The sequence below is a fragment of the Equus asinus genome, chromosome 20 (assembly GCF_041296235.1).
Source record: "Equus asinus isolate D_3611 breed Donkey chromosome 20, EquAss-T2T_v2, whole genome shotgun sequence".
Taxonomy (NCBI): Eukaryota; Metazoa; Chordata; class Mammalia; order Perissodactyla; family Equidae; genus Equus; species Equus asinus.
Window position 1 is genome coordinate 12770106 of NC_091809.1, and position 264895 is coordinate 13035000.

At 61.3% G+C, this 264895-nt stretch overlaps 14 protein-coding genes across 31 annotated transcripts in view; 6 read left to right on the plus strand and 8 right to left on the minus strand.

Annotated features, from left to right (window-relative positions):
• Nucleotides 1–1280: 1280 nt before the first annotated feature.
• MKNK2 (MAPK interacting serine/threonine kinase 2) lies at nucleotides 1281–13862 on the minus strand. Its single transcript, XM_044753665.2, has 14 exons — nucleotides 13707–13862; nucleotides 13421–13555; nucleotides 9920–10007; nucleotides 9673–9774; nucleotides 9496–9593; nucleotides 7449–7528; nucleotides 7090–7163; nucleotides 6705–6809; nucleotides 6552–6607; nucleotides 6379–6474; nucleotides 5740–5934; nucleotides 4456–4620; nucleotides 3721–3764; nucleotides 1281–3416 (listed from the first exon to the last, which is right to left on the minus strand). Exons 2-14 carry the CDS (start codon nucleotides 13469–13471, stop codon nucleotides 3179–3181), a joined length of 1392 nt encoding a protein of 463 aa, XP_044609600.1. The 5' UTR covers nucleotides 13472–13555; nucleotides 13707–13862; the 3' UTR covers nucleotides 1281–3178.
• A 16097-nt stretch (nucleotides 13863–29959) lies between these two features.
• Nucleotides 29960–46271, minus strand: MOB3A (MOB kinase activator 3A). Of its 2 annotated transcripts, none has more exons than XM_014845644.3 (4): nucleotides 46097–46271; nucleotides 37134–37679; nucleotides 33297–33499; nucleotides 29960–31371 (listed from the first exon to the last, which is right to left on the minus strand). In XM_014845644.3, exons 2-4 carry the CDS (start codon nucleotides 37552–37554, stop codon nucleotides 31342–31344), a joined length of 654 nt encoding a protein of 217 aa, XP_014701130.2. In that variant the 5' UTR covers nucleotides 37555–37679; nucleotides 46097–46271; the 3' UTR covers nucleotides 29960–31341. The 2 variants fall into 2 exon arrangements, with proteins under 2 accessions (XP_014701130.2, XP_014701131.2); XM_014845645.3 differs by lacking the exon at nucleotides 46097–46271 and adding an exon at nucleotides 41044–41349.
• A 481-nt stretch (nucleotides 46272–46752) lies between these two features.
• Nucleotides 46753–49423, plus strand: IZUMO4 (IZUMO family member 4). Its single transcript, XM_070491060.1, has 9 exons — nucleotides 46753–47044; nucleotides 47130–47210; nucleotides 47307–47378; nucleotides 47753–47779; nucleotides 47879–47954; nucleotides 48143–48190; nucleotides 48275–48289; nucleotides 48595–48612; nucleotides 49196–49423. The coding sequence occupies exons 1-9, from the start codon at nucleotides 46831–46833 to the stop codon at nucleotides 49284–49286; spliced, it is 642 nt and encodes a 213-aa protein (XP_070347161.1). The 5' UTR covers nucleotides 46753–46830; the 3' UTR covers nucleotides 49287–49423.
• Nucleotides 49424–50453: 1030 nt separating this feature from the next.
• On the minus strand, nucleotides 50454–91045 carry AP3D1 (adaptor related protein complex 3 subunit delta 1). 4 transcript variants are annotated; one of them, XR_011495877.1, is made up of 32 exons: nucleotides 90795–91025; nucleotides 77644–77739; nucleotides 76804–76884; nucleotides 75601–75681; nucleotides 73204–73311; nucleotides 71543–71672; nucleotides 69977–70116; nucleotides 69733–69806; nucleotides 68269–68318; nucleotides 66862–66911; nucleotides 66204–66252; nucleotides 64901–65046; nucleotides 64675–64823; nucleotides 64368–64598; nucleotides 63608–63839; nucleotides 62792–62937; nucleotides 62164–62305; nucleotides 61351–61422; nucleotides 60441–60516; nucleotides 59921–60114; nucleotides 59479–59552; nucleotides 59048–59252; nucleotides 58373–58444; nucleotides 57679–57789; nucleotides 56602–56755; nucleotides 56161–56208; nucleotides 55634–55823; nucleotides 55119–55207; nucleotides 54871–54956; nucleotides 54197–54318; nucleotides 54010–54089; nucleotides 50454–51688 (listed from the first exon to the last, which is right to left on the minus strand). XR_011495877.1 is itself a non-coding variant. In XM_014845638.3 (32 exons), exons 1-32 carry the CDS (start codon nucleotides 90888–90890, stop codon nucleotides 51593–51595), a joined length of 3663 nt encoding a protein of 1220 aa, XP_014701124.2. In that variant the 5' UTR covers nucleotides 90891–91045; the 3' UTR covers nucleotides 50454–51592. The 4 variants fall into 4 exon arrangements, 3 of the variants coding, with proteins under 3 accessions (XP_014701124.2, XP_014701125.1, XP_044609526.2); XM_014845638.3 differs by having other exon boundaries at nucleotides 56609–56755; nucleotides 90795–91045; XM_014845639.3 differs by having other exon boundaries at nucleotides 56609–56755; nucleotides 57679–57750.
• Nucleotides 91046–119839: 28794 nt separating this feature from the next.
• DOT1L (DOT1 like histone lysine methyltransferase) lies at nucleotides 119840–188349 on the plus strand. Of its 5 annotated transcripts, none has more exons than XM_070491664.1 (29): nucleotides 119840–120161; nucleotides 136507–136550; nucleotides 143511–143585; nucleotides 146607–146670; nucleotides 150216–150444; nucleotides 152283–152377; nucleotides 153059–153121; nucleotides 160473–160528; nucleotides 163213–163292; nucleotides 166398–166466; nucleotides 167276–167382; nucleotides 167965–168006; nucleotides 169121–169285; nucleotides 169596–169830; nucleotides 170463–170576; nucleotides 171423–171514; nucleotides 171992–172093; nucleotides 172477–172614; nucleotides 173425–173550; nucleotides 174654–175138; nucleotides 175337–175472; nucleotides 175948–176094; nucleotides 177237–177366; nucleotides 178471–179051; nucleotides 179203–179408; nucleotides 180974–181038; nucleotides 181570–182514; nucleotides 183252–183858; nucleotides 185484–188349. In XM_070491664.1, exons 1-28 carry the CDS (start codon nucleotides 120081–120083, stop codon nucleotides 183821–183823), a joined length of 5244 nt encoding a protein of 1747 aa, XP_070347765.1. In that variant the 5' UTR covers nucleotides 119840–120080; the 3' UTR covers nucleotides 183824–183858; nucleotides 185484–188349. The 5 variants fall into 5 exon arrangements, with proteins under 5 accessions (XP_070347765.1, XP_070347766.1, XP_044608529.2 ...); XM_044752594.2 differs by having other exon boundaries at nucleotides 119841–120161; nucleotides 169175–169285; XM_070491665.1 differs by lacking the exon at nucleotides 136507–136550.
• Nucleotides 188350–188899: 550 nt separating this feature from the next.
• PLEKHJ1 (pleckstrin homology domain containing J1) lies at nucleotides 188900–191136 on the minus strand. Its single transcript, XM_044752599.2, has 6 exons — nucleotides 191002–191136; nucleotides 190842–190909; nucleotides 190674–190740; nucleotides 189678–189768; nucleotides 189535–189598; nucleotides 188900–189446 (listed from the first exon to the last, which is right to left on the minus strand). Exons 1-6 carry the CDS (start codon nucleotides 191093–191095, stop codon nucleotides 189381–189383), a joined length of 450 nt encoding a protein of 149 aa, XP_044608534.1. The 5' UTR covers nucleotides 191096–191136; the 3' UTR covers nucleotides 188900–189380.
• Nucleotides 191117–201690, plus strand: SF3A2 (splicing factor 3a subunit 2). 4 transcript variants are annotated; one of them, XM_014845709.3, is made up of 9 exons: nucleotides 191117–191256; nucleotides 196277–196440; nucleotides 197071–197142; nucleotides 198315–198361; nucleotides 198681–198790; nucleotides 199770–199819; nucleotides 199930–200070; nucleotides 200621–200689; nucleotides 200781–201690. In XM_014845709.3, the coding sequence occupies exons 2-9, from the start codon at nucleotides 196315–196317 to the stop codon at nucleotides 201558–201560; spliced, it is 1395 nt and encodes a 464-aa protein (XP_014701195.3). In that variant the 5' UTR covers nucleotides 191117–191256; nucleotides 196277–196314; the 3' UTR covers nucleotides 201561–201690. The 4 variants fall into 4 exon arrangements, with proteins under 4 accessions (XP_014701195.3, XP_070347769.1, XP_070347770.1 ...); XM_070491668.1 differs by lacking the exon at nucleotides 191117–191256 and adding an exon at nucleotides 191576–191721 and having other exon boundaries at nucleotides 200781–201689; XM_070491669.1 differs by lacking the exon at nucleotides 191117–191256 and adding an exon at nucleotides 191580–191736 and having other exon boundaries at nucleotides 200781–201689.
• A 138-nt stretch (nucleotides 201691–201828) lies between these two features.
• On the plus strand, nucleotides 201829–205173 carry AMH (anti-Mullerian hormone). The gene is made up of 4 exons (XM_070491671.1): nucleotides 201829–202806; nucleotides 203399–203541; nucleotides 203748–203856; nucleotides 203946–205173. The coding sequence occupies exons 1-4, from the start codon at nucleotides 202365–202367 to the stop codon at nucleotides 205058–205060; spliced, it is 1809 nt and encodes a 602-aa protein (XP_070347772.1). The 5' UTR covers nucleotides 201829–202364; the 3' UTR covers nucleotides 205061–205173.
• Nucleotides 205174–205313: 140 nt separating this feature from the next.
• JSRP1 (junctional sarcoplasmic reticulum protein 1) lies at nucleotides 205314–209547 on the minus strand. 4 transcript variants are annotated; one of them, XM_014845636.3, is made up of 7 exons: nucleotides 208998–209508; nucleotides 207843–207995; nucleotides 207420–207460; nucleotides 207151–207274; nucleotides 206633–206788; nucleotides 205918–206009; nucleotides 205314–205815 (listed from the first exon to the last, which is right to left on the minus strand). In XM_014845636.3, the coding sequence occupies exons 2-7, from the start codon at nucleotides 207958–207960 to the stop codon at nucleotides 205378–205380; spliced, it is 969 nt and encodes a 322-aa protein (XP_014701122.1). In that variant the 5' UTR covers nucleotides 207961–207995; nucleotides 208998–209508; the 3' UTR covers nucleotides 205314–205377. The 4 variants fall into 4 exon arrangements, with proteins under 4 accessions (XP_014701122.1, XP_044608532.1, XP_044608531.1 ...); XM_044752597.2 differs by having other exon boundaries at nucleotides 207420–207457; nucleotides 208998–209455; XM_044752596.2 differs by having other exon boundaries at nucleotides 207843–208038; nucleotides 208998–209451.
• Nucleotides 209548–217473: 7926 nt separating this feature from the next.
• Nucleotides 217474–220352, plus strand: OAZ1 (ornithine decarboxylase antizyme 1). The gene is given in 6 exon segments (XM_044752788.2): nucleotides 217474–217706; nucleotides 219176–219233; nucleotides 219235–219321; nucleotides 219433–219605; nucleotides 219759–219844; nucleotides 220006–220352. Coding segments are annotated over 6 exon segments (684 nt in total). The 5' UTR covers nucleotides 217474–217560; the 3' UTR covers nucleotides 220140–220352.
• On the minus strand, nucleotides 220297–226865 carry PEAK3 (PEAK family member 3). 2 transcript variants are annotated; one of them, XM_070491661.1, is made up of 4 exons: nucleotides 226399–226865; nucleotides 225866–225948; nucleotides 224877–225415; nucleotides 220297–223095 (listed from the first exon to the last, which is right to left on the minus strand). In XM_070491661.1, exons 2-4 carry the CDS (start codon nucleotides 225945–225947, stop codon nucleotides 222313–222315), a joined length of 1404 nt encoding a protein of 467 aa, XP_070347762.1. In that variant the 5' UTR covers nucleotide 225948; nucleotides 226399–226865; the 3' UTR covers nucleotides 220297–222312. The 2 variants fall into 2 exon arrangements, with proteins under 2 accessions (XP_070347762.1, XP_044608722.2); XM_044752787.2 differs by having other exon boundaries at nucleotides 225866–225990; nucleotides 226399–226864.
• A 2687-nt stretch (nucleotides 226866–229552) lies between these two features.
• LINGO3 (leucine rich repeat and Ig domain containing 3) lies at nucleotides 229553–243499 on the minus strand. Of its 2 annotated transcripts, none has more exons than XM_070491662.1 (2): nucleotides 243375–243499; nucleotides 229553–233591 (listed from the first exon to the last, which is right to left on the minus strand). In XM_070491662.1, exon 2 carries the CDS (start codon nucleotides 233545–233547, stop codon nucleotides 231769–231771), a length of 1779 nt encoding a protein of 592 aa, XP_070347763.1. In that variant the 5' UTR covers nucleotides 233548–233591; nucleotides 243375–243499; the 3' UTR covers nucleotides 229553–231768. The 2 variants fall into 2 exon arrangements, with proteins under 2 accessions (XP_070347763.1, XP_070347764.1); XM_070491663.1 differs by having other exon boundaries at nucleotides 229553–235830; nucleotides 243375–243479.
• A 10230-nt stretch (nucleotides 243500–253729) lies between these two features.
• LSM7 (LSM7 homolog, U6 small nuclear RNA and mRNA degradation associated) lies at nucleotides 253730–258296 on the minus strand. The gene is made up of 4 exons (XM_044752295.2): nucleotides 258117–258296; nucleotides 257941–258031; nucleotides 255260–255331; nucleotides 253730–253964 (listed from the first exon to the last, which is right to left on the minus strand). The coding sequence occupies exons 1-4, from the start codon at nucleotides 258279–258281 to the stop codon at nucleotides 253822–253824; spliced, it is 471 nt and encodes a 156-aa protein (XP_044608230.2). The 5' UTR covers nucleotides 258282–258296; the 3' UTR covers nucleotides 253730–253821.
• Nucleotides 258206–264895, plus strand: part of SPPL2B (signal peptide peptidase like 2B) — a 20518-nt gene continuing 13828 nt past the window's right edge. For both annotated transcript variants that reach the window (XM_070491673.1, XM_070491674.1), the window contains exons 1-3: nucleotides 258206–258339; nucleotides 263670–263789; nucleotides 264707–264889. In XM_070491673.1, the coding sequence (XP_070347774.1) occupies nucleotides 258280–258339; nucleotides 263670–263789; nucleotides 264707–264889 (363 nt within the window). In that variant the 5' untranslated portion in view covers nucleotides 258206–258279. The remainder of the gene's footprint in view (nucleotides 258340–263669; nucleotides 263790–264706; nucleotides 264890–264895) is intronic.

Consider the following 264895-nt stretch of genomic DNA (forward strand, 5'->3'; position numbering starts at 1 on the left):
TGTCCCCAGGCACTGCCAGGCCACCCCCCCACACGGCCTGGCGTTTGTCCTGTGGCTCCTGGCCACAACGCCCACCAGGCCCGTCATCCCTCACTGGGCTGGCTCTGAGGGTGACAATGGCTCACTGGGTCCCTGGGACCCCAGGTCCATATTCCATGGGACGGCCAGAACGGTTCTTCCGAAAATGACATCCTGTTGGTCTGTGCCCTGCTCACATCCTCTCCGAGGGTCCACCCAGAAGGATGAAAACAACGTCCACACAAAACCCGGACACAGATGTTCTCAGCAGCACAACTCACACAGCCACAAAGTGCGAACAACACAAATGTCCACCAATGAATGAACAGATCCACACACGTGTGCACCCACACGCTGGAGTACGACGTGGCCGTGAAGAGGAGCGAGGCCCTGACACAGCTGCACGTGGACGGACCTGAACACACGGTGCTCAGGGAGAGGAGCAGACACAGAAGGCTCCGGGGGCTGATGCTGGACCGGCCCATCCAGCACTGCCTGCTCCCCAACCCCAGGCCCCATACAGTGATGGCACCTGCTTCTTCCTTGTCCCCTCTCATCACTGTGCTAGCTGCTTGTCACCTCACGTGGCTTCTCTCAGATCCCCACTCATCAGATGAGGAAACTGAGGCACACGGCAGTCTGGAGGGAGCTGCGATTCCAGCCCAGGCTGACGTCCTCAGCCACTGGGCTTCCCTGCCTCCTTTGGGCTCCTGCCTCCAGGAAGTTCTCCTTGATTCACTCCCTTCCCCCCAGGATCTGAAGTCAACCCTGGGCTGTCCGGCACAGAGGGCTGCATCCAGCGAGAGCTTAATCATGGCTGAGGGGATCGAGTCGAGAGGGAGGAGGGCCAGCCACACGGGGGATGTTTGAATGACTGGGGCTTCCCCCCTTGAATCTGGGACAGCTGAGCACCTGACCATGGACGTGATGGGCAGGTGACGCCAGATCACCTGCAGCTTCTGCTGTGGGCCGGTCTTGGACCCATCTGCCACATTGTGAGGAGGCCCAAGCCACGCAGGAGGCCACGCGTGGGCGCCCGGCCCTCCTTCCCGTCTGAGTGGCCTTGAAGCCAGCCCAGCTCGAACCTGCAGACGATGAGGCTTCCCGGCCGGGGGCCCAGGCATCCCTCGGCAGGACCAGCCAGCCCACCCGCGGGGGGCCCCAGCCCATCACCAGGAGGCACTGAGACAGTGGGGCCACCATGTTGGGGGTGGGGGTGGCTCGCAACGCGGCCCCAGAAAACCAGGACGCACAGGCCCACGCGAGTTTTTATGGTTTTATTAAATCCTTACAAAACAGAATACAAAATTCCGGCTTTGACAGTTGGTTGTAAAGGAAACCTTCTGAGCTGTATCAGTTTGCCTGGTACAGTGGAGTTTAAAGTGCTTTGATGTTTTTCCCCCACTTTTAAAAAAGATTTGAGTTTTTTTTTTTTTTGTCTTTTTTCACACTTCTTAACATCGAAACACTGCCGTGCCCCCCGCGCCAGGGCGGCCTGGGACCCAGCCGCTCGTTCACAGTTAAGGGTTCGGACCAGCTCCCCCAGCCGCCCGGTTGAAGTGATGGGGGAGGAGGAAGCGGCTGTCCCACCTTTGGGGAAAAGAAAAAAACAAAAACAAAAACAGAAACAAAAAACACAGCTGTTCATAGCCCAGCTTTCCAAAGGAACATGGACACAGCGCCTGTTGCGTCTTTTTACAAAAAGGCGGACTCCCCAGTTGCGAAACGTGGGGTCGCTGGCAGGTGAGCCGTGGAGGGGTGGGGCGGCCCCACCCCGGGTCTTTGGGAAGGCCAGTCCACAGATCCGGGCGGGCGGGGGCCGGGAGGGCCGGCGGCCCCCACGACCTGCGACAATCGAACGAGACTCGAGGGGCTGCAGTGACGGCATCCCAGCCCCCCAACCCAGGAGGGCCCCCCCGACATTCAAGTATTTCTTAACAACGAGGAAGGGAAGTCAACCGATGTTTTTAAAAAAACTAACAGAATGGGATGAACAACTAGAAGCCGTCGGCCGGGCGGCGGGAGCCCTGCCCAGACCACGGGGCCAGGCTGCCCGTGGGGCACGGAGAAAAGGAAGCCAGTATTGCATAGTGTCACCGCCCCAGGACCGGGGTGGGGTGCGGTGGCCAAGGCCGGGGGTCACGGGGTCACGCACGTGTGACCTGTGCACTGGGGCGGTCGGAGGGGTGCCCGGGGGGAGGGGGTGGTGGCAGCTGCAGCCGTTTTCCTGAAGGTGGGCGGAGCAGAAGCCTTGCCCCAGGTTGGCCCTGCTCCAGGAGGGGCTGACAGCGCTCACACCAGCCCCGAGGGTGAGAGGGGCAGGACGTGGCCATGGTCAGACTGAGCCCTGAGAAGGGCACTCGGGTGCCCGGGGAGGGGGTCAGCGGGACCCCCACGTTGGCTGACGGGTGCCTGTCCAGCCCCTCCCACTTGCTCGGGGCCACCCTCCTGGGGGGCAGAGCCCCTGGTGGAGCGGGCAGTGGGGGCGGCCCCCGTCAGCTGCAGCTTAAGGTCAAGGTTCAAGGGAGCCCCGATTGTCAGTCAGTGGGGGGGGTCCGGCGGCCATCCGCCCTGCCTGCCTGCACCCAGACCCCCCTCCTGCCACAGGGGAGACCTGAGATGCCCCGGTGCCCACCAAGCCGTCGGGCTGTCTTTGGGGGAGGGAAGAAGGACCCGCCGTCCCATGAGGGGGGCGCCGAGGGGGGCCCATCCCTGAAAATACTGTGAGGGCCGGGGAGGGGCAGGCGTGGGGCCTCCTGCGCCCCCGGGGTCTGGAAGACGGCCGACGCCCTCCTCTCCTGAGTCACTCACGTCGGGGGGCGGTGGGGGCAGCGGGGGCCTTTCACAGTACAGGCGAGCAGCGGGCAGCGGGCGGCAGACCCAGCCACACGCCCCACTCCCCCCGCCAGCCCCGGGCCTGCTCTGCTTTAAACACCGTTAAGAGGAGAGAAAAATGGAGGGGGCGCAGAGAACGAGGAAAAAACCCAGAGCAAAAACCTCATATAAAAAGACCCCCCCAGTGGAGCTCGGCGCCTCGGGATCCAGCCGGGGGGAAGGGCAGCCTGCTGGTCACCGGCTGGCAATAGCTTAAAAAAATCTTTAGATTTGATGGGGGTGGGGGCACCTATGTACAGAGGAAGGGAGGGAGGGAGGGAGGGGATCACGCGTGGTCTCCCACCAGGACCACAGGGGCCGCGGACAGGCTGGCTCGCTGCCGCCGCTGGGCCAGCTTGGACTGCGAGGGCGGGGACAGCTGCAGGCAGCGTGAGGTAGCTCTGATGACCACGGGCTGGCCCTGCCCCGCCTCCTCGGCCGCGTCCTCCTCGCGCTGGGCCAGCTGCCGGTTCATGGCGATGGCCTCGGCCGCGAACGACGTGAGGTCTTTGGCACAGCTGTTCCTGGGGGCGGGGCGGGCCGTCACCGAGGACACGGAGGGGAGCTGCCAGGCGCACCCCTGCTTCCCTGGGGACCCCCGGGGTCTGTGCAGGGCCCTGGGGGAAGGGCTGCGAGACCTCAGGCCCCCTCAGTCTCCCCAGGGGGCCAGGACTCCAGCTGGGGGCCCCATCAGTCACCAGGTACGAAAACACTCAAGCGCTTGGGTGACTTCTCCCCAACTTACACATATTTTAAAGCTTTTCCAAACACCTTAACATATAGCCCCACCCCCGGGTGTGGAGCTCCCCTCCGAGCCGAGCGCCTCACCTCTGCAGGACCATGGGTGTGGGCAGCGTGTTCTCCGGGGCGCACTGCAAGGACACAGGAGACGCAGCTGCAGAGCAGACACCACCGGGCCCCCAGGACGGCCCTCCCCCGCAGGCTGTGACCACCCCAGATAAGCGGGTGCACGTGCCAGGACTGAGCCAGGCCAGGGGGAGGGGACGGGATGGATGACGACAACACTGCCCGAGCCCAGCTCCCCAGGCCAGACCGCTCACCAAAGCTGACCCCTCCTGCGGTTCCAGCCCAAACCCGTGGCAGGGGCTCCCCTTCCCGACCCTGCTCTCCTGACGCTCCTGAAGCGGGGCAGCCCCTGCACCGGCTCGCCTCAGGAGCAGGGCCCCGGTCTGTGCTCCCCACGGGGGCCCCGGTGCCAGCTTTTATTTTTGGCTAAGCTCCCTGGCCTGGGGTGGCAGCCCGGCTCAGATGACCACTGGGCGGGAGAAACACGACCTCCGCCGACAATGGTGCTGGGCGTGGCAGGCCTCTACTGACCCTGGCTCCAGGCCCGGCCAGAGGCTCGCCCCCCAGCTGACCTCAGCTCCGGTGGTCCCGACCCCTCCCTGGCCTTCCACGGCTGCGCCCCCCCAGCCCCCCACTGTGCCTGGGCTCCTAGCAGACACCACCACCAACCGCCTGACCACATCTCAGAGTGGCGACACGTGCTCCAGGTCACCCCCGGGCCGCGGAGGAGGCTGGGTGGGGGCGGCCGGCACTCACCCCCCGCACCCAGGGGTGCTGCAGGACCTGCGCAGCACTGAGCCGCTGCTTGGCGTCGCGGACGAGGAGCTTGGAGATGAGGTCTTTGGCGGCGAAGGAGATGTGGGCCCAGTCTTTGTCGGGAAACTCGTACTTGCCCTCTTGGATGCTCTCAAACAGCATGTTCTGGGGGACACAGGGCGGAGGGTCAGCCGCAGCCAGCGAGGGCGGAAGCCAAGGCCCCGATGACGGGACGGCCGAGCCCAGACCCAGGTAGGGACCGAGACACTGCTGAGTGACAAGCTCCTTCAGGGCCCCAGACCCCACCACGGGGCCTGACCTGTGACCCGGGGCCCAAGTTCAAGGATCCCCGACTGGCCGCTCGGACAGCAGGATGGCTGGAGAGCTCTGTGGGACTCAGGACTGGTGTCCTCAGGTTAGTGGGCAGGGCGGGGCTCCGGGGGGCGAGGGGCCAAAGGTCTGGGGGGTCTGGAGTAGAGAGCCAGTCTTGGGGGGGCCTGCACTGGGCTCTGCCCAAGGGAAGCCTGCTTCACAGAAAAGCAGCTCCGGGGGAACCGGCCCTGAACCCTGAACCTCGCCATGCGGGCAAGAAGGCTGGAACCCTGTCACCCCAAATCACAGGCCTCACCCCCTCCTCAGCTCCCTGAGCCCTGAATGCTCTTCCCTGTGGGCCAGGGGACCCAATGAGCCTCGGGAGACCCAGAAAGGCCACACTGGCACTGCCCAGGGGATGTGTGGCTGATCTAAGGCCAGGCCCAGGGAGGGACACTGGGCAGGACCCAGGATAGGGTGGGGTGTGTGTGTGTGCGCACAGACCGGGCCTAGAGCTGTGCACGGGGAGTCCTCAGGGTTCATGATAGTACCCAGTCTAGGTCCCAGGGTAGGAACAGGGGTGCACGGGGTGCCCAGGCCAGGTCCCAGAGCGGGCGATGGGGTGCATGGGGTGCCAGTGCAGGCCCAGGGTGGGATGCCCGATGCAGATTCAGGGTGGGGGTGCCCAAGGTGCCACTGCAGGGCCCGAGTTGGGGCAGGGCTTCCGGAGTGCCTTGGGCAGGGCCAAGAGCAGGGTGCACGGGGTGCACAGGGTGCCTGGTGCAGGGGCCCAGAGCAGGTGCACGGGGTGCCTGGTGCAGGGCCTGAGTGGGGGCGGGTTGCCCGGTGCAGGCCCCAGAGCGGGGTGCCCAGGGGGCCTGGTGCAGGTTCAGGGCAGGGTGCCCGGGGTGCGGTGCTGGGCCCAGGGCGGGGTCCCCGGAGTGCCTGGTGCAGGGCCCGGGGCGCGCGCACCTGGCAGGCCGGGCAGGCCTCGCCGCGGTCCCAGCCGCAGTCGCTGCCGCAGTGGCCCACGAAGGGCGGGTAGCCGCTGAGCAGGATGTAGAGGATGACGCCCAGGCTCCAGAGATCGCAGCGCTTGTCGTAGATGCTGGCCTCCTCGCTGAAGGCCTCCACCACCTCGGGGGCCATGTACTCGGCAGAGCCGCACTGCGGGCAGAGGGTGGGGTTGAGGGGTAGGGGGGGCCCCGTCAGCGCCTCGGGACTTCCCGACGTCACGTGAGGCGCCTGAACCCGGGTCACCTGAGCCCGCCGCGCCTCAAGGCCCCGCCCCGCTCCCACCCCCGGCCAATCAACAGGCACCAGGAGCACGCCCTGTCCAATCAGGAACAAGTGCTGGGAGCCCGCCGCGCCCGCCCAATCAGCGGCAGGATCCGGGAGCCCGGCCCGCCCCGCCGCGCCCGTCCGCCCAATCAGCGGCAGGCTCTGGGAGCCCGCCCCGCCAATCAGCGGCTGTTACCAAGCGGAAGCCCGAGCTCGCAGCGGAGCCTCGGCCCCGCACCTCGAGGTTACGCAACCGCAGCCGCAGCTGCAGCCGGACCGGATCTGCACCGGATCCGGGCCGTCCCACCCCCCCGTCGGGGCGCCCCTCACCGGGGTGAGCAGCTCCGGGGTGGAGATGGGCGAGCAGTCCCCGTTGAGTTTGATGCCGCTGCCCAGGTCGAAGTCGCAAATCTTCACCGGGGAGACCTGGGGGCGGCGGGCGTGAGCGCGGGCTGGGTCTGGGGTCCCCGGGGAGGGAGGGGGCCGCCCCCTGCAGCCCTCACCTGGTTGGGGTGCTCACAGAGGATGTTCTCGGGCTTTAGGTCCCTGTGGGCGATGCCTGCGGGAGGAACCGCGCGGAGGGTCAGTGGTAGGTGGACAGAGGGCAAGGCTGGACCCTGGCGGATCCCCAGGACCCCTCCGGGGATGGCACCTACCTTTGTTGTGCAGGAAGTCCAGGGCGCTGGCCACGTCCTGCACGACCACGCTGGCCTCCAGCTCATTAAAGTGCCGCCGCTTGTGGATGTGGCTCAGGATGGAGCCTGGGGCCGGGCCATGGTGGCGGGAGAAAATGCTGTAGTCACCTGCGTGTCCCCAGGCCACTGCCCAGTGCCCACCACCCCACCCCACCCCACCCAGCACGGACAACCCGGCTTTAGCCTCACTGGGCCCAAACTGCACCCTGAGCTGCTGTGTGGACAGAAAGCGCAGACCCCACAAGCCCCCTCTGATGGGCAGGACCCTCTGACAGGTTCTCCCTGGTGGCCCTGAGTTGGCGGCCCATGAGGACCCAGCTGGAGATGTCCCCCAGGCCCCACGTACCCCCTCGCATCTTCTCAAACACCAGATAGAAGCGGTCTTCCTCCTCGAAGAACTCGATCAACTCTAGAACGTTCCTGGGGTGGGAGATGGAGAGGCAGGAAGGGAGTGAGGCCTCCCGAGGCCCCTGGACCCACAGCCCAGCCCAGGAGGGCCACCTTCTCCACCCCTGGGCCCACAGGAAGGCTGGGACTGGGGCCGCCCACCTCTGACTGTCAGCCCCCTGCTGCTGGGCCGGTCCACAGCGCCCAGCATACAGTGGTGCTCACTAAGTGCTTGCTGGGGGCGGCGAGGCCTTCGGGCCCATTCGTCCCCTGAGGGACGGCTGGGGGCCCGGCGTGTGACAGGCTGGGTCACGTTACCTGTGTCCCTGGCACTGATACAACATCTCCACCTCCCGGAAAACCCTGCTCCGAATGTGGCCCGGCTGCTTCTCGATGATCTGAGAGGGCATGCGGATGGGGGGGGGGGGACACAGCAGCTGGGTCAGGCAGACCCTCCACGGCCTGAAGGCCCCCCCAACCCAGAAACTCCCCCCATTTCACGCCTGAAAGACCTTTAAGCTCTGCAAGGCAGAACTCTCCTATGGGGGCTCAGAACTTGCCGGAAATCAGAACGGTGGTGTGAGCAGCAGCTGGGGACAAAGCGTTTCCCCTGAACTGTGTGTGTGTGTGTGTGTGTCTGTGTGTGTGTGTGTGTGTGTGTGTGTGTCTGTGTGTGTGTGTGTGTGTGTAAGGGACAGCAAGAAGGCACAGAGGTTTCCCAACAGGCCTGCAAACAGGACCCATGTCAGGGTCTCTTGGACTGGCCGGCCTCCCCTCCCTGACTAGGAGCCTGGTGGCCACTGTGCCAGCTCACACACCATTCAGGAGACTAGAAGGGCCTCGGGGTACCAACTACCAGCCAAGCCATCCCCATTGGCCAAGTCTCACCCCCAGTTCCACACCGGTCTGGGCAGATGCCCTCAGCCCATGGGGCCGGGTCTATTTCAGGCCAGCCCAGACTGGCCGCCTGCCCACCAGCAGGTACAGCCTCCCAGGAGCCCAGAGCTCAGGAAGCCAGCCCGTGCCTCTGCTCCCAACCCCCACTGGCACCCAGGAGCTCCGAGGACCCGGGAGTTCTGGGCCACTCCCCTAGGAGCGACCCCAGCCACCTAAAGGTGGCAGCCAGTTCTCGCCCCGCAACCTCGGGCCCCACGCACCCACTGGGAACCTCTTCCCAGGGCTGGACCCTTGAGCTCCACCACACAGGCTGGGTCCCCACCCGCACCCAGGCGCCGGGCCCAGCACCACAGCCCCGAGGAGGAGCTGCCGTGTGTGCCACTGGCCACCAGGGCTGGGCCACTACCCTATGCACTGTCTCACCTGTCTAGAGACAACACACCTGTCCCAAAGAGGAACAGAACAAGCAAGTTCTACAATGCCACCAGCCACACCCTCCTGGAGTAACCTGAACCTCCTCCTGTCCCTGGGGAATCTGCTAAGAGCCCCGCTTCATGGAGAAGGCAGCTGTCCCTTGCACGAGGGGGACGGCCTTCTAGGTCACACACCACGTGACCCGGGCTACCTAAGCACCCCGAGCCTCTGTTTCCATGTCTGTCAAACGGAGACAGGAAGCCAGAGTGCCGACAGGATCCGCAGGAGGAAGGGCTCAGGACACCTCGTGTGCAGAAGGTGTGTGCGGCCATCCCATCGCCCACCCCTCCTGGGAGCTCCCTGGAGGCAGGGACCACAGCCACCTCTGTTGCCAGACCTCCCCCATGACCCGAGGCTTCTGTCCAGCCCACGGTGCCCCCCCAGCCCAGAGGCAGGGTCATGGGGGACCTGGAAGGCTTCTCAGAACCTCCGATCTGACCACCTGGCTGGGCAACCCAGGTGGCGAGGCCACAGCTGCCAGGCCACTCGGCCACCCCTGGCCAGACGCTGCACGGGGTGAGCAGGAGCTCTCACAGCCTGCCCTGATCTCCCCCCCAATGCCGAGCCCCCCGGGGCCACAAGAACTGTGTCGCCCTCCTAATCCTCGTAACCGATACAGAGAAGCATTTGTCATCCCTGGGGACGGGACTGGCCTGAGATGACCCAGGAGGCGAGCGTCAGCTCTGACCAAAGTCCCTGGCTCTCAGAGGCCACTCAGCACCAGGTCCACGGCCTCCTGCACAGGGGCTGCCCCTCGCGGTCACTTCCCATGGGGACTCGGGGGCCCAGCCTAGGCTGACCCAGATTCCCAGGGGTGGCCTGAGTCACCACCCCTGAGGCCATTTTTAGACACTGGTTTTCCCCAGATGGCTGCTGGTCTGGGAGCTCGAATGCCAGCACGCCGCCTCCTGCCACCCCTCTGGCCAGTGCCGGATCCCAGGCCTGCGCTGCGGGTGGCGGGGGGAGGCGAGTGGAGCCGGCGGCATGTGCCCACCTTGACGGCATACTCCTGGTTGGTGATGAGGTTGACGCAGGTTTGCACGCGGGCGTGGGCACCCTCCCCGAGCACATCCTCCTGCAGCTGGTAGACATCTGGGGAGCAAGGGACAGTGAGAACCGCCCTGGGGGGGCCCCTCGCCCCCCCAGCCCTCGCCCCACCGGCGTCCCTCACCTTCGAAGCGGCCCGAGAAGCTGTCGGTGGCCCGGCACCGCTTCTTTTTCTTGCCCCTCTTCTTGGCGTCGGGGATGTCGATGGGCTGGCTCGAGGGCATATCTGGGCAAAACCAGGAGGGGAAGCCCACCAGGTTCAGGAGGTAGCCCCTGCCCCCACCTGCCCCCGGGGCTGGCCTGCCGCTCTCAGGCCCAGCCCAGCCCTCACCCCTCCACCAGTAATGCCCCCTCCCTCCCGGGCCCCTCACCAGGGCGGGCCGGGCACTCCAGGCTGAAGTCCGCCTCCCCGTGGTGCGCCTGGTCTAGGGAGAAGGCCAGCTCGAAAGGATTCTGCCCCTGCAGGGGAGAGAAGAGGAGAGAGCGCTCTCAGCACCCCTGTCAGGACAGCCCCACCCCACAGAGAGACCGGCCGTGAAAACACACATGCTCCCCCCCACCCAGCCACGTGACCACACGCCGATGGGGAGAGCCTGGCTTTGCTGACCATGAGCAAAGGGACCTTCTACCCCGAGCCCAGGGTCTTTGGGGTCTCTGGGGAGGGGGGCCGTGTGGGAAGGGGCCGGACAGACACAGGAGCAAGGGGCGCTGCCTCCCATGCCAGGACCAAGTCCCGTGGGGCCCAGGCCACACCTACCCTTGGTGTGCTGGCCTGCAGAATGGGGACAGCTCCACAGCCCGCCTGACCTCGGGCACGCAGTGGGAGGGGTGAGTCACTGGCTCCTGGGCCAGGCACTCAGCGGGGAGGACTTGCCTGCGTTCCCACGGCCTGCTGGGCTCCATCCTACCTGCGCAAGGCCCTGGTCCTCCTGGCCTCAGTTTCCTCTCTGTGAAACAGGCACCACTGCCCTCCTTGCCTCACGCTGCCCTCTCCCGGCACCACCGTGCTCTCTGCCCCTGGATGGTTTTCTTCGTCCCCCTGCCAGCCACACCTCCACTCCTGGGGCTGCCTGTGAGCCCCCCAGCTCTGGGCATGCTGAAGCCACCGCTCTGTGGTCTCCCGGTGCAGCCCCACCCAGCTCTGCCTCCTCTCTCCCAGCACCCCGCCGCTGATACTGGACTGCGGCACACTCCCAGGGGTGACGGGAGAGGCACCCACAGGCTCCAGTGTGAACACTGGGCCACCCTCTGCCTGGCCCTGCCCAGGCCACAGCCTGCACTGTCCTGCTCACCCCTGACACCCCCAGGAGGGTGCCCCTCACGGGCCCCAGTGCCCAGCTAAGAGACCAGCCCTGGTGAGGAGGGGCCCACTCAAGCTCCCTGCCTGCCCCCAGGACTGGGCACAGGGTGGGAGAACCCACCCATGCAGGAGAAATGGTTTTCTGTGCCCCAGACAACAGGTTGCTGGAACGTAAACATTTCTGCAGAGCAGATGATCCAGCGTGAGGACAGGCGGTCCCTGCCTCATGGGCGAGGCTTTAAAGCTGGGACTGAGGCCCAGCCAGGTCTCTTTAGGAATCAGCTCTAATGGCCAGGGCCTCGGGTGGACGCCCAGGGGTGGTGCCAGCACCGATGCTGGGCGACCTGAGCCAAATCACTGCCTCTCTCTGGGCCTTGGGACAACTAGGGCATGGGCTTTGGCAAGAGGATGATCCAGCAGATAAGAAAGTCCAGGAGAGCCCTAGGGAGACCCCAAGGGGCGTGCCGGCAGGAGGGGCCAGGCCAGATTCCTGCAGACAGGAGCCCGGAAGCCAGGCTGGCCTCAGAGGGGGCAGGCGGAGGTCAGAGGGAGCGACTGACAAACAGGCGTGGGCCCTCCCCGCCTCCCCACCCACCCTGCAGATAGCTGCTGGGAGGCACGGGCAGGGGAGGGGAGCGGGAGGGAGGGGGCACTCCCGCCAGCCGGCGTGGGGCTTGTCCACCAGCCCCTGCCCACCCAGGGGTCCGGCCCCCACGGGGAGGCAGCCACACGGCATCACCAGTGCCCACATCAGCACTCTGATAAGGCTCCATCCACAGGTGCCTGGTGACCACTTCCCCCTGGGAGGGGGGGGCCTCAGAACGGCCACATAAGGGGGTCATCAGGAGGGAGAGTGGACGTGAGGCTGGCAGCCAGCACTCAGCCTAACCACCTCAGCCCTGGGCCTGACCAGCATCCAGGGTGACACGGGAGAGAGCTACCCCCAGCTCGTGCGACCGCATAAGGGCGCAAGGATCCAAGGGGGCTACCAGGTCCCATCACTGTCCCCACACGCCTGTTGAGCCTCCAACTCAAAGCAGACAGAAGAGACAGCCAAACCACCCAGGTGAAGGAACGCGACATTCAACAAGCTCTTGTGTCCTGGTCACCACCTGCAGGGGAACCCAGGACAACCGCCACTCTTTCCGAGCCTCCACTTTCCCATCTTAAAATGGGGAAAATCTGTGGTCGACCCCGGCAGGCGTGTCACCCTGCTGAGCTGCTGCCGGACCTGAGGGAGGGAGGTGCCTCTAGCCCAAGGGGGCAACCCCAGGGCAGTGGGAGGAGACTCCAACTTGGGTGGCCGGCCCAGGGCCACCTCAGAGCCAGGACTCCCTGGCCAGTGTCCCTCCTACCTCTTGTGGGACTCCCATAGTCCCACCTTGGCTCAGGGCTGTCCGGCAGCCTGCAGAGGCCAGCCCGCAGTCCCAGGCAGTCTGGGCGGGCTGGGCCCAGGGCTGGCTAGGGGACTCCAGTCAGCAGGCCTTGGCAGGAGGCGGCTGGAACCATCCAGAAAGTTCGCGTTTGCTTTGGCTGCTGGGCTGGCCCCACACACTGACCCCATCTCGGCTCACACCCAGCCCCAGGAGGAGTGAGACCACCGCCAGTGATGCCTCATGTCCACGCCCCTCCCACCCAGCCCTGGACACTTGGACTTGCCAAGGCTGTTGCTGCCCTGGGGGGGGGGAGCGAGAATGACAGGCGTGTGGGCAGGGGTGGGGCGCTGGCCAGGGACGCTGGCTGGACAGGCCTGGGAATTCTAACCCAAACAGTCTCAGCTGGCTCCTCCCACTCTGGCACGCCAGCATATACACATACACACACACACACACTCACACACACCCAGGTCCTGCCTCCTCTACTGGGCAACAGGTCCCCGTCCGAAGCGGCCCAGAGAGACCATTACATAACTCCACCGGTGGGGTGGGGCGGCGGTGACATCACTGCGTCCCCTGGGCCAGGCCCGGTGAGGCCCCTGCCCAGCACCTGCCCACCCCCCCTGAACTCGCTCATCTGAGACCAGCGCTTGGCAGCCATGGGGCCACCGCAGAAACTTCCCGCTCCGACAGGAAACAGTGCTTGGGCCTAGAGTGTCTGGGAGGTGCAGGACTGGCGGGGCATCCGATCCACTCCCCCATTCCGCAGACCACCTAGGAGGGCATGCAGGGGTGCCTGCAGCCCTGCCTGGGGCTCCTGGAGAAAGACCCCTACAGATCCCACAGGCCCCATGGAGCTGGGGACAGGACTGGGGCCTGCTGACTCCCCCAACAGCGTGCACCGAGCTACAGCTTGCAGGGGACACACAGGCAACGGTCTCCACGGGTAGGGGGCCCTCAGCCCTATTTGGGGATCCCGGAGGAAGGACCCCACAGGCCCCATGGGGCCGGAGACTGGATTATGGCCCACTGACCACCCCCCTTCACCGTTGTACACCCGGCTGGGGCAGCCCCAGGCGCACGGCGGGGGCGGGCACGAGCCCCGGGGGAGATGCTGGGGGCGGGCTCCGCGCCCCCTCCAGCGGCCACTCGGGTGGTCTCACCCGGAGCGCCCCCCAAACCAGCCTGGCCCTCACCTTGAACGAACGGTGGAAGCCCTGAAGTTCGGCTGTTTTCTTCTGCACCATCTTCTGTCCGGGCCCCGCCAGCGGGGGAGGGGACGCGGGGCCCGGGGGGCGGCCCGTGGGCGGGGGGCGGCCGGGGAGGGGACCCTGCGGGCGGGAGCAGACAAAGGAGGGCGTGAGTGGCCGCGGCCGGCGCGCCGGGAGTCAAGGCCAGCGCGGCCGGGTTCCGCGGGGCCCGATCCGTGCGCCCAGGTCGGGGCCGGGCCGGGCCGGGCCGGGGTCGCCGGGCTGCACTCACCGGGGTCGGGCTCGGGCCGGGGCCGCAGAGCCGCCGCCGCCGCCGCCGCCCGAGACGCGCAGCCCCGATCCCGCTGCGCGGACCGCGCGGGGAACAGCGCCGCCGCCACTGCCGCCGCCACCGCGGACTCCTCCGCCTGGGCCGCCGCCGCCGAGAGGAGCCGCGCGCGCCGCGCCGCCGCCGCGTTTATAGGCCAGGCCCCGCCACGCCCCCAACGCAGACCCCCGCCCCCGGCCCCGCCCACACGCGCACCGCGTAGGGGGGTCGGAGGGGGCGCTCCGGGTCCGAGTGCGGCTGCGCGGTCCAGCCGCGGGGCCCGCCCGCGCGCCTGCGCAGTGCGGCGCGGGGAGGGGCTCTTGGTGCGCGAGCCGGGCACGATTCTGTCGGACGTGGGCGGGGCTGCCCGAGGCTCGGGGAGGCCGGCGGGACGCAGGCGCGGAGCCGAGCCCGAGCCCTGCCCTTTGACACCACCCCAACTCTCTCTGCCGGAGCCTGGGATCCACCGACTCCCGTGGGCGATGCTCCAGCTCTGGGACCTGCTGTGGCTGCCTCGTGCAGTTCCCGATCCCGGCCCCGGCAGGCGCACCCCAACACGCTTCCAGGTCCAGCCGCCTTCCCCGGGGGGCTCTCCAAGAGTTCGCCCCATCGTTGGCACGGAAGGAGGACCACAGTAGCGGGTGGGGACAGATCTGTGAAGGACCCTCTCTCAGTCCTGCAAAGGAGCGTTTTCCTGGCCTGATGGGGAAAAAGCCCAGGGGTTGGGGGCAGCCAGGACAGGACAATCCTATTTTGGCTGGGCACCCCTTTCCCCAGGCCCCGAAAGAAGCAGCCCATCCTAAGCTCCGTGGCCCTGCAGCCCTGCGGTGCCAAGTCCTCAGTCCCTGAGCTCGGGGCACAGGCCTGCGAGGTGGACAGTGGTCCCTCTTCTGGAGGCCCCAGCCTGTCCTTCCAGAGGCTGCCCACCTCCCACCCCCAATTGTCCCTCAGCCAGGCCTGGCTGACCTGAAGCTGGCTCAGCCCCTTCGCCGCCAGCCAGCCTCTGCTTATGTGTTGCCCCCCCAAGACCACAGCTCAGGCCACAGGAGCCGGGAGGCCTGACCTCAGCCAGCCCCAGGGCGTCTGGGGAAACCTGGAGGGGACTCCCCAGCCCGTCCCCTGCGTGTGCATGCGTGTTATGTGTGTAGACACGCACGTTGGCTCCAGGTGCCTGGGGTGGGACTGCTAGACCTGCCAGCTCAGGGAAGCCTCGGGCTCCCTCCTCATCCTCCCCACCCCTCTCCTCACCTGGCTGTCCCCTCCCACTCCTGCCTCAGGGGACATGGCCCTGTCTCTGTGTACGTGGTCACCTGCAGGTCTAGGTGCCATTCTGGATGGCAGGTGGGTACAGGTCGGCTCTGCCAGAGCACAGACCTGTCCGCCGCTGCCCCAGCGCCTGCAGAGGCCTGGCGCCCAGAAAGGGCTCACCACGTGTTGCTGAGGAGAAGGGGTGTGTCTGAGTGTGCCTGCGCATTTGTGCACGAGCACATAGGGTCGTGAAGTGTATGAGCTTCCCGGGCTGCTGTCACAAAGTACAAACACGCCGGAGGCTTCAAACAACAGAGATCTCCGCTTTCACGTTCTGGAGCCCAGCAGTCTGAGATCTAGGCGACACCCTGCCCGCAGGCTCCGGGGGAGGAGCCTTCCTGCCTCTCCCGGCTTCTGGTGTGGCCGGCCATCCTTGGCGCTCCTTGTACGCACACTGCCCTGAACTTCACCTCCGCCTTCATGTGGGCGTCTTCTCTGTGCCTGCGTCTGCTCTCTTATGGGGACGCCGGTCACTGCTTAGGGCCACCCCACTCCAGGACAACCTCATCTTCACTCGATTACACCTGCAAAGATCCTATTTCCAAAGGTCCCATTCACAGGCCCCCAGGAGGGTTGGGACATACACCTATCTTTCTGGGGCACACGATTGAGCCCTGACAGTGAGTGGAAGCGTTTTCCGGCCGGTAGCTATTCTGTGTCCTGGCGTGGGTGTTAGCTGCGTTTGTCCCTGTACCGACCCACATGGGGCTGCCGTTCATGCTGACCTCAGGGAACAGAAATGAACTGAGGTCTCACCCGGGGCCATCTTTTGAGGTCCTGATTCAGGAGCTCGGCCTGTGGGGGCAGATGTGTTCCCAAAGCCAGAAGCTGGGCCCAGCCCTGGGCACCCGCTCAGAGGAGCTGCTTCCCCTCACACGGGCTGGACACGCAGGCCCCTCGTGGGCCCCAGGCTGCAGGTGGGGAAACAGGAAGCTCCGAGACGGGCGGGCAGACAGCTGCTGCCTCTGGGGTCTTTCTACCCAGGGGCTCTCCCCCGCCTCCCCTCAGCACTGCTGACATGGGGGCCGGGTCACTCTCTGTGGGGGGCCATCCAGGGCACTGTGGGGTGTGGAGCAGCATCCCTGGCCCCCACCCATTTGATGCCAGGAGCACCCCCAAGTCATGAAAACCACAGATGTCCCCAGACATCACCCAGTGTCCCCTGGGGGGACAGGATCACCCCAGAGGAGACCCACTGCTTCTGGGCACCTGGCCCTGTGAGTCGTGCATCCCCCGCCCCGTGCGTGAGGAATTGGGGGCCAGGCATATGTGTGTACATGCATATACAACACTAGCAGGAAATATGCAAGTCCTTGCACATGTATGTATGTCCCTGGGGGCATACATGTAAGTTCAATCAATGGACATCCTGATGCCCTGGAACAGGACAGGTTGGAGACCCTCAGGACCCACCAGAGTCCCCCGGGGCTCAGCACTGGTCCAGCCTGCACTGTTGGGGGGGTAGCCAGCGGGAATCGGGGAAGAGGAGGGACCCCTGTGCCCAGCCTGCTGGCTCTCAGCCTCAGCCCTGTCCTGCCGGGGGTGGGCCACCAGCCCAGACCGCCAATTCTGGTCATCTTCCTCGAGACAGACCCTGTTTACAAGCCGAGGTCCCAGAGGTGCTGGGGGCCCAGCTGGGCCTGGACATCCTCCCCACCTGTCCCTGGGCCCCCAGGGGTCTTGCCTGCCTCCAGGAGGGAGATCGGCCCTACCCCGGGGTAGAAGGGACCTGCCAGGCAGGCAAGGCAGGAAGCCTGGGCCCCGGTCCTGCTCCTCCTCGGGCCCCGCTTGCTGGAGGCCAGTTTCCTCCATCCTTCCGGAGCGGGGTCTGGGCTGGGGCAGTGGCGGTCGGTGGGGAGCAGGTTCAGCCAGGTCAAAGGACCCAGACAGAACTGGTGGGCAGGACGGGCGGGGCCCAGAACGAGGATACTCCCCAATGCCCCCAAGGATGCCAGGGGAGGCGGCCAGCCTTGGAGTGGGGCTCAGGGTTGTCCTGGGGGGCCAGGCCAGCCTGAGGCTCCCAGAGCAGGAGGTACTGGCCTGAAAAAGAAGGACAGGAGGAAACGAGGTGGCTGGGGCAGCCTCTTGCATCAGCTGCAGCTATACACTGGCTCCCGGCGTCCCCTTCCCCTCACCTCTCCCCCCACCCCCTGCAGTTCAGCTTCCCTTGTGGCTCCCTTGGGGCCCAGAAGCTGAGGGGTGCTGGCTCCCTTTCCCGCGCCAGCCATGGAGCGGGCTTGGCAAGCCTCAGGCCTAGGGAGCAGGGAGCCGGCTCTCTCAGAGGCGTCCCGTCCCCAAGAAGCCCCTTGCTTCTGCAGGTGACTCTCAGTGGGATCTCCTCAAAACCCCAGAGCAGACACCAGGCAGGTCCTGACTGCCAGCCCTGGGGCCTTTGCTTCCCCCTGCCCCCTTGGAGCCAGGAGGAGGCATGCTGGCCGGGTGGTGTCCACTCTGACCACCCCCTCCTCCGCCTGGCCGGTGGCTGGAGCCCTGGGATCCTGGGGGCTCAGTCATGCAGAGTTCACCTCCTGGGCAGCATCTGGGGGAACCCAGGGCAGCTCAGGGCCTGCACAACCCAGCAGGAAGAGCTCCCAGATCTAGCAAATAAAAATACAGACGCCCAGTGAAACTGGCATTTCAGATGAACAATGACCAACTTTTCAGTGTAAGTCCCGAGCACAAGTATATCCCCAACAATTGTTCATTGTTTATGTGAAATTCAAATTTCACCGGGCGTCCTGTGTTTCATCTGGCCAGCCTACCAGGGGATGACGGTAAAGACCTTTGTCCCCTAATGTTAAAAAAAAGGGCGCTAGTTTGGTGTGCGTGAGTGTGAGCAGAATGAGGTGTGTGTGTGTGTGTCTATGCACATTTAGAGAAGCATTGAGCCTGGGTCTGTGTAAGGCAAACCGTGTGAACATGTGGGAGCAGAGTGGAGGTGTGTGGCCCGTGCACACACCTGCTGGTGTATGCACACACATGAGAGAGTAGGGGGTGCCCAGGTACAGGGCTGGAGCGGTCGAGCCAGTGCTGGGACTATTACAGTATCCTCACAAGCCTGTGCATACAGGAGGAAGGCTGTGTCCTTCCCTCCTCTGCACAGAGCTGAGCACCTGAGGCTCAGAGGGGGCACAGGGCTGGCCCTAAAGCACTGAGCTGGTGTGGGGAGAGCCCGGATCCCAGCAGAATTTCTAAGCTAGGATCCGGGTGTGGGAATCGGGGCCAGCACCTGGGGCTGGAGCAGCTGCGGATCCAGCAGGCAGGCGGAGTCGGAGTCCTGGGCTGTTGCCCAGCCTGGCTTGCGCCCCCTCCACGTGTTCCCACCTGTCTGGCCCCCCCAGGGACAGGAACCACAAGCCCCAGGAGGTCCCCAGATAAGGGAGGGTCACAGGCAGGGCTATTGCTGGGGGGCTCCCCGCCCGGCTGGGGCCTCTGGCCATGGGGCAACGCGGCAGGAACATCTGATGCAAGTGGCTGTAAGTGTCCCTTCCTGCTGGCTGACTCACGGCTCACTCCATTCCAGCGGCTCAGCAGTCCTGGGGATGGAGCCAGGGCCGCTGTCCTCCGTGGGGGTGGGGGAAGGGCAGGGAAGCGGGAAGGCGGGGGTAGGTGTGGCCAGGAGCTCCCTGCTGCCCGGCCTGCCCGGCTGTGGGTGTCTTGGGCTGCTGTGGGGCCCGCCCTGCTGTGATGGGGGGAGCACTGTGAATGTCCTGCCTCCCAGGGGTCAGTCCCTGCAAGTCCCCAAGGGAGGGGTGGGGCGGGGCCGGGGGCTGGGCAGGGCTGGTCCAGCAGATGGCCAAAGGCCACCAGCCTGCCCCAGTGACCGAGGACAGGGCACTTGGCTTGTCAGGCCGCTTCCTCTCCACCCTGTCATCCAAGGCAGTGGAGACCCAGGTGGCTCTCGGGGGAACCAGGTGGCCCACTCCCAGCTGGTCTGCTCCCCAACAGCGACCTGGGGCATCACACACAAGGGCCCCTAGTTTTGAGGAGGGTGGGGGCCTTCAGGGCGTGTGTGCAGGTCCTGGGAGGGGCGCAGCGAGAGGACAGAGAGGGAGGTCCAGGTGTGGCTGGACGGGTGTTGGGGGCAGGGAGGAAAAGGGAGGCGGATGTTGGGGGAAGCCCTCAGTCTGGCCAGGCCACACCGCTCAGCTCACGTGCCCCAAACCCTCTCGCAGCACTGGGCCTCTCCCTGCTGGCTGACTCCAGGCATGGTTCAGAGGCCCCCTCCTTGGGGCAGCTCCTGCCAGGCCAGGCCAGGCCCCAGACCTGGGGTGGCACGGAGTTCTGCATGTCATAGTGACACTCCTTCTAGGGCCGGGCAGCGGGCAGAGCTGGCTCCACGCTGCAGAAACCTCAGTCAAGCCTTGGAGTCGGCAGGATAATGGCCCCCAAATGCCTCCCATCCTAATCCCAGGACCTGTGCACGCATCACCTCACGGGGCAGAGGGAACTCTGCAGACGGGTTGTGTCAAGGCCCCTGGGATGGGGGTGACCCAGGATTCCCAGGGCTGAGGGTCATCCCAGGGTCCTGAGCAGAGGGAGGCGGGAGGGTCAGGGGCTGAGATGGAGATGCTGCGCTGCAGACAGAGGAAGGGGCCCGGAGCCCAGGACACCAACGCCTCTGGAAGCTGGAGAAAGCGCCACACGCTCCTGCCCTGGGGCCTCTGGGAGGACCCGCCCTGCCCCGCCCTGGGTTTTAGCTCAAGGAGGCCAGGTCCCACTCCTGACCTCCAGAACTGGAAGAGAATAAATTCCTGTCATTTTAAGCCCCCAAATCCGTGGCACTTTGTCACAGGAGCCCTGGGAGACTCAGACAGACACTAAGCCTGTGGCATGCCAGAGTTCCCATTCCCCAGGTGGGCAAAGTGAGGCAAGTCCAGCCAGGCCCCCAGGAGGCCGACCTGGGCATCCCGACCAGGGTCCCCTGATGGGGCTGGGAACAGGGGCGACGCGTTCAGCGGGGGGAGGCCTGGCAGCCCGGACTCCTGGGCCCGGCGCCCGCTGACCCGCCGAAGGCCACGGAGGCGGCGGGTCCTCCTGAGCACGGCGCGGTGCAGGACCAGCTCCGGGAATGTCCTCCCCCAGGGCTGGATTTGCTTGTGCCGCTAAGTGGCCCCAGCCGATGTGCGCCCGGGCGCGTGACCGGCGCCCCTGAACCCGGCCCACCCCGTGCAGCTGGAGGCCAGCGACCCCCGCCAGGCGTGCTGTCTCCGGGGCGCCTCCCCCTCCTCCGCGGGCCGGATTCCCCGGACGCCCCTCGCCGACTGCCCGGGGTCGCGGGCAGAGGGGACGGCGTGGGGCGCGTGGGCTCAGAGATGCCGGCCGCACGCCCCGGGGAGCCGCGGCGGCCGCGCCTGCGCACTGGCTCCGGCTCCGGGCCCAGGACCCGCTGGCGGGAGCGGTTGCCGGGGCAACGCGTTTACGTCACCGAACCTGGCGCGGCGCCCGAGCTCCCAGAGTGGGAGGTGGAGCCCTGGCGATGGGCCAATAGGATTCCAGGGACCGAGCGCGAAGGGCGTGGCCTTGGCCCGCGCTCCAGCCAATGGAATGGTTGTTGTCCGGCCGCGCGAGAAAGGCCGCGCCCCTCTTAAAGGGACCGCGCGCATCTCTCCGCCGTCTGTCTCCGGGGTCCGGGCCCGGAGAGCGGCCTGCGGTTGGGAATCCCAGGTCCGGCCCCCCGGGTCTCCTTGAGCCTCAGTTTCCCTAGATGCGCCTAGCAGGGGTGCGGGGACGGTGCATGCAGAGCCCACTGCTCCCACGAAGGGCGCCCCTGCGTTTATGCGGCGCCACTGTGTGCACCTCGACCCCATGCTGCGCCCGCCCCCACCCCCCACCCCGGGGGTCACCCACGCCCCGCGGCTTTAGGGCGAGCGCGCCCCCAAAAGGCCACACTACAGGTGGGGGGCTGGAGTCGTCCCCTCTGCCCCGGGGCCAGGAAACGTCCCCTATGAGAGGACCCCTTCCCCACCTGGAGGGTCGGGGAGGTTGGTCCCCCTGGGTCTCAGGTCTCGATGCCCGGGCGCTATCCCCACCAGGGCTTCGTTCCCTGGCGATGTAAGACGTTAGCTTTAGGGGAGGCTGGCTGGGGGTGTCTGGAAACTCAGTACAATTTTTGCAACTTTTCTGTGTCTAAAACTAGTTCAGAATAAAGGGAAATGAAAAAGCACAACATGAGTGTTAGGTAATTTCTAAACATGGTTGTTCCCCCCTGGCTGACCCAGAAGAGATGACCTCCAGGCGCAGCATGGCCCCCCAAGGCACGCAGCCCGACTGTCTCCCAGGTGCCACGGCCTCCAGCTGTTCTGGAAGCAGCCCTGCCTGCCTCCAGGCGGGCCATGGCCGGGGAGGGCTGGCTTAGGTCTGGGTGGGCAGGGGCTGTCCCCTGTCTCCACACTCCCCTGGGGCCCCCTGGCCAGTGGGAAGCTCGCCCACGTGTCCAGGATTCTTCAGAGGCTATGGAGGTACCACAGGATGGGCTGTCTGTGTGCAGCACGCTGCGCTGCTGGCCGTGCGGACGGAGGAAGGGGCCCCGAGCCCAGGACGCGGTGCCTCTGGAAGCTGGAGGAGGCGGGACATGCTCCTCCCCTGGGAGCTCCGGGAGGACCCGCCCTGCCCAGCCCTGGATTTAGCCCCGTGGGACCCTGTGGGACTCCTGACCCCAGGATGTGAGGTGATAGATGTGTGTGGTTTTAGGCCACAAATTTGGGTGAATCATCACTGTGGCCACAGGAGACCAACGCCCCCCACTCCAGCTGACCCTAGGGGATGAGGGGGCACGGGCCTTCTGTGGCTGCTGTCACAGACCAGCGTGGCTCTTCGGTGGCTTTGGGGACTGGACTGACGGACGAGGGTGGTCACTGACAGAGGGTGGGATGGGTGCACCCGCTATGGGCCCTTCCTCCAGGACAGGACGTCTAGCCTGTTCTTCTCTTGGCCGGGCTGGGTGGTTGGAAGTCACGGCGGCACCCGGAGCTGAGCTGGAGGAACAGGCAGGAAGGTCTGCTCACAGAGGCGAGAGGGGCCGGACGACAGGAGGACAGGGGGCCAACAGATGCAGGGCGTCTGTGGGGACCCTGGGCTCGTGGCCACCTCCCTGCACAATGACCGACCAGGGGGCCTTGCCGTGGGGTCCTGGCCAGTCTTGTGCCCGTCCCTCGCTGAGGTCAGGACCAGGGCTTAGTGCCCTGCAAGAGGGAGAAGCTTCTAGCAACTTGGTAAATGGGTGCTGGGGATCCCGGCCTGGACCTGACTCCGTCTCCATTTTCCAGTGAAGTGCTGGGGAGGGACGAGCGTCACCAGTGTGAAACTCAGGTCAACCCTCCACCTGACGGACGCTCAGACAGACCCTTGAGGCCGGGCAGAAGAGCGACAAGGGCCCCAACGGCCTGGCCACCACCCTCATCTGTTCAGGACGGACAGAGCTGTCTCCCAGGCGGCCGTGCTGGGAGCAGAGTTCCCACCCAGGGCTGCGAGGGCGCAGCAAGGGGTGAGGGGGGTGTGGGGGGGTGGCAGCTGCTTTGGTTTTTCATCCAGACGGCTCCAGAAATATCTAGGAATGCACCCCCCCGGGTGATGACCTGCGGTGGCATCAGAGGTCAGCAGAGGTGCAGTGTCCACGGGAGCTCTGAGACAGCAGCGCCCGGCAGAAAGCTCTGCATGTGACTTGGGACAAGCCATGGTGGCAACAGCCCAGATGTTACACAGTTAGGACACAACGTGTCCACCCACACGCTGGAGCACGACGCAGCCGTGACGAGGAGCGAGGCCCTGACACGGCTTCACGTGGACGGACCTGCACACACGACGCTCAGGGAGAGAAGCAGACACAGAAGGACACACGGCGTGTGATCCCACGGACGTGAAATGTCCAGAACAGGCAGATCCACAGACAGAGAGCGGGCTTGTGGGGGCCAGGGGCTGAGGAGGGGGCAGGGAGTGACTGCTGATGGGGATGGGGCTTCCTTTAGGGGTGATGGAATGTTCCGGAACTAGATAGAGGTGCTGGTTGCACAACCTTGTGAATGTACTGAAAACACTGACTCGTTCACCGTTAAGTGGGTGAACTGTCCAGTATGTCAATGACGTCTCAATAAAGATGTTCACCAACCACAGGACCCTGCACGGTCGTGGCTTGTGACTGTGTGCGGGGGAGGTCACCAGCGCCAGGCGGCCATCCAGGGGGCTGCTGTCCTGTTAACCAAGCGTGGCCCCGGAGCTGCCAAGCACAGACCCCGGTGCCTGGCACGTTTCCTGGCCGAGACAGGTCGGCGAAGGAAGGAATCTGTGGGTGAACCGGCAGGAGGAAACCACTGGGCACCCACGGGAGCCTGCGACGTGCATCTCTGGAGCTGAGCGCTGTGGACCGCGCTGTCGAGAAACATCGATGAACAAAAACGCCTGCTTCTCACAAGAAGTTTCAGGAGAACGAACTGTGCGCTGAGAGAGAACATGAGCCCTCAGTGGTGAGGGTGCGACGTGAGCAGGAGCCCCCAGATCTGCCCAGCGGCCAGTGCCCATTTCTGACCAATTGCCTCACTGGTCACAGCAGATTCTAATGCCCGTCTGGTCCACTCTCTCTCTCACTGGCTCTGATGAAGCATGTGGCCATGTTGGGGTGGCCCACGTGGCAGGGAGATGAGGGTGGCCTCTGGCCAACAGCCAGCAAGAACCTGAGGCCTGGGGCCGGCCCGGTGGCGCAGCTGTTAAGTTCACACGTCCCGATTCGGTGGCCTGGGGTTCGCCAGTTTGCATCCCGGGTGTGGACATGGCACCGTTTGGCAAGCCATGCTGTGGTAGGCGTCCCACATAGAAAGTAGAGGAAGACGGGCATGGATGTTAGCTCAGGGCCAGTCTTCCTCAGCAAAAAGAGGAGGATTGGCGGCAGATGTTAGCTCAGGGCTAATATTCCTCAAAAAAAAAAAAAAAAAAAAAAAGAACCTGACGCCCTCAGTCCTGCAACCACAGGGAGCCGAATCCTGCCAACAACCACGAGAGCAGGGAAGCAGATCGAGGCTCCGAGTGAGACCCTGGTCCCAGCTGACATCTTTACTGAGCCCGTGAAACCCTAGGCCCCCACCCTCGACCCCAATAAAAGCAGAACCCCAGGCCTGTTTGCTCTCTCTCTCTCCGTGTGACCTGGCTGTGTGGCCCCAGGCGTGCCGTGTCATTTCCAGGTCCTGTAAGTAATAAACCTTTATTTTTTTCCCCCAAAGTTTCCTGATGGTTATTGCTGAAGGGCATCTTGCAATCATAAAAAGAACCATAAAGGCCGGTGGAGCCACAACATTGGTTATTGATAGGCTGAGACCAGCACATGACTGCATTCTGATGAGAGGCAGTGGCCTGGACAATTTTTGGTGTTGTTTATGGGGTTTGGAATTTGACATTTTTCATATAGTCGAATATAAAATCAATTAAAAAAGAAAATAGATTTTTGCAAGGTGTGTTTTTTTTTTTTTTTTGCTGAGGAAGATTCACCCTGAGCTAATGTCTGTTGTTAATCTTCCTCTTTTTGCATGTGTGCTGCCACCACAGCATGGCCACTGACAGACGAGTGGTGCAGGTCTGTGCCCAGGAACCCAGCCTGGGCCGCTGAAGCGGAGCACGCCAGACTTAACCACTAGGCCGCCGGGGCTGGCCCTGACAAGTGCTTTTTATGGTCATCAGGCAAAAGAAGAGACTCTAGGGGCCAGCCCGGTGGTGTGGTGGTTAAGTTTGCATGCTCTGCTTCGGCAGCCTGGGGGTCCCAGGTTTGGATCTGGGGTGCAGACCTACACACAGCTCATCAAGCCATGCTGAGGCAGCAACCCACATACAAAATAGAGGAAGATGGGCACAGATGTTAGCTCAGGGCCAATCTTCCTTACCAAAAAAAAAAAAGAGACTCTAGTTGTTGAGTAAAAAACTTTAAAAATAGCCAGTAAATAAACTTTGGTAAATTACATACATAAAAACATTATTTTAATTTAAATTATATATTAAATTAATGTATTAATTCATAAATGATGTCACAGCTGCTCAGCCCCCCCCACCCCCGCCCCCTAGTGGAGAGTGCCCTAGGTGATATGCAAATGAGCCAGCAGGGCCGTGTGCCAATAAAACTTTATTTACAAAAACGGCCCTCGGGTTCCAGTTAGCCCATCCCCGTCCATGACTGATGGGCTTGGTTTTCCATGAGCTAATCTTCTGTTATCCTTTCAAATATCCATCCTTGCTGTTTTCTGTATTTGCTGTCTTTTGTAGATGCTGTTTTTCCTGTCTGTATTCCTCTAGTTAATCTAAAAGGATGTATATTATTTTACCTTTTACTAGTGGTTAACTATATATACGTATTTTAATATATTGAACTTAATTTTGCCAGTTATATCATCTATGAAACGGTTTCTACTGATTCTTGCCATAAAAATGGATATAGTCAATGAACATCATCCAAAATGTGATTGTTTGCCTAGAAAACGCAGGAGAATCAACTTAAAATTCAGGAAAAAAGCCAGTTGCAAAATCAATGGCAAAATACAGAGATTTTCTACAAATTCAAGATATAACCCTTTAGAGAGTACAATGGAAAAAAAGACGTCATGGAAAAACATCTCATTCATAGGAATAACCGAAAATAACAAAGAATTAACTTTAAAAGAAATGCGCAGCTATGAAATGTCCAGAATAGATAAACATCCAGAGAGACGGAAAGTGGCTTCACAGTTGCCAGGGGCTGGGGGAGGGGATGGGGAGTGACTGCTGATGGGGACAGCATTTGTTTTGGGGTGACGGAATGTTCTGGAATTTGATGGCAATGCTTGCATAACGCTGTGAGTGTACGAACAGCCACTGAATCGTGAGCTCTAAGACGGTGAATTTGATGGTATGTGACATGTCTCAATTTTCAAAATTACATCAGGCAAAGGAAAGAAAGAGCAAAATACGCCAAACCCTACAGGATGGAAACGCAGAGGGATGTGCGCGGCCGGAACAGATGGAGAGACGCACGAGCCTCCTGGCCCAGGGTGACCAGCTGGGCTCACGTTATTGTGCAAATTTCCTATTTTCACCAAAATTCCAAAGGCAATCGTTTTGGAACTTAAAGTAATTGTAAAGTTCATCTGGAATACATACTTAGAATAGTCAAGAAAATATTAAAAAATAAAAATGGGGAAATTATATTGCGAGATAGGAAAATTACTCTAACTTTATAAGGCACATTAAAACTGGAGGTGGAGGGGGCCGGCCCAGTGGTTCAGCGGTTAAGTGCGTACGTTCCGCTTTGGCAGCCCGGGGTTCGCCGGGTCGGATCCCGGGTGCGGACATGACACCGCTTGGCAAGCCATGCTGTGGCAGGCGACCCACATATAAAGTAGAGGAAGATGGGCACGGATGTGAGCTCAGGGCCAGTCTTCCTCAGGAAAAAGAGGAGGACTGGCAGCAGATGTTAGCTCAGGGCTAATCTTCCTCAGCAAAAAGAAAAAAAAAAAAAACTGGAGGTGGAATATGAAAATTCCCAGAAAATCCAGAAACAGACTCGCAGGCAAATAAGTAGCATTTCTGATCTGTGCAGAAGGGGGTACCATGCTGGAATAGGGGGTTCACTTGTTATTTAAAAAATAAGCATTTCCGAACAACCTTACATGATACATGGAAATTAAACTCTGTAGTTTATCTGGTGTTGAAAAAAAAATAGAGAAGCAGAAGAAATCAGGAGAATATTTACATAAAGACCTTCCCCAGCCCAAGTTTATAAGTTTATCACCAAGAGTAGAAACCACCAAGGAAAAGATTGACCAAAAATGTCAAAGTTAAGAAAAACGATCTCAAAATGGTCACAAAGTTAAAGAGAAAGAAACCAGGAGGAATTTGTGTAACCTATATGACAACTTATATATAAAAAAGCTTTTTATAAACAAGTGTATAGAAAACGTTTATACACCCATATGTAAAAAGTTTTAAGAAATCAATAAGAGAAGACCACTTCCCAATGGAAAAATGGACAAAGGATATGAATTGGCAATGGAAACAGTCCACAATGCGTCACCACAGTGAGGATGTTTCCCTGTCAAATTGATGAAGGACACAAGGCCTGCTATCCAGTGTTGGGAGAGGATGTGGCAAGATGGCAACCAGGAAACCTGCTGGTGGAGGTGTCAATTGGCACCCCCTTTCTGCAGGGTACTGCACAATGCATCGAAAATATCCTACAACGTAATTCCCTCTGACATCGACACCAATCCTGGCATTTTACCTATGTCAACAATTAGGGATATTTATAAAGATTCAACTAGCGGAATATTTATTACAGCTATAAAATAATACCAACAACCAAGAGGGAGTTTCTTAAGTTATAGGGCATCCAGAAAATGCATGATTCTCTAGGGGCTGGCCCGGTGGCGCAGTGGTTAAGTTTGTGGGCTCTGCTTTGGTGGCCCTGGGTTCACAGGTTCATGTCCCGGGTGTGGACCTAGCACCTCTCATTAAGCCGTGCTGTGTCGGCGTCCCACATACAAAATAGAGGAAGATTGGCACAGATGTTAGCTCAGTGACAATCTTCCTCACCAAAAAAATAAATAAAAATAAATAAATAAGGCATGATTCTCAACAGAGAGACAAGTATATCTGGGCTTTTTCAAATCGCCCATCCTTCCCCAGTGCCGACTCCCCCACGTCACCCCGGGCCTGCCCCCTTCCATGACCCCACGCTACCTCTCCTCCATTTGGTGGTTAAGATGAGAATCACTCCTCAAATTTCGGGACCTAACCATCGATTCTCATAAACTGGAAAGGACTCAAACTGTCTCTACCTTGACTTTCGTTCCAACTCAGGACCTGCCTCTAGAAGCAGTGTGCTGACCCATCATGCCTCCAGCCGTGCTAGAAATAGGTGGCCACTGAGACCCCACTGATGGGGACATGTGTGATGGAGGAGCTGAGGGATTTTTCATTCTAAATAATTTTTTTTTTTGAGGAAGATTAGCCCTGAGCTAACTGCTGCCAATCCTCCTCTTTCTTTCTTTTTTTTTTTGCTGAGGAAGACTGGCCCTGAGCTCACATCCGTGCCCATCTTCCTCTACTTTATATGTGGGACGCCTGCCACAGCATGGCTTGATAAGCGGTGCCATGTCTGCACCCGGGATCCGGGTGGAACGTGTGAACTTGACCACTCCGCGACCAGGCCGGCCCCTAAAGAATCTTTAATGAGACTTCAAACAGCCACGTGTGGCTCGTGGCTGCCGTGCGGGACCGCGTGGGTCAGGACAATTCCAGCCTCGGTTTGGAAACTTCAGGTAACGGCGGCCCCCAGTCTCCTAAGACGGCCCGACTGAGCAGTCCTCGAGCTCCTGGCAGGACGGCCCTTCTGTGTACACTGGGATGCCTTCTGGGTTGTTTTGCCCTCTGTCACATCATTGGGATGATAGAGATCCGCACGCACTCCGGAATGACAGCCCCTCGCTGGTTCCTTCTCGCACCACCCGTCCGACCGGATTTCCAGACACCAGCACTGTCCCCCATCCGCTCTCCTGGCTGGACCAGTCTTGGGGTGACCCGCTGCTGTCAGGATGAGCAATTCTCAGGCCAGTGCAGGGAGGAGTCACCCGGAAGGAAGCTGGCCTCTCGGTCCTGCGTTCCCGGTGGCCCAGGTCAACGGTCTGAAGGTGCTCTGTGTGCAGACTGTTTCCCTCTAAAGGGTGCATGACTTTCCTCCAGCTGCCGTAACAAACGACCGCGAACTCAGTGGCTTAAATAAAGTACGTTTATCATCTCACGTTCTGGGGTCAGGAGTCCTAAACCCAGGGGCGGGCAGGGTGGGTCCTCCCGGAGGCCCCAGGGGAGGAGCGTGTCCCGCCTCCTCCAGCTTCCAGAGGCGCCGCGTCCTGGGCTCGGGGCCCCTTCCTCCGTCCGCACGGCCAGCAGCGCAGCGTCTCCATCTCGGCCTCTGACCCTCCCGCCTCCCTCTGCTCAGGACCCTGGGATGACCCTGGGCCCCGGGAATCCAGGGTCACCCCCATCCCAGGGGCCTCGACTTAACCCATCTGCAGAGTCCCCTCTGCCTCATGAGGTGACATGTCTGCAGGGCCCGGGACCAGGACGGGACGCCACATAACAGTAACAGCTCCTGAATTCTTAAACTGGTCCTGGAACCCGCTGGGATGCGTTTGCAAAACCAAAGGGCAAGAAAACAACGGATTCTTTGAAGGTCTTTCCAAATAACGCGGAATTAAGACCTCTGCCTTCCACGGGGCCAGGGTGCCCTCTAGCGGCGAGAAGCCACACACGGGGCTCAAGGGTCCCCAGCGGCCCACCCAGGGCTCCGTGTCACCTCCGTGTCCTCCAGGCCGCCCTTCCCCATCTGCTCTTGCGCGGCACGGGCTGCTGTCGGCCCCTGGAACTGCGACATCGTTACCCCTGAGCGTCAGGAGTCGGTCCCATTTTTCACACACAAGAAAAAGGTTTTAGGGTCAATTCATCACGAGTCCAGGGTCACAGGCTCGTTCGTAACCGGCTGGGACAGAAAACCCTCCTCGCTCTTTCCCCTCTCAATCTGCTCTTCTGTGTTCGGTTCAAAGTTCTCTGGAAACTTCTTTTACACAGCAAAAGGCAAAGAGTTAAAATTGTGTTTGGAAAGGGCCAAAAGGGACTCATTCCGAACAGAAACAGGAGAGCGACGCGGACGCCTCCGTCACGGCGTTTCTCAGCCTGGTTCCCACTTTGTCCCAATCACCCCCGACCTCGCACCCCAGGAAATTTGAATCCCGCCTATATTGTGTGTGTACTCCTGTTTGGGGCGCTTCGGTGAGCCATAAACCGTTGGGACATCTAAGATTTCCTCGCCCCTTGGGGACGAGGGCACCCTGGTGACAATGGTGGGGACGTGTCCCAATGCCAGGCCTTCGTGCAGGAGAACAGAGACAACCAGCAGCAGCTGAGGGTATGAACATGGCACAATTTATTCTGAGGTTCATGTGGGGCACCCACAGGCACAGGAGCGCGGGGATGGGGCCCTCCCTGCCCCCCGGGGTCCTGGCCACCTTCCCGACGTGGCCGGGCTACGGGGAACAGCGGGCGACCCTGGGGGACACAGTGGTTATGGCCTTCGGCTGTGGTTTTGCATTTAAAAGGAGCTACATTCGTTCAGACAGTTTCTGGATGTCCTGCAGGTCCATCTCCCAGGGGCTCCGAGCTGGACCCCAGTGGCTTCTGGGAGGATGGAGGCAGAGGTCACGGTAATTGCACTTGGTCGGTGTCGGTGACGGGACCCCAGACCCCCAGAGGCACTCGGAGTCACTGTGGTCCGGGAGGGAGGGCTGCCCTGGCGAGGGGCCACCGAGGACGCTGCGCGGGAACAGGGCGCGGCTGCCGTGGTCCCTTCAGTGCGGGCCGCGGGGAGCCCCGGCCACACCTCCCAGTGCTCCACGGGGGGACAGTGCTGGGAGTCTGGTCCTGGGACCACGGAGGGCCACGCACACAAAGGCTTTTGACAGAAAGCAGGAGGCCTGTGAGGAAGCGCCAATTCCAGCCAAACGTTAGGCACAACTCAGCTTCGAAACCTGGAAGAGGCGATGCGCGGGAGGCGCACTGGGGTCACAGGGTCATCCGTAAGCGGGAGGGCACGGTTTTCGAGAGGGCGCACTATGTCTGGCTGAGAGCCTTGGCCCTCAACGTCTCAAGGCGGTCGCTGGTGACTGTGTAAAAATTACATCTTTTTTGATACACGAAGGGGCCACAGGAAACCCGGGGCGCAGGCATGGGGAGCTCTAGCCAGGCGGGGCCAACGTTCTGGAGGGACAGAGTGGACAGAGCGAGACGAGGCGGGGACGGAAGCGGGCCACGGCGTACCTCTCGTGGAACAGGCCCGCGGCTGCCGGAGGAGCGATGGGGACCCGCGGCTCCCAAGCCCGGGAGGCGGCCCTGGGGCCCCGGGCGTGCAGGCACCGCGCTGCCCCGCAGGGAGGGGTCGGCGGAGGGGCTGGGGGGCCGCCCGGTCAATGCCAGCGGTTTACAGACAGAGTGGGTGTTCCCGGTGGCTCACAGCACACGGCATCGCAGAGTTCAAGTTCAACCCCCTCCTTCCTGGACGGCGGTGGAGACAGCGCTCAGGGAGGCCGGGGCGCCACTGTGCAGCGTCCCCCGGCGGCCACCTGGGAATCGGAGAGGGGACTCGGCCCCGGGGGGTCAGCGGGGCACCGACAGCTCCGAGCTCGCCCTGACGCTGGCCTAGAACACACGGGTCCATGCTCCGGAGACGTGGCCCTCCCGTCGGGGTGTCCCCCGGGCTCTGCCTTGGTGACAGCGGGCCGAGGGGCTCTCAGTGGCACATCCGTGCGGTCATTTCTTTCTGTTGAGAACAAGCAGGACGTCAGGCATCGACACAGGAGGCGACGGAAATCACACAAACCGAAAAGCGGGGGATTCGGTCTCAAGGGACCCAGGGCCCGATCTAACGCCAACCTCACAGAAGATGGACAGACAATGGCTCGCTGGGGACCGGGGCGGGAAGGGCCGGGCGGGCGACGCCGTCTGTCCAGCTGCTCGGCTCTGCCCGGTCGTGGGAAAGCAGTGGTGGCAATGTGTAAGCCACCGAGTGTGCCCGCGTGCCAATAAAACTTTATTCATGAAACCAGGCACTCAGCGCGGGGGCCACACATTACCGGCCCCTGCCTTGTACAGTCGATCGGACACTGGAAAGAAACTTCTAGAAAGCAGCCTGGAAATAAAGATGAATACTCGTAGGATGACCTTGAGACCCTGTGACCCCAGCCTTGGCAATCTGTCCTCACAAATGACATCACGTCACATCCAACGGGAATGATCTGGAAAAGCTCCTTATGCAGGACAGCTGCCCGGACCATGACACGGCCCGTTCCACGTACAGAAAACCCCGGGGACAGCCACCAACTTATTACTTTATTCCCTGGCTGTCTCCAGAAAGAACTCTGAGCCTCCATGTGGGAGAAACGATGACGGGATTGACATGAACTCAAAAACAAGCAAGCAGATCGCAAAGCTGGACGCTACAATTTTTACTATTTGGTAAATAGTATATGGAGGCGAGAGTCACAGAAAATTAACCGTCGTAAAGCAAACACTTGGTGCATTCACACGCACGACGGCGTGCAATCTCCACCTCTCTCTCGTTCCAGAACATTCCATCACACCAGAGTAAAATGCCTCCCCCCATAAACACGCGTACTATGACTTTAGCTGTGGAAAAGTGTTTACTGAAACATGGAAAAGCTATGTGATGATGTTTCTAGCAATTTTCCAAAACATCCAAGCTTGGGGAGACGCCCAGAGAGGGGGACGCGGACGTTCCAGCCCCCCATGATGACCTGGGGGCTCTACGCACCAGCCCCAAGTTCTCACACGCCGCCCCCAGGGCCCCCTTGGGGATGTTCTAGACCCTCGGGAGCAGCGGGGGTGGCTGGAGGGCCCTGAGAGAGCAGCCAGCTGCCGCCCTTTGACCTCACAGGTCCTGTGTCCTAACTGGGGAAGCATCGGACGTCCACCATGGATCGGCTCCATGTCCCGGCCTGTGTGATGGGGGGTCCCAGTGAGCCGCCCTGGCCACCTGAGTCGTCCCATCTCCAGGGTGGGGTCAATGCCATCCTACTGGCAAATCCACGGAGATGGAAAGTGGGGTCGTGGTTCTCAGGGGCTGGGGGGGGGGCAGTGACTGCTAATGAGGATGGGGTGGTGGAATGTTCTGGAATTAGAAGTGATGGTTGCACTAAATGCCAACTGAATTGTAATTTCAAGTTATGCTAATTTAACCTCAATTAAAAGCAAGAATAGGGGCCTGCATGGTGGCTCAGTGGTTAAGTTCGCTCGCTCTGCTTTGGCAGCCTGGGGTTCACGGGTTCAGATCCTGGGTGTGGACCTACACACTGCTTGTTCAGCCATGCTGTGGTGGCGACCCACATACAAAATAGAGGAAGACTGGCACAGATGTTAGCTCAGGGCCAATCTTCCTCACAAAAAAAAAAAAAAAAAAAATCATTCCTTGCTCTCCTGCCAGGCAGAGAGAAGGAGAGTATGGGAGATGGGGACACCGGCTACCAGGCTGCTGGGCATTCAGCACCTGTCCAGTTTGTGGAGACTCAGTTTCTCCTGCAGGGGAGGGGGGCAGCTGCAGGAAGGAGCTCCCCATCTCCGGGGCCCCTCCAGGGGGCACCTGCGCCCCCAACGCCCAGCAGCAGGTGGGTGGCCCAGGCCAGGCCCGGGACAGAAGCGACCCCCGTGAGCCCCACCCCACCCGCTCACCAGCGGCTCCAGCTCCTTGGTGTCGATGAGGCCGAACTCACGCACGAAATAGTAGAAGTGCTTGTAGCAGGTGTTCACGTGCGCCTCGGAGCCCAGCTGCGCGATGCGGTCGAAGTGGTGGATGTAGACGTGCACGAACACGCGGAACAGGCGCGACAGGATCTTCTTCACCACCTGCAGGAAGTTCTTGGGGAACGGTGTGCCTGCGGGGGGAAGGGAGAGGCCGGCCGCTCAGCACATGCCGCTCCCAGCCCGGCTCCCCGCCTGCGGCGCCGCCCGGGCGCGAACTCGTGGGGCTCAGAGAGGCTGAGACACCAGCCCAGGGTCACACAGCCTACGTCCCAGGTTCCTTCCAGAAGGCGGGTGTCAACGCAGCGGGAGGCACCGGGTCTGTCCCAGGAAGACAGGGGCCGCTTTCTCTGGGACTGTGGCCTCCAGCTCCCCTCCTGCAGCGACCGGGGCCCTCTCTGAAATGCCACCTCTGCTGCTTAACAATGCCTGCGGGACAGGCCAGCCGTGGCTTGTAGGTCACGCCCACAGTGGCTGGGAAGGTGCCGGGAGCCACATTCCTCCGTCTCAGCCCGGCCGGCCTCTGGCGCCAGCGCGTTCCCTCCCCGGCCCGTCCCACCCGCGTCCGGCCAGCTAGGGACGTGCTCTCCCCCTTCGGAGTCCGGCCCCGGGGCTGCCGTGCGTGCGTCTTTCTAGTTTCATTTATTTTTCTTAACAGAATGGGACAACCTATAAAAACATATTTTTTGACATTTGAAATTTTCCTCTTGATGTATTCCTCTCTCCCCATCTTGTTTTGCTAATGTCATTTTCCTTGGAGGGTGCTCATCGCGGCTTAACTGCGCGCATCCGCCACGTGGCAGTTTTTCTCCTGTCGTTGACGTTGATACCGTTTTATTTCTTTATTGTTTTGAGTTGCAGTAAAACCCACACCGCGTGAGATTCCACCCTGGCGATCCAGGCGCACAGTTCGTTGCTGGGGCCCCCATGTGCTCCTTCCTGCCACCCCCACCCACCATGACCTCATGGCCTCTTCGTCCCACAGGACAGACGGAAGCCCCGTGTTCACTCGATCCGACCAGACGGGGCGCCCGGGACCAGGATGGACAGACTCCCCCGTCCTTGAAGAGAGGGGCTCACCAGCTAACGGCGTGGTGGGGACACAGAGATGTCACCGACTGCGGGGGAAGCCAAGGTGTGCCAGGCCCAGGCTTCCGGAAGGTGGGGACGTCAGCACTGGACGGCACGGTGCTCTGGGGCCTACGCTCGGCTGAGCACCAGCCCCAGCGACACCCAAGCAGGTGCCGGAGGTCCCCATGCGGGAAGGGTCCCCACGAGGCGTCCACAGCCAGCACCCGGCCCGGGGAAGGTGACACAGCGGAGCCCACATGGCCGCCCAGCAGCAGGAAAGGTCCAGGACGTTGAGAGAGCAGACTCGTGAGGACCGGCCGAGGCTGCTGCGCGTCCTCGCTGCTGCTGTCTCGCTCCCCTCCATAACTGGGACGGAGGACGTCACCGAGCGTCACGGCTCATGGCACTTGCCTTCCGGCCGCCCCCAGCGCTGGGGACGTTTTCGTGTCACTGTGAACGGGGCCCAGGGCTCCCGGGGGATTAATTCTGCAGAAGGTTCGTTCAGCATCAAAGAGGTGTCTGAGTTTTCTCTGTCGATCTGACTTTGTCCTTGAAGACCTTTGAAAGCCACGTGGGGGGACGGTCACCTCAAGGGGGTGGTCATCCCTATGCACGAAGGTCCTCGAATAGTGGTTACAGAATCCGAGAGCACGGCAGGCCCACGGCAGGCAGAACGGAGGGGGCTCGGCACCAGCCTAGGGGACCCCGGGCCTGATGCTGCCGCACAGCTCCCAGGGGCCGAGGGTGTAGGCGCCACCAAGGGCGATGCTGGGTGAAGGGGAGCCATTTAAAGCAGCCAGACTAGGGGCGGGGAGCATAGAGATGGAATCTTCCAGGACGCCACTGCCCACCTTTGTGACAATGCTCGCACAGGGCTTGCCCATCCGGCCCACCGCCTGTTTTTGTAGATAAAGTTTTATTGGCACACGGCCCGCCCGTTTGCTGACACAGTGTCCACGGCGGCTTGAGGGCCATGACGGCCGATCTGAGGAGTCGAGACACAGACCATCTGGCCCGCAAAGCCGGAAAGATTTACTCTCTGGCCCTTTCCAGGAAAAGGTCACCAACACCTGGTCTAGTGTTCAGAGCACAGGTCTTGGGGCCTCAATGCACGTCCAGCCTGACTGGCACCGAGTGGGACGCAGGAGACAAGCTGGACCCCGTCCCTTCTTTGCTCAACTGCGGGTCTAACCCTGAGGGGCGGCCGTAGGCTCTGGTTCCTGAAAGGACCACAGACAGAAGCAGGGACGCTGGCCTCTGTGCGGAGCATCACACTCCGCGGGCTGGCCAGGGGTCGAAGCAGGCCGGGGGGCCTGCAAAGCTGGCCCCGGGGAACAGGGCAGGAAGGTGCGGCCTGGGCCAGGTGGGACCCCAAGGGAGGCGGCAGCAGCCCCAGAAGCCGGGATGTACACGTGGCAGGGGCCCAGGGCCGGACAGCCAGGAGGACTGGCCTTAGATGCCCGCAGGGTGGCCCCGTGCAGTCTGCCATTTGCACATGCTCTCGCCTTCCAGAAGGTTCTTCTCTGGGAAAATTAAGAGATCCACCTTTCACAGCAAGGAGCAGACCAGCGGCACTCAGGGTCTCCAGTTCTGGGGTGTAGACATCTCGGGAGCCGGCAGGACTTTCGGGGGTGCCAGCGGGGCTGTGAGTCAGGATGATGGGGAGCACGTGCAGAGGCGGACGCCAGGGCCGCACACGGGCCTGCCCACCCGACAGGGGGCTGCCGGAGTCTGTGCTTTGGGAAAGTGCCGATTGTGGGACAGCCTTGCCCGGGTCGGCCCCCTCACCACACAGACAGCGAGGGGGCCAGAGGGGCGGAGGCTCGACGGGCGCTGGGGCCCGAGACCCCTGAGGACGTGGCCCGGAGCCCGTTCACTGGCAGGTTCTCTGCGACGCGGTGCTGATGCTGATGGCGAACAAGAGCAATGCCCGTGTGGGTCTCCCAGGGCCGCTCCAACCAGTGGCCACTGACTCCACGTGGCGTCCCTCCACAGTCCTGGAGGCCGAGCCCCGGTCAGTCTCCCTGGGCTGGAGTCACGGCGTCGGCAGGGCTGGTTCCTCCCGGGGGTCCATGGAGAGGCCATCTCCTGCCTCTTCTGGGCTCGGGACCCTGTCCTCCTCCCACCGCCCCATCGCCTCGGCTCTTCCGTGCGTGTCGAATCTCCCTGTGCCTCCCTTGTATAAGGACCCTTGTGATGACACTGAGGGCCCACACGGATAATCCCGAATAACCTCTCCGTCTCAAGATCCTTAACTTGAAGCAAGATGTGGTCCCCCCACCCACTGGAACATGACGCAACCGTGAAGAGGAGCGAGGCCCTGACACGGCTGCAGGTGGACGGACCTGAACACACGACGCTCAGGGAGAGAAGCAGACACAGAAGGACACACGGCGTGTGACCCCATTGACGTGAAACGTCCAGAACAGGCAGATCCACAGAGAGCGGGCTCGTGGGGGCCAGGGGCTGGGGAGGGGGTGGGGGCACTGTTGATGGGATGGGGCTCCTCTTGGGGCGATGGAATGTTCCGGAACTAGACAGAGCTGATAGTTGTAGGACTCTGTGAATGTACTAAATGCCTGGGCCTGGCTGGTCCCTTCTGTTCTCCGCTCGGCGCCACTGTCGCATACCCGCCCCATCGCTGAGGCCCCTCGCGGGTGCCGGGAGCCCACCCCGCGCCAGGCGTGCCCGACTCACCGACGTTGGTGGGGAAGACGTCCTCGTTGTTGATCTGCACCTCGATCCAGTCCATGAGCAGGTCCATGTACTGGGGCGCCGAGAGCGCCGTGGGCTTACGGAAGCGGTGCTCGTCCTGCCAGCGGTACTCGTACTTGGGGCCGCCGGACATGATGGGGCAGGAGCGCTCGGTGCAGCCGTCGCTGATGGTGCCGTAGATGAGGTTGACGCGGTTGAAGAAGTCCACCACGTGCACGGCCACCCAGTCGTGGAGCTCCTCGCCGGGCGGCAGCTGCACCGCCAGCTTCAGGTCCAGCCCCGCGTTCAGCGACGCCTGCGCCCTCTTGTGCAGCTCGAAGCGCTGGGTGCCCGGCTCAAACTTGCGCTTGGGGCGGAACGTCTTGTCCTTGTTGAACACTTGCTTCAGGAAGGGGTTGGACATCGTGGCCGCCCACGCTCCCGGCACGCTCCCCTGCGATGTCTCCTTGGGGATGGCCTGGGCGGGACGCGCGTTGTCGGCCGAAGGGCGACGGGCAGCTCACAGGGCCCCCGGGTCCTCCTCAAGATCTGGAAGGCAGAAGGAGGGAGCATCGTCACCCGTTCCTGCAAAACCCGTTCTGGAAGCATGGGGGGCGGACAGGGGAATGCGTCCCAGGACTTGTGGTTTTTTTTTTTGAGGAAGATTGGCCCTGAGCTAACATCTGCTGCCAATCCTCCTCTTTTTGCTGAGGAAGCCTGGCCCTGAGCTAACATCCGTGCCCATCTTCCTCTACTTTATTTGTGGGACACCTGCCATAGCATGGCTTGCCAAGCAGTGCCATGTCCGCACCCGGGATCCGAACCAGTGAACCCTGGGCTGCCAAAGCGGAATGGGTGAACTTAACCACTGTGCCACCGGGCCGGCCCAGGACTCGTGATTTTAAGTGTCACGGAAAGGGTGCCAGTTCCTCGGGGACAGTGCAGTGTCCTCAGGGCAGAGGACGCTGAGATGGGCCCCCTGACAACCCAGACCAGCCGGCATGCCCCTCCCCAGGCCCAGAGGCTTTCCATAAAGCGAGAGAGGGCGAGCCGAACCGTGCGCACTGGCTAAGGGGACAGTGTGCTAAGCGGTGGCCTCCGTAAGGAGATGCCACATCCAGGGACCTGCAAATGGGACGTTACTTGGAAAAACGGTCTTTGGAGATGAGAAGAAGTTAAGCATCTCGGGATGCGCTCATCCTGGAGTACCCGGGAGGCCCTAAATCCAAGGATGAGTGTCCTCATAAGCGAGGACACAGACGCACAGGGAGCCGGAGGAGACCTGGGGCAGACGCCCCCTCGGAGCCTCCGAAGGACCCAGCCCCGTGACGCCGATTAGGGCGCTGGCTCCAGAACGGGCGGGACAACTCCCTGTGGTCTGTCTTCCCTGCATGTCTCTCGTCCCTGGATCAGGGCCCGCCCCAACCCCGCATGACCCCACCTGACCACGTCGATGAGATCAGCAAAGACCCCATCAACGGGTGGACATGGACTCCGGGGCACACGATGCGCCCCAGGACGCTATCTAAAGTCTCAACGAGCTCGTCAGAGTCTTGTCCCCACCGGGGCTGTGTCACCCCCTGGTCACCGTGGCTCTGCTACAATGACGGTGCCGCCTCGGGCTCTCCATCTGCAGGCCTGGGGTACACGCCCTCCCAGCGTGGACCCGGAAGGGACAGAAGGGAGGGCAGGGTCGTGGGGCCGGCGGGGTGGGGGTGGGGGTCCCCCGGGAGGTCACCGGAGGAGCAGTCGCGGAAGGAGAAGTCGCGGAGGGGAAGGGGAAGTGGCTCTCGGCCCACGGCGGGAGCCCACGCAAAGGACCAGCCACGAGAACAGTGCCACACCCACCCCGCTCCTTCTTTGCTCAAAGTGCGGGACTTCGCGGCTGCCCTGTGACCTGGCCCGGTGGCCCGCCCCTCCAGGCCTGGCACGCTCTGTAGCAAATCATTGCCAACTTAGGGGCTTTGAACAGCCCAACTTCCTCGTCAGAAAGTTCTGGACGCCCTGTGTCTGCATTGGGCCCCATCTCCGTCTTCAGGGACCCCGAGAACTCCCTCCCGGCGAGGCCGGGCTCCGTCTCCTGGGAGCCTTCGAGGGTGTTCTGGAGGCCAGATCTGCACCACGCAATGCTCACCCAGGGCTCTCACCGGCCGACCCCGCCCGGGGCAGCAGCGGCAGGGCAGACCCGGGTCGAGCGGTGCGGGCAAGGCGGACTCCGAGCGGTAAGGACCTCAACAGAGAGAGGCTGCTTGGGCTCAAGGCAATGTGAGCTCTGGACCGAGGACACGGGGCCTCCCATCAACAGGCCAGAAGTGCCTTCACTTCCCAATGCCAGCCCTGGGGCCCTGGCTGCCGTTGTCACTTCCTGCCACCTTGGCAAACACCCGGCGAGGCACTTTACTGTCACCTTCGAGGGAAATGGTATTCCTACTTTAGAGCTAAGAAGACCGAGGCCCAGGCCGGGTCCCCCTCGGCACTGCGACATCGGGGCCGGGTCATCCTCTGGGGGGCGGTCCGGGGCACTGTGGGGGGTTGAGCAGCATCCCTGGCCCCACCCACTCAATGCCAGGAGCTCCCCCAGTGTGACACCCACAGATGTCCCCAGACATGGCCCGGTGTCCCTGGGGGCAGGATTGCCCTAGTGAGAACCACTGGGTTAGAAGAGAATGACTCAGTACTAACTAGTTAATGACTAGTTAAGCCAGCCTTTCAGGCCTCGTGTGGCTGGCAGAGAGGGAGGGAGCGGGAACCCTGGACCGGTCCTTTCTGCGGGGCCACGTGTGCCTCCACCCTCCCCACCTCTCTGCTGTTCGGGTTTCCATCTGTCTAACCCCAAGCCCAGCCTCAGACCCCCAGGAAGAGCTGATGTCAAGAGGCCACCGCTGCACCCCCGTCTCCGAGACTGGCCGCGTCCCCGGGGTTGGGCAGCCCAGGACCCCTCCACGCTGTGGGCATGTGTGCTGGACGCGCCTTGTGGTGACCCTCGGCCCCCACCTGTGACAGTTCACTGCCCAGGCGATTAACCTGCAAACAGAGGCTCCCAGGCCACCCCGGCTGCAGGTCCAGGGACAGACACTCCCTGTGGGCCGACAGAAAAGAAAGCAACCTTCTGCCGGCCCACTGCCTGGTTTCTCCCCCGCCCGCTGCCTGGTTTCTCCTGCACCCAACACCTGGGGACACTTCCTCATCTGCAGTCTTACTTCGGCCTCCAGACGGCCTTCCCCTGGGGCTGAACGTCAACCCCCTCCTGTGATGAGAAGACGAAGGGGGGCGCCGCATCCCCCATCCGGCTGGAGGGGCCGCAGAGCCCCGGCCCCCGCCTCCATGCACTGACTCGCCTCCAGGCTCTGATTTCTCCCACAGCAGCCTCCCACCCTGAGGGCAATCCCGACACAGCGGGAAACGCAGCCCAGTTCGGGTCCTCCCCAGGGAAGATTTGGGGAATTTCACCTCCGACAAGGTCGCCTGCGCACATGTGGCCTGCGTGGATGGGAGTGGGGCCACCAGGCGGGTGAGCAGGCCCTCGGCAGCTCCGCCTGAGCCTCAGGAGCAGGGGCGGCCCCTGGCTGGTCCAGGCAGGCCGACAGCTTGTCCCGCGCACAGCGCACGCCACAGGCGGGACGCGCCGGGACGGTTCCCGGGGACGGGGCAGGGCGCCGGGGGGCCTGCAGGCTCTGCCCGCCTTTTTGGCTCTTCCCAGAAAGGGGGAGGGTTTTTTGTCTTAAGTGGATGCAATGATTCTCTGAAAGACTTCCTGGATGGGCCGAGTTCCTGTCAAAAGCAAACAGCTCTCCGTGGGAAACACACACGTCCCCCAGCCCTGGGGGGGCCCGGCCACCGGAAAGTGCCTTTGCCTTGAGAAAGGCCGAGGAGGCCAGGGCGGCCCGGAGGCGACCCCCCACATCCCAGTTACCGTCTCTGGTCCCCGTCCCTCGGCTCTTCCCAGAACACCTCCAAGGACGGCGGGGGCGGCCTTCTGGAAATTCAACGCCAAGAGCGAGTGCTCCTGGCTCCCCGGCTCATCCCGCAGCAGAGATGTGTGTGGCGCTTAGAAACTTCTAGAGCGACACAAGGTAAGATGACAAAATTCCCCTGCCACACACACCCAGCCCTTTTTTTTTCTTTCTTTTTTTCTGAAAACAAAACAAAACACAGTTCCTCTAAGCAACCGCCTCGCGTGACCCTCCGGTTGAGGTGCAGTGGGCGCCCGCTCAGCGCCACTTCCTTCCGGTGCCTCCACATCCTGCCTGGGCCGCTGACAGCGCCACCGTGGCCACTATGGCAGGGACGCTGCCCCAGGGCTCAGGGGCACGGCGGCCAGGCCCCACCCTCAGAGGCCGGTCCCGTATGTTCTAGATCCTGCGAACCCTGGCTCCCCGGCCGGCAGCCCAGGCACCGGGCAGGAAGATGCTCGCGGCCCTGAGCCATCAGCCACCACCGACATGTGTATTTTCCACTATGGAGACGCCCCCTGTGCATGCCGGCCGCCCGCCACCCTACGGGGCCACATGGGGCCCACACTGTCTCGGTGTCTGGCCCTCGTGTCTTGGTTTTCTGGGTGAAGCTCCCCAACTTGTAGGAAGGCAGCAAGTACGGTTTGTGGGGGCCACTCGAGCCAGGTGCTGTTGAGGAGCCCCTATATTCCAGCCGTCCTGAGAGTCTTTTTTAAAAAATTGAGACATAATTCATATACTGTAAATTCCAGTTTTTTTTTTTTTGAGGAAGATTGGCCCTGAGCTAACATCCGTGCCCACATTCCTCCACTTTATATGTGGGACGCCTGCCACAGCATGGCGTGCGAAGCGGTGCCTTGTCCGCACCCGGGATCCGAACCAGTGAACCCCGGGCCGCCGAAGTGGAACGTGCGCACTTAACCGCTGTGCCACTGGGCCGGCCCCAAAATTCCACCTTTTAAGGTATATAATTCAATGGCTTTTAGAAACATCAGAGAGCAGGGCAACCAACACCACTATCTAGTTCCAGAGTATTCTCATGACCCCAAAGGACCCGCCCCCCTTCCCGTGCCCATCAGCTGTCACCCTTCGTTCCCCCGTTAGGGGTGAATCGAGTCCCCCAAAATGACACGTTCAAGTCCTGTGAACTGGCTCGTTTGGAAACAGGGCGTGACAGGTGTCATTAGTTATGGAGGTCGCACTGGACTGGGGGCCCTGAGACCGGCGGCTGACGTCCTCGTAGGAAGAGGGAAGTTGGACACAGACACAGTGGTAGCTGTGTGACGACGGAGATGGAGACTGGGGGGGATGTGGCCACAAGCCCAGGAGCGCCCAGGACTGCCGGCCACGCCAGAAGCTGGGAGAGGTGGCAAGGACCCACCCCCAAGCGCACTATGAGCCCACAGGGCAGACGTGGGCCTGGGTCCTGGACCCGGGGTCTCTGCGTCCACCGCCTCCACGCTGCCGGGGACGGAGGTGGGGTGCTGGACCGCCTGGAGCAGCCGTTGATCCTGCAGCTGAGGAACGCTGAGCCTATGCCCGCTGCCGCAGTTTACCCCAGGGGCAAACACAGACACACTGTTTGACAAAACCGCACCCCACCGAGGGGCGGAGAGGAGAAATGTGAGCGAGGTCATCTGTGGTTGTGGCATCCGCTTAGGGGACACGCCTCTTCCTTCTGAGGACCCAGCCCGAGGTTTCAGAAGAGGCCATTGCATGCGAAGGGACCAGGGGCGCGTGTGTCAGAAAGCGTAGGACCCCAGAGCCGGGCCCCGAGCTGCCTCGGTGGCTGTCCCTGCTTCCTGTTAATGCAGGATCCTTGGATGTGGACTTGAGTGTGCACGGACCCCCGGCTGAAGGGGGCGGGGGAGGAGGCGCTGCTCTGAGCATGCCCGCTGCCCAGGGGGCTGGGAAGAGCTCCCAGCTACAGCCATGGGTCTCATCCGGGCCATCCTGCCCCCAGGGGACCCTGGGGACATCTGTGGTTGTCACACTGGGGGCGCTCCTGGCATCGAGTATGTGGGGGCCAGAGGGATGCTGCTCAACCACCCCCCCCTCCAGTGCCCAGGACGGCCCCCCACAGAGGATGACCCGGCTCTGAGTGTCTTACTTGGCACACAGGAGCCGCCAGAGTGACCATCTCTTTCCCAGAACCCGGCTTCTTAAGTCACACTTGCCTTTTCTGCTTAAGAAATCGGAAGCTCGAGATTCCAGGAACTCAGAAACAGGGCTCCCCAGCCGGGGCGTGTCAAAAACTTCCCGGAGGAAAAACCCCAGTTCCCAGCCGGCGGTGTGGGGGGATTTTCTCGAACCCTCCACCTTAGGCAGCGCTGGAGATGGGAGAAGAGCTCCCGGAAGGGTGACTCACTCGGACTCTCCAGAACCTAGCGGGCTTCGGGCGTTTTTACCCACGGAGCAGGCAAATATTAGCATATGAAGCGTCTGAGTTCAGGAACTGAGACGGCCCTTCTGTGAACCCCCCGAGGGACTAAAATAACCGCTGGGGCCGAGAGAGACAGACGGGAACTCCGAATTCAGCGCGTCCGTCACAGGGACGAGGGGCGCCCGGCTCTGCGGGAGACTCGAGGATGAGGACACGCTCTCCCCTCAAGTAAAAAGTGAGCCATCGAGCCCGGAAAAGACGCGAGGAACCATAAAGGCACGTTACTAACTGCACGAGCCAGGGTGAGAGGGCGACGCACTGTGAGTCCAACTCTAGAACCTTCTGGAAAAAGCAGAACCCGGGAGACATACAGGATCTGTGGTTTCAGCGGTTGGGGGAGGGACAAACAGGCAGAACACGGGGGTTCCTAAGGCAGTGACACTTTTCTGTATGGTGCTATGACGGTGGACACACGACACGCTTTTGTCCCAACCGACAGAACACACAGCACCGAGAGTGAACCCAAATGTCAAGGGTGGACTCTGGGTGACAATGACGTGTCCAGGAGGTTACTGGGATGTTGATAATGGTGGGGGGGGGCGCCGTGCATATATGGGGCAGGGGGCATATGAGAATTCCCTGCACCTTCTACTCAATTATGCTGTGATCCTAAAATGGCTCTAAAAAAAATAAAGTCTCGGGGCCGGCCCCGTGGCCGAGTGGTTAAGTTCGCGCGCTCTGCTTCAGCCGCCCCAGATTTCGCCGGTTCGGATCCTGGACGCAGACACGGCACCGCTCATCAGGCCACGCTGAGGCGGCGTCCCACATGCCACAACTAGAAGGACCCACAACTAAAAATACACCGCTATGTACCAGAGGGGCTTTGGGAGAAAAAGGGAAAAATAAAATCTTTAAAAAAAAATAATAAAATAAAGTCTATTTAAAAAAATTATAGCCAACACTAATTCATCATTACGACACCCCAAGCATTTGGCTGGTTGTCTTGGAGGAGCTCACCCCACTTAAGAAACAACTGGAGCCACAAACAGGAAGCAGAAAATGACGAACCTGATGAAAGCGGGAGTTGGACATGTACGTGTGAAAGGAATCAATGCCACGGAAGGTGCTAGAAATACAACGTGCACCGCATGTGTAATTTCAAATTTTCTAGTAGCTACATTGAAAAGTAAAAAAAAAATGAACAGAAACAGGTGTAATTAATATTAATAATATATTCTACTTAATCCAGGAGCACCAAAATACCATTTCGACACCTAAGGAATATAGAAAATATTAAGGGGATGTTTTCCCTTTTTTTCTCTTTAAACCGAGTCTCCAGGACCCGGTGTGTAGTTTGACTTATAGTGCATACAATTTGCAGCGGCCGCGTTTCGAGGGTTCATTAGCCACGTGTGGCCAGCGGCTGCTGCCCTCGACGGCTCAGCCCGAGGGAGCCGAAGGAGAGGGAAGACGGGGCAACGGGACGGGTGCTGTTTGAGGCGGGTGCTGGATTCAGATCCGGGGATGGGGCTCTGCCTTGTTGGGGGTGAAGGAGCAGAGGGTGCCTCCCAGGAGGGAGGGGAGAAGCAGGGTGCTGTCGGGCGCAGGCTGGGGCAGCCGGGACTTCACCTGCTGGGTTCCCACTCCATCATCAGTGCACTGGTTCAACCTGACCCACGACACGCGCAGGGAAATAGTCACTTAGTCCTGAAAGCGTCAACTCGGGGGCACGGGGGCTCAGGGCTCATGCGAGGCTGCAGGGCCCTGTCCTGATGTCCGCCGGGGTGGGACCCTTGGCCCCACTCAGCGCTGAGTCTGTGAAATGGGCTAATTAGAGTCTCGGACCTTTGGGCTGGGTGGAGGGGGAATGAGGAAGCGGCTGGCGGGGCCCCGTGTAACAGAACCAAGTTTAAACCCAGAAGTGCAGGCAGGCGGGGAGGGGGGCATCGCATGTCAAAATTTACCCAGCTGTGTGCTCTGCACACGTGCCGTCGACTGTATGTCAATTAAACCTCTATAGGACTGCGAAAAAAGGATGCGACGGGGGAGAGGTATGCGTGTTCAAACACCGGAAGACGCTCACCCCAAAATTAACAGTGGCTCTTGCACACTCATTTTCTGCTTTGTGAGTTTCTGGGTTTTCCAATTACCCACCTTCCCTTTTCAGTGACATTTATAAAATACAGTCACGCGTAAAACATACCTAAGAAAAAGGAGCTGTGAGGTCACCCAAGGTGTGCTGACCCCGGCCAACACCTCTGGCCCAGTCCTTCCCAGGGCTCAGTGACTCTGGGCACCAGGAAGCAAGAAGCCTGCTTTTAAAAGGCCGGGGTGCCCCTGGTTGGGGGGGGGCCCGAAATCCTAGGAATTTGGATCCCAACCAGGAGGCGGGGTCCTGGCGATGGGGACAAGGCGCGGGGTTGACCCCAAAGGGACACTAGTAACCACGAATGCCACCGAGGGCCCACAGAACCCCCTCCCGCCGCCCGATTTCGCCCCTCCCGATGGATCTGGCCTCCCCGCCGACCGCGTTCGCCCCTCCCGACGGATCAGACCTCCCGCCGCCCGCGGTCGCCCCTCCCGACGGATCGGATCTCCCGCCGCCCGCGGTCGCCCCTCAGAGGACCCACCTGCCGCCTCACGCTCGCCTCCGTCCTCCGTCCCCGGTCTCGGTCCCCGTCCCCGTCCGCAGGCCGCCCGCCAGCCCCAGCCTTGCCGCCGCCCGCCGCGGATGGACACCGCACACGCCCCGCCCGGCCCCACCCGCCCAGATGGCCCTACTTCCGCTACAGGCTGAGGCCTCCCCGGAAGCGGAGCCGGGGCGCGGACTTCTAGCCCGAGGGGGGCGCGCCCAGCCGCCGCGCTCTCCGTCGCCTGGCAACCGGGGACGGGCCGTGACGCCATTGGCTGGTGCCGGAGGCTCGCGGCCTGAGGGCGGAGCTTGGGCCTCGAGCAGGGGCAGGGCGTGGAGGAGGAGCCTACGCCAGCCGTGGGCGCATGCGTGGGGCGCGGCCTGAGGGCGGGGTCGAGCCGTGGGTGGAGTTTCCTCTGGGAGTGGCGGCTCGTGGGCGGGGCCTGGGGGCGGAGCCGGAGCCGTCAGTTATCTTCTGCTGGGGCGGGGCCTGGGGCCGAGGAGGGCGCCGTTGGTTGGTCGGTGCGCGCCGAGGGGCGTGGCACAGGGCGCTGTTGGTTGGCTGGCGGCGGAGGGGCGTGGCGAAGGGGCACCGTTGGTTGGTCAGTGCGCGCGGAGGGGCGTGGCGCGGGGGCGCCGTTGGTTGGCTGGCGGCGGGGGGCGTGGCGCGGGGGTGCCGTTGGGTGGTCCTGGTGCGCGGGAGCCATCGGGGGCCGGGGCGGCGGGGGCGGCATGGCCCTGTTGCTGTGCCTGAGCCTGACAGTGGCGCTGGCCCGCGGCTGCCTGCATTGCCACAGCAACTTCTCGGATAAGTTCAACTTCTACCGCGACCACGTGAACCTCAAGTCCTGGTGGGTAGGCGACATCCCCGTGTCGGGCTCGCTGCTCACCGACTGGAGCCAGGACACGATGAATGAGCTGCACCTGGCCATCCCTGCGGAGATCAGTGAGTGCCGGAGCCCCGCCCCGCACCCCCGGCCCGGCCAGACCCCGGCCCAGCCGGCCCGCTCACCTGCCTCTTCCGCCCGCAGCGCGGGAGAAGCTGGACCAGGTGGCGAACGCTGTGTACCAGAAGATGGATGTGCTGTACCAGGGGAAGATGTATTTCCCGGGTAAGGTGGAAACTGAAGCTGGGCCGACCGGCCCCAGGACCCCTGCCTCTGCCCATGGCCCAAGCCTGACCACCCTCCTCCCGCCTCCCCCATCAGGGTATTTCCCCAACGAGCTGCGAAACATCTTCCGAGAGCAGGTGCGCCTTATCCAGAATGCCATCATCGAAAGTGAGCAAACGAGGGCTGGGGGACCCAGGGCTATAGGAGGATTTGAGTCCCCTTCGAGGCTGGGGGCCCCGGCCAGGGCAAGGCGAGGTTAGAGTGCTGTGAATAGGGAATCTGTGCACCATGCAGCCGGCGTTAGAACTCGGAGCCTGCAGCGGCTGGGGACAGAAAGCGGGGAGCAGGGCAGCTCCCAGAGGAAGGGGCTCTTTCATCCTGGGGCCTTGAAGGATAACCCCCACCCTTCCATGCCACCTCCCTGGAAGTCACGCTTCCTGGTGATTTGCCCCATCTCTTGGGCAGGCCCAGGAGAGTGGGCCAGAGCGGGAACGGGCTGGGTCTGCTAAGGCGGCGCTGTCCGGGCTCTTGTCCCCGCACAGGCCGCATCGATTGTCAGCGTCACTGTGGTGAGTGCGCCTCTGTCCAGGCCGTGGGGGATGGTGGCGGTGGCAGCGTGGGGCCCCGGAGGCCGAGGGGAGCCCGCCGCGGCCTGTCGTGTGTTGCAGGCGTCTTCCAGTACCAGACCATCTCCTGCAGCAACTGCACAGACTCGCACGTCGTCTGCTTTGGCTACAATTGCGAGTAGGGCTCGGCGGGCGGCTGAGGGCCCCGCTGTCCGAGCGGTCTGAGGTCCTCCCCAGAGGGGCCCCTCCTCCGCCTCCCCGGCCCCTGGCCTTTCACCACCTGGGCAGGCAGGGTGGGCTGGAAGCTCCCCTAGCTGGCCCCCTGAATTTGGGGCCACGCCACCTCCACACCCCGTGTCCCCGCAGGTCGTCGGCGCAGTGGGAGATGGCTGTGCAGGGTCTCCTCCGTTACATGTGAGTCATGCAGCTGGGCTCGGAGGGGACCCCGACCGAGGCCACATGGCTTCTGACTCCAAACTTGCTGTCCTGTCGTTGTAGAAATATATGGCACAAGTAAGTCCCCTCCCCCAACCCCAGTGAGTTGATCAGAGGCGGCGTGTGCATCCTCCGGTGAGTATGCGCCAGGTGGGCCACGGGAGGTGGTGCCTGGTCCTGTGCGCTCAGGTCGATCACTCTGGTTAGATTCCCTGTAGAATCTGGTCCTACCCCTGCCCCAAGTGGGAGGCAGGGCTGTGGTCGGAGCTGGGGAGGGAGGGCGCTCCAGGATGGATGCGTGCCCCAGTGGAGGGGCCTGGGGCCACAGGCACAGCTTCAGTCCCAAAGCTCGGGGCTAACCGGGGCCCTGTCGTGTCTTTCAGACAGAACACCAAGACGAGGTAAAGCCCCCTGGCCCATCTCCTCCAATGCCCTGGCCTGGCCTTCCAGAGGGAGGAGAGGGGAGGGGATGGGGGGGTGAGGGAAGCGGTGCTCTGGGGTCCTTCGGGTCAATGGGGGTGGCCAGGGGGTTTGGACAGGGCGAGCACAGCCAAGCAGGGGTCTCTCTGCACCTGGGACACCCCAGACCTCACCTCTGCAACCACACCCTGCAATCGCTTCGTGAATAACCATGTGTCCCTCTCCCCCTCGCTGCCGGATGCACAGGACCACTCCAGCCTTGTGAGCCACCTGGAGGGACCTGGGTGGGCTCTGGGGGTGGGGATGTACCTAAGCCAGACAGCAAAGCTATGGCCACTTTGGCGCAGGCCCCCCCCCCCATGCCCTTTTGACACCCCAGTCGTGGGGATGTTGGTGTGACAGAACCCAGTGCAGTCTTGGGGACACAGAACAGGCAAGGCCTTGGGGTCCAGCCCATCCCATGCCCCACTTAGGAAGACAGGCCCAGGCCCCAACAAAGGCCCCCCAGGGAGGGGATGGCAGGGAGGGGAGAGAAGGGACTGAGGGCACCGTGTCCCCCCGCAGCCTGGTGTCGCCCAGCTTCACGTGTCTAGAGCCCCCAAACCTGGCCAACCTGACTCTGGAAGACGCTTCCGAGTGTCTGATGCAGCACTGACGGCCGCCAGGCCTGCCGGACCCACCCCAGCTGTGATGCGGGGCCAAGTCGGCTGGACTCTCCCAGCCCGCACGTGCGGAGCAGCCTGGCTGTTGCCTCGGGTCCTCGCCGCCATCCAGCCGGGCCGGCCGGGAGGAGGGGAGGTGGGTTTGTATATAGTGTTGACGCCGAGTGGGACCACAGAGCTACTGGACGGAACGATTAAACTCCCTGACCTTTCTCATCTCGGAGTGGTCCTTGTGGGGCAGGGAGAACGGCGGGGGCTCGGGGGCTCGGGGGCTCGCAGGGCTGGGTCCCGGCAGGACGGCGGGGCAGGCTGGCCGGACAGCAGCCTCCACGGTGAGTCCAGGCGCAGCTGCAGCGGTGGACAGGCACACAGCTGACCAGCGTGCTCCGCGGCTGACTGCTCACCACAGCGAGGGAGGCCTGGGAGACCGGCACCGCCAGGAGGCCACTCTGTCAGAAGAGCTGCCGCCAGCCAGGCAGGCCTCCGGCTCGGGCGCTCGCCCCTCTCCCCACCAGCTCCCTCTTGCTCTTGCGTCCAAGGGGGTCCAAGGGGATCCCAGGACGGCTCTCGAGAGCTGATGGACCCCAGCCCTGCACACGCCCTCCCGTAGCGGCTTCACTGACAGAACCCAGCACTGCTTCCCTGGGAGCGTCCGTGTCTGGGGTCGGGGAGATGCGGCATGGTTGAAAATGGTGTGGGGAGCCTCAGGGACGTCCCGGGGAGACTGCAGAGTCTGGTGGCGGAGTCACATGGCCCACGTGCTGGCAGCAGGTGGTGACAGCCAGGCTCTGGTGCTCCTGGTGCCCCCCCACTGGCCTGCGCAGCCCGAGGGTGGCGAGGGCGGTGTGGATGCAGGCGGCGCCTACGTGTTCCCACTGAGAGCGGGGAATGAGCCTCCTGGCCAGCATTTCTGGACAGGACAGTCTTCTGGAAGGGACATTGGTGGGGCGCCCTGAGCTGGTTCAGCCTGGGCTGTCTGTGCCCGGCTCGTCGCCCTCCCACACTTTGGCATTCAAAGTGGAGTTGATTTGGGCTTTCCGTCTGCTCACGCAGCCTGACCTGTCTTGAACTGTCCATTGTCCACACGGTGTCACCAAAGCCAGCGGAAGTGTGGTGAATTAAACCCCCATGGAAGGCAGGGCCGGGCAGGACAGCCGACATGGAGACGTGTGTTTGCGAGTTTATTGAATCATCCTGACACAAAATCATACAGCAGCGTGATATGTCTCTCTCCTGTATACGGGAATGTCGATGGCAAATAAAGTCTGTATAACACATCATACAATGTCGAGATTCTAGAATCACTGCACGGGATTCTGTAATAGATTACTCTACATGCTAAAGTGACAGTTTTCATCAAAAGGAAAAGTTAAAACGTCATTGAGGACCATCATCTCTGAGGAAGGTTCAGTCTCGGGGTAGGCCGGGGTCCCCTCGCCCTGGCGGAGGTGCATTTCAGGGGCCTGGCCGCCCCAGGATGCATGTGCCTCGCTGTTGGGGCGACGATGACCAGGACTGGCCCCCCGGCAGCTGCAGGGACGGCCCTGCGGGTGTTCAGTGACGAGACGCGGCAGGCAGAGCTGCAGCCCTCTGCCACCCACCCCAGTGGGGCTGACGAGACACTGTGCCGAGCAGGGCTGTCCAGTCCCGCTCCGGGAGGGGGCCTGGCTGGATCCCCCGCCTCGGCTGCAGCCCCCCACCTCTGGTCTGCCACCCTTTTTCACCCGGCACACGAACACGGTGGTGGGACGCAGAGAAGACAGTGGACGACAGGCAGCACGACCCTTTCCCACCGTGTCCTGGGGAGAAAGATCCTGACCCACGGCCGACAGAAGAGCAGGGAACGTCAGCGCCGGGAGCAGCCAGCCCACTCTTCCCACAACGCGCCACCGGGCAGGGTGCCTGGGGCTCATGGAACTCAGATGACTCCACAGAAGGATGCGCCACCCTGCCCCGACGGCTGAACGTCCCTCACCCTGGACCCGCCAGGTCCCAGCCGGGGTCCCGCTCGCCCCTCGGGCAGCCCCTGCAGCCATGTGCACAGTTGGCCTCCAGCTACAGGAGCCCCTGCTGCTCTGAGGCCTGGAACGGGGCTTCTCGCCAGAGACAGTGGGAAGAGCCAAAGTAAAAAAGATGATAGGAGAAATCAACGCAACAGAAAACCCTGACGTCTAAACGACGGACGACAGTGGACTTAAATTAACGCCCGAGCTGGGTGCAGTCCATGCGACAGAGAGAAACCTATCACTTGGAACCGGCTCTCCCTCGTGTGTCCTCCGTGGCGGGTCGCAGGTGGCACTCAGCACGTGGCCAGCGTGGCTCGCATCTCCTCCAGCAAGTTGCTCAGCAGCGTTGAGTCGTTGCATTTCCCGTCGACCGACACGGACTTCTCGCCCTGAAGAGGGACAGCAACGGGCAGTGTTCCCACCCACTACACGCAGACACCGCCCCCGGCTGCACGCCCCCACTGGCAGTTTTCCAGATACTTCCAAGGGCGAGCGCTCTGACAACCGACCAAAACAAGGAGCGCCGGGTAAGACGGAGCGAGCATGCTGGCCTGTGTCCCCCACACGAGGAGCTATAAACCCGGGACGGAGGCGTGGAGCGGCTGCCTGCGGGTCTGGGGACAGGACCAGAAGTGGCAGGGCCCGGGAGGTCCTGGGTGGAGCGTGGGGAAAGCGAGCCGTCAAGTGGTTTATGCCCTGCTGGGTCCACCGGAGCACGGGCGGAGCTCAGCCTAAGGAGCGCACTAGAGACGCCGGGAAGACAGACCACCGGCCGGCCCCACGGGGGTGCACGGAGGCGGCTCTGAAGAGCGGGACAAGGGCTGTGGGAGTGGACGGACACATCATCCCCAGAGGATCTCAGCGAGCCCCACAGGCTCATCGTGTTCAGACGTTCAGGACAGAACCCAGAACTGCTAGGGCAGTCCCGGCTCCCACGGACAAGACAAACCCAGGCCGAGACGCAAGGTCGGAAGAAGCTATCCCAAGAAGGCTCCAACGAGCGAGCACAACTCTCTCCAAACGGAGAGAGAGCAGAACATCTCAGCAAAGAAACGGAGGACCCAAACACCCACCAAACACGTGTGTTAGCTCTGAAAAACACAACCACCAAAATAAACAACTCACCGGATGGGCTCACTGGCAGAATGGATAAGACAGAGAAGACAGTCAATGAACTCGACAGAGTGTTACCAGAAATAACCCAACCCGAACAGACGGGAAAAGAGGTTGGGGGAGGGGCAGGGGCGGAGCCCAGAGACCCGAGGAACAGCAACAAAAGTCTGAGATTCACGCCATCGGGATCCCAGAAGAGAGGCTAAGAATGCAGTGCTGAAAAACTATGTACCTAATAGCTGAAAACTTCCCAAACTTTGAAAAGACAAACGCATGGATTCCAGAAGTTCAGCAGACTCCAGAGAGAGAAATCCCAAGAAAACACCCAGATACGTCAAAAATGGCTGAAAACCGAGGACAAAGAAAACTCCGGAAAACACCCAGAGAAAAATGGTGCACGCCCTACAAAAAGAATAATGGTGCAGGTTTCTCATCAGAGACCACGGACGCCGAAAGAAACGGCGTGTTTCTAATGTACTGAGAGAAAAGACCATCGAAGCAAGAACCACCTCGAGGAGCAGGGAGATAAACAACTGGACGAGGAAAACCGAGGCCTCGGCCCCCAGGCTGCTCTCAGGAGCTGCTGGAGGAAGGTCGTCGGAGGGAAGGGGACCACCGGCACACGACGTGCAGCAGCCGCACGCAGAGGGGCGGGGCGGCCACAGGCGAGCAGCGGGCCGCCCCCTCGGCTCCGGGAGCTGTCTGTCCAGGGCGAGGGCAGCAACTGTGACGTGGCGTGACGGAGTCTCTGATGTCCGTGAGGCCAACGCACAGGACAAGTGCTCATACAGAGGGACGGGCAAGGGACCAACGCGTCCCACTCAAGTGGTCAAACGTCAGTTCCAAGAAAACTAAAAAGCTAAGCGTGCGTAGAACGTGGCCCCACACACAACGCCCAGGAGCCAGCGCCAACAGCACAGCCAGATCCAAACGGGACGCCGGCACCGCGCAGCTCAGCCCGAGCGGCAGGGGCGGGACGGAGGACGGAAACAGGAGGAACACGAGGAAACAAGCCAGACAGACCAGCAACGCTTCCCACGCAAAGGCTCTCCACACACGCGGTAAGAGGCAAGAGGCTGGCGGGTCGCACAGGGCGTCTCCAAGGAGTTCTTCCAAACGCCACGGTAAACACAGGGCCAAAGTAAAGATACACGGTGTAGATGCCAATCGAAAGACAGCGGGAGTGGCTAGACTGACAACACACAAGACGGACTTCAGAGCAAAGAAAATAACCTCGGCTAAAGAGAGACACCGCGTCTGTGCAGGAGGCTCAGCCACCAAGAGGATGCCCTGAGTCTAAGGGTCCACTTGTCGCCCTGGTGAATTCCACGAAACACGGAAGGAAGAACTACACCAATTACACACAATGCCCCCGGGAAACGCAAGAGGAGGGGACAGCTCCCCGGCTCGTTCAACGAGACCCTCAGTGCCCTGACGCCAAAGCCAGACCAAGAAAACCGAAGGCGGGGACTCCTTGCGAGCACAGGCTCCAAACCCCCCACACGACAGCCACAGACTGAACCCAGCCACGCGCTGAAGCAGAGGAACCCACAGTGACTTGAGGGAGGGGGGCCGGCGCGGACGGGCCCGGGCTCACCTTCTTCATCAGGAGGCAGACGTGGTGGCCCTGGATGGAGCGGCTGTACATTGAGGCGCACGAGTTCACTCGCTCCACGACTGCAACAGAGCAGGCAGGGGTGAGGCCGCTGCCGCCCCCTCGGCGACAGGGGACACCACGTGTGCACAAAACTGTGCCATCCATCAAGTCATGGCAAATCTCTTACCGGAAAAATGGTGATGAAAACAGATCTTTGCCAGAAGGTTCTGGAAGGACATACTAATGCCGTCGACTTTGATTGAGCTCATGCTCAGGTCCCCAGACTCCAGCAGCTTGGCAAAGGCGTCGCTGTGGGGAGGACACAGGACAGGAGGCTAACAACAGGCAGGCTCGCCAGCACCCAGGCAGACAAAGCCCCCAGCCCCGGGGTTGGGGGGACACCCTCTTCCGTGTGCTGGGGCCTGGGAGGTCTCCAAGGGTCTTGAAAGACGTCATGGGCTGAACTGTGCCCCCAAAATCCCTATGTGGAGGTCCTGACCTCCAGGACCTGAGACTGTGATTGTAATCGGAAACAGGGCCCTGATCCACCAAGACTGGGGGCCTTAACGAGGGCATGAGAACACAGACACGCACAAAGGGACGACCACATGAGGACACAGGGACACGACGGCCCCTGTACGCCAAAGGAGCCTGAGGGACCAGCCCTGCCGACACCAGGACCTCAGACCCCTGCCTCCAGCACTGGGAGAGCGCCAACGTGGCGTCTGAGCCGCCCAGACCAGGGGACTCGTCACGTAGCCCAGCTGGCCGACACATCAGAGGAGCTGGACTCGCCCGCTAGCTGCCCGCTGTCACTGACCCGCCGCGCCCTGCGCTCCTGAGGGCGGCGGGCTGGCACACCTGTAGCACGGCGTGGTGATCAAGTACGAGGTGCAGCTGAAGTGCAACTTGAAGTCGAGCTTCTCGTGGGTGGAGCCCTCGTCGTTCTGCGGGGAGCAGGGCAGGGGGAGGGCGAGCAGGCCAGGCCGTTAGCTTGGGGGGGCCGGCATCTGGGCATGGCTCCCACCCCAGAACTGGGTGCTCTTGGCAGGTGGAGCGGGCAAAGGGGGGTCCCGTGGGCCCCCGACGGCACCCTGAGCGCCGTGTACCTTGGCAATGAAGGTCAGGGTGCCCTTGAGCTTCTGGGCCATGGCGATGCTCTGGATGGTGAACACAAACTGGGCTTCGTTGGAGATGCCTGGTGAGGGCGAGAGCCGGGGCCTGAGGAGGAGCGTGGGGCTCGGCCAGGAGGGGTCTGGCCACCCTTCTGACAGGTGGCAGTAACGTGACCCCACCCAGGGTCTGTCCTCAGTGCTGCCTGCCCTGGTTTGGAAGCTGTGCTCAGCCCCCAAGGGGGCGTCAGGAGTCAGACACAAATGAGAGCCTCCTGGTGTCCTCCGCGTGGGCCCGGCCCCACCCACCCACAGCAAGCTCGCGGGCGCCCCTCATCTAGGCAGAGGCTCGGCCATCAGAGCCCCAGGACCAAGGAGGAGGTGGGCGCCCAGGGCTGACCTCAGGGGTCTGCTAGCCTGGGGACCAAGAAGTAGAGACCCAAGAAGGAGCTCTCAATCCACGAGAAGCCTCAGCCTCCGAGCTCTGGACGTCAGTGCAGTGGCTGCCTCACCTGGGGGCAGCTGGAAAGGCACGGGGACGCCGTCGTGGACGGAGGAGCCCTCGGGCCGGGCCAGCTTGGTGTTGAGCGAGTCCAGCACGTTGAGCTCCATGTTCTTCAGGAAGCTGCTGCTCTGGTTCTCCAGGACGATGGACACGGTGACCCGGCTGTCCTCCTGCAAGCTGCCCTGCACCTCGTAGGTCTGCACAGAGCAAGGCCGGGTCAGCGGGCGTGGCAGAAGCCAGCACACGAGGGGAGCGTGAGCAACACTCGTTCCACAAGCACAGAGAGGGCAAGGAAAGGAACCCGAGTCCTCACACACAGAAAGCCAGGTCTCAGCTCTGTCTGCGATTCTGAGCCCTTCCTGTTCTCTTTGAGAACCACCATTGCCCATCCCAGCAGCCCCTGGCCCCACCCACAGGGTAGGGGCCTCCCCTGGTGCCCTGGGCACTCACTGATGCCCCAGGGCGCAGCCACCCCCACACCCAGAGCACAGACCCCACCCTGCCTGCCGCACTCCGGAAGGCCTAGCCGCTCACCATCCTGATGTAGGAATTCTCAGCCAGGAGGCAGTAGCTGGACATGGGCTGGAACGAAAGCAAAGAGCTCAGCGCTACGAGTGGGGCCTGAGTGACGTCCGCTAACGTCTGCTCACGGAACGAGGCTTGTCTTGAGCTGCCAACTGTTCGGGGAGGGAGCCACGAGGACCACGAGAACAAGGTGGGGGGAGGCAAGGAACCCCCACGGGCCCCAGACAACTGTGGCCACACTGCACGGCTCCTCGGGCTGGCACCGCTGGGGAGGACTGCCAGGTGACAGCGATGCCTCCCTGCCACCCAGTCCCTGGGGCCACCAGCCTGCTGCCCACCGAGGCCCTGCTGCCCGCCTGCCGGCTCCTCGGCGTGGCTCGGCTCTCCCCCAGCACGGAGGCCACGGCAAGCGGTGGGGACGCCCTGGGCCGCGGGAGGCGTGTGAAGTACCCCTCACCGGGAGGGGCTCCTCATCCAGCGAGCCGTTCTCCACGGGCTCTGCCGCCCCGCCGCCCGCCGGCTGATTCTTCTTGGATTTCTTCCTGTCTGCAGACCGCTCCTCCTGCTCCTTCCGGTGTTTCTTCTTCTTATGCTTGGAAGGTTTCTGCGACCAAAGGAGAGATCAGGGTCAACCCTGAACTTCTCCAGCGAGTGGCACACGGCGATGCTTCCCCTCACGTCACACGGCTTGAGACGTGGGCCCAAGTGCACCAAGGTAAAGGGCACGTGTGTTAGAAGGGACAGGCCAGCAACCCCTGGGTCCATGGAGAACAGATGAGACGGGGCCCAGCTGAGCCCAGGACCCGGGGACTCAGTGCTCGGCTGGACGGTCACTGCCTACGGGGCAGACACGCACGGGAGACGGCAAGAGTTCAGACACGACAGCCCAGCAACTACGGCAGGCCTGAGCATCCAGCCCAGAGACGAGAAAGCAAACGTCCCACGGAGACCTGGACATGTGTCCACGGCAGCACGACCCACAACAGCCAAAAGGTGGACACAACCCCGCTGCCCATCAACTGAAGAGCAGACGAATGAGACGTGGCCCACCCACACACTGGAACACGACGCAGCTATGAAGAGGAGGCCCTGACACGATTGCACGTGGATGGACCACAAACACACGACGCTCAGGGAGAGAAGCAGACACAGAAGGACACACGGTGTGTGACCCCACTGACGTGAAACGTCCAAAACAGGCAGATCCACAGAGAGCGGACTCGTGGGGGCCAGGGGCTGGGGAGGGGGTGGGGAGTCACTGCTGATGGCAACGACATTTCCTTTAGGAGAAATGGAACGTTCTGGAACTAGACAGTGCTGGTGGCTGCATGACTGTGAAGGAACTGAAATCACTGATGGCTCGCTCTGCAGGGGACTGATCGCCCTGCAGCAGGGCTGTGACAAGAACCAGGCCCTACAAGCGCAGCGATGGGAGAGCAGTCGGAAGCTGGTCCTGGCGCTGAGGGCCGCCAGCCGTGAGCGCAGGCGTGTGGCCCCCTGTGAGGCCAGCCGGGGCGGTGCCCTCACCTTCTCAGGGTCTCGCTCCTCCTCCTCCTCCTCCTCATCCTGCTCCTCCCTCTTGGGCTCCTCACGCTCCTCCTTCGGGGCAGAGATGACAGCGTTCACCTCGGGCTCTGCCTGCAGGCAGTCAGGGCCAGGGCTCAAGCGGGCAGCCAGGCCCCGGGACGGGGTGTCCTCCACCCTCAGGCCCTGATCTGCCCTCATGCTGGGGACACTTCCTCTTGCAGCTGCATTCTGTCAACACGCAGGCGTGTGGCCATCAGGCAGTACAGGTGGCAGTAGTGGGAAGAGGAGGCCCCGCCTGAGGCCGCCTGGGTGCTGACCAGGGTCACTGCCTGAACCCAGAGCCGCCAGGCCCCATCCGCTAACACAGGGCGACTGCTCAAGGCTGCTGCCTGGCTCGAGGGGCGCCAGAAGCCTAGCCACCCTCTTTCCTGCAGCCGATGCCTGGGGAGACCTTGGGCAAGGGACCAAGCTGGCCCAAATCTGGCTCAACGTGTGAGGGTTCCCCAACACCCACCCCTGGGGCATAGGCTGCGGGGCAGGGCTGACAGGCGAGGGAGGGCAAGGGCCAGGCTGGGCAGTACCTAGAGCGGGCATCCCTAAATGCCTGAGAGAGGGAACTGTGCCAAAGTGGCAAACTGCACGCGCCCAGTGAGGACTGTGTGGGGCTGGCAGAGGCCACCTGCCAGACTCTTACCGTTGCCAGGGCGGGAGCAGGAGCAGTGGCAGGCGGCGGCATGGTGGACAGCCAGAAATCTAAGTCCTCACCCTGAAACCACAGGATGACAGGCCTTTGGCCAAGGTAGCAGACGGCCCCCAGAGGGCACAGGTGGACACGCGGAGGCCCCGTCGGCGGGGCCCTCCTGGCTCCCGCCCAGCAGAGGACAACTCTGGCTCTGCAGGCCTTGGGAGCTCCAGTGTCCGAGGAGCTGAGGACAGTGGCCAGACCAAGGGGGGTGGCATCTCTAGCTCTAACTGTCCTGTCATAAGAATGGCAGCCACAGACAAACCCGCATGGTTCCAAATGCCAGCACAGCCACGTGCCTACCAGGACACCACAGCTGTGGTCACAGTACTGCGCGGACACATGGAGTCACCCAGCTCTGTGATGACAGAACACGGCCCCAGGTACACGGTTCTTTACACACCCACTTCCTGCCCGGGGCACAAACACGCACATGAGCGCTGAGAAGGGCCTGGGGCTCACAGGGCGGCTGGCGGGGCTCACTGGCCCTCCATCACGACTCGCGACAAACCTCACAGCCGCCAGGGGCCGGAATGGCTGTTGCAGGCGCCCTGTGTCCCAGTGCCCCGCCGTGGCCGCAGGGCCGTGGGCTGCGCCTGAGGGAGGGAGCGGGAGCGGCCGCCTCACCTTCCCCTCCTCTCCCTTCTCCTCCTTCTCTTTCTTCTCCTTCTTCCTGCCTTTCTCCCGTCCCTTCTCTTTGTGCTTCTTCTCCTTCTTCTTGGGCTTCTTGCTCTTCTTTTCGATGACGGGGACGTCCTCCTTCTCAGGGGACTTGGAGGTCTCGGCGTTGCGGTGTTTCTGGACGGGCAGCTTCTCGCTGTCGGCTAAGGGCCTGCGGAGGGGGCCAGGTCACAGGAGCCACCGGCCTGTCCTCCTGCATGCACACACTGCCTGCACGCAGTGCGGCCTGTGATGGGGCCTGGAGAAGGGGCAGGCCCTATGCGACCCCATCTATTCACGTGGGCCACGGTGAATGGGCGACGGAGAGGGACAGCGAGGACAGGGAAAGCCCGGGCCCACATCCAGTCGTGCCCCTAGTCCCCAGCCCCCACACTTACTTATCCAAGTCAATGTCCAGAGCCCGGTAAGGGTCATTGGGGTCTTTGTCATCCTCATCACTGGGCAGGGCATTCTGCGGGAGAAGAGGAAGTCAGTGTCCACTTCAGCAGCCCCGGTCCCCGACTGGCGGAGCCAAGCCGGTCGGGTCTGTGGGACCCCCCTCCTGCACACAGACAACCAGGCCCACCCCCGTGAGGGGATCCGCCCCGGGGCCAGGTGCCCTGAGTGCCCGGCGAGGTCGGGACATGCCAGGGCTGCCATGCCATGGGAAATGGACTGACAGCAGGGAAGGTTTGTGTGCTGACGACGGCTCGAGCCCCCCACCAGGACCTGGGGCACAGGACAGGGCAGGCGCGTGGCCTCCCGGGGCCAGAGAGGCAGCGACGGGAAAGCTCCCTGGAGCGGGTGCGAACACCGGCAGGCCCAAAGGGCAGGACTGACCTCGGGCATCTCCTCGGTGACGATGTCCACCTGCTGGGCCGGGGCGATGTCCTCATCGCTCTCCGTGTGCAGCGCGCTGTGGCGCCGCGGCCTGCCCTTCTCCTTCTTCTTTTTCTTCCTCTTGTCCTTCTCCAGCCTCTGCCGGTGCCGCCGCTCCTCCTCCAGCTTCACGTACTGGTCTGACATGGGCAGCCCTGCGCGCGTGGGGACACTCAGCCCAAAGCCGCGCAGACGTCTGGCCCGAGGGCCTGTGCAGGCAGCCCCTCGGCCCCCATCACGCACTCTACAGGGGGCGAGGGCACACGGAGGCTCTCTGAGTGCCGACGGGCAGCGCACGGGGGGCGGGCAGCTGGGGCTGGGACTCGGGGGAAGAGACGAGGTGGCACCTGCACACAAACCGGTAGGCTGGCGTGTGCCTCTGTTCACCCAGGGACCAGGGACCAACGCCAGACGAGCAGGTAGGACAGGGAGTGGACACAAGCTCAGGGATCCCTGCCCCTGTGCTATCAGCCACACTTGCCTGGCACCTTCAAGGGCACGGAGAGGTCGATCTGCACCACGGGGATGTGCTCCACGCCCGGTGCGTCCTGGTACCGCTGGAGGAGCAATGTCAAGGCGTTATCAGGCTGGACAGACAGACGACACCTGGACAAGGGTCATCACCCAGCGTGACGCCCTGGGGCGCCAGGGGTCATCCTGGGGAGCACCGTTCCTTAACCACTAGGGGAACAGTGTATCAGCGTAAACAAGGACAGGGTGACATGCAAAAAGCCTATCAATTTTTGCCATCTAAAACTTCTTTTTCAAGTTGAGAAACTAACACAGGCTTGACAGCACAGCGAGCCAGCATTTCAGACCCAGCAGTGCAGCTGGGATCAAAAAGCCAGACAACACAGGTGCTGGCCAGGCTCGGGGGAGTCCCAGCCCTCAGCACAGCGTGCGGGACACGGGCTGCAGCCTTTAGGAAGGTTGAGCAGAGTCACCAGGTGACCCGGCAATCCCCAGAGAAGGAAAATGCTGGAGTGTCTCCCACAGGGAGCCCAACATACCCTGAATGGGGGGGCCGTGGGGCGGAGAGCATGGATGAAGACAGTGAGCATCACCTAAACCAAGCTCTAGAACATTCCAGCCAAATTAGACATCTCCTATGTCCGCTCCCTTCCTGCCAGGAAGCGCCTCCTCTGCAGCCCCACCATTTGTGGGGGCGGCGTGCCCTCCTGTTGGCCCCCTCACCCACAGGGGGTGGCCTGACCGCAGGCGAGTGCAGGACTGCCCTTCTCCCAGGCCTCAGTGTCTGGAAAGGCCCTCACAGTCTTGTCATCTGGATCGGCCACGACAACCCACAGCCACTGGTGTCCACCAACGGTGGGTGGACAGGAGCCCAGTGGAGCCAGGGAATGTCCCTCGACAATGATCCGGGCCAACCTCACCTTCTGGGGGGATGGAGAGCTCTTGATGTAGAACGGGTTGTTGGCCTGCTCCTGCTTCCGCGCTTCTCGACGCTGCAGAGAAAGGATTCAGGGTGCGCGTCAGGGAACGCGTGGACTATGAGCCCTCGTGTCCCCCATGTGTGGGCTACCTCCCAGCAGCAGGCCCTGGGTGGGGGCTGGGACCCCTCAGCACTTTGATTTCTAGCCTGTGACCCACAGGGAGCCGAAGGCCCAAGGGGGAAGAAACCAGTGTGGGTACAGACAGCAAGTCGGTGGTAACCCCAGGAAATGGGGATGACATCTCCATTTTAAGGATGGGGCTCAGAGAGACAGGGTGAGCTGCCTGAGGCCACTCAGCTCCGAGGGAGTCGAGACAGCAGCAAACCAGACCATGAGTGACAGAGGGATGTGTCTGTCCCTAACTTCAGAGAAAGAAGAGCTCCACACGGGGGAGGAGGGACCTAGGGTCGCAGCATCCCGGTCCTTTTCCAGGCTGTCTGAACATTGCACATCGTTACAAGATGCCATGCCAAGGAGAGCGTGGAGCAGACAGTCGGGGTATGCCAAGTGCACCCATGGGCCCCTGGGCACCTGCGGCTCTCTCTGGGAAGCTGCTTCTGGTTTTGAAAAAACCCAACCTGGACATCAAAGGCCAGCTCAGTGCTCCCCAGAGAACAGCGGGACACAGAGCCCAGATTCGACAGAAGCATGCATGGCCCCCCGCAGACATGGGGTCAGAGGCTGCTCTGAGCAGGGCCGCCTGCCTGGGAGCCCCGGAGAAAGGCAGCCCTGCCTCGGGCACGGAGTGCTCACCCGGGCCAGCTCCTCCTCGTCCGCCTCGGGCTGCCGCGGCTTGGCCTGCCGCTGCTCCTCGTCGTGGAAGATGGCCTTGGGCTTCTCATCCTCAGACTCGCTGTCCGAGAGCGGCTCGTTGATCCAGGCATCTAGGTCCAGGCTACAAGACACAGCAAGGTCATAAGGTGGCTCCGGCCTGAGTGCCCAGCCCTGGACACTCACGGTGGCCGATGAGGCAGGGACTCTGCTGTCCCCTTGGAGATAGGGACATGAAGGCCAGGTGGCTGCTCAAGATCATGGCAGGCAAGGCAGAGTCCAGGGGCCCTGGAATCCAGGCTGGCCCTCATGGCCCTCCCCATGTTCTGGGGCCCCCACAGAGGCTCACGGTGCCCCTGAGATATGTAGACAAGGGCTGCCAGGAACCCACTTTCCATGGGGTGGCCCCAGGACCTCACAAGAACTAGTGAGTGCCCTGGATACAGTCCGCGTGAGGGGGTCTGCCCAGCCTACGGGGCTCAGGCCTCAGGGGCCTTCCTCCCACATTCCTGCCTCTCCTGGCTGGACAGCAAGTCCAGGGTGTGGTTCTGCTCCCGCTGTCCCTCCTGCCGCCCCGGCCTCCTGTGTCCCGACAGGCCGTGTGGCTCACCCTTCTGGAACCGGAACCTTCTTCTGCGCCTTGGGAGCCACAGGGTTCAGCTCCCCGGCAAAGAGGGCGCTCACTTCTTCCGCCACCGGCACGTCCTTGGCCTGAAGCTTCTGGATGTGCTTGACCAGCTGCAAGATGCAGGACGCCTGTGGGGGCCAAGGAGGAGTCACGGAGGAGCCACGGGGGACTGGCCCTGAAGGCCACTCAGCAACCAGAGAGCATCGCTCACACCACACGGATGCTTAGCCCAGGAAGGCGACACGGCCGCTCCCCGCTGAGCCCCAGGGAGAACATCTGGAAAGTTCTACAAGTGGCCATCGGGTGCGGAGGAATCCAGCCAGGAAGAGACCAGCCTGGCTGCCGTCTCCTTTAGCAGGAGGAGAGGGAAGAGGGAAAGAGGCCCACGAGAAAAGAAAGTGCCCTCCTACGAGAATCGCGGGCAGCGCCTGCTCCCAGGAGGCACCTGGGCAGCTTCGCACTGCTGGTCTGCACGCGACTGTGACCGGGACTCCACTGGAGTGCGGCTCCCAGGAGCGCAGGAACCAGCCCACAGCCCCCAGCCCAACACCGGCCTTGGGATCATCTGGCACAAGGCGAGCTAATGTCACACACATGCCCCCAACAGTGGAAGGCCCCCTTCCTCCCCAGTCCCCTGGGCCGGGTAGAGCAGGCAAAAGGGGATTTCCTCAAGTTGCTTTTGGGAAAGGAGCGCTGTCCACTGCTGGGAAGACCGAAATGTGGCCCGCAGGCTCCTCCTGAGGCGCAGCTCCCCGTGGAACCGCGACCGCGCAGCGCCCGCCCGCCCGCAGCTCTCACCCGCTCCTGGACCTCCAGGTCCGCGCTCTGCACAAACTGCGGCAGCCGCTCCAGCATGAGCTGGGTGGCCTCCCGGGCCGCCGCCGTCCCCGCAGCCTGCTCCTCCTGCCGCAGGACGCACGCGTACAGCTTGACGACATTCTGCACGTAGACAGCCTGGATGTGGCCGGGCAGGGTGGTGACCTTCGGCCGCAGCATGGCCTCGAGGGTCTGATGGGGCTCCTGCAGGTGCCTGAAGATGCGGGGGGTTGGCGTGAGCACGCGCCCCGACGGCTCCGCACCACAGCGATCCGGAGCTGGGCGCTCGCCCATCCCGCCCAGGCGCCGGGGCTGAGGGCGGGGGCTTAAGGAAGGAACCATGGCCACGAGGCGACAATCAGGGAGTAGCCAGCCAGGTAACAGTTACAAGGACAAAGGAAGGAAGCAGATCAACGGCGCGAACGTGGAGACGGGAACCACTCACACCAGGCGGGGATGTGAGGAAACCGGGACCAGACCCGGCCTCGTGAGGGCACGGCCAGCAGGCCCTGGGTCACACTGCCGCTGAGCCCTCACTCGCTCTCAAGACCAGACCCGCTTATGACTAAAGCAGCTCTTCCCTCAGTGAGAAAGGAACCGACAGGGGAGACGACGGGCTGCGGGTGCGGCAGCGCCGGGGAGCGAGGGCCCTGCGCGATGCTGGGGGCATGAGGTGGGGCACAGCCCTCCTCTCGGGAGCACAGGTAGGGTGGCCATCCTGTGGCCACTCCCACTGACTCACTCGGAGAACTCCCCGCAGATCCAGGCGGCCGCGTAGAGCACCTCGCAGATCCCGTTGCGCTGGGTGCTGCTGGCCACCAGGTGGGCGCTGTCGAGCAGCGCGGACATCTGCGACACGGCGAACTTGCGGATGGCCTTGACACGGATGGCCACGTCCAGCATCTGCGCAGCGATGAGGTGGCCGTGGCGGGTGCCCTCCAGCCGGGTCAGCTCCACCAGGATGCTGATGTACCTGCAGGAGGGAGCAACTGAGAAGCGTGCAGCGTGCTGCCGGCCCCCCACATCCACCTGGCCGTGTGGGGACGGACCACTCGAAGTTGGTGATGTGCTGGTAGTTGGACTGGCTGCAGATGTCGATGATCTTTGTGAGCAACTCGTCGCGGTAGGTTGTGCCCTCGGCCTTGTCCACGTGGGTCATCAGCTTCTTAACAATCTCCATCAGGTTCTTCTTGGACACCTGGGGCGGGAGGGCTGGTGAGGGTGGGCTGGGTAGGAACACAGGAGCGGTAGCCAGCCAGTGGGAGAGGCACGCACCATGCCGTACAGGAGGTCGAGGGCCCGCAGTCGGATGGACTCATCCTTGTCGTCCAGACACTGCAGGACAAGGTCCTTGTGGGCCTGCACGGACTTGGGGTGTGTTCTCAGGATCTTAGACATGGCCAACAGCCCCAGGTACTTCACTACAGAAAGGGCGACACGTGGTTAACCCAGCCATGCCTGACGGGCTTTGGGGCCGCCCAGAGAGCCAGGCCAGGTCTGCAACACAGCCCCGCCGCCTGGCCCTGGCAGCCGGGGGGCCCTTGGGGCGCATCTCATGGCCGGACCCCAGGCATTCTGGATGGCATGGTAAGTGTGGGCAGAGCCGGCCTGGGCCTGATAGGGACCTCACACTCACCAGGAGCCACTGTCCCACCCTGCCCAGCCCAAATACACGCTCATCTAAACCAGGGGCAGCGAGCGTAGCCGGAAGCCGGCCTCTGTCAATGAAGGCTACGGCCACGCCCACCACCTACACATCCAGAGCTGTACAGCCTCAAAGCTGAAAAGAGTTACTGTCTGGCCCTTTCCAGGAAAAGTTTGGTGGCCCCTGTTCAAAACAGACAGATCTGGACTCAAAATGAGCAGCCGACACGCGCAGGCCCTCAGAAGCCCTTGCCACCTGTCCCAGGACCGGGTGAGCGTTACTGGCTGGGATCCTTCGAGAGGTGTCGACCACAGGAAGATCGCTCTCGTACAGACACATGAGCAAACGGACAGCGAGGCTGCTTCGTGCTCGGCAGGAAACCACCGGGACCGCCACAGGGCAACTCTCTTACTCATCACAGGACCCCAGGCAGCCCAGCAGGAATAGACACAGCTTCACGTGTCGCGAGACCCAGAAGCAATAGATGCTAGCCTGGCTCTGTTCTTCGGCCAGTTCTCTGCTTCCGTTTCAACTGGGCTTCCACGGCCCCTCCCTCAGGGCCTCCCGGGAACTGGGGCTGGAAAAATGAGCCGGGTCCTTCGCGAAGACCTCACCCGGGGCCCCCTCCCGTGATGTGAACACATGGCCCGGAGGCTGAGCACAGGAGGGCTGTCCCCGGAGCCATACACTGAGACAGCGGCCGGAAGGTGTCCGCCGGGCAGACGAGGGGAGTGGGTGCGGGGGGCCACACCACGTTGATAGAGGAGGTTCCTCTAGAGCCCCGCTGAAGCCCAGCTGTCAGCCTGCCGACACTGGCTTCCAGAGGAAGGGTGTGGGTAACACGGCGCCTACTTTCTTCTCACAGGAAAGAGCCTCAACTGCACAGTTTAGGGCCCAGGACCTGCAGGGCTCAGACAGTGGGGAGCAACTCACGGTTCTGATCGGAGTCTTCTATTAATATTCTCAGCTTCTGAACACAGAGCTGCACGTGGGGAGAGGACACCGGTTACATCTCATACACTAGCGGTGAACTCAGCGGCCCTGGCCTGCCCCACGCCCGAATCTACCCCCTGCCGAGGGCCCGGCCAGCAGCCCAGGGGAGGTAAGGAGCGCTGAGGCCAAGGAGAGGCATCACAGACCCGCGGAGGATAGAGGGTCTGCACTCTGGGCTTCCAGCCCAACATGCACCCACCACACAGCAGGGGGGCTGCTGGAAGCAATGACGAACACAGACAGACAGCAGGCATGCTGCAGGCAAGGACCGCAGGCGCCCAACACGGACACGAGGGGAATGCCCACAGAAACATGAACGGGACACCCTGGTGACTTCCACGGGTGCCAACACATGTGTCCAGAGCACAGATGTGTGCTGCACAGGATGCAGCCATGCCCACCCACGGCACAGTCAGGGGCCAAGAGTGAATGATGGCAACATACATGGGTGGGGTGGCACCTGTCGGAGCACAGGGGCAGGGGACTCCCAAGGTGGGGACAGGGGAGAAGTGGTCTGGCTGGCCGGCTGGTCCTTGGGCCCCGCCCCCTGCCCGTCACCGACTCCACTACCTGGTGCTGCCTGGCACTCAGGACCCACCTGGATGCTGGCACTGTGGTTAGGCATGCCGGAGGACAGGGAGATGAGAACTGAAACAGACAGCCTCGAGTTAGGAGCCTGCCCCCAACCCAGCATGCAGATGTCCCCTCACACAAGTCCACTGTGGCCATGGCCCCTGTGCCCGGTAGGAGAGACATGAGGTGGAAGTACCACCACGTCTGGAACGGCTTGGCCCAACTGACATTTGTCAGTAAAGGGCTCTCACTGCAGGCTGACTGCTCTCCCTGGAAGGGCCCCTCACGGCGGGGTGCCTGGAGCTGCACTGGGGCTCCAGATGCCTAAACACCAGCGCATGAGGTCCCTGCCGAGCACCTGCCCTCCTGGGCGCTGGAATCTCACCCGTGCCGGCCCCGGTGAGAACCCTGCGCGCAGGGTCTCCAAGGCTAAGAGTAGACAAAAGCCCCAGGGGCACCAGCGTCACCATCCAGGCCAGTTCCAGGGAGCTGGGGCCAAAGCCGCCTGCCCTGCTTGCCACACCATCACCTGAGACCCTCTGCACTGTGACAGGCCGGCCCGTCCCCTGCACCCCACTCCTCAGCTGTCTCCAGGGCCACCTCTGCTCCTGCCACGCCCGGCCTCCCCACTGACCTTCCCAGACGCAGGAGCCCGCCCTCCGAGTCCACTCCCTGGCCCCAAACGCCCCCCCTTCCTCTCCCTGTCACTGTCGCTGAGCCTCGGGGCAACTCACAGCCCACGCAGATGCAGTCACGGGGCACGGCCCTGGGGCCGGCTGCCTGTGAGGTGCAGAGTGAAGGCCACCCCGGGTGCAGGAGGAGGGACCAGGGCAGGCAGGCAGCGAGCAGCCGCAGCCCTCGAGCCACCAGCTCCAAGTGCCAGTCTCCCAGACACCTGGGCACAGGAACAAGTGACCCGGCAGTAACTCAGGAGGTGGCCAGCCGGGCTGGGGAGCAACGACTCCGGTGCCGACAAATAAAGGGGTCAAGGAGCCTCTAATCAACTGCACGGAAACACGCCAGCCAGTGCTCTGTGGCCCTCGGCTGGATCTCGACCCAAACAAATGGACTCTAACGAAACCTGAGAAACACGTTCTAACTCCGCTAAAACACTCAGAAAAGATAAGGTGCTGTTGGTGGGTTGACGGGCGGGCCGAGAGCAGCAGGACTGGCACTGGAGGCGGGGGATGGGCAGCGCACTCTGGCGGCAGACGTGCAAGGAGCCCCTCACCCTCCAGAAGGGCCTCCAGACGGGCTGGGCCGCCGAGCGGCTTCAGAGCCAGAGACAGACATCCAGCACAGGGGCAGGAACCTGCGACTCCAGGTGTCCTCGTGCCACCTGGCGAGGCCAGCAGATGCCACCGGGGACCAGGGGAGGGCCTCCCACCAATGAGAGCCATCTGCTTTGGAGCCGGGGAACGCAGGCTCTCACCTGCGATGACAGTGTTCACACATTCGTAGAGCAGGGACATGGCAGACGTGCTGGGGACAGAAACAGAGAAAAGACATGAGGACCAGACGGACTGCTGTGCTGGACTCAGGAAGATGCTGTGGGCACTGCCTCTGAGAAAACACGGTCGGAGGGCGACAGAGCCCAGGAAACCCGACGCCAGAAAGCCACTGGGTGCTGATGCCCGGGGGAGGCTGGGGCAGGAGTCCTGGCGATCACCCGGCCGCAGACCCCGAGTCCTGTCTGACTATGGGTCTTCAGCACCTCCGCCGGTCAGCGCGGCCCAGCCACACTGTCATCTGGGTCATCAGAACCCTCCGAAGGGCACAAGCATCCCCCTTCGAAGCACCGAAGGCGGCCTGAAACGCTGCCCCCACTGGAGGCCAGTCCCCCACCCTTCTAATGCTGTGATCCCCACGAAAAAGCCCAGTTCCCTGACGGCCTCCACCAGCCCAGACCACCACCCCCTGGCTCCGCTCTAACGGGGGCCTGAGGGCCAGTCAGACGTGGCCAGGCCTCAGGGGCGTCTAGGGGCCTGGGGAGCACAGCCCAGGACAACGGCGACCAAGGGCGGGCACCAGGCACATCTGCTCCCCCTCAATATTCTCTCGGGTGGGCCCTGAGCCCAAATCACGGGAAGCCAAGTACACGGACGCTGTGCGTCCCAGAGAGCACGTGCCGTCAGAGCCAGCCCAGGGCCATGGGACCCACAGCTTCTTGTTCTCTGGACACACAGCTACCTTGTGAATTTGGTGCTAAATTATTATCTAAAACCAAATTTTCCAAGGCCAGACATCCATGTTTACTATCTGTTACCGTCTGACCCACTTACAAGTCAGGAAACTGAATCCCAGGGGACGGCGGAGACGTGCCTGAGGCCTGGGCCGCGCAGACAGCACGCAGCTCTGACGTCCTGCGCGGCCTCGAGACCCAGCTCCTCCTGCTGCCCATGCCCACCTCCCTGGGGGACAGCACGGGCAGGATCTCCCGAGCAAGCTGCTGCTCAGCCCCCGATTCAACCACAGGCACCCAAAGTGGTGTGGAAGCTCTTAGAACATTCCAGAACAGGCCAGTGACCTAAGTCACCTAAGGCTCCACTGGACCACTGAATCGACTTGTGAACCTGGGAGGCTGCAGGGGGTCTCCTTCTTCCTTCTGTTTTGTTTTCGCAGTTGCTGTTTCAAAAAGTGAATCAAAGGGAAAGCAAGCCCCAGCCCTGGTGTCCCACGAGGGCCAGGGATACTCCAGAGACACAGCTCGCTGCCTGGAGCAAAACCACCCAGTGTGTCTATTTCCTTCTCGATCCTGGGAGACTGTCCTCGAAGCTCACCCCTCCCACACGACAGGTGCGGGTCCTCACGCGGGGCAGGAAGCAGAGGCCCGCCCGCGGTGGACAGCAAGGATGGCAGGCTGCCCCAATGGGGCGTGTGGGGAACCAGGGCTCACCTGTGGATCAGGTTGGTGAGAGGCTCAATCAGCTTCTTGCCCAACCTTGGCTCCAAGGGAGTCAGAGCACCAAACTAGGGGACGAAAACCAGTGGGTCACTCGCAGCAGGAGCAAGACCACACCTCCTTGTCCACAGCCAAGAGACGGACGCCCAGGGTCGGAACCTGACTCCACCCCCGCCCACGGGCCCAGGGGCACTCCGGGACACCCAGTCACTCCCGTGGAGACAAGAGGAATGCTTGCCAGTTTGATGATTTTAATGAGGACCCAGTTGTTGGTCGAGGAGGTCATCAGCTTGAAGAACAGCGGAGCGAGCGAAAGGTAGTTTTTGGGGTTGCGCCTGGCTAGCTCGCAGATGACGTTGACTGCTGCGGACTGGACTCCTGTAAAGTGTGAAGGCATCCTCATCAAAAAGGGGGCGTCCGCAGGGCCAGCCCCACGGCCGAGTGGTTAAGTTTGCGTGTTCCACTTCAGCGGCCCAGGGTTTCACTGGTTCGGATCCTGGGCGTGGACCTAGCACCGCTCATCAGGCCATGCTGGGGCAGCGTCCCACATGCCACAACTAGAAGGACCCACAACTAGAGTATACAACTATGTACTGGGGGGATTTGGGGAGAAGGAGGAAAAATTAAAAATAAATTAAAAAAAGGGGGCGTCCTCATCACTGGGGGGCCCTCATCAATAGGGAGGGTATCCTCGTCAATAAGAAGGGCCCTCATCAATAACGGGGCCTTCATCAATAAGGTGAGGTCCTTATCAATAAGGGGGTTCTCATCAATACATGGGCATCCTCATCAATGGGGGGGTCCTCATCAATAAGGCGCATCCTCGTTAATAAACGGGCATCTTCATCAATAAGTGGGCGTCCTCAACAATAGGGGGTCCTCATTAGTGAGGAGCGGACGTCCTCATTAGTAGGGGAAGGGCCATCCCCTCAGCAGGCTGCTGGTTCCGCGTGCAGGAGCCCTGCCTGCACCCAGCGCTGCGCCCATCACCTTGGGCACGGCTCAAAACCCGACCACCTCAGGGCTATCACCACCACCTCCTAGGGAAGAGGGCCCGAGGCACCAGGCTTTGTCCCTCGCCTGAGGCCACAGGCCAGGCCCCGGCAGGATCAAAGTGACTCCAGGGGCAGGACACCCACCAGGGAGAATGACTCCATGTTCCCAAGGCACAGCCCTAGCCCAAGGGGCCTGCTCCAACTTCCCCAAGCAGAACCTTCCTCACCCTGTGACCCTCCATGACGCAAGGCAGATTTCCCTGCGACAGACGGTGTTTAGAGAAGCTATTTTATGTCAGCACAGCTAGGGTCTCCCAGCTGGAGGAGAGTTACAACAAGGACAGACGAAGGCTGGAATGCGCCCTGTGCTGCAGGACTGGCGTCAAGGCACTGGGACAAGTCGTGACTGCTAACACGCAGCCAGCCAGGCGGAGCGCTCGAGGTGTGCGGGCGTGGGTGGGCGTCTGCCGAGGGCCAGCAGCAAGGAGCACACCAACCCAGACCGCCTCCAGATCCCGCCCCACGCACAGCAGCAGGGCTCCCTGGAGAAGGGGCGGATCCCAGGCCAGGGCAGCGACAGCGGGAGACGAACCTGGCATCTGAGGTGCCAGGAAGTAAGAAGGTGCCCTCTGGGGGCATTCTAGGAAGGGGGCCTGGGACCTAGGGCCCCTCGACTCCTTCCTTACAGCACCTCGCACCAGGTCTTCGCAGACGCTGGTGGAGTGCCACCACCACCGTGTGGAGTCCCACGTGGTCCCCGAGTGGTGACAGTGTCTGGGATGCCCCCATCTTAACTCAAATCCACAAACCAGGATCGGGGTCCTCCAGCTTCTCCTTCAGGCGGGGGAAGGCAGGGCGCAGCGACTCGGGGTACTTCAGGAACACCTTGTACATGATCAGCACAGCCTTCTTCCGGATGTATGGCTTGGTGTGCGACATCTGTGGGAGCAGAGCGCCATCGGTGTCCCCTCAGCACTGCTGCTGTCTTTCGCACCCCCGCCGCGTTCCACTCCGTCCCCCGGAGGAAACCCTCTCTCCCAGCTGGTCTGGCTTCTAGCCTCGGGGCCGCCTGCACGCCCGCTCTACTGCCCCGCCAAGCCCAGGGATCACACACAGGGTCGTGGATGGAATCGAAACCTGCCTCCCTGTGTTGTGTCCATGACCGTAGGCCAGCCTTCCAAAGGCTGAGACCTCCGCCCAGACTCCCTGGGGCCATCTGAGGGATGGCAGGTCACACTGCAAAGAGAGCCTCGGCCCATCAACGAGGGCCTCAGGCTCTTCCGGCTGCCGAGGCCTGTTGCCAAAGCGGAGCGCCAAGGGGTGTCCCAGGCTCCCCTTGTCAAGCCTGGGTCCCCTGCACGCCTCCACCAGACTGCCCTGGAGCTCCTGTGCACTTTGGGGATGTGCTCTGGCCGGAAAGGTCTGCCGTCCCTGGTGGGCACACTCCTCACTCGTCAGGGCCCCCGGGAGCCTCGCCCTGAGACAGTCACGCAGCCCACCGTGACCCAGCCCAGCAGGTGCCGGGAGCAACTCCCAAATGGCCTCCTGTGGGCATGTGACCACCGTCACCGAGGCCAGGGCGCACGCTTTCTGAAAAGCGCCTGCCAGGCAGTATTTTTGGCTTTGCGGGCCAGACGGTCCCTGTGCGACTCCTCAGCTCTGCCCTCGCAGCTGGGAGGTCACCAAGGCGGGGCTGTGGGCAGACAAAATGATTCACAACAGGAGGCCACTGGATGTGGCCCCTGATCCAGAAGCTGATGATGCCGGCGGTCTTCGAGACCATGAGCCGAGACCTAAGCATCCGCATAGCAGACAGGTGGACCAGGACAGACAGAACTCTCTCAGGAGGAAGGTGAGCACCCTCCGCAACGCTTTAACGTGACCAAGGGAAAAAAGGCCCTCCCGGTTAGCTAGGGATGCAGGCGGACGGCCGCCATGCCGGAGGCCATGATGTGGACGAGGACAGCCACACTTGAGAACAACACCCCAGCACCGTGGGGATCAGCACTGGCTGGGCTTCCTGCCCTTCAGACCGACCGAGCCGTGAGAAGTCAATGCAGCCAGATAAAGATGCGTGGCATCAGGGACGGAGCACGAAGGCTCACCCTGACTGTGCGCTGTCGAAACAGGAGCGACCGCCACCTGCACCTCACAAGAAAGTAACTGACGGGTCACTCGTGACCATGCAGGTGAGCATCCTCAGCCAGACCTCACCTGTCGGTGACACACCCCTTCTCCCAAAGGGCTTCGAAGCGGGGAAGACTTGCGGCTGCCAGAAGCTGAGCCCCATCAGGTGATGGACAGGGACAGGGACTCGGTTTCCCACTTCATGCTGGGGACCCTGGCCCGCTTCCACACGCCCCGGAGTTCTTGGTGTGATGTTTTAGCCTCAGTTTTCCCGGCACCCAAACAGCCCAGATCACGTCATAGACCAGAAGTCAAGGGTGGCCTGGCACGCTCACAAACTCACCAGTGTCATGATGTCGTTGGCCAAGTCTCTGGCAAGGTCTGGGGTAACAAAACAGGACAAGCCAGTCAGTGCAACGCCAGTGTCGTACTGGCTGGGGCTGCTCAGGTCCTGCAAAGGGAGGGAGGAGGGTCAGCGGGGGCACTGACCGTGCATCTCCCGGCCTAGCTGTGCCTGCCAGCCTTGCACGAGGCCTAACAAGACGCAGACAGTTCCGCACTGTCACCAACAGAAGGGCAGGGGCGGGTGGAAGAGGAGGGACAGAGGTGAGGGGAGAGCTGCCCCTGGCTCCGGGTACAACCCAGTGTCCCCAGGCGCAATCGGGGCTGAGCCAGCATCAGTCACTGGGTCTTGAGGTGGCTCCCTGCTTAGAAACCTGGGGAATGAGAAGGCGCAGCCAGCCAGTCCCAGGCGCCGAATAAGCACATGGCGGGGGAGCCCCCCAGCAGAACCCCAGAACCTCTGCTTCCCCTGGGGGGTCTCTCCTACAGCAGCCAGGGACAACAGCGCTGGGCCCCTCCCAAGGGTGAGAGCAGCTTTGGCCTGGGCTTCCCCATCAGGCAAACAGGAGAACCAGCGGAGGAGGAGACGCCAGGCCTGGCCGCCATCATGCTCTGAAGTCACGCCCCTGCGGCTCGTCTACAGCTCTCCCTAAAGCGAGCGGAGAGCCTCAGCTCAACGCCGGGACAGCGCTCTACGTCACTCACTCGCTCTCGGAGCCGGCGTCTTAAGGGACCTCCCCAAACTTGCTGCGCACGGTGGAGAATACACTGAGAGGCGTTTTAAGAGCTAAGCCTGCAGGCTGTGCTAACAGTGTGAAAGCACCGGTTTTTCCAACCCACTCCAGCCCAGGCTGAGGACACAAAACCGTGTCGGAACCCACAGCACAGAGCCGGGCCCTGACCGCCCGCTGCCAGCTCCACGTCATTTACAGGGAGGAGAACGGCAGAGGCCACGGAGCCGCCGGCGCCCGTCAGAAACGAGGGTTTGCAGAGAGGACGCTCAGGCCAACGTCCGCGGGGCAGGCCTGCGGCAGCTGTGCTGCAGAAGTCACAGGCTCATTTAAAGTGACACGCATGGGGAGTGCCAACACTGGGGCCTCAAGGGAGCAGGAGTGCAACGGCAGCGGGGCTGCAGCTGCACAGCCAGGACCCCGTGCCCGAGGTGAGACGGCGACAGGCCAAGGAGGGAGCAGCGGCGGGCGGCGGTCACGGTCACCTGCCCAGATCTTCTGGTAATGGGGCGGGTGCACCGCCTGCTCGGCTGTGAGGGCGCCTCGGCTCAGCCGTCCCTGCAGCAGAGCGGAGCTGAGTGACCTGCTCTAGCACATCTCAAGTGGTGACCGGTCTGTGTCTAAACTGAGGTTGGCACACAGGGGCAGGCAGCGGCGGGGGGGGGGGCGCCGAGCCGAGATGGCCACCAGGAAAGCTCAAGCTGGGCCTTGCCGAGCTGGCTGGCAACCGGGTGCTCAGGAGGTGAGAGCCCCTCCGCCCTGCTCTTTCCCGCTCCTCGCTCACCGTCCCAGTGCGGCCGCCCACCCTCTCCCTCCTCCTCTCCAAGGCCGCCTGGCCGAGCTCGCCCCTTGTAGCCCATGGCACCTGACGCCTGGTGCTGCTGCTCCTTGGCCGTGAGCTGGCCTCCCCAGCACCGTGAGAGCGGCAGGCTCGTGTGCCCAGACCTGCATCTGACCCGTGCCGGGCACCAGCACCTCGGCCACTGCCGACACGGCCTGACTATCCCATGGCGCCCACCTGGGAGAGAGCCCAGGTCACCAGGTCACCCTGCGGGGCAACCACAGCTCATGGGGGTCCGGGCCTTGCCCCTGGCCATCCGTGAGCCCAGGGCTACAGCCTCCAACATGTGATCTGGGGCCAGGAAAGGAGGGGGTCTCCAAATCCTGGGGCCAAGGAGGAAATTTACTACTCAGTGGTCTTCAAAGATCATTTCAAAACATAAAAAAAACTACACGTGACTGAAACACACATGTGGTTTGACCCACGAGACCCAGCGGCAGGAAGTCCTACACCAGGAAGGGTGTACACCCCATGCAGGCACGCCCTCAAGAGGGAAAGGCATCTGAAAGAAGGGGGGTGACTGCAGAGGCAGCCCCAACGCCAAGAAGTGGAAACGAGAAGAGGGGAGTCTAGCCACCGGCCAGCCCTGCCCGTCCGCCTGCGAGCCCCAGGGCAGGCGCCCCACCACTTCAGGGCATCTCTGAGAAGACGGGCATAGGCGATGTGCTCGCTAAGGGGCTCGCAGGGGGTGCGGCTGGCCTGTGCTTTCTACTCGCCGCACAGAGCGACAGAACAGCCAGCGTGAAGAACAGACGTGCAGGCGTGGGGACAGCAGAGCTGCACTGTGGAGCGAGAAGGTCGAGGTGCTGCGGGAAGGGCCACCTACCTTGCGGATCTGGTTGGTTGTCAGCATGATGACGTCGGTCCCTTCGTGAAAGCACTGAGAAGCAGCGAGGTAGCCGATGCGCTGTCGAGGGGAACATCGAAGGCGTCAGAGGTGAGACGGGAACCACGCCCCTCAGGGCAGCTCCAGCCCCTCTTGAGCTGCTGCCAAGCCAACCCCCAGGCCCGGCAGCAACACCCCGCAGCCTGGCCCCAGGGGCACAGGTGGGTGGGCGCTGGGAATCCATTCATGAACCAAGACAGGGGTCTTAGTCTGACCCCGGCAGGGACCCGCAGGCGGGCGCTCAGGGCTGGCAGCAGCCTTAGCCTCAGCTGCCCAGCGGTGGACGGGCCCACCGAAAACTGAGCCAACTCAGGAAAATTACAGAATACCCACCAATGGGCCATGGGTGTGGAAAAGCACTTTTCAGAACGTTTACTAAAACGGGAGACATGCTTATGTCATGAGATCAAGGGAGGAGAAAGCAATGTCACAAACTGCTCCCAAACAATGGGACCCCTGAGGCACAGAGAATAAGGGCTCAGAAAATGACTAAGAGGCACCGGGACAGGTGACAAGGTGGCCTCTGAGTGGGATGATCAGTGTTTGCTTGGCTTTTTTGAGGAAGATTAGCTCTGAGCCAAGATCTGCTGCCAATCCTCCTCTTTTTGCTGAGGAAGACTGGCCCTGAGCTCACATCCATGCTCATCTTCCTCTACTTTACATGTGGGACACCTGTCACAGCATGGCTTGCCAAGTGGTGCGTAGATCCGCACCCAGGATCCGAACCAGCGAACCCTGGGCCGCTGAAGCAGAGCGTACGAACTTAGCCACTGTGCCACCGGGCCCAGGTCCCCTCCTTGTTTTTTTTAAAGAGTTACAAATTTATTTTAATTGGTATTAAAGATATATATAATCAATCCTACAAACCCATAATTTCACGGACATTACTTAAGATTGAAAAAAAAGTGTTATGTAAACAGTATGAATAAACAACTTGACAAAAGCTGTAAAGGGGACATTTGGCTCCAGCCTGGCGGGACCAGGTCACTAGTGCTTTTCCTGTTGTTTTTCACGGCTGGGCCTCTGGCCTCAGGATGGGCTGCAGTGATATCCGGGGACGCCCCACTTCCACCAGGGACCCCCCAGCCGCCTCCCGCCCCAACAGCACGGGGTTTGGGACCCACAGCAGGCTCCTCCACGCACCTTGAATGTGAACTTGGAGGCGCTCATCACTTCTATGATGTTGAAGGCGGCCCAGCTGATGTCGTATCCCAACATCTGTAACTGCAGAGGAGCGAGGCACAGTGACTACCTCACGAGCCAAAGCTGAAGCCAGAGCACGCAACGTCCCGTCACGGCACGCGGAGAACGGGCGCCACCCGCATGCCCAATACGCGGGCTTCACCAACACACGCCCCGGCGCACGGCCCTTCTTCTGACAAGCTAGTCTCCACGTTAAGACACAGAGACAGGTCAAGAACAAACACTTCAGAAGGATAAACGCCTGCGGCCGAGGTCCCAGAGCTCACACGCACTGGTTAAAACCCCACAACCGTTGCCAATCACTCCTCCTAGACGTTACGCCGCAACGGGACCTCTGGCAAGCCCTTGTCGCCCTCCCCAACCAGGAAGAAAGCCCTGAAGGGGACAGCCCAGCCGGCTCAGGGCTGAGCCCCACCCGCTGGCTTCTGCGGTCCAGCCCGTGTGGGAGCTGAGATGCGGGGGGCACTCCCACCAGCCTCCGCGTGGGAAAGGGCCCCACAGGACCCAGGCCGGCTGGACGGAGGGCTCCACCAGGCCCTGCGCATGTGGTCGTCACGGCTCGCCTCTCCCTCGACTCTAAGGCCTGTGCCGGGAGCTGATGGCGTCAATCAACACCTCGTGGGTGGACAGATGGACAAATGGGTGGCGGGACAGACGATGGGCAAACAGATGGACAGACAGATAGACAAATGGATGGGGAGAGACAGACGGATGGAGGGATGCGGCATGGCAGCGGGCGTGGCCCTGCGGTGCCCCCTGGGCAACCACCACAGTACTCACGTAGGTCAGCTTGCAGACGGCGTTGGCTTTCACCGCGATGTTGTCCTGCTTCAGCTCCTGCTTGATCTCATCAATGCACTGAGAGATGTATTTTGCCTAAAAGGAAAAAAGAGAAATTGACAAACTGCAAGTAGCTGGCTAAAACAGTTAAGAATAATCTCTTCAGAAAGAAGCCAGACACAGAAGGCCACACAGTGTACGGTTCCACGTCTCTGAAACGTCCAGCAGGCGCAGATGCAGAGACGGACAGTGCATGCGTGCAGTCAGGGCCAGGGAGGGGGCGGGGCAGTGGCTGCTGATGGGGCTGCTTTTTGGGGTGAGGAACGTGTTCTAAGACTGACTGGGGCGATGGTCGCGTGACTCTCTAAATCTACGAAAACCTCTGAGCTGTACACTTTAAATGCGTGACTGCACGGCAGGCGAACCATGTCCAACAGAGCTGCTGCTGAAAAAGCCAGGGGCCGCCCCGGGGCCGAGCGGCTGGCTTCATGAGCTCCACTGCGGCGGCCCAGGGTTTCGCCGGTTCAGATCCTGGGCGCGGACGTGGCGCCCCACATGCCACAACCAGAGGCACCTACAACTAAAATATACAACTGTGTACCCGGGGGCTTTGGGGAGAAGAAAAAAAGAAGACTGGCAACAGATGTTAGTGCAGGTGCCAATCTTTAAAAAAATGAAATAAATAAAGGGCCATCAGTAGGACAAGACAGCAGGAATCCTGCAGGATCGTCCTCCCGGAGGGGCAGGGAGGTCGTGAAGTGGGGAGGAGGAAGACGCACGCCGAAGCAGCCACATGGAGGTCTGTCCTTCTGGCTTCTCGACTTGAGTGCGTATCTGATGTTTGCTAAACTGAAAAGTTTTAAAAACAACAACAAAAATAACCGTTTCAACACAGAATATTAAGACATGGAAATTTTCTCAGTCCTCCAGTTTCGCCTTTTAACAAACTGCAAACGAGAGAAGGTACAAGGCTAGGAAGACATGCCCACGTCTTACTGCCCGAAGGCTCGTCCCTCGCACTGTCTGAGTCACAGCTCTCGTGTGTGACCACGGGGTGGCTGGTCTACCTCAACCCCACACTGCCACAACACATGGGGCCCAGACTGACATGCACCCCTGCAGGCCAGCGGCTCCCACTTCTCCAACAAGGGCTGCAGCCAGGTGGCGGCCACCAACCTTCCCTGCACCTCCAGTCACAGGATGACCTGGGGCCTCCCCAGGGTGACAGGCGACTTCGGGATCCTCTTCCAACTCCTCCTTTTGCTCAAGACAACAGAGTGCGTGAGGATGCTTCCCGCGTGCCGGGTGCCCTTCCCAGTACTTTATAGAACCCACTCATTTGATCCTCAGCACCGTGTCCCCAGGTGACAGGAGTACACCAGCCCAGGTAGGCGGAGCCTTTTGCAGTCCCTGCGGCATCCTGCACTCACAGCACACGCGCAGCAGCCCCTTGGCTGGACCCCCCAAAACCTGCCGCCACACTGTAATTCAGCGCACCCGAGAGTCCTGGGAGGGGAGAGCTTGCAGGGGAGCCCCGGACCACCAGTCTGCTGGGGCCAGAGGCAAAGACTCCACGAGGGGAGGGAGTGCCAGGCCCCTGTGCCTCTCGCTCGCTCTGGGGTTGGGGCCACCCAGGAACAGTGTTGACGCACATATAGCCCAGGCAGGCCAGCTGGTGCTGGCCCTCGGGCCGTGACTGGGGGCTGGGGCACAGACGAGGAGCCAGGCTGGGGGAAGATCGGCGTGAGCAGCCCACCCTGCCTTCAGGGCCACAGGCACCAGTGCCTCCCAGGACACCACCCACAGTGGGCTGCCCGCACCAAGGGCCTGGCATCCGTGCCCAACGGCCACCTCAAGGGCTCCTCTGAGGCTGACGCCCACGCTGTTCAACATCAAGCTCTCCGGGCCCTCTCTGAGCCATCTCCGGCGGCCTCTCCCGCAGCCGGGGCGCTAGCTGGGTGCGGTTCCCGCCGCCTTCTCCCTGTGTGCAGTCCATGACACGAGCAGCGCCTCCTTCCGTCTCCACCACGTGTGCATGGACCACGTCGTGTTTATCCATTCACCAGCGGATGCGTACTTTTCGGCTTGCGTGAATCACACTGCACGGACATGCTGCTGTGTACAGGTGTCTGCGTGGACAAACGTTTTCAATTCTCTCGGGTTTCCTCGCTAATTCAGCACGTGTACTAAACCAGCATTCAAACAGGTCTGACTGGAAGCAGTACTGAGACACGGGGCCCAAAGCAACTGATGTCCCCTCTGGGAGCAGCAGGGCACAAGGCTTCTAGCCCTTCTGCCCCAAAGACACACAGAGATGTCACCACAGCAGCCCAAAGAGAACCCAAACCTGCTCATGAGGTGAGTAGTCACCACGGGGTTCAGAGCGAGTCTGTCCAGGTGATGCCCCAGGCCCACATGCACCTGGCGCCCCACAAGGCACGAGCAGCTCCCTCCACCATCTGAGAAGAGCGATGAGTGAGAACCCGCCCAGCTGTCCACCCAGTGGCAGGATTCAATGGTCCCCCTGCCACGCTGTCCAAAAGTGGCCGCCTCCCCAAAGACCAGGGTGGCAAGCACGGCCAGTGGAGTCCTGCTCCAAGTGCCCTGCACACTGACCTCCACTGCACACACATCCTCCATCTAACATGTCACCCCGGACCATACCCCGACCGGGCCCAAGACCCTTGGCCGCCCCCAGCTCGGGCTCCAGGGGAAAGAAGCCATTTGAGCACTCTCTCAGCCACAGAATATTTTATGAATATTTTATGATCGAGAGTCAGAACAATGGAACAAGCGTCACCATACCCTTCCAGCAGGCTTCAAATGACTACATCCTGCTCAGGGATCCTGGGTTCCTGGCCCTGCACACGGATGACCCCTCCCTGCACCCTGGACTGTGGCTGTTAATGATTTAAAAGCACAGAACAAAAGGACCTTCCCCGGTGCTGGAGAGACCGGCCTCACACATGGAGGCGGCATGGGAGACGGGGCAGCCACTGTGCAGGGCGGCCTGGCAGCTCCTCCAGGTCAAACAGAGTCCCGCTCCCAGGTGTCCACCCAAGAACGCTGAACACAGGTGTCTAAACAAAAACCGGGACCTGAGTGCCTGTAGCAGCATGAGTCATGACATCCCCGAAGTGGAAACCAGCCAGACGTGCCCCAGCGGATGGATGGATGAACACCACGTGCTTCGCATGCATGTACCAGCTTCCTAGACGCCCCAGGGACACTCGCCCCAGCTTTCAGGAGGGCCGGGTGGAGTCCACTCCCGGTATGTCCGCGTAGCCCCTATGAGACCAAGCCTCCCACACAGACTGTGTTAAAATAACTTCCTGGAGGCAGCAGAGAACGAGCAGAAGCGCTGGGTCAGGGCCTGGCCTCTCGTGGGTTTTCCCTGAGCGCCATGCGAGTAGCTGAGACTAAGATAGGAGGGAGACCTGGGAACAATTAGCTTCCACAACCAGAGAGCAGAGACTGGGTGAAGACAGCCGCTGGAAAATGAGGAGGGAAATCCCAAAGAAGGGAGAGTTGGAGGGTACCCATGTTGTGCATATAAACTCAGCCCAAACCTCAGGCCGACCCCAGAACTGCGCATGCACGGGCATGATCCCTCAGGGCCTCGCTAAAGCTAAAAGAACCACACTGCAGCTTGCCCACTGCAGGAGAGGCAGAGCCAGACTTCCAGACGAGCTCACTGCCCCTAAAGGAAACGCTCCCCCTACAAAACCACCCTCCTCAGAGGACGTAACAGAACCCAGATTCTCCACACTGCGCCAGTGGCGATGCCCAGAATACAACCCCAAATTACTCAAAATGAGAAGCAGAAAAACATAATCTCCATTCAAGAAAAAAAGACAACTAACGAAGACGGGCACTCAGATAACCCAGATGACGGAATTAACACACAAAGATTTCAGCCCAGCAGCTGAAACCATGCTCTTACGGACTAAAAAGAAAATACGCACATAATGAACGAACAGAGAGGAAATCTCAGCAGAGAAAGGAAAGTGATGTGAAACAACCACACAGAACTCTAGAACTGGAAAATAATTTTCAAAATCAAACATTCACTGGATGGACTGAACAGCGTACTGGAGACGAGACGAGACAGTCAGGGATTTGAGGTGGAACAATAGGAAATCACGCAGTCTGGAGGAGAGGAAAGTTGGGAAAAAAAATGAACAGCCTCCGGAACCGCAGGACACGCCCAAGGGTGCAACACACGTGTAACTGGGGGCCAGGACGGAGGAAATGTCTGGGGGACTAACAGCTGAAACATTCCCGAACTGGGTGACAGACACAGATTCACAGATTCAAGCAGCTCAGCACCCCAACAGGAAACAGAAAAGCACGCTCAGACACACGGCAGCCAAACGCCACCAACTGAAAATACAGAGGAAAATCTTAAAAGCAGCCAGAGGAAAACACACCCTACACACCCGCAGACAGCAAGGGCCACACGGCAGCTGACTTACGCCCAGAATCAACAGAGGCCACCGGACGCGGAAGAAACTACTGAGCCAGAACCCTCTCTCCAGAGAAAACATCCCTCAGGAAGGCAGGCAGCGCAGCAGAAGCTGAGGACGCCCGCCCTGCGCTCAGAGCTTTCGCCGACCCGGGGACAGACCAGAGCCCCAGGAAGCGACGGCCTCAGGAAGGTCCGCCCGGACTTCAGTTTCTAGGCATAAAACAAGTGCTCGGGCTCATGGCTCCCACACACAAGAAAAGGGTGGAAAGAATTATAAAAGACACGAAATAATGTTTTGTACTCCCTTGGGAGCGCTTAAATGTTCATCTAAAACAGTCATGTGAAGTTGAAGTAAGGAAAGGGGCAGAGAGCGGTGACATTAATCTTTTATTTACACACAGCTCTGCTAAGAAAAAAGCACTTATTCCCCGTTTTACAAGAAGGAAAAGAAACTGGTCAGGGTATACCAACATGATCCAGACCCAGAAAATCCTATTAAAAACGTAAATTAGAAACACTTTAAGGTCTAAAGTATAAATGGCTACATAGCATCAACATTTTTCTTAAAAAAAGAATCACAGGTGCGAGCATGATCACGTTCTCAGACCCCCGCCCGCTCGGCGCGGGTTCACACTTCACCACGGAGCTGCGAGGCCGCTTCACTGCTCCAGAGTTTAATTTAGAACAAAGGGTCCAAAGTCCCTCCCAGGGTGACTCCCCAGGGACACAACAACATGGCAGTTCTGGCCCGCCTGCTCAGCAGAATGCCCCAGGACACTCTTTAAAGAAAACCCCAGATTCCCGGGCCCTCCCCAGCCCAGTGGAGCTATCTTCACGCCCGCGCTGCTGCCAGGGCAGGGCGAGCTCACAGCCACCGACCTGGCCCGGGCTCGACAGCTTCTGTAAGGAGCAGGTCAGGTTCACAGCAAGACCGAGCGAAACGCAGAGGTTCCCTGCCCCCACACACGCACAGCCTCCCCCACTCTCAACACCCTGAGAGGGACATTTGTTACAATACTCGAAGCGACAGGGACACATCGTTATCACTCAAGGTCCACAGGCGACGCCAGGGCTCACGCCCTGCGTTCTACGTTCTGTGGGTTTGGACGAATGTACGACGACAATATCCACCATTACAGCATCATACAGAGCAGCGTCACTGCCCTGAAGGTCCCCTGTACCTCACCATTCCTCCCCCCTCAACCCCTGCCAACCACGCATCTTCTCAGCGTCTCCACAGTCTCGCCTCTTCCAGAACGTCCGAGGGTTGGAGTCACACGGTGGGGCCTCCTCAGATGCGCTTCCTTCACTTCACAATGTACACCCCGTCTTTTCACGGCTTGACGACAGCTCAGTTCTTAGCGCTGAATGGCGCCCCACATCTACTATCCCTCCACCTCCTGAAGGACATCCCCACCGCCTCATCCCCGCCATTTCCAAGAGGTTCCCTCTGGACTGCCCCAAACCTCCAGTCCTGTGCGCGCCCAGAGCTGCCCGTGGGCTGGGCTGAGCTCCATGCTGGCAGCAGCCCCCACTGACTCCGGGCTCAGGACTCGAGCCCACACCCCCCTGCTCAGGAGCACAAGCCCGGCGGCCCTCAGGCCTTCAGGGGCTCCGGGCGGTGGAGACCGCCGGGGCCGGCGTGCAGGGCATGGCCTCGTGATGGGTCTCAGTCAGTCAGCGTTTCCAAGGCATTCGAATCTCAGACCAGGAAAATGTCACCAGTCGTCACGATAACTGGGGCAGGGAGGGGACCCCTAGTTAACATATGTATCTTGCCAAGAATAACCTAGTCACCAACTATGATCACCATCACTTCAACAAGAAAACACATTTTAACCCCAAAAAGTAGGAAAGTCAGTGTTGAGATGAAAGAAGTTGCACTGACTACATCTGTGCATGACCAACGACCCAGGACTGTCCTCACTTCCTCTGTGCCTCAGACAGGCTCAAACAACCCTGTGGCAGGAGGAGCCCCGGCCCCCTGGAGAAGCACAAGGCTGAAGGCCCACACCCAGCCGTCAAGATCGACTGCGAGTCCAGGAATCAAGCAGCGAGGGTCCGGTGCAAGGAGAGACACGCTGACCGACGGGCCAGGGCAGGAGCCCGAGCACCCCGTGCAGGACTGTCCGGCCCAGAGCGTCCCTGCTCAGTCCTGCCCAGCTCCCACCGCCTGCAGTCAGCTCCGAGACCCTGTGCAGACACATCAAGGAGCTCTTGACAGCCACTTACGGTCTTTCCCGTCACCCCCGGTTCACAATGGACACCCACGAGGGGGCCCAGCCCACCGAAGGGGTGGGAACACTGTTAACAAGCCTTTGACTGCAATTCACACAGACACAAGTAGATTAGTGGGGGCTGGGGCTGGGGTGGGGGACTGGAGCACCTACGTGGGCACAGGGTTTTCTTTCGCCGTGACAGAAATGTTCTAAAGTTAGGCTGTGCTGATAGCTGTACACTTTTGTAAACACACTAAAATTCACTGAACTCCAAGCTTAAAGCAAGTGGATATTACGGTACGTAATTACATCTCGATAAAACCGTGTACAGAAAAAACCACCCTGGCTGGACCAGAATCGCCAGCTGATGCTCCACACGTGACCTGCTGGCCCCTCCTCCGGCAGTGGGCGACAGCAGCCCGGAGACCCCGGCCCAGCTCCTCAAGCACCCCCTCAGCCAGCTTCAGGGCCCGAGTTGCTGTGCTGAAAAAACATCTGCCCGGTGGACTCATGCGGAGGCAGGAGGTGACCTCACCCAGGGTCCCACCAGCAGTGGGCGGTGGCGCCAGAAGCTTGCCTCCAGGCACAAGTGGGCTGCCCAGCACTGGCTGCCCGACAAGGACAGGAGCAAAGGTGCGTGGCTTGGTACGTGGCCTGTGTCAGTGGCTTTGGGAAAGCCAAGACTAGGAGGGTCAGCGAGGTTCCACCCAGATGGCGAGGCCAGGAGCACCTGTCATCTCTGTGCCACCGCAGGGCAGAGTCCAGGACTTAGTCATGGATGAGCCATGGGGGGGAGGCAGCAGGCAAGCCTCAGACTCCCCAACCATCAACCTCTCACCCTACCCCTACCCTCCTGGAGAAGGGTTCTCCGTGGGGGTGACCATGCCGCCCAGGGGACACTGCGTGACGTCTGGAAAGGTTTGTGATTGTCATGACTGAGGGTGCTCTTTGCATCGAGTAGGTGGGGCCAGGGATGCTGCTCCACACCCCTCAGTGCCCAGGACAGCCCCCCACAGAGAATGACCCGGCCCCGATGCCACCGTGCGGAGACAGGCCCTGGCCTAGAGCACACCTAGGCCACCACGCCTTCCTTTCCTCAACCCCTCCTGGGCTCTGCCAAGCGCTGTGCGCACAACCATCCCCAGGAAGCTGGTTACGAAGGCAGACGCGACCCCGACCCCATTACACAGACCCCCTCCCCAGCTGTCCTCATAGCTGCCCCCACCCACGGCCTGGCCACACACTCCGCCCTGGGCCTGGAGGGTGCCCTTTCTACAAACGCCCACAAGTCAGTAAGCCAGACAAAGAGAAAGAGGCCACAGCCCTGAAGAGAAGATCCGGCTTCATGAAGGACACACACGGCCACCACGCCAGGGAAAGCGTGCCCAGCCACACTCCTAACGGGGACGGGAAATGCCAGTTCTGCCATGCCGCCGGGCACGGGGGCCTTCACAGCGGCTGCAGGGATGGAAGCGGAATGAGCCACTTGGTGGGCAGGCGACACGATCCTGCACGGCTGCGGCTCCCCGCCCCACTGCAGCAGCTCCACTCCCGCAGAAGGCCATTCAGACAGGGGCCCCAGTCTGGAACTAACCCCAATACCAGCACCGCTGATCGGACAAACAGAAGGTGGTGTAGACAGACAGCAGGACGCTGGCAGTAACGCAAGGAGCCGGCTCCAGCGCGCGCCTGCAGCAGGGAGCGGAGGAAGCCAGACAGGAGAATGAGGCTTCCAGCACAAGCAGGGCAGACCATTTAGGGACACGCCCCAAAGCAAGGCAGTACCCTGGGAGAAGGCAAGACAATGCACCTAGCTGTGTGATGCGCCCTGCACCGTGTGCTTCCTGATTAACGAGGAGAACGCACGTGCCTGGACGCGCCCTCCAGCTCTGTCCAGGAAGAACACACTTCCTCTGTCACTCTCACTGCTGGTGGTGAGAGGGGTGGGGGGTCATTCCCACACCGACCAACTCTGCGACCCCAGCCGGGTGTCGTACAATCAACTCAGTTCTGACACTCTGCCCGGAGTCAGCACAGACCCCACAGCTTAAAGGCTCAGTCCTACGGGACGCCCCACTTCAGACGCCAATCGCAAGTCCAGGTTGTCACCTCGGCTTCTGACCAACGACCATAAATCCGGCTTCCCGTGAACCCCGCTCCTTGCATTTGAGTAATTTGCTAGAGCGGCTCATAGAACCCAGGAAGCAGCCACTCACGTTTACCAGCTACTACACAATAAAGGGTACGACAAAGCACACAGGTGAGCAGCCGGATGGAGACGTCTAGGAGAGCCCCAAGCAAGGAGCTTCCGTCCTCGTGGAGCTGGAGTGCGCCACCCTCCCGGCACACAGACGCTTTGACGGACCAAGAACCTCCCCGAGCCCCACAGTTCAGCGTTTCCATGGAGGCGTCACCACACAGGCGTGATCCATCATTAACCCCATCTCCAGCCCCTCTCCCCTTGCTAGGAAGTGGGGGGCGGGGTGAGTGCCAAGCTTCAAACCACGGCCTGGTCTTTCTGGTGACCAGTCCCCAGCCAGGAGCCACCCAAAGTTGTCTCATTAGAACAAATGACGCTCCTAGCACCCAGGAAATCCCATGTGATTTCAGAGCTCAGTGTCAGGAATTGTGGACAGAGACAAAATACACGAACAAGGATGCTCCTAGTACCTTTGCTGCTGAGGAAATTACGAAGGTTTTATGAGCTCTGTGCCAGAAACCAGGGACAAAGGCCAAAATATATATTTCCTATTATATCACAATATCACAGGGTCCAACAACACGGTGACAATGTGGGGTACAAGAGGTGCCTAGATGAAAGGGAGAGCATTAGGGAATTCTGGGAGATTTTTCTTATCAATTTGGGTCAGTCCTGCCCCCAGGGGACACTGGTGATGTATGGGGACATCTGTGGCTGTCACACTGGGGGTGCTCCTGGCATCGAGTGGGTGGGGCCAGGGATGCTGCTCAACCCCCCACAGCGCCCAGGACGGCTCTGACGTCAGCAGTGCCGAGGGGGAAAGGCCGTGATTTAGGGGATGACCCATGTTATTAAAGAACAAAACTCACTTCAAACTTAACATCTTTATTCTCCTCAGAAGTCGTTAAAATAAAAGGAATCTACACAAAGAGCCAAAAGCTCCGGGTGCCCACCCTGTGCAGACGCCATTCGTGCTTCGGTAACGGTCCAGCCAGTGGACCGCAGCCCTGCACACGCCTCGCAGCCCTGCACACGCCTCGCAGCCCGCGGGGACCACACCTCCAGCGCCAGGGGAACCCCAGGATGGTGCCGCTTCTGAGACCAGAAGCGACAGAACATCAGCACTTCCCTACGGTCCAATCTTAAACGCAGACCATGCCCAACCTCAGAATATTACTCTGCACGACTAAACTACGGAGTTCAGAAACGCCAGGTAAGTGGTTGGAAATGCTCATACCCGAGCGAAAACACTCGGACGCTCCCCAAACGCTAAGATAAGTGTGGAGGGCTGTGCGCCACAGAACGAACTCCCCGACGGAAGAGAAGACGCTGGAAGCCACGCAGATGCCCGTCTAGGGGGAGCAGCTCAAGAAACGACGTGCACCCACCCTGGAGAGGCGTCTGGAACGCCCCGGGGGGCTTTGATGCTGGTGCCCGTCACACACGGAGCTGTCGGCGGGGACTCCTCCTCCAACAGGCGAGGCCTCCATGCAATCCTGAGGGCCGCTCAGAGTCGCCCACCACTTCCACGCTCAGAGCAAAACCTCAAAGCGTCTGCACCGAACTGATGTAGACAGTTTCCCTTTTTACTTAATAAACCCTGAGCTTATTACAAAAAGTTATGGGCATAACTTGTAATTTAAAGAGACTCAAAGAAAACGCTTCCCCCGAAATACGAAAACTACCTGCAAGAATTAAATAAATAAAAAAATAAAAGTCACTTGGCTCTTTTTCCTAGTCACAGCCAAGTTTTAGAAACAAGGATTCGCAAGGGGAAATCCTCCTACCTGCCAACATTACCCATGCTGTTATCCTAAGGATTAAAACAACCTCAAGCACCCAGCAACGTGTGAATTAGACCACTATTTCTCAAACTTTTTGACTCATTTTATGAAATATGTTTTCCCTGGTAACCCAACACACACGCACGCACACATTCAGATGCCATCAGCCGAAATCAGAGTTTCAAGAAGCAACAGTTGGTCTGCAAGCGTGCAATCTGGGATTTTCTAGTTTCTTCTTTTTTTTTTTTAACATAATCCATTAAACTGAATTCACAACCCAGGAAGGGGTCACAGGCTGAGGTGCGGACACAGTTAAGGAGACAATTTCGAGGGTGCTCAGCATTACGTCACTGGCTGCATCCTCCTAAGCACCCGGTGAGGTGGGGAGGTGGCTGTCGCCCCACTTTACACGGGGGGCTCTCCCCAGGTCACCCAGTCAAACAGGCCCGAGAACCTGGACTCAGGTCCCCCAGAGTTCACGCCAACGACTCCCACTAAAGCACGCTGCCTTTCCACGTGGCTGTGAAGTCACTACTCGGCCTCCCTTCCACGAGGCCACACACGACTTCTCAGCTAACATCTGTGTACAAAGCAAACTCTGGGGAAACTTGACCACTGCAGACACTGCGGCCTGTCAGAACCCCGTGGGGTGCGCCGGGCGGGCGGACGGAAAGGGCCTACTCCACAGAGAGCCGGGGACCAGAAGAGGGCTTCAACCATCCGTCACCTGCTCGCTCCCACAGGGACGGAGATGGACATCTGGAGTCAGAAGTTACACCCCATTAAGGAGCCTCCAGACCGTGACGGTCCGCTGATGAGGAAACCACGGCACCCAGATGCCACATCCTGCTGGGAATCGACTGCCATCAGGCCAAGGGCAGGGCCCACGCGGGCACCCGGCCTTGAGGACGCCCAGCACCAGCCTCTCCCACCTCCAGAACCCCCGCCTAACGGGCCCCAAGCCCGTGGAGATGGCGCCACTAACTCCCACCCATTCCAAACAAATAGACCACGGCTCAGGGCACTGCCCAGTGGCAATGCGCAGCCCCCTAAAACGCCAGGCGCCCTAATTGGAGCGTGCCTTTGCCCACTGGGAAGACCCTGCAGCCTGTCCTCAGAACCCGGGACCAGGCTGCTCACTGACATCTGCTAACGGAGGAGGGGGGAATCAGGAGGCCAACCAGCGCAGGAAAAGAAACCTGGGGATGCAAACACGCCCCAAATTCACTTAGCCACGTGCAGCAGACAAAATCCAGGCCAATCAGCTCCTCTTCCAACTCAGAAAGCCACTGAAGAGCAGGACACTGGAACCGACACGCTGGCCAGGCCTCCAACGGGATGGAACACCCAGGTGCAGCCAGAGAGGCGAAGGGGAGGGAGTGAACTGAAACATCCTCACTACTTTCCAGCGAGGTCACACCCCTTCCAAAACAGTGCCAGAGAGCGGGAGGGACTCAGGCTCCCAGCAGAGGCAATTGGGCGCCCCCCCCCCGCCCCCAGCATCGGGTGTGGGACCTGCAGCATCCCCAGCAGCCACTTCCTCAGGGCAGCCGCTCCCTGCAGGAGGGGCGGCCGGCCCTAAGGCTCCCATTGTCGGAGTGCGGGCTTCGGTCTCCTCCACGAAGCCCGCAGCCTGGTGGCCACTAACTGCCCCCATTCCTCCTAAATCTAGGTCACAGGTTGGGGGCAGCGGAAAAACAAGGAAACGGTGCCCACAGTTACAATTTTACTTCTGGAAAACCCGTCCCTCGCCCTGGCTTTCGGGTTCCTAGTTGAAGTCGGCTTCCCTATTCCAGGACCCCTGAGCGGCTTCCTTATTTTGAATGAAGACACCCGCTGCCTCCGCGTCCTCTTCGAGGGAGGCGGCCCCACCTTCCCGGGGACTCGGGCCCGGGCCCAGGCCCCGGGGAGAGACCTGGACACGCGCTCATCCCATACGGGGTTCCTCCGGGGGCGGCCCGCGGAGAAGAGGGCCCCGCACCCAGGAGGCCTGGGGCGGGGCCGGGGGCCGTGCATTTGAACACCTGATCCAAAAACGGCCTCCAGGTTGGAGGGCCGCCGTTCGGGGGGACCTGCGTGCGAAGTCTCTTCCGGAGCCACCCGCGGGCAAGGAGAGGGGGAGGCGGGCGCCATGGCCGAGCGGGTAAACTGAGGCTGCGGGAGGGAGACCACCCAGCAGCAGGGCCCGGGGCGCTGCCTTGTTAACAGTGCCCCCCAGGTGTTCCGATACATACGGGGGGCCGAGGATCGCGGCTCGGGGGCCTTCGGGGGTCTCATTTGGGGCTGCCTTGGGCCCCCGAGGGTAAACTGAGCCTCGGGGAAAGAGTGGGCGTGCGGCGGCCCAGGCAGCGGGGAGGAGGAGCTCGAGCGGGGAGCTGGGTCTCGAGGGGCGAGCCGGGGTCCGAGATCGGGGGATGGGGTCGGGGTCAGGGCCGGGGTCGGAGGTCGCAGTCAGGCCCCGCGCGGCGCGCCGGGCTCACCTCGTCCTCCTTGTGGTTGCGGATGCCGCGCACCAGGTCTTGCAGGTTCTTGTCGAACATGCGGTCGATGCTGCCCTTGACCATCTTGAGGGCCATCGCGGCGGCCGCCGCCGGGCTCGAGCCCCGGGAGGCCCGCGACCGGGCGCCGTGCGGTGGCCCGGGGGCCGCGCCTGCCGCCCGCGGAGCGCTGCACTGCCGGGCGCCGCAGCGGGGCGGGCTTCCAGGCCAGGTCGGCAGCGGTCCGGGGGCGGCGGCAGCGGCGACCGGCTCGGCAGGCCGCGCTCCCCTCCCCTCCTGCTCGCGCCGCGCCGCTGGCAAATGGCGGACAAGATGGCGGCGGGTCAGCTGACGGCGGCGCCTCGGCCCCGCGCCCCGCCCCCGGAAGCCCCGCCTCCCGCTAAGCCCCGCCCCTCCACCTCCGGGACGCCACGTTTCCCTGACGACGCCAAGCCGTCCAATGGAGACGAGGACTACGCGCCCGTCGCCGTTTTGGCCCCGCCCACCAGGACTCAGGGCTCTTCCCTCTCATTGGTCAGTGGGCTCCGGAACTCCACCCACTTCCTCGTTCCCGTCTTTAACCACGCCCCCCAGGAGGGCCCTCTCTGCCCCGCCCCTCAACTAAGTGACAGGTGTGGGCGGGGCGCCCACGTGGAGCTTCTCAGGCAAGTTCCCGGACAAGAACCCAGCTCCGCCTTTTCTGCGTCTAAAAGCTGACGCTGCGATGAACGGATGCTGTGTCTCCTGCGCGTCTCACAGAATCCTGTATATGGACAGGACGGGGGATTAACATGCCCCTGGAGAAACTGAGGCCCGGAGCTAGGATTCCAAAGCAGTCATTCATTCAACAAACCTTTATTGAGGGTTTCCTGTGTGCCAGGCATGGCAAGTGAGCGAGAGACCCTTGGTTTCTGCCCTCCGGATACACCTTTAAGAGAATAAAGAAGCATGACACCAACTGGAATAAGATATTTGCAATGCAAATATGTGACAAAGAGCATATCCACAGTATAGCTGACTGAACAGAAAATAAAGCAGAGCGAAACAAAAATTCCAACAAATCACGAAGAAAAAGACAACCTGGTTATTAAAACGTGGCAAAAGACGAACGTGCACTCAGAAAAGAAGACATTCAGGTTCCCAATGGGTATAATGCAAAACATGCTCTATCTTATTAGTCATTAGGGAAATGTCAATTTAAACCATAATGAGATGCCTTTATACTGCTATGAGAATGGCTAAAATTGGAAACACTGACAGTATCAGGTGTTGTCAGGATGTGGAGCAACTGGAACTCTCCCCTCTTACACTCTAGGCAAGAATGCAAAACTACACGGTGACAGTGGAAACCTGTCTGGCTGTGTCTTTAAAAGGTAACATATGTATACCCTATGACCCAGAAATCCCACTCTGTTCTCACCAAGAATGCATAAGTACAACCACCAAAGACTTGGACAAGAACTTCACAGTAGCTATGTTTATATTAGCCCCAAATCCAAAACAACCCAAATGTCCATCAGTGGAAAATGGATACATAGCTCGTGGTATATCCATACAGTGGAATACGATGCAGCAATGAAAAAGAACAAATGACTAATACACAGAACAAAATGTATGAACTGCACAGATACACTGTTGAACAAAGTATGCCAAACACCAAAAAGCATACACGGTATGATTCTACTAATATGAAGTTTGATTACAAGCAAAACTAATTTATGGTGAAAGAATTAAGTAACTGGTCATAAATTTTATAACTAAACGAGGGAGAACTGGAAACTGGATGAATAAATTCTGGCATATCCATCTGATGGTTCCCGACCAGCTTTTAAAAAGAATTTGGGGGGAGGCCGGCCAGGTGGTGCAGTGGTTAAGTTTGCACGTTCTGCTTCTTGGTGGCCCAGGGTTTGCTGGGTCGGATCCCGGGTGTGGACCTACACACCATTTGTCAAGCCATGCTGTGGTAGGCATCACACATATAAGGTAGAGGAAGATGGGCATGGATGTTAGCTCAGGGCCAGTCTTCCTCAGCAAAAAAGAGGAGGATTGGCAGCAGATGTCAGCTCAGGGCTAATCTTCCTCAAAAAAAAAAAAGAATGGTGATGGTAACTGCTATGGGAATTGCCTTCCTACCCTAAACAGCTAGAGAACCGGACAAAACATGTGAAACAATCGCTTTCAGACAGCATACAAGAGGCAGTGCAGGACGATGATCCCTGAGAGAAGGGAAATAAACAAGACGAACCCTACAATTGTGCCAGAATTCTGCCTGTAGACGATTTCCAGGCTCTAGGTCATGGAGGGGACACCCAAGAGAACATGGTGGCTTCATGAATTGAGGGGATAGAGGTGGGAGATGAGGGAGTCCAAGATGGCTAGAATTTTCAAAGCAATGCACTGGAGAGCGAGGAACTGAACTAAGAAAGAGCTCATGAATGTTCACAAGGGTCTCCTTGAGTCTTTGGCTGAAGATCAAACTGCGTGTGCATATAGTAAAGCTTGTCTAGGTCAAGCAGAGAAGAAAAGCTGGGGAAAAGACAATCCCGACAGCTCACAGTCTGGGAATACCTGTAGAAGCCAAGATAGAGAGAATTTGTTGAGTACACGGGGCATTCAGTAGAAACCCCCAGAAGATTTGTGCTTTATTGTAAGGCTAAACTAGCCCTGGAGTGAGCTCTGTTATAAACCTGTCCTCAAAGAGATTTTTAAGTCTCCAAGGCATCAAATTACTCGCAAGTAATTTTACTACCAGGCAGAAGAAATCCAATGTTCTCTAAAGATAAACAACATAAACCTGGGACTTATTAACATAAAATTCACAAGGATGAGCACTCAATAAAAATTAATAGTTATGTGAAGAAGCAAGAAAATGCAACCCATAGCCATGAGAATGAAACGGGTAAAATAAATGGGCCCCAAAATTACAGAGATGAAGGAATTAGAAAAGATCATACTACAGCCACTATAAATAGGCTCAAAGATTTAAAAGACAACATGTACACAATGAATGGAGGAAAAGATTTTGTAAAAGAACCAAGTGGAACTTTTAGACCAGAAAAGTGCAATATATGAAAAAATATTCATTGCATGAAATTAGCAACAGATTAGACACTGAGCAAGAAATGATTAGTGGAATTAAAGACTTCATAATAAAAACTATCTAAAATGAATCACACAGAGAACAAGAATGCTTACAAGATAAGCAGAACCTCAGTGACCTACAGGACAATATCAGGTAACCTGACATACACGTAATTGGAGTCCTAGAAGAAAGGAGACAGAGGAAGGACAAAAAAAAATTTAAGAATAAATGGCCAAAATCTTTCCAAATATGGTGAAAATGATAAACCCACGGATCTAAGAAGCTCAATGAACACCGAGAGAGATAAATACAGAGAAAAGCACACCCAGGCATGTCATAATTAAAATGTTAGAGATCAGAGATAAAGAAAATAAAATTTGTTAACTCAGAGGAAAAAACACATATACATAGAAACAAAGGTAAGAATGACTGACATTTTTATCAGAAACAGTTCACACCCTAATGAACTAATATCTTTCGTGTATCAAATGAAACAACAACAAAAGAACATAGAAATCTGTACCCAGCAACAATATCTTTCAAAAGTGAAGGCAACATATATTTTTATTTTTTATTTTATTTTTCTGAGGAAGATTGGCCCTGAGTTAACATCTGTACCCATCTTCCTCTATTTTATATGTGGGATGCCTGCCACAGCATGGCATGATAAGTGGTACATAGATCCACGCCAGGGATCTGAACTGGCGAACCCTGGGCTGCTGAAGTGGAGCATGAGAACTTAACCACTATGCCACCAGACCAGCCCCTACAATGCGTATTTTTAGACAGATAAATGCCAAGAGAATTTGTAACCAGTAGACCTACATTAAAGGAATGTTAAGAGAGAGATGTTCTTTGGGCAGAAGGAAAATGATACCAGAGATTTGGATCTATGCAAAGGAATGAAGAGCACAAGAAACGTTTAAAATGTGGTAAACATAATTATTTCTTAATTTCTTTAAATGATAATTGACTCTTTAAAGCAAATATAACAACAATGTATTCTGAAATTTACTGTATAACGTATTGAAGTGAATAATAGTATATGAAGAATGGGAGGCAGAAATGGGAATATACTCTTGGTCTTGCATTATCTGTGAAGTCGTATGTTGTAACACTAGAAAAATCACTAAAATCTAAAATAAGTCAAAGGAAGAGAAAAAGGTTGCAAGGAACAGAAGGGAGATTTATGCCCAACCATATTGAAACTTCCATTAAATGTAACTGGTCTAAACAGTAATTCAGAGCAGAAACAGTCAACATGGCCCCAACCATACGTTGTCCACTTTAAATATAAAGGTATAGATAGTGCAAAAGTAAAAAGTCATAACCAAAACAATTTTTAAAAGGGCAAGATTGAAGGACTATTTGTTTTTAAGACTTATTATAAGCCTATAGTCATCAACCAGCGAAAAGACAAAGGAGAGTCAAAAAGGTAGACCCACACTTTTATGATCAATTGATTTACAACGAAGGTGTTAAATAACTCAGTAGGGAAAAGAATGGTCTTTTCAGCAAATGATGCTGTAACAATTGAATATCAAAATGGAAAAAAAGCTGTCCTTGACTATTAATGTGCACCATATACAATTTTAACTCAGAATGGATCATAGACCTAAACGGAAAAGCTAAAAGTATAAAAACTTCTGGAAGAAAATGTGGGAAAAATCTTCGTGACTTTGCTTACTCACGGATTTTTTTGATAGGACATAAAAAGCACAAACCATTTTTGTGTGAGGAAGATTGGCCCTGAGCTGACATCTGTGCCAGTCATCCTCTGTTTTGTATGTAGGACGCCGCCACAGCGTGGCTTGATGAGTGCTGTCTACACCCACGCCCAGGTCCACGCCCAGGATCCAAACCTGCGAACTCCGGGTCACCAAAGCAGAGCACGGGAACTTAACCACTACACCATTGGACTGGCCCCACAAGCCATTTTTTGAAAGCAAGAAGATAGACTTTATCAAAATAAAATTTTGCTTTTCCAAAAAACGTTGAGAAAATGATAAGACAGCCACCAACTGGGAAAAAAAATATTCACAATACACATATCTGACAAATATTAAGAAATCACACAAAAATAAGCAACCCAATTTTTTAAAAGAGTGGCAGATTTGAACAGCAGATACTTCACCAAAGAAGATGATGAATGCCCAGAAGATTGTGAAAAGATACTCGACATCATTAGTCATTAAGGAAATGCTCCCCAATGGGATACCACAGTATGTCTGTTAGAAAGATTAGATTAAAAAGTCTGTTAGCACCAAGAAGATGCAGAATTGGAACTTTCCTGCGTGTCTGGGGTGAATGCAAAATGGCACAAGCACTTTGGAAAATGGTTGGGCAGTTTGTTACAAAGTGAAAGATACATCTACCATATGACCCAGCAATTCCTGTCTTAGGTATTTCCCCAAGAGATGTGAAAACATTTCCAAACACAGACTCCTCGTGTGCAGACAATCATCACATCTTTATTCGTAATAGGTCACAGGTAGAAACAGTTGAAGCCTCCTTTAACGAGTGAACAGTGTGGAATGGAATAACCCTCGGAATAAAAAGAGGTGAATTACTGACACATGCAACAAGTCGGATGGATCTCAAAAACGTTCTATTAAGTGAAAGAAGCCAGACTCAAAACACCGCATACTGTATGATTCCGCCCTATGAAATTCTAGAAAAAGGAAAGCAATATCGACAGAAAGCATAACAGTGGTGGCCTGGAGGCAAGGGGGAGGGGAGGGTTGATTGCAAAGGGAGAAAGAAATTTGGGGTGATGGAAATGTTCCATATCATGATTGTGGTGTAGTGATGCAAGCATAAACAATTGTCAAAACTTATCAAATTGTACTTACAGGAAATTGCTTACAAGATTACAAGATCACTTACAAACTTAACTTACAAGAAATTAACTTCCTTATGTGCAAAATATGCCTCAATAAAGCCGAGGGGGAAATGCTGTGAGTGGGGCAAAAAAACTTTATATTGGCAAACAAAAAGTAAAAGATGGAAAAACTATACCATCCAAACACTAATTATAAGAAAATTTGAGTAGCTATATTTCTATCAGAAGAAAATAGAATTTGAAAAAGGAATATTACCAGGATAAAGAAGGGCATTACACAATATTGGAGAAGTTGATTCATCCAGAGGACATAACAATCCTAAACATATATGCCCCTGATAACAAGGTTCAAAATACACAAAGCAAAAATTGACAGAATTGAAAAGAAAAAACAGTCAAATCCACAATTATGGCTAGAGATTTCAACATCCCTCTCTGAATAACTAGCAGAACAAGAAGAAAATTAGTAAGGAGAGAGAAGACTTGAGCAATGCTATCAACCAAATAGATACTTATAGAACATTCCACCCAACTACAGCGGTATGTACCTTCTCTTCAAATGCACATGGAATATCCGTCAAGATGGATGGATAATATGCTGGGTCATGAAATGTCTAAATTCGTACAGAGTGTGTTTCCCAACCACAATGGAATGAAATTCAAAATCAATAGCAAATAAAGAAAGATATCTGGAAAACTCCAAGATATCTCTATGTAATTAGTAAACATCTTAGTGGAGGTACTTTGAGACTGCGTAATATCTTGCTTCTCATCTTACGTTTCCCCTGCGATCTTAGTGTCTATTGCATTTATCCATTTCAGACTTGCTGGGACACAGCACAACTTTTGGCTTTTCTAGCTCACAGCCTTTTCCGAAACCTCCTCCACGTTGTGCCTCAATATCCCCTCCCCAGAGGAAACCACCATTAGCAGTTGAGGGTGTCTCCTTCCAGACCCTTCTCTCTGCGTTCCCACACTTGGGTGTTGAGCTGTTCCTTTCAGGGGTGACTGCATTTTCATATAAATTAGATCACACGGCTCTGTTGCTTCTCTTCACTGATCAATATGCAATACTAATTTTGTTCTACTAATTATTGGATGCTGTGGTCAGCAGTGTGACGTTCCCAAAGACGTCCCCGTCCTGGTCCTGGAACCTGCGGACATTGTCACCTCACGAGGCAGAGGGGACTCTGCAGATGGGTTAAGTTGAGGCCCCTGGGATGGGGGTGACCCTGGATTCCCGGGGCCCAGGGTCATCCCAGGGTCCTGAGCAGAGGGAGGCGGGAGGGTCAGAGGCCGAGATGGAGACGCTGCGCTGCTGGCCGTGCGGACGGAGGAAGGGGCCCCGAGCCCAGGACGCGGCGCCTCTGGAAGCTGGAGGAGGCGGGACACGCTCCTCCCCTGGGGCCTCCATGAGGACCCGCCCTGGCCACCCCTGGATTTTAGCCCATCGAGACCCATTTTGGACTTGTGGCCTCCGGAACGGCACAGGTATATTATGCGCTATTTTAAACCACTACCTTTGTGTAATTCACTCCAGCAGCAATTAGGAGTCTGATGCGGATAATTTTCTGCAATGGTTTACAAAGCTCTGTGTTGCTGTTTTCTGTTGTAATTACTGTCTTGTTATTTTCTTACTTAACCTATCGGTGGAAAGAGAAATTGTTTCCATGTTTTCCCCTTTCAACTGTTGTGGCTACTGCGAGACAAGGGCGAGGGGCGTCCTGGGCACACGGGCAGGGAACAGCAAGCTGGGGAGGTAACGAGCATCATGGCACATTTGGGGGCTGTTTTGCATGTGTGGAGAGGGAGGGCAAGTGGTGGGGGCTGAGAGGGCAGCAGAGAAGGGACTTGGGGTCCTGGGAAGAAGAGGACTCTGTGGGAGCTCCCTGTCACCCTCCCCTGAGCACTGACACGGAAACACTAGTACATTCCTGCTCCAACCCAGGCCCTCCGCCCAGGCTTTAGCGTGCAACAAAGGGTTATGACGGGAGGGTGGGTCTTTAGACGAGTGACTAAGTGTTAATTCCCAGCTGGGCGGTCTAGAGCAGTGTGGTCCTGTAGAACTTTCTGCCATGACAGACGAACTCTCCTCCTACGCTGTCCGATGAGGCAGCCGCTTGAAATGTGACTAATGAGACTGAGAAACTGAATTTGAAATCTTTTTTTTTTTTTGAGGAAGATTGGCCCTGAGCTAACATCTGTTGCTAATCTTCCTCTTTTTGCTGAGGAAGACTGGCCCTGAGCTAACATCCATGCCCATCTTCCTCTACTTTATATGTGGGACGCCTGCCACAGCATGGCTTGCCAAGCGGTGCCATGTCGGCACCCGGGATCCAGGCCGCTGAAGCGGAACGTGCGCACTTAATCGCTGCACCATCAGGCCGGCCCCTGAATTTGAAATCTTATTTAAAATTGAATATGATATTATTAAGAAGCCAGAAAATAACAAGAGTTGGTGAAGACGTGAAGAAATTAGAAGCCTTGTGCACAGCTGATGGGAACGTAAAATGGTGCAGCGGCTGCAGAAAACAGTCTGACAGTTCTTCAAAACTTAGACAAAGGGTTACAACGTGATCTAACAATTCCAACTTCTGGGTACAGATCCAAAAGAATTGGAAACAGAGACTCAAAGAGACATTTGCACACTCGTGTTCACAGCAATGTCATTCACAGCAGCCAAAAGGCAAAAGCAACTCAAGTCTCCATTGACGGATGAGTGATAAACAAAACATGGGTTATCCACACTGCGGAATATTACACAGCCGTGAAAAGGAAGGAGGTCCTGACGCCTGCTCCAATGTGGACAGACCCTGAGGACGTGATGCTTAGTACCATGAGCCAGACACAGAGGGACACACACTGTGTGGCCCACTCACAGGAGGTCCCCACAGGAGCCACATCCACAGAGACAGAAAGGGGATGGGGGGCCAGGGGCTGGGGGAGGGGTGGGGAGTCAGTGTTTCATGGGGACAGAGCTTCAGTTTGGGGAGATGGAAAGTTCTGGAGACGGATGGAGGGGATGGTTGCACAACAGTGTGAATGTCCTTCATGTCGCTGAGCTGTGCACTGAAAAATGGCTAAGATGGTAAGTTTTATTTGTACTTTACCACAATAAAAAAATTGAACATAGTAGCTGGTGACTGGCGTGTTGGAGAGCTCGGGTGCAGAGGGTGGTTAAATGGTGGAGTGAGGGGGACGGCAGTCAGAAAGACTCCAGTTATGCTCCCAACCCTGTTGGGAACTCACAGTGTGTTCTCAGGCAAGCCATATTGGAGCCTCAGTTTTCCCAAAGGGGATTTTAAAAAAAAACTCACAAGTCCTCAATTCATGGGGCTGAACAAGGATTAATCCAGGATTTCTCAGCTGTGGGTAATTCTGTCCCCAGGGGACACTGGGCCATGTCTAGGGACATCTGTGGGTGTCATGACTGGGAGTTCCCCTGTCATCAAATGGGTGGGGGCCAGGGATGCTGCTCAACACCCCACAGTGCCCAGGACAGCCCCCCACAGAGAGCGATCCGGTCCTGACGTCAGCAGTGCCAAGATGAAGCCTCGCTCTGAAAAATGCAAGCTAACCTAAGTGACAGAAAGTAGATCGTTGATTGCTTGGGGACCAGGGGAAGGGAGGGGAGCAAAGGAGGGATCACAGAGGGACACAGGGAAACCTTTGAGGGTAATGGAGACGTTTGCTATGTTGATTGTGCCAATAGTCTCATGGGGTTTACATATGTCAAAACTTAAATTCTGTGATTTAAATGCGTGCATTTTATTGTATGTGGATTATACCTGGATAAAATGAAGCCCCTACAATATCTGTTCCCTTCTCTGCTGGATATTTCTCCTTAAAACTTTCCACTTTCTAGGGGCCATCCTGGTGGCGTAGCGGTTAAGTGTGCACATTCTGCTTTGGTGGCCCAGGGTTCAACAATTCAGATCCCGGGTGTGGACATCGCACTGCTTGGCAAGCCATGCTCTGGCAGGCGTCCCGCATATAAAGTAGAGGAAGACGGACACGGATGTTAGCTCAGGGCTAGTCTTCCTCAGCAAAAAAGAGGAGGATTGGCAGCAGATATTAGCTCAGGGCTAATCTTCCTCAAAAAAACCCCCCAAAATAAAAAACTTTCCACCTTTAACACACCATATTTTCACCTACTCACTTTGTTTTTTATCAGCCTCTGCCACCTCCTCCACCCTGAACACAAACTCTATGATCTAGGGATCTTTGTCCTTTTGTTTGCTGCATGAGTAGGCGCTCAATAAATGTTAAGTTGGGGCCGGCCCCGTGGCCGAGTGGGTAAGTTCGTGCGCTCTGCTGCACTGGCCCAGGGTTTCACCAGTCCGAATCCTGGATGCGGACATGGCATTGCTCATCGGGCCACACTGAGGCGGCGTCCCACATGCCACAACTAGTAGGACCCACAACTAAAAATGCACAACTATGTACCAGGGGGCTTTGGGAGAAAAAGGAAAAATAAGATCTTTTAAAAAAAGTAAATGTTAAGTTGATGAAGACGAAAGAATGGGACGAGAGCCAGTGTTTACATTATGGGAGCTGGTGGGCTGCCTGCAATCTCCAGGACAGCCAGCAGAGAGCAGAGCTACACAGGTTCAGAGAAGGAGTGGCTTTTTTCTGATAGGTTCTTGGCTTGGAGCCCTGAGCAGGGGGATGTGGCAGGAGGCTGGGACATCTGTGATCAGTCCCAGCTTCAGCCTTGAATCAGTTCTCTCATCCATAAATGACCCATCCACACATCCATCCAGGCATCCATCCATCCATCCATTCATGCATCCATCCATTCATCCATCCCTCCACCCACTCACCCATCCACCCATCCATCCATCCATCCATCCGTCCACCCTCCCACTCACCCATCCACACATCCATCCAGGCATCCATCCATCCATCCATCCAGGCATCCATCCATCCATCCATTCATCCATCCCTCCACCCACTCACCCATCCATACATCCATCCAGCCATTCATTCATCCAGCCATCCATCCACCCACCCACCCACTCACTCATCCACACATCCATCCAGCCATTCATTCATCCATCCATCCATCCATTCTACCATCCCCCCGCTCATCCATCTCCATCCATCCATTCATTCCTTCAATAACAACATCCTGTCTACTATGTGCCAGCTTTGGTGATGAGCTGAGATCGAGGACAAGAATCATAGCCAGGAGAAGCTTTGAGGAAAACGGTCCAAGCAGACATCAGGACAAAGTGAAGGGTTAGAACACACTTAGTATTGTGGAGGAACAGAGAGGAAGCTGGTGAGGTCTGAGCAGAGCGAACAAGGAGGGAAACGGAAGAAGGTGAGTTTGGTGAAGTCGACAGGGACCAGATCAGACATCACCTTATGGGAGCATTTATTGACCACTGATTACCCTCCGCGTTCTTTTATTTTGATCCTCAAGACAATGGATGAGAGTCATCTCCATTTGCTCTTGACAGCAGAGGCTCAGAGAAGTGAGGTCAATAAACCGAAACCCTGTTATGTCGCTAGATTTGAACCCAGGTCTCATGTTTGTCTCCCGCTCCCAGCTCCCTCTGGACTCAGCTCTGTCCCTATTAACAGATTCTGTCATGTGCACTTGGATTCCCTGCTTTGAAGTTCTCTTCGTCCAATAAAGTGGTATTTATAATACCTGGTGTATTAGCCAGAAAGTGTTGTGATAACGTTGTGTAACAAACTACCCCAAAACTCAGTGGCTCAGACCACAATCACGTCTTCTCATCTTTGGCTTGGCTGGTCTTGGCTGCAAGCTTTGGCTTGGCCCATGTGTGTTCCATGCAGGGTGAGCTGGTACATGTTTCACAGCTGGCTCGGGGGTAGAGGACATTGACCTGTCACCTTTGCCAGTTTCTACGGTGTAAGTTCTCCCACTGTGGCTGATTTCAAGCTACCATTGTGACATCACTGAATGCAGAGTTGGGAAGAGATGTGCAGAAGTGGGCCGTTATATACGGCCTCAGCCCGTTCGGGCTGCTGTAACACAGATCCCACTGACAGCGGGGCTTATAAATAATAGAAATTTATTGCTCGCAGTTCTGGAGGCTGGAAAGTCCAAGATCAAGGTGCCAGCAGATTGGGAGTCTGGTGAGGGCCCTTTTCCTGGTACATAAACGGCCGTCTTCTTGCTGTGTTCTCTTTTAGGAGGGCACTCATCCCATTCGCGAGGGCTCCGCTCTCACGACCTAATTACCACTCAAAGGCCCATCTCCTAATGTTACCCCATTGGGGGTTAGGTTTCAACATATGAATTTCTGGGGTACATTCAGTCTCTAGCATATACTGTTTCCACCATACTGATATAATAGCTATAAATAACCTGAAGGGCGTAGGAAATGTAATAAATAACACCAAGAGAATGTAAATAGGAATAGTAAGGTTTTTTTGTTTTCTTTTTTAGAGGATGATTAGCCCTGAGCTAACATCTGCTGCCAATCCTCCTTTTTTTTGCTGAGGAAGACTGGCCCTGAGCTAACATCCATGCCCATCTTCCTTTGCTTTATACATGGGATGCCTGCCACAGCATGGCTTGCCAAGTGGTGCTATGTCCACACCCGGGATCCGAACCCACAAACCCCAGGCTGCCGAAGTGGAAAGTGCGCACTTAACCGCTGCACCACCAGGCCGGCCCCAGGAATAGTAAGTTTTGAGTATTGATCATCTTTACTGTAATTACAAATTATTTAATTGCCTGTTTATTTAATTTCATTTTTAATACCGAGTATGTTTAAAAACCGGGTCACAAAATTCCTAAACATTTAACAGTGGGCTCTCAAGAGCCAGCGCGAGCCGGCTTCAGCACGCCCCTGGTCCCACAGGTCTGTGCTCACCCTCCTGGGGCGAGCCTGCTGCCAGGGGCTGTGCTCCTCTCAGGGCGAGCTGAGCACCTGCAGTCACCCCATCGGCCAGAGCAAGTCAGGACCACGCCCACCGCCTGTCGCGCAGGGACGGACTCTCCCTACAGTTGCAAGAACTTCAACGTCACCTGACAAAGTGTGTTGACACAGGGAGGGGTTAGGAACACGGGAGAATAAACCAAGGAACCACATCTGTCGTTGCACCGCCTTTAAATAAAGCACAGCTATTGAGATACGTCTAGGAAAAAGTCACTTCTCCTCCTGGGCGTGTCTCCTTTACTCTCACGCTAATACCGCATTCACACTTCCGACACCACGTGTGTGGGGCTTTTCCTACAGCGAGCAATTCTCTGTGACCCCAGCTGGGTGTCCCACGTTTTAACTCAATTCTTATGTCATCTGCCTGGAGATAGCATCAGATCCCACAGGGGAAAGGCTCAGTCCCACAAGACTGTCCCCACTTCAGGCGCCAACTGCAAGTCCAGGTTGCCACCTGTGCTTCTGGTCGACCAGCTATACATCGGAGGTTCCCATGACCACCTCCTTGGGTTCAATTAATGTGTTATAGTGGCTCACAGAACTCAGGAAGACAGTTTACTTACTGTTTATTGGTTTGTTATAAAAGGGTGAGATAAAGAATACAGACGAACATCCAAATGGAAAAGATGCACAGGGCAAGGTACGTGGGAAGAGGTGTAGCATCCATGCCCTCTCCACGCACACAGCTCTCCCAGCACCTCCGCTTGTCCACCTACCAGAAGCTTCCTGAACCCTACACCTTCGGGATTTCTGTGGAGGCTTCGTCACTTAGGCCAGATTGACTATTAACTCAATCTCCCTCCATGGAGGATGGGGCAGGGCTGAAAGTTCCAACTTCTAATCATGGCTTAGTCTTTCTGGCGATCAGCCTCCATCCAGGAGCCATCCAGCAATCGCCTCATTAGAACAAAAGATGCTCCTATCACCCAGGAAATTCCAAGGGTTTTAGGAGCTCTGTGCCAGGAACCTGGGGCAGAGACCAATATATATATATTCTATGGTTTCACAAGGTGTAAAAGCAAAAACCCCATACCCATTGACAGTCTTTCCCTATCCCTCACCCCAGCCCCTGACAACCACGAATCCACTTTTTTTTTTTTTGAGGAAGATTAGCCCTGAGCTAACATCTGCCGCCAATTCTCTTCTTTTTGCTGAGGAAGACTGGCCCTGAGCTAACATCCGTGCCCATCTTCCTCTACTTTATATGTCGGACGCCCACCACAGCATGGCTTGCCAAGCGGGTGCCATGTCCACACCCGGGATCCGAACCAGCGAACCCCAGGCTGCCGAAGCAGAACGTACGAACTTAACCGCTGCACCACCGGGCCGGCCTATATTTTCTCCTATTCTATGGGTTGTCTTTTTATTTTCTCAATGGTGTTCTTTGAAGCAAAAAAGGCTTTCATTCTGATTATGTCTAATTTATCCAAGTTATGTACATTCTTGCGTATATGTTTTTGGTAGACAACTGTTCTCATTTCTCTTGGCTACATATCCAGGAATGGAATCGCTGGGTCATGGGTAAGCGTATGTTAGTTTTAGTAGTTGAGGCCAGTTTCCCAAAGTGTTGCACGAATTTACAATCCCAGCGGTGGTGGGCGAGAGTTCCACTGCTATCTATTCTTGCCAACACTCGGTTTTGTCAACGATGTTTGTTCAATGAATGCGAGTGCATTGTTATGGTGTCCATCTGGCAGATGAGGAAGCTGGGTCTCAGAGAGAGGTCATTTGCCCTGGTTACCCAGAAGATGAACGGCAGAGCATGAGCCGTTTGGTTCAAAGTCAGAAAAACACCTTTTGCTTCTGCGTTTGACGGGCAGAGTCACCAGGGCTGTGCCTGGGTGAGTGACTGGGCACCTCCAGCCCGCTGAGACGCCAATTAGGCTGCCTCAGTTCCCTGGTGGCTGGGGAGGAGTTCCCAGCAATGAAGCCATCATCTTGCATCACCTGTGGTCCTGGTAACCACAGGCACCAGGTCTGCTGGGAGGATGCTGAGGGGCTTACAACTCCTGTCGAGACAGCAGTGGGAGCCGGGCTGCCAGAGCGGTGGCTGAGGAGCCTGGAGGGGCCTGGTCCCAGCCAACACTCCAAGAACCCTGTCCACCAAGGTGATCCTGGGCCTCGGTTTCCCCAGTTGTAAAGTGGGGTTACGATATTCCCTGTTGGCCTAATCTCATGGGAGGAAAGTAGAGCAAAGGAGTTAATTATATTGACATTGATAATAACAGACATATATACTGAGCATTTACTATAAGCTTTGCCTATGGTGCCTCATTTAATGCCCATATGCAGTTCACATAAAAACCAGAGGCTGGTGATTTTTGTCCAAAACACAGAAAACCGCCAAGGGGCAAAGGCTGAATTTGAACCCACTTTTATTTCTACCCGAGAGTCCCATCTTCAACATTCCGACAAAGGGAAGCTCTGATTGGGCCACTAACTCACCATCCGTGCTCCTATTGGCTAGAACTCCAGGCCACCTGATAGGCTGCTTTCTCATCCTATCACCGGCTGCTTTGGCAAGGGAGCCAATCCCCGTCAAGAAACTATGGTCACGTGACAGGATCACGTGATAACAAAATGGCTACCGGGCCCAGGAAGTGTTTAGCGCCATTTTTCCAAAAGGCTGCTTCAGGTTTGCCAAATGCTTCGATTTCTAGTGGGAATGCCCCGTAAAATACAGGACTACTCAGTTAAGTTCGAATTTCAGATAAACAGTGAATTTCGTTTAGTATAAGCATGTCTCATTCAATATTTGGGACATACTTACACTAAAAAAATTATTCGGTGTTTATCTGAAATTCGTCTCCACTTGGGGATCGTGCATGTTTATTTGCTAAATTTGGCAATCCTAATTCCAGGGACCTCCACTGCAGGCAGTTCACAGGGAGGAAAGAGGAAAAGGATAGAGGGGAGAAGCTAAGGAGGACTCTTGTCCCCGCGTGGGGACTAAATCTGTTGCTTGTTGATCCTACCCCTATCTACTCCCCGCCATATTGCAGCCCCACCTTTCCCCAAGACCCTTCCTGTCCCTGGGAGGAAGAGGACGTTGAAATATATCTTATTTCTCTCTCCTCCTTGATTTTCACAACATCCACTGGAAGTTCAGTGAAACAAATTTACTGACCCCATTATGCTAGTGCAAAGACTGTGCCTCAGAGCCACTGAATGGCTTGTCCAATGTTACACTGAAAAACTGAGTCTAAGGACCTGGGATTAGCAACAGCCCTTTCCCCACCACCATCCCCTTTCCTGGTGAGACCCATCTGATAAAGATGTCCAGGGATGCAATTGTGGTCCCAGAAAGTTAGGTTTACTAACTTCCTGCAGCAAGAGAGAGTGCATAATAGAGGAAAGATGGAGTGACACACACACACACACACACACACTCACACAAAGAGATGAGTGATTATAGGAGTTGGGGAAAAGTAGAATTTAGGTACTATTTACATGAAGCAGAGTTCAATAGGCTCAGAGCTGGGCAGAGCTGTGAGTAAAGAGGTTGGCATTAAGCTTGGACTGAGATGCGAAAACAGAGTCCTGTTTCCCTGGAAACTACCAAGTGGAATATTGTGTCTAGACAGCCTTTATCTGAAGCTCCACGCCCAGGTTGGAAATCCAGGCTGCTTCCATGGGTCAAAGTGACCTGCAGGGTTCAGACCCTTCAGACGAGAGCAAGACATTGCATTCAGTCCAATGGGACTGGAAACAGCAAAGATTCTGACAGGATGATTTTAGAAAACAGTGTTGTCCAGCACCGTATCCTCAGTGTGATTAACAAAAGTCATTTGTTTAGACTCACATCACATATCCCTGTCCCGTCACAGGGAACACTTAAAAGTCCACAAAACCCAGCACCCGGATCTTGGTTTCTAATATCATTCTCTAACAAAGGGAACCAGAGCTTCTTGGAGAAATGGCTGATTCCAGAGTTGGGGCAGGACATAGACAAGAGGAACCTGGAGCATCTTGTAGTGCTAGACAGTAAGTGCTTAAAAATCTACCACAATGGGGGCTGGCCCGGTGGCGCGGCGGTTAAGTTCCCACGTTCCGCTTTGGCAGCCTGGGGTTCACTTCTTGGGATCCTGGGTGTGGACCTACACAACACTAATCAAGCCATGCTGTGGCAGGTGTCCTACATATAAAGTAGAGGAAGATGGGCACGGATGTTAGCTCAGGGCCAGTCTTCCTCAGCAAAAAGGGGGGGATTGCTGGCAGATCTTAGCTCAGGGCTAATCTTCCTAAAAAAAAAAATCTACCTTAACGAAGGGGGTATGTCAAAGAGACACAAGAACCAACTTAAGGAACTCCTGATGCCCAAAGCTGGAACAGTTTTTGTGACAAGATAAAGCAGCATTGGATTGTAACCCAAAACACAACATAAATATCCACTGCTCCATATTGACATAAATAAATGATTAAATAAATGGGAGGATAGAAGACCTCCCAGCCAGAAGAATTCAAAATAATTTACATAAATACTTACCCCTCATGGAGGGGGAGCATCACTTTTACCCCATAAGTATGGGTTGTGCATGGCAACTTCTTTCCAAAGAGAACAGGATGGAAAGGGAGGGGAAAGTAAATTTCCAGCGGAGAAAACCAACAAACACACCTCAGCCAGGTGATCAAAGTCAGCATCAGCAGCGATAGGTCACGTTGATAGCATGGACCCTTGATATGACGGGATGAGAAGGACCCTTCACCTCCGTGGTCTTCCTCCCTAATACCCATAACTCAAATCCAATCATAAGAAAAACACCAAGGTATGAGAAGTATTCTATAAAATCCCCAGCCTGCGCACCTCAAAACTGCCAAGGTTATCAAAAAACAGGAAAATCTGAGAACCCATCTCAGCCAAGAGGTGCTTAAGAAGATGGACATAGTGACTAAATGTCATATGGTGCCCTGGATGATATCCTGGAACAGAAAGAGGACATGGAATTGTCAAATCCGTAGAGGCAGGAAGTAGGATGGTGGGTGCCAGGGCTGGGGGAGGCGGATGGGGAGTCAATGTTTGATGGGGACGGAGTTTCAGTTTGGAAAGATGAGAAAGTTCTGGAGACGAATGGTGGGGATGGCTGTACAGCCATGTGAGTGTGCTTCATGCTACTGAGCTGGAACTTAAAAATGGTTAAAATAGGGTGCCAGCCCAGTGGTGTAGTGGTTAAGTTTGCACACTCTGCTTTGGTGGCCCGGGGTTTGCAGGTTCAGATCCGGGGTGCAGACCTACACACCGCTCATCGAGCCATGCTATGGTGGCATCCCATATGCAAAATAGATGAAGATTGGCAGCAGATGCTATCTCAGGGCCAATCTTCCTCACTAAATAAATAAAATTGGTTAAAATGGTAAATTTTATGTTATGAGTACTTTACCACAATAAAAAAAAACAGATCTGGAGACTCCAAGAATCCTCTGTGGTTGACCAGATGGCTTCTGGAGACTGCCACAAAGTCAAAATAGCAGAAGAGAGTTTGTTTTTGTTTGTTGATTTCTTCTTCGTTTTTAACCGGCGTGCTCAAAGCGACTGGTATAATTTGAAGCCAAAACTTGGGCACTTGAGGCTGTCCGGGAGTGACCTTGCATGATTCCTAAAAGATACGTCAGTAAGGGGAGGGCTTCCTTCCATCACAGATCTCCCTACATGGGGAATCTCGATGTGAAACTGTTTGGAGATTCCAGGAATGCTCCAAGCTCTTGGGCTGCCCTTGAACTCAGGGCTGACTCCCAGCTTGAGGCCAAGGAAGGACTGGAAATAAGGAGCCCTGGGGTGTAGTTAGCAAGACAAAACAGGAGCTGGAACCCCGGAGACCCAAACTCCTGGCCAAGAGAGGCAAGCTGGGGGGGGGGGGGGGGCGTTTCAGTACCACGGAGAGCTCCGAGCTGCCCAGAAGGAAACAAGAGTCCAGACGCCGCGACGTGGGGAGGATGCAGCAGCCAGGGCTGAGGTGGGCGTGGCAGGTGCAACCTGGACCCCAGAGACTTTTTGGGTGGGGCAGGGAGTGTCCTAAAATAGCTCTGCCTACTTTACTTAGTGAGAGACTGGATTTCCGCTTTTCTAAACCCTACATTCAGCTCTCCGGTGCCTTCTTCCTGCCCACAGGCGCTTGGGGCCCTGCCTGTCACAGCACTGGTTAATGGTCTGGACCCTGCAACTAGGTCAACCCAGTTTGACCACTGACTGGCCGCTTGTGACTCAGACAAGTCACTGAACGCGTCTAAGCTTCAGTTTTTTCATCTGTAAAACGGGATGTTGATCAAGTATGGTAGGGCCGATAAATGGTCCTCCCGAAGACATCCACCTCTTAATCCCTGAAACCTATGAATATGCTAGCCTGTGTGGCAAAAGGGAATGAAAGCGGCAGATGGAATGAAAGTTGTGAATTAGCTGACCTTTAAAATGGAGAATTTATTGTGAATTATCCTGGTAGACCCGAGGGAATCACAAAGCTCCTTAAAAGTAGAAGAAGGTCAGAGAGACGGCAGCTTGAGAAGGACTCAGCCTGATGCTGCTGGCCTTGATGGAGGAAGGGGTCCTGAGCCGAGGAGAGCCAAGTGGCTTCTAGAAGCTGGAAAAGGCAAGGGAATGGACTGTCCCTTAGACCCTCCAGAAAGGAATGCAGTCCTGTGACACCTTGATTTTAGCCCCATGTATGAGTCAGGGTTATCCAGAGAAACAATATATATATGAGAGTAAATCTGTGCTGCTTTAAGCCACTAAATTTGTTGTCCTTTGTGACAGCACCTTAGGAAACGCATATGTAAGGAACGTTCCTCAGGGGATCCTTGAAGGATCAAGTAAGATTGTGTGTAAAGTGCGTGGCCCAGCCCAAGCATACAGCCAGGGCTGAATAAGTGGAAGTGGTGTAATTGCCAAGCAAAGCTCCCATTGCAGGGACCTCAGAAACCCTGGTCTCCAGAGGGATCAGTGGCCTGCATCTTGGAGCAGAAGGAACCTGCTGCAATTCCTCCATTCTCCTAAGTCACTGCTGTCACTGCTGAGATTTGAAATTGGCCGTGAAGAGCCAGCAGCTCTGCTATTTCCATTCCAAGGGAAATTTGGTGAAATCACTGAGATTTCCCAGAGCATCTGGCGATGAGATTTCAACCTCTGTGTGTGCCAGACTTTGCCGTGAAAAAAATTCTGGTTTGTGCACCTTGTGTGTGGGAGGATCATCAAGGCCAGCAGCAGAGTCGAAGTGGTCAACAAGATAAATTTCCACTGGGAGAAAATAGCTGTGTAACGAAGGCGTGAGGCCGGGGGCCGAAGCTCCTGGGATGCTGTGTGGTGTGAAGGAGGACAGAGGAGTCCACTGCTGCCTGTGCTTTGAGTTCCATCATCAGGGGCGCAGCAAACTACAGCCCCCCTGGCCACATCCAGCAGGAGAATGTGGATGAGGTTTGTGCCATGTTTGGGGACCCAGGAACCTTTTCCCCAACCCCCCCCAAAAAGCTTGGTGGCGTGGCTAGGCTGCTGATTCTGAGAGGCGAGTGTTCTGGTGTGTCACATCATGGGCTGGCACACTTTCTATAGGGGGCCAGAGAGTGAATATTTTTGGCTTTGCAGACCAGGTGGTCTCTGTCATCACAGCCCAACTGTGCCGTTGTAGCAGAAAAGCTGTCACAGATCGTGTGTAAACAAACGCGTGTGGTTATGTGCCAAGAAAACCTTTTTTTGTGTGTGAGGAAGATTGGCCCTGAGCTAACATCTGTTGCCAATCTTCCTCTTTTTCCTTGAGGAAGATTGTCGCTGGGCTAACATCTGTGCCCATCTTCCTGTACTTTATGTGGGACGCCGCCACAGTCTGTTTTGATGAGCGGTGCTAGGTTCACACCTGGGATCCGAACCTGCAAACCCTGGGCCGCCGAAGCGGAGCGTGCAAACCTAACCACCATGCCACCGGGCCGGCCCCAAAAGTTGATTTGCAAAAACAAAGGGTGGGCTGGATAAGACCTTATCTTAAACCAACTCTCCTTAGGGGAGAAAGCATGGGCCCTTAAAGCCTCTCCAAATGGCCTCCAGAGGTCTAGAAGGTTCTATTCTTGTCTTCTTAGTACTATTAAAACATCATCATGTACAGAAGCCTGGCTCGCCTACCGGAGGATGAGACAACTGAGAGTGGAGATGAGTGAACCCAGCTGAAGCTCTCTAGATCAATCAGCCTGCTGCTGACCCACTAAATGACCGTGTGCATGTCAGGGGCCACAGACAAGACCAGCAGGAGAACTGCCCAGCGGGGCCCAGGCCAAATTGTTGACCTACAGAACTATTAAATGACAGTTATTTTAAGCCACTAAGATTTGGGGTGGGTCGTCACGCAGCAGTAGATAACTGATATGCATCGTTAAAGCTAGAGTCAATGGGGCAGGAACGTGTGTTTTGATAATTCTACTGGAGACCCTGCAAACTCACATGGCCAAGGGTGCAAACGTGCCTCGTCTTGCTGGAGGGAGAGACTCAGATAACTGGGAATAGCAATTTACTCCTCTTCCCTTCCAGTTACAACCACTGTATTGTGTTTCTTGTGAGCCAGAGTTTACTTACAGACAAGTGTATTTTATGTCTGTGTGTGTGTATATATGTTTAAATTGAGCTTATTCTGCACTTTGCCTTGCTTTTTCCGTATGACATATCGTGTATTTCTTTCTCCACGAGGACATCTTTCCAAGGTTCCATCTGCTGGATGACCTTAAACTTGGCACACGGATTTGTAACCCTCCTTCCTTGCTGACACAGATGCAGCGTGCCTCCTGTCTTGCCAAGAGTGATCTCACTGGCCCCGGGACAAAGCAAACGGGCAAGAGGGACACAGTAAGAGGGCTCTCCGGGGATCCTGGGTTTCTAGGGCAGAAACCCACCGTTCTCTGCCAGGCTGGTTAGGATTCAGTTTGCTACCACTGCTTTTTAAAAAAATTGTGATAAAATACATGTAACATAAAATTTATCATCTTAACCATTTTTAAGTACACAGCTCAGTGGCATGAAGCACATTCACACGGTTGTGCCACCGTCCCCTCCATCCGTCTCCAGAACTTTCCATCTCCCCAAACGGAAGCTCTGTCCCCATGAAACACTGACTCCCACCCCTCCCCCAGCCCCTGGCCCCCCATCCACTTTCTGTCTCTGTGGATGTGGCTCCTCTGGGGACCTCCTGTGAGTGGACCACACAGTGTGTGTCCCTCTGTGTCTGGCTCACGTCACCGAGCGTCACGTCCTCCAGGTCTGTCCACGTTGGAGCAGGTGCCAGGATTGCTTTCTTTTTTGAGCTGAATAACATTCCCTTGTCGGGAGGGACCACACTGTGTTTATCCAGTCACCTATTGAGGGAAATTTGGGGTGTTTCTACCTTGTGAGTATTGTGAATCAGTTTCTGTTTGAGTCCCTGTTTTCTGTTCTTTTGTGTTGACGCCTAGGAGTGGGATCGCTGGATCATATGGTCATTCTGTGTTTAACTTTTTCTTTCCTGAGGAAGACTGACCCTGAGCTCACATCCGTGCCCATCTTCCTCTACTTTCTATGTGGGACCCCTGCCACAGCATGGCTTGCCAAGTGGTGCCATGTCCACACCCGGGATCTGAACCGGCGAACCCTGGGCTGCCGAAGCGGAACGTGCGCACTTAACCACTGTGCCACCAGGCCGGCCCCCATGTTTAACTTTTTGAGGAACTCCCTAACTGTTTTCTACAGTGGCTGCACCATTTTACATTCCCACCAGCCCAGACCTGGTTTTATTTTATTTTATTCTTTTCTTTCTTTTTTATTGAGGTATAACATACATATAAAAAGGACACATTATCAAGTGAACAGCCTAACGAATTCCTATCTATCTATCTATCATCTATCTATTTATCCATCTATCATCTAGCTATCCATCTATCTATCCATCTATCATCTATCTATCTATCATCTATCTATCTATCCATCTATCTATCATCTATCTATTTATCCACCTGTCTATCTATCATCTATTTATCTACCTACCTATCCATCTATCATCTATCTATCAGTCTATCCATCATCTATCTATCATCTATCTGTCATCTATCTATCTATCTATCCATCCATCCATCTATCTATTATCTATCATGTGTCTATCATCTATCAATCTGTCTATCATCTATCTACTATCATCTGTCTATCATCTATGCATCCATCTGTCTATCTACCTATCTATCCATCTATTTATCATCTATCTGTCTATTTATCTACCTATCTATCCATCTATCTATCTATCATCTATCATCTGTGTCTGTCTACCTATCCATCTATCTATCTATTCCTCCATTTATCTATCCATCTATCAATCCATCTATCTATCTATCATCTACCTATATGTCTACCTACCCACCTATCTCTCTCCCAGTAACCGCCACGCAGACGGCAATGTTGAACACCTGCAGCCTGCAGAGGTCCCACGGGCCGCTTCTCAGTCAATATCCCCCCAGAGACAACCTGTGTCTGACTTCGAGCACCATTCGTCAGTTTTTCCTGTTTTTGAACTTCATGTAAATGGGGTTGTAAGTCGGTCCCCTGACGTTGCGTTAGACTGCCTTCCCCTGGCCATCGTGTCTGTGAGGCTCATCCATGTGGATCAACAGTTCCCTCCTTTCAACGCTGTGTGGTATCCCTTTGTATGAACACAGCACAACTTATTCACCCATTCTCTTCTGGAAGGGCATTTAAATCATTTCCAGTTTTGGCTGTTACGAGTAAAGCCGCCGTGAACATTCTAGCACACATCTTTCAGTGGGGATGGAGAGAGTTATTCCTCTGGGGCACTCACCTAGGAGGGGAGGGGTGGGGACATGGCGTAGGCATGGTTGGCTCCAGTGGATCAGGCTAAACAGGATTCCAGAGTGGCTGCTCCGCTCTGCAATTTGCGCTGCCACCATCAATGCATGGGAATTCCAGGGGGTCCCCATCCTAACCAATGCTCAATGTTGTCGGTCTCTTTAATTTTGGCTATTTAGGGGAGGGGACTGTCCACCTGTGGTTGAAAAGATAACAGTTAACATCGTCAAGATCAAGGTTAAGATCATCAGTCTTGAGTCCTGTTGATGGCACATACGCTTAATGGGATCCCATGAGAATGGCCTTTTGCCTCCAAACCCAAAACGCCAGACCAACCACAAGAAAAACAACAGAAAAACAGACAAATTGAGAGACAAAATACCTGACTGATCGTCCTCAAAACTTTCAGGTTATCAAAACCCAGGGAAGTCTGAGAAACTATCACAGCCCAGAGGAAGCTGGGACAGAAAAGGGACGTTAGGGGAAGACTAAGGAAATTCAAATCAGGCGTGGAATTTGGTTAGTAACAATGTATCAATGTTGGTTTCTTAAGTGCAACAAATGCATCATATTAATGTAACATGTGAAAAATGGGGGGAACTGGGTGCAGGGTCTACAGGCGCAGGAAAACTCTGCACCATCTTTGCAACTTTTCTGTAAATGTAAACTATCCCGAAATTAAGCACCTTTGCGACTTTTCTGTGAATGTAAACTATTGTAAAATTAAGCATGTGTTTAACAAAGATGCGAGCGTATTTCCTGGACTTGAACGTGCCTGGGTTTCTTTTCATCTTTACGGTGCTCTTGCCAGCCCCTCGGAAGGTGTGGTCTGTCGGCAGGTGGTTTGCTGTAGAGCTGGAGACAGAGATGGTGGGTGGAAGTCTGAAGCCTCCAGAGGTATTTGGAACCATAGGAGAGGTTGGGCCAGGTCCCTTAGGGACTGAATCCGATGGTGCTGGCGCCCTGACTTTTTCTCTTGGATGTGACCATTTTGAGACGCTACAGCCAGGATCTGCGACTGGAGCCTGAGGACTTATGTGGGACTGTGGCAGGCCAGGAGCACCCGGGACTTCATACCTCCACCCCTCCTCCACCCCTCCTCCAATAACTGATAGGAGTCGATGCATAAGGACCCAGCTCCTTCGCCTGCCCCTCGGGTGGGTCACTTCCCGTGTGCGTTTGCACCGTGGCCCAGAGTCTCTGATGGCAGAGCTCCAGTTGCCCACCGAGGCAGCCGGCGTGGCCATGCAGGCTTTCGTGCTGCCTTCTCACCCCTTTGTCATCTCCGCCCACTTCATGTTGTTCTCTGCACCTTCAAATCAACAACTTGCACCCAAGTCCTCGTTCTCAGCATCGTCTCTGGGGAACTCAACCCATGACAGGGACCTGACAGGGGCAAGAGGAAACGACTCAGAAAAGGGCCAGCTTCACGGGGGAGGTGATAGAGGCCGTCACACCTGGGGGCCAGTCCCACCTCTCCAGCTCTGAGCGGCGGGGGGGTGGACGTAGGTGTTCGTCATTTCATCTCCAAAGCTGGGCTCAGCCTTGCCAGGCTGCTCCATGATGGGTCATCTCTGGGGATGCAGAGGTGACCAGGATAGGGTCCCCGCCCTCACAGGATTCGAGGAGAACCGGCCAGTCAGAATGGTGTGAAGCAAGGTCTCCCCCTCGGCGCTGTTGACATCGGGGCCAGGTCACTCTCTGTAGGGGGGCCGTTCTGGATGCTGCTGGGTATTGCAAACCATCCCTGGCCCCCACCCACTCAAAGCCAGGAGCACCCTCAGTGTGACAGCCACAGATGTCCCCAGACATCACCCGGCGTCCCCTGGGGGCAGGGTCACCCCAGTTGAGAACTGTTTTGAAACAGCCTGCATCCCCCCGGGGCCAGGTCTGCCCCTCTGGTTTCAGCACCTGCATGGAGAGCTGCCGCGCCCTCCACCTCCTTCTTCAACGGTCTCGGTGACATCATCCCCTTAGCACGAACTGCATCTCCTCAGTTTATTGTTTGCTGCCCTCTCTAGAACCCAGGCTTTCTGAGGACGGGATTCTCCTGCGGTCTCCCGGCTTTTTGTGTGCCCAGCCCCTAAAAGAGTGCCTGCTATGGAGCAGGAGCTTCATAAATACTAGTTGAAGAAAGGAGTCGAACGAGGGAGGAGTGGATGAATGAATGAGGGTCATAATGCAGGAAAGAAGGAGGGGAGAAATTTCCTTTCAGGCTGCAAGGGGGATGGAAGACCAAGTGGAGGGTCTATCCTACATAGAGTGACCAACCGTCCCGGTTTTCCTGGAAGGGAGGGGTTCCCCGATTTCCAGCGCTAAGACTGGACAGTCCTGGGCAAACCAGGGTGCCTGGTCACCCTACCTAACCACAACAATTCCAACAGCAAGAGTGATGGCAAATTACTTCTATTCACCAGGCACCGTTCTAGCACTTTCTATGTTAACTCATACAGCTCTCACAAACATCCCGAGGCAGGGACTGTTGGCACCACTGTTCAGAAGAGGAAGCCGTCAGAGGCTGAGTGACTCACTGAAGGTCACCCGGCAGGGCAGGGCAGGCCAGGATTGGAATTCTGGGTGGGTGTAAGCACATTCTGGGGCCTGGCTTTGTCTGGGGGAGTCCAGGAAGGTTCTGGAGGAAGACTGAGAGTGACACCAGAGGGAGAAGCCTGAGGAAGAATGTTCCATGCAGGGGAACTGCGTGTGCTGATGGCCCCGGGCCCAAGGTCACACCTGGCCAGGGCTTGCTTGACATTCCTCCGATGGTGGGGAGTGGGCATCGGGAGGGGTCCGAAGGGGAGCAGCTATGAGCCGTTCTCTGGTTGGCTGCCTGAGTCAGGGTCTGAGAGGTCCACGGGGGGAGAAAGAGGGAGAGGAAAGATGGGGTCAGGGAGGGAATGAGGGGCGAGAGGAAGAGATGGAGGAGGAGGGAGGGGAGAGAAAGAGAGAGATGGATGGAGACAGAGAGATGAGGAGAGAGAGAGAGGGAGAGAGAGGCAGAGAGAGAGAAGGAGAAAGAGAGGAAGAGACAGGGGGAGAGAGGGTGGGGAGACAGAGAGGAAGAGCGAGAGAGCGAGGGAGGGAGGGAGAGAAGGTGTCGGCGAGAGAGACAGACACAGTTTCCTGAGACACTTGCTGCTGTGTCCTATGGGATGAAAGCTTAAAATAGCTCCCAGCGCCGGGAGCCTGGGAGCCGGAGCCCGAGGTGACTGGCTCTCCTCGCTGGAAGGAGGAGGGGCGGTCTGGGCTCCGGGTTTCTCAGTCTGGGAAAGGGGGTGCCAGGCGGAGATCTGACTGGCCGTCGTCAGCTCACGAAGCTGAGCCCTTCCGGGCTGTGCGTTGTGGGGGGTTATCTCTCTTCTGGGTCTTCCTCTGCTGTCACCTGGATGGCCCCCTAGTCGCCTCACTCCTCCTGCTTCTTCCCTTATCCGCCCCCTCCAACCTCCCGATGTGTCCTCACAACCACCAGGGGAACCCATTTTTACAAGGCTCTTCATGGATAAACATACAGAAAAAGTGCATGATGGGTACTTTTTCACAGAGTGAATGTCCCTGTGTAACCGCCGCCCCCACACCCCCAGGGTAACCTATGTCCCGACCTCAGACAAACAGGAGCTACCCATCTCCTTTCTCAGCCCTGCTGCTCTGCTCCTAGCACTGGCTCCAACCTCCACCCCCCACCTCTCTCCTGTGTGCCCCTGGGTGTGCTGCGGCACCTCTCTGATCCTCAGGTGCCTCACCTGGGAAAAGCAGCACCACCTGCCCCGCTGGGAAGATGTGGTATGGAAAGCGAGGTATGGAAAGGGCAAGAGGTTGGCTCCCTAACCGGCACGTAGCAGGTGCCCTATTGTCATAGTCTAACAGCTGGCTCAGTGAGCGACCTCCAGACGAACAGAATCATGGGCTGCGTGTGTGTGCGCACACACACACACACATGTCGAGATAGAGTTGTGTCTACACACGCTCTCTATACACACATATACATCTGCAGATTTTCCTCGACTTGTGATGGGGTCGCCTCTCGATAAATCCGTCGTCAGTTGAAAATATCGTAAGTCAAGAATGCGTCTGATCCGCTGGCCACCATAGCTCAGCTGAGTCTCTGCTGCACGTACTCAGAACACTTACGTTCGCTACGCTTGGGCAAAACCGTCTCACGCGAGGCCGAGTTTATATCAAGTGTTGAATATTTCCTGTAATATACCAAAGATTGGTGAAAGTGAAAAGGAACGGTGGGATGGGTCCGGCGTGGCTGTAGGGTCCAGCATGATTGTAAGTGTATCGGTTGTTCACCCTCGGGACGGCGTGGATGACTGGGACCGGCGACTGTCCAGCATCACGAGAGAGAGCATCGTCCGGAATATTGCCAGGCCAGGAAAAGGGCAAAATAAAAAAAATCGAAGTACGGTTTCTACTAAATGCGTCTCGCTTTCGCACCATCGTAGAGTCAAAAATTCGCTAAGTCGAACCATCCCTAAGTTGGGGACATTCGTATACATATACATAGATAGGGTTTTATGTTAGGGAATTGGCCCTCCTGACTGTAGAGTGGGCAAGTCAGCCGTCTCTGGGGCGGGACCCCAGGCTGGACACCAAGGAAGATGTGACCCTGCAGCTGTAGTCGGAGGCCATTGAAGGCAGAAGTCCTCTTTCTGGGAAAATTAATTTTTTTTTTTCTCTTAAGGCTTTCAACTGATTGGACGAGGCCCACCCACTTTATAGCAGTAATAATCTCCTTTACACAAAGTCGACTGATTCAAATGTTAATCTCATCTGGAAAATACCTCCGGGTCACATCAGGAATAACGTTTGTGGGCTCCGGGGCCAGCGGAGAGGACATATCAGAGTCACTATCCCCTTGGCATTTATGATACTCTCCTTATTTTCCCCCACGATCACTGTCATTACTACTCCAATTAAAACGGCAGCTCTGTGCGGGGGGGGCGGGGGGGTCGTTCCTTTTTGCCCATGCTGAGAGCCCCGGATCTGGCGCCTAATAGACGCTCCCTAAACGGCATTCTTGTGGAGCAGATCGTGTACTTTGCGCGGGCGCGGAGGCGGGACTCGGCCCAACCTGTTTAATCAGGAATTATGGCTTTATTAGGGAGGGCCGGCGCCAGGCCTCCGAGGGCGGGGCTCGAACCCGTCACTCCAGCCTCCGTGGGGTCTCCCCGGGTCCCCGCTCCGGGCCGGCGGGGGCGGGCGAGGGCAGCCGAGGACGCGCGTGCGCGCGTGTGTGCGTGCGTGCGTGCGTGCCTGCGGGCGAGCCCACGGGGCGGGGCGGCGGGGGGGTGGTGCGCGAGGCGCGGCGGGCGGGGCAGCGGGCACGCACCGCCTCCTCGCGCCGCTCCCCCCCCGCGCGCGCGCGGCGAGTGGTTCGGCCCGGCCCCCGGCTCATTGTGCTCGCTTCACGCCGGCCCAAGATGGCGGCGGCGCTGGAGGCCCCGGGCCTGTGACCACAAAGAGGGAGCCGGGGGCCGGACGGGAGCGCGGCGGCGGCGGCGGCGGCCGAGGCCCAGGCCGGGCCCCCTCCCCCCAGCCTCCCGCCCGTCCGCCCGCCCTCCGCGCCCGCCCGCCCCGCCCCCGCCGGCGGGCCCCGCCCCTCCCCCAACCGCCCGCCTAGCATGGTGCGGCGGCCGCGCGCGCCGACATGGGCGAGAAGCTGGAGCTGAGGCTCAAGTCGCCCGTGGGCGCCGAGCCCGCCGTCTACCCGTGGCCGCTGCCGGTCTACGTGAGTGCCGCCCCTCCGCGCCCCTGCCCCGCCGCGACACCCCGGGCCCGGCGTCCCCAAGCCGCTCCGGGGACCCCCGTCCCCGCCCCGCCGGGGCCCCGGCCGTTCCAGCCGCGCGCGGACGGCGGGCGCCGGGGACCCCCGCGCCTCCCGGGGCCGCCCGAGTCCCGGCTGCCGTTGCCCCGGCGGGGCGGGGACCCCCGGTCCCCCCCGGTTTCCCCCGTCTGTACTTTGCGTCTTGACGTTCGGGGTTTCGCTCTTGTTTTTGGGAGTTTATTCCCTGCTCTGTCAGTGCGCCCGGATTTTTTATTTTTGAGGATACCCTCTCCTCCTCCTTCCTCCCGGCTGTTTCAAGGAGGCATTTTGTCCCCCGGTCGGGAGTGGGTGGGCTGGCCGGACCCTTGGGAACGGGGCGTTCTGTCGCCCGATCTGGAGTGGGTGGGCTGGCCGGACCCTTGGAAACGGGGCGTTCTGTCCCCCGATCTGGAGTTGGTGGGCTGGCCGGACCCTTGGGAACGGGGCGTTCTGTCCCCCGATCTGGAGTGGGTGGGCTGGCCGGACCCTTGGGAACGGGGCGTTCTGTCCCCCGATCTGGAGTGGATGGGCTGGCCGGACCCTTGGGAACGGGGCGTTCTGTCCCCCGATCTGGAGTGGGTGGGCTGGCCAGACTTTTGGAAATTAGATATTCTGTCCCCTTAATCTTGAGCGGGTGGGCTGGCCGGACCCTTGGAAACCAGGCATTCCGTCCCTCGGATCTTGAGTGACCCTTGGAAAATGACAGGCCGAGCGGAAATTTACAAAGGCGTCCCCGGGGCGATTCCAGATATGCGGGGCGCGGCGCGGGCGTCCCGGCCTCTGGCCCCTAGGGTGGCGGCGTGGGGCGAGTGTCTGTGTCCCCAGGTCCACGCTCGGGCTGGGCGCTGTGCCGTTGGGAGGGAAAGCGCAGCCGGCGCCGTGGGCGGGCGTCTTTGGGGCGCCCTTTCGCGCGCTCGGCTTACGGGGTGGGGGAGTGGGGGGGGACACGGGGCCTCCAGGGGACCCGGCGGGGAAGCCCGCGCGCCCCGCCCCTCGCGCGCGCTCCGAGCGTGTCAGTTTTTGGAAACGTCGCGGCCGGGGGCGGGGTTGGGCGCAGGGACCGCCCGGGCGCCGGTGCTGGCACCTGGCCCTGGAGCCGGGCGTGAGGCCGGCTCTGGGCTCCGGCTTTTCTGGTTGGGCAGCTCCTCCCGGCGGTGGGCAGGGCGGGGAGACGTCCAAGGCGACGGAAACGGAAAGCGGGGAGAGCCTTCAAACGGACCGGTCCTCCGGCCCCCGCCTCCCTTCCCCGGCGCAGCCAGCGCTCCTCGTGCGCTGGGAGGCTGGCCGGTGCGTTGTTTAAAATTTGATTATTGCTGGATCCTCAGCTGACGTGCGGTGTGGTTCACTCCCCTTAGCGGGCAGTTGCAGGAGTTTGGACAGATCCCCGGCAGTCAGGCAGCAGAGCTATCTGTCACCCCTCAGCGTCCCTTCGGCCCCTTACCCCAGGCCACCAGTCGTCTCCTCTCTGCCCCAGCGGTTGTGCCTTTCCAGAAAGTCAGAGACATGGAATGAACAGCATGCGGCTTTTTGATTCCGGCTGCTTTTCACCCAGCAAAACGGGGCAGAATTGTCTGAGATTCATCCGTGCTGTTGTGGGCCTCACGAGTCCCTCCTTTTTCTTGCCCTGTCTTATTCCACTTTCCTGTTTATCCATTCGCCTGCTCTGGGATGTTTCCAGTTTTGGGGGGATTACGAATAAAGCTGTTCCAAACATCCAGGGCAGGCTTTGATGTGAACTTGAGTTTTTGCCTCACCTGGGAAGATGCTCCGGAGTAGGACTGTGTGTGTTTAACAACATTTCTGTGTCTTAGAAATTGGTATTTTTGAGTACTGGAGGAGTTAAGAAACCCACTGTGACCCAGCATCCGGGCATTGGGTGCTAAGATGGGAGTTCATCTGGAGACGGTCACGTTGTCCCCCTCTCTGTCTGTTATTCGGGATGGAGCGAGGACACTGTGTGTGACTGACTCCCTGTTGTAAATAAGGCCTCCTGTGTTGGGCACTGGCGGGACCTGGCTCTCCAGTGGTGGACGGTTCTGAACGCAGAGCGCCTCCCCCGCTGGCCCGGGCCTCGCTTGGCAGTGTGTGCTGCCCGCCTGGCTGGGTGCTCCGCCTGCGGTCAGCAGGCCCTCTCCTGGTGTGGTTGTCCCGCCACCAGGCCAGCGGGCGGGCGGGCCCGGGGAAGTTCTCAGCCAGCTGCAGTGCGAGCAGCAGCCTGCCTACGGCGTGGTGGTGACGTCTGTTCACCCCCCGTGTCCCCACTGAGGAATTTTGCTTTCTCACAGGAAACGAGGGGGCGCTGCCTCGTAAGAGCTCGTATTTGTGATGACTCGACGATGAGCACATTTAGAAATTGGGCTACTTTAGAAGCTTAACTTTTCAGAAGGTCAGATGACTCATGTGACCGGTCGTGTGAAACGACTGAGCCTGTTTGTCCATTTATTCATTCATTCCGCAGGCACGTCCTGCGTATTGACACTGTTCCCGGGCACGGAGGACAGTAGACAATGTCCTTCTCCAGAAAGTCGTAAATGAAGGAGGGTAGGTGATCTGGAAACACAAGCTCGGCAGAGTTGGAGTGCGGTGTAGATGGATCGCTGCGTCCCAGAGGGAGGGGCTGGCCGTCCTGCCCTGGGGGAGGTGTGGTGGCTTCTCAGAGGAAGTGCAGGCAGCCTCGACTGTCCACACTCGGAAGCGTCCAGCCTCGGAAATGGGTGTTTTTTTTCACAGTTGACAAATAAGAGGGGGAGGCAGGGCGAGTTTCGCTCCTTCGGTGACTTGGGTTCCTGGACAGCCACTTAGAGTTCGTGGTGGCCTTTCTAAAGCAGTTCGGCCCTTTTGGTGGGAAAATGAGGTCTCAGCCTGGAAGGGAGTCAGTGGTCTCTTGGGTTGCCAGGCCGGCAGGGCAAAAGCCTGCGAGGGCGGGTGGCGGTCCTTCCCCTCCGGACTTACTCAGGCCGTGGGCGGGGAGCGGCCCCAGCGTGCCTGTCCCCGCCCTCTGCTGCCTCCGGGGAACCCACGCTCTCTGATGAATGCCCTTAACTCGGTCAGTGAGTAGTAGCAGAAGTGGGCGGGCGCGTGAGCCATCCTTCCCTGTGACTCAGAAGATATTTTCTGATCTGACCTCCGCTGAGTGACTCGTGCGTAATCGGCGCTCAGGTGGAAGGCTGGTTAACCCTTCCTCCACGTCGAGGAGGTGAAGGAGCCACTTCAGAAGGGGAAGGGGCCTGGAAGAGCCGTGAATTCCACGTGTGGCTGTTTGTTTCCACGCTCTGGTCCTTAAGATCCTGATGGAGAGAGGCCAGAGGGAGCCGGGGACTTGGGATAGTCACTAGGGAGGTGGTGGCCGAGCTGCAGGGGCCCCGGACCCTCTGGGACCTCCGTCCTTTTTTTCTTAATTATGCTTTTACATATAAGATAATCACAGATTCTCCCACAGCGGTAAGAAATGACTCCGAGACACCCCATGTTCTCCTCACCCAGTGTCCCCCAGTGGTGACATTTTACAAAACTAGAGAACAAGATAATTAGATCGGTGACGTTGGGCCAGTCAAGGTACAGAGCATGTTGGGGTCCCCTTTTGAATGCGGGGCCTGCAGGGTGCTAACCGGCTGCATCCGCATCCCCAGGTCCCGGCCCCAAGCTCTCCTCTTAGGAAGCTGCTCTTGCTCTTTCTTTCTGACGTCCTGGGGCTTCTGGCGCGTTCTTCCCACTGGGAGCGAGCCTTGGCCTCCCCGGCCGTGGGCTCACCTTCCCGGTTCCTTTCTCTCGCTCAGGCCGGGTGCCTTGAGCCTCCTCTGTTCCTTCAAGCTGTCCCTGCCGTTCCCACAGCTGGGCTCCTGCTAGTCCGCGTCTATGTGGCCTTGAGTGATTCTCGGGTGTTTACCGAGGACCTGCCGCATTTCGGGGGGTGCCGCACAGGGGTCTCTCTGTGGCCCTCCGCAGCCCGCATACCCCGCTCACTGTCTCGCCTGCCTCTGCTCCCTGCCCTTCCGGTTCCTTCTCTTCCTGACCTGCCTTTCTCTTTCCTTCCCCGATCCTCTCTTCTCCCCACCCTTGTCTCCTGTGGCAGGGCCTCGCCTGCGGGCTCTGCTGCAGGGCCCCTGTGTTGACCGGTCCCTCTGCCGTCTGCAGCCCGGCACCTGGGTGCTGCAGCGGGGCCACCCGTCCTAGCGTTCTTACGACCTGGAGGTTGGGAGGTCGAGGGCTCTGCCGCCTCACCTGTATGATAGATGTTAACTCTCATCACACTTTTGTCACTTAAAAACCCAACACTCGGGGCCGGCCCAGTGGTTAAGTTCGCACATTCTGCTCTGGCGGCCCAGGGTTCGCCGGTTCGGATCCCGGGTGCGGACATGGCACCGCTTGTCAAGCCATGCTGTGGTGGGCGTCCCACATAGAAAGTAGAGGAAGATGGGCAGGGATGTTAGCTCAGGGCCAGTCTTCCTCAGCAAAAAGAGGAGGATTGGCAGCAGATGTTAGCCCTGCCATAACACTTTTGTCGCTTAAAAACCCGACACTCCTTGTTCCGGGGTGGGGAGGGGCTTCCAGGGGCTGCCCGCCAGCAGAAGGAGACGGTGGCATGTGGCCCGGCTCGGAGGCCTCTCTCTTGGAAGGACTTCTGCTTTGGACGGCTGTGTTGGCTGTGATCTGTTTAGAGTGGGTAACGGGATTATGTCCCCCTGGGCTGCCTGTGGCTCGCCGAGTGTCCCCTCGTGCTTGGCTGAGCCCTCCTTCCTGGTGAGTCATTGCTGGCTCTTGTCACTTCTGTCTTCATCTGAGCAGAAAGCATCCCCTGAGAGCGGGGCTGAGTCACAGGTGAGGGACTCAGAAGCCCTGAGAAAGGCTGGCGCTGCCCCCTGCTCCCTCTGTCCCCTTTTGCAGCGTGACGTTATTTTGGGGGCCATGTACGCGTAGTTCTTAAAACTAGTGAAGTTGAAAAGCACTGCCTGGGGGAAGCTGACTTTTTCTGCAGCTTCTAGGGGTGCGTTTGACACCGTGCTCCTCCCTGAGCTCTGGGAGCAGCGTGTCCCCAGCAGGTGTCCCCATAGTCGCTGTGTGGGTCTTAAGTAACTGACTGAGAAGTCTCTCTGGTGGCCGCCCTCTCTCCTTGTGCTGCCCCCTGGCACGGGCTGCAGGCCCAGAGCCTCTGATGTCTGAAGACCAGCCCACTGAGAGCAGAGTTAGGGCAGGAGCCCCGGGACACTCAGGAGGGCTCTCCAGCACAGGTGCGTCCCCAGGGGTCCCATGTACAGACCAGGGCGCCACGCATAGAGGTCAGGTGAGCCACCCGGGGTCCCGTGTCCAGAAGCAGCACAGGTGGATTCAGCCTCCTGTTCGTCCCGACCGCACGCCTCTACGTGGCAGGGCCGAGCTTGGTGTGACGTCTGCTGTCACCATTCTCAAGTTGCTGGCTGTTTGAACGGGGGCCTGCCTTTCCTCTTGCTGCACCCCACTAATCTGTTGTCCCCTGCCGCCTCGGCTGTCTGACCGCCACCTTCAGCCTGGCCCGCACCGCCGGTCCCTCTGTCTCTTCCGGCTGCCGTCTCTCTGCTCTGCCCTGAGGCGCAACCTGACCCCTCGCCTACCCCCGAAGTCTCTGCCTCGGGTGGGCTCCCAGCGTGTCGCCGCCCCTCTGGGGACCGACGGCCACCTGCCTGCTCTCCAGGCTGATCTTAGGGGGTCAGCCCCTCCCCTGCCAGGCTGTCCCACAGTTGGATTTCCCTCTTCATTTATTTGGACACAGGGCCTCTCTTTTTTGGGTTTTTGCTTAGTTTGAACTGGTAAAGGTGAGTGATGATTTATCGTTGTAGATCCTTGAGTTGGTCATATTAAGAATAAACGATAAATTAATGTGAACTCAGCCTGATGCTGTGCTCCTTGGTTAAAGCAGTTGAGACCAAGCGTTCACTTTGTTACATGGCCACGTCGTAACATCTGTGAGAGGGAAGCTTCTGGATGAAATCTAGGGTGGTTATTAAAACAGCGGACCGACCTCACAGAGTTTTGAGACGTTCAGTAGCTTCGGGCGGTCGTGTACCACATCCCTGACGTGCGTGTATGTGAGTGTCACAGTTTCCCTGCTCGTCAGTGTGGACGAACGTAAAATTCCAGCTGGGCAGAGGCGCTGGGGAGCTTGTGGGATGATGACTACGATCAAGAGACCGAGTGTGCTGTGTACTACGCAGCATCCCTGTCTCAGAAACAGGCAGCAGGGAGTGTCACTCTCAGTGACTGGGAAGGTCTCTGGGAAGGGTGGCTCTCAGCATGGCTGCAGCCCACCAGGATGCTGACCCTGGCAGCACTGGTTCTCGTTTGTCTTCGTTTCGTGAAGCGACTGGATCTGAGCTTTCAGTACTGTTTTTTTTTTTTTTTGAGGAAGATTAGCCCTGAGCTGACATTTGCTGCCAATCCTCCTCTTTTTGCTGAGGAAGACTGGCCCTGAGCTCACATCCGTGCCCATTTTCTTCTACTTTATATGTGGCACGCCTACCACAGCATGGCTTGACAAGCAGTGCCATGTCCACACCTGGGATCTGAACCGGTGAACCCCGGGCTGCTGAAGCAGAATGTGTGCACTTAACCGCTGTGCCACCGGGCCGCCTCCCCAGTGCTGCTTTTTACACTTCGCTTGGAAAGGATTTCAGACTGAGAGGGAGTTGCCAGGGTAGCCCAGGGTTCCTGTACCTCTCACTCCACTGCCTGCGGTACCAGGGTCCACCCAGGAATTCACGTTGGGACAGTGTTACTGACTCAGCCACTCCTCGTCCCTCTCTGCCACGGGATCCAGTCCAGGGTCACCATTGCGTTTAGTCATCGGGCCCCTGAGCTCCTCTGATCTGCAGCGGTCCTTCAGTCCTCCAGGAAAGGTGGCCTCTTTCCCGACCCGGACACTTTGAGAAGTGGTCAGCCGTTGGCAGAACGCCCCTTGATGTGGCCTTGTCTGGGGACCCTCCCCCTGGGGCTGAGGTTCTTCGCAGGAGTCCCACAGACGGGATGCTGTGCCCTCCTCGGTGCGGCGTGTCAGGAGGCCCCTGTCCATGCATCTTATTCCTGACGGTATTGACCTCGACCCCTGCTTAGGGTGGCGTCTTCTGAGTCCCTCCACCGTGAAATTCTTGCTTTTCTCTCTTATCCTGGGGGAGATACATGAGGCCGTCCAGGTGTCCTGGTCCTCAAAGTTTGGCGCATGAATTTTAGCATCTGGCGGCGGTTCTCGCCGGCACCGGTTGCCAGACCACTAGCCCAATAGTGCTTTCTGCTTCCCTCCTCCTCCCGCCCGTTCGCTGGGATTCTTCTGTAGGAGAACCTGCCTCTTCCCTCCACTTGTTTGTTTACACGTTTTTGTGTTGATATGGGCTCCTGGATATTTGCTTCCTTCTCTGGGTCGTAATCCAGCTGTCATCACCGTGTTACTCACGTTTGGCGTTGGCCATTGGGAGGGCCTTCAGGTTGCCTCCTGGGTCCTCGGCGTGCCTGCGTCCCTTTTGGGCACATGTTTACTGCCTGGCACACAGGCTGTCCAGGCTCATCTTGGGTTTTCTCTGCCCCAGCTCTGGAACCAGCCATTTCTCCGCGGAGCCTGGTTCCTTTGCAGAGCGTCGTGGAGCAGGGAATGAGCGCGGATGTGTACTAATGCAAACCTGCATTTTGGGAGGTTTACGCAAGGAGCTGTGTGCCTGCCCAGCGCCCCCGTTCCCGAGAGGGGCTGTCTCTCCCCAGGGATCCTTAGGAGGGGGACTTCCTGGGGTGTATGTTTTGTCAGCCGGGTGGGGGGTACCTCTGAGAGTCTCCCGGCACCTTAGTTCAGAATTTAGAAATCCTGCACGCCCACCCGCCCCCCGGGTTCCAGGTCCAGCCTGCAGGAGCCTGCGTGGCGCGAGTCCGTAACTGCTGACCCATGGCGGCCCCCCACCCTCGCCCTCGTTGGCACCGTTTGTGGCTCCGGGTGAAACTGCGCGTTCCTATCTGCCGCTCCCCGCTGGACTTCTGCTCTCCGCCTGTGCCCTCCTCTCTGCTCTTGGCCTGGAGGCTGCCCTTCTCGGCCTGGCTTCTCTTCACCCCCTTCCTCTCTCGAGTCACCCTGTGAATGCTGCCTACGTTTACCGCCTGCGTCCTGGGGGTCTTTGTCACAAGATGCCGCAGGCTGGGCAGCTTAAGCCTCAGACCTTAGTTCCTCACCGTCCTGGAGGCTGGAGTCCACCATCAGGGCCAGCAGGGTCGGTTCCTCGTGAGGACTCTCTTCCTGGCCTGCAGAAGGCCCCCCTCCCCGAGTCCTCATGTGGTGCAGAGCGAGCTCTAGTCTCTTCCTCTTCTTACAAGGACACTAATCCCATCGCGGGCCCCACCCCATGACCTCATCTAACCCGAATCACTCAGAGGCCCCGCACCATCCCACGGGGGCGGGGGTGGGGGGTCAGGGCTTCAGCATGAGAATTTGGGAGGCCACAAGCGTTCAGTCCGTAGCATCTCCTGTCTGACCGGGTAGCCTCCGTCAGCCCTGGGAGGGCTCTGTGTCAGCACCACTGCTCACTCTCTGGGTTTTGGAGTCTTTTGCTGGAGACGTGGCTCACTTGACTGGCCTGGGCCTCCTGCCTGTGCCGCCCCTGGCCTTGGCACAGTGCACTCTGCTTTGCGTTGCATTACGATGCTGCTCCCTGTCCTGTGGACCTTGGCTGTGGCCTGGCCCGTCCTCGGGTGCGGTTGGCGGGGCTTGCGTCCGCCGCCTCCCTGGAGCTCCCCGGGCAGGCAGCAGCCCATTGCTGTCGCCTGTGCTCCCCTTGCCAGGGCCTGCGCTCATCTGGGGCTGTGACATCTGACCCTGGATGTGCAGCCTGGCTTCTCCCTGCCGCCCCTGCGTGAGAGTCACTCGTTTCGTATCCCTTCTTGAACACTTGGGCCCGGCAGGTGCCCGCACCCCGCTCGCCCTCCACCCTCACCACCGCCCCCTGCGCCCCACTCCTGGGTGTGGCACCGCCCCGTGTGAGGCGCAACCTCGGCTCACACTCACAGGCTGCAGCCTTCTGTGCTCACCTGCCTGGCTTCTCTGCCTCTGGTTTCCTCCCGGACTGAGAGTTTTCTGGATGTTTGTTGATTTTGCACCATATCCCTTCTCCCCTCTATTCAGATCTCTGCTATCAGAGCCCTACTGTTAAAACAGACGGACAGGTGACAGACCTCCTGCCGTGCTCTGTCACCCCACGTTTGATGTCGTATCTCCACCATTTGTCCTTCTCTGCTTTTTAAAACTCTGCCCACACGTCACATTTGCTGTCCATGGTGGTTCCCATGTCACAGCCTCCGCTGCCTGTGTGTCCGCCCTGGCCGGGCTGGCCCTACTGTGTCCACTAACATAGTGCCTGTGAGGGGCCCTCTTGTGCAGCGTGCTTGTGTGACGGCCAGTCCTGAGTCTGTGTGGTCTGCACCAGCTGCCATCTTGTTCCACTTGCTTTGGCTTTGGGGACCATGTGTGAAGGGAGTGGCCTACTGCCCCCACCCCGGGCCCCAGAGTTGAGTGGAACCCCCAGGAAAGAAAGCAGCGCCCCGAAGATTGGGAAGCGGGTGCCCCCACCGTAGGACGTCTCCCTGCAGCCTGCTGGGTGGCTGGGAGGAGCACGCACGCGTCGCGGGGCCCGAGGCCCAGGCAGATCTCTGTCCTCTGTCTCCTGGGTGTTCAGGAGTCATCACTGTCCTCACTTCCCCAGGGGATTGGTGCAAACGTCCCTCCCCACCTCCAGCTGCAGCCCTGACCTAAGCAGAAGGCCAGGTCTGGAGCAGCGGCCAGTGAGCTCTACCCCCGAGCGGGTGGAGACGCGGCACGCAGACCTCCAGCTTCTTCAGGGCGGCGGTTCTCAGAGGGGCCTGGACCGGCGGCCTCCGCGTCCTCTGGGAGCTTGTTAGAAACGCAGCTTCCCAGGCCCCAGGACCCACTGAATCTGCCATTTCACGGGTGGGCCCCAGGAGCCTGCACTCTGACGAGCCCTGCAGGGGACCCTGATGCTTGTCAAGCCTGACACCTGCGGAATGTGACAGCTGGGACTCCCCACACCCGGCCCCGCCCCTCTGTGTGTCCCCTCCACATGCAGTCTGTACCTGGTGGTGCGGAGGACGTGAGGGTTGATGGCGTCTGGAAGAAGCAGGCCACGGGCCTCGTGCCCTCCCTGAGTTGGGGAGCTGAGCAGTAGCAGGAGGGGGAGAGGGTTTCACATCATCTCCAGGCGTGATGGTGACCCCCTGGGCCGTGTGCAGTTTAAGATGGCACAGCTGTACTTAGGGGCGTTTCCACATGGTCCCCGCGTGGAGGCACTGGTGAACCGTGTGCCCATCCCTAGCCTTCCCAGTTAGCCCCATTCCGAGAGACGGATTTTTACATGGCAGCACCTCTCAGCTGCTGCATGAGATGCTCCGACGCAACTAGCGAGAGGAGACTGACTCAGCAGGCGGGAGTTCCTGCCATGGGCCCGCGCTGGGCTGGGAGCGTGGCCGCGCTGGGGAAGGCGTGGGGGGTGTCCCTATGTAATGAGACGAGGGCTGGGTCGTACCCGGGGTTCCAGGGCTCCCGCACTGGGGGAGGCGTGTGGGGGGTGTCCCTGTGTAATGAGACGAGGGCTGGGTCGTACCGGGGGTTCCAGGGCTCCTGCGCTGGAGGAGAGGATGAGTGGGTGTGTGTGTGTTGCTCTGTAATGAGACGAGGGCTGCTCGTAAATCCAGGCTTCCTCCGGGCTGTTGTCAGTGCGACCTTTCCAGGTCGGCTTCTGGCTCTTGGGTCCCTCTGTTCTAAGGGCCAGTCGGGTGGTGAGAAGAGCCCCGGCCAGGGAGTCGTGAGAGCTTCTGAGTCATCGATGGTGACCAGGGCATCTTCAGTTACACGTCCCAGGACCGAGGGTGGAAACTGGCCAGTCCCTGAAAGGATCCTTCTGAGATCTCAGGAGGTGCAGTTGGAACATTTTTCTTCCTTTTCTGTTCTTAAAGCTTGGGAAAGCTCGATTCCATCTCGGCACAGAGGAGCCCCACTTCCCGGCCCCAGCGCTCTCCAGGCCTGCCTGCTTTGGTGCGCGGGCTCGGGCCTGGTGAGACGGCTGCGGGTCAGCCCAGCCTGCCAGCCCTGTGGGCTTGAGCACAGTCCCGTGTAAGGTGAGCGTGTCGCTGGGACTGGCTGCCTCGGGGCTCTGTGAGGACTGGGCGAGGGAGTGGAGTCCAGCGCCCACCCACGCCAGCCCCGCAGGGACCCCTCTGCGCTGTGGTCTTGGCTGTGCTCGCACGTGGCACACGCTCTCAGGAGCAGTCTCCCCAGAGTGAGCCCCCTTTCTGTAGCTTTATGGCAGTGACTTGAATCAGAAACGCCTGGTGAGGGGCATTTCTAGTGTCGCTCTCGAGTCCTCCGCTTCCTGTAAAATTCATTCCCGTGGGCCGCGCCCAAGTAGTTGATCAGCCTAACTCGAAATCTGTATTGGTTATCTATTGCTGTAACAAATCGACCCAACATTTAGCAGCTTAAAACAACACACGATTATTACTCCCACGGTTTCCGAGGGTCAGGGATCTGGGAGCAGACTCGATGGTTCTGGGTGGTTCTGGCTTGGCGTCTCCTACGAGGTTGCAGTCAACACACAGGCCGGCCGGGCTGCCTCGTCTGAGGGCTGGACTGGGGCTGCAGGAGCCGCTTCCAGGATGGCTCCCTCGCACGGCTGCTGGCGGGAGGCCCCTCGCCATGGGGCCTCTCCAGAGGACTGCTCCTAGAGAGAGAGTGATTCAGGAGGGAGAAGCGCTGGGAGTTCAGACTCACTGCCCTGAGCACCCCCGTGGCTGCTTTTCTCCTGTGTGCTTTGCTGTGTGAGTCTGATCGTCTCTTCCGTGGACCTTGCGACACAGCCTGGCGTCTTCTGTGCTTTTGCAGGGCCAGTGGGTGCCGGAGCCGAGACCGTATGTCTGGGTCTCAGTAAACGTTGTCGACCAGCAACAGAGTGGGTTAGTCGTGTGAGTGTCTTATAAACGCACTGTTTTCCTGCTGGGGTGGGGCCTTTAAATGATAGACGACACTTATGCCTGTGGGTTCTTGTTAACAGCTTTTTCGAGTTCTAATTCACATACCATACAACTCATTTAGAGTGTGCAATGCACCGGTTTGTAGTGTATTCACAGAATTGTGCAACCATCACTACTGTCAATCTGAGAACATTCCGTCACCCAAAAGAAACCCTATCTCCCATAGCAGTCACCCCCACCCCCTCTCAGCCCCTGGCCCCACGAGCCCGCTCTCTGTCTGTGGATCTGCCTGTTCTGGACGTTTCACGTCCATGGGATCACACACTGTGTGTCCTTCTGTGTCTGCTGCTCCCCCTGAGCGTCGTGTGTTCAGGTCCATCCACGTGTGGCTGTGTCAGGGCCTCGCTCTTCTTCACGGCTGCGTCGTGCTCCAGCCTGTGGATATGCTGTATTTACTTATCCATTCGTCTGTTGATGGATATTTGGATTGTTCTCACTTTTTGGCTCTTGTGAATCGTGCTGCTTGAACATTCACGTACAGGCTTGTGTGTGGACGTACGTTCTCGTTTCTTTTGGGTGGACACCTGGGGTGGAGTTGCTGGGTCGTGCGGAAACTCTGTTTATCCGTTTGAGGAAGCGTCAGACTGTTTCCACAGCGGCCGCACCTTTCTACATCCCCACCAGGCGGGGCCAGAGGTGCCCGTTTCTCCACAGCCTTGCTGACCCTTGTCATTGTCCGTCTTTTTTTTTTTCAAGATTGGCCCTGAGCTAACATCTGTTGCCAATCTTCTTTTTTTTCCTTTTTCTCCCCAAATCCCCCAGTACATAGTCGTATATTCTAGTTGTGGGTCCTTCTAGTTGTGGCATGTGGCGCGCCGCCTCGGCATGGCCTGATGAGCGGTGCCATGTCCATGACCAGGATCCAAATCAGGGAAACCCTGGGCCGCTGAAGTGGAGCGTGAACTTAGCCACTGGGCCACGGGGCCGGCCCCCCATCCGTGATTCTGGCTGTCCTGGCGGTTTCGCTTTGCATCCTTCCTGGCTCAGGAGCTCGAGCGTCTTTCCATGTCCCTATTGGCCACTGGAATGTTCTCTTTGTATCACTGTCAGTTCAGTTCCTTTGCCCGTGTTTAAATGAGCTTATTTGTCCTTTTGTTATTGAGTTGTCACAGTTCTTCATGTATAATAGATACAGATCTTTTCCCAAATAGACGATTTGCAAAACTTTTCTCTCATTTTGAGGTTTTTCTTTCCACTTTCTCCATGATGTTCTTTGAAGCATAAAAGATGTTTGATTGTGACAGAGCCCGACTTCCCTGCTTTCTCCCCTGGAGTTTGAAGGGCTTGCTCCAGGGGTGGGCACGTGCCCTCCAGGCAGGGGCCCCGATCGCTCTCCTCTCCTCCCTCCATGCTCCTCACCGGGGCAGCAGGCGCCGCGGCATCTCCTGGACTCGCTTCCCACCTTGGTTCCCAGCCTCGCAGGAGCCGTGGCACCTGCGGCAGGTTGGCGCAGGTGTCTCCATCTGCAAAACGGGCTGGTGCTCGGGAGGACCGCTGGCTGCGTACGTACGTGGAGGGACCGGCACCGTCTGAGCTCAGTGGAGGTGTCACATTACCGCCAGTGTGTCACCCACTCTCCCAAGCACCGTGGATCCAGCCACCTGCTGCTGTTGACATTGGGCCTTGAACCTGCCTGGTGCCGGATGGCGGGTGTGGACCTAGAGAGTAGACGGCTGAGCTCATGGGCGAGCTCGGTAGTTGCGGCGCCCTGAACTCGGTGCATGCAGTAGACCTGTGTTGAGGACGGTGCTGGCGGGGGTGCATGTTGGTGCTCCTTGGTTTGGCCTCCTGGACAAGCGGTCGGAGCCTCAGGAGTTGTGGTTTCTTTTTTTTTTTTTTTTAAAGATTGGCAACTGAGCTAACAACTGTTGCCAATCTTCTTTTTTTTAATTACTTTTTCTCCCCAAATCCCCCCAGTACATAGTTGTATATCTTAGTTGTGGGTCCTTCTAGTTGTGGCATGTGGGATGTCACCTCAGCATGGCCTGACGAGCGGTGCCATGTCCACGCCCAGGATCTGAACCGGTGAAACCCTGGGCTACCAAAGCTGGAGCACATGAACTTAACCACTTGGCCACGGAGCCGGCCCCCACGGAGTTGTGGTTTCTTTCTTGTTTACAAACACTCTGGTTGTCACCACACCATCTCCTTGTCCTTGTGGTGGATTTGCAGAAATGACCGGGAGGTGCCGTGAGGCCTTGTCGGGCCTCGGGAGGCGGCCCGTCAGTCCCTCTGATGCTCGGATCAGAGGAGTCAGGCTTTGATGATGCGCAGGTGTGCAGATGTGTCTGCATTGAGCAGACTAGCGTTTCCCTGGGGGTGTCGCCCGGCTCCTCCCTCCTGACCATTTGTGGTGGGTGCTGTTACGTTAGCCAGATGACCCTCCCAGGACCTGGAGAGGGTCGTGTAGGCTGGAACAGCCCATGGGCAAAGCCCAGGCCCCGTGTCAGAGGTCCAGGGTGCCTGCCATCTCCATGTCGCCCTTGAAGAAGCCAGGGGTTCTGGGTGCTGGGCCGGGGACTCCTGTGCCTGCTGCCTGCGGCCACCTCTCCTTTTTGCCACTTCCTGTTTTTCCTCTCAGACCTTTTGAACTCGGGCTGAGGCTGTCCCCCTTGCCCAGCAGAGCTGGCCTGGTGCCTTCTGACACTTCCCACGAGGTGTTGGGGCCACTCGTTCCCATCAGGGCCCCCAGCCGGAGTTTCTGACTGAGAAGGGGGTGCTGGCACTGCCGCTCAGGAGCCCCCAGGTTGGGAACCACTGGTCTGCGAGGCTGTCCCCTACGCTGGCCCGTGTCCACTCCCTCCCGCCCCCCCACCTTCTCCAATGACAGGAGGCCCAGTAATATTTGGGCCTTGATCCTGAGTAAACTGGAGGATATTATTAAGAACACTAACAGGTTGGTTTTTCCTTTGCCTTGAAAAATAAGGGTTGGCGTAGAAGGCCACGTAGTGTGTGGTTCCATTTATATGAAATATCCAGAACAGGCGCATCTACAGAGACAGAGGGTGGGCTCGTGGTGGTCAGGGGCTTGTGGGGATGGGGAGTGACTGCTGTTGGGGACGGGGTGATGAGGGTGTTCTGGAATTAGTGCGATGGTTGCACACCTCCGTCCTAAAGCCACTGAATTGCGTGCTGAGACAGGTGTGCTCCATCCTGCATGGATTGTGTTTCGACAGAGCTGTCACTAAAGGAAGGCGGCCTCGGACTCCAGGGTACTTGAAGAGCCGTTTGGATGCCGTCACTCAGCACTGGACCGTGCGGGGCACTGTCCTAGGCCCTCCCGGGCGTTGCCGGCCGGGCCCCAGGCGTCTCTGCCCGCGGTCGCTGTCCTGTGGAGCGGGGGACGTGTGGGCTGGGCTGAGGGGCGCAGTCACTGCGACAGAGCGGCCGTTGGCATCTTTGGGCGTGAACTGCTCGCTGCTGGCTCCGAGCCCGTCCTCTCTGGTGACCCACCCTGCTCTCCCCGGGGATGAGCCTTCACTGGTGCGGAAGGCACCTCCGAGAAGGACGCAGGCAGAGAGAGGCCGCCAGGCACCTCACCCTGGTTTCTGTGAGGTCTTGGGTCGGCTGGCTGCCGAGACCCTGGTGAAAGGCCTGGAGCGACCCCTGAGCTCCCTCTTTGAGGAAGAAGCCAGGGCGAGCCCCCCGCGGTGGGCACAGCGGGCGCCCTGCAGGATCAGTGGCGGTGGGAGGTGTCTGCGTCTGGGCGGCAGGACCACCACACGCCTCTCCCGGTGGTGTGGTCGTGTTACTGGTTTCCCCGTTTACAGATGGGGAAGGGTAAGCGGGGGCCAGAGTGGTTCAGTAGCTCAAAGCCAAGCCTGTGGCGTCCGGGCTGCAGGAGCGCCCGGCAGAAGTGCTGGTGGGGTGCGGGTGAGGAGTCAGCAGGGGCTGGGGGCAAGCTGGGGAGACGAGGGGGCGGGCAGAGGCACCATCCCAGGCCGCTTTCCTGCTGCCTGCTGGGGAAGGAGCACGCCACAGGCGCAGGCCCTCCCCGAGGCCAGCTCGTCCTGCGTGGGCAGGGGGCCCAGCCAGCACCCCAGTGCCATGGGCAGGCTCTCTGGTAGGGCCTGCCTGTGTGGGGAGCGGGGAGTGAAGAGATGGGGAGGCCAGGGGCTGCTGCGACTGCCTCCTCTGGTCCCTGAGCCCGGGACTGCTGACCCGCCATCACCGGAGGGTGGAGGGACCGCTGGGCTGCTCTCAACCCTGTGCCCTTGTCTTTCAGGACAAGCACCACGATGCTGCTCACGAGATCATCGAGACCATCCGGTGAGTGCGCGTGCGAGCCTGCTGGGCTGGGCCTGTGGTGGGGGGGGGCTCGTGGGGGCGCGCCTCGAGGGGGCTAACCTTCCTGAGTTCCCAGCAGCCCCCAGCCCTCCTGTGCAGGGGCCCAAGGATCCAGGGCCACCCCCCTGCTCTCTCAGGGACTCGGGCTTAGGGTCCCGCTTTCATCCCGCTCTGCCCTGCTCCTCTCGTGATCCGTGTCCGCATCCCGAGAAGACTGGGGAAGCTGCTACCACTTGGTGGGAGGAGTGCAAGTCGTCTGGGTGTGACTTGCGCCGGGTCTTGGTGTTTCCCTGAGCCTCGGCTTCCCGTGGAAGGGGGTGGAAACCCTGGGCTGGCAGGGTCTTGGGGGACCCCTCCCCGCTTCCCCTCCTCCCCTCTCCCCGTGCTTCCTTCTCTCTTCCCGTTGGGTTTGTTGCTGATTCAGCCCCCGCTGGTGGGCCTCGGCGCCTGTCTGCGGCCCGTTCCGTGAGTGTGCAGAGAAGGGCGCAGGGCGTGTGGGCTGGCGACCCTGACAGGGGCCAGGAGGGAGGCCGCCCGCCCTCGGTTTCTCGTGGGCTTTCTGCCTGTGCTGGACTCAAGGGCCTGGAACGAGCATGGGGGCCACCATGGCCGCTGTGCGGACTTCTCCCAGCTTCAGGGCTTTAGATATTCCATGGTCGGAAACGCCGAGCTTCTTCATCACCCGCAGTAAAGCCGTGTGTGTGCGTGTGTGTGTGCGTGTGTGTGTGTGTGGCCGTGGCCTCTTGCTCTGTCCCTTAAAATCCCTAACTGCGTAGCCACTGCCAGGGCCACACACCATGCTGTCCTCACGGAGCTGCAGCGGCCGGCGGCAGGGCCCGGCGGTGGTACCTTGTGAAAGAGTCAGGACGTGGGCCCCTCCGTGATGTGAGTCCTCGTCCTGCCGCCTGGTTGCGGGGACCATACCCAGGGCTCCCTGAGCCTGTTGGTTTGCTCTTCAGGCTGAGCTGTGCCTCCCTGCCAGGTCGTTTCGGGGTCAGGAGACAGAATTTGTGTGAATCTCACTGGCTGGGCCTGAACCCACTCAGCAGTGTTGTCGGGTGGCTTGCTCGCGTAGGTTAAAGAACTGCTGTTGGGAGTGGGAGCGTCGTGGCTGAGATGAAGGGCCCTGCGCCGGCCGCCTGCGCTGGCGTCCGCGCCCCAGAGTGCGTGCTCCAGTGGGCGGTCCTCTGTCTCCCGTCTGCGAAGTGGGGTCTGGCCCTGCAGCGTGGGTGTCGGGACTGGTGTGGCAGCTGGGGAGCCAGCCCTGGGCCTGGAGTCTCCTGTTGGCCTGGGCCTCTCCCGCGCTGGCAGTGGCTGGCGATCCGCAGGCCCAAGCCTCATCTTCTGGGCCTCAGAACAGCTTCCTTCTTCCGTCTCGTCCCCGCGGATGAGTCCTGCTCGTTGGCAGAGCTGCTCCCTTCCCTCAGTTAGTCCTGTCTGTCATCGTCTTAGAATGGAGAATTTCTGTCACACGCGGAGGTGGACGGAGGGTGGAAGGAGCTCTTGAAGCCGTCGTCCAGGCTGACGGTCCCCAGCCCGTGGCCCCTCAGTTCCGTCTGTCCCTCCATCTGCTTTCCTCAGTCACGTGTTGGTGTTTTCACACATGCAGTTGAGGTACAACTGGAGGGCAAGGGGCAGCACATCCCAGCGTGACCGTTGTGGGATCCACACGTCCATGCAAGGCAGGCGCAGTGACAGTACCTCCATCGCCCCCTCCCTTCCTCCGTCCTCTGGAGTCCGTCTCCCTCCACTCCCGTCTCCAGGCAGCCCCTGGTCCTCTGTCCACCACTGGGGTGTCTTGGCATTTTCTAGAATTTTGCCTACATGGACTTGCACAGTATGTGCTTTTTCCCTTTTTTTTTGCCTGATTTCCTTCACTCGGCACACGTCTTGAGATTCACCCTGTGGGGTGGGGGAGTAGTTTTCCTTTCTGTCACCGAGGTGTGTTCTGCTGTGGGGTGGACCACGGCTGATGGGCGTGTCTGGGTGGGTTTCGACTTTGGCGCTTATGAGCGAGGCTGCTGTAAACGTTCCCAGGGCGTTTGTGCGGACACCCTTCCTTTGCTTTGGGTAAATCTCTGGGTGTGTGGCAGCTATTTCTCAGGGGAACTGCCCCAAAGTTTGCGAAGGCGGCCCCACGCTGCGCCCCCACGGCGGTGCGGTAGCGTCCGCACGGCGGGTGATGGGGATGGCGTTGGTTTGGTTTTTTCCTGTTCTATTTTGAGCCGTGTGGTGGTGTCTCATTGTGGTTTGAACGTGCAGTTTCCTCATGGCTAATGGTGTCCATCATCTTTTGCCCATTTTAAAAATCAGTCCTTTGGTTTTGAATGGTGGGCGTTCTTTCTGTGTTGCGGGCGCCGGCCTGTCTCAGGTGTGTGTGCGCACGTGTTTTCTCCAGTTGGTGGCTTCGCGTTCTTAACAGTGGCTTTCGAGGAGCAGATGTTTTAAATTTTGATAAAAGTGCAACTGACCGACTTTTTCTTTCTTTTATAGTTTTTGTTTTTTTGCATCCTAAGAAATATATGCCTGGCCCGAAGTCACAAAGATTTTCTCCTACGTTTTCTAGAAGTTTTATACTTCAGGCTTTACCTTTACGCCCTTTCATCCATTGTGAGTGGATTTTAACGTGGGGTGCGAGGTGATGTTCAAGTTCACTGCTTTGCATGTGGATGTCCGGTGGTTCCAGCACCATTTCTTGGTGAGACTGTCCCTTCTCTGTGGAATTTCTTTGTCATCTTTGTGAGCAATCACCTGACAGCGTACGAGTTGGCCTATTTCTGGCCTCCGTTCGGGTCCAGTGGTCCGTGTCTGTCCTTTGGCCAGTACAAAGCCCGTGTCGCGGGCGCCTTGTCGTAAGCTCTGGGCCTGGGCAGAGGACGTCCCCCACCTTGGCTCCCCTCTAAACACCGCTTTGGTTGCTCCACCTCCTTTGCGTCTCCGTATGCATTTTAGAATCAGCTCGTGGGTTTTTGTGTAACTTGTGAGCAATGGTGTTGGCTCATGGGTCATTCCGATGGCGCTGGCTCATGGGTCATTCTGGAGAGCTTTGCCGTCCACGCTGAGTCTTGCGGTCCGTGACCGTGGGCCCTGCCCCCGAGTTTAGGCCCACCAGCGTTGCTCGCAGCCACGCTCTGCTGCTCCACGGGGGTCTTTGGTTAGATTTACTCCGACATACTTAATGCTTTTGGCACTACTATAAATGGGATTGCGTGTTAAATCTTATTTTCCAATTGCCTGCTGCTCGTCAAGAAACACACGCTTGATGTTCGTGTGTTAACCCTGACCTTGTGCTGAACTCACTGATGCCGGTAGTAGTTCTGTGGATTTCCTGGGACTCGCTGTGGAAATACTTGTATCACCCGGAAGTAGGGGCGGTTTCACTTCTTTCTTTCCGGTCTTTGTGATTTTGTTTCTTTTTCTTGACCTGATTGAATTGTCTGGGACCTTCGCCCCAATTTTGCAGAGAAGCGGTGACAGCTGGCGTCGGTCTCTTGCCGTTGAGATGATGACCCTGTGTGGATTTGAGATGTTCCCGACTGTGCCTGATGTTTTCCTAGGTGTGACGGTGGCGTTGTCGTTATGTTAAAAGTCCTTAACTTTGGGGGCCGGTCCAGTGGCGCAGCAGTTAAGTGCGCACGTTCCACTTCGGTGGCCTGAGTTTGCTGGTTCTGATCCTGGGTGCGGACATGGCACTGCTCATCGAGCCATGCTGTGGCAGGCGTCCCACATATAAAGTAGAGGAGGATGGGCACGGATGTGAGCTCAGGGCCAGTCTTCCTCAGAGAAAAGAGGAAGGTTGGCAGCAGTTAGCTCAGGGCTAATCTTCTTCTTTAAAAAAAAAAGTCCTTAGCTTTTATAGAGGCATGCGGAATAAAGTGGATGAAATGATGTCGAGTCTGTGGTCTGCTTCTGAATGAGAAGGAATGGGTGCAGGAAAAGCATTGCACCAAGGGTATCTGTTCCTGATACCAGCTCCCGCACAGCGAGGGCACATGGGTTCCATGTGTCTTACCGTGTGTGACATTGACCCTGGTCCCCTGGTTAACATGGTGTCTGCCAGGTTTCTCCAAGGGAAAGTTACTGTTTCCTCCTTTTTAATCAGTAAATATTTTGAGGAAATACTTGGACACAATGCACATCGCATTTCTCCTCGGACTCGTGCCCCCGGTTTCAGCATCCAGAGGGAGTCTGACCCGCAGCGCCCAGTTCTGGGGCCTCCCGAGGAGATCATCCATCGCCCTCGTTCTCCGCACGGCCGCTAGTTGGGACTCTGCTGTCGGGAGGAGCGTGTCCTTCGTAGGTGTGTGTTTCACCCGGTGCGCTGGAGCCCAGCCTCACCGTCGTTCGCTCTGTGACTCGGACCGCCCCCTGCTGGCCGTGGGGGCTCTCAGTCTGTGCCGAGCCCCTCTGGCTTGCCCCTGCCTGTTCTGAGCACCCCCTCACTTTCTGGAACCACACGGTGCTCGCCAGTCGTCTGGACTCTCCTGCGTCCCAGCCTTAGAATGAGCCGCTTCTCCGAGGAGCTCTAGTTCCTTTCCCCGGAGACGGTTTTGCTGTCTTTCTGAGGTGGGCTTGTTTGTCTTCTCCTCACCGAGCTGCGGGAATTGGTGGCGTGGCGCGTTGTGGCGGTGAGTGCCGAGTGGGGCGCCGTCCTGCCTGGCTGTGGCTCCGTGCGGTTTTCAGGGCACCTGGATGAGTGCGAGTTTCCAGCTTGTCAGCTCGTTCTTGGATGGTCAGCCGTCTGGGTCCCGTCCAGGAAATCTTTGCCTGCCCGAGTCACAAACCTGTTCTCTTGTTTTCCCCAGGAAGCTCAGTGGGTTTAGCTTTTACGTTCAGGATTAAGATCAACTGTGAATTAATTTTTGTTTATGTCAAATGGGGGTTTACGTTTACGGGGGTTAAGGTTCATTTTTTTTCCAGCTGACGTTCAGTTGTTCCTGCTTCCTGTGTCGTAGAGTCTGTTTTCCCCATCCTGCCGTGGTGCTTTGGTGAAAAGTCAGTTGTGGACATGTTGGCCTCTCTCTGGAGTCCGTTCTGTACCGTCGATCTGTCTGTCTCTCTGCGCCAACGCCACACTCTCCTGGTTACTGTCGGTTTACAGCAGGTCTCAAAACCAGGTCGTGTGACTCTCCCCACGGTGTCTTTGTGAAGATCCTTTTGGCCTTCTAGGTTCTCCGCCTTTGCGCGTCACTTTTAGAATCAGCTTGTCTGTTTCTCCAAAAAAGCCGGCTGGCAGTCACCCCGCGTTTCCAGCGCAGTTTGAGGGGGTTTAAGAACATTGGGTCTTCCATTCCATGAACATAGTACATTTCTTTCTTTTCTTTTTTCTTTTTCTTTAATACAAGTTAATCTTTAATTAAATATAATATGAAAAGTTTTTAGCTTTTCTCAGCAATGTTTTATAGTTTTCAGCATAGAAATCTTTCGCTAAAATTGTCCCTGAGTGTTGATATTTTAATGCTACTTTGAGTGGCATTTAAAAAGTTTCTCTTTTGAGTTCTTTGTTGGGAGTATGTATAAACAGAGTAATTTTTGCACGTTGACCTTGCGTCCTGCGGCCTTGCTGCGGTCACGCAGATTCTGGTAGCTTCTCTGTAAACTCCTCAGGGTCATCGACGTCTTGAGTCGTGTTCTGCGAGTTGAGACTCTCGGCTTCTTCCTGTCTGGTCTTCATGGCGTTCCTTTGTTTTCCGTGCCCCGTGGCGCTGGCCAGGACCTCCGGCGCGGTGTGGAGGGGAAGTGGGGACCGCAGTGTCCCCGCCTGTGCCTGCTGTTCTGGGAGTGCTGGGTCTGGCGCCGCCACTTTGCTGTTGGCTGCAGGGTTGTGGTTCGGTACCGTCGGGTCTCCGGACGGAGCCACGGAGAACTGGCCATCGAGAAGCGCTGGGAGAAGAGGTGCGTGCGCTGTCTGCGAGGGTGGAGAACGCCCTGACGCATCACGGCACAGCCACTCCGGGACCCTGGGGTCTGAGGGAGCGTGAAGGAGATGCCACCTGGAGGCAGGTGCTCCCCAGCTGGAACCTGGTGGCTGAGTTTGGACAGGTCTCGCGGGGTGGGGGCCTGGACCTCTGAGGGGTCCCTGGGGTCTGTGTGTTTGGGGCGACGACTTTGTCTTATGAGGCTTGGTCTTTCTCTGGTTTGGCGTCGGGGTAATGTGGCCTCAAGAAACTGAGAAGGACGAGTGTTGTTTCTTCTCAGCCGTTGGTGGCACTCGCCGTGGGGCCCCTGGGCCAGGCGGCTGCTCCGTGGGCGGGTGTTGACGAGGGGGTGAAGCGCTTCCTGGGGACGGCGCTCGCCTGGTGCGCCCCCTTGCCTTGGGCCAGCCCTCCGAGGAAGGAGTTCGGCCAGCTCATCGAAGCTCGCGGATCCATTCGTGCTGTTTGTCACTGTGTCTCTTGTCTGCTTTTCGTTCTGTGAGGTCGGAGCGATGACGCCCCCTCCTGAGGTTTTCGGGGTCGTGTCAGGATCCAGTGAGCGCCGCCCCTGGGCTTGGGGGGACGCGTTTTCCTGTGTCTTCATCTGTTGGTTGCCCTCCTCGTTTCCTGCAGTGTGTTCGTTGAGGAAGCCCCGTTGTTGGTTTTGGGATTAGTTAATTCTTCGAGTGAGAGTCCCCTTTGACCTCTGGCCCGCATGTTGCTGCTCACACTCGCTCATTTGAGCCGATGGGTTTCCTAGACCCTGAAACGTGTAAACCAGTTTCGCTCCCAGTAGCCAGCGCTGTGTGAACTTGAAGCTGCGTAAAGTCTGTGATTCGCTACCGCCGCGTCAGCTTTCCAGCATTTGCTTTGAAGTCCTGCCTCCCTTCTCTCTTTCACGTTTTGAGTTGAGTCGTGAGGATGTTTTGTTTTTATATTTGGGAGTAAACGGTGTTTAGGGAAGTTGAGAGTTAAAAAATAGAGTGTTAATAACGTCCTCGCCGCTGTCTCTGCTCTTATGTTTCAGATGGGTGTGTGAAGAAATCCCAGATCTCAAGCTTGCCATGGAGAACTATGTTTTAATCGACTACGACACCAAAAGGTGAGTGCGACTCTGCCCAGGCTGCTCCTCCACTGGGGCCAGCCGGCGCTTTGTAGGGACACAGCCTCAAATTAGTTCTTCTTCGATGGTGCAAGCTGATCTGAAATTTCCTTTTAGAGTTGGCTGTACCCTCCACGAAGTTATTTTGGTAGGAAATGTTTATCAAATATTGGCGGAGGCTGTCAGAGTGAGGACGTAATTGGAAACGCCACACTGCGGAAACTGGAATTGGCATGTGTGAATTACCTCGAGCTAGTCGTCGCTGTCTTCGCGGCCGAGACTGCCAGCAGCCCGCGTTCCTGCCAGGAGCCATGCCGCTGGGCTGGCCTGCCGAGTGCCGGGCTCTGGCCAGCCTCGTCTAGGCCTCTCTCGGGTTTGGTCAGTAACCGGGTGCCCAGCCCCTTGGCTGCTTCTGGCCGTTTCCTGCAGGCACATCCTGGATCTCAGAGGAGAGTCCTGTGGGTGGAGGAGGGCGAGGCCTCCTCTGGAATGCCTGCCTGGAACTTTTTGTTTTTCTTTGAGGAGGAAGGACGACATTCCACACTCGTGCCTGTTTTAGCTCTTGGCAGGCTCCACGTCGGCCCGGCAGTCTTCCCTGAGGGACTGTGTCGTCTGTGGGCTTAAGTAGCTCGCTCTTGAGAAGAACACAGCCCAGAGGCCCCTGCAGCCACCACAGGCCCCGGCCCCCGGCGCCCTTGACTGGATCTCCGGGTTCACTTCTGTGTTGGGAGGACTTCTTGGGCTGCGGGTCAGCATCTCCAGCCTCAGTCAGCCCCTGGCCCTGTCCCCTCACCTACTGCCCTCCTTTCTGCTAACTAAGCGGCACCCGATGTTTTAAAAAGAAGGGACCGGTGCTCACTCGTCTCTGGAGCACTCGGACCCCTGGAGTGTCAGGTGGCTCCCCCACCGGTGTCAGGTGGCGCGGGCTCATCGTCAGCACTGATGCGTGCTGGGCACCTGAGCGAGACCCCTCTTGCCCAGGGAGAGGGTGCGTGGGTGCTGAGCGTTAGTCCCTTGGGCATTAGTCCCGCGGCCAGTGAGGCCTTAATGACAGAATGGTTGCCGTGTGCCTGGCCTGGAGGCCGGGGTGTGTAGAGATGCTTTTCCTACAATGCTTGCAGGTAGGGGTTTGATGTTCGTCCCTCAATATTCAGTCGGCTTGGAAAAGACCGGAAGGATATAGAGGCTGGAGAGGTCAGTGGGAGGCCTGTGCGAGTTTGGGGTCAGGCACGTGGTGGGAGATCCTTGTTTCTCTCTTAAGCAAGGTGACGGCAGGGCCAGCCCAGAGGTCCACGCTCAGCCTGTTGGCCAGGGTGTGGGGCCAGGCCCCGAGCCCACGTCTGCTCACCTTGCGGGAGGGAGTCTCCTCCAGGGCCCGTCAGGCGGGAGCGGGTCCCAGTTGTGAGGTCGGAGGAGAGCTGTGAAATCTGGAATACGTGAAATCAAACCGCGCGATGGAGCACTTGCTCTTCCCTGAGGGCCGTGTGAGGACACGTGAGCCGGAGATCTCGGGCCTGGCGTTTACGTCATCCTTTTGCTTTGCAAATTCGGAGACCAGGGCCAGACAGGGACAGAGTGGCACTCAGACACTGGGCTCGGGGTGTTAGCGCTGGGCCTGGAGCCGACGCACGGTCCTGTGCTCCTTGGGACCCTGCCTGGCCCACCGCTCCACTGGGGAGACGGCCTGAGCCCCGTCGCACCCCCGCGTCACCCCTGGGGGTTTCCGCTGTCCTCACACCGGCACTCTCTCAAGGTGGGGCGTTCTCGTGTGTTATCTATTTGTTGCCATTCGTTCTCTGAGAATGCATCAGGCTTCCGTGGCCTCTGCTCTTTGCTGCTCTCGAACTCTAGCTTTTTCAACTGCAGCTGCCATTCAAGGGAGGTGTGGAGCTGTCACGTGGGCGCTGGTCTCACTGGGGTCCGGTTACTTCTGTTAGAAACGGAAGGGCACCTAAACTCTCTAGGGCCAAGGGTGAGGGACGGGTGGACAGCAAAGGTGCAGCTGGGGAGAGGGGCTGGTGGGTTTGGGAGCTCAGGGACCCCGTGAAGCAGCTGTCAGTCCCCATCTCCCTGTGTGCGGAGGAGCCCATTATTCAGCTGGTGTCGCTGAGCATCTCCCAGGCTCCTGGTGTCTCATGCGGGGAGGAAGCGTCCTTGTTGCTGTGCGTGCAGGTGGCGTAGAGAGAGCCCCTGAGTGACGCTGCCTTCTGTACAGCACAGACACTTGGTGCGGGGTCCCTGCTCGGCACTGTGGATTTCAGGGCCCAGCTCCCTCTCTGGGGGGCCGTCCTGGGTGCGGTGGGGGGTGAGCAGCATCCCTGCCCCATCCACTTGATGCCAGAAGCACCCCCAGTGTGACAACCACAGTTGTCCCCAGACATGGCCCAGTGTCCCCTGGGGGGCAGAATAACCCTTCCCCCCAAGGTAGGGGATTGCACTGAAAAGGAACACCTAAAATCAAACTGATGGTGTTTGGGAGAATCTAGTTTTCTTAGAAACTCCCAGCAGCTCTCTGCCCCGCAGTCTGCAGTCTGCCATGCCCCGCTCACCTCCATGGAAGCGCAGGGACTTCTGGCACGTTAGTGACAGCGATGCTGCGCGGAGGGGTGCTGCCCTGCCTTCTGCAGGGTCTGGCTGTTGGGCATCGTCCTCTGTGGTCCATCAGGCCGGGGATCCCTTTCGGCCTGCGCTGGCCCTCCCGGCCGGCCAAGGGAGGGCTGAGGGTGGAGGTCGTCCCCATGGGGAAGGGAGGACCCTGTGCCCGCCACCCGCCTGCACACCGCCTGCCGTGCCGTGTGAATGGCTGTGAGGCCCCTCTTCTCCACCAGCGCCTGCAGGGCACGCCTGTGACCTCTGTGTGACCTGAGCCCTCGAAGCACAGGTTGCGGCCTCATGGCCCCCACGTGGCTCTCCTCAGTGCCCTGTGCCCCCTGCCCACTCACCGGGGGCTGTCCCCCGTGCTGCCCGCAAGGCTTGTTCTGAGCTCGGCAGTGACCAGCGCCTCTCCCTTGCCTTTTTCAGCTTTGAAAGCATGCAGAGGCTCTGTGACAAGTACAACCGGGCCATCGACAGCATCCACCAGCTGGTAGGTGGCCTTTGCCCTCCCCTCAGGCCCATCTCCTTGGCTGGGACCCCTGTGTTGTGATTCGCAACCCTGCTCCCGTCCCGTCACCTGGCAGTTTTAACGACGTGCCTCTGGACCCCTCCAGATGGCCCTGGCATGCCGGCCCGCAGAGCGCCCTGGGGTTCAGTGTGTGTCGTGGGCGGGGCACTGCTGGCCGCCAGTGTGGGGTGTCCAGGGAGCTGCTGCCAGGACCGAGGGGGTCTGTTCTCAGCAGGTGTGTCCCGTGTCATTGTCTCCCTTCCCCCGTGTGTGCCGTGGCCTAGCCTTCCGGGGGCTTCTCTCACCTCCAGCCGGCCCCCTTGGGGCACTCTGGGCATGGGAGGCCTGGGGCTCTGCTCATGCCCGGACAGGCCTTGGCATGCAGAGAACAGCGAGAGCAGGGCAGCTGGGAAGGCCGTTCCCCACAGAGGGCCCGCTGCCACTGGTGTGAGGGTGTGAGGGCTCCCCTCTTGGACAGCGCGGGTCCCTGGAGTGGGCCAGCTCTCAGGCAGGCCCCTTGCCTTCCTCAGCGGCGGGTGGGGAAGGTGACACTTGGTTGAGTGTGTTAGGGCCCTCCTGTGCGAGGGCCTGGAGCTCCCAGAGAAGCCCTGGGTGTCAGCTGTGTGGCTTCCACCCGTCCACCTCTGCTCGGAGTGTCCCATCGGTTTTGTCCTCAGGAGGAGGCCAGGCCTGAGGCCCTGGGGCTGACCTGTGCCGTCTCCAGCCTCCTGCACAATGGTGGCCTGTCCCGGGCTGTGCCTCTCTTGGCTGAGAAAGCCCCCCAGCAGCTGTCCCAGCCCCTGTCACAGGGCTGCAGGGGGCTGAAGTGCCGTGGCCGTGAATCTGAGGGGGTGTGGCGATGTTGGTGAGCTGCGTCTTAGACGGTCTGAGCCCGTGAAGGGCTGAGAGCAAGCCTCGGGGTACCTTCCTTGAGGCTGGGCCCTGAGAGGTTAGCACTGTTCTCAGGGACGCCCCAGGACTGGGACCCCTCCTGGGAGCCCTGGATGGCCCAGGGAGGGCCGGCGAGCGTCAGGCACGGGGTGACTCCTTACTCGGGCTGGCGTGTGCAAGTGGGTGAGGGGCCGGCTGTAGCCCCTGAGGCAGGTGGGGTCGCAGCTGTGGGCCCAACATCAGAGCTGCGGGGGGCTGGCTCCGGCCCTGCTCTTGGCCGGTCTCTTCTCCCGAGGAGATTTGCAGGCCAAGGCCGCCATCTGAGGCCAGGGTTCTGCAGGCAATGAGGCTAACAGGCCCTGTGATCTAGGGAGGCAGCGGCCCATGCGGGTGCCTGGGCAGGGCGCCGGCACAGACGCCTGGTGGCTTCCCAGGACCAGCTCTCTTTGCTTTGACAGGAAGTAGGGTTTGGGGCTGGGGAGCCGCCCTGTCTACTAAGGGCTTGAGCAGGCCCTGGCGGTCTCCCTCCCCGGCTGCAGAAGAGAACTGGGAGGAGCTGTGCATGCACACACATGCGCACACGCATGTGCACACCCACATGCGCACCCCCACATGTGCACACCCCACATGCACACCCCCACATGTACACACCCCCACATGTGCACACACCCACATGCACACCCCCACATGCACACACCCCCACATGTGCACACCCCACATGTGCACACCCCCACATGTGCACACACCCACATGTGCACACACCCACATGGACACACCCCCACATGCACACCCCCATATGTACACACACCCACATGCACACCCCCATATGTACACACACCCACATGCGCACACCCACATGCACACACCCACATGCGCACACACCCACATGCGCACACACCCACATGCACACACCCACATGCACACACCCACATGCACACACCCACATGCGCACACCCACATGCACACCCCCACATGTACACACACCCACATGTGCACACACCCACATGCACACACCCCCACATGTACACACACCCACATGTACACACCCACATGTGCACACACCCACATGCACACACCCACATGTGCACACACCCACATGCGCACACCCCCACATGTACACACACCCACATGTGCACACACCCACATGCACACACCCACATGTACACACACCCACATGTGCACACACCCACATGCACACACCCACATGTACACACACCCACATGTACACACCCACATGTGCACACACCCACATGTACACACACCCACATGTACACACCCACATGTGCACACCCACATGTACACACCCACATGTACACACCCACATGCACACACCCACATGTACACACACCCACATGTACACACCCACATGTGCACACCCACATGTACACACCCACATGTACACACCCACATGTGCACACCCACATGTACACACCCACATGTACACACCCACATGCACACACCCACATGCGCACACACCCACATGCACACACCCACATGTGCACACACCCACATGCGCACACCCACATGCGCACACCCACATGCACACACCCACATGCGCACACCCACATGTGCACACCCCCACACGCGCACACCCCCACATGTGCACACCCCACATGTGCACACCCCCACATGTGCACACACCCACATGGACACACCCCCACTTGCACACCCCCATATGTACACACACCCACATGCACACACCCACATGCGCACACACCCACATGCGCACACACCCACATGCGCACACCCACATGCGCACACACCCACATGCACACCCCCACATGTACACACACCCACATGTGCACACACCCACATGCACACACCCACATGCACACACCCACATGCACACACCCACATGCACACACCCACATGCGCACACCCACATGCGCACACCCCCACATGCACACACCCACATGCGCACACCCACATGCGCACACACCCACATGCACACACCCACATGCACACACCCACATGCGCACACCCACATGCGCACACCCCCACATGCACACCCCCACATGTACACACACCCACATGTGCACACACCCACATGCACACACCCACATGTACACACACCCACATGCACACCCCCACATGTACACACCCCCACATGTACACACCCACATGTACACACACCCACATGTGCACACACCCACATGTACACACCCCCACATGCACACCCCCACATGCGCACACCCCCACATGCGCACACACCCACATGTGCACACACCCACATGCGCACACCCCCACATGCGCACACCCCCACATGTGCACACACCCACATGCGCACACCCACATGTGCACACCCCCACATGTGCACACACCCACATGTGCACACACCCACATGTCCACACACCCACATGCGCACCCCCACATGCACACCCCCACGTGCACACCCCCACATGCACACACCCACATGTGCTTATACACACGTGCACATTCGCACACATGCGGGCACACACATGCATTCGCACGTGTGCATATTCACGTGTGCATCTGTACACATGCAGTGCACACACACAGCACACACGCGTGCGCGCACTTTCCTTCCCAGGAGGCAGCAGTAAGACGCGTTGGGTGGGACGGTCTCCGGGTGGCTGGCCGCATGTGTGACGCGTCCGGGCTCTCTGCTGTCCTAGTGGAAGGGGACCACGCAGCCCATGAAGCTGAACACGCGGCCGTCCAACGGGCTCCTGCGGCACCTGCTGCAGCAGGTGTACAACCACTCGGTGACCGACCCTGAGAAGCTCAACAACTACGAGCCCTTCTCCCCGGAGGTGTACGGCGAGACCTCCTTTGACCTGGTGGCGCAGATGATCGACGAGATCAAGATGACCGAGGATGACCTATTCGTGGACCTGGGCAGCGGTGAGTGTGGCAGACCCTGCCCTCCAGGCCTGCGCTTCCGTGGTGGGGCCGGCCCATCTGGTCGCAGGGCCGGGTAGCTGAGGGCGGGGCTCCCTGGCCCTCCCCTCCCCCCCCAGACCCGGCCCCGCGTGGAGAGGAAGTAGCTCCCACGCAACAGGCCCTGAAGCAAGCCCCTCCTTCCCGTGCCCGGAAACCCGGGGTCTACACTGCCCCCGCTCTGCTGCTGCTGCTCAGCCAGTCTGTGAGCCAGGCCCGCGGGCCCCCTGGGGCTCATTGCCAGAACCTGCAGCGGCAGCCAGGCCCGCGCCCCGCCGCCTGGTGCTGGCAGCCCTCACGCTGAGCTCCTGGCCCGCCCCTCCCTGCCGCCGCTCAGCTCTGCTCAGCGGGGAGGCCCGGTTCTCTGTGCTCCTGAAGGCCCCCTTCTCCCGCCCCTTCTCTCGTTGCAAGACGCGCTCCTGTTCCTGGGGCGTGCTCCTGGCTCTGGGTAGAGGCGGCCCCCATGACATGAGGGACCTGCCCTGCCCACCTTGCCCACACTGCCCCGCCCTGACCAGCACTCTGCCTTTTTGTGATGGGACGTCCTGGTCCCCGTGGGAAACTGTCCACTGAGTGAGCACTTGGGCTGCTGGGCTCCTGATGGACATGGTCGAGGTGACAGCCGATGGTGTGGCCGCCTGTCGGACCGTTGACCGCTCCATCGGGAGCCCATGCACAGCTCTCCTCTGGGGTATCTGCTGCCCCAACGTGACCTTGTTTTGCCATGAGACCCTCACACTTAGGGACTCGGAAGTCCTGTGTTAGCCAGGCCCGGCCTCAGCGCTGGAAGCCAGGCCCTGTGGACAGGGACACTGACGCCTTCCTGGGTGGAGCCGTCACTGCGTTAAGGCTTAACCGAGTGCGCAGTCCATGTTTTCCTGAGTGTGCAGTGCAGGTCCGTCATCTTGACGGCTGTCCGCGTGTCTGTGTGTTGGAAGGTGTGTGTTTTGAGCGGCGCTGTCCTCTGCGCACAGCTACTGCCCTTCTCTCCTGTGCCCTGCAGTGGTCGCACGGCCTCTCACTGTGGCCTCGCCGTCCACGCCGTGTCTCTGAGTGGCGTGTGTGGTGGTGGTTTGCACACCTCCTGTTTAGCAGGGAGGTCAGGGCTCTGAGAGCTGGTTGAAGTGCAGAGCTGCCCTGGCGGGCGTGAGGCTGAATTAGAGGGGGGGTGGCGTGGACACGCTGGTGCCCCAGCCTCCTGCCTGGGACCCAACCCACTGGGCGTGTGGGAGTATTGGCCTGCTCACTGGCTGCGCTGACACCACCAGGCAGCATGTCCGGAGACCCCGTTTCTGGCTGCCGGGGCTCTCCTGCCACCTCTGCAGCCCGCGTCAGAGCCCAGGCGATGCTGAGCAGCGGCGGATGGGCGTGCTCAGGTGCCTTTGGCCGTGCTCAGCCGTGGTGCGCTGCAGTGGTGCTGTGGGGGGATGTGGGATGGAGGGAGCCTTCCTGGGCCAAGAGGGTCGCATGGAGCCTGGTCTGTGTCTGGACAGAGAATGCCGAGCAGGGCCCGGAGACCAAAAATGGATTCCAGTTGCAGGAGCCTTGGTGTGGTGTCCGCTGATGATGAAATGTAACTGAGACAGCTGTCCCCTCGGGGGGCTCAGCTCACGGCCTGGGTCATCTGAGTAGGCCCAGCGACCTCGGAGAGTGCTGGTGCACCTTCGTGGAGACCCCATGGCCTCAGCCTGGTGACCGTGGTGGCGGGGTGCGGCTGTGGTGTGGGTGTCCCTGCCCCCCAGGTAGTCCGTGCCCTTGTCACCGTGCCACAGCTCTGACAGCCCATCTCCCCCTCTCTGCAGGAGTGGGCCAGGTCGTACTGCAGGTCGCTGCTGCCACCAACTGCAAACATCACTATGGCGTCGAGAAAGCCGACATCCCAGCCAAGTACGCAGAGGTGAGCGGGTCTGGGGTGCGGGCCTGTGTTTGCGTTTGTGTCTCTTTTGTTTCAGACCTTTGTTGGCGTGGCCCCCGGGGCCGGGGGGAGGTGTGTGTGGGGACATCGAGAGGGAAGGACGGTCCGGGGTGGGTGCCCCGAGGCTCCCTGGTCCCCGTGCACATTTGGGCCCCTCTCCATGTGTTTCCAGAGGCCGTCCCGGCTGTGTCCCTCTTGGTGCTGCCCACGAAGGGCTGCAGCCTCGTTCCCTCAGGGCAGGCCTGCCTTCTCCACACGCACCGTTGGGTCAGCTGGGTCCCCGTTGCGCCAGCGTCTGCCTGAGTGGGGATAGCGGGGTTTGGGGGGTGGATGTGGCTGAGCAGGGTCTCGTCCCCGCGGAGCCTGGGGTTCGGGCGTCTGGTGGACTCGAGTTCCCTTGAGGTCGGGAACCTTTTCAGGCCCCACAGTCTGCCCTCCCCTGGGCCCCCCAGTGCCGTCCCGTGCCTGCTCTCAAAGGGGTTGTGCCGGGGGGTGGCAAGCCAGCAGTCCCAGCTTATCCGATTCCATAGAGCGGAAGGGTGGTGAGGCGGGGAGGGCCACAGGGAGCCGCAGACAGACCACCCAGGTATGTTGAGGGGCCCTTCTTTGTCCTCCTGGCAGTCCCAGGTGTCTGACGGCTTGTCCGATTTCATTCCCTTGCAGACCATGGACCGAGAGTTCAGGAAGTGGATGAAATGGTATGGAAAAAAGCATGCAGAATACACAGTGAGTGCCATCGCTCCATGCCCGCGGCTAACGGTCCAGCCCGAGTCCTCTGTGCTTCCTCCCCTGACCCGCCGTCCTCCTCTCCCCCTGGGCCGCCCTCGCCGCCCGTCCTAGCGCCGGTATGGCCTGGCAGTGCCGAGCCGCCCACGGTGTTGGGGCAGGAGGCCCGCTTGGCTCCCTCCAGGAGTCCCTGGGACGGGCAGCTCTGCGCGCCCTGAAGTCCCCTCGCCCCTGTTTCTTTTCCACGCTTTCTTGGCCACCCTCGTCGTCCTTTCTCGGGACCGCCTTGGGGAGGCATGCAGCTGCTGCCCTACGCTCGGAGAACAGAGGTGGCACGTGTGCCGTTTCTTTCTCAGCCCTCGGCTGCACAAGGTTACTCAGCCACCATGTGTCCCTGGTCCCCACCGAGGTCTTGGGGGCCCCTGGGGCTGTTTAGGCGTAGCCCCTCCTTTGGTGTCATACACCTGTGCAGAGATGGTGTGAGGCTAGGCAGTGTGGTTGGGGTGACACGGTCTTTTCCCCGTCCCCTTGCTGGCTGAGTGGCGTGGTTCTCTTGCTTGCCTTCCCAGGAGCGTGTGACCCCGCCAACGAGTCCTTTTTCCTGGCAAATGTTGGATTGGGGCAGTATGCTCCATGGGCTGTCTCAGCTGCCGGCCTCCCCCTGGCCCTCGGTCTGCATCGCTCTGCCCGGCCTCTTGACGCCATGGCTCCTGAGGCCTCTGTTCCCTCTCTGCCCAGGGCGTCTGCGTCCATGTCTTGAAATGCATTTCCGCGCTCGGGACGACTCCGTTAATCTGTCTACCCGGGTTTTCTCTGTTGCCTGTGGACACACAGCTGCTGTGCAGTCTCTGTCCACTTGTCCTCTGCTGGGGTGTCACAGAGTGTGTCCCTACCACGCTTTTCTTGTCCCATCTCCGCTCGTTCCCGCCACACACCCAGTGGTTGAGGCCAAAGTCGTTTTGATTCCTCCTGGTCCTAATGTTCTATCCTGTTGCTGCTCCCTCCCAAAGACTTCCTGCAGCTGGTCACTTGTCTCCGTCTCCGCTGTCAGCAGCCTGGAGCAGGGCGCCCCGTGGGGTGGTGATGTTGAGTGAGAACCAGCGTTCCCTGTCTGTGAGGGAGACGGAAGAGGTCACAGAACCTGTTCCATGGGCTTCCATGGGCTGGAGGCGGACTGGGGGTGCGAACACCCCAAGCCGTTGCCCTCTCACGGATCGTGCTCTTGGCGTTGTGTCTGGAAATCATTGCCATACCTAAGGTCACCTGAATTTACTCCTACGGGTGCTTACAGGCCTCGTCTTGCTTGCGTCTTACATTTAGGTCCGTGGTCTGTTTTGAGCTCATCTCTGGGAAGGACGGAAGGTCCATGTCTGGCGTCGTTTCTCTGCGTGTGGGTGTCCAGCGGCTCCATGCCACTTCTCGCACAGGCCGCCTTTCTTCGTTGAATTGCCTTTGCTCCTTTGTCAGAGATGAGTTGGCGGCGTCTGTGTGGGTCTCTTTCTGGCTCTATTCTGTTCCCTTGGCCTGTCTGTCTGTCCTTTCGCCTCCCGCACGCTGCCTCGGCTCCTGCAGCTGCACAGGAAGTCTTCGAGTCGGTGGCGTCAATCCTCTGACGTTTTCCTTCCCCTCCGACGTGGCATTGGCTGCTCTGCGGCTCTGGCCTCTCCGTGTGAACTTGAGAGTCAGGTCGTCGATGTCCCCAAGGTGACTTGCTGGGGTTCGATTGGGGTGCGTTGAATCCATAGATCAAGTTGGGAAGAACTGACGTCTTGACAACATTGAGTCCTCCTGCCCGTGAACGTGGAATCTCTCTAACGGGCTGCATATAGGACGCTGGTCCCGTGAGATTAGCACCTCAGAGCCCGGGTGTCCTGTGGGCTGCGCCATCTAGCCTGGCGCAAGTACACCCTGTAATGTTCCCACGACAACGAAGTCACCTACCGGCCCGTTTCTCAGAACCTATCTTTGTCGTTAAGCGACACATGACTGTGTTTATGTATTCTTTAATTTTGTTCATCAGGGTTTTGCCGTTTTCCTCAAATAGATCTTGTGCGTACTTTGTTAGATTTATGCGTAAGTGTTTTCTTGTTTTTGGTGCTGATATGCACGGTGTTTTCTTTCTAATCTCAGTTCCGCTTGTTCCTCGCTGCTTTGTGGAGAGCAGTTGACCTTTGCATTTTGTATGTTAACATACGATCGTACCTTGATCCTGCAACCTTGCTGTAATTGCTGTTAGTTCCAGGTTTTTTTGTTGATTCTTTTGGGTTTTCTACGTAGATGAGCATGTCATCCTCGAACAAAGACAGTCTGGCGTCTCCCTCCCCGTCTGTGTACCTCTTCTCGGACCTGCCCTATGCTGTTGGGGGTGGGGACGGCCTTGTCTTGTGCCTGGTGGCAGCGGGAGAACACAGTTCTCGCCAGCAAGTGGGCTGGCAACTGTCGGCCTTTTGTGGATGTTCTCCATCGAGTTGATGAAGTCCCCTCTGGTCAGTTTGTGGAGAATCTTCATCAAGAGGGCGTTGGATTTTGTCACGTGCCTCTTCTGGGTCCGCCGACACGGTCCTGTGGTTCCTGCCCTCTGTCCATCGACGTGATGGTGTGCGGAGGCTGAGCCAGCCTCCACGCGTGGTCGTGGTGTGCGCTCTTGGCGTACGTGGTGGCTGTGCGGCGTGTTCCTGTTTTGTCGAGGATGTTTGTGTCTGCCATGTCCTGGGGGGAGACTGGCCCGTGGTCCTCATTCTCCTGTCTCTGGTTTGGCGTCAGGGGTGCTGGCCTTGTGGCGGGAGTTGGGAAATGCCCCCTCTGCCTCTCTTCTGCCTCCCTCGGTCCAGGACTCACACACCCAGGGCCTGGGCCCAGCTCCCCTCCCCTTTGTCTGGGTGTAGTTTCTTCCAGAATTCTCTGCCCTCCGTGAAGGCGAGGCTTGTGTCCTTTGACCTCCCCTGTCCTCCCGCGTCTGCGGTTCTGCGGTGTTTGTCATTCAGGCTGACCGGGCGTCAGTCCAGTTGCTTTCTGTCTCTAGGAAACTTCGGGCCCCGTCCCTCGTCCCCCGGCATGCTGCCTCAGAGTTCCCAGATGGCTTGCCATTTTCCTAAGACCTCTTGACTTCCTAAAACACAGGCTTTGAAATTTGAAAAAATCCTTCCTGCTCCTGGTGAGAGCCAAACTGTTCCAGGCACATAGCGTGAAAGTTTTTGTTGACACAGTTCCCAGAAACGGCCCCGAGCGATCTACACACAGCCTCCAGCGCTTTCTTCGGAGCGTGGTTTTGGCTTCTGGCATGATCCTTGTGGCTGGAGGAAGAGGCAGGGGGAACCCCGGGGGCCGCCCCACGAGGGGCTCATTTCTTCTTCCTTCTTGCTCCTCTCGTCACCATAGGGTGGGCGTTTGGGGGTCTGAGCATTGCGGTGCACCGGCTGGCACACGGGAGGGGCTCCCTGTGTGGAAACCGTCTCATTCTTTGGGTCTCCTGAGGTTTAGGTGCTCAGTAGCCCTGCCATGGCTCCTGCGACATGGCTGGGAGCAGAATTCGGGTAAAAGGACACTTGGTCATGGCCTTGGCACTGGGTGCCTGGAACAAGCTGGCCACAGGACGAGTGGCCGTCTGGGCCTCTGGTGTCCTCTCACCTGTTTCCAGAGAGCGGCCTGTTTGATGCGGCCCTGCTCCAGGAGGGTGTGGTGAGTCTGCCTGACCGTTGAACGCCCGGATTTGGCGGGAACTGTGTCCTGGGTCTTGAGAGGCCCTCCCGGGAGCTTTCTGTGGCTTTGACTAGGCGCCCTGGTTGGCAGGCGGAGTCCTGCATCCTCTTACGTAAGAACTGAAGAGGAAACAGAGCCAGCGGGAGCCTAAAAATAGCCCAGTGTGCTTTTCCAGGCCCCAGAGCCTGCCTCTCCAGGCCAAGGATCCCCGTGCGGCCTGCCTCCCCATTTGTCCGCTCCCAGCCGGGGCTCCCCCAGCCACCTCTGCTCCCCGCCTCCCCATCCTGCCGCCCTCCTGCTGTCAGAGCCCTTTCCTCTCCCTCCCCTCGGCTTCTGCCTCCGTGTCTGTCACGCCTCAGGGTGCCTCTCCACCCAGGAGATGCTCCTCCAACGCCCTGCCCGGGCTGGTATCCGGCCCTCCCAGAGCTCCCGCACACCACGGCCGTCCTGCTCGGGGCCGACTCCTGTGCCCTTGGCGCCTGCCGATGGGCCTGGCACAGTCGGCTTCCCCCATCAGGCCTCACAGAATTGCCGTGTGGGGAAGGGGCTTCGGCACTGTGTACATAGCTATGCCAGGTGCTTCCTGCCCCCGTGCGCGGGCACTTCTCGAGGCAGTGCCGCCCCTGTAGGCTCATCCACGAGAGGACGGCTGGACGCTGGCGGTAGCTGCTGCTTCCTTAGGGAGCCACGCATGTCTCGGAAACGTCACTGCGCCTTCACGCTGCTCCTGCTCCAGGTCGAGTCCCTGGGAGTCAGGGGCGGCCGGGAGACGGGATTTGGCTCAGCCGAGCTGTGGCTGGCTGCTCCTGGGCGGGTTAGCAGGTCAGAGCCCAGGGCCACCCATTGGTGGCTCTCATCCCCTGGGCTCCGAGTGGCTTACTTCAGTCTCCCCATTGGAGGGGTGCTTCACAGAGGCCGCGAGGTTGAGAGCATGTGTGTTCTGTGCAGGTGTGGGTAGTGGCTTCCAGGAGAGTGTCTGTCAAGGTGGAGCAGCCTGGGATGGCACCTGCCCTGCCTGAGTTGGACCCTGGACCTTTCTGCCGGCCTGGGCCCACAAGCAAATCAGTGGCCTCCCTGTGGAAGGACGATTGTGCAGACTGAAGCCGTCTGCACCTGTGCATGCTGGGGGCTCCCCTGGACTCTCTTGTCCCCTCGTGCATTTCTCCATACTTGGAGGTCTGTTATGTTGGAGCCAGTCCCAGGGTGACTGGAGGCAGGGAGGGACAGGAAGGTCATGTGCATCTTCCTGGCCATGTTAACTCAGGCACACTGGCCTCAGTGACAGAGCCAACTCAGCCAGTCACTCCGCTCAGACGGTCACAGCCTGTCTGTGCCAACAACAGAGCTGCAGGGCAGCTGGGCAGCAGAGCCAGGACGGTAGCTGTTTTCTTGCTTTGAACGTGAGACCAGAACTGAGCAGCGGTGCTGTGGCTTTAAACAGCATGGCCTTGATGGGCCAGCCTCCAAGGAGAGAGGCCCCATCAGGAAGAGCCTGGCGGCACCTGTCAGTCCAGGACCACCCCCAGGAGTGGGGACCCCTGGGGACCCCAGGACTCAGCAGCGGTTGTCCTCACGGCCATGGTTTATACAGAGAAAGGACATGAGTCAAAATGAGCAGAGGGAAGGGCATGTGGGGCGGGGGCGAGAGACCAGGCAGAAGCTTCCAGAGTCCTCTCCCAGGGGAGTCCCACAGGACGTGCCTGGTTTCCCCAAACCAGATGTGACGGCACGTGTGAGGGGCCGTCCCCAGGGCTCGGAGACCAGGACAGGGTTCTTGGGGGGCTGGGCACAGGGCCTCTGCCCGGCATGGATGGGGTTCTGGGCACGGGAGGAGAGCAAAGCTCGGCCAGACCCCGTGTCTGCACAGACAGCTGAGGGCTGGGAGCCTGGGCAGCGTGGGTGGCCGAGCCCGAGTCCAGGTCCAGATGCTACCAGGGGCCAGCCTGGCGAGCCGGCCTCTCTGAGAACAGGAGCCTGAGGCCTGTGGGCGAGCTCTTTTTGTCCAGCCTGGTTGGGACTTTGGACTTGTCACTCCGAGGCCTGGCTGGGCTGTGCGCCAGGAGCAGCGGCTGAGGCAGAAGCTTCCTCGGGTGGGGATGGGATTCAGATTCGGGCATGACTGGGACGTGGGCGGGCCCTCCCCCTACACCTGGACTGCCTTCCTCTGGCTCACCTCCTCGCACCGTGCACCTTGCGCCGTCATGTCGTGTCACATCACGCGGTGACCCGGGCAGTTCCCCTGTGTGCGCTCAAGGATGGAAGACATGTAGCTGCTCCTGCCCTCACATGGCCTCATTGCTCTGGGGCAGCAGTACTCCCAGGGCCTTGTCTGCTCAGTCTCAATTCCGTCTGCTCTGGGTGGGCACTGGGCCTCCTGGGGGCTACAGTGCCCCATCAGGCTCCTGCTGTCTTCGTGGGGGGGTTCCTGGTCACCTCATGGCACTCGTGCAGGTGGGGACGAGGTCCCATCAGCATCACCCCCACCCGTTCCCAGCCCCTGGCACCCATGAGCCCGCTCTCTGTCTGTGGATCTGCCTGTTCCGGACGTTTCCTGTCAATGGGATCACACGCCGTGTGTCCTTCTGTGTCTGCTTCTCTCTCTGAGCATCGTGTGTTCAAGGTCCATCCACGTGCAGCTGTGTCAGGGCCTTGCTCCCCTTCACGGCTGTGTTGTGCTCCAGCATGTCAGGGGACACACTCTGTGTGTCCATCATCCATTGGTGGACACTGGGCTGTTTCTGCTTTTTGGCGGTCGTGAATCGTGTTGCTGTGAACATGTGTGTGCAGGTTTTTGTGTGGACGTTTTCACTTGCCTTGAGTGGATAGCAAGGAGTGGTGATAGAGCCTTTTTGAGGAGTTATAAAGCCATGTTTCTTGGTTTGCTAGACCTTACCGCTCTGGACAGTTGGGTTTACGTGAATTGTGTTCTCTTGGACAGGCCTGGCCGTGGGGCACAGTGATGCTCATCTGCTGATAGAAAGAGCACAGAGAGCGGGAGGCCGGGGCAAAGACAGGGCCGTTCTCGGGTGGGTGAGCAGTAGGAACTGAGGTCAGGTTGCCCAGTGAAGGCCTGTCCCCGTGTCAGAGGGCCAGCCGCGCCTTGCCATGTGCGCTGGTGCTGTCTCGGGGCCCGTTGGCTGCGTGGTGTCTGGCCTGGCGTGGTCTGCGCCGGGCGCTCCCCTGTGCAGGCCCGCAGTTCTGTCCGCTCTTGGCAGTCCGCCTCAGTCCGAAACAGCCGTGGCTCAGGGGCGCGCCCTGCTGGCTCGGCCTGGACACGGCATCTTGGCTTTCCACTGCATTCTCTATGAGGCTGCAACCACTTTCAGCCCCGACGAGCCATGTCCTCGTCATTCGTCGTCATTTGTGTCCCACACTTGGGATGGGCACTGGAGCCCTAGGCGCCCTTCCTGCCAAGTTGCGTGCCTGGTGACCCGCACATCGTATGGCAACCTGCAGTGTGTGGTCTCGGCTATCCCCGACTGTCCCCTCCTCCCCTCGGAGCCGGCGGCCAGCTGCCTGGCCTTATCTCGTGTCCCTCCCACGTTGGCGACTTTGTGCTCATTTCATCCTTTCTTTGCGGGGGGTGGGGGTAGGGGCGCAGCGGCCGAGCGAGAGTGGAGAGTGAGCGTTGTCCCTGTCTTCTTCCTTTCAGCTGGAAAGAGGCGATTTCCTCTCGGAAGAGTGGAGAGAGCGGATTGCCAACACAAGGTACGCGGGGCGGGCGAGTCGGGGGCTCTGGGGGCCGAGAGGGCAGCACCAGGGCCTGGCTGGGCAGGGTGCGTGCTGGGGGGCCCCGCTGTCGCAGGTCCAGGCCGGACGGCCCTCGCTGAGCGGCTGCCTTTCCCAGGGCAGAGAGGGCCGGCAGAGGCCGGCAGAGCTTCCCTCCTCCACCCGGGCGCCTCTCCTCCCGCCAGGGGTCACTCAGGGCTGTCAGCAGAGCAGGTGGTCATAGCTGGGCAGGGCTGGGCTGAGAGGCCCAAGGCCCATTCTTGCCCCCCGCTGCCTGCAGGAAGGGCCCCACCCTGCCCCCTTCTGGGCCTGCGCTCAGCGTGGGTCTTGCTGTGTAGCAGCACCCAGGCTGGTGCCTTTGCCTCCTCCTCGGCCTGGCTGGGGGCTGTTTCTCTGCGCTCCCCTGTGGGGCTGACGCGTGACCTCAGTGCCCTCTGGCTCCTGAGGCTGCATCTGTGGTCCTTTCCGCTGTCCTGTCTTGCCATCTTCCTTTGTCCTGCCGCTGCCTCCGGCCAGGGGTCTGGGGAGTGAGGCTGGATCTCTGCTTTGCCCTGGCATCTGGCAGTGGCCACCCTCGGAGCACTTGCTGGGTCAGCAGGAAGAAGCATGGGAGCGCGAGCACCTAGCGTGGGTCAGCAGAGGTTGCTGGCCCTTGGCTGCGCTGCCATGTGGAGCCCGCACAGGTGGAGTCTGGCCTTGCAGTCTTGTCCTCTCTCCTGGGGACCTCCTGCAGGTTGCCCTTCATCCCACTGCCCGGTTCTCGGGGCAGATGGGAAGCAGGTGTCCCTCTTGCACAGCATGTTTCCTGTTCTCTCCCGTGAGAACTTCTCACCCTAGGCGGGCCCTCTGTCCCCCACTGGCTGGGTCCCCCACCGTTTGCTTGGGAGAACCACGCTGATCCCACTGATTGGGGTCTGGGCTCTGCTGCAGCTGTGGTGGGCTGAGCCGTGCTCAGGGTGCAGCGGGGGGCCCTCCCCAGTGGGCCAAGTGCTGACCAGCAGCGTCCAGGCTGAGGTGTCCCGTCTTCCAGGCGTCGTGGTGATGTAGGAGCACCCTTGCCTCGTCTACCTGTCGCCACCTGGCCTGGGACCCATCCCGTGGGCTCAGCCCCTTCTTCCTGCGGGCAGGGCGTGGGTGGGCCTCAGTGACTGGAGAGCGCAGCATGGTCCCAGTGCCGTGCAGCTCTGCAAGTGCCCTGGCCCCCCCCGCCCCCGTTTCCCCTAGGTGCTCTGCTTCCTGTCAAGGGTGTCCCCTCCCCCTCCAGCTCCTTGTCATTGAGGGCATCCATCAGTGCTTCGCCTGGCTTCGGTTAACTCCCTAGTTTCCTCGTGTCTGGAATGTGAGGGGGCCATGGCCTTAGGAGCCTTCTCCAGTCACGGTGGTCCCCGGGGGCTTTTCTGGCTCATACCCTGGTCACCTTGAGACTCTGGCGTCCAACCTTCCCAAGCTCGGGTCTGGAGTGGGGACCCAGCCAGGCCAGCCTCGCTCTCCGTGGAGCTTCCTTGCTCGCCCGTCTGGTCACAGCTGTGTCCGCCAGCAGCCCAGAGGCTGTGGCCCGGTGTCTTCTGTGCACTTTGCTGTGTGAGGCGCATGGAGGGAGCTGGGCTTTACTTGCACCTTTGGTGTTTCGTCTTGCGGCTCTGCCTGTTGCTGTCTGCTCTGCTCTGTCTGGGCTGCTGTGAAGGGTTCCAGACTCTTGACTTTAAAATTAGTGAGATTCGAAACAAGCAGCGTGGCGGGGAGCCCGCTGGCTGGTTCTGTGAGGGTCGGGAGAGGCGCTGTCCACAGTGCTGCTGCCATGGCCTAGGCCTGGCCGTGGCGTGGCTTTAGTGCACAGGCGCGCACGCCGGAGAGAGAGGCTGCGTCATTTTAAGGCTGGAATGGTCTGTCTTCAGGTCCTCCCATGAACCAGCTGCATGGGTGTTTCTAGAGTTTAGCCATTCGGAGAGTTTCTCTGGGTTAGCGAGTGTTGGCCCGGGCGGATGAGGGAGCTGGCGAGTGGAACGTGGCAGGCGGGTGTGCAGGCAGGTGACACAGCCCCCTGGTGTGTGACGGCAGCTTCCTGGACCGCCCGAGTGGGCAGCCTTCAAGTCTAGGGTCCTTGAGTCATCTGGGGCCAGAGAACATTGGAGAAAACAGGAAAGGACGAGTCACCCCTCCCTTAGAACTGTCCTTTGGTCCCGTGGACCCTCAAGTGGCTCCCTTTCAAACGCAGCTTGACCGCACCGTGCTGCCTTCCTGTCTGGGTGTCTGGTCACCCTCACACTGCTGTCCCCAGGCGACGGTTGTGCCACCCCATTCCAGCCAGGGACGTCTGAGAGGCGGGCAGGGAGGAGCAAGCAGTCAGTGGAGGGAGTGGGAGGGGGAGGCGAGGACTGGGGCCGCCTTGGCCCGCACGTGTCTGCTTGGGCTTTTCCAGAGGAGCCAGCAGTCTGATTGTCACGGAGAATTTCTGAGTTATCCATGTTAGTGACAAACCAGGGCAGCCGTCCTACCCTGCGGGCCCAGGAGCCCATCCCCGCCTGGGCAGAGGTGGTGCGGGCAGAGCCTGGGCTGGCCGGCCCCCGAGCTGGCACTGGAGGCGGCCGGCGTGTGTGCCCCGGAGCTCTAGACACTGTGGAAATGGAACCTTCGTTTTACTCAACTGGAATATTATTTTGCAGTGTTATATTTGTGAATAACTTTGCCTTTGGTCCTGAGGTGGATCACCAGCTGAAGGAGCGATTTGCAAACATGAAGGAAGGTAACGTACCCCAGCCCTGCCCTGTGCACCGCGCCCTCAGACGGCCACTGCGGTCCGTCTGTCCTGGCCCCAACTGCAGGTGCTGGTGCTCTCTGGGTCGGTTCCGACCCCATCCAGCTCAGTGCCCCATCGCAGGGCCTCAGCAGCGGGGTCCCAGGCCTGTGTCTTCCAGCCCAGTGAGGAGTGGAGCAGGCGTGGCCCAACCCCTGCTTGGGCGGGAGCTTCCCGCTGGCCCCAGGGCCTTGCGGGGCGGCCAGACCAGCAAGGAGAGCCCTGGGCTGTCGGTGAAATTGGAGTGGCCCTTAAACAACGGGTGACTACCTAATGTCCCAGCTTAGATAAAAGGGTCATTCATCGTGTATCTGAAGTTCAGACTTGACTGGCATCCCTGCTTTATCTGGCAGCCCTCACCTGGGATGCTGAGGGCTCTGGGGCTGTCCAGGCCGACTCCGTTGGCTTTTTCTGGGCCTTTCTCATTTGAGCCCGTCCCCACCTGGCAAGAGCCGCCCCTGCTGCTCTGTCTGCCTCCCTGCCCTCCATCCGCAGCAACAGGTGGCCGCCCAGTCCAGCCCCGGAGGGGAGAGGCAGGGCCGGCTCCCCTGTGTCTGAGTCTCAGCACTGCGGCCGGAGCTTGCCCATGCAGGTCGAGGGGCGCGGCTGAGAGCTGCCGGCGGCCTCTTCGAGCCTGGAGCTGTCGGGCCGTTGCCCTGGGGTCTGTTGAGCACTGGGAAGAGCTGTGTTCTCCCCATACCCAGGACAGCTTTGAGATTCAGGACTCCCCTGGCGGTTTTGTGCAGTGTGTGTTCTTCTATTGGGATCTGGCCCAAACCTTAAGGGGAGGTGCCCTGTCTCTGAAATCTTGACAGTCCACCGGTGGATGGGGAGGAACCCGTGCAGGCCGCAGCTCCCCGCGGCCCTCACCCCCTCACCCAGCCAGCCTCTCCCTGGGGACGTGGGGCTTCCCTCTTTTGACTCTTGTGTCCCCAGCTCCTCCCTCGGCCTGTGGTGAACTGTATGAGTTCCCTCTGCGCCCGAGCTGTGTGTGCTGCGGGCTGCATGCCCGCTCTGCATCCCCCAGAAGGTGAAGGGGGGAAGCTCCATGTGTGTCCCCACGTTAGCCACCCAGGAGGGAGTCACTCTGGCAGAGACGTTAGTGTCTCCTGTCCCTTTGCTATGTCTGGGGCGTCCTCGCATGCTAGAATGTCAGACTGATGAGAACACCCAGTTCTAGAACCTTCTAAGTAGATGGGAACCAGCTCATTTTATTTGAACCCTGATTCAGATTTTGTAACTGCCCCTGGATTTTAGTGTGTCAGGCTCTGACTCAGAAAGTGGGGGAGAAAACCCAGTGTGTTCCAGGAGGGGAAGACAGAAGAGCCAGCATCTTCTCCGAACGCCATCTGGGGTGCTGCGGGCGAGGCCATACCTGGAGCTTGGGCAGGTCCTCGCCAGTCTGTCTCCCACTGACGACGGTGGTGTCGTCCACATTGGATTTAGTCACAGAAAGCACCATCGATAATCCCATGGGCAGTCGAGCCAGGGAAAGCCCACAGGTGTCCTCTGACCTCAGATGCCCATCCTTCTCCAGGGACCTCCTGACATGAACTTGGCGGGTCTCCTGGGCCCCCCAGTGGGCATGCCCTGTCGAGGAGACTGGGCTGTGGGCTGTGACCTTAGAGGTAGGATATACAGCTCCCTCAGCCATCAGCCCCCCCGGGCTCTGGGGTCAGCAGCTCCCCTTCATGGCCCAAACAGGGAAGCTCCTGGACGTGGATGGAGGGATGGAGCCGCGCGGCTCTGAGAAGGTGTCCCCGCACTTCGCCAGTGATGACACAGACAGCAGGAGTCACCCGCCCTGCAGGGAGGTCCCCCAGAAAGCGCCCTTCCCCCTTGGGCCAATTAGAGCGGCTAATAAAGTGAGCTGCGCTGGTCCTCCTTCCAAGATGGCCTAGACAGACGCGAGGTGCTCCCGGGGTGGCCTGGCTCAGGGCGTCTTCCCTGCCCTGCTCCCACCTGTTTCCACCACCAGGCCTCTAGGGAGGCCCCCGAGTGCCACCTGATCTCAGGATGGTTCCCACGTTTGTTCCAAGCAAACCGCAGAGTTGAAGGACCTCTCAGCATCAAGCCAGGTGGCTTCCGGCCGCCTTCAGCAATGGCAGCTTCAGTGCGTGTGTGCGTGTGCGTGTATGCAAGTGCGTGTCTGTGTGCAGGTGAGTGTGGCACAGGTTCATGATCTTGTCTGAGTGAGCTGCACTGTCCCACTCACCCTGCACACGTCCCCCAGCCCGAGTATGCAGGCCCCCATCAGAGCCCACATCGGCCCGGCTGCGCCCGGAGCACCTCTTCTGTGTGTCCCTAACCTTCCAGCCCAGCTGTGCCTGGAACACCTCTTCTGCTGTGCCCCTAACCCATGACATTGACACATGGCCTTCGGGCCTCTGCCACTGATGTTTGAGAGCAGCCCCTCCGTCTTTTTTGACAACGCCCCAGTGGACCCCTTGTCTGGTCGCCTTTAGCCCATCCTGGGCTCATCCCCCGTGGTGAGCTCAACCTTGCCCCTCTGTGCCCTGTCTCCTGTGGGCCTGAACGCCCGCTTGTCGAACTAGGGCCAGCTCGGGCCCAAGGGTGGGGGGGGCGCCTGCCCATCCCTCTGGTCACCAGCTGTGTGCTGCAGGGGTGCACACTCGGAAGCCCCTCCTGGCCCTGTTGCAGGTTGCCGTTTCCCAGTTAGGCCGCTCTGAGGACTCGAGGTTCTGTTTCCTCATCCCGTGACGCACCCTGGATGCTCCCGCGGTTCAGCACGCCCCGTTGGTGCTGCGAGGGCCCTGGCCACCGGGCCTCTGTGAGGCCCTGGGCCCTCTGAGCTCTTGCTCTCTCCCTGGCACCACGAGGCTGCCACCTGACCTTGGCTTGGCTCGGCCCTGTGCCATGTCACCCGCCGCCTTCTTGGGGACAGCTCTCAGAGACCCGGCTGCATGTCGGGGTGCTGCTCGTGACTGAGGGGCTGTGGGGCATGTGCGTGCTCAGTTGGACTCATCCTGAGTTTTCTCATTTAAGCGTACGATTGTTGTCCACGGATGGCAGTGATTAATTTCTGTGTTTCAGGTGGCAGAATTGTGTCCTCGAAGCCCTTTGCACCTCTAAACTTCAGAATAAACAGTAGAAACTTGAGTGGTAAGAAACTTTCGTTTTGCTAAATTATCAATATATGTGATTCTGAGCCTCTGACGTGCGTTAATGCCGGGTCCCCGCAACGCCGCTGACATCCGGCCCGGTCGCTCTCTGTGGGGCCGTCCTGGGCGCTGTGGGGGTTGAGCAGCATCCCTGGCCCTCACCCACTCAATGCCAGGAGCACCCCCAGTGACACTCACAGATGTCCTCAGACATGACCTGGGGTCCCCTGGGGGCAGGACTGCCCGGGTTGGCCCACAGCTTGGATGGGAGTTTACGAAGCCAGAAAGGAGCAGGTGACAAGGCTGCTCTGCATTCACACTGAGGGCCTGGGTGGGCGAGGGGCTCAGTGCAGACAGCCTGCGATGGGAGGGGCTGGCACCCTGGCCCCTGGGGGAGCCACGTCGGCTCCGTGGTGCTCAGCCTTGTGGGTTTCTGGTGTTTGGGTGCTGGGTGCTTTGGTAGCCGTGTTTCGAAATCATCCTACAAGTGCTTTTCGATCCTACCCGGTTGAGCTCATTGCCTTTTTCCTCTGACGAGCCCTGTGGGTTAGCAGACTTGCCTTCAGGCATGTGCAGGCTGTGCGCCTCTCTCATCTGCCTGCGGGCTGGCCTCCACGTGCCTCCCTGGCCTGGTGGCCGTGGACGGGCCCGTGAGGATGTGGGTGCGAGGTACTTTCTGCCCGCTTCCTGCCTCGTCTCCTGCGGGTGCCTCTTGGGCAGGAGGTCACTGCCAGGAAACTGCACGCCGGGGCCTCGCCGCGGCTCTCCGCCTGGTGCTTGAGGCCCTGACGCGCTGCCTGCTGTGCGCAGACATCGGCACCATCATGCGCGTCGTGGAGCTCTCGCCACTGAAGGGCTCGGTGTCGTGGACGGGGAAGCCGGTCTCCTACTACCTGCACACCATCGACCGCACCATAGTGAGTGTCCCCGCGTGGCGGGCGCTGCGCCCTCCCTGGGCTGTCCTGACTGGCACCCTCCTCATCGCTGCTGAGGCCTGCACCCCGAGCGCCTTCCTCCCCAGCACTCTCACCCTACCCTCAGCTGTCACAGTTGTCTCTCAGCAGGAATGGCTGTGGCCAGGAGGTCGAGGCGTTTGTCTGTCTTCCCTTTTCTGCTCTCAGCCCTTGTGTAGGACAGACGTGGTCCTGGGTGACACGTGACGATAATGGACTTGGCCTTGGCATCTGAGGCCTCTGGTGTCCAGGGGCCTCTGGGCCGGCTGGAAGCCAGTTCTTGGGCTCACCCATGGTGTGTCTGCCCGCTTCGTGAGATGGCTGTGGAGGGTCTGCACAACCCCGGAGAGCGTGGCCCAGTAGTCGGGGAGGGTCTGGGCAGAATGCGTTCCCCTTGGGAGGCGAGGTCGTGGGCCTGTCTGGAAGCCTCGATGCTGCCAGCTCTCTAGTGGCGTCTGACGCTAGCGCGTTGGGGTGTCGCTTCTGTCCTGGCAGGGTTGCAACTGACTTCTAATACGAGTTTGTCTTTTCTTTCTCCATTTTTAGCTTGAAAACTATTTTTCTAGTCTGAAAAATCCAAAACTCAGGGTAAGTTTGTGTTTTTTTCCTTGACTTAACAACGTGGGTGTGCCGCTTGCCGGAAGCTCGCCCGTGTGCCGTGTGGCCACGTGAGGAGCGCTGTTGGAGCGGCGGGTCTGGGCGGCTCCACGGGCCTGCAGGCCCCGGCCCTGCCCCGTCTCCTCCGGCCCTCGCTCGCCCGTGTCCGCCTCCTCTCTCCCAGCTCCCGCTGGGCATGCTTCTTGTGAGCAACTGTTTTTTGGGAAATGGGTTGAACGAGTTGCAGTCTTTGAAAATTTTGTGGTCATTTGGTGAGTTGTGCTGAAGCACAGAATGGGCGAACCGCTCTTTCTTCCGTTACCCTGACCCACCGCATCCATAACACGAGACCCGAGGAGCCGGGGGGGCCGGCGTGTCCCGCCCCCGTCCAGGCATGGTGCGGCTGCTTCTGGCCTTGCCGGTCAGCACACGGTGTGCCTGCTGGCTGTCGAGAGAGCCGGCCTGAAGTCTGACCGTGTGGTTCTGCCACCCCTGTGGCGTCCCTCCCAGGGCCAGGTCCTAGGACTCGCCTCTCCAGCCTCCAAGCCTCAGAGAATGTCTGTCTAAGTGTCTTTCTCTTTGAGGCTCAGACAAGTATCTGAGCATGAAGAAGCCCCTTCGGAAATGACCGGCCCCGGCCCCCGGGACCCTGTGTCCTTCTGCTGTACATAGCAGGAGCCAGGTCTTACGTGGTCATCCCCCGCCAAGAACACAGAGCAGCTTAAGCTTTCCAGTGTCGCCCCATGTTTCCTCCTTTCGTCATGGCGTCTGCAGCAAATCTTGCTTCAGAGAACAGACTCTCTTGTGTAGGAAACACGCCATCCTGGGGCCCTTGGCACACCTGTCAGAGGGGCAGAGGGAAGTGACCGCCTGGCAGTGGCTTCCGTCCCTGCACTGAGGGTCCCTCGTCTGTAATTTGAGTTCCCATGACCGAGCTCTGGGGCTCTGCTCGCCTCCGGCAGACGCAGACGTGCTCACAGGCTGCGGCCAGCTGTGGGGCCTCGGGAGGCTCCTGGGCTGCTTGGCGCCTCAGTCCCCTCGTCTGTGCAGAGGGCAGAGGGGTGGACATGAGTGGACCTTGAGCAGGGGCTCCGGGTCTCCTCAGGCCAGGGCCTCGACCGCCAGCACTCTCGGGGACATGGCCGCACATGCTTTCCAGGAGGAGCAAGAGGCAGCCCGGCGCCGGCAGCAGCGGGACGCCAAGAGCAACACGACCACTCCCACCAAGGTGCCCGAGGGCAAGGCGGCCGCGCCTGTGGACACCCCCATGGTGAGCAGCCCCACGGCCTGGCGTCGAGGGCGCACGCCCTGGCCCTGCTGCCCTGGTCCTGGCGGGAGTGGCTCGTCTGTCCACAGTGACCTGTTGGGACCCGGCCAGGGAGGGCGATGCTGCATGCGTGCGTTGGTAGGCGCCCTCCCTCGCCAGGCCGGAGCAGGGCCGGGATTCCAGGCCTGGTCCTGGGTGCGTGGCACTTGCTCTCCTCCCCTTGCTGTCCTGGAGCCCGTGTCGCATGCTTGGTGCTAACAAAGGGCTTGGCTCCTGCCAACGCGCCCCCCCCCCCCCACAACCCGTCCGCTAGGATTCTGGTGCTGAGGACGAGAAAGCTGGGGCGACCGCCGTCAAAAAGCCGTCCCCGTCCAAAGCGCGGAAGAAGAAGCTGAACAAGAAGGGCCGGAAGATGGCCGGCCGGAAGCGCGGGCGTCCCAAGAAGGCGAGCACTGCGAACCCCGAGCGTAAGCCCAAGAAGACCCAAACTGCACTGGACCTCCTGCACGCGCAGACCGTGTCTCAGGCGGCGTCGCCCTCGCCGCAGGGTGAGCAGCCCCGCCGCCCAGCGTCTCCCAGCGCAGACGACCCCTCACGGCCTCCGCCCCGCGGCCCAAGCGCCGTGCTCCTCAGACGCGTCGTCCGCCCGTCCTGGCGGCTCCCCGTCCTTGCGCTGCCTCGGTGCGGTGTGCGGCTCTCTGGGCATCCCCACTGCCTCTCTCCTGCCCCTGGCACGGCCCACCAGCTCGGGGCAGTGGAAGGGCAGAGGTTGCTGGCGGTGTCCTGTGCTGTATGGGTCGGCTCGTGATTTCCAGATCCTGCTGAGGGTGGGACGTCCTGGGCTGTGGGTGTGGCGCCGCTTGCCCGGCTTCGCCGCCCCCTGCAGTTTGCCCGAGAGCAAGGCGCAGCAGGGCTTCTTGGCTCACCCTGCCGGCCAAGGCTCTGCTGGCTGCACGGCCACGGCAGAAACGACGCGGCCACAGGGATGTCTTAGATCGTAGGGATCATTGTCTGTTTCTAGAAGCGCCGAGATGTGGTATCTGATGGCGTCTTTGGACCTTAGGAGCTGTACTGAGTCTTATCTTTAAAAAAGCTGGTAAAAGTCCATGGAGCAGTCTTCTGGAACTCTCCAGGAGTGCCGGGCAGTTATTGAAGCGTGGCTGTTGCTGTCTCCCCACAGATGCGTACAAGTCACCTCACAGCCCGTTCTACCAGCTACCTCCCAGCGTGCAGCGGCACCCCCCCGACCAGCTGCTGCTGGCCCCCACCCCGCCCGCACTGCAGAAGCTGCTAGGTGAGCTGGCGCCAGGCGTGCGGGGTCTGCGGGTTCCACAGGTTCCGACCCCGTGGCTCTTGGGGAGGGTGCAGGGCTGAGGCTTTGCTTGTCTAGCGACCCCAGTGAAAGCCACGTTGTACGGGTGACCACACTAGAGGTACAGGGCCAGGGTCAGTCCTGTCAGGTGACCCCGGAGCTTCCGGGTCAGCAGGGCCGTGTAGTTGTCTGAGGCTGAGGTTCTGCCCCCCAGGGTAGACTAGGGAGCTCCTGGCATCGAGTGGGTGGGGCCAGGGATGCTGCTTACCCCCCACCCCTCCCAGGACAGCCCCCCAGAGAGTGACCCGGCCCCAGTGTCTGCTGTGTGGGGGATGGGCCTGTCAGGATGAGCTTGGTGCCACCAGGGCGCAGGGCCCTCTCTGGCTTAGCCGAGCACGTGCTCACATCGATGGGCCAGATCCCGGTGCCTCTGGCCACTTTGAGCCTGGAAGCAGGAAAGCCCTTCGCGCGGTGGGAGCCGTCAGGTTCCTCCGTCTGGCGTCCGTGGCATGTTTACTCGGGAAAGTTGGCAGGTTTGGTAGCTGAAACCCACGTGGTCTGGGGAGAAAGGAAGTGCAGGGTGACGACGGCAGGGCTGCGAGGGGCCGTGGGAGGGTCCCAGTGGAGGCGCTGAGGCAGCGTGGGCACCGAAGGCCCTGGTGGGATGACAGCGGCGAACAGACACGTTTAAGCGGCATCTGAGGCTGCACCGAGCAATCCCCCATTGAGATCAGGGCTCCGGCCTGCCCGCGTCGCTGCCCTCCGCCTCCCTGCTGACCGCGCTTGGGGCATTTCTGCGTGAAAACCCCGCCCTCGGCTCTCCCCTAGAGTCCTTCAAGATTCAGTACTTGCAGTTCTTGGCGTACACGAAGACCCCTCAGTACAAGGCCAACCTGCAGCAGCTGCTGGACCAGGAGAAGGTGGGCTTCGTGAGGGGCCGGCGTCTGCCTCTGGGTTCCAGATGTCCTCCACGAGGGGCTGGCGGGGCGGTGGAGGGGCCCCTGTCTCCCAGCTGCCGGGCTCCGATGGCCCCCGGCTCGCGGGGAAGTTGTCTCACTTCCCCTGACGTGGCCGCCCAGTGGGAAGGATGTGGCTCTGTGGCTCCTCATCAGTTTGTAACTCAAAACGCCACTCGTGTCGCACGGCCTTTGGACGGAGCGGTGGGAGGGGAGCCGGCCAGTCCCGTGGTGTGTGTGGGGCCCTGGCTGAGTCTGGAGAGGGGTCGGCCCCTCCCTCGCTGAGCGCCGGCCTTTCTCATCCCTGAGAGGGCTGGGAGGCTGTGCAGCCTTCCGGGCTGGAGCGTCTCACGTCAGGCGGCCCTCGGAGCGTGTTTGAGGGCAGGGATGGGGCACGGGCTGCATGGTCACCAGCCCTCCCTGCCGGCCCGTCCCCTGCAGGAGAAGAACGCTCGCTTGCTGGGTGCCGCGCAGCAGCTGTTCGGCCACTGCCAGGCCCAGAAGGAGGAGATCAAGAGGCTCTTCCAGCAGAAGCTGGATGAGGTAGAGGCGTGCGCCCCTGCCCTGGCTCCCCGTCCCGGCAACGACCCGAGTGTGGGATGGGGGCCGGGCAGGGGCGCAGTTGGCGCGGCTGAGATCCAGAAGGCCCGCTTCCTCGTCGGGCGCTCTTGGTTTTGAGCGTCTTCCTCACAGGGCGGCCTGGAACCTGGGCTCTGGTCCGAGGGCTGTGCCCCATTCAGCGCGTGGGGTGGGCACAGGCTTGTGTCTTAGGCCGTCCCAGCATGGCTGCCACCGTGGTCATACCTGGTGTAAGCCAGCCCCCTCCCCTTCCCACCACTGAAGCCCCAGCCCTGGGTTGCCCCTCCCTTTATCCACTGCCCCGTGCCCCTCCGTGGACACCCACCTCTGCCATCCTGTGTCCTCAGCTGGGAGTGAAGGCGCTGACCTACAATGACCTGATCCAAGCGCAGAAGGAGATCTCGGCTCACAACCAGCAGCTGAGGGAGCAGACGGAGCAGCTGGAGAAGGACAACCAGGAGCTGCGGAGCCAGAGCCTGCAGCTGGTGCGCGGGGCCTGGGCGGGTGCGGGGAGGGCGGTGGTCTGTTCCAGAGCGCCCCAGAGCACACAGGGCTCCTGCACCCCAGACCGGAAGGGCCGGGCATCCCTCGACCGATGGGCCTGGAGCCCGGTGCCCTGATATGCGTCCCGAGACAGAGATGGCCTGAGGGTGCCTGCTGGGCCTGGGCTGTCCTTCGCTTAGTCTGCAGCGGCGGGGGGGAGGTCCCAGGAGCCCCTGCCCCGTCCCCCTGTCCTCGTTCGTGCTCGGAACACTCGTGGCTCTCAGAGCATGTTAGAGCCACAGGCAGTTTCTGAGACTTGTCGGGCATGTAGGGCTGTGACAGCACGCAGGCCCCTTCAGGCGTCCTGGGCTTTCCCATTTCTCCGTGCCCCAGTGCTGGGCTCCTTAGGGAGCCCCAGGGTACAGGCCGTGCAGCTTTGCTCCCCTGGGGACCCTGGACGCATGTCGCTGGCTGGGCAGGAGCCTCGCTTCTAACGGGGCCTCTAGTCCCTCCTGTGGGCACCCCTCCTCTTGCTCCCTGTAGGACATTCCTTTCTGGGGACCCCGGCCTCCTCCTCGGGCTGCCTCCTCAGCTTGGCCTTCCAGAAATGGGTTCCATGCTCCCAGAACACAGGCCTGTGGGGACACCTGCCCAGACCCCCGGCCCGTCTCTTCCCCCGCGCCCAGTGTGGGGACGGGAAGCAGAGCCCTCTGCTGCGCGTCCCAGGGCGCGTCCCATCCCCCCACAGCCACGCATGCTCGGGGGTAGGGGCCAGCCTGGCCCGGCTCATGGCCTCGATCGCCCCCCCGCAGCTCAAGGCTCGGTGTGAGGAGCTGAAGCTGGACTGGTCCACGCTGTCCCTGGAGAGCCTGCTGAAGGAGAAGCAGGCCCTGAAGAGCCAGATCTCCGAGAAGCAGCGGCACTGCCTGGAGCTGCAGGTGGGCCGGGCCCGGGCGCTGGGCTTCCGCGGGCTCCAGGGGTGTTCTCAGTGCCCTCGGCATACCTGCCGAGGCCATCCGCCCGAGGACAGGGTACTCGTTCTGGGCGTCACAGTCACGGCGCCCCGGGCGTCCCCGTCGTCAGGCCTGGAGGAGTGCTATGAGTGCGGTGGGCAGGGTGCGCTCCCAGGGCGTCTCGGGCTGCAGTCTGCGCCTGGGGCTTCCTGAGGGCTCCTGGTGAACTGTTTCTGGAACAGTCACTGAGGAGATGTGTGTTTACGTGAAAGGCAGCTGGCTGGTGTCTTTGTGGCTGAGGGTGGGCTGCTTGTGGTGGTCGGCTAGGAGGGGGTGTGGGACGAAGGGAGAGGGCAGCCTCCGGGTCTGTTGCTCTCGGGCCTTTGCTGGCAGCTGATTCCCTGCGGGTGTAGCTTTCAGTCAGAAAGGTGCACAGGACGCTTGCCGGCGGTGGCGGCAGTGACTAAAGCTTGTGTGTGAAGGCTGGGGCCCCGCTGCATTTGTGTCTTGGCGGCGCTCCTTCATAACTCACGTAGGTGTTCCCCGACCCCAGAACCTTGTGGTTCTTGGAAGTAACTTATTACAGATGACAACGCGGCGGGTTTTTCTGCACCCACTCACTTTAAGGATGTTTTCTAAAGATGTGCTTCCATCTCTAAGAGGGGAAGTTTAGGGTCCCATATGATCTGCTGCCGAGCAGCTTCTGAAGGGCTGGTGGCCCAGGGGTGTCCCGCTCGCTGAGCCAGCAGCGTGTGTCCTAACAGAGGGTCGCTGACATTGTGACCAGAGCCGGGTGTTGTCCACACACCAGCCTGCACGGAAGTCTCGGAAAGGGAATATGTTTGCGTTCCATTTCTTCTGTGTGATAAAGAAATGACACATGTTCACAATAAGGGAAAAAGCCAAAATGGGTAAACCGAGAAACAAAGGCTCGCGTCCCCACCCCCCAAAGAAAGTGCTGTCTGGGCTTTCCCGTCCTTCGTGCTCTCCCGGAAGGCCCCTTCTGGCGGGTTGCAGGCTGGGGCTGGGCCCTCGGCGGTGGGGGCGCCTCCCCCAAGCGGCAGGCTTGACACCCGCTCTGTCTTCAGATCAGCATCGTGGAGCTGGAGAAGAGCCAGCGGCAGCAGGAGCTCCTGCAGCTCAAGTCCTGCGTGCCGCCCGACGATGGCCTGCCCCTGCCCCTGCGCGGGAAGGGCGCACTGGGCCGGGAGCTGGAGGCGGAGCCCGGCCGGCTGCCCCTGGAGCTGGACTGCTCCAAGCTCTCCCTGCCCCACTTCAGCAGCATGAGCCCGGAGCTCTCCATGAACGGCCACGCGGCCGGCTACGAGCTCTGCAGCGCGCTGAGCCGGCCCTCGTCCAAGCAGAACACCCCCCAGTACCTGGCCTCCCCGCTGGACCAGGAGGTCGTGCCCTGCACCCCCAGCCACGGCAGCCGGCCGAGGCTCGAGAAGCTGTCCGGGCTGGCCTTGCCTGACTACACCCGGCTCTCGCCGGCCAAGCTGGTCCTGAGGCGCCACCTGAGCCAGGACCACGCGGTCAGCAGCAAGGCGGCCGCTGGCGAGCTGCACCCGAGGTGAGTGCGCGGGCCCACGGGCTCTGCGCCTGCTGCCTGCTGCCCCGCTCGGGCGCCCTGCGGCTGCCTTGGGGTCTTTTGAGCGTGAGCTCATCAGTTTGGAAGGGATTCGGGGGATTTGCTAGGCCCAGGCTGCCAGCCTGTGGAACGTGGCTGTGGGCTCCCCAGAGAATGACCAACGGACACATCTCGTTCCAGAGCTGAGCACGCCAAGGAGAACGGCCTTCCCTACCAGAGCCCTGTCATCGCCAACGGGATCAAGCTGAGCCCTCAGGACCCTCGGCCCTCATCCCCCGTGGCCTTACAGATGACGGGAGAGAAGGGCAGCGAGAAGGTGGGCGGGTCTCCCCCTCGGAGAGTGTTCTCCACGAGTCCGTTAGGGGATGTTGTCCTAGGAGGCCTGAGTCTGGCCTGAGGAGGACGTGGGGCGGATGTGGGGGAGCCAGCGGTCAGGCCGGGCGGGAGGCGATGCCAGGTGGGGGGCTCGGGCTCTGCTGTGTCCCGCCTGTGGTCACCACGCTGTCCTTGGGGTGAGCCCAGCACATGGGGTGATAGCAGAGCCGCTCTGGGCAGTTCCTTTGTGCATGTAAGGCAGCGGGTTCGGGAAATACGGGGAAAGGGAGAGCGTGAGGAGCTGGCGGTTGGATGGATGGAGTGCAGGTGGGCGGGGGTCCTGGAAGGTCAGGAGGAGCAGTTTGGGGGCGGGGGCCCATCCGCTGCCGTGGGCCCTGTCCTGAGGTGGGAGGGCCGTGGTGTGCTCCAGTTGCGCTCTGCTCAGCGGAGTGAGCGGCTGTGCCGGTGTGCCGCAGGGCCTGAAGGAGCGCGCCTACGCCAGCAGCGGGGAGGCCATCACCAGCCTGCCCGTGAGCATCCCGCTCAGCACCGTGCAGCCCAGCAAGCTGCCCGTCAGCATCCCCCTGGCCAGCGTGGTGCTGCCCAGCCGCGCCGAGAAGGCGGTGAGTGCGCCGCGGGGAGGCGTGGGCCGGCCCGGGAGCCTGGCGTCCCAGAGCACCAGGTGGACCCGAGGGTGCTGCGCCTGCTCTTCTCCCCTCGAGACCTGGTTCCTTCTTGTTAGATTGCATGCTGTTGAATTTTTAATGTCCCAGTGCTCTGAGAAAGATAGAACGTCCAAAATCCAAGTTTAGCTGCAGTGAGGTTTTGCTATTTTTATCTCAGGTTTTTTGTGTGAAAGGTGGTGTGTGCGGGTAGAGAGGGGATAAAACTTCGGATTTGGTGGAAGCTTGCAACCTGTCTCCCTTCCTTCTAGGCCACATTTGCATCCTCCTACCTCACACGTGTGGACACACGAATACCAGAATCTTGTATAATGCAGCCTTTTTGTGGTTTTTGTTGAGATATAACTCATAAATCACCCATCTAAAGTGGACATTTTAGTGGCTTCCGGAACATTCCATCACCCCAAGGAGACCCATCCCCATCAGCATCCCCCCACCCCCTCCCCAGCCCCTGGCCCCCACGAGCCCGCTCTCTGTCTGTGGATCTGCCTGTTCTGGATGTTTCACATCAATGGGGTCACACGCCGTGTGTCCTTCTGTGTCTGCTTCTCTCCCTGAGCGTCATGTGTTCAGGTCCGTCCACGTGCAGCCGTGTCAGGGCCTCACTCCTCTTCACGGCTGCGTCGTGCTCCAGCGTGTGGGTGGGCCACATTTGTGTATCTGTTCATCTATTCATGGTCATTTGGGTTGTTCCAACTTCTCCTGTCCTGTGTCACGCTGCACTAAACGTGCGTGTGCAGGTTCTGTGTGGACGGCTGCTCTCACCTTGTCCCCCAGGAGTGGAAGGGCTGTGTCGAATGTAACTGCAGCCCCTCGCTGCCCTCCTTGTCCCTTCACCTCAGCCTGACACGGCCCCTCAGCCAGGCGATACTGTAGAAGCCCCGCCAGACACCTGTACCTTATCTTGTCAGAACTCTTGGTGGCTGCCCGCTGCGTTCACACCCTGAGCACACGGCTCTCACACACCTGCCATTCTCTCTTCCTCGGGCCGTTTGCATTTCTTATGGCTTTTGCCCAGGACCCCCTCCCCGACCTTTGCTTGCCGCCCAGCTCAGCTGATGGTGTGCGCTTCCTCTCCACAGAGAAGCACCCCCAGCCCTGTGCCGCAGCCCCGAGACTCCTCATCCACACTGGAGAAGCAGCCGGGTGCCGGTGCCCATGGTGCCGCGAGCAGCGCTGCTGGAGGCAGAGGCCTCGCCCTGGCACCTGCGGGTAAGAGCCCTGCCTGCTGCCGTGGCTCCCTCCCCCTACTTGGCCTCTGCGCAAGCTCGGCCTGGCCCCTCCAGCCACTGCCGCCGCCGCTCTCTGAAGCGGGAGGGCCCAGGCTGGGGACGGGAGGCAGGAGCAGGGTGTCTCCGAATGAGGCTCAGGGATGCCAGGCCGAGCTCAGAGCCGGCCCGGCCCCTCCCACCTGGGGTCTGAGCTGTGGTCTCAGCGGCACGGCGAGCCTGTGTGGGCCTTCCTGACGTGGCTGCTCAGTCTGGCTGGTGTCAGCCTGGCATGTGCACTCCCCCTGGCAGATGGTGTCCTCGTCTCGCTGCCAGGGGCGTCTGGGCGGCCCAGTTCCCGCTGGGTTCCAGTTCTTCTTCAGAGAGCTCTGATTCTTGACACATCTGCGTGTCAGCACAGTGCCCAGCGGATCTGTGCCGGGCCCGGTGGAGCAGACACTTGGGGCCCTGCCGCCGAGGGGTCTCTGTCACATCTGTTAACACCACAGCGTGGAGGCGCCAGCCACAGTCCAATGGGTGGGTGTGTGCCAGTAAACTGGTTCCCACCACGGCTGGGCCGAACCACCAAACCCGCGGGCTGGGCCCCTGTGTAGCCCGTGGCCATGGGGTAATTACTTCTCCAGGAGCGAACAGTAAAACGCAGGGGCCCCAGCCAAGCTGAGACCCTTCTAGCATCCACCTTCTTTAGCACTGGCGGCCTGATGGCTCTCATCTTCTCTCACAAGGGTTTCATCCGGGTTCCTGAGCCTCCAGGGGCCCCAAGAAAGGGCTCGGTGTGGGGAGCGCCAGGGGCCACTCCGGTGTCATGGGCGGGCTCCTCCACCTCCCATCATCCCACGTCCAAAAGCGTGGCCGCCTCGTGCCAGCGCCTAACAGGCCCCGGGGCTGCGTGGTCTCTTGCCCGGCAGCGCCTCCCAGGCGCCTGCCTGGCTCCTTGGTGCCCATCTCTGGGCATGGGGGGGCTCACTGCCACACAGACGGCAGGTTCCTGGGTGCTGAGCCAGCTCCGCCAAGGCCGGCGCCGTCCTCGGCCAGGCTGAGGGTCTCCTGGCACAGACCCCCTGAGGAACCCGCGTTTCTCCCGCAGGATTCTCCTACGCTGGCTCCGTGGCCATCAGTGGGGCCCTGGCGGGCAGCCCAGCCCCACTCGCTCCTGGAGTCGAGCCCGCCGCCTTTGACGAGTCCTCCAGCTCGGGGAGCCTCTTCGCCACCATGGGGTCCCGCAGCTCCACCCCTCAGCAGCCTCCCCTGCTTGTGCAGCCGCGGAACTCCGGCTCAGCCTCACCCGCCCACCAGCTCTGCGCCAGTCCACGGCTCGGCGCCGCCCAGGGTCCGCCCCCCGATGCCGGCAAGGCAGACCTTCCCTGTGAGTCCGGCCTCTCCGACCCGGAGAGCGAGGCCAGGAGGAGGGTCGTCTTCACCATCTCGGCAGGTGCCCCCGGCTCCAAGCAGTCGCCTTCCAGCAAGCACAGCCCCCTGCCCTCGGGTGCCCGTGGGGACAGCGGCCAGAGCCACGGGCAGGACAGCCGCAAGCGGGGCAGGAGGAAGCGGGCGTCGGTGGGGACCCCCAGCCTCAGCTCGGGTGTGTCCCCCAAGCGCCGGGCCCTGCCATCCGTCGCCGGCCTCTTCACGCAGTCTTCAGGGTCCCCCCTGAACCTCAACTCCATGGTAAGCTGAGGGGGGGCTGGGGCAACCTCCCCACCCCCGGGCCAGACAGGCTGATGCCTGCACGCTGCGCCTTCTGCCCCCAGGCCCAGCTGAGGGGGGCGGGCGCCCGGGAGCCTGCTGACAGGGCTGTGCTGTCTGTGCTGGCCCTCAGGTCAACAACATCAACCAGCCTCTGGAAATCACGGCCATCTCGTCTCCAGAGAGCTCCCTGAAGAGCTCCCCGGTCCCTTACCAGGACAATGACCAGCCGCCCGTGCTCAAGAAGGAGAAGCCCCTGAGCCAGACCAACGGGGCCCACTACTCCCCGCTGACCTCGGACGAGGAGCAGGGCTCCGAGGACGAGCCCGGCAGCGCCAGGCGAGTGGGGGCTCCGTCCGTGGGAGGGGCGTCCGCTGGGAGGCTCCCCTCGTGCTCAGCGTGCCCCTCCCGGGGCGGGGCAGGGACAGGCAGCTGCCACCTGCCCTGAGGCTGTTGATTTTAGAACATTTTTATCACTCCAAAAAGAAACCCTGTCCCCATTAGCAGTCACTCCCCCTCTCTCCTCTGGCCCCTGGCCCCCTATCTACTTTCTGTCTCTGTGGATGTGGCTCCTCTGGGGACCTCCTGTGAGTGGGTCACACAATGTGTGTCCTTCTGTGTGTGGCTCATGTCGCTGAGCATCACGTTCTCCAGGTTCACTCACGTTGGAGCAGGTGTTAGGACTCCCTTTCTCTTCAAGGCTGCGTAATGTTCCAGTGTCTGGATGGACCACACTGTGTGGACCATTCACGTGTCCATGGACACGCCTTTTGGCTGCACTGAATCACGCTGCTGCGAACATGCCGTGTGTGTTGTGTGAAAACGTGTCTTCATTTCCCTGTTCCCTGGTCGTGGGATTGCTGGGTCCTGGGGAGACTTTGTGTGTCACTGTTTGAGGACCTACCAGAGCATGCTCCAGTGGCCGCCCCGTGTCGCATCCTGCCAGCCGTGCCCGGGGGCCGTTTCTCCACATCCTTGCCAACGACACCTGTCGTTTTCAGGCTTGGTGTTTAGCGTGATTGCTGTTCTCACGGGTGTGGAGTGGGTGTCATTAGGGTGCCTGGTGACGTTGAGCGTCTTCTCAGGTGCCAGCTGGCCATTGGGCTGTTCTCTCTGGAGACGTGTGTGTGGTCCCTGGTGCGCTATTTCAGGGGTTGTCTTTACTGTTACTGTGACGTTACGAGTCTTTGTGCGGGCTGCACACAGTGCCGTCTCAGAGACACGGTCTGCAGGCGTTCGCCCCGTGCTCGGGGCGCTCTTCCCATTTTCTCGCGGCCGTCCTCTGAAGCACAGACCGTTCAGGGTGATGAAGCCCGTTGGTGCCCGTTTGCTCGGGTGTCTGTCCACGTTACTTCATGTTGTCGCTGCCACATGTGAATTGTGTTTTGTAAAGTATCGCACCCGGGCCCTCTGCCTTCGTGTTGGGAATGCCCCACTCCATGGCTTCTGCCTTCTTTCGGGAGTTCCCCTGGGTCTCTGGAGGTCAGCGTTCTTTGGGACAGACCATAACAATACTGACACACAAACAGACCGTTGTGTACTCCGGGGCTGCTGGAGCACCAGCTTGCTGCTCTGTCACGGGCGGGCGGGTGCACTAGAGACCCTGTGAGTAACGCGGAGCCGGCACCGCGCCTTGAGAGAGAAGCTAGACGGAGACGCTTGTCTGGGACTGTGGGTGTCTCTGTCCTGGGAAAGGGCACCCGTTCCTCCTCCCTGTCCCCACCACCAACAGCACCGTGCCAGGGCTGGGGCCCTGCCCGGCGGTCCTCTGAGGGGGTCAGAGGGTGAGCAGGCCGTGTGTCCAGCTGCTTCCTGGTCTCCCTGGGCAGTTTCATTTAAGGATACCGCTCTTTCACACACACTTGGATTCAGACATTCATTGTGGCTTTTTCTCTTCTTCACAGAATTGAGAGAAAAATTGCAACTATCTCCTTAGAAAGCAAATCTCCTCCAAAAACCTTGGAAAACGGTGAGTAACGGTTTCCCCAGCAATAACTCCGAGGGGCAAGGTAATGCAACCCCAGGGGTGGCCTTCACACCTGGGGTTGACCACACTGCCCGGCCTTTCTGGAATTGTTTCTGGGTGGGGTTGAGTCCCGCCTGGGAGGCAGTGGTACCTGGCCGGGCTGGTCTTGGTGCTGCGTGGGCTGCGTTCTCCGTGGCCTGGGCGGCAGTCCTGTTTCCTTCCTGACTGAATTTTGGCCACAGTCTGATTTTCTGTGTTGAATGCGCCTGCCCTCCCACAGAAGCCTCCTCTGTGTGCAGCTTCCTCTCCAGCCCCACCCTCACCAGAGTCGGGGTGAACCGGGTCCTCCCGAAAGAGGCACCTGTGAACCTAAACACGCTTGTCTCGGCCAGAAAGGTGTCCTTCCGAGCCGGCGGTGGTCTGCCCCTATGCAGTGTCCTCGTGGATCCCCTCAGAGACCCCACACCATGTCTTCCTCCCAATTTGGCCTCTTAGAGGCGCCCGGGCCTCACAGCTTCTGCCTCTCCCTGTCAGGTGGCGGCCTGGCGGGGAGGAAGCCGACGCCCGCCGGCGAGCCCGTCAACAGCAGCAAGTGGAAGTCCACCTTCTCCCCGATCTCCGACCTCGGCCTGGCCAAGGCCGCCGACAGCCCGCTGCAGGCCAGCTCCTCTCTGAGCCAGAACTCCCTGTTCGCTTTCCGGCCCGGCCTGGACGAGCCCGGCTCGGCTGACGCCAAGCTGGCCGCCCACCCCAGGAAGAGCTTTCCCAGCGCCCTGGCAGGGGCTGGCGGGCTGAGCCCGAGCAGCACCCCTCCCAACGGCTTCGCCTTCAGCGGGGGCCTGGCTGCTGACCTCAGTGCACACAGCTTCAGTGATGGCGCTGCTCTCTCCCACAAGGCCCCTGAGGTGGCCGGCCTGGGTGCCGCCCCGAGCTTTCCCGCACCGAGGGGCAAGGAGGCCGGTGCCGCAGAGCCTGGCTCATTTGTGAACAAGAGGCAGCTGGATGGACTGGGTGGCCCGAAGGGCGAGGGGGGCAAGGGCAGGGATGTGGGCGAGCTGGGCCTGCCCGTGGTCGGGCCCTCGGACAGGGCCTTGCTGGTGCACAGCAAGGCGGGCAAGGGCCGCGACCGCGAGCCCGACTCCAAGAATGGCCACAATCTCTTCATTTCTGCTGCCACTGTGCCTCCCGGGGGCCTCCTCAGTGGACCAGGCCTCGCCACGGTGGCATCCTCGGCGGGCAGCGCAACGCCCTCTGCCCAGACGCACCGCCCCTTCCTGGGCTCCTTCACCCCCGGCCCGCAGTTCGCCCTGGGCCCCATGTCCCTGCAGGCCAACCTGGGCTCGTCTGTGCTGCAGTCCTTGTTCAGCTCCGTGCCGGCCGCCGCCGGCCTGGTGCATGTCTCGTCCGCCGCGACCAGACTGACCAACTCGCACGCCATGGGCAGCTTCTCCTCCGGGGTAGCAGGCGGCGCAGTTGGAGGTAGGCAGAAGCACGTCCCTGCCGTCTGCATTGCGGGTCCCGCGGGCCTGCTCTGGGGTAGCAGGCGCGAAGCCGCACACCATCGCCGACACTCTCCTGGAGCGCCAGCTTTAACCACGACTGCCTTGCAGGTTCCCTTCCAGAGCCCCCTAGGGGGCGAGAGGCTGTGCCCGCCTGTCCCTTTGTGTCCTTTGCTCCCGCCACCTCGTTCCTTCCCACGAAATGCAGACGTGCCTGTCGTGTGGGCAGAGCACTCACGTGTGAGTCGGCCCGTGTCGGGCTCTCTGGTCGTGATGGCGTCCCTCCCGCCTGCTGGGGAGCCCGAGCCAGGGCTCTCCTTCCTCCAGCGGAGGGCGCCTGTAGACCGGACACAGCTGGGCTTCCGGGGCGGCCACAGGGGCTGGTGCTGGGGAAGAGCGATTGGCCACGAGCGCCTGCTGCACGGTGGCTCTGGGTCGGGGTGGAGAGGAGCCCCAGGGCCAGGGCGGACCGGGCCGGGCCGGGCACGGGCAGTGAGGCCCTCACTCTGGGGGAGCCCGGCGGGCGTGCCCAGAGGGCTGAGGCCTGGGCCGCCTGCAGGTGAGTCTCCCCGGCTGCCTGCCCCGCTGCTTGCGCTGCACCCCTGCCCTGTGCCACCCGCGGAGCCGCCACTGCCGTCTGCTGCCCCTTGCGTGTCGCTCTAGCTTGACCAGAGAATGCCCGCTTGTTGAAGCTGAGTTTTTCTCTCCTGTTTGCAGGTGTCTTTAACCACGCGGTGCCTTCCGCCTCTGCTCATCCGTTTGGAGCCAGTTTCGCGGGCAGCGGGGCCGCGTGTCGCAGCGCCACGCTGAGCTTAACCCCGCTGCAGGCGGTGGCCGCCACCCCCGCCTCTTCCTTTCAGGCCCCGGCCTCGGTGGAGTCGCGGCCGCCCCCACCCCCGCCCCCGGGCCGGCCCCCCGCGGGGCCGCCCACCCTGCCCGCCCCCCGCCCGCCTAACGCCGCCTTGCCTCCTCCTCCCGCGCTGCTCCCGGCTAACTCCGAGCTTCTGCAGAGCCTCGCGTCCCTCCCCGCTAACCGAGCTTTCTTACCTGCCTCCTCTGCCGCCTCCCTGCCGCCTGCTAACGCCTCTCTGTCCATCAAGCTCGCCTCCCTCCCGCACAAGGCCGCCCGCCCCGCCCTCACCGGGCCCCGCCAGCCCCTGCCCGGCCTGGCCCTGGCCCGGGCGCCCGTGCTCCCGCAGGCCAGCTCCACGGGGCCGTCCGCCGTGTGGGTTTCCCTTGGCATGCCGCCTCCGTGTGCCGCGCGCCTTGCGGGGGTTAAGCCGCGATAAAGACCTTGCTTAGCTAGCCGTTCATATGCCGTCAGGTAAGGCCAGAGCCCGCCAGGTGGCCGTGTGAGATTCTCACCTGCCCTTGCCTTTGCAGGGAACGGCCGGGCCCGGCACCGAGGCGGCCCTGCCTCGGCCGGCGGGCAGAGAGTCGGTTCTGAGAGGTGCTAGTGAGCAGGAGCCCGGGACCAGGAGGCTGGGGCAGCCTGAGTGCGCCGTGGAGCTGGGGAGGGCTGCTCCACCCAGGCCAGTGGGGCCGTGCAGGGAGGGGAGCAGGAGGCGATGGGCGCGGCCAGCAGCCTGGCCGTCCTGCCCGGCTTGAGCTTGCGCCAGCCCCGGGCCGCGTGTCTGCAGTGGCTGGGGTGCCCAGCAGGCCCGTGTGGGGCCATGGGGCAGCTCAGAGTCCCAGCCTCGCCGTGTGTCCACTTTAGGGCCTCTCTCAGCCTGGTTCCTTGAACACACCTCATAGGGTTTAGGAAAACTCAACCCACTTAAAGCCCTCGGTATGTAGCGGGCCTTCAAAACACAGTGGTGGTCCATCGATCGGGCTCCTTAGCTGGAGGTCCCTGTCTGCAGGTCCCTCACACCCCCTGAAAGCTGCTGGGTAATGGTGAGCCCGGCACCGGCCAGAGGAAGGGCTCCCGGGCCCACGGGCACAGCTCCTCTGGCCTCGAGAAGCGCAGCCCATGCACTTGGGGCCGGCAGTGCAGTTGGCGGAGAGCAGTGAGGCAGGGCCTGCCGGTGGAAGTAGGACCAGGAGTCTGCGAGGCCTTCGGGGGGGCCGTCTGCCCCTCCTTGGGCGCAAGACGGCGGTAGAGAGCTGGGCCACTGCCAGTGCTGCCTCACGTGCCTGGGGCAAGGGGCCTCCCTGGGCAAGTGCACAGCCCATGGGCCAAGGACTTGAGGAACGGAGCTGGGCGCCAGCTGGGTGCCAGGGGCCAGGCACAGGGTCTGGTGTGTGTTTATGTCAAACGGACGTGAGGCCACTGGAATCTGACAGCTTCCCAGTGAGGGTGCGGGTCAGCGGACAGCCTCATCTGAGGTCTGGTGATGGGCCGTGCCTCAATGCTGTTGGAAAAACCCAGAAGGTAGGGCTCCTTCGCGCATAGTGGCCGCACACTGCCAGGGAAGGTGGTGCGCAGCCGGGACCAGCATGAACAAGGGATCAGAGTTGTGCGCAAGGAGGCATCTGGGTGTCAGGCCCCGTCCTGGCCCACAGTGGGCACCTGCCTTTTGTCCTTCTGTCCTGGGCCCCTCCCAGGCAGTCTCTTTGGGCTGGACAGCACCAGCCTCGCTTATGGGGCACGCAGGCCTGCCAGTGGGGCCGCCTGCAGGCCCGCTGTGGAGCAGGGCCCGGCGTGTGGCGACCAAGGGGGACCTCAGATGCACAGTTCCTGGGGAGGAGGGGAGGCCGGGACCAGTGCCCCTTGTGCTCTGGGAAGGGTCTTGGGATGCGGACCTCCTGCCTCTGAATGGACGAGAGGCATGGCATGGAGGTCCCTGCCGGGAGTGGTAGGGCCGCAGTCCTGCAACAGCCGTGCTCCGTCCATCTGTCTATCTGTCTGTCTGTAGGAGGCTTTGGTTCCCTGGCCTGGGGAAATGTCTGGGCTTCCCCAGGTGGAACGCTCACACTGTCCTGCCTTTCTCCACGCGCTCTCCGCAGGTAACTAGGATTTCTACCTCACCCGTGAGACCTATGCAAGGACGGGGGCCGCGGTGCTGGCGGCCGGCCACGGGACGGCGAGGACGGACAGGACAGGAGGCGAGTTCTACTGTGAATCAGTGCTGCGCAGATCTGCGGGAGAGTGGGGGCCTGGCTCCGGCTCGTACTGTTCATAGTTTTAGATAAAGTATTTATCGTTTTTTAAAAAGTATAAACAACTTTGACTTATTTTATTCCACCGAAGTCATAAAGGCAACCTATTGAGAAATGTAAATACTATATATGAGAGGATCTATATAAAGACACCTACCCGAAGGACTGGCCGCCCGCGGAGACGCCGACCGCCGGTCCCGGTGCTATCGTCGCCAGGCTCGCCCCTCCACGTTCTCTTGGTGCTGACTCGAGGTTGACCCACGCCAGACCAGTCCTTGACGCACCGCCCATTGATTCCCGCGGCTCTTCCTATCCCACAGGCCGCGTGCCGGCCCTCAGAAAAGGCCTGTCGCCCAGAGGGCGCCGCCCGCCCGCGCGCCCATCACTGTGAATGGCTCCCCACCAGACTGTTAGCCCCTCGGTCCGGGAGCAGCGCCTTTGGCATAGGAAGGGCCTGGCGGGCGTGGCCAGGTCTCTCCATCCTGCTCGGCAAGGCTGCGGCGGCAGAGCCACGAGGGGACCCGCTGGGAGTGGTGCTCGTGCGGACGGCTCGGCGCGCTGGCTGCTGGAACAAGTGCATTACTTTTGTACGTCTTTGCTCGTCTGGGCTCCCCCCGCGGTCCGCTAGAGTGCGGTCAGCTCATGGGGCACCAGCCGGTGACGCGGGGCAGGTCAGTCGTGGGTGCCTGGTTGTGTCTGTACAGAAGAGAGTCACGGTGACGAGTGACAGTATTTTATAGAGATGTGATGAAAATTTATAAATTTCATAGACTTGACTTCATTTATTTTTAGATTGTATAATGCACAGTAAACTAAAAAACAAGGAAGAAAGAAAAGTGAGGGGAGAAAACCTTTTTATTTATTCAAGTGCACACAGGTGGCACTGGCCCGGGCTGGCCCATGCAGCCGCTCCAGGTCGCCACTGGCCCTCCGACCCCTCAGCTGCCCCCATGCTGGAGCTGCCTCTGAGGTGCTTGTGAACGCATGCGCTGGGGCAGGCGACCGGGGCGAAGGCTGCAGCCTCGCAGGAAGGCAGGAGAGCTGTTCTGGATGCTTCCAGAGGCTATCAGCAGGGCTGGGGGTTCCTTCCAGCACAGTGGTCCGTGACTGGCCCCGGGTCCCTCAGGCGAGCATTGTCGTCTGTGTGTCATCCCTCAAAGGGCATGTCCAGAAGCCCTTGGTCCTCTGAAAGGGCCAACATCGGCCAAAGGTCCTAGCAGGGGGGCCCAGAGCCTGAGGAGGGTGCTCCAGCAAGGGCTGGGTGGGTGCAGTCAGAGCCCAGTCCTCAGGTGCTTGTCCCCTCAAGGTGGCACTTGCCCCCGTGAGGTGGCGCCTGCCAGGGAAGGGGTGGAACTCATCTCTCGCCGAGGTGGGGCTTTGTGCCGGGACTTAACTTGTTGCTCGAGGAAAAGCCTGGAGCTCCCGCCCCGCCCAGCCTGGCTGGCATGGCCCATCCCTCCAGATGTGGGTGCCAGGGGCCCTCTGCCTGTCTGAGAGGCCAGGTATGGCAGCCCACACTGGCCTGCTTCCTCCTCGTCCCTGGCAACAGGTCCGATGGCCAGATGGGCAGAGGCTGGTGGGACGCAGGCCAGCAGGTGCATGGGCAGCATGGTCTGCTGCCTCCAGCCACCTCCCAGGGACAGAGCCACCCGTGTGGAGCAGGCCTGGCCGTTGGCTCAGCTTGAAGTGGCTGGACCCCTGGTTGCCACAGGTGGGCCTGGAAGAGCCTCCTTCCTGCGGGGCCAGGCTGATGCCCCGGCCCAGAGCAATAGTTGAAGCTGAAGATGGTGCTTGTGACGGGAACCAGCCCGTCTTCTGTAACTGGCTGCCCTGGGGCCTGCCCTCGGGGCCGGTGCTCTCAGCGTACGAAGGTGCTGTGCCTCACCCCGTGAGCCCTCGTACCCTGCGCCCCAGCCCCCAGGACAAGGTAGCATAGGCTTGGCCTGTCCCCTCCACACGTCGGGAGCACAGGGCTCCCTAAAATGCTGCGGAGCTGACAGCAGAGAAATGCCCGCACGCAGCGAGTCCCCGGCCTAGGACCAAGCAAGCCTGCGGCACCCTGTGTCACTCATGTGGGCGGCCACTCACGTGCCATAGCTGTCCTCCTCGTGTCCGCATGCGCACACAAGGCTGGGCAGCAGCGCCCACTGGGGGGGGCCCTGGCAGCAAGTGCTGGGGCGCCTCCTTTCTGCACCGGCCCTCTAACAGAGTAGCCTCTGCGCAGGAAGGCCGCCGGGGGGTTGGTGGGGAGCAGCAGGCCAGGGGCTCCAGGTGGCTCGGGACAGTGCCCGGTGCTGCTGACAGTGGGCAGCGGGCACCTTCAGGGAAGCCAGTGGGCTGCACGGTCGCTTTGCTCAGGAAACCCCAACAACTAAGACCACCCTCCATCAGGAGGGGCCAGCCTTTCCTCCCTGCTGACTCTGACTTATTTAAGACCCCCGCCCCTTTATTTATCCTCCGGCCCGCAGCAGGAGGCTGTTCGCGCCGCCCCATCATTCCCGTCACCCCATCATTCCCGTCACCCGGCCCCTCCACGCGACTTGTTTCTCATGTCTCGACCTCAGTTTGTAACTCAGACGGGCTCCGCTGTGTTCTCCGGGGAGACTGTTGGAGGTGGGGGCACTGGCGCGGCCTGCCCCTCTCTTCCTAAGGGAATCCCTGCGCTCTGCATTCCCACCTCTGGACGCTGTAATAAAATATGTTTCCACTTGAACCCCGTCTGGTGGCAGCGTTTCTTCCTCGTCACGACACGACAAAGCCTTGCAGAGCCGAGGGCCCTGGGCCACTCTCACTGCCCCTCAGTGGGGAGGACAGTCACAGTGGCAGAAGCCCATATGAAGGCCACCGCTGTGACGGTGGCAGACAGCTGTGGAGGCCCGTGCCCCCCCCCCGCCGCAGGTCAGGCCTGCCCAGGACAGCCTCCTCGATTCATTAACACCAAGTGACAGGAGCCTTTCACAACATGGGCAGAACCCTCCCCGAGGGCCCGCTGTACTCAGAGCAGGCCTGGGAAGCGGGGTGGGCTCAGGGGCACCTCAGGATTCCACCACATACCCCCTCCCTTCCCCCGCAAGCCCCGCTGCCTTCCCCAGGTCTCCCTTTATTTGGGGGGCCCCACCCCGGCCTCCTGAACACTTAACCCTCAAGTCTGGAGGGGACGTCTGTCCCCAGGAGCCTCGCTTCCCTGGGGAAACTGCTCCGACCGCCTTGGACCGCCGGCCTGTGGACACACATGCCTCTGCATTCACTGCACCACCGCCCCGTGTGGAAAAGAGGTACCTTTATTCGAACAGAAGGAGCACGCCAGCCGGAGATGTCCGGCCAGGGCCCGCCCTGTCAGCAGGAGAATTCACAGTGGCCCGGGAGGCACGGCTCCCAAGCCCTTCACAGCATCGTCTAGCTTTGTACATTCAGCCTGCGCAGGGCAGGAGAGCTGCGCCAGCCCCAGGGGCCTACCAGGCCCTGGACAGACGTGCCCGAGGGGCCCGGCACAGCTCCTGGGAGTGGACACTCGTCCTCGGCAGCAGCATGTGGCACCAAGAGGTGCCAGGCCAGTCCAGTGGGCCCTGAGGCATGGGGAGGAGACCTTACTGCCCACCTCTGGCAGCCTTGGGCTTTTGAAGTCTTTAAACCAAAACACCTCCCGCGGCAAATTCAGGCGCGGCCAGGAAACCCAGGGCCCAGCGAGGGTGAGGAGGGTTCGCCCCAGCCCCAGTGGGAAATCAGAGGAACCAGAGCCGGGACTCAGGCCTGCAAACCGCTCAGCTGGAACCTGGCCTCCTCCGATATGCCGAACTGCTCCAGGGGGTCCTGTGTGGGTGGACAGGGAGGTGTGAGCCCTGGCCCAGGAGGCCTGCACCTCCGGCCGCTGTACCCCCGCCCCGGCCCCCGTGCGCACCTTGCCGGTCACCTTCTGGATCTCATTCCTGTAGAAGATGAGGCTCCTCCGCATGAACTCGTAGCTGGGGAAGAAAGCAGCCTGCGCTCACAGGGCCCTGCTCTGGCCCCGCCCGGGGCCCCCCAGGCTGGCCTGTGCCCCACCTGGCTCGACGGAGAGCCCCTATCCACTCCTGACACTGCTCCTCGCTGTGGCACTCAAAGCGGTACTTCCTCTCCGGGTCCTCGACGAAGCCTGCAGAGAGTGGCCCCCGTGCGTCCCCGCTCACGCCCACCCCCCAGACAGCCACAGGCCTCAGCTTCCCGTTGCCACCGTCCACAACTGTCCCCTCCTCCAGCCCCAGCACGGGCTCATCCCTTGCTGCCAGTCGTGAATCGAACTGTGTCCCCCAAAAGGATATGTCCTGGCACCTGGGAACTGGTGACGTGAGCATATTTGGATAGATGATCATTGGAAGTGTAACCAGTGAAGATGACGTCACACTGGAATACAGGGGACTCTAATCCAACACGGCTGGAGTCCTTATAAAAATGGGACACTTGGACATAAACAAGGGGAAAGGCCATGTGAAGACGGAGGCAGAGATGGGGTGATGCTCCTATGAGGCAACGGACACCAGGGACAGCCAGCGACCCCCAGAAGCCGGGAGAGACATGGAACAGATTCTCCCTCGGAGCGCACCTGCCCTGCCCCAGCCCCGCCCCCCGGACTTCTACCCTCCAGAACCGAGAAAGATGAATTACTGCCGTTTAGGCCTCCCAGCCCGTAGCCGCGGAAAACTAGAAGCGGCTCCTCCTTCCCCCGCAGATTCCAGCCCCTCTCCGGACCGCCCAGGACAATCCTCCGGCAGGGGGAGGCGGGGGGCCAGCAGAGGGCCGGGCACCGAGGGCAGATGAGACAACAGCGAGGCACCCCGAGAGGGCAGTGTTCCCCAGCAAGAGGCGGCGTTCGGGGTGGCAGCTCGGAAGCGGCTGCGACGGGTGCGCCCAGCCTGAGCCCCCAGGGCAGCGGCCCGGCCGAGTGAGCCCGGCGGGGCCGCTGCCCGGGACGGGGGACTCCGTTTCTGGGGCGGGGCCGGGCGGAGCTGGGTCACGGCGGGCCTCGTCCCCGCCCCCCCGCACTCGGTGATGGACACTCACTGATGGAGAAGCCGCTGGGCTCTTCCTGGGCGACTTTGCAGTGCTCCAGCAGCAAGGCTCCGACGGGCTGGGGGCAGACGGGGCGATGGGGGCGGACCGCGGCGGGGACCCCGACCCCGGCCCCGACCCCGACTCCTCCCCGACCCCGGCCCGCCCCCGCCCCCCTACCTCGGCCTCGTCCGTCCGGAAGTAGAAGAGGAAGTTGACCACCAGCTTCACCAGCCGCCGCTTCACCACTGCGGGCACAGGGCGGGCTCGCGCGGGCTCGGCGGACTCGGCGGCCGCCCTCCCCGCCCCGGCCCCCCCGGCCTGGCCCGGCCCCTCTCACCGCTGCCCTTCTTGGGGCCCCGCATGCCCAGCTCGGCCGCCAGCTCGGCCGGCTGCCGGGACAGCGCCTGCAGCTCCTTCTCGTTGTAGCGCATAGCGCCGCCGAGACCCAGAACGCGGACCCCGGGCCGCGCCCTCTCGGCCGCCGTCCCCGATCGCGCCAGAAAAGTCCCACGGCGCCGTCCCGGAAGCGCTCCCGGAGCTACTGCGCCTGCGCGCTCGCGGGCCGCGTCTCCGCTCGGCCTGTCAGTCACCGGTACGTGGCGCTGACGTCAGAGGGGTCACCCGGGCGGAGCGAAGCCGTTGTGGGCCGTACGGGATAGTAGGCGAGACGGACGGTCGTTATATATAACCATGAAATAAGCCAGACCCAGGGTGGAAACAGAATAAAGCACCCCCTTTACTGAAGCGGACAGGACCAGGCGGGCCGTGGGCGAGTCGCAGCCCTCCCTCCCGCGAGAACTGGCGTCGCGCGAGTTGGAGCAGCCCGAGGGTTGGCAAGAGCCTGGTGCGCACGCGCACTTCTGCTTCCAGCCCTCACTCTTAGCCCCTCCCCTTTCTCCTCGCGCCTCTAGAGCGTCCTCCCCAGGCCGCCAGACGGCGTGGGCATGCGCACACCGGAGGCCCCGCCCCGTTTGCCTCCGGAAGTGCTTCCTTAGCTCGCGGCGCGCGTGCGCAGGACGAAGTCGTGGCGGTGCCGGTGGCGGCTGAAAAGACAACGGTATCTCGGCCTCAGGCACGGGAAAGGAGCGGCGGGGGCGGGGGCGGGGGCCCCGGAGCCCGGGGTTCCCTGGAGGGGAGCGGACGTGGGCGAGGGGCGCCTGCGGCGGGGGGCGCCCCCTCCCCGGGGTCTGGGGCCTCTGCGTCCCGTCGCCCCCTGCCCGCTCGGAGCTCTCCCTCCAGAGGCCCGAAGAGTCGGGGTCGCCGCCTTGGGGCCGGGGCTCCTGCCCTCTATCTGAGTGTTAGTTGACTGGCTCTGCCGTCCGGGGTCCCCTGGGAACCCCAGTTCCGGTAACTGTGGGATGGGGGTCGCGGCGGTCACCGGCTCCAGGTCAGTTCGGAGCGCCCAGCCCCGCGCCGAGGGCACCCGGAGCCCGTTAGCTGGCCCCGTCTGGCGAGCGAGGCCCCGAGCTTAAATGACCCTGATGCCCGCTTCCCTCTTCTGCCCTTTGGCCGCGCGGAGCCCCCGAGAGGAGCCCCCGGAAATGTTCCGTCTGCCGGGCTTACGGGGGTAATAGCGTGTTCACCAAAAACTGTCATTGGTCCCTGCGCCGTCGTCCCGCCGCAGAGGCCGCTCCTCCCCTAATATTCTAAGTGCCACCCTTCATCTTTGTAAAAACCCGAACGCTTTCTGCGTGTGTCGGTTTTAGACGCGACCTACTGACTGCCCACCGTGACTGATGGCGGTTATTTCTGCCCCTCGCCCACCCGCTCCACTTTGACCCTCCAGGCCCCGATCGTGTAGTCGAAGCCTTAGTCCCGTTTCCTAAGACGGAAAATAACAGCGTGTTTAACCATGTCGTGGTTCTCGTAGCGTTCTGAATTCCCCCGATTTCCTCGTTTTTCCTATGGGACTGCTTTTTTTTGCCCGTTATTAGTTTTTCTCTCAAAGCTCCAACCCCGAGCTGTAGTCGAAGCCTTAGTCCCGTTTCCTAAGACGGAAAATAACAGCGTGTTTAACCATGTCGTGGTTCTCGTAGCGTTCTGAATTCCCCCGATTTCCTCGTTTTTCCTATGGGACTGCTTTTTTTTGCCCGTTATTAGTTTTTCTCTCAAAGCTCCAACACCACACACGTGTGCTTTTCCGCAGGTTGAAAGAGCTTTTAAGAAACCTACTGATTGGTTTGAGTCCTTGGTTACATGAAAACGGCTTTATTGACCCTCAGAGCTAGAAATTTGGGTGTAAAATTCTAGATTGAAAATCCGTCTTGAGAACCGTGAAAACATTTGCACGCCGTAGGTTTTCAGTCCCATTCTGAACGGTCTGGTCCTATTCTGGTTTCTGATCTCTTGTTTCTGATTTTCTCTCTGTGCAGTAAAAAGTTGCCGGCTTTCCTTCGTGTTGTGGAGTTTCGGGATCCATTTATTGAGGGTCTTTTTGTGTGTTGACCTGGGTAAGGCTGTTCTGTTGGAAGAATAGGTCCTTTCGTTCCTGGGACGGTTTCTTTTTTTTTGCCTGATCGTGTTCGGATGTTGCTTGTGTGATGGCACACTCCGTGTTTCTTTCTGTCCCCACTCTGGAACTTCATCCAGTTTCTCGCTGTGCCACCTGCTTTTTCCTTTTCTTTCCTCCTCTGTGAAAGATTTCTTTGACTCTTATCTCCGAGCGCCCATACTCCATTTTTGGTTGGGATCACCTGGTCTTTACTTTCCAAGGGTTCGTTCTGGTCTTACTTTGCCGTGCTGACCTTTGGCCTCCTGTTCTGGTTTCCTGGGAGGGCAGGTGACTTTCCTGACACTTAAGGAGGATGTCGGCATCTCCTTTTGAGGCCCCTTCTTCCTCGGATCCGTGCTGGCTCTTCACATCTGCGTAACTAGAGTCGCCAGCTCTGCTCCTCGTCTGGTGCGCCTCCGGCTCGGCAGGCCCCACGGGAGCTGGTGTTTTCTTTGGGCTATGGGGGACCCCAGCCGTCAGTGTCTGAGGGTGCTCTCCCCAGAAGAGAGTCGTGGTGTCCCCTGGGCTGGGGGCTCGGGCTGGGCCTCCGCCCTCTGGCCGCGGCGTGGGGGTCATACTGCCAGCCGTTCCCTGGGCAGATGTTCATGGAATCCCGGCTTTTCAGCCTGGCCCTCACCCTGGGCTCTCTAGGCTGGGAGGCCCATCGTCCCAATTCTCCTGAGAATAAAACTGCCCTGCCAGGGAGTCGAGGGTGCCTGGGCATGTGACCTTCCCCTTGGGGCGAGGGCTCTCGTTTCAGTCCAGGTGGGAGCGATTACCTGTGCTCAGTGGGCTGCGAGTAACCAGCAGTTTCGGTTTCCGGGAGTTACTGGTTTTCCCTCGTTTGGTGAGCAGTGAGCAAATGTCTTCGTTTGGGTTCCCTTGAGCCCATCAGGTTCTCTGAGCAGGTTCCCCCTGCGACCCCTGTGCACATTCCCAGCCAGCCGCTGGGACCGAGGAGCGGGGTCTGGCCATTTAGGAAGGAACTGGGCTCATCCCCAAACAGATCGGCGCTCTTGGCTTGGCTAGCACGTTGCCTTCTGAGTCACTTTTCCAGCTCTTCCCAACCATGGGGCCAGGAGAGTGTTCTGAAGATGGCACTGACATGTGGCGGGAAATAGGACATCAGCAGACTGGTGGCTCTCTGTCCCAGCCCCAGAAGCTGTGCCGCAGGTCCCTAGTCTGACCGGCGCTCACTCCCAGAGTGCGAGCTGGCTGTGGTTGTCTTTGCTTTTGATCCCCACCCTCCTGACCGCTGTGGGTAGCGTCCCGCTGTGGGCTGACCTGCGTGTCCCTCATGGTGCGTGATGTCAAGCACCTCTCCAGGTACCTGTTGGCCAGCTGTGCTGATCAGAGCACAGTCCCCCTCAGAAGCCCCCAGTATTCAGTGTTGGGGTGAACGCCATCCTCTGCCACCGTGGGAGTTTCTCCAGGGGAGGCCTATCATCTGTCACCCGAGGGAGCCGGCTCCCGGGCCTCTGGATTCTTGCTCTGGTTGGGGCTGGAGAGCGGGTCGCACCCTTCAGTCTCACACGTGCCTGGTGTGAGCTTCCCATCCCTTGACGGCAGGGATGTCGAGGTGCGTCCCCACAGGGCGGATGTGCTGCTGGACTCGGGGCCTTCCCCCAGGGGCCTGTGGTCAGCACTGGCAGTGGGATCACGGAGTTCAGGGCGGCCTGGGCCAACAGCCACGGCAGGTGCCAGGCGTGGTTTCCCTGGTGTCGGGGAGCGTGGCCAGGCAGGAGGGTTCCACTGGGCGGGCAGGCTGCGTTCCTGGCACGGGGCTGTCCTGGTATCGTGTCCTCTTTGCACGTTGAAGTGTCCTTTGTTTGATGAAGCGAGGCTGATAGTCAGTGGGGGTTTGTCTCACGCTGTGGCCGACGAGATTGAACAGTTGGCAGCTGTGAGTGGATTTGTGTGAAATAAAAAGTCTGGTCCTCCGGGGGCGTGACCCCACTTCACTACTGGCCTGTACCCCATGTGGTGGTGTCCTGTGGCTGCTGCAGCAAATCACCACAAACTCAGCGGCTTAAAAAAATATACGTTTATCGTCTCAGGTTCTGGGGTCTGGAGTCCTAAACCCAGGGTGGGCAGGGCGGGTCCTCCCGGAGGCCCCAGGGGAGGAGCGTGTCCTGCCTCCTCCAGCTTCCAGAGGCGCTGCGTCCTGGGCTCGGGGCCTCTTCCTCCGTCCGCACGGCCAGCAGCGCAGCATCTCCATCTCTGTCTCTGACCCTCCCGCCTCCCTCTGCTCAGGACCCTGGGATGACCCTGGGCCCCGGGAATCCAGGGTCACCCCCCATCTCAGTGTCCTTTACTCAGTATCACCTGCAAAGTTACCCTGTGAGGTGACACATCTGCAGGTCCCGGGACGAGGACGGGGACGTCTTTAGGGGTCGTGTTCACTCCTGGGCCCTGTCCCTGTGAGCTCACTCCAACAGAGACAAGATACCATAGGCTAATCCAGAGGGAGAGTGTTGGGAAATCAGCGAGAGGTGCCTGGACGGTGGGTTTGGGCTGAGCCTGACTGTGGGACGCCCAGGGGCAGGGCTGGCTGACGAGGGGCTGGAAGAGGATGTGGAGGACCCAGGAGAGCCTTCCTCGGCCGCACACAGGTCTGGAAGGCCTCCGGTGCGTGAGGCAGTAGGGCGAATAAGAGGATAGATGTGTGTCCGCCTTGCCTCCACAAGCTCACAGCTGAGCCCAAGCAGCAGAGGTGAGGTTGGCTGGGAGAAGCGAGTGTAGACAAGCGGGAAGGGAGTTCCGAGGAGAGGGAACACCCTGGCTCGGGCTGTCCGGGGAGGCTCCTTGGAGGAGGTGAGACTCATCAGTGAGCACTTGGGCTCATCTTCCCCGTTGCCATTTCGGGCCCCTGGGCTTGGCACTCCTCGGCTGGGGTGACGTCCCTCCAGTCCACCCCCTTGGTCCCTGGAGATGCCCCGTTGTCCTTGTTTATCCTTATTCCTTCTCCTGTGGGCCTGGCCCACCGTGGGCCCTCGGCCTGCTGGAAGAGAGGGCTGCAGACTGGTCCTGAGTGCAGGGGGCTGGAGCCAGGGGGTTCCGCCTGCCCGGGGAGGCCCCAGCCCCTGCCGCCGCCTTACACCCTCTCACTGGGCCTCCGCAGGTTGCGTCCCAGTCTGATCAAGCCCCAAGGCCTTCACCATGGACTTCCAGCATCGCCCCGGGGGCAAGACTGGGAGCGGGGGCGTGGCCTCCTCCTCCGAGAGCAACCGCGACCGCAGGGAGCGCCTTCGGCAGCTGGCGCTGGAGACCATTGACATCAACAAGGTGGGTGCTGCCCCGCCCCCCGCCTTCCCCAGAGGACCAGGTGGGGGGGGTGTAGACGGCTGTCTCGGAGGTTTCAGGCCGGGTAGTGGACTCAGGATTGAGCCACGGCTGGTGTGCTGCTGCCTCTGTTGGTGGCGAATCAGCTGTCGGGCCAGGAGCCCTGCCCGCTCACTGAGACGGGGCTCAGGGCATCTGGTCCAGCGCTCCTCCTCTGCCGCCTGTGTGCGGCGACGCTGGGGGTGCTGCCAGGGTTGGCGGGCAGGTCCTCGGCCGGCCCGGGAGAGGGACAACTGGCAGTGCTGGTTCAGCTCTGCCTCTTTCTAGTCCCAAAGTTCCACGCATGTGGGGCCAGGGACTCCCCACAGACACTCCCCCCCGCAAGCGCGTTGCGGATGCAGAGGGTCGGCACCCCGCCTGCCGAGCGGGCTCTGCATTTCCACGATCCAGGGGGCGAGCGCTGCTGCCTTAGGGGCTCCTGCCGGGCCCCGGGCTGCTCCTAGTGCTCCTTCCCGGGAACGTGTGCTCACGGGGAAGACAGCCGCCCCTCAGCCCCCACACAGGAGGCCTCGCCTGCGGGGTGGGGGGCACCACCTCCCGCCATCTGATGGAGTCTGCTTCCCTCCCACCCAGGACCCCTACTTCATGAAAAACCACCTGGGCTCGTACGAGTGCAAGCTGTGCCTGACGCTCCACAACAATGAGGTGTGTGCCCAGCCCCGGGCTGCTGGCCCACCGCCCGCTCCCACACAGGCCCTCCCCTGTCCCACCCCCACCCCCGGTCCAGTGCCGCCATCCCAGCTCTCAGGCGGGGCTCGCTGCGCCCACCCCCGGCTCCCCCATCCTCGTCCTCGCAGCTCTTGCCTGGCTAATTCTGGGACGCCGTCGGGAATGCAGCCGAGGACAAAGGGGCTCTGCCTGGGGCCACCACTCAGAGCTGAGGGCAAAGGCCTGCTGGTGCCAGGTGGAGGCCAGGCCCCCTCTGTCCCCGCCCCTGGAGGCCCCCAGCGCTGTGGCTTCGCTGAGCCTCCTCCCAGTTCCCTTTCCTTCAGTACCGTTAATGCCGCGGCTATGTGTGTGTGTCTGCGAACGTGGGGCACAGCCCAAAACATCCCACCTTGGGTTCTCGAGATTTAGTTGGTGCGGCTCTGGTTCTCGTCTTCTGAAAACCGGAAGGTTGAATGACCATTCAATGAATGCTCCCATGGGCAGCTTGTCCACTATCCCGTAGGTTTCATTTGTCCTTTTCCGTGTTCGAAGGTTTGGTTCGCCTTCCAGTCTGTTCACAGCTGCAAACAGTGGCGACCCGAACAGTCTCGGCTGTCTGGGTCCCCCTGGCACTGCGGACATCAGGGCCGGGTCACTCTCTGGGGGGCCGTGCTGGGCGCTGTGGGGGCCGTTGAGCAGCATCCCTGGCCCCACCCACTCGATGCCAGGAGCACCCCCAGTGTGACAGCCACAGACGTCCCCTGAGTGGTCAGAACAGTCCTTGCCAGTTGAGAACCACAATCTGTATGTCTCATCCTGCCCCCGTCGGAGAGCTTCCTGTGGGGTCATCAGAATGGAACCGCAGGGTCACAGGGCTGCTCCTGTGTGGACTTTCCAGCCATTGCCACGGAGCGTTCTCAGTCCAGCAGGCCCCTCGGTGTCCCCAGTGGTGGGAGAGACTTCCGGGTCCCTCGGCTCTGAGACCCGGCACTGGGGGCTCGTCCTCTCTGGCTTCGTGTGTGTCTCGTTCTGTTCTGTGCAGATCCGCGGGGCCTGTCTGTCCGGCCACCTCCGGGTGCCCTTGTCCTGGGCCCTGTGGACAGAGACCGGCTCCTCCTCTCTCTCCTGCTCACTTTGTCCTTCGTCGTGTGCCCCTCTTCCCGCTGCAGGGCAGTTACCTCGCGCACACCCAGGGCAAGAAGCATCAGACCAACTTGTGAGTGCCTCGCCGCCCTTCCCGTGCCCAGCCGGCGCCTCGGGCCAGCGTGGGGAGACAGGCGGGCGGACCCACCGGGGCTGGAGGCCCTTTTCACCCAGTGTGGAAGCTTTTCTGTAGTGGGGGGCTCTGGGGTTCTCAGAAAGGGACAGTGGGCAACATGATAGGAGGAGAAAGGTGGCCAGGCCTGTCCCCTCCCCCTCACCATGCAGATGAGCTCCAGGCTCCAGGGGCAGAGCGGGGCGGCTCCCGGCACCTGGGCCTGTGGCCTTGGCGGCTGTGGGGAGGGGCCGCAGTGCTGTGTCTGTCCGGCCTGCAGGGCCCGGCGAGCAGCCAAGGAGGCCAAGGAGGCCCCCGCCCAGCCGGCGCCGGAGAAGGTCAAGGTGGAGGTGAAGAAGTTTGTGAAGATCGGCCGCCCGGGCTACAAAGGTGAGTGTGCAGGGGGCTGGGCCTGCAGCTGGCGCCGGGCCTGAGGAGCCCTCTGCCCGGGACCCCGCCCCGCCCCGCCCTCTGGGGAGCCTGCCACCGTTTCCCTCAGAAGAATTCCTCTCCTGGGGCCAAATCCTCCCCTCCTCCCCCGTGAGGACCCCAGTATCCCTGCGCCGTGTCGGGGGAGCTATGACCATGACTCTCCTGGGGCTGAGGGGGAGCGTGAAAGGGGCCAGTGAGCCTGGTGCATCCCTTTCCTCTGGACTGGGGACCGGGTTGCGGCCCCTCGACCTGAGCAGAGAGAGCAGGGGAGGTGAGGTCGTGTGAGCAGCAGCTGTCAGTGGAACCGCTGGCAGGGGAGCGCCCTGGTTCCCTGGCTCAGAGCGGGGCACGCGCCCGCCGGAATTCAGGAGACTGTTGCAGGGAGCTACAAGGGAGGGAGAAATGGAGGAAAGCTGCCTGGCTGGTGTCCGTGTAGGAGGTGGGGACGGCCTGTGTGTGACTGGTCCAGACAGGAGACAGCGTGCAGAGGCCCCGGGGCAGGCCTGCTCTGTGAACCAGGGCTGGGACGGCAGCATCCACTTGGGGAGGCCCCCAAAGGCCTTTGACCATGATAGGCTGTCTGGTCTCTGTAGCGCGGAGGCGTCGGGGGGTGGCGTGGAAAAGAGCCTAGAAGCCACAGCTCTACTGGGAAGGGCGTCCTCTCCCAGAAGCAGGGGTACAGGCTGCACTGGCCCGTGTGCTCGGTGCCCCCAGGCCTCCAGGGGTGAGGGCGACAGGCCTCTCCTGCCCCACCGCCACGCACCTGGGCCGTCCCCTGCAGTGCACCCTCCTGGCCTGGGCAGGGCTCCAGTTCACCGGCTGGGCAACCTCTCCTGGCGTCTGCCTTCCTGTTAGTGGGTGGCGGTAGAGCCCCCCAGGCCCCCTGAGCTTTGGGGAGGACGAGCCGGCCTGGCCCTGAGACCCTCGTGTGTTGCAGTGACCAAGCAGAGGGACACGGAGATGGGCCAGCAGAGCCTCCTCTTCCAGGTGAGACAGGGCCTGGGGCCGGGGTGGGGTAGGGCAGGGGCTGCCAGGCTCCGCTCGCTGCTCCAATGGGAGCTTGCGGGCGCTGCTGCCACCTGGCTGTGTCCCTGCAGATTGACTACCCAGAGATCGCCGAGGGCATCATGCCACGCCACCGCTTCATGTCCGCCTACGAGCAGAGGATCGAGCCTCCGGACCGGCGCTGGCAGTACCTGCTGATGGCCGCCGAGCCCTACGAGACCATCGCCTTCAAGGTACACGGTCCCCCAGTCCCCAGGTCCCCGCTGCGCCAGGGCCCTATGAGACCATTGCCTTCCAGGTCCCCACGTCCCTGCCCTGCCAGGCCCATGATGCGGGCAGTGAGCTGAGGGGTCTGCTCGGGGCAGGCAGGTGGCTCCCGGCCCCTCCAGGGCCCCCTCAGTGGATACGTGCCTCTTGAGAGTGGGACAAACGGTGCAGCCAGGGCTGGGGGTTGCATGCCCGAGGTGGGTGCCCCAAGACACCCAGCAGCGAGTGGCCCCCGTGGCCGGGCTGTCCGGGGGGTCTGTAACCGCGTTCTGTGCCTGGACACGCAGGACGGACAGGACAGCGTAGGGCACGGCGTCCCTGGGTTGCAGGGTGCTAAGCAGCAGAGCTGGATCGTAAGCTGAGTCCGTCAGCCCGAGACCAAGCCCGGGTCCCTCACAGAGGGCCTCCCCGCCGGGCCTGCTCTGAGGCCGAGGGGCAGGCAGGGACGCCCTTGAGCTCCGTGCCCCGGTCCACCCTCGTGGTCCTGAAGGCCCGGCTCTGCCCCTCCCCATGCAGGTGCCCAGCAGGGAGATTGACAAGGCTGAAGGCAAGTTTTGGACTCACTGGAACCGGGAGACCAAGCAGGTAAGCCGCTCCGGGGCCTTCGGCAGCTGCCGGGCCAGCCTGTCCCCCCCCGAGGCTCTGCGGGCCGGCTCAGCCTCTGCTGTCTCTCCAGTTTTTTCTCCAGTTCCACTTTAAGATGGAGAAGCCACCGGCACCACCGAGCCTCCCAGCCGGGCCTCCTGGAGTGAAGCGGCCCCCGCCCCCGCTGATGAATGGCTTGCCCCCTCGGCCACCACTGCCCGAGTCCTTGCCCCCACCCCCACCCGGAGGCCTGCCTCTGCCACCCATGCCGCCTAGTGGGCCTGCACCTTCGGGCCCCCCGGGCCCCCCCCAGCTGCCCCCGCCAGCCCCCGGGGTCCACCCCCCAGCACCCGTGGTCCACCCCCCAGCATCTGGGGTCCACCCACCAGCCCCCGGGGTCCACCCGCCGGCACCCGTGGTCCACCCCCCAGCATCTGGGGTCCACCCTCCTGCTCCCGGGGTCCACCCTCCGGCCCCAGGAGTCCACCCTCCGGCCCCAGGGGTCCACCCACCGGCCCCAGGGGTCCACCCACCAGCCCCAGGAGTCCATCCTCCCCCATCTGCTGGGGTCCACCCCCCAGCCCCCGGGGTGCACCCACCAGCTCCTGCGGTCCACCCCCAGGCCCCGGGGGTCCATCCAGCAGCTCCTGGGGTCCACCCCCCAGCCCCAGGGATCCACCCCCAGCCTCCTGGGGTCCACCCTCCCCCTCCTGGGGTCCATCCTCCAGCTCCTGGGGTCCACCCCCAGCCTCCTGGAGTTCACCCCTCCAATCCCGGGGTCCACCCCCCGACTCCCATGCCCCCAATGCTGAGGCCCCCACTCCCCTCCGAAGGCCCTGGGAGCATTCCTCCCCCTCCCCCTGCCAACTGAAAAGCTGCACCATCCTGGCACGTCTGGTTCTGATTCCTGTATTTTCCCCTGGAGTGAAGTCCGTGCTTCTGTACGGGGCTGAGCCGTGTCCCCAAAACGCATTAAACAGCTTTCCTGATGTCTGGAGTGGATCGCTGTGCGCGCCGGCAGACAGCACCCACTTGCTGTCAGTGACGCCTTGGGGTGCTCTCCACCATGTGTGGGGGTGGCTCAGGGTCGGGCGTCTCTGTGGCCCCACAAGCCAGCCACGCAGGGGGTCTGGGGTGTGTCCTCTGCGGAGAGCAGAGCAAAGGCTGCCCGCTCTCCTGGGGGTCTACCGCGGCCTCACGGGCCCCGGGTCAGAGCAAGTGAGCAGGAGACGGGAGCCCCAGCCAGGCCCGCCCACCCAGTGCTCTGAGCCCCGAGCCATCTGGTGCCCCTCAGGGCCTGGCCCCATCCTCCAGGCGGGGGCTCTGCAGCTCGCCCTACCCGCTCCATGCCTGCCCCCTCCGGCTGGGAGCTGTTGACAGTCTGGGCCGGTCACTCCCTGCTCACATTCCCGCTGTCTCCAGGGGGAGAACCCGTCAAGGACAGTTGTGGACAATTGGGCACAGGCCACACTTTCTGTCGCCGGTGAGGGGGAGATAGGCAGCTGGGCTGGAACAGAAGGGGCTTTGAGGAGGCCGCCCGGCCGCCCAGGCTCACGGCAGGGCGCCGGGCACTGGCCCCCAAGGTCACGGCGCGGGAGATAGGGCCGCCCTCGCGCACAAACATCCCCGGCTCGTCCATATAGGCCGGGCAGCCCGGGCCGTCGCAGCGCCCAGGATGCGGGCTCCGTCTCTCTCGTGGCTGGCGCTTGTGCTGTCAGCTGTGGGGGCTCTGCTGAGGGCTGGGACCCCCGGAGAAGAGGTCTCCAGCACCCCAGCTTTGCCTGGGGAGCCAGCCACAGGCACCGGGGGCCTCATCTTCCACCAGGACTGGGACTGGCCGCCAGGCAGCCCCCAAGAACCCCTGGGGTGCTTGGTGACGCTGGACGAGGGTGGCAACCGGAGCAGCGCCCCGCTGCGGGTGGCGGGGGCCCTGAGCGGCTACGAGCAGGCCTTCCTGGAGGCCGTGCAGCGCACCCGCTGGAGCCCCCGCGACCTGGCCACCTTCGGGGTCTGCTCCCCTGCCGACCGGCAGGCGGCCGTACCATCTCTGCAGCGCCTGCAGGCCTGGCTGGGGGCACCCTGGGGGCAGTGGCTGGTGGTCCTGCACCTGGAGGAAGGTAGGTGGGGGCCGCGCCTGGAGCTGGCGGGAGATGTGGTTCTAGGCCACCAAGATGGGAGACAGCTCCCTCCTCCTGAGACGGCACAGCCAGAGCCCCCGCCCGGACCCCTCCCGCCTCCAGGGCAAGTGGAGGCCGACGGCCAGGAGGTGGGCACCTTGCCTCTGTCATGTCTGGAGGCAGGTCCCCGGTGCCCGCTCCCAGGCCCACCCCTCCTGCAGTGTCAGGGAAGGTGGCCCACTCCGCCCCTGAAGGCCCAGTGAGGACGCCCGTCCTCCCACCCAGCAGGAGCCAGACGCAGGGGGTGCCTGTCCTCAGGGGCCACTGGCCTCAGAGACCCACGGCAGGAAGGGGCCCCCCAAGAGACCCCAGACCCAGAGACATCAGGGTGACAGGCGGCTGGCCCCCCACCCACCTTGTCAGTCAGTCCTCCTTGGCCACCATGTCCCAGCGAGGTCCTGCCCCTGGTGTCCAGAGACGTCAACCTCCCACCAGGCTCCCCAAGGCTCCCAGGGGGGTGGGGCAACAGGCCTGGGGAAGGGCCCCGGCTTCAGTGGCTTAGGCGTCCCCCTTTCCCTTGTCCTGGTGACAGTGATGTGGGAGCCGACGCCCTCGCTGAGGTTCCAGGAGCCCCCATCTGGAGGAGCCAGCCCCCCGGAGCCAGCGCTGCTGGTGCTGTACGCCGGGCCCGGCCCTGAGGTCACTGTCACGGGGGCCGGGCTGCCGGGGGCCCAGGTACCAGGCAGTTCAGGGGGCCAGTCCGGGGTCTCAGGAGCCCACATGCACACCTGGGACGGGGGTTGCAGGGTGGGGGTTAAGCTGCAGTTAAGGGAAAGGCTCCAGGGGTCCAGGCTGGAACCGTGAAGGGGTGTTAAGGGCAGCGGGCACAGCGGGGCTGGCATCCCGCGCCCACCCAGCGGGCTGAGCCCCCATCTCCGCAGAGCCTCTGCCCGTCCCCGGACACCCGCTACCTGGCGCTGGCCGTCGACCACCCAGCATGGGCCTGGCGCCACCCTGGGCTCACCCTGACCCTGCAGCCTCGCGGAGATGGTAGGCCGGCGCCCAGAGGGACTAGGCGGGGGGCACAGGGATGCCCTTGGCTTCAAGCCACTGAGGCCGCCCGGCGCCACCCCGTGCAGGTGCCCCCCTGAGCACGGCCCAGCTGCAGACGCTGCTGTTCGGCACCGACCCCCGCTGCTTCACGCGGATGACCCCCGCCCTGTTCCTGCTACAGCGGCCGTGGCCCGCGCCCATGCCCGCGCACGGCCGGCTCGACACGGTGCCCTTCCCGCCAGCCAGGTGCGCGCAAGCCCTGGCCTGGGGACGCGGGGAGGCGGGGGCGGCGCAGCCTCGCGCCCGCTCAGTGCCCCTGACTCTGCCTTCCAGGCCGTCCCCGGAGCCCGAGGAGCCGCGGCCCAGCGCCGACCCCTTCCTGGAGACGCTCACGCGCCTGGTGCGCGCGCTGCGGGGGCCCCCGACCCCGGCCTCGCCGCCACGCCTGGCCCTGGACCCGGGCGCGCTGGCCAGCTTCCCGCAGGGCCTGGTCAACCTGTCGGACCCCGCGGCGCTGGAGCGCCTGCTGGACGGCGAGGAGCCGCTGCTGCTGCTGCTGCCGCCCACCGCGGCCGCTGCCGGGGACCCCGCGCCATTGCCGGACCCCGCGTCGGCGCCCTGGGCCGCGGGCCTGGCGCGCCGCGTGGCCGCCGAGCTGCAGGCGGCGGCGGCCGAGCTGCGCAGCCTCCCGGGGCTGCCCCCCGCCGCAGAGCCGCTGCTGGCGCGCCTGCTCGCACTGTGCCCGGGGGACGCCGGGGACCAGGGCGGCCCGGGCGGCCCGCTGCGCGCGCTGCTGCTGCTGAAGGCGCTGCAAGGCCTGCGCGCCGAGTGGCGCGGGCGCGAGCGGAGCGGGCCCGGGCGGGCGCAGCGCAACGCGGGGACCCGGGCCGCCGACGGGCCGTGCGCGCTGCGCGAGCTGCGCGTGGACTTGCGCGCCGAGCGCTCCGTGCTCATCCCCGAGACGTACCAGGCCAACAACTGCCAGGGCGCGTGCGGCTGGCCGCAGTCCGACCGCAACCCGCGCTACGGCAACCACGTGGTGCTGCTGCTAAAGATGCAGGCCCGCGGCGCCGCCCTGGCGCGCGCCCCCTGCTGCGTGCCCACTGCCTACGCGGGCAAGCTGCTCATCAGCCTGTCCGAGGAGCGCATCAGCGCGCACCACGTGCCCAACATGGTGGCCACCGAGTGCGGCTGCCGGTGACCCGCCGCGTGCTCCCAGTGGCGCCCTGCCCGTATTTATTCGGATCCCAATAATCGCCCCAATAAAGACCAGCAAGCACCCAGCTCGGGTGTCCGTGCATGTTAGGGGCGGGGCCTCCTTCAGCCAGCTCTCCTCCTGGTGCGCAGGGCCGGGTTGTCCCCCTCGGTCCCACTGCCTCTCGCCGGCCTGAAGCTCCATCCCCGTCACTAAGGCCCCGGGCAGGTTAGAGGCGCAAAGGAGCAGGCGACGCGGAGCCGCTCGCTCGCTTTATTTTACTGGAACCACGGGGCCTCCGAGAAGGGGTCCCGGGATCCGGCTCAGTCCCGCCCCTTGCCCGCGCGGGCCTTCTGGCGGCCCGGAGGCCGGTCCTCCTCGTTGGGGCGCCGTGGGGAGGCCCAGGCCGGCCTCTTCCCGTGCTCGGGGTGTCCGGAGTCCCGCGCCCACGGCCGACGGCCGGCGTCACGTGCCTCCCAGCGCCGGGGTAGGGCTCCCCGGGGCTCCCTGGCGGCGCGTGGCCTCTCCTCTTTCTGCGGCCTCTCCTTCCGCGCCCTCTCCTCCTTCCGCGCCCTCTCCTTCCGCGCCCTCTGCTTCCGTGGCCTCTCCTTGGACCCTCGGTCGGCGACGGCTGCGCGCTCCTCCGCAGGCTCACCTTCGTCCTTCTTGGCAGCCTCCCTGTTCACGGGAACCCCGGGCCTCTCTGCCTCCACCTGGGGCGCAGGCGGCCCCGATGGGGGCGCCCAGGCCACGGGCTTCGGCTGCAACGGGACCGTGTGGGGTGCTGGGGTCAGCGCAGGCCGGCCCAGGCCTTCCCCCGAATGAGCACCCGACGCCCGGGGTCACTTGAAAGAAGCGCTTACCAAGGGCGACGCTGGCTCCTTGGGGGCCGAGCCCGGCGGGACCCACGGCTCAGGGACAGGCGCAGGGGAGACCGCCTCCCCAGCCACGGCGTCTGGGAGGGGACACAAGGGGATGCGAGTCGCCGTCCATCCTAGCCCTCGCCCCGAGAGCTCCCTCTCCCTGGGGACCAGCGAAGGGGGCCCTGCCGGACCCCGCGGGGTACCCTGAGGCTGGACTGGGTCCCTCGGAGCCCTCGGAAGGGGTTCCGGGTCTCCGCTGCAGCGCGCGCCCCCTCCCCTCCAAATCTCCCTCATTCCGGTTGCAAAAGGACTGGTCGTGTTTCTCCGCGGGCTGCAGGCGCGCAAGGAAGACCGGCGCGCCGAGAGGGCGCGCCCACCGCCTACCCTGGGCGTGCCAGGCCCGCGGGGGTGAGGGTGTGTTCGCAGGGGAGGGAGGGGCAGCAAGGTCCTCACTGGGAGGGAAAGGGCTCCGCGCAAGGTCCATAGTGGGGCGCGAGGTGAGGGACGCTTAAAGCCGGTCCTGGAGAGAGGGCCGCGGGCCCGATCGCGAGGGCGCGCAATGTCCATCCCTGAGCGGGGTCGGGGTGGGGGGACCGCGCACAAGATCCGTCCTGGGGGAAGGAGGCCTGTCCGTTGGGGAGGGGAGGCCCGCAGACCCGACCCTTCCCCGGAGGAGCGCGCGCCCCGTGGAGCCCCCCGTGGGGCGCGGGCTCACCGCGGCACAGCTGGAGAGCCGAGCCCAGCAGCGCCACGAGGGACGCGAGCACCAGGCACTTGTTGAGCGACAGGTCCCCCCAGGGCAGCTCCTCGCTCAGGGCCGGCGGCGGGGGCGGCGCGCTCTGCGCCTTCTTGCGCGCGGGGCTCCGGGGGGCTGCAGGAGCAAGGGCGGGGCTGGGCGCCGGTACCCGGGGGCACACGCCCGCCCTAAACGCAGCTCTGTGTGTGCCGCCCTGGCGGGAGAACTAAGCCCTGCGTGCTTGGCAGCTTCTCTGGGATGCCCAGAATATTCTAGAAGATAATTAGCTGAAGCTTCGCAGCACTTTAGCTGGTTAGCAGAGGCTCCTGGCCCATTTAGTTACTGCCTGGGGCATCGGGACACCACTCAGCGGGAGCCTCCATGAGCCACACCTCCCCTCCCACCCCTCATCCAAGGACCCAGCCGAGGACCGACCCTTCATACCCGTCCATACCCACTCCCCACCTCACCCCTGCCTCCTGCAAACCCATTTGCACCTGCTTTCAGCTTCTCCTTCGGGGGTCCTGGGGCCACTTTGGCCACAGGCTCCTTTTCTGTCTTCTTGGGCCTGGCATCCACTTTGCCTTCGGAGCTGCCATCTGCTGCTGGCTCCCGGGAGTCCTATGGGGAATCACGAATGGTCCCATCTTTCCTCTAAGGGAGCCCAAACCTCTCCCATGGGCTGGAGGAACACACCCCCCTTGGCCAGCGTGTCCCCGACTCCAGGGGCATCCTGGACTGAAGCCTGAGGGCTCCGGCTACTTACGTGGGGCCAGCCGCCAGAGTCGGCCAGCCTGGGCGTCGCTGCTGGTGGGAAAAGAGGGAGAGTCAAGTCGTGGGGACCCCCAGGCCGATCCCACCCTCCACGGGGCTCTGCTGGGCAAGCGGCAGGTGACTGCTCCCATTTTCCACATTCGAAAGCTGAGAGGCTGGGAGGCACCCAGCACTTCCCTGGCAAGTGGGACTCGAGCCTCGACCTGTGTGGCCCAGCACCCATGTCCTGTGGGCTCCTTCTGGGCCCCCAAGGCACGAACGGGCACAGGGGTTAGAAACGGGGATCGCCGTTGAAGCCAGTCCAGTGGGAGCCCAGTCCTGGTCTCTGAAGCTGAGCCACATGGCTCAACGGGAGGATGGGGACGTGGGCCTCAGCCTGCCAGCACCACCCCCCCCCCCCCACCGCCATGGATACCTCGAGCCCGGTCCTCGGGGGGCTGGCCTGGGCAGAGCTCAGCCAACGTGGGGAGGTCCTCGCTCGGCTGGCAGCTGCCAAGGCCACCGTCCAGCTCCTCCACGGCCCTGGTTGTCATGGCGACGTCTGGGCAGCAGCGGGTCCAGAGCGGGGCTGGGGGGACAAGGAGGAGGCCTCTTCACTCGCTGGGCCCCTGCTGTGGGCCAGAAGGAGGGGGCTCCGTGTACAGGGACCACTCAACCCTGGCTCCCCCAGCCCCGTCCCTCTGCCTGGGGCCCCCGTCATTCGGCAAATCACGCTCGCGCTGGTCGGCGCCCAGCAGCCCCCCCCCAGGCCCCCTCCCTGCCCCCCAGGCCCGCCCTGGGACCCCTCCCCATAGCCCAGCCTCTCCGGTGCCCCAGCATCCCTGAGCACACAGCAGAGGCTGCTGGGGCCCAGAGAGGGCTGGGGCCCACCCAAGTCACACAGAGATGGGCAAAGACACAGCCCAAACCAGAACCCTTGGCCCCCGGGTCGGCTCATGTTCTCTGAGACCAGGACTATTTTTATCCGGTGCCCGAGGCCAGCGGGACAGGCGGACGTGCAGCCCGGCCCCTCCCAGGCCTTTGCCCCCACGGGGTCTCCCTCTCTACTGTCCTCACCCACCATTCCTGGCACCCCCCTCCCCAGCTCCCTAAATCTAGGCGCTCAGGCCCCAGCAGCCAGGACCAGCCTCGTTCCAGCCATGACAGGCAGGGACAGACAGGGGTCCCAGGGGTCCCCCGATCCCAACGCTGGGAGCCCTGCCCCTTCTCCTTGCCTCTGCTCCCATAGGGCAGAAGGGGAAACTGAGGCTAGAGACAGCCGTAGGCCAGAGGTCACGCAGAGCCTGAGGTCAAAGCCAGGTCTGTTGGCTTCCCAAAGCCATGCTTTTTGGGGTCCCCAGTGCCTCTGGCTGCCAGCATTCGGGTGTCCCCATTGCTGGGCAGAGAGGAGACCCTTCCCGGGGGCTGGAGCAGAGCAGTGGGGGAGGGGCCAAGTGGGCAGGAGGTGGGTGCCCCTGGGTGTGTGTGGGGGGCAGCCACAAGAGTTGGGGACCCCTGTGGACCTCAGAGATGCACTCTCCAGACCCCCGGGACCCCCACCTCAGCCTGGGCCTCCCCCTGCCCCACTTACCCCGCAGCCGTGGCGCCGGGCCTGGTGGACGGGATGGAGCGTGGGGAGGGTGGCCCCAAGACAGACAGCGACAGGTGGCCAGAGGCCGCAGGGTGGGCCAATCAGCGGGGCCAGCGGAGCGAGAGGGAGGAGGGCCGGGCACAAGATGGCCGCTGGGGCGTCCCCCGGCTTGGGGCAGGACTGGGCATTGGCCGAGGGTGACCCCACCCCTCCTTCAGCACAGAGTCACCCCCAGGCTGGCCGAGTGACCCTGGGCACGTTGCTTCCTGTCTTGGAGCCTCAGAGAAGGGGGTCCTGAGGCAAGAGCACCCACAAAGGGTGGTCGCCTTGCCCTCTCTCTCGGAGTCGGCCAGCAAGCGTTTCTGGAGCGCCAGGTGTGAGCCAACTGCGTGGAGCGGCCTTACCCCAGGCCCAGGCGGCCTGTGGAGCCTGGAGGCATCACGGAGGACTTCCTGGAGGAGGAGCAAGATGGCTGTGTGGAATGCGGGCTCTGCTGGCTGACCCGGGCGAGTCGCCAGCTCAGAGGCCTCGTTTCCGTTTCCTCATCTGGAAAGTGGGATCACTTCCTCCCAGAGGGGCGGTGAGGTCAAAATCCTGCTTAAGTAACCACTCGGTCACCCTGGACTGCTTTTGTGTCATCCCACCTCTTCAAACATTGACGTCCTCGTTTAGTCAGTCATCAAACACACCAACACCCACTCCAGCCCAGCCCAGGTGTATGGGAAATTATTTTGTCATTTTAAAAATATAACAGCTTTATTGGGGGCCGGCCCCAGGGCCAAGTGGTTGAGTTCCCACACTCCTCTTCGGCGGCTCCAGGGTTTTGTTGGTTTGGATCCTGGGCACGGACACGGCACCACTCATCAGGCCATGTTGAGGTGGCGTCCCACATGCCACAACTAGAAGGACCCACAACTAAAATACACAACTATGTACTGGGGGGCTTTGGGGAGAAGAAGAAGAAGAAAAAGATTGGCAACAGGTGTTAGCTCAGGGCCAATGTTAAAATATATAACAGCTTTATTGAGATATAATTCATATTCCATAAAACCTATCCTTTAAAAGTGTATAATTCAGTGGGTTTTAGTACATTCAGAGATGTCCAACCGTCACCTCTATCTAGTTCTAGAACGTTCCATCACTGCAAAAGCAGGCCAGTTCCGCATGAGCCGTCACCCCCTCCCCCTCCCCAGCCCGTGGCCCCCACGAGCCCGCTCTCTGTCTGTGGATCTGCCTGTTCTGGACGTTTCATGTCCGTGGGATCACACGCCGTGTGTCCTTCTGTGCCTGCGCCTCTCCCTGAGCGTCGTGTGTGCAGGTCCGTCCACGTGCAGCCGTGTCAGGGCCTCGCTCCTCTTCACGGCTGCGTAATATTCCAGCGTGTGGGGGTCCCTGTGTGTGCATCCACCATCCGTGATGGACACTCGGGTTGCTTCCCCCTTTGGCTGCTGTGAACACGGGCCCCCGTGCTGCTCACCCACGAGCGGCGTGCCGTTTTCAGTGCTGATGTCCGTGCAGTGCAGCTGGGTCCATGCGAGAGGCCCTGTGAGCTCAGGCGGAGCCTCGAGACACTGCTCACCCCGCGTCCCTAAGCTGTCCCCCTGGTGCTAGTTCTGCAAACGGCGGCCAGCGCGGCCCAGATGAATGTCACCGCCTCCTGCAGGGCCGTCTGCACTAACGGAGCCCTGACAAGTCACTGGCACACGATGTCGGCGGGCAAAGTCACCAGCTTATCTCGAAAGCACTGGGAAGCTTTGAAATCCTCTGGAGGAGCCATGTGTTTTAAAATTTGTAAAAGGATGTGATTTCTGTAACTGTAGGTCTGTGGTTCCCAACAGGAGGTGATCCCGCCCCCCGGGGGACACTGAGCCACGTCTGGGGACATTTGTGGGTGTCACACTGGGGATGCTCCTGGCATCGAGTAGGTGGGGACCACAGATGCTGCTCGACCCCCCACAGCGCCCAGGACGGCCCCCCAGAGAGTGACCCGGCCCCAATGTCACCGTGCCGAGGGGGACCCTGTTCCATTTAGACTTTTACAAACGTGACACCATGTAGGATGCCGTCAGGACAGACCTTGTCCTCAGTTTCGCTTGTAGTAGCATCCGTTGGTGTCACAGTGTTCGCTCAGTGAGGACAGGCGGGCGCGGAGGCCGAACCTCAGGAAGGACTGAGGGTGGGCCGTGAGTTGGACCCCAGGGGGACCGCCAGCCCTCCCCCGTCCCGGCCGATACTGCTCCCTGTGGACATCGCCCCACTCAGCAAACTCTCCCGGGTGGTTGTGGGAAACCCAGCTTCACCCGGGTGAGGAGCGCCCTCGCCCCGCGTGACCTGGCCCCGTCCCCCAACCCCGGTCCTCGGTCCCACCCCGTGTGCACACTAGGCCCTTTACAGAAGGCTCACCTTCCAGACACGCCCCTGACCCCGTTACGGCTGGGTCGCCCCTCCAAAAAAATGCACGTTCATATCCTGACTCCCAGCGCCTCGGAGCGTGACCTTATCTGGGAAGGGGGTCCGCTGTGGCCTGAATGCTTGTGTCCCCTCTTGGCCTTCAAAGGTGCATTCTGAGACCTGCAGCCACGGGTCTGCAGCTGCAAAGCATGGGCCACTTTGGGACCCCTGAGTGGAAAGGGGAAGGGGCTTTGGGCAGGGAGTTGCCACCGGGAAAACTCCTGGGCATGTACAGCCTCCCCAGGAGCCACCCGGGAACCTGAGCACACGCGGGGCCACCGAGGCCAGCGCCCCCCGCCCCCTCCCGCCTCCCTGAAATCCCCGCAACTCTGATTTTCTCCCTCATCACACGGACAAAAGCCGAATGTTTAGAAAATGGGGACAAGCTCAGAGAGGACAGTTTGTCAAACGCCCGCCATGGCCCCGTGCAACATCAGACGCTGTATGACATTTCAGTATTCTTTCCTTGGATGTTTTCACAACTTTTTGTTTTAATATTATTGATGTATTTGTTTTTACACAATGAGCATCCTTAGTGAATGTCTGAACACTTTGTTTTGCAACCTATGTTTTTTCTCTTAAGAGGATACAGTGATTTGCGGTTCCTCAAAAAGCTAGACATAGGATTACCGGATGTCCAGTGATTCCGCTCCAACATATAGACCCGAAGGGAATGAAACTGGGGACTCGAAGGGGTATTTGCACACCCACGTCCACACCAGCATCAGTCAGAACAGCCAAAAGGTGGAAGCAAGCCAGGCGTCCATCGATGCATGACGGATAAACACAATGTAGTCCATCCACACGCTGGAATATTACGCAGCCGTGAAGAGGAGTGAGGCCCGGACACAGCCGCACCTGAACACACGACGCTCAGGGAGAGAAGCAGACACAGAAGGACACACGGCGTGTGACCCCATGGACAGGAAACGTCCAGAACAGGCAGATCCACATACAGAGAGCGGGCTCGTGGGGGCCAGGGGCTGGGGAGGGGGTGGGGGTGACTGCTGGTGGGGATGGGGCTGCTTTTTGAAGTGATAAACCTGTTCTAAAATTGACTGTGGTGATGGGCGCACACGTCTGTAAAAATACTAAAAACCATTAAACTGTACACTTTAAATAGGTCGATTGTGTGGTATGTGATTTCCATCCTAATAAAGCTGTTGAGAAAGATTTGGAGTTCCAAAAAAGCACTTTAGCCTATAGATAAATAAAGGCTATGAAATCAGGAACAGCAAAATGTACTTACATGTTTATAAATATATACATATTTTATGAAAATATGTAATGCACATTATATACAAAATATAAATAGATACGTTATTCAAACATAATCCATAATATTATGTATAAGTAAATAAATCTGTTTCTATAAACACAGACATATATAGTATAGATCCAGTAAGAATTACACGCATATATTTGTAGTTTCCTCAGTGAGCATCCATCGCTTATATTTAGCAACAAATATTTTATAGAAACAAAGATAGGGGCCGGCCCGGTGGCACAGGGATTAAGGGTGCATGTTCCACTTTGGCAGCCCCGGGTTTGCCAGTTCAGACCCTGGGTGCAGACATGGCACCGCTTGTCAAGCCATGCTGTGGTAGGCGTCCCACATATAAAGTAGAGGAAGATGGGCACGGATGTGAGCTCAGGGCCAGTCTTCCTCAGCAAAAAGAGGAGGATTGGCAGCAGTTAGCTCAGGGCTAATCTTCCTCAAAAGAAAAAAGAAAAGAAAGAAAAAGAAACAAAGATAAATGTGGTGAAAACAGAGGCCCAAGCACCAAGGAGCAGAAAGCCTGGGGGCAGAGCAGCGACGTCTGGGCGTCAGCCCCCAAATCATTGCATTTTCTGTAACGGAAGCTTTGTAAAAACGTTTGAAATATTGCAAAGCAAAAGACCAAAAAACGTATCGAGGAACATAAAAAATAAAAATAAGATAAAAAACAGCCCAGCAGTTTGAGATAAGCTCGGCTGGCCCCGTCCCCTCTGTCGTGTTTGCAGAGCCCCGCGCGGCGTCCTGCGCCTTATCGCCGGGCGCCAGATGTGTGTGGGGACTTGTGGCCACACTCGGGCTGTTTGAGGCCTTCCCCGGCCTGCATCTCACCCGGGGCTGTTTGACGCACATTAAAAATGCGGGGGTTCTGGTTTCTTCCCCTTTTCCTGGCTGTTTGCTCAAGACCCAAAGGCCTCTGGCTTTTTGTTCCGGTGACGAAAGACAGGAGACAGAGCCAGGCTGGGAAACGACGCTGGATGTGGTGAAAGGAGACGCAATCCTTTTTCAGTTTGATTCTTTAGCATTTTATTATGAAATTGTCAAACGCACAGAAAGGGCGGGAGAATTTCCCCGTGAACACCCACCTGCCCTCCACCCGGGCTCTCCGGGTGCTGTTTCGCTGCGTTCACTCGGTCCGTCTCCATCCCTCCGTCCTGGCCTCGGTCTGCCCGTCTCACTTGCAACATTTCACTTCCAAGCCAGCTGCAGGCAGGCCATTTGCTAGACGCCAGCATGTGTCGCTGGCTTCAAGGTCTACGGGAAATTTCCACGGAGTGAAATGGGCGGGGACAGTGTGGTCAGATGGGTTGTGTCAAATGGGCTCAACAAATGTCACCCATCGAGACGCCAAACCTTCCCGTCCCCCCATGGATGGGTGTCCTGTGGCTGCTGTGTCAGGCCACACAAACTCAGTGGCCTAATACTACACACACTCGTCACGTCACAGTCCTGGGATCGGGAGTCCGACACGGTCCCATGGGGCTAAATTCCATGGGAGGCCAGGGCTGGTCCTCCCCGACGCCCCAGGGGAGGAGCGCGCCCCGCCTCCTCCAGCTTCCAGAGGCGCCACATCCTGGGCTCGGGGCCCCTTCCTCTGTCTACACGGCCAGCAGCGCAGCATCTCCATCTCGGCCTCTGACCCTCCCGCCTCCCTCTGCTCGGGACCCTGGGATGACCCTGGGCCCTGGGGATCCAGGGTCACCCCCATCCCAGGGGCCTCAACTTAACCCATCTGCAGAGTCCCCTCTGCCCCATGAGGTGACACGTCCACAGGGCCCATGGATTAGGGGTGGACGTCTTTGGGAGCTCCACGAATCCTTTTTTAAACATCAGAGTGAGCCCCCTGGCCTCCCGGCTCCCCGCCTCCAGAGGCCTAACCTCACCATACTGACTTCAGCAGGATGCCAGGCATGGGCCCTCCGTCCTTGACATGCCCCCATGCCCTCCACTGTCCCTTTCCAGCAGCTCTGCTCTCACCACCTCCAGGAAGGCTTCCCTGACCTCCTCTTTCCCTCCCTGCAGTCTAGGGGTTCCTCGCCTCTCACAGACTCCTCTGATCTCCTTCAGTCCCCTGCAAGCCCAGGCAGGGCGGGCCGCCTCCCCGCGCCCATCCTGAGACCCTCCACCGCGATCCGCTGCGTGTCCTTTTCCCTCGCACAGGCTCAGAGTTCGCTGGCGCCCCCAGATTAGACAGAGAAGAGAGAAAGTGACGCTTGGGAGATGCCGGGCCACGTCTGGGGACATCTGTGGGTGTCACACTGGGGGTGCTCCTGGCATCGAGTAGGGGTGGGGGCCAGGGATGCTGCTCGACCCCCCACAGCACCCAGGACGGCCCCCCAGAGAGTGACCGGGCTGATGTGGATAGTGGGAATTCATGTCTGCTTCAACCCCCGAGTGCTGACTGCTCGCTAACCGAGGCCCAACCACCAGCGAGCCCTTCAGAGCCGGACGACAGCCGGAAGGAGATCCTGGGCCGGCGGGTGTTTACGATCCTTGGGTGGCAGGTGCCTCCGTGCCCCCTCCCCCACCCACGCACACAGGGCGTGAAGCAGATGAAAACATTCCTCACCCCACATCCGGGTGCCTCCCTCCTCCCTGAGGGCAGGCGGGGGGAGCGGTCCCCAGAGCCGACCCACCTCCCCACGACGGTGACACGACGGCTCCCCACATTCCTGCCCGGAGATGGGGGTCCTCAGAGGCCCCGAGCCTCCGTGACGACTTTCCCTGACACGTCCCACCCCGGAGCTCACGGCACCCTGTCTTCTCCCCCACCTCTGCTTTTTTTTGAGCTCTGGCAGCTTGTTTTTGACCGAGAGGCTGCATTTTTTTTTTTCTTTCCACCCACAATGATTCCACATCAAACAGCGGCTGGGCCGACAAGGGCACAAGGCTGCCAGGGAAGATCGAACCCTCCCCCGTCCCCACCCGAGACGTCTGCTGGGCCCCCGAGACGTCTGCTGGGTCCCCGGGGCCCAGAGAGGCCTGGCTGTTGCCTAAACTTCCTTCCCCGGATGCTGCCCCCACAGGCGGGTCCTTGCAGACGCCTCACAGACCAGCTTCTGCGTGGCCTTCGAGGCCACTGTCTGCAGCCCACTCTGCTGGGGGTCCATGTGACCTCCGTCCCTTCCAGGCCTCAGTCATGGGTGGGTAAACACAGTGTGACCCGGTGACCGGCGGCCGGCCATGGGCAAGTCCGCTCCCGGACTCTTGCCCCCGACACACCCGTTTACGTAAGACACCAGGGAGCTACCGAGAGGCAAAACAGATTTCGAAACCCCAGGCTCTTCCGGCCTCAAGCAAACAGGCCTTCGGGAACCACAAAGATGCGAACCCTTCAGACAGGGAGGACGCTCAAACAGCCCCCGAGGCTGGGTGGACGGGTGGCTGGGAGCCGGCCCCTCGGCCTAAAAGCACGGGCTCCCGCAGAAAAATGAAAAAACAATGAGAAAGTTCACGAGAAACCCATCTGCTCTTTATTTTCACTGTGCAATGCTAAGCAATGCCACCGATTCAACACTCTTTCCCTGGGAAAATTCTGCGGTTGGCCTCAGCTTTGCAAATGTTAGTTTTTGCTGAGTTTTTTAATCCTGTAAATACGGAAGCTGTAAGTTCGCCATTTTTATTGCTTAGAAGTATCGTGTAAGCAAATGTTAATAAATGCTGCATTCCACGTGGAAGGGAATTCGGAGACGCAGAGGGACCCGGCCACACGCTCTGCAGGGTCCGTTTCTGTGGGTTTTCTAATCACTCGAGGTCGCTTTGGGGGAAGTTTGCGTCTCTACCCCAAATGCACACGACAGATCGGATGAGATAAAAACGAGAGGGCTGCGGTCGTAAAGACAAGGAAACAAACAGCAGTCGCTTTAATTCTATGTAATTCCGAGTTTCTTTCTGTGCTTAAAAAACCATAAAACCACCCAAGAAAGTGGGACCCACGGGGAAGAAGGTCTGTGCTGCCTGTAGGGGCGAAATTCGGTTTTTCTACGTGAAATGTTTCTGAATTGAGCCCCCAGGAGGAATATGTCTGCTTGGGGGCAAATTTCAGTTTTACAAATAGCTGAGTTTTTCTGCAAAAAAGAATATTTCTGCCAATGAGACACGACATCGTTGACCAAATCGGGATAACATCTCAACATGCAAAGTTCTCTTTTTAATTGTTGGCCGTCTGTAAACGTGAGACACCGAATCCGGAAAACCATCCTTCTGATCGATGATGAATAACCGAGGTTATTAGTGAAAATAATTCTGTCCTATAGGGGTGGGGGCGCTGGGGACCCTCTCCCCCCAACACCCGGCGCTTTTGTCGCCCCCGGCCGCCCGGGGGAGGGGCCCGCTGGGGGAAGGGACCCCCAGAGAGGGCGACAGGGACCACGACGGGGACCCGGCCACCGCGAGGTCCCCAAAACCAGACCCCGCGCAGCGCCCCCGCCCCCAAACCCCGGCAGTGGGGACGCGGGGCGGGGCCAGGCGCGCGCTGCGCGTGCCCGGAGCCACGGCGGCCCCGCCCCCTCCGCGCGCCCGCAGAGTGACGCCAGAAGGCAGGGGACGACGGGGGGGCGGGCCCAGAAACGTGCCGCCCAATCCGCGGCGCGGGGCCCTCCGCCGTCCGCCAATCAGACGCCGAGAGGGGCCCCCGGGGGCGCCTGCGTTTCCCGGCGGCCCCGGCGGCCTCGCCCCCTCGCGCGGCCGCGCTCCCGGCGGCGTGGGGGGCGTGGCCCGCGCGCGGCGCCTATAAAGGCGGGCGGCGGCGGCGGCGCCATTTTGCGAACGGCGAGCAGCGGCAGCGGCGCGGAGAGCGCAGCGGAGGTTTTGCTGGTTTCGGACCCCAGCGGCCGGATGGTGAAATCCTCCCTGCAGCGCATCCTCAACAGCCACTGCTTCGCCCGAGAGAAGGAGGGGGATAAATCCAGCGCCACCGTCCACGCCAGCCGCGCCATGCCGCTCCTCAGCTTGCACAGCCGCGGCGGCCGCAGCAGCGGGAGGTGAGCGCCCCGCCCCCGCCCGAAGCTTCCAGAAGCGCCGCCGCCGCGCAGGCCCGCGGGGGGCCGGCCGCGGAAGTCCGGGGAGCGCGGGGCCGCCCCTTTGTCGAGGCCACAATCGCGCTGGGGGCGGGTTCGGGGCGGGGCTGGCGGGCGCCCCCCCCCCCCCGGGGGCCTCGGGCCTGCGGCGCGCGGGGGTCGTGGGGGGCCGGGGGCAGGAGTGGGGTTCTGCGGGTACGTGGTCGGGTTTGGGAAACTGGGGCGTGCCCGCTTGGACTTGTGGGGTCCGGGGTCGGGTTTGGAGCAGCGATCGGGGCGAGTTGGGGCCATGTAGGGATCCTTAGTTGGGTAGGTGGCTTGCGGGTCGGACTTGGGGGTCCGGGCTCGGGTTTGGCGGTCCCCGGGGCCCCTGATCGGAGTTGGGGATCCTCGATCGGAGTTAGCGGGTCAGGGGGGTCCCACTTGGTTGTATCTGGGGGGCTTCTGCGTTCCTAGTTTGGTTTAGAGGTTCGGGGTTAGCTTTGGAAGAGGACCGCGGGGTCGGGGGCGAGTTTGGCTGACGCAGGGGTCCCTGGTTGGACACGGGGCCCGCGGGAGTTCCTGGCCGGAGTTGGGGGTGCGGGAGGGCTATGTAGTGGTATTTGCGGGCCGCGGGGTCCCTGGTCGGATTTGGGGGCCTGAGGTCGGGTTTGGTGGGCGCGGGGGCTTCCTGGTTGGATTTTGGAGGTCTTGGATGGTGTTTGGGGGCCGCAGCGATCCCGGTTGGATTTGGGGGTCCAGGGTTGGGTTTGGGGGGCGTATTGGTACCTTGTTGGATCCGGGGGCCCGGGGTCGGGTTTGGCGGTCGCGGGGGTCTCTGGTCGGAGTTGGGGGTCCGAGAGGCTGCCTGGGTGTGTTTGGGAGACACGGGGGTCCTGGGTTGGGTTTGGAGATTTTAGGTCATATTTGGGGGGATGTAGCGATTCTCGTTGGATTGGGGGGCCCAGCATTGGGCTTGGCCGTGGGGGTCCTTGTTGGGATTTGGGGCTCCGGGATCGGGTTTAGGGGCGCGGGGCTTCCTGGTGTGGTTTGCCGTTTCGGGGTCGGGTTTAGGGAGGGCGCCGGTTTGGGGCGGCGGGGGCCGCGCTGGCCGCGGGCGTGGCGGGCTCCTCGGGGCGGACAGGCCGAGCCCGGGCCCCACCCTCGCCCCCGGGCCGCCGCCTCGCGAGCCTCCTGAGCCCCGAGGGCGCGCGGGCGAGGCGGCGCCACGTGGACGGCGCCCGGGCCTCCCGCCGGGGCCGCTGCGGGGCCGGGTCCTGAGCCGGGACGCCCCGGGCGGCACTTGGGGGCCGGCGGGCCGAGCGGGCGGGGACCCCTCGTGTCGGTGCTGGTCAGCGGCCGCCCGGCCCACCGTCTGTGCGGTGTGGACGGCGGCGGTTCCGGGGCCGCGGGGTCTTGGCTGGCGCGCGCTGACCGCGGCCCCCCCCCCCCAGTTCCAGGCTGTCCGGCAGCTGCTGTAGTCACCTGGGTCCAGGGCCTCGGTGGTGCTCCTGATGTCCCTCACCCACCCCTGAAGATCCCAGGTGGGCGAGGGAATAGTCAGAGGGATCACAATCTTTCAGCTAATTTATTTTACTCGGTGAGTGGCGCCGCGGGTCCGGCGGGCGGGCGGGGGTCAGGGGCTGGGGTTCCGGGGCGGGCCGCAGCGAGGCCCCGAAGGCCGCGTCTCAGTTGGGCCGCCCGCCCACAGGATAATCGGCTGAATGTAACAGAGGAACTAACGTCTAACGACAAGACGAGGATCCTTCACGTGCAGACGCGGCTCCGCGACGCCCGGCAGGTGGACTGGAGGGCGGTGCTGCGCGGCGGCTCCCTGTACATCGAGATCCCGGGCGGGGCGCTGCCCGAGGGCAGCAAGGACAGGTGAGCCGCGCGGGGTCCTGGCCCGGGGACGGGGCCGCGGCTGGGTCGGGCGCTGCGTGACGCCCCGCGCCCAGGACGGTGCCGAGCAGGTGGTGGCCTGGCGGCGGGGGGCGGGGGCGGGGGCGGGGAGTGGGCGCGCTGACCGCCCCGCAGCTTCGCAGTGCTGCTGGAGTTCGCCGAGGAGCAGCTCCGCGCCGACCACGTCTTCATCTGCTTCCACAAGAACCGCGACGACAGAGGTGGGGGCGCCCGGGGGGAGGGAGGGAGGGAGGGGCGCCCGTCCCCGCCCGCGCACTCCGGGGCCCTGCCACTCCCATCCGCGCTGCCCGTCCCTTCCCGTCCCCGCGTCCGCGCGCCCTGGGGACCGGCGGCGTCGGCTCTGACCACGTGTCCCCCGCAGCCGCCCTGCTCCGGACCTTCAGCTTTCTGGGCTTTGAGATTGTGAGACCGGGGCACCCCCTTGTCCCCAAGAGACCCGAAGCTTGCTTCATGGCCTACACCTTCGAGCGGGAGTCCTCCGGGGACGAGCAGTAGCGGGGACCCCGCGCCCGGAGCCTGCGTCCCCCCGAGCCGCGCGGCGGGTGACAGCGGCGCCGGGCGGAGGTCGGGCCGCTCCCCGCTGTGTCCGCGTGTCGTGATTGTGCAAATAAACGCTCACTGCAAATCAGCGGTGTGTTCCTGCAGTTCAACGTCGTGTTTGCGAGACTGAAGTGTTTGCTTTAATTCTAAATAAAAGTTTATATTTTACGTTTTTATCGCTGGTTAAGATGATTCAGGTGATCCTTGTGCTTGAGGAGGAATGCCTCGTTTGGAGTCCTTTGGAAACGGCCTTGGCCTCGTGCCTCGGCCAGATCGGTGTTAATCCGCGCGTCTGTTGCTCCCAAAACCGGAATAAAAGTGCTGACGCCTCCAGCCCCCGTGTGGCTCCGTGTGTTCGTGTGGCCCCCGGGACTGGACGGCGGCGGGCCGGGCACCTCAAGGCGCCTGGGGTGGGGTGCTGCAAGCACCGTGAGCTGAGTGACGCCTCTTCTACCGGGGAAACTGAGGCTGGGGCGCAGAAGCCGGGGGCCTAGTCTGCTGTGTCGGGACGCAGCCGGGTTGCTGCGGGCGGCCAGCTGGAGGGTCCCCCGCGCCCCGCGCCCTTCCTCGGGAGGCCGGGTCCCGCTCCCCCTGCGGCCTCCCCGGCGCCTGGGCGTTTCCGCGGCCCCGGCGGTGGCGCAGCCCGGGAGGTGGCGCGGTGGCCGCGGGCGGCGCGCTGGGAGTGACCGCGGCGCCACCTGCTGGCCGCGCCCGGAGCTTCGCCGGGGATGGCGTCCCGGCCTTGGCTCGGAAATTGGGTGGGGCGACCTTCACGAGGGAGGAACGGAGCTCGGAGGGTCGCGAACCCCTGGTGTGGGGTGGGGTATCCAGCCCCGAGTGACCGTGGGGCCGGCCTTCAAGATCGGGGGGCAGAACTGGACGCACTGCCCGTCTGTGGGCCGGGCAGGGTCTTGGAGCTGGGGCGCTGCAAGGTGAGTAGGAGTCTGAAGCAGAGGCGGCGGGGGTGGGGCGATTCCGGTGGAGGGAACAGTCGGGCCAGGCCTGGAGGCGGGAGAGCAGCTCCAGCGGTGGGCGGGGGCCGGAGGGGGCGGCCGGAGGGCTCGCAGGATTCTGAGGGTGCTGGGGAGCCCGGGGAGGCGTCTGAGCAGGGGAGAGACCAGGTCATGTCTGGGGTTGGAAAGGTGCCCCCAGGAGTGCGATGGGGGCAAGGAGGGCGCGAGACTGAGCCCCCAGTTGGGGATGTGGGGCCCCTCAGGGCTCCTGTGTCCATTTCCAGAGGCGTGAGCTAAGACGTTCTCTCCCTCGGGTCCCCCGTGAGTCTCGTGTGACAGTTTATTCCAACCTCTGATACTCGGAAGGCGCCTACTGTGTGTTAAGCTTGGACCCTGCCCTCAGGAACTCCCAGCCTGGCGGGGGGGACGGGGACAGGTGACACGGGCGCTGCGTGCTCGTCAGTGGGGGCAGAGGCAGGGGGAGAGGAGGCGAGAGGGCCAGGAGGCGCCTTTATTTCCTTAGAGGAGTTGGGGCTCCAACAGAGACAACAGCCCCTGCAAAGGCTGGCAGCTCCTAGTGTCACAGAGGGACAGCGGGGAGGGGGTGGCGGAGGTGGCAGGGCAGGGAAGCCACGGGACGGGTGGGCAGGCGCCTTCAGATTCTCCGGGAGGCTGTGCTGGGGGGCCGCCCCTCCCCAAAACCACCACAGTTTGTGACAAAGACACACTCACGCAGCCGCTGGCTACGCTCAGCCTAAGGGGGTGCCCCGGAGCCAGGAACCCCCAGATGCTGCTAGGGCCACGGTGACTCTCAGAGCCCAGCACCACGAGGGCACCTGACCTCTGCTGGAGGAGGGGAGGGCCTCCCCACACTCGGAGATGATGGTGGATTGGCAGGAGTGTGCCCCCAGGGAGGCGGGTGGCAGCCCTGGCATTGGGCAGCCCCAGCAAGCCCTGGCTTTCGGCTCGCAGCCCGGGAATGGGGTCCCCTGCATTCCTGGGGAGGCCTCGGGCCTAAGTGCCCAGCACAGAGTGGGGCTGGCGTTGGAAATGGGAGTGTCCACACTGGTGCCCTCTTGGCCACCCTGACCCCTTCTGGAAGGGGCGTCCCCCCTACCGTGGAGACCCTGCCACCAGCCCCAGCCCTGGGACAGGCGCGTGGCTCCGGGGAGGGGTCAGCCCCACAGCAGCGCCAGGGCATGGCTGAGCGAGGCCTCGGTGGCCTCGGCCAGGTACTCACAGCACAGCCAGTCCTCGAGGCCGGGCACCTCCCCGCCCGCCGCCCGCTCGGCCAGCTGCAGGACCAGCAGCGCACGGCGCACCCGCAGCCAGGGCCCCAGCGGGGCCCCGCGGCCGTGCAGCTCGGGCCCGGGCCCCCAGAGCAGCGCCTGCAGCGCGCCGCGGGTCTGGGCCGCCGAGGGCTGCGAGAGGGCCAGCTGGGTCGCCAGGCGCTCCAGGCCCCGGGCCAAGGGCGCGGCCGAGGCCACGGCGGGGCCGAGCAGCGTGCGGAGCAGGTGGGCGAACGGCTCCGCGTGGGTGCCCGGGGGGCCCCGGGGGCATGGGCGCACGCGGCCGAAGTCGGCGAGCAGCAGGCGCGGGGGTCCGGCGGCCGCGCAGCCCCGGGGCGCGGCCAGCAACAGGTTCTCGGGCCGCAGCTCGGCCAGCACCGCGCCCCGCGCCTCCAGGAGCTCCAGGGCGGCGCTCAGCTGCAGCAGCAGCAGGGCCCCCGCACGTGCCACGTCCACCAGTGGCCGCGGTGCGCCCTCCTCTGCCAGCCACTGGGCCACCGTGCGCTCGGGCACCTCGGCCGCCAGCGCCACGGGGCCCCTCCAGGGCGCCTGGGGCACTGCACCCTCGGGCACCAGGCCGCACAGCCCCTGGAGGTTGAAGTGGGCGGCCAGCGAGGCCTGCAGCTCCAGGCCCCAGGGGTGGGGCTCCTCGGCTCCCGGCTTGGGCACCTGCGGGGCAGAGGGGCCATCAGGGCCTGAGCGCACAGCCCCCGCCAGCACAGCCCGCCCCCTACCCTGCCCGCCCACTCCAGCTTTGGGGGGGGGCGGCTGCGTGGCCTCCAGCAGCCAGAGTTCAATGTTCATTCAGAGGTTAGCGGCTGCCACGATTTTCCGGAAAACCGTCCCGGGGAGGATGGCGTTTAGGGGTCTGACTCTCCGGCCTGCCCCCGGGCAGGGTCTGACCGCTTGTAAGGAGGGACGTGACAGCGGAGGTGCCAGAGCCGGGCAGCCCAGGAGAAATGCATCGGGGGCCACGGTGTCACTTAATATTTTCCAGCAGCCACATTTTACAACATTTTACAATGTGAAAATAGACAGGTGAAAGTAATTTCTGGTTTTTTTTTTAGCTTGAGGAAGATTAGCCCTGAGCTAACATCTGTTGCCAATCCTCCTCTTTTTGCTGAGGAAGACTGGCCCTGAGCTCACATCCGTGCCCATCTTCCTCTATTTTGTATGTGGGACGCCTGCCACAGCATGGCTTGATCAGCGGTGCTAGGTCCACGCCCAGGATCCAAACCCGCGAACCCTGCATGGACGGCAAAGCTCTTTCTAGACGGTCGGAGGGGGGCCGGCCCGGTGGCGCAGAGGTTAAGTGCGCACATTCTGCTTTGGTGGCCCGGGGTTCACTGGTTTAGATCCCAGGTGCGGACATGGCACTGCTTGGCACGCCATACTGTGTGGTAGGCGTCCCACATATAAAGTAGAGGAAGATGGGCACGGAGGTTAGCTCAGGGCCAGTCTTCCTCAGCAAAAAAAAAGAGGAGGCCTGGCAGTAGTTAGCTCAGGGCTAATCTTCCTCAAAAAAAAAAAAAAGGTGGGGAGGACCTCAGGTCTGGGGATTACATTAGAATCACCTGTGTTTGGGGGGAGTTTAAAAATGACAGGTGCTCTGGGGGCAGGTGTTGTACAAATAAACTCCCCAGGGGCCTCTGGGATGGCACTGTAGACGAGCGAATGAGCTCACCGCCAGCAGCGACTCCCTCCCTCTCCACAACCGTCTGGAAAATGCGCAGGACGGAGCGCCTTCTGTCAAATCACCCAGATCCCTCCAGGATGGGGATGCGTCTGACACTTGGCGGGTTATTTAACGGGAATCATTCTTTTTTCCTTAGCGGTGCATAAAACAGAGTGTCTTATGACGGAAGGGTGATACTGCCATCATAAAGCTGGTGTGAGAATTAGATAAATAAATTCGTCTGAAAGTCCTTGGAACAGCACAGGGAAGTGCTCGGTGCATTTTGGCGGCTGTTGGTTATTATTAGTATCTTTTTTTTTTTTTTTTTTTTTTTTTTTTGCTGAGGAAGATGTGCCCTGAGCTAACATCCGTGTAAATCTTCCCCTATTTTTTAGTATATCAGCCACCAGCACAGCACGGCTGCTAACAGAGCAGTGTAGGTCCGTGCCCGGGAACAGAACCTGGGCCACCGAGACGGAGTGTGCCGAACTGAACTGCTAGGCCTCCAGGCTGCCCCTGATTATTATTGTTATTATTATTATTTAAAGTGGTAGCTGTCACCCGCCATGGCTGGTGAGCTCAGTGGCTCTCAAGCACCAGACTTCACTGGGGAGCGAGTGACAATGTGGGTTCCCGGGCCCCAGAGGCCGGGGAGGGACTGCCGCCGACTGTGGCGGTACCAGCCCAGTTGTGCGAACTCCTGTTAGTCACAAAAGCAGCTGGCGGGCCGAGCTGCGGGCGCAGGGGTCTCGGGCTGGGTTTGGGGGGGGCTCACCTTGGCAGCTAGGACGTGCCAGGCGTCCCCGTCCACGCGCACCACGCGGTAGTAGAGTGCGTCCCCGCTCTCGGCGCACGGCGAGCTGTCCAGCAGGCGCAGCGCGTGGCCCGGGTGGCAGGGACCCGGGTGGCCCCCCAGGAGCCGCGCCCGCAGGCGCGCATGCACGGCGCGCAGCGCCCCCAGCTGCCAGGCCTCCAGTGCGGCGCGCACGGCTTCGGGGCGCTGCAGGTCGCGCACAGAGAGGCCCAGCGCCGCGTCCGGGGGGCCGAGGGCCGGCTCCGCGGGGGGACACGGGGGCCCGGCCTCGTCGCCGCCCGCCTGGCCCTCGTCCAGGCTGCGGGAGCCCAGGAGGGGCCTGCGCGGCGGGCCCCGGGGCGCGCGGCCGGGGCTGGCGGGCCGGTGGGTGGGCACGGACTGGGTCCTGGTCAGCGTCTTCCTGGGCAGCGGTGGGGGCGCGGGCTGCGGGGCGGTGGGCAGGGCCTCGGTCGTCCGGGGGCGACAGGCCTTGGAGGGCAGCAGGTGGGCTCGGACCTCCCCTGCGGGGGGAGCGTGGGGCGCTGAGGACGTGCGGGGGGCCCTGGGCACAGGACTGCACCCCTGGGCCTCGGTGTCCCCATCTGGAAAATGGGTGTCATGCTAACACCCGTGGGGCAGGGACGTCCTCCTCTTCACAGACGAGGACACAGGCTCAGAGGAGAGCCACGTCCGACCCAGCCCCCTGGACCCCCATCCCGCTGTGTGGCTCTGGGCGGACAGCCGCACCTCTCTGAACTCCGGCGTCCCCGTTTTCACAAGCTGGTGACTCCAGCTTCTTTCTAACGGACTCGGATTAGAGACAGTGACAGTCACTGTCGTGAGGCAGGAAGTTCCCTAAATGGCCAGGAGAGACCCAGCCCTTCTGCTCCAGCCTCCTTGGGGGCCGGCCCCCAACCCCTGCTAGGCACCCCCCTGCCCGCCCAGCCCGGGATCCCCTCTGGGCGGCTCACCGAGGTTGATGTAGGTGGGCTGAGTCGGCAAGGTGGGGTCGTCGGGCCCCCGGGTCTCCGTGGGGGGCTCAGGGCCACTCATGCTGGGGGAGGAGGTCAGAGTGGGGGGCGTGCGAGGGTGGCACCTGCGGGGTGTCCGTGAGCGCCGCGTGGGTGGGTGTGCGGGGACCTAGGCGGGGTCAGCCGCGCACACCTGGGTCCTCTGGCCCAGCCTTGACCCTGCTGTGTGGCCCCGGATGGGTTTCTTGCCCTCTCTGGGCTCCGTTTTCACCCGTGAGACAGGAATGTCACCCATCAACCCTTCAGGGCGGCGAGCGGACCCCTGTACTTTTGTGAAATGGACACAACGTGCAGCCCTGAGGGCAGGCCGCTGGGGGGACAGCCGGGATGGGCGACAGCACCCACGCTGGGGCCTCGTCCCCGGAGCTCAGCCCGGCCCCTGGCTCTCCCCCACCAATCCCAGGTCACCCCCGAACTCGAAAAGTAGCCGCTTCTGCCCACCCCCGCCCCAGCCCCCCCCGGGGACCCCCTACCTTCAGGATGGCAGTGACTGCGGGGCGGAGGGGGTCCTTGGGGACAGACTCCCCAGAGCGGCCGCCCGGGCCGCCTCCCAGGACTGGCTGACCTGTCACAGGAAACGCCGGTGCAATCTGTTAGCCCGCAGGCCGGCGCGGGGCGGGGCGGGGGGGGGGGCTTCCGGCTCGCTGCCCCTTGGCCCCCCAGGAGGGAACAGCATTCCCGGCAGAGAGAACAGCCTGGGCAAAGCCCGGAAGGTGGGACTCGAAAATAAGTGGTTCCAGGGCTGAGAGCCGTCAGGGGTGGAGGGGTGCAGGAGACGGGCCAAGGTCGCGGTCGCTGGGTGGGTGGCTGGGGAGCAACACGTTCTGGGCTCCCCATGGGGGGAGGGCAGGGAACCCCAGCTCCGGCTGGTCCGGGAGAAATGCAACAGGCGGCTCTGTCCTCTGCGGCTTTTGCTTCCTCCCGAACCACTTCCTCTTCTTTGGGACCAACGGAGGGGCCCCCCGGGCGCGCCCCCCTCCCGCCCACCCTCTGGGACCCTCGGGCTGGTCGCCGATTGACCGCCCTCCCGCACTCCAGGCAGGTGCCCCTCCGTTGAGCCATTTCTGTTCTGATGTGCTGTGTGACTCGGGGCAGGTCACCGCCCCTCTCTGTGCTCCGGGGAATACAAAAAGCGGTTCCCACTTGCCTTGCGGCCTCGTAACAGCCACAGCAGCTGGGTTTTTCTTTAAAACATTTAACCCTCTCCCTTCCCTGCCCCCATGGCCTTGATGGACTTATTTAGAAAGACATTTAATTTATCATCACCGTGCGCGGCAAATCAGAAACGGGGACAATCCGGGGAAAACCGGCCAGCGTGACATTCTGGGGGAAGCACGCGCCCCTTGAGGCGGCTCTGGGGTTCGATGCTTGTCCCGCCTGTTCCGAGCCACGAGGGGCACCCCAGCTCCACACCCAGTGCCCCCCGCCCTGGGGCAGCCCATGCTTTTGGTGGGTTTCGGGACTGTGCGGTGGGAGCACGGTGGGCCCCAGGGAGAGTCTGAATCACACGAGGGGCGGGCCCCACCGATCCGGGGCTGTTCCAGGTGGAACAGAAGGGACCGGAAGTGCTGAGGACACGGCCTCCTCGCCCCCCCGAACCCCTGCCCACAGGATTCTGCTCTTCCCTTCCTGAGAGCCACGGGGTCACCGGGCCGAGCCAGGGCTCCGATCCCGGCTGAGGGTGAGCCGTGCGGGGCGCCCATGTCGGACACGGAATTCAAGGGGGATACGAAAAACCCCTCAGTGATCAAGACAAATAACATTTTGCCATAAAATTAAAAAAAAAAAAAAAAACAAAGCGGCGGGCTGTGGCCCCGGGGGCCGGCCGCTGTCATTGTCGATAAAGTTTTATCGGCACCGGGGCCGGGTCGGGTGCGGCGGGGGGGGGGGGCGGGGGGGGGGGGGGGGGGGTAGGGGAGGCAGCTTTCTTTCCAAGGCCAGTATTTCGTCCCTCGTGCTCTTGGGGTGGCGACGTTTTGGTGACGCAGCGTCCATCTTGATGGCTGAGTCCCGGGCGCCCCGTAAATGTCGTGAGTGTGGTGAGAGCCTCGGTCACCCCATCTTGGCCCTGGCCCTGCCGCGGAAGCACCCCGACGTGCCGGGTCCCCTCCTGAGCCCCGTGGGACGGTCCTCCCCTGAGGCCCAGAAACAGGGGCCGCTTGCCTCAGCTCACCCCAAAAATGGCCATCGACGCGGGTCGCCCCAGTGTCTGTCTGTCCCGCCCGGCCACCCCCCTCAGGGTCAGATCGTCCCCACACGCTCAAGCTGTTGTCCCGCTGGACAAGCGTTCAGTGACGCTCCGGGAACGGGGCCTCCCTGCGTCCCTGGCATCGCCCGGAAGGGGACACGGGACGTCAAGGGACACGACTTTGGCGTCTGAAGGAAAAAGCCCCAGTCTTGCTGGTGAGTGGAGTTACGACCCCCAAAGCTGCCCGTGTCCAGCCCCTGTGGACACGTCACGTGACGTGAGTGACAAGGGGACCCTCAGGTGGCAGGTGGAAGCGAGGTTGCTAATTAGATGAGAGGAGGGACGACCCTGGATTCCTGGGGGCCCCGTGTCACCCCAAGAGTCCTGCTCAGAGGGAGGCGGGAGGGTCAGAGGCAGAGATGGAGACGCTGCGCGGCTGGCGGTGCAGACGGAGGAAGGGGCCCCGCGCCCAGGACGGGCCGATGGCTGGGTTGCCCTCCTGTGTTTTGGGGGACCCCACAGTCTCCCCTCTGAGGGGCTCCTCCTGGGGTTTCCGGCCACCAGTGGGACAGGTCCCCCTTCAGCTGGGCCTTGGCCACCCCAGGAAGGAGGCCCCCTCAGCCACACCCCAAGAATAAGAGAGGATTCGGGAAAGGCTGCATCTTGTACCCAGTTTGAACCAGGGACTCCGGCAGCCCCTGAGGATGGGGAAACTGAGGCACATGAGGCCATCGCTCACCTGCCTTTGCTACAGGAAGAATAGGGAGATGAGACCCTGGGGAGGGTTCGTGGCCCCAGCAGGTGGTGGGGGGCAGTCACCCCATAGCGTCCAACACGTCCCTATCCTGATAGACGGGGGCACCTTCTTCCAGGTTCACACGGGGAAACCAAGGCCCCGAGAGCCATGCTGGGGTGGCAAGTGAGAGGCTGCCCTTGGCCGTGGCTTCTGCCGACTGCCCTGACTCGGTCCACCTCCTTCCGGAAAGAGCACAGGCCTTCAGGGGCCAGCAGGCGTGAGTCCCGACATGGGGCCCTGTGCCTCAGTTTCCCCATCCATCCACTGGGGGCTGGAGTGAGAACAGAGCGCTTTCTCAGTCTTACTTCCAGCGCTTGGGGTCGCCTGCGTTCCCCCCACCCCCCCCACCGCACCCTCAGAGGCAGGCCACCTCTCCCTGGCTGGGGACTCGGGGCACATGCCCTCCGACCTCTGACCCTCCCTTTGCACCCTGTAAAGTGGGCTCATAAGGGGACCCGGCTCGCAGGGTTGTCATCAGCGTGAAAGGAGTTAACATGGGCAGCGCAGGGAACAGCATGGGAACAGCGTGGGCGCTCCTGAAGTGGCTGGGGCCGGGCAGCTCCCCCCCGGGGGACCTCCGTGGCCCTACTTCCCGCCCCCACGCCTCCCATGAGAATCATATGAAAACCCTGAAGCTTGCTATTAAATCGGTTTCATTTTTATTGGGTTCCAATCCAATGCAGCAGGGCAGGGGTGGGGACCTGGGGGGACTCAGTTGGTGTGGGGACCGGGGTGGGGGCGGGCAGGGGGGGGGCCGGGAGACGCCGACACACTGACGTTCTGAGTCCCTCTGCCGCCAAGAACGTGCCCCCTGCCGCCGCCGCCGCGATGATGCTGAAGGCACTTGGATGTTGCTGTGGGGGGGGGGAGGCCCTCGGGTTGTCATGGCGACCAAGGTCAGGAGGATGCTGGGGACGAAAACCGGTCGGTTCTGCCCAACTCGGGGGGAGCAGGGAGCCGCTTACGCCCCGCCGTGACTGGGGCGGGGTCCCCACCCGGGCTGGCCGTGGCCAGCAGCTGCCACTCGGCCCTCGGGGACCGGGGTCTCCCATGTTTCCCGCCACAGCCCGGGGAGAGCGGCCAGCGTCCCTTCCGGGTCCTCTCAGAAAGGTCTCGAGGGTCCCAGGCCCAGGCCGACCGTCAGGCCCACCCGTGGGCCTCTGCGTGCGTAGCGGTGGGTTCGACCCTCCGACTCATCTCACAGATGAGGACGCCGAGGGTCCAGGTGGTCCTCAGTTGCCAACTGAGGTTCCCCAGCCGGGCAGGAACAGAGGTGGCTTTGAGCCTTCCTCCGAGGTCCTTGAGAATACCGTCCTCATCTCCTGGTCGGCGGCTAAGCTCCTTTCTGGCCGAGGTTGGGCCCCACAACTGTGCCCCCGTCCCCCACAACGATGCCCTGTCATCTGGCCGAGGTAGAGAGTGGGGGCGAGGACCAGGCTGGGGCAGGCAGGGGTCATGGACAGTCCCCGTCTGGTGTCTGAATACTGCTGCAAAACCTCAGCTCCTGCTTGCTTACCCCCAGTGACGGGGAACTCACTCTCTGAAGAGCGACAGGACAGTGCCCTTGGGGAATCTCTTCCTTAGCCTGAGCTGCAGTTGGCCTGTGACGTCCCTACTCTTTGGCCCAAGATCTGCCAGAAAGTTGCAGAGACCAAGGCATCTCTGTCACCTTCTCCCAGTGACCCAGGTCCAGGCCTCCCTGTAGCCCATGTGCCTGTCCTGGCCTTGCTCCTCCCTGCTGCCCACACTCTCGGGGCTCCGGTGTCCCAGGGGAGCAGCGCGTCAGGGGCTGGCTCAGGGGCCGTGCGGACTGGGGCCTGGAGGTCCCTCCAGCTGGCCTGCAGGAGATGCCCCCCAGAGGCCACACGCTGGGCCCAGGGCTGCGCATGGGAACAAGTGGCGGCTGGGGACGGTGGAGGAAGCGGGGACGGCTTCTCCCAGGGGGAGGGCATCTGGGGCGGGGCCCCCGTGAGCCTGACCCACTCGCTCGGCAAGACCTGAGTCCGGCGCCCGAGACCCTCCCCGAGGGCCGGCTGGCTGCGCAGGAGCTGCGTGCGAGCCGAGCGGGTCCCAGGTGGGAGCTCAGTGTGCTCCAGACGGGAGCTGAGTGTGTCTCGGGTGTGAACTGTGTCCCGGGAGTGATCTGTGCATGTCCCGAGTGTGAGCTGGGTGTGTCACAAGTGTGAGCTGGGCGTGTCTCGTGTGAGCTGCGTGTGTCTTGGTCTGAGCCGTGAGTCCCAAGTGTGAGCTGGGTGTCTCATGTGCGCTGCGTGTGTCTTGGTGTGAGCTGCGTGTGTCCCGGGTGTGAGCTGTGCCCTCATGAGGGCCCCGCGTGCCTGCGGTGAGCTCTGGAGCGGGGGGCACCACTCTAGTGTCAGGTGTGTGTGACACGTGCATGTCCCACCCTGGAGCCGTGTGTCCAACTGTGTCCTGGGTGTGAACACGTGTGCACTGGGGTGAGGTGGGAGTGTCCAGGTGTGACAGTCCAGGCTCTCTGTGCACTCTCTCTGCATCCAGGGTGTAGACCTCTCCCCCAGGTGTGAGCTCCCTGCCCCCCCCCACCCCGTGTGTCACCTGCGAGCCAGGGAGACCCTGGGGTCTCGGCCCGCCCCACCCCGCTCGGGCGGTCACGTCAGGGCAGGAAGCTGGGGTGAAACCTTAGAAAACGCTTGAGAAACTCTGCAAAAGATGCGTCCTCATGAAAAACAGACCTGCGGGCGGGTCTCTACAAAAAAGGGAAGTCCCGCCAGGAGCCGGCTGGCAGCCGCCCCACCCTGGAAGTGCATAGGTGGCCACGGGCGGGCCCAGCAGGCCGAGGGCAGCGGGAGGGCAGCGGGAGGGCGGGGCCCCCCGAGACCGTCAGATCATCTTCATGTTGAACTTGCGCGCGCCGCCCTGGCCGGTGGTGGTGGCCTGCCCGTCCACCTTGCGGAACGAGTACTCCACGGAGAAGTGGTTCTTGTGCTGCCCGCGGCCGCGGCTCCACACGAAGAGCAGCAGGAAGCAGAAGAGGACGACGCCCAGGAAGGTGATGCAGCCCATGGCGGTGGACACCAGGATGGTGGTGAGGTCCAGCGGGGCGCGCGCCGCCGCCTGCGTCTCGTTGCGCCCCTCGCCCGGGGTCCGGTTGGCGGCCGGCTCGGGCTGCACGGTCAGCGTGGCGAAGTAGGTGTCGTTGCCACCCGCGTTGCTGGCCACGCAGGTGTAGGTGCCGCTGTCCTGGGGCCGCGCGTCCTGGATGGCCAGGGTGCCCCCGGGCAGCACGCGCGCGCGCCCTGCGCTGGCGGCGGTCACCGCGCGGTGCTGGGGGGTCACCCAGGCCACGGTGGGCGCCGGCTCGCCCTCGGCGCGGCACTGGAAGCGCACGGCGTCCCCCGCGGTGGCCGTCACGTGCTGCAGCCGCCGCTCCCGGATCTGGGGCTTGCGGCACACGAAGTACTCGAACAGCACCGAGTCGGGCAGGTTGCGCAGCGCGTCGCCGCGGACCTCGGCGGGGGTGGCGCAGGCCGGGAGGCGCCCGTCGAAGTTGAGGGTCTTGCGGCGCTGCACGATCCACAGCAGGCGACAGTCACAGGCCAGCGGGTTCCCGTCGACGCGCAGCGTCTCCAGCGTGTTCACCGAGTGGAAGGTGCTCTCCTCCAGCGTGGACAGCAGGTTGTCGGAGAGGTTGAGCAGGCGGATCTGCCGCAGCCCCAAGAAGGCCTGCGGCTCCACCACGGCCAGCAGGGCCCCCGCCAGGTGCAGCTCGCGCAGGCGCACCAGGTCGCGGAAGGACCCGCGCGGCACGGTGCTGATGGGGTTATGCGACAGGTTGAGGCAGGTGAGGTGCGCCTGGTGGCGCAGCGCGGCGGCGGGCACGGCGGTGATGTTGGTGTGCGTGACGGACAGCGAGGTGAGGTTGAGGCCGTGCAGGCTGCCCGCCGCCACCTCCTCCAGCAGCGGCCAGTTGTCGATCTCCAGGTGCAGCAGCCCCGGCAGCCGCCGGAAGTTCTGGTCCTCCAGCGCGGCGATGGCCAGGTGCCGCAGGCGCAGCGCACCCAGGCCGCGCAGGTGGCCCAGCGACTCGCCCGACAGCGCCGTGAGGTTGCAGCGCTCCAGGGTCAGCTCCTCGAGCGCCAGCAGCCCCGCGAAGGCGCGGCGCGAGATGAACACCAGGTCGTTGTCGCCCACCTCCAGCCGGCGGAGGCTGCGCAGGTCCTGGAAGGTGTAATCCAGGAGGATGACCAGCTTGTTCTCGCTCAGGTCCAGCAGTGTGAGGTTGTCCAGGCGCGTGAAGACCCCGGGAGGGATGAGCTTGAGCAGGTTGGCGCGCAGGCGCAGGACGCGCAGGCGCGGCAGGTTGGCGAAGGCGCCCGGCTCCACGTGCGCGATCACGTTCTCGCTCAGGTCCAGCTCCTCCAGCTGCGGCAGCGCCGCCAGGTCGCCGGGGTTCAGGCAGCGGATGCGGTTGCGGCTGAGCTCCAGCAGGCGCGTCTCGGCCGGGATGCCGTCGGGCACGGCGGTCAGGCGGCGCCGGGGACAGGCCACCGCGCGCGTCTGCGCGCTGCACTCGCAGCGGGCCGGGCAGCCCCCCGCCGGCGGCGGCGCGGCGGGCAGGAGCAGGAGCTGCAGGCTCAGGACGCGCAGCCAGCAGGTCATGGTGCGGAGCCTGGCCTAGGGCCGCGCCACCATCCTCGGGGCACCTGCGGGCGGAGGCAGCGTTAGCGGCGCGCGGGAGGCGGGTCTCCCCCGTGGCCCCCCGCGATCCCACGCCTGGGGGTCCCCCCACCCCACCCCGAGAGGACCCAGCACGCGCGTCCACAGGAACCCTGGGCACGCGCGTTCCCAGCAGCAGCAGCAGCAGCAGCGGTGCAATCGCCAGAAAGCGGAAACAGCTCAAATGCGCATCCACGGGTGATGGATGGATGCACACTCGTGTCCCCCCACACGCTGGAGTATCACGCAGCCGGGAAGAGGAGCGAGGCCCTGACACAGCTGCATGTGGAGGGACCTGAACACACGACGCTCAGGGAGAGAAGCAGACACAGAAGGACACACGGCGTGTGACCCCATGGACGGGAAACGTCCAGAACAGGCAGATCCACAGACAGACAGCGGGCTCGTGGGGGCCAGGGGCTGGGGAGGGGGTGGGGGTGATGCTGATGGGAACAGACGGGGTTTCTTTTTGGGGTGATGGAATGTTATGGAACAAGATAGTGGTGGTGATGGCACAACCTTGCAAATATATCAAAACCACTGAATTGTGTACTTGGAAACGATGAATGTTATGTTTTTTGAATTTTATCTAAAACAAAACTGCAAGAGAAAGTATTTATTGAACTGGAGAACGATGCAAATTTAATGTAAAATTTTTGATGCCAAACCCCCCCCATTTATTGAGTGCCTACTGTATACCAGGCTTTGAATGCCCTAAAGAAGAAGGCAGACTAGCTCCTGCCCTCCCCGGGGGCTCACGTCTGTCACGGAGGACAAACAGGTGGTCCAAATGTCCCCTCCCCCTGCAGGAGCCTTACCAGGTCGCCCGCCCACCTCGTCCCCCCTCTGCTATGTTGTTTATTTGTCCGCATGGGTCCATGCGTCACGTGACATTAGAACAGCTTTTAATGTTCCTTGTCACCTCCAACTGGCTCATGAGCGCTCCCAGGCCTTTGCGTCCGTCGCCTCAGCTCCGTCGGGGCCTAGATCTGTCCCCCAGACACGGCACCAGCTCCACAGACATCGACGCGTCCGGGCAGCAAGACCAGAGGATGGACGCGGCGTGGATGGAGGGTCCCGGCGGTCAGGGTGGAAGGAGGGGGCGGCCTCTGACCCGTTACGGTGACACTTCAGCCGGGACTATGTAGTGGGTTGAACTGTGTCCCCCCAAAAAATACATTCGAGTCCTGAGCCCGGGACGTGTGAATGGGGCCTGCGGGGCAAGAGGGTCTTTGCAGCTGTGACGAGCGCAGACGGGGTTCTGGGGAGGAAGGTGGGCCTGGGACCAAAGACTGGGGCCTTCGGTGAACAGGTACATGTGGACACAGACACAAACCGGGGGACAAAGGCCACTGGCAGGAGGCAGGGACTGAAACGATGCGTCTACAAGCCGAGGGACACCCAGGGTGGCCCAGGCCCCGGAAGCTGGGAGAGGCCAGAAGAACCCTCCGCTGGAGCCTCCAGGGGGAGCGCGGCCCCACCCACCGGGATCTCAGACCTGCAGCCTCTGGAACGGAGAGGGCAGAGATTTCTGTCGTTTGGAGCCCCCCACCCCAGACTGTGGTGCTCGGTTCTGGCGGCCACAGGAAGCTCACACAGACCCCAAGGATGAGCAGGAAGGTGCCCCCAAAGGTCTGGGGGAAGAGAGTTCCAGGCTGGGGGAACAGCCTGTGCAAAGGCCCTGAGGCAGAGGGGCAGCCAGCAAGGCTCTACCGGGGCAAGTGGTGGGGGGGGGAGTGGGACATGCGCTGAACGAGTCACTGAGGCCGGATGGTGCACAGCCTGGAGCCCATGAGGGACAGATGCCAGCACGCTGGGGCCTCTGCACCTGGCTTTTCCACGCTGCTCATCTCTCCTGGCAGCCAGCTGCACCCCGCCCCCCACCCCCGCTTGGCCGCAGCCCAGATCCCGGGTGCAAGTGGGGGGTGGCGGGGAGGGACAGCCAGCTGGCAGCTGCATGGGGGCCGCCCCCACCCGCCAGGCAGCCCTTTTGGGCATCTTAGCTTTTGGGGACCCCGGCCGAGGTTCCTCCTGCCTCCCCGGGCCCTTTGGGGAATTTAAGGTGACAATGTCACATGCCGAGCCCCAAGCAACCGCTCGCTTAACGCTGGAGATGAGCCGCAGGAAAGTGGGGGCAGAGGTGGCATCTGCAGCGTCACCAAGTTCGGAGGAGGTCGCGCCAGAGCAGGACGGGCCTGGATCCAGTGAGCGGTGTCCTTATAAAACCTGGACGCGGACACAGAAAAGACGGCCGTGGGACGTGGGGGTGGGGGATGCGTACACAGGCCGAGGGACGCCCAGGGTGGCCGGGAGCCACCGGCCGCTGTGGGCAGCAGGCAAGGACCAGCCCCAGAGTCTCTGGAGCGAGCAGGGCCCTACGACACCTCGACCTCAGGCTGGTGGCCTCCAGATCAGAGAGGACGGCAAACTTCTGGGGTTCCCAGACTCCCCACTTGTGGGACTTTATCCTGGCAGCCACAGCACCCTCGGATGAGACCCAAACGAGTATCCGTGTGCCCTTGAGAAAAACTCACACCTCAGGGCAGAGGGGCAGGAACAAGGAGGCTTGGTGTGCTGTCGTCCGAAACAGCAAAAAATTGGAACTAACCTGAGTGTCCATCGCTAGGGGATCAGGTGAATAAACGGCGGTCCGTGTCCGCTGTGGGACACAGGGCGACTTGTATGTACTGATGAGGGAGGACAGCAGAGAGGCAGTTATAATAGATTGGTTGGGGGGGGGGGACCAGAACTAACCTAAGTGCCCATCCAAAGGGGATTGGTTAAATTGTGGGATCCAGGCGGCTCGTATGTACCAACAGAGAAGGCCGAGCCCAGATGTAGGTATAAGGAGAAAAACGGGGAACTAACCTAAGTGCCCATCCAAAGGGGATCAGTCAAATAAGCCGTTACTGTGGAATGCTGGGAGATCGGAAGGTGCCCACGAGGACCATGGCTGAAATATGGTGACACGGGGGGGACATAATCCGGGTTACACGCAGCACCGTCCTATTCGTGGCAAAATCGAGTGCAACACCAGACCGGCTTCCAGCCACGAGAGGGTGGGCGCACAGACAGAGGCGCCGCCGGGTGACGGGAATTCACGCGCCACACAGAGCGGCCCACGAGCGGCAGGAAGGGGGTTCCCGGGGCTGAGGCCGCAGAAGCCGAGGGGTCGCCCCCCCGGCTGCTGGGAGGTCGTGGTCTCAGCCCCCACTCGGTCCCCCCGGGGAGCAGGGCGGGAGGCGGCGGGAGGAGCGAGGCCGGGTGGCCGCCACCCCCCGCGCTTGTCCTTAATCGCGGCCTGGGCCTCCTCGCGGGGCACGTAATCCCTTCCCCGAGGCGAACTCCGGTCCCAGGCCGCTTTTCTAGGTCATTCTCTCCGAGCGCTTGGCCAGGCTGTGTCCGGGGAGGGGACCGAGTGCCAACGACCGCCCCGTCCACCCGCCCACCTCGCGCCGCCGGCAATGTCTGACCTTAAACCTGTCCCCGGCTTGGAGGTCACTCCCGGGTCCCCGTCCCGGCCTGTGCCGCTGCCTGTGGTCCCCCAGCCAGGGATGGGGGACAGAAAGTGAGCAGCGGGCTTTGGGGGGTCGGGACCTCGCTGGCTCTGCCCTGAGGAGGCACTGGCCGGTGTCGCTTCGTCCCCACACGGGGACGAGCTGCCCGGTTCGTTCTGTCTGCAGAAGAGGGTTTCACGGCCCTAAAGGAAAATTTAATTCCAAGTCCTCCCCTCGTCCCCACTGGGTCACTCTGCTCCACCACGTGACCTCCTCGCGGTCCCTCCAACCTGGTCCTGCCCCAGGCCCTTTGCATGGGCTGTGCCCCATACCTGGAACCCCTTCCATGCATGGCTCTCTCTCTGACTTTATTTGGGTCTCACCCCCAAGGTCACGTCCCCGGTGACTCTCTGGACTCAAGTCCCCACCCTCGTTTCTCTGAAATGCCATTTAATCCCTTCTTTGATGCTGGCATCTCCACCTGGACTGTGAACATCGTCACCGTCAGCAAAGTGGCCCACATTCTTCAGTCCTGAGCCCCTGGGTCATCCCATTTAGTCCCCACAAAAGCTCACGGGGGTCCCCGCTGTCACCCCCACTTTGCAGATGGGACACTGAGGCTCAGAGGGACTCGAGTCACCCACTCGGGTTCCCACAGCGCAGCAGAGGCGGCAGAGGAAAGTCTCAGGGACACTCGCTAACCTTTTTTTAATAAACAGCCGGGGACCAGGTCCCGGTGGCTCGTCAGCTGGAATCTAAAACGCGGGTCTGTGTCTGCTGGACTGATGTGATCACCGTCCCCCAAGGTTCCCCCTCTTGTGTGGATCCAGTGCGTCCGTCCGTCAGTCAACAAACATCTACCGTGTGCTGACCATTTTCCAGCTGGAAAGGACGTTAGACAAACAGTTGCCGTCGACAGCGGACAAGGACAAACCCAGGGAGGAAGCAGTCAAGTGACACGAGGTCGGAGCCGGCAGGGCACAGCCACGGCGATCCAGTCTCAAAGGGTCGGCGGAGACCTCGGTCCTGCCGTGCTGTGTGACCTCTGATGAAAATCACACCCTCTCTGGACCTTGCCTGTCACAGGGAGCGAGCGCCCGGGGCGCTGAGCCTCAGCGCTATAATTACTCCCTGGGATGAGAGGCCAGCTGGTCCTGCTGCCCAGCGGGGGCCACTCGAGCTGTGACCCAGTTTGTCGACTCTCCCCTCTGGCGGCAGGCGCGGCCCTGTCATCTCCCCGGTGGGGGGGGCTCCGGGCCCCTTGGGGACGAGCACATCCTTGGAGAGGGACTGGCCCTTCACCAGCTGGGGTTCCGCCGAGACGCCCCCAATTCCTGCCACCCCCCGATGGGCCGCTGGGCACCCCGGCGGGTGGAGACCCTCTCTGGGCGTTTCCGCTCCCTGAGGCCGGGATCCCTGGTTCCCAAATCCAGTGGGGTCTGCGTCCCGGTCGTCCCTCCGCAGGCAAACTTTCTAGGGCCTCGGCCCGTTTCCCGGGGGGTTCTCAAGACAGGAGGCGCTGGGAAGGGTGGCGGGCGCAGTGGGGACAAAGGACCCGGCCGGACGGCGGGATGAGGCGACACCACAGGGCCAGCTCTGTCCTCCTGGACCGAGTGCCATCTGCTCCCGGGTGACCCCTGACCTTCCGCTCGGCCACATGTCTCCCCTGAGCTCCAGCCCTGACCGCCCCCAGGAGGCCCCGCGGTGGCCCAGGGTCACCCGGCACAGGGCGCCGTCCCTTTCCCATTCCCCTTGCCCGGGCCGGACCCGTCAGCGCAGCCTCCATGCATCCCCGCCGACCGGCACCAGCGGCTGTGGGCGCCTCCGGCCATGTCACATGGCCCAGTGTCCCTGGGGTGCAGCACCGCCCCGGGGGAGACCCTGTCCTAGGGGACGCCAGGCACAGAGGGGCCATCCGGTTGATGCCCCAGGAGGAAACAGGCTGATTATCGGCCTGTGTTACAGACGGGGAAGCAGAGGCCCAGAGAGGGGAAGCGACCGGCCCAGGGCCACACAGCAGGGGAGAAGCAGATGCAAGCCTGGAACCCAGGACGTCCCCATCAGCATCCCCCCCACCCCCTCCCCAGCCCCTGGCCCCCACGAGCCCGCTCTCTGTCGGTGGATCTGCCTGTTCTGGACGTTTCGCGTCAATGGGGTCACACGCCGTGTGTCCTTCTGTGTCTGCTTCTCTCCCTGAGAGTTGTGTCAGGCGGCCAGCGGACAGGAGTCACCCCAACAAACACGAGAAGTGGAAAGTGGGGACAGTGGCGTCTGTCACCGCCTGATGCTTTGTGGCCGGGCAGGGGGAGGCCCATCAGAGCCGAGACCGTGTGGCGGGGACTCAGCGGGCGGGTGCTGGGTGGAGGGACCTCGGGGACGAAGGCTCGGGGCTCCGAGGAGCAGGAGGAGGAGGGGCTGGCGGCCGGGCCGGGTCTACATTTGGGGCTGGGAGTCGGGGTGGGCAGGGGGTCTACCAAGGGCACCGGACCCCCATGAGGTGTTCGGGCTGGATGCCCAGAGCAGTAGGGAGCTATGGGGGGTCTGAGGGGGAGCACGGGGCGGCATCCATTCCGTGGGGTCTGACTCTCACCTGCGTCCCCTGAGCCTGGAGAGTCTGTCTCCCGCCCGGACAGCGACATCGCAAGCGGGGACCACATCATTCCCCTGTCCGCCCCCAGCATGCATGGGGCGGGGGGCTCCGAGGGCCCCATAATCTCCGTGAAGGCAGCAGAGAACCAGCGAGACCCCGGGGCCCCATAGGAGCTGACGAATGAGAAGCGAGCCGAGAAGGGACTTTGTCACCGGGATCCTTCCAGAAAAGTCTGCTGGGTGCTGGCTGGGGTCAGAAGCCCTGAGTCCTAGGCCCTGTTCCCAGGCTTTCGGCCAAGTCTTCACCTCATTCGTTCGTTCATTCATTCAACAAGCACTTAATGGGCGCCTGCTGTGTGCCAGGCCCTGTTCTAGTTCTTGAGGAAACGGCTTTGAACAAAACAGACAAAATCCTGCCACGGTGTCTCCGGGTGACGAACAGAAGGAAGGGGGGCAGGTGGAGGGCGCGTGTGGGCAGCCGGGAAGGGGTGCCCTGGGGCCCCTCCAAGGACACCCACGTCCTTGGACGCATGGATGCAACACGTTGCAGGCGAAAGGGATTAAGTCTGGATGCGGTTAAGGATGCTGATGCGAGAGCTCGAGATGGGGGTGACCCTGGATTCCCGGGGCCCAGGGTCAGCCCAGGGTCCTGAGCAGAGGGAGGCGGGAGGGTCAGAGGCCGAGATGGAGACGCTGCGCTGCTGGCCGTGCGGACGGAGGAAGGGGCCCCGAGCCCAGGACGCGGCGCCTCTGGAAGCTGGAGGAGTGGGGACACGCTCCTCCCCTGGGGCCTCCGGGGGGACCCGCCCTGGGTTTAGGACTCCTGACCCCAGAACGTGAGATGACCAAAGTGTGTGGTTTTAAGCCCCTGGGTTTGTGACAGTCGTTGCCGTCCTGAGGTGGAGGGGACCGATTCCTCACCGGGGGGTCTGCCATCAGCGTCAGCCCCCGAGGAGGGGCCCCGAAATCCGTCCATCGCGGCTGGATCCGGGCACTGGAGCCCCGTGCCGTCTGCGCCAGGCTGTCCAGGACCTACGTGCCACGCGGCCCTCAGGCCAGCCGGCCGGTCCCCTCCCCTCGGATGGAGGCGGCCCCGCTCCCGGGTGGGGGGCCTGGCCGGGCCCCAGCCCCTTCCCCCGCCCCCACAAGCTTCCTCCCCCCCAGGCCACGTGGGACACATGCTCCCGTCCCCTCCCAGGCCAGGGAGGCTGAGGACGCCCCGGGACAAGGCTGAGCCAGGCACCCCCCAGGGAGGGCGAGCGGGACAGACGCCGGGAGCTGGGCCGCTCAGCCCCTCTGTCCCCAGGCCGTCCCTTTCTCTGTCACCCACCACCGCTGGGGCGGGAGGGAGCAAGGGGACGAGGTCAGGCAGTACCCTCGGGGTGACCCTGTTCACGCCTCCGGAGGGACAGACGTGGGAGGCGGGGGCCCAGCTCAGGCAGCGCCCGGCTCTCGGAGGCCTGCTTTTGGGGACACAGTGCTGACCCCCGGCTGCGGTGCATCCTTCGTCCTAGATCCGGGTCCTCCTGGGGCTCTCATCAGTGACAATTCATTAAGCCCTAATTAGCCTCCGTCTGCTGTTTGTCCCTGTTAACCCTTCGGGGGGCTGGGGGCCTCCCGACCCACTTTCCTCGCCAGTCTGTGCATGGGGGTGTGGGGGGCGCATGGGGCTGGCTGTCGACCGCCCTCTGCAGGTGAGGCCTCTCGATCCGGAACCCCTTTTCGAACGCCCACGGACTAGTGCGGCCCACTCACCCACAAGCCCAGCCTTGAGGGTGGGAATAAAGAGAAAAGGAGACTGAGGGTCAGAGTGGTCCCCAGCTCGCCCGGCATCCCTAAGCTTGAGAGTCGACCTCTGAACGAGGGTCTGACGCCAGCTCCTCTCCGCTCAATCCCAGAGGCCCCCCCCATGGAGGGCGGAGGGCGCTCCGGGATTGACACGCGGTGGTGGGCGGCCCACCGGGACGAGTTGTGCGCGGAGAGTCCTCCAGGAGGCTCTCCACCTGGTGACTCGGCGCTGACTCAGGGGCGCTGGGAGCGACAGCGCCGTGGGAAGGGAAGTCAAGCTGCCGCCTCGGATCCGCTCGGCATTCCCACTCAGCCAGGCACCTCGGGGCCCGGGATCGATCCGGGGGCGGCCGGAGCAGCCGCCAGCCTCCACGGGCGCGCACGGAGGCCCCGGGCGGGCAGGGCGCGGGGGGCGGCCCGGACGGCCCGTGTTAACCGAGCGCCTGGCCCACGGCTGCCCCAGGCCACGGCCGCCACGCACACCGGTTCCTTCCACCCCGCCAGGAACCCCGTGTGCACGTCTGTCTCGAAATTGGAGCCCAGAGAGGGGCTGGGACCCGCCGGAGGTCACCAGCGGGACCCGGGAACAGAAGAGCAGGAGGAGGAAGGGTTCTGCCTCCCCTGAGTCCCCATCCCACGGCTGGGGGGGCCCCTTCCTGTTCCCCCCACATCATCCAGATGGGGTGTGGGAGCTGCGTCTGTCGGGAAAGCCCACGGGCTCAGCCCACGGGGTCTTCCGGCTCCGATGCCGTCTCAGGCGGCTGCCGCTTCGGCTCACAGGGGAAGGCACCCGCAGCCAGGCCCGGCCCAGACTCCCAACAAAGGTCACCCCCTCCGCGCCTGGACACCTGGTTCCACCCGCCTCATCCACACGGAGCCCCTGGGGCCTCCACCTCTGAGCACTCACACGCCAAACCCTTCCTGGCCTCCACACCGCCTCCAGGGAGCCCTCCGGGCTTGCTCCAGCTCTCACAGCCCTGCCAGCCCTGAACATCCTCCCCAAATCAGGTCCCCAGATGGTCCCTGTGCCTCCCTGCCGTGTCACCCCAGACACCCCCTTCCCACCCTCCCAACAGAGGCAAGAGGTTCTTAACCCGTCTGAGCAGACTTGGATTCACCAGGGGCCACTTGCCGAAAACGTAGGTTCCGGGGCCCAAACCCCTATACAAGTTCTGATTCCTCAGACCTGGGGGGCTGGAGTACCCATGTCTTCAGTGCCCGGGGCACACGTGGTGAAAAACCAGTTATAAGGTGGTCTCGAAAGGGAGGACCGGGTGGCCTTTGTCCCCAGATGGAGGCACCAGGTGCTGTCCCCTCTCCCCCCAACTTGTTGAATGGGGCACCATGGCCCCCCCCACCCCGGGGCCCCAGAGGTGCAGGGGGCACCAGGCCCAGCTCAGGAGGTGCAGAGAAGCCCCCAGCGCATCCTGGGTGCTGCTGGGACACAGGCCCCCAGCGCGGGGGGCTCAGCCTCCCTGGACCCCGACGGCCCCTCCGCCTTGAGCGCGGCTCGGCGGCCCCCAGGCTGGACCAGACCCCGCTGCGGGAAGGACAGGAGGGCGCAGGGCTGAAGCCTCGGGCGCGACCGTCCCCCAGCCCTCCAGACCCAGCCAGCGCCCCCTTCCTCTCCCGGCGGAGGGGGCGCATCCTCCCAGGCGGTCCCCACTGCCCCAGAGAGACGCCCCCCCCCCGGCCCTCAGCTCCTCGGCGCCCCAGGGGAGGGGCGGCGGGACCCCAGCTTGGAGAGTGGCCCCCAAAGTTTCCGGGGGAGCGCTGGGGGCCTGGCGAGGGGCGACGCGCTGGGGAGGGTGGCGCGGGGCGAGGGACGCGGGCGCGGGCGGGGATCGCGGGGCGCAGGCGGAGGAGGGGGTCGCCGGACCCCGCGCGGCCACTCACCTGGGCGGCTCCGCCGCGGACACGGCGCGGGCTGCGGCGCGGGGGCCGCCCGGAGCCGACTCGAGCCGCCGCCGCCGCCGCCTCCCGGGTCCGCCGTGCGCGCCCCCGCCGCGCGCGCCCGCCGCCGCCGCTCTCCCCGGTGCGCGGGGCGGGGGCGCGCGGGGCTGCGCCGGGCCGTGCGCGCGGCCTGCTCGCTGGGCCGCAGGTGTGCGGGGCCGCGGGGCGCGCGGGGACACGTGCGCGCAGGTGCCGGGACGCGCGCCAGGGCGGCGGGGTGGGATCCGGGGGGCTGGGGAGGGGGGGACGGGGCCGCTGCGCGTGCGCCCCGCCCGCGTGGGTGCGAGTCTGAGGACCCCGTGGCCTTGCGGGGCGTGCGGAGGCTGCGGCGCTGGGCACGCAGAGCTCATCGGTGCCCCTCTGGGACCTGTCACCTCCTCGCTGTCTTCGGTCCCAGCCTCACACCTGGCACCTGGACACCTGCCCACCTGCCCAGCCTCTTCCTCCCTTCCCTCCAGCCCGTGCCCCACGAGGACCGCAGAGGAAGCTTAGCCCCTGGGCTCCAGAACCAGCTATGGCTCCCTATTGCCCTCAGGATCACACTCAACTCCACAAGCTTCCGGATGGGCCCCGGCCGCGCCTTCCTCCCCTCCCGCTCCCCCTCGCTCATCCCCAGAAACACCGCGCCCCCCAGTCTCAGGGCCTTGCACTTGCTGTTCCCCTGTGGGAGGCCTTTGCCCTCATCCTCTCGGCCAGTGCATGGTCCCTGTGTTTGTCTGACTAACTGGGCTTTTTCCCGGCTGGGCCCTCAGCCCGGAGCCTCTGCCGGCCGAGTGCTCATCTCACGGTTTGGGGAGCAGTGGGTGCCCGCTGCCCGGGGCCTCGAGTTCCCAGGGGCCCCGCCCGGCCTTATGAAAGGTGTCTTTTCGGAGCAGACACCCTGGGATCACTGACCGTCGGGGTGAGGGGCCCCTGTCCCTGACGCTCAGGCTGGGACACCGTGGCACCTGAGGGGAAGCAAGTCAGGGCAGAAATGGGACCAGGAGTGGGGTGTCCTGAGCCCCCGGACGGGGCCTGCCGGGCATGGGCCAGGAGCGCATGCTGCCCCATTTAGGGGGCTCACCCCGTGGGGCCCGGCGTGGGAGGCGGGTGACAGTGCTGTGTGGGGCGCGGGGGCATCGTCCCCCAGGGCACGCCCAGGTCACAAGGCCACCGGGCTCCCTTCTGACCGTGGGCCTTGCTCCTTGCTTGGGCTCCAGGCGGACGCTGTGGTTACTCCCATTTCAGGGATGAGCAGACGGACAGATGCTGTTTGTCCCCAGGGAGGGGCGCCAGGTGGCCCGGGCGTGTAACCTTGCACCGCCCCGCCCCCCCTCCCGCAGCTGCCTCCCCCCAGCCTCTTCCATGGTGGCTTGGCGACGGCTCGGCCACCTGTGACTTAAGCAGGCTCTGTTCCCAGACTGTCGCGTTGGCTGGAGGCCCAGAACCCGCATCCCGGGAGGCCGCAGGCCAGGTCCCCCCGCGGGCTGGGGGGGGGGGGCGCTTCCCATCCTGGCCCGGGAGAGCTGGAGGCCGAAGGAGGATGTGAGCTGCCCTCCTCGTGGTTCCCACCCCCACGGCGGGCCCAGAGCCCTGCACGGAGTCATCGCTGCGGATGCTGTGTGACCTCAGGGAGGTCACTTCCCTTCTCTGAGCTTCTCTTCCTCCCTCCTGACACCAGGCTGTCAGGGCTCCTGGAGGGAAGCATTTATCCAGCACCTGCTGTGTACCAGGCCAAGCGCTGGAGGGAGGCGATGCTGGGGGCACAAGGGAGCTCACCGTGGGCAGGGAGGGGAGCAGACTCAGCCTCGTGAAATAATCACAAGGTGGGCGTGGAAAGCTCAGCAGAGATGTCCGGCCGGCCCCAGGCAGGGGGGCAGGGACGCCTCCCCGAGGAGGGGGCGCTGGAGGTGAGTCCTGCAGGGGGAGGGGAGTTAACCCGGGTTCGAATCTTGGTCCTGCCACATCCCCTCCAGCCTCAGTTTCCACATCTGCGAAACGGGGATCAGAGCACAACCCGTCTTCTGGGGCCGCAGGGACGCCACTCCCGAGGACAGAGGGCCACCAGGGCGGCCAAAGGGCAGGGGGAGGCCTCGGGCACACGCCCACCTCAGGACTTTGGCACGGCTGTTGCCCCTGCCTGGAACGGCCTCCCCCCAGACATCTGCCCGCTCGCCCCCCTTCCTTCCTGACGCCCGTCTCTACCACAAGCTCCTTCTGTCCCGGCTGCGCCTCGGGGCTCCCGGGTGAGGACGCTTCGTGGTTTGCGGATCGACCCTGTCTGCCGCGCGCCCATCCTTCTGGGGGGCTGTGGCTCCAGCGGGTACGCAGCAGGCGCCCAATAAAGATGGGCTGGGTGAACGAGTGGTCCGGTGGCGTCGAGGGCGGTAGAGGGAGCTGGGTTTCGGGGGGGCTGGGTGGGGGAACGGCACCCCGTGTCCCTCCCTGACACCGCACCTCGTCCTGTCCCTTCTGCCCCGTCCCGAGGGGAGCCCGCCGTGGGCAGGACCCCTGCGTCTTGCGCACCGCCCACCCCCGGAGCGCATGCGCAGCAGATGGCGGGAAGGTGCGCGTTGGCTGCGTCTAGCGGGACGAGGGACGTGGGCCCAGCATCCCCTGCGGGATGCTCCTCGGGGGTGGGGGGTGGGGGGCGTGGGAAGGGGTTCCAGCCTCCCAGGCAGGGGTGAGGGGGGCGGTACCTGGTTGCCAAGGTTACGGCCACCTGTGATGGGGACGTTGCCATGGAGATGGACCCCCGGGAGGAGAGGGCGGCTCCAGATGCGGAAGCTGCGGGAGGGGCTGGGGGCAGGGAGATGGCCACCTGCCAGGCCCCCCCACCCAGCCCCAGGGAGCCCTCCGGGTAGGGGTGCAGTGGGGCCACGGGCTGTCCCCATCCTGTGCCCTCCTGCCTGGGAGAGCCAGCACGTGTCCGTAATTATTTCTAAGATCAAAAGCCCTCGTTCTCTGGCCCTGGCTCTCCAGCGAGATGTGTGGGATCAGCAATCGTGGCCAGTGGCGGGGGTCGTGGGGGCAGGTGTGGCCCCAGATGAGTGTCTTCCCCTCTGTCATCGGGCTGGGTCATGAGTGACTCGAGGCCTTGGGTTCCCAATCCAGAGCCCTGGGGTGGCGCTGGGTCCCTGCTGTGTGACCTCCAGCTGGTGACCTAACCTCTCTGAGCCCCAGTCGCCTCATCTGTAACACGGAATACTAATAACGAATCCGTCCCGGCTGTGGGAGGCTAAGTAGCTAGAAGACCGGGTAACACTGACCAGAGTGCCCGATGGACGGTAAACACATGAGCGGGCAGCTATTCTCACTCTCTGAGCCGACACTTCCTCAACACCGTGTGTAGCGCAATGGGATCCTGCGTCCCCTGCACCTCGTCACAGGCTGGGGCGACGGAGGGGCCCCAAACGCAAGCTGTGGAGCAAGCGTCCCAGGAGGGCCGGGCCCCCGAGGCCGAGCTCTGTGGGCCACAGAGGCTGGTGGGGGGCACGGCGAGGGTGACGCCGGAGGGGTTCCAGGGTTAAGCCGCCCCGGCGTCCGTGTCGTGTGGCCGAGGGGCCTTTGGGGCCCTAAGCTGACAGCGGCCCCTCAAGGCAGCGGGGGCCCCAGACGGCAGCTGGCAGTCGCAGCAGGTGGTGCCCCGATGGGACTCCGTGCGCCCCTCTGAGGACGCCCCGCAAAGCTTGGTGGAATTGACCGACTCGGCCGTAGCCTGGGGACCCCACTAAAGGCGTGTGCCCCAGCCCTGCCGCGCCCCCTCCTGCACCTGCCTGGACCTCCTGCGCGGCCGGCCGTGTCCTCCTCCAGGGCCCTGTGAGGCATGAGCGTCTCTCTCCCGGCTCCTTTGTGGTCATCCCCTGGGCCGCGGCTCACCCTGCCCGGCTCCGCTCGACGGCCGTGGACTTAACAGAGTCGCAACGAGGGGACTGCGAGCTCAGAGAGTCGCAAGGAGCGCGGCCATGAGGCGCAGACGGAAGGGGTGCTCAGGCTTCACCTGAAGGGGAGTTGGGAGCCACAGAGGGTTCTAGGCAGGGAGCATCAGGGTTGGCTTTGTGCGGCCACGTGGGAGGATTCTGGGTACAGAAGCCGGGAGCTTCGGGAAGTGTCCCCTTGACTAGCCACCCCCCCAGAGCAAGGTCTGGGTTCAGAGCGGAGTTTGAACATCCGCCATTAAAAAAAAAAAAAAGCCTCTCCCCGTACACGCGGAGATGAGCAAAGGGGCCCCTCGCTCACGTTCACTTTTTATTACGGAAATTTTCAAACATGAGCAAAAGCTGAGAAAACCATCCAGTGCCCCCGACGCGTGGCCGACGGCCGCTCCCTCGGCGCCAGCTCCGCTCCCCGCGGCCGCCAGAGCCGCTCTCTGCCCGGCGGCATCCGCTCCTCCGAGACGAGCAGACGCAGCACAGCCGCAGCAACGCCCTCCTCGTCCTGCAAAGGTTGTCAGTAGTTCCGGAACCTTCCACCAGCCAGCGCCCAGCTGCCCCCACCGTCCTGTAAAACGTTTTTCATACTTTGTTCAAATCGGGATTCAAACTGGGTCCATTCGATGCAGTTGGTTGGTACGTCTCTGTCAAGGCACGGGGTCTGTCTGTCTCCCTCTGTCTCTGTCTCTCTCTGTCTCTGTCTCCCTCTGTCTCTGTCTCTATCCATCTCTGTCTCTCTCTGTGTCTCTCTGTCTCTGTCTCTATCTCTCTGTTTCTGTTTCCCTCTGTCTCTGTCTCTGTCTCTATCTCTCTGTCTCTGTCTGTGTCTCTCTGTCTCTATCTCTCCATCTCTGTCTCTGTGTCTCTCTGTCTCTGTCTCTATCTCTCTGTCTCTGTCTGTCTCTCTGTCCCCCTCTGTCTCCTTCTGTCTCTCTGTCTCTGTCTCCCTCTGTCTCTGTCTCTGTCTCTCTCCTTCCCGGCAATGTATTCCTTGAAGGATCTAGTCACTTCTGGACTCTGCTGACCGTCGTCCGCTGTCCCAGCGCCATGCCCCCCGGGGTTCCTGGGTCTTCCCTGGGTTACGGGTGACTGAGGCCGACGCGGCCCCCGACCTCGGAGCTTCTGGATGAGTCGGGGGACGTGGACAGAAAGCAGAGACACAACCGACTCCGTGAGATGAGTGCGGCTGACGGGTGGGGATAGAAGTGGGTGCCGCGGGTGAGCCTGGGGGCGTGGTGGTCTGGGAGGGGCTGTTCCGGCAGGCCTCCATGCAGGGACAGCCTGGAGGAGGTGAGGGGTGAGGTTTGTGAACGTGTGGGAGGAGACGTGGTCCAGGAGCATGAACAGCGTGTGCAAAGGCCCCGAGGTGGGAGCAAGCCCAGCGCCCTGGAGGGTCGGCAGGGAGGCCGCTGTGGCCGGGGCGGAGTGGACAGCACCTGGCAGAGAGGGGGACAGGTGGGGTCACGCAGGACCTTGAGGACCCAGGAGTCCGGATTCTGTTCTAAAGTGACAGGAAGACACTGGAGGGTCTTCAGCAGGGGGTGAGGGGGTCTGCTTTCCCGCTGGACTGTGGGGAACCCGAGGGGAGGCAGGGAGACGAGAGGAGGCAGGTGGCGCCATGATCCGGGACGCGGGGGCCTGACCCGCAGCGTGGACCCTCGGCGAGTCACGGCACTTCAGCAAGCCGATGCTGCAGGAGCAAGTTGATTTTGCAAAAAGCAAAGACTTTGCAAAACTCCCTAATATTTCTTGCTGGTTCCGTTTCCCTGTCCTGTGGCGCCGGTTAGGGTCTCCGGGGTGACGAGAGCGGGCGTCCTCGCCTTGCCCCTGAGCTGAAGGGCGGAGTGGTCCTTTGGGACGGTTCAGAGAGAAGCTGCCTGGGGCTTTTGGAGGACACTCCCGTGTCCTCCCCGCTGGGTTTTTCATCTCAGTTCCTGTTGCCTTTGGTCAGACGCCTCTCCCGTGGCCACGACGCGATCGTGCGTTTTTTCTCCTTTACTGGGCCAGTGGGGTGACCCCCACCCAGGGATTTTCCGGTGTTAAACCAGCCTTGCATTCCTGGCAGAGACCCCGCTGGGCGGTCGGGATGTACGAGGTTTGTGTAGACGGCTGGCCCCAGGCTGCTGGTGTTTCCTTACGGATTCTCGCGTCTGTGTTCACGAGGGATGTTGGTCTGTGGTTTTCTGTTCCTGGAACGTCTCCGACAGGTTTCGGTGACGCTGGCCTCCTACCAGCTGGGGAGCGTTCCCCACACCTCTCACTTCTCAGTTTGGTTTGGCGTCATTTGTCCTTTAAAAGCTGCAGGATAAATTCTGAAGGTGGGGGTGTCAGCACTTGCTGACGGATGGGATGTGCAGGGCGAGAAAAAGAGCGGAGGGTCAAGGGTGACCCCGAGGTTTGGGCCTGAGCAGGTGGGGAACCGTGGGGTGGGTCCCTGGCTGGGGAGAGCCGGGGGCAGCAGGCGGCCGGCAGAGTGTCAGTTTGGGGCCCGTTACCTTGGGGTGCCTCTCCGACACCCAAGGGGGTGTGGGTCTGGTGCTGTGGGGAGACAGGGCCCCAGAAGGGGAGGACCGGGTGGGCCGAGGGCGTGGCCGCGAGCCCGGGCTCCATCTGCCCCCGGATGGCCAGGCCCCATCCCCTGCGTGCAGCCATGCTGTCGTGTGCCTCGGCCGTCATCTCTGGGCGCGTCCTGACCCCTGCTGGCATGTGGTGTGTGGGGCACGGGGACCCCGGGAGCTGACCTGGGTCCCGAGTGGAGGTGGGACCTGGGTCTCACTGAGCGTCAGAGCCCCCCACCCCCCCGGAAGCTCCGGGTCTAATGGGCGGGGGGCCCTCGTCCTGCGGGCGGTGGGGCTCCGGGCGGGCTTAGAGCCGCGGGAAGCGGGAGACCCCCCGGGCGCCCCCCGCCCCAGATCCAGCCGCACACGCAAAGCTTCCCTGTTCCCAGAGCCCCCTCATTCTACAGCCGCGTCCGAGTCCAGGTCCCGGCAGAACTGGACGCCGCACCCACTTCACTGACAGGGACCCAGGACCCCGACACAGACGGTGACAGGCGCGGGCCCTGTGGGGGGCTCTGGGGCTCTGCGGCCGAGGGCACCCCGCCTCTCGGCACCGTTGGCTCCTGCCACTGGTGCCCCGGGGCTGTGGTGGGGTCTCCCCTTGGCTGTTGGCAGGATGGACCCGCGGCGTGAAGGAGGGACCTGCTCCCTCCCGGCTCTGGGCCGGGGGCTCCTTCCCTTCTCTGCCCCCCCCAACACCCATGCCCCCCCCATCTAGCTTTGGGTCTGTTTCTGCACCCACGAGACAGGGGCAGTTAGCCTGCAGGGGCCTTGGGGCACAGGAAGGGGGGGGGCAGACACTGCTGGAGGGAACCGGCCACCTGGGTCAGAATCCTGGCTGTGTGACCCTAAGAAAGTTGCTCAACCTCTCTGGGCCTCAGCTTCCTCATCTGTGAAGGGAGATTGTGAAAGGGCTTGGGGGAGGGCAGTGAACCAGAAGGTGTGGGTCAGCTCATCCTGTCACCCAACCTGCTTTGGGGGCAAGGCAGCTAGGCTGGGGGAAAGGCAGGCTGACCATCAGCATCCTCAAGATCCGGGCCACCTCCGGGGGCGGGGGGTGGCATCCTCGGAATCTCGGGCTGGTCTGGCCTCGAGCCGGGGCCTCTCTCCCTGCTGGCCGGGGGCCCCTGGTGCCGACTCCCAGAGCGGGGCCCCGGCCGCCAACACTCGGAAGCCGTGCACCGTGGTGACCGCGGGCATGTGGAGCAGGGCCGGCCCCTGGCCGAGGGCCGCAGCCCCCCCGGCGCTCCTGCGCGGGCCATGTGGGACCGCTGGAAGGGCGGGACGCGCGCCAGGCTCAGCGGGCGGCCGCCCCACAGCATGGTGGCGGCAGGGCCGGGTGGCCGGGCCTTTATACTGTTTATCCGGGGCCAGGGGGGCGGGTGGCCGGATCCAGTGTCACTGGCCACCTGGCCGTGTCCTTGTTTCTCTCCCTGCGCCCCTCGTCTCTGTCAATCACGCTCTGCGTCTCCCTGTCTCTGGCCTCCTCCTCGGACTCCTGCTAAAATATTAAAATTTCAATGTAACGTTGAGCGTAGAGTATGAAATATTAAATTCCTCCTGGTGAAATATTAAAGCGTTAAGAGCAGGCAGCCACCCCGCTCCGATCACTATCTGCAATCCCGGGTCAGCACGGCTCCTTCCAGATCTTTCTCCGGACGCTGCAGAGTACAGAAGCGTGACCCCTTTCTGAAGACCGTTATCTGGAACCAGCGGGATGGCGCCACGCGCCCGTGTGCGAGCTTGTGCGACACCCTGCCGTTTGGCATGGGCGTCTGCCGGCACGTCTCGGGGACCCGTCATCGCGTGACAAACATCCCCCAGCGCAGTGGCACAAAGCACTCGATCTCTCACGATCCTGGGGGGCCCCTGCCGTCGACACTTGTCGGGGCGGCCGGGCTGGAGGTCCCGGGATCCTCGTGAGCGTGCAGGTGGTGGGCGCCGGCTGTCAGCCGAGAGGCCTCGGAGCTCCTGCCCTCAGGGCGGCTGAGGGCGCATGCCAAGGGGACAAGGGGGTCCGCAAGCCTGTCTGCCCACCAGGTGCTGAAGCCCCACAACGTCACTCCTGCCACACTTGTATCATCGAATCAGGTGCCCCGAGTCCAGAGGAGACTGCCGGTCCCTTACAGACGAGGTCAGAGTGACTCTCTGGGGGGTCCAGTGAGCAGGCTCATGGACCTTCCTTTCTGAGTTCTTCCGCCTGAGCCCCCAGGAGGTCAGGCTCTCCCTCTCTGGCGCCATGGCCTTCTGTTCTCATCCTCAGGCTTGGACGCAAAGCCTTACGCTCCTGACCGGCTCCCCACACAGCTGTGGCCCAGTGCTGGCCGCTGAGTGGATGCGCGATGCCTTTTCTTGAACTTAAGAGAGAAGGAAATGGCCTTCAGAGAGGTTGGGACACCTGCTCTCAGCCACACAGCAAGTGGTGGGAGGGGATTTGAACTTTGGGGCTGCGGAGGGCAGCTTTCGCCCTCGTCAGCTTGCTGGGAGGTGAGGGGTGGGCGGAGAGCAGCCTGGACCCTGGGGGGCTGCTGTGAGGGGTCAGGAAGGAACCAGGGACGAGCCTGCTGTCTGCGGGAGAAGCCGGCGGCTGGGAGAGTGGGCGTTCTTCTGTCCTGGCCCCAGCTGCCCCTGGGGCTCTAATGAGGTCTAACCAGCCCCACTCTGGGGTCGAAGCCCCTGGCCCCCGACCCCGAGGTCTCAGCCTCAGCCAGGACAGCCTGGGTGCCTGGGGTCCGAGTCCCCCACCGTGTGACCTCCCTGCCCGGGCCCCCACCCCCAACTGTCAGATGGGCACAGGGAACCGGCCCAACAGCGAGGCACGCGGGCTGGAGGCTGGCAGGCCGGGCGCCTGGATTCTAGGTCACAGCCTCCCCGGGGGCCGCCCCCACCGCCCAGCGCCCAGCTGGCCCAGCTGCTCCGAGGCCCCCTCCCTCCACGATGAGGCCTCTGATGAGGGAGCCAGGGGAGGCGGGGCCGGGCCAGATGGCGGGGCCGGGCGGGGGCCGAGGAGCCGCGGGGTCTGCTCCGCGCCTCGCGCCCCTGACAGATCCCGGCAGCAGAGCCCAGCTCCCCGGGGCCGGCTGGTTTCAGTCTTTGAGGTGGTCGGGCAGCGCGCAAGCCCACGTGGCCCGCGTCCGGCTGTGGTCCTGGCCTGTCCTGCTGCGGCCGCCGGTGTGTCCCTGACCCCACACTGCCCGCGCCCGGCTGTGAGCTCACGGGCTCCTGGCCCACAGTTCCTGCCAGGACGACACACAGACTCCCAGCCCGGCTGAGCGACAGCTCAGACAGACGTGGCCCCTGCTCGGCAGGACAGTCCCGGGGGACAGAGTCCTAACAAGGTCACTGAGTTTGGAGGATGGACCAGGAAGAGGCCCTGCTCCTTGGGGACGGGGCACAGGGGGCTTTCACGAGGACGACCGGGTCGGGTCCTGGGCCCAGAGGACCGGAGAGAGGCCCTCAGCGGCCGGGGCGGGACTGAGGCGGGGGAGGCCGGGCCAGCCAGGAGAGGCCATGGGGCCGGCGGGGACCCAGGCTCCCTCTTGTTCTCTGTGAGGACACGGCTGTAACGGGACGTGACCCGGAGACCCTGGTTTGGGGACCCTCCGGCTGGCGTGCATGGAGGCACTGAAGACACAGAGCGGAGGCAGAGATGATGCCACCGAGACATGCTCGCTGAGATGGCGTGCGGCCGCCTGGGGGCTCGGTGAAGGCTGCGGTCAGCTCAGATCCCATCCCCGGCCCAGAGCAGGGCGGCCCTCGACAAACCCTGCCGGCCAAACCGAGTCCTTGGGACCCAGGTTTTGCCAGAAAACCGAGGCTGAAAGCAAGGTCCTGGGGCTCCAGAAGTTTGCGATTTTATTAACAAAAGAAAAATGTAACCTATACAAAAAGGGAAGTCCGTTCGTGCGGGTGAGCCGCCCGCTAGGCCTCCTGCTGCTGGACGAAGGGGTTGGGGATGGCCTCCATGCCGTCCTGCGGGCAGATGAGCACCACCGAGGTGCCCCTGCACACCACCAGGCCCAGCGGCCGCGTGTCCTCTGTGAGCTTGTACTGGTCGTCGGGGTCTGTGGGGAGAGCGCGGGTGTGAGGCGGCGCAGGCGCGGGGGCCTGGGGGACCGCGATCGGAGGGGACATGTGGCTGTGCGGACACACGGAGATGACCCACAGACCATGAGGCCCAGGGAGAGCCCCTGCCACAGCGAGAACACAGCCCGGGGGACAGCAGGGACGCTGGGCCTCAGAGCTCACTGGGGGCCTGGCACGCGAGCCAGCAGGGGCCCCGCAACACCTTATGGGATGAGCAGCTGGAACAAACGTCGATCCGGGCTCTCGGCTTCTGCAAAACTACGGAAACCCTGTGGGGCTAACATTTGCCCGTGTCACGGGGCTGTTAACGGAAGGACTGTGGAAGTGACAGGCAGCTCGAGAGCTCTGCTGAGATCACAGAAACTAAAAGTCTGCGTGCTGTTCCTGCGTGACGCGGGGAGCACCAGGTGGCCCAGGGAAATCAGAGACCCAATGGATTGGAGCTGCTCCGCCCTCAGATCCTGCGGGAGGAACGACCCCCCTCCCCGCCCCGGAGCCGTGGGGACGGGCCCAGGGCTGCCACGCCTGGCTGCACTGGATGAGCTGGGGGTGCGGCTCCCCTGCCCAGTGGGCCCCCCACAGGGGCAGGCGCTGCCGAAAGAGTGGAGCCATAGCCCCAGGGCCGCCCGGCCCCATCCGAGGCTTCCCTGAGGGCCCCGTCCTTCCACAGACGGCGAAAATCATCCGCCCGAGGAGGCCGGGCCGGGACCCCAGCTCGGGGGCCACAGCGGACTCTGGTGGACCCACGCGGGCGGGGGAAACTGCGGGTAAAGCGAGAGGCCCCATGGAGTGGCCGAGCCCATGCTTCCCCCACAGAGGTCCACCCCGCCCGTCCTGGACACGCCAGTGTGGCCGCGTGAACCTCCGACCAGTGACTCCTGCCTCAACGACATCGGTGGTCCCGAGCGCCCCGTGAGGCTGAGCTGGAGAACCTGACGGCTGACGGGCAGCCTGATGCCGCGGGCGCTGCGGACGGTCTGGGACTCGTGGGGCAGGGACCCGGGGCAGGAACGAGCGGAAGGGCCGTTTGTCAGCAGCAGGGTGACACCCGAGGACCGCAAGGGACGAGGGGAGCTGAAGGAGCAGCAGAGCAGCTGGCGCCCTCCTGATCATGCCAGGTGCAGAACACACCGCGTCTCTGGAGTCCCCGAGCTGCCAGGTGAGTGAGCCGCGCCAGGACGTGGAGCTCAAACACACCCGTCCTCCGTCTGTCCCCGAGGCGCCACGTGCGTCCCTCAGGAGGGGGATCGGAGCAGGAAGAAGGCCGGCTCACCTCTCACGTACTCGATGGTGCCGTCCAGCACGAGGTTGAGCAGCGGGTCAAAGCCCTTCAGGATTCCGCTGGCTTGAAGAGGCACCGGGAAGAGAGGAGAAACGGGGGCGTGAGGTCCCGGTCGCGCTGGGGGGACTGTGCACCCTGCCCAGGCGGCAGCACTCGGGGACAGGGGCGCCCCTCCCACAAGGGGCCCACCCCTTGGCAAGAGGCAGACGTGGGAGCAGCGTCTCCGGGGACGAGGGGAAGCGAGGGACTGGCTCCCGAGAGCGGAGCAGGCCCAGCCGACCCCAAACCGTCCCCACCAGATCACGGTGGGCACCGCTTTCTGCGAAGGGCCAGGCGGCCACCGTTCAGCACCGCTGTGTCCCTCTGTTAAGGACGGTCCCCCTGGCTGCCCCCACACTGTGACGGGGACAGCTGGCCCACAGAGCTGGGAATGTCCCCCGTCTGGCCTTTTACAGAAGTCTGCCAGCCCCTGGCTCTGTGTGCCTGTGTCCCTGCTCATCCCTCCTGTAGAACGAAGACGGTGACGGCACTGGCCTGACAGGGTTCCGGGCAGCGTCAGACGCAACACCGCACGGGGCCCTGGCACAGAGGGCCTGCACCTGCGGGTCGGCCCTCCTCCTCAAGGGACACGGGCACTGCAGTGGGCAGCCAGGAGTCCAGGCCAGAGCCACGTTCCCCGGCCCCAGTGAACAGGCCTGTCACCCCATCCCCTTGACTGTGGGATGGGACCTGGGAATCTGATGGGGTGTCACTCTGTCATTAGGTTATGACAAAGACAGAAGACTTTGCAGCCGTAATTCAGGACCCCCATCAGTCAACCTTCAGTTAGTGTTAAGGAAGTCTACGCTGGGTGGGCCTGACCGAATCAGGTGAACCGTGAAAAGAATGAGCACTTTCCGAAAAGAGAGATTTGAAGAACAAGAGAGGTTTTCCTGCTGGCCTTGAAGGAGCCATGCTGCGGACAGCCATGTGGCAGGGGGTGGGGGGCGGCCTCTAGGAGCCGAGTGTCCCTGGCCAACACGAGCCAGGAAACGGGGGCCCCAGTCCAACGACCACAAGGAACCAAATTCTGCCAACAACCAGCGGCTTGGAGGAGGCCTCTGTGCCTGATTCAGGCCCCAAGAGACGCTCCTTTATCACAACCTCGTAGGAGCCCTCGAGGCTGAGGCACGAGGCCTCCCAGCCGGCAGACACGGGGAGACAAGAAGTTTGAGTGTTCAAGCTGCTGAATTGGTGATAATTGACCCCACAGCGTATAAAAGTAACACAAGCGCCCTGACCAGCAGGAGCCGCCTCTCACTCATCCGCCCCAGGGCCGGCACCGAGCCGCTGAGCAGACACCCGTTCAGACGCAGGGTCTCACTTCTAACCGTCCCTACACCCGCAGGCACTGTGTCCTGACCACTCTGAGGCCAGCCGATCGTCTGCACCTCGGGAGAGGGGTCTGGATGACCGTCTCATGAGATGGAACCCATGGTCAAGGAGGGAGCTGAATAAATGAAATGCTGACGGGGGAGGGACTGCGCTAAACCTGTTACGTCTTTAACCCTCGCATGCCCACTGCCACTCGCTGAGACAGGCGGAGTTCACAGCCTCTCTGACAAATGAGGAAACTGAGGCTAAGGGCAGGTAGCAACCCACCCAAAGACTGACAGCGAGCAGAAGAAATGGGGCTCGGACCCAGGGGGCCCCCACCAAGGAGCGGCACCCCACGCCGTTCCTGCCCTCTGCCCGAGATCCCAGCAGGAGACTCGAGCTAAGCATCGTGTTAACGGGCATCAAGCGGAAAGCTGTGACGGGCACTTCTAGCACAGGGCCTGTGGCGAGGAGGAGGATCAGGGAAAGCCTCCTGGAGCAGGTGTCCTGAGCTGAGGGCAGGGAAGCGACTCTGGGGTCAGCCGGGAACAAGCTGACCTGGTGAGAGCACTCCAGAGGTAACAGGAGCTTCACAGCCCCGGGGCGGCGAGAGCTCCCCACCTTACTCAGAGGAAGAAAAGGTGGGTCCTTTACCCTGCGACAATGGGAAAGAAGGTGACCCCACGTGTCTGTAACAAGTCCCTCTGGCCGGCAGGCGGAGACTGACCGCAGGGCCGTGATTCTCAACTGGGGCAATGCGGCCTCCCAGGGGACATCAGGTGATGTCTGGGGACACCTGTGGTTGTCACACTGGGGAGCTCCAGGCATCGAGTGGGTGGGGGCCAGGGATGCTGTTCAACACCCCGCAGTGCCCAGGACGCCCCCCCCCACACACGAGTGACCCGGCCCCACGTCCACAGCGCCCAGGACAGCCCCCCAGAGAGAATGACGCGGCCCCATGTCCACAGCGCCCAGCTTGGGGAACCCTGGGGTGGGGGTCTCGGCGAGGAGCTGGGGCTGCCGCCGGGGCGGGAGCTGGACAGACAGGGCCGCAGGGGAGGCAAAGCCGTGGATCCCAGCCCCGGCTGCGCCACTGTGGCTCTGGGTTAAGTCTGGACCCCTTTCCGTGCCTCAGTTTCCCCACCTGCGGAACGAACCTAACAGTTCCTACTTCACAGCCTGCTTATTAGGCGGTCTATTAGGAGCCCTGCACTAGGCATCCGAGCAAAGCGCCCAAGCGGAGCCCAGCTGCAGGGGTCGCGATCGCCGCTCCTTACTTATCCTAAACTGTTAGGGGGGCGGGCGGCGGGTCTCACCTTCGCGGCCCCCCTGGAACTTCACCCGGATCGTCTTGTCGATGTACTTGGACAGGTCCAAGATGCTCTCCTTCTTCTTCTTCTCTTTGTCCTGCGAGGAAAGCAGAGCGCGTGAGGCGGACAGTGCGCGGCCGGGCCCCGAGCCTCCCGCCCCAGCCGCACCGCCGCGAGCTCACCGCCATCTTGCCGCGCCGCGCCGTTCTGCGCAGGCGCCGCCGCCGCGCCCTTTGACCCCGCCCCCGCGCGCAGGCGCGGCGCACACACGGCGCAGGCGCGGCGGGGCGCGGCGGGGCGTTGCTGGGAAACATCTGCCGACGCCTGCGGCGGGGACCGGCCGACATGGCGGCGGCGGCGGCGCTGGCGCGGCTCGCGGCGGCCTTCCTGCTCCTCGCGGCCCAGGTGAGGGCTGCGCCGGCCCCGCCGGTCCCGCCGGCGGCAGCGCCCCGGCCCCTCGGCCCCCGGCCCCGCACACGGCCCCCCCCGGCCCGGCCTGGGGTCAGCCTCGGCCTCCGCGCCCCCCGCGCGGGCGGCCGGCGGGCTCGCAGCCCGGCCGTGACCTTGCGGGCCCGTCCCCCCTCCCCGCCTCGGGATTCCCCGCGGCCGCAGCGTCACTCGCTTCCCCCGGGGCTGGAGTTGGGGGACCCCCTCCCGTCCCCCGGGTCCTGCTGGTCCGTCCCGGCGTCTCCATCTGACGCCGGGGACGCCGCCCCCCCCGACTGGCTCTGTGGCCTCAGCCAGGGGGCGGCCCCTCCGTGAGCCTCAGTTTCCCCTTATTCGCGATGCTAGCGCTCCCTCCACCACCACCGGGATTGCGGTAAGCTGCCCAGCGCGGCGCCCGGTGCCTGGCAGCGCCGGGGAGCGTCCAGGAGCCCAGCCCTGGAGTGGGGTCGAATCGGCGCCCCGTCTTTTGCTCCTTGACCTTGGGCAGGGAAGTCTCCTGCCTTGGGCGTCCGTCGCTTGTCCCCAAGAGTACAGCGTGGACTCGGCGACATGACGCATGGGGTGATGAGCGTGCCGCGCGCTGCTACTTTGTCACTTGACTCGAGGTCTCCGGGGCCAGTGGGGGACTGCCCACGAGATGGCCGATGCACGTTGTCGTGAGCACATCTTTGGTTTGCAAATCCTCCCTCTCTCCTGGGTTTGGAAGCTCAGGGAATGTTGTCCCAACAGCCCTACCAATGAGGCCATTAACCTTGACCCGGTTACCCCAGTTCACCGCCGCCTCTGCCATAGCTCCTGTGGCCGCCTTTGTTCCCCACGTCCCCAGTCCGTTTTTGACACGGCAGGAGTGATCTCTCTCAAAGTGTGTCAGCTCTCGGTGCATCCAGGCGAGAGCCTTCCAGCAGCTTCCTGGAGCACTTGGGAGGCTTCTGTGGTCCTCCCTTCCCGGCTCTAGTTTGTTGAAGTTGCTCTGCTCTCTGGTCATCTCTGTTTGCCTGGAATTCCCTTCTGGTCTCAGCTTCCCTGTCCGTCCCCCCTGGAAGCTCTCTGGGACGCCCCCTCCCCAGCTGCTTCACTAGCCCCCGTGTCCTTTCCCTGCCCGTGTTCACTCATCTTCCTCACCCGTCTGAGCAATTTGACGGCATGGACTTTAAGTTCTCGAGACGTTTTGATCGAGGACAGAGCAAGCGACGGATGAAGGATCGTGGGAACACCACGGGGAGATTCACTCGATTTGCCTGCAAAGGCTTTTCAGAAGCACTAGGGGCCGAGGGGTGTTCTGAAGGATGTGTAGGAGTTTGCCGGGTTGTGAAGGCAGAGGGAGAGTGTGGCAGGTGTTGGGAGTGGCCTGAGCTGGCCCAGAGGCGCGAGGGCCGGTGATTTATTTGGGGACGTTGAGGGGTCCACGGTGCTGGTGTGGAGGGCGGTACGGTGCTTACACCTTGGCCTGTGGCCTCCCTGGGCTGGGCAGGTCAGACCCAGCTGGTGGGAGGCTCACGGTGCCGGGCCGTTTGGACTTCATCCCGAGCAGGCTGAGGGTTCTGAACTTTGTCCTGCGCGCGGGGAGCCAAGGCACGTATGGGAGAGAGTGAGGCGAGCAGTCGGGGCTGCTTTTCCCGGAACAGAGCCCTGGTCTACGCGCCCTGAGACAGGACGGCACCCTGGGTGGTGGTGGGAGGGGGTGGCTCTTCGTGGTGCCCGAGATAAGACCAGCTCGCCACTGGGCAGAATGCTGCTTGCTGACAGCCCTGAACTCACTTGCCAGCATTTTGTGACCCTGGGTGAAGGACTTGACCTCCCCAAAGAGACCCACTTCCTCCGGCGCGTACACAAAGGCCGAGGGGAGGCTGTTACTTGGCAGATCTGAACTCACGTCAGTGCGCGCCCTGCCCTCCTCTACCTGCCCCCTCCACGTGCCCCCCACCCCCGCACGTGTCCCTGCCCTCGGCGCCCCCCTTCCCATCTCCCCATCACTTTCCTCCACCTGCGCATCTGTTTCCAAGCTCCCTGGGGCCTTACTTTTCCACCCTCTCCTCGAGCTCACCGAGTCTTCTTAGAAGGAAGACCGCTCCCACCTGGACCCGTTAGCGCCTCTCACAGCCCCTGACGTGAGTGCTCTCGGTCATCCCGAAGCCTGGTTTGCCCACACGGTCCTCACTCAGCCTGCTCCATGACTGCCGCGTCGGAGGGCGGTGTGTCCTTGCAGTCTGTGCTATTCTGGTTCTCCGCGCCGGGCCGGCCCTTCTAGCCCATGGGGCGCTCACAGCGTGGGGTCCCTTTGAAGAGGTGCCCCCAGTTCCTCTGACTCCGCTGGCGGGGAAACCGGATTCAAAGCGAAACCGGGCCCTCCCTGGCGTTTGATGTCAGCACAGATTTATTTCTGAACCGACAGCCAGTTGTGCAGATCGCGGGGAGGGAAATCCCATAGTAGGCTTTTGTGCTTTAAATGACCTTTTTAAAAAGAAACAGTTTCTGTCAGTTTTCGTTTTATGCAGATGACGCTTCCCACCCCGTCGGATCCCACAGAATGGGGGTCAGCCTACATTTTCTGTGAAGGGCCACAGGGGAGTGTATTTGGCTTCACGGGCCACATGGGCTCCGTGGCAAGTGCTCCGCTCTGCAGTTGTACTGAGAACAGCTGTGGGCCCTCCATCTGGGAACCGGGCAGCCAGGTTCCAATAAAACTTTATTTACAAACACAGAAGGGGGGCCGGATAAGGCCTGGGGGTTGAGGGACCATACACTCTCCCCAGTGGCCCCGGGGTGAGTGGCCAGGGGGTCTGAGCATAGGAGGACCCATTGGAAGGAAAGGAGGGGCGTGCAGCCAGACGCGGTACTTAGAGCCAGCTTGAGGGGCGCCCTTGGGGGACAGCCTGGTGGGGAGGACCTGGAAGAGGGAGCTCCTAACAAGGTGACAGGTGAGGTGCATGGAGGTTGGCTGAGGTCAGGGCAGGTGGAGGGACAGTGAGATGCCAGTCGGCCTCAGGCAGCGCCCCTGCGTTCCTCCCACGAGTGCTGGTGACAGTGGCCCCGTGTCCCTGCTTCTTTGAGCTGTAAGCCTGCTTCACTGAACACGCCCAGCAGTGTCAGCACCTCACTCACAACAACGAACCAAAGCGCCAGAGCTGACGTGCCCGTCGGAGCAGTGGTGGCCCGGACCTGCGCTGGCACCTCGTGTCGGCCTCCAGGCCCGGGTCGCGGCGCCCTGGGCTTCTCTCCACGCCACGACCGCCGGGTGCCCAGGGCCGTCAAGGACACGCTCCCGTGCGGGCTGGGGCCTCACTGTGCTTCTGGCCATCTGAGAGCCAATCTGTGCCCCAGGCCTGATGTTGGGGACCCCAGTCCATCAGGACCCTCGGCCAAATCAGAGCCCCCCACCCCGGCTCCAACTTGGCATGGCGTGTGTCCCGTGGTGCCAGCTGGTGTCTGTTCCGGTCGGGCGTCTATTGTCAGGCGGGCGGCTGTGGCCACCTGTTTGTGTCCATGGCAGGTCCTTGGGGGAGACCAAGGAGCGTGCGTTGCGTGTCTGCGTCGAGGTGTTTACAGCCCGAGGGGAGCATGTGCCCCAGGAGCCCAAGTGTGCGGAGCGCGAGTCGGGTCCAGAGAGGCCCCAGGAGCCCCAAGAAGCCCCGCGGTGGGGAGGGCCCAGGGCCCGTGGGTGTGACATGTGGCACACTGGCCCCCTGGGTCCTAGCACAAGTCTTCTCTCCTGGGGACTGCCCCTCCCCCCCGCCCTGGCAGGCCCCCCAGGCCTCGGGAGCTACCAGACTCGGGGCGAGCGTGCTTGGCGCCCCGACGCTGTGAGACTTGCTCGTGGTGAAATCCTCCAGAGACACAGGGGCCGTCCTCGTAGGGGGCTCTCTGGGCCGCAGGCCGGAGCCGAGCCCGAGCATGTGTGAGGAAGAGGAGAGAGCGTCGCCTGCGCTCGATTCTGCCGGGAGGGGGGAGCGTCACCTGCGCTCGATTCAGCCGGGCAGCTGCAGGGTCCAGGCAGGCGCTGACGAGCAGGTGGCGGCGATGCTTTCGTGTGACGTTAACGGTCTTTCACGTAAAGAAGGCTGTTCTGGTGTGAAATGGAAAAGACGAGAGGCAGCCCCTTCCACCCCAGGCCCCCGGCCACCCCACTGCCCTTGAGGGAGGTGTCCCATGTCTCGGGGATTCTGCAGCCTGCTCCTCTGCCTGACTTTGAATTCAGATGCAGAGCAAGGGCCCTGATGGCCGGTGTGCCCCGGCCTGCCCCGTCCTGTGTGGTCAGCCCGCTGCCCACATCCTTGCTCCATGTCCAAGCTTGCTTGTCCTCCTGGTACTCTCCGTGCAGCCGTCCGTGAGCAGCCTGCTGCCTGTAGGACACAGAAGGAGGACCTTGCAGCCAGCCACCCGCTCCTGTTCCTCCTCCTGGGCAGAGTGGGCTGGGCAGCGGGGCTGCGTGGGCAGCCAAGCTCTGTGTGCTCGGGGTCTGGCGGGGCAGAGGAACCAGGGCAGCTGTCTGTGCCCTGCTGGTGTCCGCACGCCTCCTGTCCGTTGCAGACTCTACCCGCCGGGCACAGATGCACAGCCCCAGCCCACCCCAGAGTATCCCGGCCCCTTCCTGCCGTGCCTCTGGGTGGGGGCAGTTAGGGGACGCTGACCTGGGCAGGCCCACTGGCCTGTGCCCCGGCGGGGGCTGGTCGCGTGACCTGGGCTCGCCTGTCCTCCTGGAAAGTGAGGCACTGGCCCAAGGGGGCCAAGCTTTGCCCAGAGCCAGCTGGGTCACCTGTCAGTGGCAAATAGGCAGTTTTCCCAGGAGCTTCGGGTCAAGGACGATCCCTGAGCTTGCTGGGGTCCCAGAAGCTCCTCCCAGCCTCCTGCCTTGTCCCGTGGTCCCAGCCACGAGCCCCCGCCCGGGGCCTGGGGACGGGTCTGCTGACTCACCGTGTTCCCTCCCGGCCTCAGGACAGAGCCGTGGGGCTTTCGTTCTCCCCTGCCCCATCCATCCCTGGAGGGCCCCATGAGGTGGTGCCACCACTGCCATAGGAGCCACGGGACCAGGAGGGGACCTGACACAGCCACGGTCAACACCGGGTCTCCCTGGGGAGGCCTGTCTGTGTCCTCGCTGTCCTCTCTCGCTTTCCCCGCCATAAGACGTGTACGATCGTACCCTGGCTGTACTGTCGGAGGGAGGACGCCAGCCCCAGCCTGGTCGGGGACACAGGTGACCCCTCGGAGAGGCGTCCTCGTTTGGCTGGGACTCTGTTCCTGCTGGATTGTCCTGCCCCAGCATGGGGCTCTGACCCTGCCTGTCCCCACAGGCAGCCTGTGAGTACGGCATGGTGCACGTGGTCTCCGAGGCCGGGGGCCCCAGGGGCAGAGATTACTGCATCCTCTACAACCCGCAGTGGGCCCACCTGCCACACGACCTCAGCAAGGCGGTGAGTACTGGTGGGGGCCCTCCGCTCGGGGCGCCCTCCCAACTCAGGGCCTCTGTCTTGCTCGCCGCCATCCCTCCACTCCTCTCCCCGGGGCCCCGAGGGCCCTCTGGGAGACTCATCTTGCAGAGCCGGCCGCAGGATGGAGAGGGACCTCAGCAGGGAAACCAGGGGGGCCGCTGGAGTCTGGGGCGTCCCCAGAGAAGCCCCACAGCCCCACCAGGCCTCGGTTTCTTTGGTCATAAATGAAAAATGTCTGGAACCCTGTCGAGGGACAGCCCTGGTGGGACACTCATCAGGACCCCGCATGCTGCACTGGGGCTGCTGGCAGAGCGGTCCTGAGGGGGTGACAGCAGAGGGCTGGCAGGCCAAGGGGTGGGACACCCAGCCCCCCCAGGTGCAGCCCGGCTGCTGCTCCCGGCGCTGGCCTCCCTTGTCCACCCAGGGGGCCCTGGGGCTCAGGGGCTGAGAGTGGTTCTCACTGTGACGGGGAGGCCCCTGTCCACGCACCCCTGCTGACCCGTTGCCGTGGATGCTGGAGACGGGGTCAGGACACCAGGGAGGGTCCCCTGGGAGCTCTGAGCGCATGCCGCTGCAGCCCCTCCTGTCGGCCTCATGCTGGGGTGTGTATATGAGTGTGCGTGTGGGTATGTACATGCTTGTGCATGAGTGTGCACCTGTGTGTGTGGGTGTGTGTGGACGTGTGTGTGCTCACACGTGCGTGTGTGCAGCCCTGCTCGCCCCCGCCCTGCCGAGGAGGCTGAGCCTGGCGGGGTGCTGCCGGGAGGGTAGTGCCAGCCGACGGTCCCGCAGAGAGAGGGGCTGAGGGGCTGCTCGTGGGCAGGCACCCCTGCCGACCTGGTCTGGGGCCCCATCCGCCCTGCGTCCGGCGCAGCTCACGGGAATGCCGCCTCCCTCAGTCTCTCCTGCAGCTGCGGGACTGGACGGCCTCTGTGCTCTGCTCCCCGGCCGACCTCCCCGCCAAGGGCTTCAGCAACCAGATCCCGCTGGTGGCACGGGGCAACTGCACCTTCTACGAGAAAGTGAGGCTGGCCCAGGGCAGCGGGGCGCGCGGGCTGCTGGTCGTCAGCAAGGAGGCGCTGGTACGG

Bases quoted from the DNA above. Each gene is read 5' to 3' on its own strand.
- MKNK2 (XM_044753665.2), bottom strand. From the start codon at position 13,471: ATGGTGCAGAAGAAAACAGCCGAACTTCAGGGCTTCCACCGTTCGTTC. The intron at 7,529-9,495 runs GTGGGCACATGC...ATGCCCTCTCAG, and splicing joins ACCAGGAGTATGCCGTCAAG to ATCATCGAGAAGCAGCCGGG. The intron at 6,475-6,551 runs GTGAGGGCTGCA...CGCCGCCCCCAG, and splicing joins TCTGTGAGCACCCCAACCAG to GTCTCCCCGGTGAAGATTTG.
- MOB3A (XM_014845644.3), bottom strand. From the start codon at position 37,554: ATGTCCAACCCCTTCCTGAAGCAAGTGTTCAACAAGGACAAGACGTTC. The intron at 33,500-37,133 runs GTGAGTCGGGCA...TTCCCCCCGCAG, and splicing joins CGTCTTCCCCACCAACGTCG to GCACACCGTTCCCCAAGAAC. The intron at 31,372-33,296 runs GTGAGCGGGTGG...TGTTCTCAACAG, and splicing joins CCAAGGAGCTGGAGCCGCTG to AAAGAAATGACCGCACGGAT.
- IZUMO4 (XM_070491060.1), top strand. From the start codon at position 46,831: ATGGCCCTGTTGCTGTGCCTGAGCCTGACAGTGGCGCTGGCCCGCGGC. The intron at 47,045-47,129 runs GTGAGTGCCGGA...TTCCGCCCGCAG, and splicing joins GGCCATCCCTGCGGAGATCA to CGCGGGAGAAGCTGGACCAG. The intron at 47,211-47,306 runs GTAAGGTGGAAA...CTCCCCCATCAG, and splicing joins GGGGAAGATGTATTTCCCGG to GGTATTTCCCCAACGAGCTG.
- AP3D1 (XM_014845638.3), bottom strand. From the start codon at position 90,890: ATGGCCCTCAAGATGGTCAAGGGCAGCATCGACCGCATGTTCGACAAG. The intron at 64,824-64,900 runs GTGCGTGCCTCT...CTCCCGCCCCAG, and splicing joins TCGACCTCCTGTACGGCATG to GTGTCCAAGAAGAACCTGAT. The intron at 58,445-59,047 runs GTGAGGCGGCCG...CTGTGGTTTCAG, and splicing joins AGAAGGGAGAGGAGGGGAAG to GGTGAGGACTTAGATTTCTG.
- DOT1L (XM_070491664.1), top strand. From the start codon at position 120,081: ATGGGCGAGAAGCTGGAGCTGAGGCTCAAGTCGCCCGTGGGCGCCGAG. The intron at 153,122-160,472 runs GTGAGTGCCATC...TCTTCCTTTCAG, and splicing joins AAAAGCATGCAGAATACACA to CTGGAAAGAGGCGATTTCCT. The intron at 169,286-169,595 runs GTGAGCAGCCCC...CCCGTCCGCTAG, and splicing joins CGCCTGTGGACACCCCCATG to GATTCTGGTGCTGAGGACGA.
- PLEKHJ1 (XM_044752599.2), bottom strand. From the start codon at position 191,095: ATGCGCTACAACGAGAAGGAGCTGCAGGCGCTGTCCCGGCAGCCGGCC. The intron at 189,769-190,673 runs GTGAGTGTCCAT...CACTCTCTGCAG, and splicing joins GCCCAGCGGCTTCTCCATCA to GCTTCGTCGAGGACCCGGAG. The intron at 189,599-189,677 runs GTGGGGCACAGG...TTTCTTCCCCAG, and splicing joins GGGGCTCTCCGTCGAGCCAG to CTACGAGTTCATGCGGAGGA.
- SF3A2 (XM_014845709.3), top strand. From the start codon at position 196,315: ATGGACTTCCAGCATCGCCCCGGGGGCAAGACTGGGAGCGGGGGCGTG. The intron at 197,143-198,314 runs GTGTGTGCCCAG...TTCCCGCTGCAG, and splicing joins TGACGCTCCACAACAATGAG to GGCAGTTACCTCGCGCACAC. The intron at 198,791-199,769 runs GTGAGTGTGCAG...CGTGTGTTGCAG, and splicing joins CGGCCGCCCGGGCTACAAAG to TGACCAAGCAGAGGGACACG.
- AMH (XM_070491671.1), top strand. From the start codon at position 202,365: ATGCGGGCTCCGTCTCTCTCGTGGCTGGCGCTTGTGCTGTCAGCTGTG. The intron at 202,807-203,398 runs GTAGGTGGGGGC...TCCTGGTGACAG, and splicing joins GGTCCTGCACCTGGAGGAAG to TGATGTGGGAGCCGACGCCC. The intron at 203,542-203,747 runs GTACCAGGCAGT...CCATCTCCGCAG, and splicing joins CCGGGCTGCCGGGGGCCCAG to AGCCTCTGCCCGTCCCCGGA.
- JSRP1 (XM_014845636.3), bottom strand. From the start codon at position 207,960: ATGACAACCAGGGCCGTGGAGGAGCTGGACGGTGGCCTTGGCAGCTGC. The intron at 206,010-206,632 runs GTGAGCCCGCGC...GTCCCCTCCCAG, and splicing joins GGCTCTCCAGCTGTGCCGCG to ACGCCGTGGCTGGGGAGGCG. The intron at 205,816-205,917 runs GTAAGCGCTTCT...GTCCCGTTGCAG, and splicing joins AGGAGCCAGCGTCGCCCTTG to CCGAAGCCCGTGGCCTGGGC.
- PEAK3 (XM_070491661.1), bottom strand. From the start codon at position 225,947: ATGAGTGGCCCTGAGCCCCCCACGGAGACCCGGGGGCCCGACGACCCC. The intron at 225,416-225,865 runs GTGAGCCGCCCA...CTCCCCCCGCAG, and splicing joins GCCCACCTACATCAACCTCG to GGGAGGTCCGAGCCCACCTG. The intron at 223,096-224,876 runs GTGAGCCCCCCC...TCTGCCCCGCAG, and splicing joins GGCACGTCCTAGCTGCCAAG to GTGCCCAAGCCGGGAGCCGA.
- LINGO3 (XM_070491662.1), bottom strand. From the start codon at position 233,547: ATGACCTGCTGGCTGCGCGTCCTGAGCCTGCAGCTCCTGCTCCTGCCC.
- LSM7 (XM_044752295.2), bottom strand. From the start codon at position 258,281: ATGTCGGCCGGTCCCCGCCGCAGGCGTCGGCAGATGTTTCCCAGCAAC. The intron at 255,332-257,940 runs GTGAGACCCGCC...TGCCTCTTCAAG, and splicing joins GTTCCAGGGGGGCCGCGAAG to CCAGCGGAATCCTGAAGGGC. The intron at 253,965-255,259 runs GTGAGCCGGCCT...CTCTCCCCACAG, and splicing joins CACCATCGAGTACGTGAGAG to ACCCCGACGACCAGTACAAG.